This window comes from Macrobrachium rosenbergii, chromosome 57, assembly GCF_040412425.1.
Source record: "Macrobrachium rosenbergii isolate ZJJX-2024 chromosome 57, ASM4041242v1, whole genome shotgun sequence".
NCBI classification, from domain to species: domain Eukaryota; kingdom Metazoa; phylum Arthropoda; class Malacostraca; order Decapoda; family Palaemonidae; genus Macrobrachium; species Macrobrachium rosenbergii.
Window position 1 is genome coordinate 16,333,164 of NC_089797.1, and position 288,358 is coordinate 16,621,521.

Sequence of the window (288,358 nt, forward strand, 5' to 3'; positions counted from 1 at the left end):
ATGAATGAAAATTGACAGGGCTTACAAAACTGTAATCAAGGTGAAAAGAAAGAAACAAGGAACTAGGATTATTTTGAAAAAAATATATATATTTTTCTGATTCTCTGACAGATCATCTTGGTCTGGTGTTGTCACTTAGCGATTTTATATCTCAACTGCAATATGCACCACATACACTTTAGTTCGTAGTTATTTCTATGTGAGAGACGGTGGATTAGGGAAAGAGAATTGTGTTATTAAAGTAACTATATTACCATATACTACCCCGCCTTGAAAACATCTGGAAGCCTTTGATTTTTATTAACTTATTTATTCATTCATAAAAATTTTCTCAGAGGTAGGGGAAGGGTTCAGTACTCCCATAAGGAATCACTTGATTAAATCGGATGAGTGTGTAATTTTTATAATGTCCTTATTTTGTAACTGTCTTTCATACCAATATATTCGAATGAACTCTAACTTCTGACTGAATACAATAAAATTCGGACCATGCCGAAACTGCTACAGAAGTGTCAATTCAACTTGCTCAGCAGCTAAAAGTGAAGGCATAAATAATCAGAGTAGCGAAAGGTAGTGCTATTGCAATCCAATATTGTATTTCTCTTCATTTTCGATATTTTAGTCATTAAATATTAACTTTCTAACCACTCCTTTTATGTCCTCTAACATTTACTTTACCTATCTCACTTTTATATGCTCCTCTCATTTATCGATCACTTTCCTCCAAAACTACTTTTCTCAGAACTTTTTTATCTTTTAATTGACGTTACTGTCCACATACTGCAACTCCCATCCATCAATTCACAGACGATGCTCATTTATCACCCTTTAAAGACAAAACTTGCTGCACCTTCTGTAACTTCTAGTATTTTGTTTTAAGTCCCTTTCAGCAGAAGCTGGATAAAAAAAAAATCAAAACGTTAACTTCCGGAATGTTTTCCTTGTCAAAAATTTGCTCAAACTTTCTGTTCTCATTTTTTTTCTCTCTCTCTCTCTCTCTCAAGGATGCTATTGTTTACGTTAGGATAGTTAGCTTTATCAGGCACTTCTAGTTTCTGCGCTTTGAAGCTGTTTCTTTCTTTGTGCAATTGATAGCGGAATACTTTAACATATTCTCCATCTTTGCCCGGATTTGTCCATAGCATATAGAAGGTAATAAGTCAAACGATTTACTAATGTCTGTTGACACCAAAGATTTTTTCTTCCTCCACGAAATATTGTGAAGGCGGAATGTTATCAATATCGCCTTCTCTGTTAATTAATGCATTACATTTAGCAGCTTTTATTTTATCTACCATTGTTGGTATTTCAGTTTCTTCTTTTACCATACTCATGGTTTATTGATCAGTGCTACTGGCCTTAGATTCTTTGCTGCCGACCGTCTTTGCAAGTTGATCAGTGTTCACTCTCTCTCTAGTTATCTCCGTAAGGGAATGTATGTTTTCGGTGCAGTTTTGTATATTTGTGGTTATGTAATTGTTGGCCTATTGTTAGCAGAATTAAGTAAAAAGTTATAAATGGATTTTTATGAAAATATAACCGAAGAAGGACTTCCCGATTGACTAAAAAGGATAGATCTTGGGAAAATATGAGAGTAGGTTTAGAGGGAAGGACCTTTTAGGAGAAGGATTGTCCAGCCTTGTTTCAGAATGTCGCATTTCTAGCTTTTTTTAATACTCATTACTAATCTACGTCGTATTTAATTGGTATTCATCCTCGCATGAGGTTAGTGCCTCAACGCATCTACCTTGGTGCACTGTAAGCATTTTACATAATGTTCTTTGCGGCGTCCCTTCGACCCCTTGCTGCAACATATTCCATTCCTTTTTACTGTACCTTCGTTCACATTCTCTTCCTCTCCTAACAATGGTTTCATAGTGCAGCTATGAAGTTTTCCACCTGTTGCACTTTTAAAACATTTTTACTCTGTTTCCTTTTCAGCACTGAATGAAGTCATAGGTCCCAGCACTTGGCCCTTGGCCTAAATTTCACATTCCATTCCATTACCATTCGTATTCATGATCCCATTGTCACTTTTACTTGGCTTTCCTTATTATATATTCATCTACCCTAATGCTGTCATGTACCTTCGTTAACATATCTCGTATTTAAGTTTCATGTCTTTATTCAAAGCTCAGTTCCACTCCGATGTTTGCCATATATCCGTTTCTCCAGTTCAGTGGCCAGCTTAGTTCAGACTTGGCTTCTTTACATAGTCTACGACCTTGTTAATTACCCGAAGGTTTGACTTCTTTACGTACTCCCTCGTTGATTTCTGCCTCGTTGGCAGCTTCCTAAAGCTTCTTATTTTTACCATGTTCAGTATCTTCCTTTTTCTTTTTCGTAGATTGTTATATCATCTTGATTCGTAGTTCCACGCTTTCTCTCTCTCTTTCTCTCTCCCATTTATATTCTATTTGGGATTCTTTCATTCCCTTTCTTTCTTTGAGTCACCTCATTATTTCTTCACGTTTTCTTTCAATAGTTTCTCATCGACTGCCGGTGTCATTATTGCGCCCATCTTTACTATTATGACAACGCCTTCGCCTTTAATCTTTTCCGTTCCCTCTCTGAGAAATTCCCTCACCTGACCTGTAATATCTTAACCTTGTTCCGCTTTCCTAAACGTCCTTTTAATAGCAGTTGTAGTAAAAATCTATTGTATTATAAGGATTTTATTAGTATATGTATAGATGTGATATATATATATATATATATATATATATATATATATATATATATATATATATATATATAAAATCATCAATTTACAAGCTGACTTTATTCCAACGTTTGTAATTATCGGATTAATTACATCATCAAGGCTGTTAAAATAAGAAATAAAATTCTTTGTAAAATCGCAAAAGCTAAAAATAAAGGCTAAAAATTATTCATACACACATTGATAATAAAGACTTCTACATTTTGGGCCATACCACCAACCCCCAAGACCTTGTTATCCTGGAATCACTTTTCATCAAACAACTTGTTCCGTCGTTAAACACTCACACGTCCTCCTCTCCTCTATATTTATCCTGACTTGTGTTCCTTCTATTTATGTTTATGTTTAGTTTAAAGCTGTCACTCCTCTAGGTCGGTCGTTAATCTTTTGTTCTGTAACCCCCCTTTCACAGATAGTTTTCAATTTCAGTTTACTGCATATTCTGTTAACTTCATTTTAATGTAATGATTTTTAAAACTTTTGTTCTCTAATTTTAATGTTTGTGTACATTTGTGAAAATTTTGTATGAATAATTTTTAGCCTTTATTTTTAGCTTTTGCGATTTTACAAAAGAATTTTATTTCTTATTTTAACAGCCCTGATGATTAATTAATCCGATAATTACGAAACGTTGGAATAAAGTCAGCTTGTATATCTATGTGTCCTCTGCCTTCATTGATGATTTTAGTATGGATTGACTCCCGACTCCTCACACTAATAATATATATATATATATATATATATATATATATATATATATATATATATATATATATATATATATATATATATATATATGGGGAAAAGCATTATGTGGCAAACGTAGACCTGAAAAAAGATAGTATTAGAATCACAAAGGAGCCAATGTGGAGGGTCTTGAGTATGAATGGTATAGAGGATAAGATATTGAAAGCAACTCAAAAAGTTCTTCCGATGCGGGCGACGTATATGTAGGTGGAAGACTGATGGTTTGGTGTAGATGCTGGTCTGAGAAAAAGTGTCTTCTGCCTCAGTGGGTATCCATTATGCTTGTGGGTGGAGAGATGTGAAAAGTCAGGGAGAGGGCACATGCAGGTGCAATATCTTGGAGTAAGAAATGGGTGAATGGCCTATGAAATAACTGAAGTGTGCAGATGACGCTCTTTTGATTGGAATAATTAAGAGTAAGCGCAAGCGTTAGTTACAGGGGTTTAAAAGTGTTTGCCGATCGGGACTACAAAGTCTACCCCAAAGCCAAATCAAAGTCCTTCAAAAGAAGGCATCACGGCGACCCCATATAAAAATGGGAACAAGCTGGGAAGAAGAAGAAGAAAAGTGTTTGCAAGAGGAGAACGTTGAAAGTAAATGTGGGCAAGAGTAAAGCTATGGCGGTAAATAGCATCCAGGAAGACGATGCAATGAGTGTTAAGAATTTAGGTGGATGATTCTCGAAAGTATTTTGGAGTGTAGACGTCGGATGATGGTAAGTGGAGAGAAAAGGTGATTCACGGAACAGGCAGGGCAAGAAACGTAGCTGGGTATGTACAAAAGACTGAGAAGAGACTTGATTTGTCTGTCGATGCCAAAGTGGGTATCTATGAAAGGATCGTGAAGCCAATTCCTCTTTGTGAATGTGAAATGTGGATGTCAAATGCAAATGAAAGCAAAAAGTTGAAACTGCTGAGATAAACTGTTTGTGTAACACACAGGGCATTAGAAGAATTAGTACAGTGGTAAATATGAAACAGTGGTGAAAACTTAGAAGGATGGGTCATAGTATTTTGGGGTGGTTTGTTCGTATGGTAAGAATGGATGATAATGGGTGTGTATAAAGAATATGTAGTTCAAGGGAGAAGAGGAAGCTCTAGAGAAGGTTAAATAGATGGTGTCTTAGAGGTATTAGAAATAAAGGAATATCGAGAATATGTGCAGTTTACAGACGAATGGCGCAGTTTCACTGCGTAGGGATTCATCCACGATTCGATACCTGAAGTACAGATGTGGAAGTGATTGATATGCTTTTCTCTCTCTCTCTCTCTCTCTCTCTCTCTCTCTCTCTCTCTCTCTCTCTCTCTCTCTCTCTCTCTACAGTAGAGCCACCTCCTTATAGAGGAATCGGCCTCTCAGTTCCACTGTACTCCTCTTAACATAAGCCATGAATAGATCCCTGGAGGCGAGTCGACGGCGGTGGTTGCGGACAGGGTAGGCTCTCCCCAAGAGGATCACTGTGAATTGAAAAGTTTATGGTTAGACTAAAGTCTTCCTCTCTAAGATAGACACACACGATAGACATATAAATATAAATATATATATATATATATATATATATATATATATATATATATATATATATATATATATATATATATATATATGTGTGTGTGTGTGTGTGTGTGTGTGTGTGTAAGTTAAATCCCCTCACCCTAATTTGGGAAGAATTAAGAAATTCAACAAGAAAACAAAAGTTTTAAAAATACAATTCATTAAATCATCTAACACCTAATAACAGCATTGCTAAATAAAAAATTAATTAAAAATGTTAGAAATGTAAGAAAACAAACTAAGAAGTTTCACGAAGGCTCTGCAATATTTTGTTATGGAAGAGAACTGATGGAAGGTCATTGATGTTGAATGTAAAGAATGCAAGGTCATAACACGTGATGGACAGTCCTCTGCGTTGTTGCATTTTTATATTAATATCATAAAAATTAATAAACTGTATTATGAAAAACTTTTTTCCCAAAAAACCCATTCATTTAAAAAATTCTGCACACAGACTCGTGTTTTATATATATATATTTATATATATATATATATATATATATATATATATATATATATATATATGTGTGTGTGTGTGTGTGTGTGTGTGTGTGTGTGTGTGTGTGTGTGTGTGTACAAAGGTAGATCGAAAGATAACTAGCTAGATCAATAGACAGACAGATAGAAAGATAGATAGATGTGGGTGTGTATGTATTACTGCTTTCTGTAATTTATACAGAGTTTTTATACATACATACATACATACATACATATGTGTTCATGTATGTATTACTGCTTCCTGTTATTTATACATAATTTATATATACAAATATACATGTGCATGTGTGCATATGTGTGTAAGTATCTGTGCGGCAAGCGAGTTTTCTGTACATATATACAGCGCATATCTGTTTCACCTTGGAAGCTACTACCGTTTATTCATGGCTGTGCCTGTCCTTTTCTCCACTGCTTCTGTCCACTGAGCACATTAATTGATTGATTTGTAGCTATTAAATCTGGCGTCACAACATTTAGGTGATTCACGCAGTATGAAATTAAAAAGATAAATGAATAGATTAGTTTAAAATGAGTCTCATATATATATATATATATATATATATATATATATATATATATATATATATATATAATCACATCTATAAAATCATATATAATACATATACATATACGCATACTGTATATGAACTAAATTTTGTCGAGGAGGCCCGCCTCTCTAATGTCACGTCCCCAAGAGAGGAACCTATGCCACAGATTCCCAAGACTTGGACATTCGACCAGCAAATGTCTCACAGTCAAGGGCACAATACAGTCATCGCAGAAGGAAGGATTTTCGCCGGACAACAAGAACCCATGAGCGAGTCGTATAGGCCTATGTGCAACCCTAAGCCTGCACAACATCGTTTCTCGTCTCCTTGGCATATAAAGATATGACCAAGGATGCCTTGCCTTCCAACAAGGAAATGAAGAAGAAGAAACGATACCGTATGACTGACGAAAGCTCAACTGACGTAATTTCTATGGCTGCGTGACCCACAGATCCAAAACGAATCCAACAAAGGGCATCGTTTCATGCTTCAGTAAGCATGTGGCGCCTCAGTCAGTTGCTTGAATGTGGGAAAAGCGGGCACGCGGAGCCGTAACCCGAGGAAATAGTACTAACATACTGGCCGACCTTGAAACTCATAGAGAGAAAAGGTTTCTCCGTGAAATTAATGCATCAGAAAGAACATGATTTTAGATTTAGTAGGTTAAGCATCATAATTGTTAATAAATTCTAGAACCGACAATCACACATGCACACACACGTATATATATATATATATATATATATATATATATATATATATATATATATATATATATATGTATGTATTTTATAATACTCGTTTAATCTATACACTCGTTTAATCTATACGCACGCACACATACACACATATAATGCATGCTCGTTGAATGCTGATATATACGTACCATCTATCGTTTTAAAGCAAAACTTTTCTGATATCTTATTTTCAAGGCTGAGATTTGAAGGAAAAGAAAAAATTGCTTAGAAGCTGTTTCAGTTATTTACTCTCATGCTGACAGCTGTTAAAGTCATTAACTCAAGGCAACTTTACAAATAAATGCTGAACCTATTCACTAAAAGGATAACTATTGGGAAAGGCTTGAGCGCCATCTAACCTAGAATGGGAAGCTATCTCCGAAGACCATTTGGAATTGTTTAACCCATTTCCATGTACATTTTATTTTGATGCATTTATCTCTTAGGCACACAAGTCAGATAGTTATAAAGAACCTGCTGTGTTTTATAGTGTGTTTTGGGTAATTTTGTTTCTTCTACATTCCTTTTACATTCTTTCTACCTTCGTGAGTCGGAGTAATAATAACACACGTCTTCGATGTATGGGTTTTATTTTCAAACTAGCTACAGAGTCTATACAATCCCGCCTATATATGGCTATGAGGGGTTTGTTTATATTCTGGTATGCGAACGACACTTTTATCCTTCGCTGATGCCAGGTGGTATATTTAAAATCAAACAAATTATAAAGGAGACAAAACTGAGAATCATACGTTTAGACTAATACTTTAACACTGTGTAAATCAGACTGATGTAATTTCGTCCCTCACTACCTTTTGATATAACCAGTAGAAAATCTGCGCTGCTTCAAAGCCCAACCCAGATCCCTTATGTATTCATCCAAGATATGTCCTATCTCTCAATATCTAAAATCGTTTGTAGTTGGAACATCATATTCATCAGGGAAAATGTGAGAATCATTGAAAAGGAAGATTATTATCTATTTTAATCATAATGTTATCGTATTCTTTTGGAATAATGGTATGTAGTAGAGCGCACCAACTGGAGTGACACACGCACCACGTAAGATAGCAAATATTCATTTTCTTACCGAAATAGAGATTATGGGAGATGACCAAGCCAGAGATATTCTGACGATGGCCTAGATCACAGCAGCCATTACTGGTAGAAGGAAAGCCATCAAAGTGGAGCAATTATGTCAAGGAAACAGTGATTACGCTCCGCTGATGACATCCAAAGGGGAGATGAACATTTCTCAAGTAGAAGAGAATTGATGTAGAGAGTCTCATAAAGAATTATAGGTTTATGGAAGCTTTAGATGAGATATCTCTTGAATATTAGAAAAATAAAGTTTGGTAGTATATAGCACTGTTCTGTGTCTGAAAAGTTCGCGTTTATCTATTGTCCTTGTGATCACATACTAAGGTCTAGACTGTTACATACATCCCTTCCGTCTCGTTTATAAACTAGTTTTCATTTGTATTCAAGAACCTATTGGCTTTTGTTCCAAGATATATATATATATATATATATATATATATATATATATATATATATGTATATATGTATGTATATATATATATATATATATATATATATATATATATATATATGTATATGTATATATGAAAAATATATACATATATGAACAGGATATATGTATACTATTTTTTCACCTGTATATAAATAAATGAACATACAAAAGTGATAATAATCATATATACATATATATACTGTGTATATAAATATATATATATATATATATATATATATATATATATATATATATATATATATATATATATATATCACCATTCTGAAAGAGAATTCTAGTTCCAAACGTGTATCGGCGACCATGGCCATTGCGAGACCGCATGAGGATTAAATAGCTAATTATTCCAGGTAATACTGAGCATCGTCGAGACAGAATTCCACCTTGTGTAAGCGGTCTGCAAAACAGAAACGCTTTCCCTTTTCTCCGGTTCCTACGCAATGGGTTGTGGTCCTCCGATGACCGCAAAATGTACTTAATGTTCTTGACCTTCTGTCATTTCCTCTCGGTTGGATTGTCCATCATGAATCTCTTTGTACGGGTGTTGCATTTGATTTTCCATTTGTACGTTGGGTTTTTAGTGTTGCCTTCTCGTTTCAGCTGTTTTCGACCAACACAAAGTGATAGCAGTTTTGTTTTGTAGTTCTGTAGATCGTTTACGTAAAGCCCTGTCAGTCATTGGCTAGGATGAAATGTATGGTGCCTGCGTTCTACTTTAAACATTTTTGAAATGAAATGACGTCTTTCAATAGAATAATTATGTCTATCTTAGAAGAATCACACCTTGTAAACTGGTGGGGTATTTAATCGATTTAGTAGAAACAACTTGTAATCATGTTGACAACATTTTCTGTGTGACATATTGATGACTGAGAGAAACCCATACAATGATTTCTTGCCAAGCGACACTTGGATTTGCTGTACAGTTACGAAAAAAAAAACAGTGCTGCAGAATGCTTCAGTTAAGTATTTAGAAAGATCTACCTTACAGACTTTGGATTATTCATTCTCTCCTTGCAAAAATACAGAGACAGATTAATGCTATCTTCGTCCCATAGCAATCATTGTCTTTTCCAGTGGCCCAGTTGTCTGACGGCAACTAAAGGGGCATACTATCATGGTATTTTTTATTTTCGGCGAAGCGACAGTTAAAATTTCTGTACAGATTCTCCTGTGTGCGACAGAATTCAAGAAATCAAGAGGTTTATATCTATGACTTTGCCACTGGGTCTTCGGCAGTGCTCGGTTATCGGCTCCTTAATAGTCAAGAACGCTTGATGGTAGCAGATATTTGTAATTTAACAATAACAAACATTCGAGAATGTTGCAGTCATTGGTTACCTTGTAAATATCTTCATGTTTTCCTCCAAACAAATTCATGTAACGCTGGTCAGTACCCAGACTTATTCCTGATAATGTTTATCAGTCAGTGAAAGGGCCCCAAGATAGAAATTATGTAATTCAAACCATAGCATATTAAGTAGCCTATTATTAAAAGAAATGATAATGAAAGTAAAGCTGATCAGCCTCTTATTTACTCGAACTAGATAAGAACTGAAGATAGTCACAATCACAAAAAAAAAAATTTTATGGTGAAACAGCACGATGAAGTTTAAATGTTGGTTCATCTCTTCGCTACCATGGGAAATGCCCGTATTTTCTCCTTCTGACTCTGCACGCACAATTCAAAAAGGTCATTACTTCTTTATCAGTGAATAAACTCTTTATCACGACTAATCAACATCAAATATATATATCAGCATCTTTTTGCGCCATAAACATTTTCGTCGCGAAACAGCAAACGACACATGAACACCATTATATTGTGGGTCTTCATGCAGAGGCGTAACTAGGGTTACCGGCGCCCAGGGCAAGCACAGAAAATGGCGCCCTTTGTCATGGAATAAATCTTGAGGATTCTGGATCTGTACCACAATGATTCAGTTGACAACATGAAGAACAAACTATCATTATTTACTGCCAGAAAGTATATTGCGTTTACTAGTACAAGTTAACATTATTTATTACCAGCCCGAGTTCGAGTCTCCGGCCGGCTGATGAAGAGTTAGAGGAATTTATTTCTGGTGATAGAAATTCATTTCTTGCTATAATGTGGTCCGGATTCCACAATAAGCTGTAGGTCCCGTTGCTGAGTAACCAATTGGTTCTTAGTAGAGCTGTTAATCAGCTCAGTGGTCTGGTAAAACTAAGGTATACTTAACTTTTACCAGAAGGTATAATTATGGAGTTTAGTGTTACCAACATCATTGAGGGAGATACAAATGTTTTACAAACACTATTCAAAACAAAAAAAAAAGAAATAAGGATGTATTTGAAAAAAAAACACTCAAAAAGCAATACATAACCCTGAAGTTCTGAACCGAAAAACTGTGGAAATTAGCATTGATAAAAACAGTTTTAGATCAAATTTTTAAATGCACTCAAGCTTCACAGTGATGCAAACTCGTTAGTTAAAATCATGGAGTTTAGTGATACCAACATTATTGAGGGAGATACAAATATTTTACCAACACTATTCTGCACAAAAATAAATAAATGAAATAAGGATTTATTATTTGTAAAAAAAAATAATAAAAAAGTCACACATAATCCTGAAGTTCTGGACTGAAAAAATTGTGTAAATTAGCATTGATAAAAACAGTTTTAGAGAGAATTTTTAAATGCACTCAAGCTTTACAGTGTTGCAAATTTGTTAGTTAGAGTAATGATTTGACTGGTATTTCTCTAATAGCCCGTACCAATCAAAGAACTTTCATAAAACTGAATAAAAAAATGAAAACTAATTTGTCAGCTTCTGAAACTCTTTAGGTTTAACATTTAAAATGCAACATTGATTGTAAAGAGATTATACAAAATAAAAGTTGATGGCAATTATATCTGGACTCTGCGAGACTTTGCTGAAGCAAAATTATCAATAACATCATCAGAGTTAATGAGATCTACCTCTTCACGCTCAATACTAAGAAATGCTGGGACGTTGAGTCTATCCTGTCCCACTGAGGCTCTGAGATAAGCCATAATCAATTTCAGTTTACTGAACGAACGTTCACAGCTTGCAATTGAAATTGCTACTGTGAGCGTAAGTTGGATTGCTACTCTTAAGTTGGGGAAAACATTTTCATCACCATATTGTATAATGAATTGGATGAGCTTCTCTGGAGTGAAAATCTGAACATCCGTTCTACTTGCCAAGAGCATTCTGCAGTCTAAGATTTCCTCATAAAGTCCATTACCATCCAAATCACTACTGTAGGATTCATCAACATTTAAACAGTTTTCCTTCATTCTCTCGTCATCCAGTAATCCTGAACTTTTACCTTTTTAAAGAATTTGTTCTACATCTACAGTAGCAGAAACCCAAACTTGTTGTCTAGATCTTCGAGTCTTGTGCTACGTTGTTTCATTTCAGTATGCAGTCTATCCATTGTACGTTTCATTAGACGCCTGATCTCTTGCTTTGCACTGAGGCCTACATCAGTAGTTGTTTCTCCTGGCATCCTTTTCTTTATTCTGGTCCTCACCTCTACCATAACATCATAATTCTCACATAGTTCTAATGCTGCACTGAGCGACTCATTGCAGATTGCTTCTGTTTTCATTGAAATACATTTCAAGTGCCTTGAAGTCTTTGGCAGCATTGTGGAAGTTTACTTGATGGTCTTGAAGTCTCTTTTGAATGCGGTCTATTTTTGATAATATAAGATTCCAAAAGAAAAGTAATACAAGGAAATGAAACGTAAGAATCCGGTGCAACAGCTGACTGGACCATCATTCTCTCTCTCTCTCTCTCTCTCTCTCTCTCTCTCTCTTATTTCAGTTATTTCAATATGGTAATATTTTCTGTTTTCGCACAGTATATATTAAGATATATATATATATATATATATATATATATATATATATATATATATATATATATATATATATATATATATATATATATATATATATACATATGTATGTATATAATATATATAATATTATATACACACATATACACACACAAATGTATTTGTGTGTGTGTGTGAAGAATACAAATACTAGCAACTCTTTATGATATATATATATATATATATATATATATATATATATATATATATATATATATATATATATATGATAGTGATACAAAATACTTTTTTTTTTTCTCTCACAGCTCCCTGTGAGCAACATAAATTGTTCCACAGGTTCATTTTGGCGCCCCCTTAAGGTCGGCGCCCAGGGCACGTGCCCCCCTTGCCCCACCCTAATTACGCCTCGGTCTTCATGAGTGTAGTTTTACCCAGATCAACATGTCTAAGAATGTCTGTAATTAATATTCTTGGCAAATTTTTATCGAATTGAATTGAATATAGAATTTAGGCCAAAGGTCAAGCACTGGGACCTATGAGGTTATTCAGCATTGAAACGGAAACTGGCAGTAAAAGGTTTGAAAGGTGTAACAGGAGGAAAACGTCGCAGTTGCACTGTGAATCAAATGTTAGGAGAGGGTGGAAAGTGAGATGTGAGAGAGAATATGAAAGGAGGTACAGCAAAAGGAACGAAAGAGGTTGCAGCTAGGGGCCGAAGGCACGCTGCAGGGAACCTTAAGTAATGCCTACAGTGCACCGCAAAGTTTTCTCACATAAGTGACAAAGTAGGACGAAAGGAAGGAACGGAATGAGACTAGATAGGCTACGGATACACAGCTACTCAGTTCCTGTTAATCCTTGGCGCCTGCTTGTCATGAATCTGTTTCAGCTTTTCTTCAATACGAACAACACATAAGAATCTGACGAGCAGGTAAAAGAATGGTGTAAAACAAGTAAGGTCTACCACAAAGAAAAGAAAAAAAAAATGAGTTGTGAAGCATCCTCAAGACAGTCTGCTTTTGTAGAGGTCGGGTCTGCATTCCTGACGACCGGTTTGGCAGACTACGAAAGGCGCACCCTCCCAGAACCAGTTTCTGTGCTTTGGTAATGAATCATTCGCTCAAACAATAGTTTAGATTCACTTGAACGTCAGCTAGGCGGAAAATATCTCAAAATGAGTTGCTGATAGAGAATTTGGTCACAGTTGCATTTGATTCTGTGATCTGCCATTGCTAAAAACTGCCTTGACTAAAGAACATGTAACTTCTTTCTTCTCTGAATGTTTTGGAAGATGTGAAACAATAATGAGAGATGAAAAGATTCATAAGGTTTGTAAACGAAGAATTTTTTCAGAGTTCATTTAGGTCAACCGGTTACAAAAGAGAATCATTAAGTAACGGAAGTGCCAATAAATTCCGTAGTAAAATTTTCTGGATCTATAAATCGCAACAAACTTGATTGGATATTAAAAATTTATCAACAGAGTTAAAAATACTATGCACATCCTTCATGCACACTTGTAAATGTGATTTAAAAATTGACATGTACACAACAAGTTGATCGTAGTTTTCTCCGTGCGTTAATTGCTCATTCATTAACCCATCATTCTCGAAGTGAATGATAAGCAATAAATTTTGAGCAAAATGACCAATAACCGTATAGTTTCACGATAAGTCCATGAGTAATTAGAATGAGGAAAAATCAGTATAATTTATGTGCATCCCGTTTAGCTTAACAGGTAAGCACTCACAAAAATACAAGTTTATAAAAAGAAGAATGTCTCACCAAAAGTTATTACCTTCTGATACTCTTTTCAAATGAACACCACATTCTTTGGAAGCTTGAATTTCAAGTCAATGTATATTGTGGGCTTGTCTTGAATGAATAGGTTCATCTTCTGAATAATAATAATAATAATAATAATAATAATAATAATAATAATAATAATAATAATAATAATAATAATAATAATAATAATAATAAAATGCTTTCTTTCAATTAAATGATTGCTCTACTGAAAACACTGGAAACAAAGAAAAATCATTTAACGTTCTTTTGAAGTGAAGGTGCATTATAGTAATGATTATGATTATAATAATAACGTTTTATGATCAGAATCAGAATGCCTACTAACAGGCAAATTGGTCAGCACTAACAAAACAGCTTTTCTCTTGCAATAAAAAAAAAAATTCTCCTTTGACAGACTTTCCCACGAGGGCCCGGAGCTACAGCCAGCAAGGAGGCCTTCGTCCGGGGCTCTTTCCCAGAAGAGCCCCTGGGTCTCTGCCCGGCCGGAAGATCTCCCTTTGGGGCGCCTTCCCCTTAAATCCCAGTGACCTTGTCTGACCACCGGGGCCCTGCCTCGGGTCTATCCTCCCCATTAGTACCATGGTACCCCACCCAGCTGGAAGACTCCCCCCAACCTCTGTCTTCCACAAGAAACCCCTTTGAGTCTTCGGAGATCGTGAATTTTACAAATTACGTTTCATATCTTTCTTTGGGAACTTCTTTGAGTCTTTAATTAAGGCTCCATCGTAAGATATTAGTCTGTCAGTCTGGAGCTTTCTCGGTGTGACACGCACTTGTGGTAACTCTGTGAGACCGACCTATAATTGTGGCTATTAAACATTTTTCATGTTCCTTTATTAGTTCTGTATATCTTCATTAAGGGCTCAGTAAACTCTCATATGTAACTATCTATCTAAGAAAATAATACCTACATGCGTTTAAGTACGTCAGCTAAAAATGACATAGGAGGTAACGAAGTGGAAACGCCAAGAAATTATTTTTAAAGGCTTTATTTAGCTGAACCTGGATTGGACAGAATTTTTGCTATACAGTGTTAAGCATATATGCGTTGGAATATGATTTATAACACACACGCGCGCGCGCACACGCACACACACACACACACACACAGAGAGAGAGAGAGAGAGAGAGAGAGAGAGAAAGAGAGAGAGAGAGCAATTAAACAAAAGTATTATGTACGGTACCTATTTTTTTCTTATATTACTATGCTCATTGTATGTTATGCATATATGCTTTGAAATTTTTATGTGCAGTATCTATTTTTTCTTATATTACCATGCTCATTATAGTATTTACATTATTTCGATATTTATTCAAAACTTCTTCAGATCCTTGCATTATGTTCCTTGTACATACTAGTTCTGACTATCTGGGGGCCCTCCTACTCACAAGAAAAAATAAAATCCTGGTTACGTGCTTTTCTTTGCCCTCTGTCAAGAACAGTGAAAGGAGAACCTTTTCAGAGCATGGGAGGATTATTCTTTTCAAGGGCGGATAAGCTTCACATACATCTAAAGGAGCCGCTCTGAGGAAAAACGAAATGATATTTTAGGCTATATCTACAAAAGGTAAGGCAGAAGTCTAGACATTTAGACAAGAAATATTTCAATCTGTTGCGCGTGCGCGCACACATTCAGCACACGGGACAAGGTTGATTTATTCGACGAGCAAAGTGCAGAAGATAAATAATTTTAAACGATTCAAAGATTCCCCGCATCATTTCACCAGTATTTCAGTTGGAGAGGAATCGAGCATGAAACCAAATAAATCAACGCTGACAGAAGGAACCCCTTCTGTTTGTGGTATCAAAAGCCAGAAAACTTGTCGTCAAACAAATATGAGCTCCCAAACACGTAGGCAACGTCGTGTTGCAACAATTACGTCACGTAAGTGATAAGAAGCCCTCAAGAAGACTCGTCACGATAGATGGCACAATACAGAAGGCACGCACAGAGCGCTAAGACGCAGCAGCATCGACGCTGAGATTGGGTGGAACGGCCTCTGGACAGGAGTAAGACCTATACTGATGACGACACCGGGACATTAAAATGCAGAGCAAGTACAGTCACAATCTGTGAGATGATTCAGAGGCAAATGCATTTATAACGGGGCCAGTTATCATCGCGAGACGTACTTACACTGTGACTTCAACGAAAGTGCTCTCTCTCTCTCTCTCTCTCTCTCTCTCTCTCTCTCTCTCTCTCTCTCTCTCTCTCTCTCAAAAATACACAATGTACATATGTATATATATGTATCCGCTGACCTCTTTTCAAATGTGACTTTTATTTCTTTGCCCTTTTTTGTTATCTTTACGGCAATATGACATGACTTTCTGCTAATGTCTTTATAGCACTATATACGTGTATGTAGAGAAATAGTGCTGTAGAAATAAATTTTTTGCTCTGTTGAGAATTCTCTTGCGTTTGAGATTATTTTCCCAATAAATGAAAACTGCATCTAATACATTTCCGTTTTTGATTCGCAGAGCTCAAACACTGTCACATAAACACATAGGCCTACACAGTATGAGTGTGAGAGTGCGCTCGTGTGTGTGAGTGTGTGTAGAAAAGTGTATGTCTGTTTATGTATGCCTTTAATATTAAAATATTAAAGAATATATGACGAACGCTTTTTCTCGAATATCATATCAGTTCAGTTTCATTCAAGCAAATAATCCTGCCCACAGACACGTCAACGGTTAACTACACTTCGATAAGAGAGAGAGAGAGAGAGAGAGAGAGAGAGAGAGAGAGACCTCAAGGTAACGAACGGGTCAGTAACTGAGCTTGAAAGTGAAAATCCTGCTCCGACAACTCGGTCGTGAGAGTTTGTGCTTTCATGCACATACGTATTACCTCCTCCGTGGCCCTTAATATCGAATTCACTCTACTTTGGCCTTAACTTATGGTCAAACGAAATTACATATAAGCCCTTGCCTTGATTGCTTGATGGCTGAAGGAACTAAGTGTCATCTCTGTATCGAACACAAACAGCATAGGTTCAAATCCTGGCCAGGGGGGTAGATGCGTAAATGATTCCCTTTGCATAAAAGTTTTCCCATGGTTAATTAAATTCCATCAAAAAATGGTATTTGTGGCTTAAAATTTCAGAATATGAAAAGTCACGATTGAATTGGTGATAAAACTACACGCGCGCACACATGCACATAGACACGCACACATATGTAAATATGTGTGTGCGTGCGTGTGTGTGTGTGTGTGTGTGTGTGTGTGTAATTCAGTTGATGTAAGCTCGCTGAGAATCAAACTCGGTTCAAAAGACCGGCTTATTTTACAAAGTAAATACCGGTTTGGTCAAGTTAAGAGCCCCACAAAAAATTAATCTCGTTACACACATTTCTTAGCATTTGCAATTTTTTCGGCGATTAGATAATGGAACCCATATTATCAACATACAATTTTCAGCTACAGAACGCAGGGGATTTATGTAGTATCATGTGACTTTTTTTTTATTATTATTGTACTGGAGTTTCCAATTAAACTTCATGATGTAATAGGTTGAACATAGCTTATCTCCACCATTCATGGATGCGCAAGGCAAACTTCATTACAAAATGATGAATGAGAAGTTGCAATGTACCTTCGCTGATAATTATCACGTCTAGCCTCACTCTCACTCAGATTGGGTTTGAATTAATCATCTTTATTGTTGCTCAGCAGCACCTATTTTACTTACTTTATAGTATAGATAGTTATTTCAGATTTTTTCGTATGGAAGTGTGTGGGTGGTGTAAATAATAATCTCATTAAAAGGCTTTGCAGCCATACGAGTTCGATGCGTCTTGGCCTTGGCTTAGGATTCGAGAGGGTTTAGTGAAGATCGTATTAGTGTCCTAAAGTCATCGTATTGAGATGATAATAATTAAATGAATTAGAATAAAAGGAGTAATGATTGAGCGTAGGCGTGTAGGGTGCCTGTACATACACGTAGCATTCACGTAGGAGCTTTAGCAAGAAACTCATCATCATAAGCATGTACTGTATATACGGATGAACTCCAACACACTTATAATTTACGTACGTACTGTATATATATATATATATATATATATATATATATATATATATATATATATATATATATATATATATATATATATATGTGTATATGTGTGTGTGTGTGTGTGTGTGTGTGTGTGTGTGGCAGAAACCATAGAGGATTTATTGACTGATACACTAAAAGACAGCCAGTTCCTTGTAGCACGCAGTTCCTAGCTAAGGCTAATGACCGCCGCAGCTGCATCTTATGTTGAAGCCAGGAGACAAAACACTCGTCGCCTTAACCCTATTCATCATCCCGTGGAAGATAAAGCACAGGAAAGGCAAGAGTGGCGGAACTTCACAGATGTCCTTCGTGTAACGCGGCGCTGGAGGGGTTGATGATAAAGATTTCACACATATATGTGTATATATATAAATGTATATATACATTTATATATATAGATATATATATATATATATATTTATATATATATTATATATATATATATATATATATATATATATTTATATATATATATATATATATATATATATATATATATATATATATATATATATATATATATATATATATATATATATATATATATATATATATATATATATATACTACTCAGTGCCTCATTTTTTTAGTTTTTTAACCAAAGTTCAGGGCATTGTAAGCCATTATCACAGCTATAAAAAAATAAAAGTTAAAATTATGGATAGACGCAATAAAATAGTTCAAGCATTAAATTTGCAAAGTTAATCACAAAAATAAAATACTTTAACCTATGACAACCTATACCTAACTCTGTGACAAAACTTGGTGACATGCATATTGTGACTGTTGAGTGAAGAAACAAGCTGGTTAACACGTGATGATTTCAGAATACAGTCATTGGGTAATAATATCAGCATAACCATATGAAAATGAGGTTTTACATTTCTTGCAGTGATCCAACTGATTCTTACTCTGAATAATCTTTCTGGGCTGCGACAAATTTCCCGCTTTTACGTTTTGGATAAGTAAATCAAAAGTCTTCTAACGATCACATTTTATCAGGAAGCTTTTCTTTATTACAAAGGAATAATTTCACAATTATGGAGTTTTTAGAAATCAATTTAACACCTTGCGCTCGAAATGTGTTCTGAATAAACTTTTGAATTTTGTGGGATGAACGACAAGATTGGAGACATTAAGAATTTGAGAACATCCGGTACAGATTGACGGGATTGAAATTTAATCTCAAAAAAAGTTTTTCACATATTTGCCAAATAAAAAAATGGATACGAATTATTCTCAAAATAGCGGAATAAAAGCTATTTTTCTTCTTGGAAGTTTTGCAAGTGAGAGGAAAACACAGAAGCAAGGTGCAACAGTGAGGAGATACTATTTGGTCTAGGTGTTGGAGAATGTCAGCTACAAAAATTTGTACTGTGAATTCCCCTCCCTGAAAATGCTATCATTAAATCCACGTTCTGTTCGAGTACGTTGAACATCCGAGAAAGGAAGCTTGTTGCCGTATGAGCGCTCAATTGTGAACTGTATATTGGGGTACAGACTACTGGTACAGCCTCTGTACTCTTGATTAGGCAACGGTGTCGCCCACTTATCGCTTATAACAGATATGGAAAAGGACACCAATCTACTCATCCATTTCACAGAATTTAAGTTACATTCGTAGAGGTTCATCCAGGAGACATTCTATTATAGATATCAGACTCGTTCTAAAAAAAAAAGAAAAAAAAAAAAGAAGAAGAAGCTGGGTTCATTGCTCCGTCGGAAATACAAGCTTCCTGCTATGATATGATCTTTGGTGGACGATTGTTTCACTCGAACAAAATGTAAAATTGGGATATACGTCGGATCTACGAAAGACTGCTCTTAGTAAAACATATATTTTCATTTCGGAGTAACTCACCTTGGTGGATGTCCTTTTAGCCCAAGTCAGCGTCCCTCCTCCCCAAAATGTGCGCAAGTTACGCAGTTTTAAGCTTTTGAAATTTTGCTGTTCAAATTAGTTTTTACGGATTATTTTCATAATTTGTATATTTTATATTGTTTTACAGCCATGATGTTCAGAGTCACATTGTCTCGAAAATTTGGCCAATAAACCCAAAGAATGCTGCAATGGGTGTTTTCTATTCTGTTCTCCATATGTGTATGTGCATAACCCTAGGTGCGAATGTACCCGAATGTGCAAAGTAAACTAGTTTTTGGCTGCTATACTCTTCGCCCACGAGTAGCCAGTTCTGGAGCTTTTCGTTCATTTACCTTTAGCGCTTCGGATGAGACGGAAAGAATTCGGCCACGCCTCGTCTTCCGTATTTGGTTTTATCTCCATCCCATTATTTTGTGGCCTTAGCAGATAACTTCCATGACCTTGCGTTATATATATTAGTTCTTCTGGTGTCGGCAAAGGTTGCTTTCGCCTGTCTGTGCATTTTTTAATTCCTTCACTCAGATCACATAGATTGAAATGAATATTTATTGTTGCAATTTAAAATGCTCCAGTAGCCTACATGTGTTGTGCTTGCTTACGTTTGTTCTTACAACTCACTCATCGGGAGAGAGAGAGAGAGAGAGAGAGAGAGAGAGAGAGAGAGAGAGAGAGAGAGAGAGAGAGAGAGAGAGAGTACGTTAAACCATAAACTATAGCAGATATTTTAGAAAAGTCAGGGAAACCCATTCTTATGGTTGAATTTGACAAACGGAGCTGCTTGGTAAGTGTTTACGTCTAGTGTCTTCTCCACTTACCTTTTCCTCTAAAGAAGAAAGTTAACTATAGTTTGAGAGGCTACTCCTCCCCGTCACTGACATTCTGCCACTATTATCATCATTATTATTACTTTCGATGCTCGCATTATAATGGAATTTCATTGGTGTATTCTTTGCGAGGTGATTATTTTGCATTGATTACATATAAGTACTTTCTTCTAGTTTATAATTTTGCCTCCACTTCTACTCAGGCCTCTTTCTTTCCTCTATGGGGTAGCATTCTTCTAACTTTTTTTTTAGATAGGCCTGTATACCTGGCCATGTATAATCGATCACGCAGTCTCCAACTGAGCGATTTCTTTATTCCATCAACATTCTTCTTTTGGGGGATAATCAAGTATTTTCTTTGAGGAGTCATTCCATTCTGTCTATCTCTTGTGGTGGTCACGGTCTTTCACTTTTCCTTCCTTAGTTTTAGGCTTGAGAAAGGAATCCAATTGCTTCTTTCAACGGCCTTCACAAAACTCTTGAAATTTTCAACCATTTGCTTCCCTAGACGCGCATTTCCTCATAGAATTTCACCTGGCTGCAGATTCATCAGTGAGGGGCATAGGAGCATTGCATCAATGACCTCTGTGCAACAGAATTCAGTTCCTAGAAGTAGGTAAGCATGAACATAACGACTTTTTCAAGATTGGTCTATCAACCAACAAGTGATTGTGACTTTTTCAAGATTGGTCTATCAACCAACAAGTGAATGTGACTTTTTGCAAGATTGGTCTATCAACCAACAAGTGAATGTGACTTTTTCAAGATTGGTCTATCACCCAACAAGTGAACGTGACATAGTTATGTAGCAGATGAAAACAAGAAAACAAATTCTTCAGCAGGGGAGTGTGACTTTCATGCATTACTGCAGCCTGTTTCAAACACAAAGCTATGGTGACACGGGAGCACCTCCATTCACTTCAATTCATATTCAAAATATTTATTGACATATATTACATATACATCAGATGGGGTGTATCAGCATGCTGGTACACCCTCCAAAATATTTTAACAATACACCGTTCACATTCCAGAATTACTTATTCCAATAGAAATTGGGAAACTTCTACATAATTCTTGGAACCATATTATTGTTAGGCAAATAACGCACCTGCTCTGGAACTGTATCAACATTTCTATCCCTAAATTCTGAAAGTCTCTACAGTTTAATACATAATGTATAAGAGTTTGGCTCGTTACATGATTTACACGAAAAATTATTACCATCGCCAGCATACTCCCACGTGGTTCCTCATTGGACGGGTGGGTATCGTTCCCAGATAGCACTCTGCTGGGCCCGAGTTCGATTCTCCGACCGGCCAGTGAAGAATTAGAGGAATTTATTTCTGGTGATAGAATTTCATTTCTCGTTATAATGTGGTTCGGATTCCACAATAAGCTGTAGGTCCCGTTGCTAGGTAACCAATTGGTTCTTTGCCATGTAAAATACATCTAATCATTCGGGCCAGCCCTAGGAGAGTTGTTATTCAGCTCAGTGGTCTGGTTAAACTAAGATATACTTAGCATACTCCCATGAATACTTGTATCCTAACCTTAACTTCACTGTAAATATGTCAATTTTAGACAGAGCTTTGCCATACGTAATATGGGTATTTCCAGATACATACAAATAATGCCTCATGCTATGATTGCCGCCTGCTAAGATCCTTTCCGCATTATCAGTCTCCCATGCAGCTCTCTTTATCTGACGAAAACTTACAACACCAACAAATCAACAGAGGTTTTACGTGTTGCATCTTTTGCTAATTTGTCAGCAACTTCATACCCCACCTTTGTTGGCAAAAACCAAGGCTAAAATTCCGAGTAAGTTTATCAAGAAGATCCAGCAGTTCAGCACAGAGAAATGATATTCAAACGATGACAAATAAAAAATATTATATATTTACAGCATTTGATATGTTGGTAACTACTGCAGAGCAAAAGAAAATAAAAAAAATACTGGTATCGAGGGTACTGTTTAGTATCGTAAGACATTTAGAAACGTTTGATACGGTAAATTAGGTATGGTGGGTGCAAAGATTTAGCACAGCTTATAAATAATCATTAAGCTCCTTCCTTATATATTTGTGACTTGTTCAGGCTAAAATTATTTATTTCTGAATGGGGGAGCAAATAACTGCAGGCAAGTCGTTAATACATGAATAAAAAAAGTTTCGAAGATATGCTCTATGGAACACCGAACACTGTAGGCATGATATCACTAAAACCACTAAATAAATCGACTTGTATTTTGATTACTGAATAACATCTTATTTAGTTTCTAGATTTTATTCTTGCTTTAGAATATTTCCGTTGCCAACTATTGCATAAGGATGTAAACTCAAAGTGTACTGAGTTTGATAACAGTGGATTCCTTAGCGCTTTGTCCACGCATTCTTTCTATGTATCGTGTTACTAGTCTATGATCCGTGAATAGTTACGTATACTTGATAACTGTTCTTTGTTTTCGTGACGAACTGAAGGTCAGAAGTTTCTTATTCCCGTTTGCTTCCGCTGTGTTTGTTCAGTGAGGTCGAATGCAATTTGAGAGAATTTAGATATTTTGTATGAGCGAAGCTTCTTGAATCTTGCAGAGCTATCAGTTCATATCATACTTGAAGAAAGAGAAGCATTTTTCTAACTAATCTACGCACGTCTCGCGTTTGTATGTGTTTATAGGCCTATATATGAAATTAACCAGCAGACTTTGAAATAACCTCTACTCAAGACCATTTTTTAAGTAAACAAGGGTGACATCATATGATAGGTACCTACGACATATCGCGGCACTTGAGATAACAGCAGAGTGCTTTGACCGAATCTCCCAGTTCTGTGCTGTGCATTCTATACTAGTCATGCGTTGGGCAACTGAGCAATATTGTTCTGTTGAACAATATCGTTCTCTCTCTGTTTACAGCCCCTCGACCATTCTTCTTCCTTTTCTTTCCTTTTTCCTGATTTCTTCAGGCATGGGTTGGAAAAGATCACGCGATTGCTTTTCATTGGTCAAATTTAAATGAGAACTGTTAATAGGAGAATCTCATTAGTGAGAGTGTAAACCTGATGACTGAATAAATGCCTCGCCTTTGTGTAAAGGAATATTTGAGTAGTCATTTTCGTTCATATTTTAACGCAGAAGGCCAAGTAAAACTGAATGAGTCCAGCCGACACATGAAGGGAGCCGCATGTCTTAGAAAAATATATAAAAAATAATATAAGCGCGATATAAAGATAACAGAAAGTAGACTCACTTGGGCTTCCTGTTCAAGTATATCCATATCTCCCAACGGTCCCCACCTCCGTCTCTCTCTCTCTCTCTCTCTCTCTCTCTCTCTCTCTCTCTCTCTCTCTCTCTCTCTCTCTCTCTCTTATTTTATCTCATCAAGTGTGATCATAAAGATGAGCAAATTCACTGTCAACTTTATTAACATGATAAAATTTCTATGTTGTCCTCAATATAATGAAATCTGTACATCAAAATATTTTGTATGAGAATCACAAGATCATTATGTGGTTTTTATAGGATTTAGGCTACCTTTTTTCTAGGGCCTTTCCACATAAACTTTTTGAAATAATAGGCTAATGATAATGGGGCATTGGTGGATAGCAATTGTTTAGAACCATTGAGCGATTTTGCAGTTACAAAAAATGAGAACTAAAACATTTTTTCTTCATTTTAATATATATTTTTTGAAAATATAAGGTCTAGAAAGTGCGTGAATTCAGACTAACGGTATATTTTAAGATGGATAAACTAAGAAGCATTTTAGTGTCATTCACATAGGCCTATAACCAGGTAACTAGAGAAAGGCTAAACGGATCTCTTTGAAATTTAATGGAAGTGCTTACAGGGTGTCTTGGTCCGAATGGTGAACCCTTGGTGGATGTAGATAAACGCAAAGAGACAGACCTGTAGAGAAGCAGAAATCCGAACTAAGGAATAAGACTTCTGTGGTAGACGTAATTTTGTTGGCGTCTCATTCAGTAAGTACTGTGTGAGAGCCATGACCCACTTTCATATAATGAATGCATTTCTTCGATTTCTATCATAAATGCAGGCAATGCTTGTTTACAGCAATCATAATCCTTAAAAGCAGAACAGATAAAAAGTTTATACCTCGTGATTGCACTGGCTCTTCTTCTTGTCTGTTGTGACCTGAATGTTTGACTGTTCACATTCCAGGCTGCTTTTATAGGCTACCTCCTTTATAACAACATTACTTTATATTCCTTTTTCATCGGATTATTCAGATTACAGAATGTGATTTCTTGTTGTAGTACTTTAAGCTCCAAATGTGTAACTCGTGTCACTGTGATGAAACTTACAAACAACTGGTTTACCAAATCTCTATGGACGCAATGACCTATGGCCCTAAGGCTGCGCATGTATCTCAAAAAGCCATACAAGAGCTTATGAACTTCTGCTTTAAATGAACCGAAAAGGACATGAAGAGAGAATAGATAACGCTAAGCTGAAGACAAAACCAAACATAGATAATCCTTTTATGAAATATTTGTTGTAACAGTCTGAAAACTTACCGATGCTACATAGATGTCAACAAGAGTATTCTTAAAAGTCTAAAAATGTCCCTCCCGTGATTCCGGACGCCTAAGAATCGCATTTTCTGATGACTTTAATAAAACCCTGTACGGAATTAGGGTCTGAGTTATAATTTAAACCGAAGGGGTTCTCAATTTATGGTGGCTATTCTATAGAAATCTCAGGAAATTTATCCGTGAAAGTTTGCCAAATGAATTATAGTCACACTGAATATTTCCATCTGTCTAAATCCGTACTGAGTTGCTCTCGGAGACATGGCCAACTTGAGGCAAATACACGAAAATCTCTGTATCTTGATTCTAATCCAAACCCAGATTACTTTGGTAAAGGTTTTACGTGACTCTCTCCACTCGATTGCTTGTAAAATACACCTGAAGAGCTCTCTCTCTCTCTCTCTCTCTCTCTCTCTCTCTCTCTCTCTCTCTCTCTCTCTCTCTCTCTCTCTCTCTCTCTCTCTCGCAACAACGTATTACCCTGTTCTATTTCAAAGGCAAGGCAAGAGGAATTGACTACATGGAGACCAGATCTTCTTTTGCAAAAGTAGGAAGAAATAGTTCCCCGTGTGCAGTTTCCTCTCTCTCTCTCTCTCTCTCTCTCTCTCTCTCTCTCTCTCTCTCTCTCTCTCTCTCTCTCTCTCTCTCTCTCTCTGCCACAGGTATATCTATCCCCGTGGCTAGAACCCTCTATATCCTCTTCCTAAGGTCAGTTGTTGACTATTTATCTCCTGCTTTAATTCAATTACCCAGACAGGCGTTACAACCTCTAGAACAGTTCCAAAATAGAGTAATGAGGTTTATCCTAGGATGCCCTCCTTCCACTGGATAGTCAACAAGCAGACCGAACTCATGTTACCTCCATTAATAGAGAGAATTTATGCCAATGTAACTTTGTTTTCTGTTAAATGTCTACACTCTCCACAATTTACTCCAAACTTCTCTGCTGTACTCAGAGCATCACTTGACGAAGATGCACCAAGACCTCAACTCCGGCCAGGGGCCAATAACCAGTTAGGGCAGTATGTGAAAATCTTCGACACCTTGATATCGGTGTACCTGAGCAAGCAGTCATCCAAGATTTGCCACCATGGCGGGTTCCTATTCCTGCTGTCACTTTCACACCAACCTCTAAAGATGCCCATCCCAGTCTACAGAAGCAGTTGGTTTTGGAAACAATAGCCAAAGTGTCAATTTCAGTTCCTGCAGGACACCACATCTACGTGGACGGCTCAGTACAGGCAGATGGAAGTGCAGCATGTGCTATGTTCTCCCCACTTTAGAATCTCCTGAAGGTGGGTGGCATGGTCGCAGGTTGCCAAACTCATCTAGTTCCACTTATTGCGAACTTCAAGGTATATGGGATGCAGTAACCCTACTTGTTAGAAGAAATGTGAATGGATTGGTGATTCAGACTCCAAATCTGCACTCCAGGCACTGACATCTTCTAGGCCCAACTGTGGCCGTGTTGTGCGAGACATATTGTGTCAACTCGCTGCAAACAATGCCTCGCTTGTCTTGTCCTTCATGTGGATGCCCTCCCATATTGGGCTTGCTGGGAATGACATGGTGGACAGTCTTGCTAAAGCTGCCTGCACGCTTGAACTTGATGACAGAAATGTTGAGCCCTCACTTCGCTGCCTTAAACATAGAATATATTCAGCAGCTTTTGCCTGTACAGTACAGCGTAGGGATGCAGAGAGGGGCACTAGTGTTTCCATACAACATCATGATAACTTTCTGCAGAGCCGTCACAAGTACCGGCGACGTGGACTCATGGTGCGTAGGCATAATGTCGTAAGTGCCAGGATAAGGTTGGGATATCGTCCTGTGTGGCAGGTTGGACAGACACTAGATATACCACACTACACCTCATGTAAACTGTGTAACCTTGCTAATGCCAATAACCTTGAACACTACTGCCTTCATTGCCCCACTGTCAGGAATCTGTTACCTCAAGGACAAAATTTACTTCAAACCTGCCAATATTTACTCAAAGATGACCACCTAGACTTAATTTTGACTCGTCATCCATACTTTGGTGGCTGCTAAACTGTCTGTTGCAGTTGTTGTGATAATGGGATACGATCTCATATATGTTATTTTTGTAACTGATATACTGATAATTCAATGCTGTAATTTTTTTCTGTTGATTTCTGATGTACTGTAAGTAACTGCTAATATGTAACTTTGTTTGACGTCTTTGGGCGTAATAAATTTATTAAATAAATCTCTCTCTCTCTCTCTCTCTCTCTCTCTCTCTCTCTCTCTCTCTCTCTCTCTCTCTCTCTCTCTCAACCAGAGGATTGCACTAAATTGGGCGTCTGTCCTACGAAGTTTTGTTTCTAGTAAAAGTGCACTGGATCATCGTTCCGGTAAGGGCAGCCGATCGGGACTACAAAGTCTACCCCAAAGCCAAATCAAAGTCCTTCAAAAGAAGGCATCACGGCGACCCCATATGAAAATGGGAGCAAGCTGGGAAGAAGAAGAAGAAGAAGAAGAAGAAGAAGAAGAAGAAGAAGAAGAAGAAGAAGAAGAAGAAGAAGAAGAAGAAGAAGAAGAAGAAGATATTTTCAGAAAACTTGTATACTTTCAAAACTTTTTTTTTTAACACAACAGCTTATGGCTTTGCTTAGCGAAAGTGTTAATGAATATTTTTAGCTTCTGACCTATTCAGATCGTGCGATTTACCAACTCTTACCTGGCCGTCTTGATCAAAGAGATCATCCTCGGGTGATCCTCATTGATTCAAGTGGATAAGTAAGTTCTTGTTGTGAAATTTAGACAACTCACTTTTTTTAAATCAACTTTTAACCAATCCGAGGCCTGTCTTGGATCCCGTAGTGCCAGTGATAACTTAGAAAATGTCGCAGAATCCATAGTAACCAGAGCCGAAAGGGTTGACATCCTTTCGTCGCAGCTTAAGAAGATCTCCATCAGCTCATCTGGATGAAGATGAGATGGACAGCACTTCTGTTGCTTCTGAAATGAACGCAAGTAGCTTCCTTCTAGAAATAATTTCCAGCCTCACCTACAACATATCTGTATACCGTATCTAGGTTGACTGTTATACAAGAGCCTGCAATAATTAAAACAAGATGCTCTGTTGCCGAGTTGCTGTATGATATAGACTAGAAATGCTTGATTTCGAAATACTATGGTATATGATAAAAACAGTTGTTAACTGAAACTTAGAAGTCTTCGAGTGCCACAAAACTGCTGCCATTCGATTTTTATTTCCATGCAAAAAACTGCTCTATCAAGCGGTACGCTTCGATCAGGTTAGGACTCGCAGTGAAGTCCTCCCTCCAAATGTTTTAGCAAATCCTTACTTCTAAAAATATTCAGCATGAAAATTGCAGTTGTTGGGTTTACTTTTGATGCCTCAGTTAAAGTTCCTCCAAAATGAGGTTCCTGGTTGCTGTCTGATGTCATGATGCTAGATAATCCTAATTAAGGTCTGCAAATACCAATGTATTTATCTACGAAATGTTTCGTGATTTTTTCTCGAGAGATCGGAACTCTACTTTTTATACTATTTCGCCTATAATCTGTCTTCCTTCTTTTTTATGAGAAAGAAAAAGCTTTCACTACCAATGCAGTACAAATTTTAGTCTCACGTACATGTAGGGGACGGTTTAACTAATGACTTGGAATAATATGATTGAGAAACTTTTTCTTTTTCCGAGGAAGTGTGCGTGAGAAATAGAATATGAAATAAACAAAGTTGGTGACTGGTTAAGACCACAGGTCAAGTTTGTGGGAATTTATACATCAAAATGCAGTGAATGGTAAATAGTGGGACTATGACTTTAAGCAATGGTTAAACTTCGTATTCTTTCTGGAGTCAAGGAGACCTGAACCAAAGGTGACCTTCTGATAAGTGTTTTAAGTGTATGAATGGGCAATGGGGGGATTGACAAGTAGGAGCTAAAAGTGAAATTTTGCGGGATAAGCAACGATGACCTGCGAATGTAAATTTGTTAATGGCGCTATACATGTAAATAGAAATAAAACTAATTTAAGAGACTGGATTTCTGCTTACGAAGGGAAAATTTAGATCATCCTGGTAAAGATAAAGGAATCGGAGTTCATGGAAAGAAGGTTGATATTAAGTTGGTTTTTACTTGTACACAAACGATTAAAGAAGCAGCGGTTCATGGACTAAATGCACCATTACCTCAATGCACCAACATTAGTCTGAATGCATCATGTATCATGGTCAGAATGCACCGAGTATCTGGTCCCAATGCACCACTTCCTAATAAAAGTGCTTCTTTCCTTGTGGTCCTAATACACTTGCTCTTTGGGAACTATATAGGTATCTATATCCACTTTGCAGGATTATTTTCCTTGATATAGTGAATCATTTACGAAGTCTGAATACAGTAACAATATTATTAAACTAACAAATACCGTTCTCAGCTAGCACTCTGCTGGCCCTGCGTTCGATTCTTCGACCGGCCAATGAAGAATTAGAGGAATTTGTTTCTGGTGATAGAAATTAATTTCTCGCTATAATATGGTTCGGATTCCACAATAAGCTGTAGGTCTCGTTGCTAGGTAACCAACTGGTTCTTGACATTATGCAATGAGAAGATTAAAACTAACCAATTAAAATGCATTATTCCTTATGGTCCCAATGCACCAGCTTAATTCACTCAGCACCTGTTTTTTGGGTAACTAAGTAGGTAGGCTAACTGTATATATATTCACTTTGCAGGATTATTTTCTCTGATAAAGTGAATCATTTTAAAAAGACTGAATAAAAATAGAATATTACAAAACTAACAAACACATTATGCTATGAGGGAGAAGTTTAAAACTTAACTACCTTGTTAGGTAGCTACCTCTTAATTTAAACTACAAGCCTAACTGTCTCTGAATAAGAATAGAATATTACAAAACCAACAAGACACTTTAAGACTTCTGCCAGAAAAATTCATATCCTATAGACTTAGCTGGAGTAAATAAAATAAAATAGATATTGATATCAAATATGATAAAAAGGATGAATGATATAAAAGCTTTAGTAAAGAAATAAGACTCTCTATTCTTTAAATTATCTAATAACTATTTTTAACAAGCTAAAAATTTTGAGATTTAACCATTGTAAGAATGAAAAAAAATTGATGATACCAGAATCACCCAGACAACAAGCGCATTTTTATGCAGTGTGGTGCATTCAGACTATTTACAAAATGGTGCATTCAGACTAAATGGTTGGTGCATTATACCAGGCTGGTGGTGCATTTGGTCTAGGGTAATGGTGCATTCGGTCTGGTGCATTTTGTCTAGTTTCCGAAGCAGCAACCACAAGAAACACCAGTATGGGCAGACGTTCAGAAACGTATAGTGGGTGACAGACGGATTTACATGTTTGACAAAGACCTATCAGAGTACGTTCGGCTGGCCTAAGGACTGGTAGACAATAGGAGAGCCGAGCCAGCAAAAACTATGGAAAAACAGATTACCATTTAAGGAAGAACGAACGAAAACCTAGATAGGATGAAAGGAGTAATAGAAAAGAGCCTTAATTACCAAGACAGGATAACTCTTAAATAAAATAACTCTTAAATAAAATGAATTTGAACAACAGTTTATACGAAAGACTGATCTGTACCCAGTAGTGTTTGTTCAGGAATGCTAGATGATTGCAAATTGATTTTGTGTTTGATTTACCTGTTAGATAAACAAGGAGGCCAGGAACTTGTGTACGTGCGTGTGCACACATTCACTCCTTGCAAAATAGTTTGCCTATCCCTTCCCACTGAAGTCTAATGGGTTCGTACTGAAATACCAGTAGTTGAAACAGAAGTTCTTGTAATTATTTTCACTAGGTTCTTTGTCATCTTGAATTGACAAAATGAAGTGCATCCTAAAGAAATAAATTGGTGTCTCTGCTTAGAGACAGCATACACCAGAGATTTCTTTAGGATTAATTTAAGTTATTCATGCAAACGAGTAGGTATTGTGCTAGCATGTAACTTTCACTGGTGTTACTTGAACTCATGGTTTTGTTAAACTTACTTAGAATACTCATATAAATCGCATTCTTCATCGGTATATTTATGCTAAGCAGTAATTAATTGCAATGACATGTGCAGAGGAAGATCTACAGGAGAACTTGTGACCCCTTTATGATCACCGTATGTCTTAGCTTGGAACTAGAAAAAGTTAAGCACATGATTACGAAACATGTCTTATTTCTTCCTACAAATTTGTAGGTCTTCACCGTAAACTACTCGTTGTACATCAAGCATATCTTCAAGGATAAGGAGGCGTTGTGGGGTAAATGGCTCAATTGGTTACTTTCTGAGAAGTTACTAGGTCCCTGTGCCTGATCTCTTAACATTGTCTGATGGCAGCGTTCTGAAATATAAATTTCCATATTTTTATAAATACATAGTGTTCACATGTCAAGTGATTATGGCTGGTGATTCAAAGGAAGCCTAAACACTTCAGTATTCTCGGTCAGGCAAGCCGTACCGTCGGTCAGCGTTACCAGTCAGCTGATATGCATCAGGGAAGCGAGAATCTATAACTTGTGTGAAGCCTGTTGCTTAAGTTTTGATGGTATTTACATTAAAAGTTAAATAATCCATTCTAATAAGTGTATAAATATTATTTTTTGCTATTTTTAAAGTAAATTAAACGAATGAATAATTTTTATTTTGAAAATGAATCATTCAGTTGAATAATATTTTGAAGAAAACATATGTTTGTATTACCGCTATGCCGCACTCAATAACCTTGATTTCGTGGGAATTTCACTGTGGTTTCATTTTTATAATAGAGGCATATGCGTAATGTGATAGTGGAAAACCATTGACTAGGCTATTGCAGGTTCTTTATTACATCGTTATACGTTTGTGTTAACAGAAGCGAGATTTAAAAGCGACATGTCAAGTGTAAGTGGTTGGTGTATAGCGAATTTCCATATTTTCGTAGACTACGACCAGCAGACGTGCACTTAGAAGTGGCCGCTGAAAAGAAAGTGTATGATTGTGTAATTGAAATATCCGTCCATGGACTTGACTGGTAAATCTACATAATTATGAGACAGCATTGATCATCAGTTGTTAAGAAAATGGTATGTGTGTTCTCACAGCTTAAATGTTGGCCTTCCTTTTCCTATGGTAAAATAGGTTAGTATCTAACCCATAGGCAAGGCTACCTAGTTGCTCACTTCTCAAGCTTTTTATCAGCATGTCTTTTATTGTTTTAAATTCCCACTGAATATAATTGCTTTTTACGTGTCGGTATGAACCAAAGCTTTTCCTAATTTGTTTCTTTGGTTCCGGCATTTTCCTGTTCTTGCTTTCATATCCCTTTTGACTTTGAGTTAATTGTAACCTGGGTGTAGTCGGATAGCCGAATTGTCCAGGAAAGGTCATCATGAAATTTCAGGTATTTATGAGTAAAGAACAATAAAATTAGCTCTTTTACCCTTATTTGGATATTAGTGTGTATTTAAAATGAGGAACCCCCCAAAACCATCCTAAAATGTAAATAAAGCATCACAGCCTAGCCCCCGCTCCTTATAGGCTAATGAACAGTTATGGTGGACCCCAGGTATGGTTTTTGGATGGGGTTTAAGCAACCTAGAATGCAAAGCACATGTCAGAAAGGTAGAGAATCTACAGTTGTATCTTTCATTTTTAAAAATGAGGGAAGTAATTTAACCTAACTTTGTCTTTCGTAACCCAACCAAGGGCGCTGGGTCTTTACTCGGTCTGGGGCATTGTACCCCTCTCCTGCTCCCTTATGTAAGTGGATTTATTATGCTGTCCACTAATGAACAAAGCACAGGGCTGCATCCTAACCTAAATTTTCTTTAGCTAACTTAGCCTGCCAAAGAGTGCTGGGTCCTTACCTGGTTAGGGTGAAGTACAAGATGCATCCTACTTAGCTTTCCTTTACCTAACCTAAGCTGGCTAGGAGAGCTTCTCCCAGAATGTGATCTCTCTTGCATGCCTTAATTATTTGTGCCTCCTTTGTGCTTCCCCCAAACCTAAATTGATCCTAAGATTAACGTATAGTTTCTCCACTTAGGGGGCTGTGTCCCACTGAAATGAGTCATATTTATACCACCTATATCAAAAACTGTCAGGAAAACCCAGTTACCTTGTAATTAAAATCACTGATTATTGGAGTTAATAGTCAATTCCAAAATGTAAACAAATGTGAATATGAAATATTTTCTTTTGAGACTGGTGTGAATCACATAAAAGCAGCCAGAAAGACTGCTGCCTTTCACATTTAAAATTACTGAAACCACATACCACATAAGTAGGATGGTGGTATTCAGAGCACAGACACATCTAAACTGGTTAGAGGTGGATCATTTTATTTAAATCAGAATTATAGTTGTGATGAAATAACGCTGATTTAAACATTGTTTCCATTTTAAAAAATTCACTAGGCCTATAGCCTCTAGCACACAACACAGTCTGCACAAACTCCTGAGGTAGAAATCGGGTTATGTTACACTGTATAACTACTAAGAAATACCCAGCTATGGTCAGTTGATGAAAATCAACCAAAAACCAAAGCCAATAGGTCACAGACCTCTTGATGTTAGTATATAGTAAACTAGAACTGCATTCTAGAGCATGAAAAAAAGTGTGACATCTCATTATTTAGTGGGCAGTGAAATGTTATTGCCAGCTGACTTGGAAAACAGGACTCTTCTATAATATTGGGTTTCTATTATTGATTGATTAGTAATTATTAGATTTTAAGAAATTATCATAACTAGTCCTATTATTTACATCCACTGCAGTACTGTAAGACAAGAAAAATTCTTCAACCTTGATATCTTTATGTGGGTTTGTTATGGAGAATTAACTCAGCATCCTCTGTGGCTTTTTTTTATTTGATATTCTATGATTCGTGTTATCAATCTTTTAATGTGTAACCTTAGTAGCCTATGCCATGGAGTTGAACGGTTTTATGGTATTGTTTTGTTTTCTACTGGGCAGACTCCTGTCTATACCAGCAGTCCTCAGTAGCCTATGGAATGCTTATGAGAGGTGGGGCAATTCTTTGAATTTCCTTCCATTCATCAGCTGTATCACATCTATTCTTTATTCTGTTCAACCCCTTGGGGGAGGGGGCCATCAGTGTACCTCTTGTGGTCACTTTAGGCATTACTTAAGGTTCTTTGCAGCCTCCCTTTGGCCCTTAGCTGCAACCCCTTTCATTTCCCTTTACTGTATTTCTGTTCATATCTTGCTTCCATCTTATTTTCCACCCTTTCCTAACAATTGTGTCATAGTGCAGCTGCGAGGGTTTCCCCCTGTTACACCTTTAAAATCTTGACTCTCAATTTCCCTTTCAGTGCTGAATGACCTCATATGTCCCAGCACTTTGCCTTTGGCATAAATTTTATATTCCAATTTTAGTTTGTTCTGGTCAGTGTTTTCTATTTCTAAATATTATTGGAATTAGGCTACTGCTGTCAGTTATTGGCTAACAACCTTATGTTTGGCACACTTTCCCAAATTTTTTTATGATCCTATTTCTAGGAGCATTTCTTCCTAGGTATACAAAAGTTAAACCTTAGTTTTACTCAGACCACTGAGCTTTAACAGCTCTCCTAGGGCTGGCCCAAAGGTTAGACTTATTTTTGGCTAAGAACCAGTTGGTTATACAGCTTATTGTGGAATTGAACCACATTATAGCGAGAAATGCATTTCTATCACCAGAAATAAATTCCTCTAACTCTTCGTCAGCCGGCCGGGGAATTGAACTCCGGCCCATCGAGTGACAGTCCGAAGCTCTACCGACTCACCAAACCAGAGCATTTTATGTAAGCCAGAACTTTTTCTTTATCCATGGTTGAGTAAAGATATTATGTTATTCTCTGACTGACAGTCGAGTTTGTTTCATCTTTTTATATTGCATGTATGGTGTTTGTATTTTTTGTTTGACAGCTATTTGAAGAAGAAAAGTGAACAACAGGAGGTGTGAAGGCTGTTATTGGGGTTTTGCTGGTTTTTGTCCTGTTTTTTGGCTTATTCCTTCAAGACTCTTCCCTCTCCCTGCCCCTTCTGCTTGTTCTTCTCTGGCTCGGTGGAAGGGAGATACTGTTCAGTTGTAAAGGTAGGTTACCTAGGTGTGCGTGCTGAACTCACCCCAGGTGAGACTGTGGTTTGTGCTAGTGGTGTGCCTTTGCCTATCCCTGCCTTGGTGGAGTACTTGCAGAAGATATGACTGTTTTTTGGTATTCAGAGTGGTTTTCACTCATCTGGGTTGGGGATGTTTGTTGTAAGGAGGATTAACACTAGGTTCCCTTGAGTGTGCTTATGAACTAATGTCTCCCTGTGTCTCCAAAGACACAAGGACTATCCTTGGGTTCTTCTGTTTGCACTCCTACGAAAGTTCTAGGGGAAGAATTGGTGTTACCTTCTCACTTGTCACATGCAGACAGAGGTTTGCTTGTTGCAGGTCACTGCTGTACAGTACTGCTGGGTATTATGGTGACTGCATACATGTGATTTATGGTTTGTCCAAGAATCTTGTTGTGTGTATGTACAGTATGGTACTGTACAGTAGTTCGGTTTTGGCTGATCATGCTAAAGTCTATGGGAATGTGAACCATGGTTTAGAACATGTTTGTTTTCTGCTCATAAGTAAACCCTCAGTACTAAATTTTATAATCAATATTGCCAGCTTTGATCATTCATGCCCATGGTCCCAAGAGTGCTCACCAGGGCAGACTAGTCTGCCAGCCTCTCTTTTGGGAGGCAATGCAACTTGTGCTTATGGTGTAATTTGCTAGAACCTGAGGGTCATCCTTTTTCAGAACCTCTTCAGGTTGAGTTGGCATGCACTTCAAAGAGATTGTTGTACTCAATTGTGAACTTCATGATCAAGGGAAGCAACCCCAGGGTGTGCTTTGGAGCCAAATCAGCCTTTCCAGCTGCAGTGGTTACTGTTTTCTTGTGGTGTCTTGGATCATGTTAACAGTCTAATATGCAGTTCAGAAGGTTCCATGTTATACAGCAAATCAAGCAAGCTAGTTTTCATCACTACTTACATGCACCAGAGGAAGTTTTACTTGTCAGAGGATGCAGAGACCACTTCCCCAAGAGAATATGTACATCAGCATTGAAACTAACCTTTCTACGTTAGGCTGATTGTTTAGTTCACAGTCACCTTGTTTTTAACTCAAAAAAGGATATTAGCTTGGGAAAGAGAAAATGATGAGGAAAGTTTTCTAGATTGTTTATGTACACTACAGAAGGGAGGGCAAACTGATGAATGCAAAGGTAAGAAGAATTCAGATTTCATATAATTTCTGCTTGAATGAAACTTTATGATTATTGCAGCAGTACAGCAATGTATTTTTATCAGATAAATTGAATTTTGCAAAAATGCATGGCTTGTCACCTATTATTTTGGAAAGTTTGATGTCATCTTCATGCTTGCTGATTGCCTTTGAGCTCATGAAACCATCACTTATACCTTTCACTAGGTTTCTTATTTGTCTTTTGTCCACTTCCATGAGATACATCTTTGGCTAGTTCTGTCAACCTGAGAGGTGCAATTGCTCTAGAACAGAGACCACAAGCAACCATTCTCTCATCTCATGCCCATGAGCCAAAAAGTTAGGGAAAACCTTGCTAGGTGGCTAAATGACAAGGATCTCTTAGTAAAGTTCCTTTGAACTCTTTACTTCTGGTGATACATCTGTTCTTAGATGTGTTACAGGAAGGGTGGGGTGCTCATCTAGGGCATCTCACCACTTCAGGTTTGTGGACAGAGAAGGACTTACACCTGTTCGTCAACATCTTTTAACTGAGTGGGCAGTTTGCCATATGATCGAGCTATCAGCCAGGTATAATCTGGACAGGAGAAATGTTTTGGTAAACCACCTTAGCTACTAGGGGCAAATATTGGGACAGAAGGGTTCCTACATCTTCTCGTTGGAAATGCTCATCAAGATTTGGGAAACATTGTTGATTGACCTATTCACCTCATGACTAAACAGAAAGCTCCTGGGGTTCTTCTCTCTTGTTCCAGTTCCCTGAGCTCCTTTGGAGGATACCATCTAGCATCCCTGGGATAATGTGGACATCTGTATCTTTCCTCCATTCAGTCTGATTCACCAAGTGATCAACTAAGTGTTTGTCTCTCCCTGTCTCAAATAACCTTGGTAACTCATCATTGGTTCCATGCTGAGTCACATCCTGCTCAGCTAGTTCTTCTGGTAGAGGCACCTAGAGATTCCTCCTTGACCCATTAATTTTTTGTTGGCCACACATTTTGAGGTAGTACCGGTCAGTTCTGCCCCTCAGCTTTCCTAGTTGAAAGTTTACTAGCAGTTCCTGTGAGAAATGGGATTTTCTCACAAAACTGCTTAAAGGATATCTAGTTGCCTCGCAAGGCCCTTGTCTGTTGTGTACCAGGGAAGTTGCTCGCCATCTATTTGTGTTGTATTTGGGGTTTCTCGCTAATTGGAGCTGCTCCCCGCCAGATTGGAGACTTACTTGACCACCTTTGCAGAGACAAATTCCTCTTAGTCCTAGCAGTGAAGCCCATCGTTCTGCCTTGAGCCAGGTCTTCTGATGAAAGAACAGAACCTCTCTTCTGCAGTACCATTTTCCATGCTGATAGGAGTTTTAAACAGTCTTGCCTACCTTGGGAACTTTGACCTACAGAATAGGGAGTGAGTCTCATCTGTGATAGCCTGTCACTGTAGAGTCCTTGGCGGGTGGGGAGAGAAGAGGCCTTAAATTGGCTGGAATCCCTATTTGGAACTCCTATGTCTCTGATAAAAGATTCAAGAACTTTTGCTGCTCCCTCCCTCCCTCTGAGACCTTGTTAGTGGGGAGCCAGATGCAATACTGTTGTGGCATTAGCTTATCTAAGGGGAACCCAACTTACTAGGCCTGAATGTCAAGGTCTCTCTGTAGTACCAGCAGGCACAAGTAGGATGTGTCATGGAGCACCCTTGCTGTCTGGCTTCATGAAGCAGTCAATTGGTCATATGATTCATCCTGAGAGGAGGATAATCCTCCTTTTCATTAAATTAAGTATATCTTAGTTTAACCAGTGTGTTTAACCAGACCACTGAGCTGATTAACAGCTCTCCTAGGGCTGGCCCGAAGGATTAGATTTATTTTTACGTGGCTAAGAACCAACTGGTTACCTAGCAACGGGACCTACAGCTTATTGTGGAATCCGAACCACATTATAGTGAGAAATGAATTTCTATCACCAGAAACAAATTCCTCTTGTTCTTCACTGGCCGGTCGGGGATTCGAACTCGCGACCAACAGAGTGGTAGCTGAAAACGGAACCCGCTCACCCAGCGAGGAACTCCTCCTTTTCATGAGAGAGCTCAAGAAGCCAGGGGGTGTTGGCCTTTCCATGACAGCTTGGACATACTTTACAGTTCACAAGTAATGAGGGTAGGTGTCTGGCAGTGCCAGACTACCATCACCTGATTTTACTGTAGGAACGTTGCTGACAAGTCTTTGGACCCTTTCTAGGAATTATGATAGATGCTCTCCAAGGTCCTTGGACAAAGAAGCATCTCGTCCAAGGTACTTACAGGGCATAAGGCTTAAGATTGAGTGGCTGAGAGACTAGTTTCTCTTTTCTCTTCTTCTCATTACTGAGTACTTGTTGGATAAGTTATAATCCAGGTAGACTTCACAACCAAGCATCTTATCTTAGAGCTTTGGCTTATAGGGTGTGACCTCCTCTGCTCTCCCTTTTTGAAAAGGGTGGGTTTTTAGAAAGATATCATCTAAAACTATCAGTTTGTGAATCAGCAAGCTGTTAGTGGCCTTTCAGCTAGTCCCCCCCACCCCACCCCACCCCACCTTCCCTTCTATTCAGGTGGCCTTTGGTTTTGTGAAGTTTTCCTTGGGTGAGATTACAGACACATCTCTCTCTGACTCAGGGCCCTATCAGAGTGCTAGATTGTATAGGAGGTTGCAGAAGTCATTGGTCCCCTGCTCATTACAGTATCATAACTGGGAATGCCTAAGGGTAATTACATAGAAGGTGATGGTTTGCATTTCCATAGTGACAAACATCAAATTTTAATAGTAATTTCTATTTTTCTGAGATACAAACCAGCCTACCCCCACCCCTATAGTCTGATGATGAAGGAAAAAGTGCTGACTTACAGTGGGTATGTATGTGATAAAATTGATACAGTACTGATACTTTTTCTTAAAAGTATCAGTTTTAAATATTCTTATTTATATATTAATTTTGTTATGCCTTTTCTGTGAATTGGTCCTGACAAGTGACAAACATTGGTAAAAGTTGAAAGTGACTGTAAAAAAGTTTGCTATGTGATATGTGAAACTAAAGGGATGAATCATTAGATATATCATGAAATGGTCACCATGAAAAGTTTAATGTAATCAATAAATTGCAATACACTCCCTGAACACCTGCATTAGCCCTGGTTACCTACCAGCCCGAACTATATCCCCAACTCATTACCCACTAAGTGGGTAATTAACTGTCAGCATTACCAACGCTTACAGGAAAATCCTAACAAATGAGTTACCTAGCGTGCATCGTTGGCAACGCTGCTGCAAGTCCCGGCTGTGTATGGCCGAGAACCCCAATTGCTTTTTGTTCGCGTGCTGCTAGGACTTGTCCTACATCAGAAGTAAATTTTGGTTATAAGCCCGACCCCCTTATTTTCGTTTTTGGATTGGATAACGACTTTGACTGGTTTTGATCGCCCCCTTCTCTCCTGGATTGTTCTTTCTCCCGTTTTGACTTGGCCTGGTTTGGATTTTGAAATGGATAAAATGGATAAGACACCACCCTTGGACAACTCCTCGGCTTCCACATCTGCCTCTGCCGTGACGACGGAGATCGCTACCGCTGGAGACACTGCAGCCCATCGTTCGTGCACCGCCTGCAAGAAAAGGATGAGTACCCTTAAAAACGACAGACATTCGTTGTGCATAAATTGCAGGAAGGTACAATGTAGCGTCACATTGCGATGTGACAAGTGTAGGTCATGGTCGACAACACAGATGGAGGATTATCTCAAGCATAGGAAATCATTAGCTTCTAAGAGTAAACGTAAGGATTCAGCAGTAGAAACTCAGGGTTTTGACAAAGAGGCTTTAGAGTCAGAATTATTTAGGAAATTAGAAGACAAATTGTCAGCCAGCATGTCTAGTTTGTTTTCAAGTTTCATGTCAAAACTAACAGAGATAAAGGATCAGGAAAAAGTTAATAGGGACACAGAACCTAATCGCTCTTTTTCAGCTCCCCTGCCTGTTCCAGAATCAGCCCTAACGGGTGCCGGGGTCATGGAGAACCGCAAACCTCAAAGGTAGGATCTACCGGCCCCCGGCGCGGAGCAGGCAGTGTCAGCAGCAGATTTCCCCTTTCACCCTGGTAACGTAAGTCCTAAGGTAAAATCTAATTTAGGATTGACGCAGACAGTTAGAGATAGGACGGTAGTAAAGAATCAGGAAGATAAGTTGAAGGTGCAGTCGGAGTCAGGTGTCATTAAGGTTGCGGCTCCATTGTTGGATCCAACAGCGGTTCTTTTTCCCGCAGTAGGCTCTCTGCAACAAAAGGTTGCGAATTCGGTAGAGGATGATTCAATTTTGGTTCCTAGTTCTTCTAGTGTGGATAGGTTGGAAAGTATCCCTTTCTCTTCTTCCAAGTTTCTTCTTCCCCCTCAGGACAAACCTTCGTCCCTTTCTGAGTCCAATTCAATTGATCAATTGCTGAACATTGCAGAGTATAATGCTGATCTGTTGGGACTCTCTAAAGGCTACAGATCTTTGGTTAGAAATTGTTTTAATATTGGGTTTTCCAACATTTTTGAGCATGTCTTGAAAAATCTACCTGAATTTACAAATGATGCTTTACAGGATTATCAGGGGAACAGAATCGGTCTATTTTCTTTCCTTAAAATCTATGGCTTCTTCTGTATCCATGGACATCTCTTCTCCTATAGTTTCAAAATCTTCTTTGGGTTTTTCTCAACCTTCCGTTTCGGTCATTTTCGGGAGACTTTCGGTTTCTTCTCTCGCTCATCCGAGCTCTGTACCGTTAACGGACTTGCCTTGGGACAATCTTCCACAAATCATATGTTCTCTCGTCTTCCGGAGTCTGTTGCTGCGACATCTGGTAGTGCGACTGTTCCGTGTTCAATGTTTCGGCCCGGTAGTCTCAACAATCACTCCAGTAGCTAGGTTTTCGGTAACCTATCATCCACAATCGCCGGGTTCGGCACTCGCAGTTTCCCATGCGAAACTCCTGTGAGCTCCGGTCCGTCTGGTGCGTTCCCTACATGTATGACGTCATCGGCAGGGTCTCGGCCGGTTTCCCGAGTGTGGCTTCTTCTTCTCTCTTCCCTCCTACTGTACCTTCCTTCTCTACCTTTCCAACAGGTGTCTCTGTTCCTCTGGTTAGGGCGGTTTTGTAGGTTCGGGTTGATTCTTGGGTCAACATGAGTTTTTCCACCTTGTTCTTCTTCGCAAATAGCGGAGTGTCTGCTGCGGCGATTCCTCATCAGCATGCTTCTGTTATTCAGCCTAGTTCGGGTTGGCGAGTATTGCGGCTTCTCCGTTTTCTGAGGGGGCGTGGTTCGCCCAGGTATGTCTGGCTCAGCGTAGCTCCACCGTTGTTGGAGAGTGCGGGTTTTCGCAACCCTTTCGGCTGCCCGCAACATTGCGGTTGATTCCCCAGGTGTGCGTCTTGCGCACTCAGGTATTTCGTGTTCGGGTTAACTGATCCAGCGTTTTCTAGGGTCAGCCTGTCTCTGTTCCTGTCTCGACTCGGTCGGATCTTTCTGATAAGGATTTCTCTTGCGAGGAAGAGGATCCGGTACGGAAGCCTGTTCTCCTTCAGCGAGCGAGGCGAATACAAGCGGATGGTGGACTTCATTCATGCTCTTTACCCACAGTCCAAGGCTCCGGAAGAACCTTTTCAACCTAATCAGGCAATGTTTGAGTCACTGTTCGCGATTTGAAACCAGTGGTGGCTCATGCACCAAAGAATCTAGTTTGGTTTGGCCGTGTCGAGCAGGCATTGAGGAGGCGGACGGTAGGTTAGCGGCATTAATTGGGTCGGGTAGGCAGGATTCCTCCTTACTTCCTTCTCGTAAGGGTTTTTACAAGGTTGCGGGTAACCCTTCTGCGGGTGTTAGGGTACCTCTTAATGAATCAGTGGAAGCTCTTCTATCTAGGGTCCCTTCTTGAATCGTTTGGTTTCCGTCCACGGCGAGAGAAGCTGGTATTTTGGAAGACACTTTTTGTTCTTAGTCGGAGGCTCTATCCCATTCGATGTGGATGTTATCTGGTTTAATGGGGTTCCTTAAAAACAGAACGGTTATTTTCCTCGACCCGGTTTTGTTCGACAATCTCATCACTTCGGTGTCAATGGGACTGGCTTATCAGGCAAATATATCGGCGGTTATACGACCTTCTTGTAAGAAAAGGAGGATTTCTTTCTGAACCATCTACCTCCGCATTATCCAGATATTCACAAAAGGCTCTGTTGAGAGCACCTTTGGCGCTCAGCAATAGTCTTTTCAGGGAGGAAGATGTAGCTTCGATGGTAAATTTCGTTTCCTCTTCTTCAGCTGTCGAGTCACAGCAAGCCATGATTCGAGTGGCAGCACAGTCCTCTAGATCTCCGAGAGGTTCCAGGATGACATCTCCAGCCAAGCGGACCGTTCCAAATCACCAACCAGGTCCCCTAAGAAAGTCCGTTTCTCATCCAAGACTTCAGCTTCTGCTTCAGATCCGAAACCTTCTGTCCTTAAGAAGGGTTTTCGGAAGTAGAGAACACTTCCCTCGTCTGCACCGGTAGGAGGTTGCCTAGCTCCATTCTGGGAATCCTGGAAGGAGTATGGCGGAGGAGAGTTGGGTAGTGGAAGTGTTAAGGAAGGGGTACAGAGTCCCTTTTCGTTCCCTGCCTCCTCTATCCAGCTCACGGTTCATCTTCCCAGTTATTCCCCTTCCTCCATCAGGGGAATAGCGTTAGCAGCAGAAGTCCGAGCCCTCTGGGAAAAAGGGGCATTAGAACCCGCCTCCTTCTTCCCCAGGTTTTTACAGTTGGATTTTTTGTGGCTCCGAAGTCGGGAGGATCTTGGAGACCCATCATAGATCTCTCGAGTCTCAACCGGTTCATCATCTCCCGAAGTTTCATATGGAAACTTTCTCAGTTGGTGCTGCGGTCGGTCCGGAGAGACGACTGGATGATTTCAGTGGACCTCAAGGGCGCTTATCTCCAAGTTCGGTCCATCCGAATCTCGGAAGTTCCTTCGATTCTCGGGTCCAACTGGAACATTTCAGTTCAGAGTCCTCTGCTTCGGTCTGACTACAGCACCTCAAGTCTTTACGAGGTGATGTCTCCTATTTCAGAGATAATGCATCGTCGGGGTTTCAGGATGAGGCGATACCTCGACGATTGGTTAGTTCAGGCTTCGTCAGTAGAGGAAGTTTTGCAGGCGAGGACTTCTTACTGAATTTGTGTCAAAAGTTGGGAATTCGCATCAACTTAGAAAAGAGCTCTTTGATTCCAGCTCAGACAAAAGCGTACTTAGGGATAACGATTCAGGCGCGTCGTTTGAGGGCTTTCCCGACGGAGGAACGAGTTTTGGCAATGCTGAGCCAACTAGAAACATTCAGATCGAACAGAGTGCAACCTGTAAGCCTATGGAAGAGCTTGCTGGGCAGGATGGCCTCCTCTCTCTCCTAATTCCAGGGTCTCGTCTCTGGATGCGTTCTCTTCAGGCATGTCTCCAGGAATCGCTGGGACTTTCGGGGAAGAGAACGCGTTCATAGTCTGGGACGATTCTTGCCTGAAGGATCTTCGGTGGTGGTCAGAAGAATATCATCTGACCATCGGCGTAGATTGACTCCCCATTCCAGATTTCCATCTGTACACAGATGCCTCGGATCAGGGTTGGGGAGCAACCCTGGAGGAATGTCAGGCCAGGGGCCTTTGGGGAATCTGGATCGGAGGAGTCCATCAACCACAGAGAACTACGAGCAGTAGAAGAGGCTCTAAGTTGCTTCGCAGATCAGTTAAGCAACAGGGCCGGTAGCGCTCTTTTGCGACAACGTAACCGCTGTGTCATACCTCAAGAAGGAGGGGACAAAATCACAAACTTTGAATCAAGTCGCCCAGAGAATTCTCCGCTGGTGCGAGTGCCACAGGACTACTCGTTCCTCAATTCGTATCTGGGAAACTCAACGTTTTTGCGGACGCCTAAGCCGATCGCAAGAGGTTCTAGGGGGAATGGACGTTAGTGCAGGATGAAGTTCAACTTCTATTGAAGAAATGGCCAGCAACCATAGACCTGTTCGCTACGAGACTAAACTTTCGCCTCCCGGTATACTTCTCCCCAGTAGAAGATCCCATGTCGTTTGGGACGGATGCCATGTTGCATTCTTGGAACGACATGCAGGCGTATGCATTCCTCCGTTCGAATGATTCAACAAGTGTTAATGAAACTCAGGATCTCCTACAACACCGAGATGACGTTGATTTGCCCTTTTTGGCCTCAAAGACCTTGGTTCCCGGACCTTCTCGATTTACTAATAGATGTTCGGTTTTCCTGCCAGAGAGGAAAGATCTTCTCAGACAGCCGCACTTCCATCACTTCCACGGAACCTCCGGCGTGCTGAAGCTAGCTGCGTGGAGACTATCCAGCGAGCAGCACGTCATGCCGGACTCTCTAAGGCAGTGGCTCGCCAACTGTCTTTCTGTCTGAGAAGATCATCCAGAAAACTATACCAGGCCAAGTGGGCAGTTTATCGCAGTTGGTGCGGAACCAAGGTCATTGTATTTCTCTACCAACGGTAGCGAAGGTAGCGGACTTTCTTCTTTTTCTGAGGAAAGAAAAGAATTTTTCGTACTCACGATCACCGGTTACAGATCAATGCTTAGTAGTACGTTCGTTTCCATCTCCCGGAATTGGCGACCAGTAGAATACTTCACGATCTCTTAAGGTCTTTTTAAGATAGAACGTCCAGTTCTTCCCCCTTCGGGCACCATCGTAGGATTTAGCGGCGGTTTTGACTCTCCTTAGGTCGTCAGAATACGAGCCATTGGAAACACTGTCCTTAAGACAGTTAAGAAGAAGGTATTATTTCTAGTTGCTCTGTACAGCTAGAAGAGTAGGAGAGATTCGAGCTGTCTCAAGAACTGTATCTTTCTCAGGGAAAGATATTTTTCTGTCATATTTGCCGAATTCGTAGCTAAATCGGAATCAGAATCGAATCCTTTACCCAGAGCGTTTAGAGTAACATCTTTAGAAGATTTCGTGGGAGGTGACGCTCAGAAATGCTATTATGTCGGTCAGGCGCTGAAGGCTTATTTATCACGAACAGAAAAGATGTTGCCTCACCCGAGAACGTTATTCGTTTCTCCCAGACGTCCTTCACACTCGATCTCGAAGAATGCTATTAGTTTTTTCCTAAGAGAGGTAATACAACAAGCGTCGGCTAATTCTTCGTCTCTTTCGGAACCATCGAACTCCTCTGAATGCCCAAGAGCTCATAGTATTAGAGGGGTAGCGACATCGTCGGCATTTCTCAAGAATTTCTCGGTGTCGGCAATCTTAGAAGCAGCTACTTGGAAATCAGTATCAGTTTTCACTTCCTTCTACCTTAAGGACATTCAATTCTCGTCGGATAAGGGTTACTCGCTGGGTCCTTTGTGGCGGCCAATTCAGTTCTTTAGTAAAGGGTAGATGAAAGGTGGGGGTGGGGAGAGTAGGGGCAGGTTAGACAGCATAAGATGGGGAGTAGTTTTGTCAGTGAATCGGAATTCTTTTACGAAACTGTGGATAGGTGTAACCAGGTGGTTTTCAGCTAGATTTATTCAACCTCTCGGCACAGCATCGACAGCAACAGACGGCAATGATTCGGAAGCTCCGACTGCACATTCAACTTATCCTCCATTACATGAGAGGCTACAATAGCCACATGGGAGACTCGTCGTTCCCCCTCCATACATGAGAGGCTACCAATAGCCACATGGGAGGTTCGCCAGGCTCCGCTACATGCGAGGCTTTGATTAGCCACATGGGAGTTAGTTCCCTTCTTCCGTGGGAGGTTTTCCTTGAATACCACATGGGAAGTAGCTCGACCCAGACAGTACCATGACTCGAGACTGGCGTTAAGGTACTCTCTCCTTCCAGGCATCCCCACCTGTTAAGTAGACTACCAGGTGAGGTTTGTTGTTGTTTTTATGCAGAATAGACGATAATGAGTTACCTGCTTTCTTGTTGGTAGGTCGGTCTGACTTAAGTGAACCCACCTCCACTAAATTTTTGTTAATCGGGCTAATTCAGGTGTTCAGGAGTGTATTGCAATATGAAGTTTTCATAATAAAACTAATATTGTAATACTTACCTGAACACCTGAATGATTCCCACCCTCCTCCCCACTTCAATCTGATTAATGAATAACGAATTGGGGTTCTCGGCCATACACAGCCGGGACTTGCAGCAGCATTGCCAACGATGCGCTAGGTAACTCATTTGTTAGGATTTTCCTGTAAGCGTTGGTAACGCTGACAGTTAATTACCCACTTAGTGGGTAATGAGTTGGGATATAGTTCGGGCTGGTAGGTAACCAGGGCTAATTCAGGTGTTCAGGTAATTATTACAATATTAGTTTTATTATGAAAACTTCATGTTTGGTCTCTGACAAGCACCACATAGTTCTAAATGCCAAAAATTTCAATATAAGCACGATATATATTTGCTGGAAGCTTTATACTGTACAGTACTATATGCCCCATGCCCAGATTGTGAGAAAAACGTGGGATCAGGGGTGTTGTTCAGATGAGAAAATGTATGCTTGGTTAAGGACCACACATAACAGGATAGAGATCATGCAAAACCACAGTATAAGAGAAGAAAAAACACAAGTGAAAAATATACCAACAAATTAAAATGCTGGCTTTTGAATGTTCAGTTCTTGAGAAAAAATTTTTAATGCAAGAAAAAATGTCAAACAATATGACTGGTATACAGTTAACCCTCCAGATTTGCAGATTTGGTCATTTGTGTTTTTGTAATTAATAATGAAATGAAATGAAATATTTTTAGGAGTACAGTATTGTAGCCATCTGTGTGAATCAGTAGATGACCCTGTGATAAACTACTTTTGTCATTGAAATATGAACAAGTTGATTTAAAAAAGTAAAAATTAAAACATGCACACACTCACAAACCATAGACATGAGCAGTCAAAAAAAATGTACATTAATTCAAAGTAAAGATGAATCAAGTTGCACATGTTAAAATGACTATCTTATGTATAGTAATACAAATCTGTTTTCATATGTACCATCAGAAATTTTACACATTTACTGGGGCATTTAACCTATTAAGGTTATTTTATTAAAAAATAATTGGAATGTTATTTGTGTGGCATGATGTTGAAAGTCGAAAGTAAGTTTTTCTATATCTTATCACATGAATAACTATATTTCTGTAATCTATAAGATGTTGTTAATAGTCTAAATAAAAATATTGCTGTAATTTTTGTGAAAGTATCTTTTAGAGGTTCAATTTTATAATAAGCATAATTTATGGTACCGTAGAACATCTGTTGTATTATACTTAGATTTACCATTTCTTGATTCTACTTATGCACAAGCCCACAGCAGAATCTCTGTCTTTCTCTCTTTTGCCATATAATTTTTATACTGTACCATAATTTATAATCTTAAATGTGGTAATGTCATGTGAAAATTTACACAAATATCCAGAGGCCATGATGACACTGTTCAAAACATGTTGTAGGGTATGTGAATGCATGTGAGTAATTGTATGACTGGTTTGGAACATCTGGACAGATTCTTTATCATCTCAGAATATAGGAGTTATTCATTAGTGACTCAGTTTCTGGTGTTTTCTAGTTACACTCCCTCTGATGCTGAGGACAGTAGTCCTCATAAAGCCAAAGGGTTTTCAGTGTATTTTGAAATACATCAAGAATTACACTCAAGAAAAGGGTCTTATTTTATCCTCCTTGTTAAAGAATGTGACTGTCCTTCATATTCTTCAAATAAAACTATGCTTGCCTCATAGAAAAACCACCTTTCATGACAGACTCTGGTGTTCCAAAGAATGATTTTAAGGTAAAAAGTACCAGTAAGTAGTTTTCTGATTAATAGCTCACTCCCTGGGTTAAATGGAACTGTTAAGTGATGTAGAAACTATAATTTGACACGTTATTTCCCCTTATTTCAGGAAGAAAATGGCAGTTGGACCAAACCTAAGCCTCATCAAAGTAAAGTTCCTCCACCGGTTCCAAAAAAGAAACCGAAGATGATGACAGAAGCTGCCCAAATTCCCTCCAAAGATATTAATAATGCAAAGTCTCCTGATGATGCTTTACAGGTTTCTGTAGGGGAATTAATCTCCTGTGATGACCTGACAAGACTGCCGTTGCTTTATGATCATACAGGTAAAGTAGCCTATATCAGGTTTTTCATAGTAAATAATTAAACTTCAGTAATTTATGGTTTTAAAAAATGAGAAAACCTGTCTTTTGAGTCCTGTAAATGACATGTAATGCAAACCATTAATTTTAAAATACCTATTTCACTGTTCAAATAAAGCTCAGAGTTTCAAGATTGCCTTGTTAGTGATATAATTTTATTAGCAAGTAAGATAGTCCTTTTATTGGGAAGACTTCTCTTTCTTACTTACGTGTGATTCATATTTCATTTGGTCCTTCAGATAAAGGATAAACATTGTCCCCTCTCATACTTTCTTCATCAATTTTCTATTTTTAGTTGTTTTCATAGTCAGATTTTGTGTTCATAGTACCCATCTCCACAGTCCATTTTATTGAGGTTGGTAGGTCTCAGTAAAATTTCCTTACCAATGTACTTGGCTGCAATTATTTTCTTTGACTCGTGTGTTATTGGTCAAGGCCATACATGCATCACTACATGTATTCACAGCCTATTGGTTATTGTGTGTTCAGTCCCATAAATTGATTTGTATCATATCTCTTTATATTTTGCATTTTAAAGGAAATTTACATGTCTCAGTTATTGTAAATTTTCAAAGAAACAAAGTTACAAGTAACAAGTCATTCTGAACTTGTATGATTTGTTGTCATCATGGTGTTTGCTTTACTTTATATTACAGTACAATGTTGCTGTTATGTTTCATAGTGTTCAGTATATTTTCTCATACTGCTGTGTGTTATATCAGACACTGCCATTTAAAAAGTTGAATCTAGAATCTGTTTCTTTGGGTTGTGAAAGAATGTTCCCTCTGGCTAGATGTCCTGCTGGTGCAAAGGCACAGTACTGGTGGTTTGTTGTTATATGTAGAACTTAAGTACTGAGTGGCTGAAAAGTGTCATGGTGCTTGGCTTGAAAACCTAAATTTCATGATTCATTTATTCATTCTTATTTTAATGGCATTGCAGTGCCATGATACATTAATAAATGAATTAGTAATTCTCATATTGGTGTAGGCACTGAAACACTTCACTGAAAAAATACCCAGTGACACAAATGTCTGGGCTTTGCACAGCACCATACTTAAGAAATATCATCCTCCTGTGTTCTGTTATGGACTGCATTGTTGTATGATGTAACAGATTCAAGACTAATACTGTTTGAGATGTATTTTACCTCGTCAAAAAGGAGTTTCTTATCGAAGTCACATCTCCATTCTTGTTTTCATTTTAGAATCCGTTTGCTCAGTAACCTTTCTGTCTATATTTACCTCCCGGTAGACTCTTCTTGAGTTCTTGCTCATGAGATTGCAGCTGTAATAAGTAAATTTTCATCCATAAGCGCATTGACAACAGTACTGCCAGTCTTTAAGTAGCCCCAGCATCACATTCACTTGGTTGTGACTTTGTATGTGAGTAGGCAAGTAGAATGCCATGACTCTTAATTACAATCCATTGGTGTCCCACCCTTGTGAGGGTTTCAGAAGATGAAAAGCATTCAGATCTGAAAAGGTAGATCTGTATTCAGTTACAGGTGTTGGATAAGTTATCAAAACTTAGGGAGTGGATAAGTTATCCAAAGCTAATGGTGATCTCCTACTGGATGAAAACGTGTACTGATGAGCTGAGAACAAAAGAGATCTGAAGTGAAATTGGGTCTTAACTGAGTGGAAGGGTGTTCTTGTCTACCTCATGACTATGGCTTTACTTTTCATGCCACTCAGTTTTTGCTTTGGCTACCCTGAGCAGTGATTTACACATATATAAAAAGCAAGACAGTTATATCTATTAATAAAAAATAATGCTAATTTAGAAAAATACTGATGTACATCACTTCTGTTATTATGAGTAGTTTTTCTTTGTTTTCTGCCATTAATTTGAGTTTTAATTTTATAAGTTTAACTGTTAGGTTGTCTGAAAATTTTGTATTAGTTTCAGGTTTTATATTTGAAACTTACCAAGTAATTACATAACTATAGTTTCTGCTCTAAATGGCAGCTTAAGATTTGAAAATTTGCGGTGGTGCTCTTTTGTTTTGGTGCAGGTAAGTGCCCCACCCACTTTCGGGGAAGAATAGGTAGAATGTAGCTGAAGAGCTCAGTTCGTTTCTGCCGCATGATGACCAAACATCGGTCATTCAGCAGCTTTGTTTTGTTAATTCAGGAATACTTTCACCTGATGGTTTGGTTGTCTGTTGAATGATTTGGTGAAATATTCTTTCATTTGGTAGCCTCCAGGCTATATTTTCATAGCTTAGCTTTTGTCAATTTTTGGACTGATTTGGACTATTATGTCAGACGTGAGTGTGACCAGTAACCGGTATTGCAGCAAAGGCTGTAATACTAGGTTGACTCCATTTAAATATGACGAACATTCTATTTATTTTCACTGCCGTGGACAAGTATGTTTCCCCGACTTGACTTGTGAAGAATGTAAGGATTGGGACATAAGTAAATGGAAAGTGTTGACCATCATTTGGATAAATTAGAGAAAGCTAGGCTTAGGAAAGCAGCTGCTAGAGCCGAAGCTAGAGCTTTTGTCTCCTCTACCCCTAAACTGGCTTTTTTGATACCTTTGACTTCTCGTTCCCCGGTTCCTACATCTCTCGCTCTCCCTACAACTCCGTTACCTGGCTCCCTTTCCTCTGATCCTGGTGCCATCAGCAGTCTCAGAGCTCGGATGGATAAGAAATTCGACACTTTAGTAAGTACGGTAGCTCAGATAGGAGCTTCTGTAAGAGTTCTTTTGGACAAAGCAAATGAGGATCATAGTGCAAGTGCTAGTGTTGTGGAGGGGGTGGCTACTTGTCCCACCAATGCTCCTAGACGGAGGCCCCTGCCAAACTCCCCTGCACCTGGGAGGAGGCAAACCGTAAGCCCAAGGGAGGTCGGTGGGGTTTGCCCATGAGTAGTTGCTTCCTCAGCCGAACCTGTTGCTATTTCCAAGGTTTCGGCAACCAAACGCTGGAAAGGAGTCCAATTGGATCATACCTTATCTTCCAATGGTTCGGATTCTAAACCCAAAGGACACTGTCGACATTTTCAGGAGTCTTCTAGGCCTTTGAAGAGGCACATTGCCGACGTACATCCAGCGGTACCTTGCAAGTGCCATAAGGATCAAGAGCCCTCTTGCAGCTATTGGGACGACGGAGAGCTCCCTTTGGAGAATGAGGCCTCATTGGCTCGTAAGCGCCCATTGGCTCCCAAGCGCCAATTGGCTCATAAGCACGTTTTGGGATCTCCCTCTCCCATTGGATCAGAGCTCCCAGTGGCTCATAAGTCTGCTGCAGGTTCATTTCACACTGTAGCTCCAGACATCCCGTTGACTCCCAGCTCTCCAGCATTGGAATACGAGCCTGAGGCTTCAGATTCAGATGTCCCTATTGCTGCAGGTCAACCTGATTCGGCGCCTTCTGTGTCACAGATCCCCAAGGCTATATCGTCTTCACATGTCGCTGATCGTGCGAAGTCTGCAAATACATCAGCACCCCAAGACTCTTCTTTGCTTTCCCTTCACCAATGTTTGGACAGCATCCTGCAACTGTTGAAGAAACCCTCGTCTTTGAAACCAGAAGAACCGCAGCAAGATTTGGTGGTTTCCGCTATATCTTCAGCAGAGGAGGAACCTGAACCAGAACAGCCTTCATCGGCCTACACCTCATTATTGAACTATATTTTCTGTTCTACTCCCCGACATATTTCTCCACCATGGCTCCTCCTTCCCTGAGATTAGCATTCATATTACGTCAATCCTCGAGCACCACTAGACTTCCGAAGGTGGCCCTCTCTATCTCTTCCAAGAAAGCGTTGTTGGGGGTTGACTCTTGGCTGTCTGAGAAGAGGGAGTTGGGCAAAGCTGTATTTTGTTTTCCCTCCTTTTCGGCTTTCCAAAAGGAGGTATGTATTCTGTGCAACTGGGGAAGCTCCTTCCTTGGGAGTTTGTGTCTCCTCACAAGGGGACTTCTCCGGTTTGATTGGCCCTGCTCGTCGTTCTGCCTTCGATGCAGCAAAAATTATGTTTTCATCTTCTGAGCTTGACTACCTAGTTAAGGATATTTTTAAAGTATTTGAGATCTTCAGTTTCCTTAACTGGATCCCTCCAAGATAACTTTGCAGCAGACTGGCTCAGAGTCCTGTCGTGTGCAGGCAAGGCGATTCGAGATGGGGCACAGGAGTTAGCTGCTCTTTTTTTTGTCATGTATGCTGAAGAAAAGAGACTTGTGGTGTTCTTTCACCACTAAAGGAATGGCACGGTCCCAGAGATCTGCTCTTCTTTTCACTCCTCTGGACAGTACCAGCCTTTTTCTTCGAACAACAGTATAGCGGGTAGCTACGGAATTGCAAAAAAAGGCTACTCATGACTTGTTTGCACAATCGTCCAAACAAACAAACAAGTCTAACCGAACACCTGCGGTTTCATTTAATCCTTGGCCTTTCTCTCCTCACCAGCCAAGACCCTTTCAAGGTAAGAGAGGAAGAACTTCCTCGCGTCCACGCATGAATCCCAGATCAGTTCACCCTATCAGCAAGAAGTCCTCATCTAGACCAGTCTCTAAGCGAGACTTCAGCCCTCCATCTACCTGTGGTCACCAGACTCCTAAACTTCAGGAGACAGTGGGAGGCCAGATCGGTAGAACCATGGGTACTACAGTTTCTCAAGGAACGATATGCGATCCCCTTCAAGGAGAGTCCACCTTTGTTGCCTGTGCCCCTTGCCTTAAAGGTGTACTTGATAGGCTCCGAGAGGTTTTCGGCCCTCTCAAAGGAAGTCACAGCTCCTCTCCACAAGAGAGCTGTAGAGGAGGTAGAAGACTTGTCACTGGAGAGGTTTTACAACTGCCTCTTTGTAGTCCCCAAAACCTCCTGGGGTTGGAGGCCGGTCCTGGATGCAAGCTCTCTGAATGTATTCGTCCAAACCACGAAGTTCAGGATGCATGCGAACAGCTCAGTTCTTGCTGCAATTTCCCAAAAAGATTGGATGGTCTCAATAGACATGAGAGATGCTTACTTTCATAGCCCAATACACCGAGATTCCAGGAAATTCCTGAGATTCATCCTTCAGGACAAAGTTTTCCAATTTTGGGCTCCATGCTTCTGGTTGTCAACAGCCTCTCAAGTCTTCACCAGGGTTCTTGCTCCTCTATCTCAATGGCTTCATGTAATGGGCGTGAAAATTTGGATGACTGGCTCCTACGATCATCATACCAGAAGAAGTACACAGAGGACCTTCTCAAAACCCTACAGTTAGCCCAGGAGTTGGGCATTTTAATCAACCAGGAAAAGTCCCAACTAGTCCCTTCTCAGACGATAGTCTATTTGGGGATGAAGATAGACTCTCAGGCTTTTCGGGGTGTCCTGTCAGAGAAGAGCATACTATTATGCATCCAAAAAGTCTGTCATTTTCCAAGTCTTCAGACCTGCTCGGCCAATGACTGGATGAGCCTGCCAGGAACTCTCTCCTCCATAGAGATGTTCATTCCTTCGGGGAGACTGCATGTGAGGCCTTTGCAGTTCTTTCTGAAGGCCAGTTGGAACAGGAAGATTTCTTCCAGATTCCTTCGTATTCCCCATCACTCAGGAAATAAAAAAAAGTCTTCAGTGGTGGCTCGTAGAAGGAAGATTCCACTCAGGGAAGTCCCTATCTCATCCAAATCCAAACCTCTCATTGTTCTCTGACGCATCAGACCTAGGTTGGGGAGCAACACTAGGATGAGTGGAGGTGTCAGGGAAGTGGTCCCTTCAAGAGAGGAAACTGCACATAAATTTGAAGGAGTTGAAGGCGATTCGCCTAGCTCTCCAACATTTTGCTGCAATAACTCGAGACTCAGTGATTGCAGTTCGTTCTGACAACACGGTGGCTCTGGCTTATGTTCGAAACCAAGGAGGTGCTCACTCTCTGTCAATGTGCGAGTTATCCAGGGATCTCCTTCTTTGGGCGCACAACAACAATACAGTACATAGATTCTCACCCGCTATGTTCAGGGCAAGTTAAACGTATTAGCGGATGAATTGAGCCGTTGCAAACAGGTTCTACCCATGGAATGGTGGCTGAATCCACAGGTGTGCACCAACCTGTTGAAACGATGGGGAACACCATCAGTAGACTTGTTTGCAATGTCCAGGAACCATCTCCTCCCCCTGTATTGCTCTCCGGCACTGGACCCTCAGGCATGGGCAACGGATGCGACGCTTCAGGATTGGTCACACCTGGAAATGTATGCCTTTCCTCTGTTCAGTCTAGTAAGAGACGTAATCAACAAATTCAAGACTTTTCATCTTGCATCAGTGATCCTAGTAGCTCCTTTTTGGCCTCAAAAGGAGTGGTTTCCAGACCTTCTGGAACTTCTGTTGGACTTTCTGCGGCTCCTCCCACAGAGGAAAGATCTTCTCAGACAACCTCACTTCAACAGATATCATCAAGGTTTGTCCACATGCGCTCTGACAGGCTTCAAACTATCAGGAAGCTTGTCAGAGTGAAAGGATTTTCAAGAGAAGTTGCGAGAATGCTATTGCTAAATGTAGACGAGTCTTCTTCAAGGCTCTACCAGGCTAAGAGGGCAATTTTTAGGAGATGGTGTAAAGAATGTAACATTTCTTCTTCTTCTAGCTCTGTAGTCCAACTAGCTGAATTTTTGCTCTACCTAAGATCTTTGAGAGGTTACAGATCCATGCTGAACTCAGTGTTCAAGCATAGAGGTGTGAACATTTCCTCAGACCCGGACATTTCAGACTTAGTCAAGTCTTTTGACACCAGGAAATGCAAGTCTCAGCAGCGTGTCTTGGAACCTAGACGTAGCCCTGCATTGGTTGTCAGGCCCTCCTTTTGAACCTATGTAGGCGTCCACCTTTAGGGATCTGTCTAAAAGGACACTTTTCTTAATCACTTTAGCCAGAGCGGAAAGGGTCAGCAAGTTGCAAGCTCTGGACAAACAAGTTGGTTTTCTGCAAGAGACAGCTATTTGCTCATATATTTTAGGCTTCTTAGTCAAAAACAAGAACCTGTCTAACCCTTGGCCTCGTTCTTTTTCCGCCCAAAGTCTTGCAGATCTGGTGGGACCTTCAGAACAAGGGAGAGTATTGTGCCCAGTGAGAGCATTAAGATTCTACATTGAGAGAACCAAGAGTGTTGGAGGGGATTCTTGTAATCTCTGGTGTTCTGTCAAGAACCCTTTATGTCCTCTCTCCAAGAATGCTATCTCTTTCTTTTTGAGAGACACTATTGTAGAGTCTCACTTTGGAATTCAGGAGAATAATTTACTGTTGTTAAAGGTAAAAACACATGAGGTACGGGCAGTAGCCACTTCGTTGACTTTTAAATGCAATCTCTGTCTAACTACCATAATCCAGTTGACTTATTGGAAGTGTCACTCGGTCTTCGCCAGCTATTATCTACATGATGTCGAAACTGTGTTCAAGGACTACAGCACTCTGGGTCCGTTCTCCGCAGCTGGTATGGCACTAGGGAATGAGGGGTAGGAGTGGTCCTTCTATTTCTCTATATCCTAGCCTTGATTAAGGTTGTTGAGTTTTTGGGAAGCTTGGGGTACTTAGTACTGGAGTACCCTCCGATCTTTGTTTTTAATGGATGGGAAATATGTTTTTTAAATGGTGTACGGGCAATATAGTTTTATGGTCATGTGTTAGTCAGTGTCTATTTTTTGCCCAGGGCATGAGAAATTGTTTTGTTTAAACTTTGTTGAGTCATAGAACTACCCTTGACCACAAAGCTCCCACTGAAGCAGGGGCAATCCTGACGCTACCGGTCATGTCCCTACGGGTCGAGATGAGCAATGACCAAGAGGCAGTATCTTCCTGCTCTTGCTCTCTCCCCAGGTAAGGATACAACAAACATTACCACAATGCTAGCCTTTTTTTTTCTACTTCATATGCATTCCTTTATAATGTTTTTTGAGTAGTACATATCCATTCTTCCCACCTCCTATCAATGTGGGATTCAGCTATGAAATTACTTGGTAAGTTTCTTATGTAAAAATGATGTTTTTATAATAAAATAACGTTTTATATATACTTACCAAGTAATTACATGAACAGAGCCCATCCCTCCTCCCCACACATGGACATAGAGCATAAACGAACTGAGCTCTTCAGCTACATTGTACCTATTCTTCCTGAGAGTGGGCGGGGCACTTACCTGCACCAAAACAAGAGCACTACTGCAGATTTTCAATTCTTAAGCTGCCATTTAAAGTAGAAACTATAGTTATGTAATTACTTGGTAAGTATATATAAAAACTTATTTTATTACAAATATGTCATATTGCAACTTTTTTACAAATGATGCAATTGCAACTTTTTTACAAATGATGCAACTTTTTGTTTAGTTACAGCTTTTTTTATTCGTAATATGTTTTTTGTTAGTGATTTTCAAGTACAGTACCTGTCATTTGAAGATAAAAATATGCTAAAGTTATATATATTTTTTTAACCATATTTTAGTTATGTTTTCATGCATTTATTTTTGTTTGATTTTAAAGTGAGGCCCTTATCTCGGTGTGGTATCAAGTCATTGGGTAAGTTGGCTTACACTGGTATTGGTACAAAAGCTTTTTCCTTATCTGCATTAATTTTTAGTCATTCTATTATCAAGTCTGTACAAATTTGTTTTCAGTAATTTAGTTTCCTTTTTATTAGTGAAAGTAGTGTTACTGTACATATGTACAGACAAAATGCTCATATATGTACTGAATAATTATCATCTAGATATGTGCATAGTGTGTTCAGAATGTTTCATTGGACTTCAAAGCAGTTCATTTCAGTTACAAACATACCATTTTTACCGAAATTCTTATACTGGTGTAGATAATTTCTAGTTAAAATGAACTACAGGGTAGCCAACAAGTAGTAGATTGGTTATGGCACCAACATGGTGTTGAGATAATACCACCAGAGGAAAACAAAACCCTTCTAGAACTGGCCAGGCAGTCCTTACCCACTTCCATATCAAATAAGTATTTTGCCATTTACCTCATACATTTCCACCATGCTCTTCTTGCTCATCTCATTTGAATTCATATATATATAACAATCATTTTTGTCATCATCATATTTCCCAGCCCTGTGGGTTATAGAATTAAAATGGGAAATTCATTAGTAAGGCATATGGAATTCATAAAAATTGTGGAGCCATAAAGGAGCAAGAAGAAAATGGTTGCTCTTAATAGAGAAAAATAGGTTTAATTGCAAATGAAAGAGAGGTGACAAAATAGAGTGCACATGTTGTTCCATGATGAATTAGCAATTAGCAGAAAATTTGGTAAACCAGGAAGGAGTGAAATGATGGTAAAGATTAATTTAAGGAAAGAAAGTATATAATGCATGTATTAAGAATACAGTATATGCATGGCAAATAGGGTGACTAGAAGAAAACAAGATATGTGGGAAATATTACCAGATCCCATGACAGAAGTACTACTGTCCAAGGGTATACAGTGGTTCCTTGGTATACAAATGATTCATTATTCTTATTTTTGTTATATGAAGTAAAATTTTAGGAAAATTTTGTTTCTGTTTATGAGCTAAAAATTCGATTTACGAGCTATTTGGTGAAAAGGGTGTATTGGTGGCCGGGATTGAGTGAGGAGAAAGGGGATCCTTTGAGGAAACCGAAATGGTTGCAGTAGGCAAAGGTTGATAACAAAATCAGTTTTCATATAAATAACTTAACAGGTAATTACTGAGCTATAGTTTTAACTCGCACAGCAACCCTAAATTCAAAAATCCCGGTAGTGCTTCAGTTGTATAGTGTAGGCAACAAGCCCTGCCCACTGCATGGGTGTGTGGATATGGATAACGACTTCCACCAGTGGCGTTATTCTGCTTTTGCCATGCGTACGAGCAACATTGTTGAGCAGCTGCAGTCCTGTTTCACCTGTTTTTAATATTCTCGCTAGAGGTCAGTGAAGTGTTCTCGCTTTCGTGTAGCCTTCAAGCTGCTTCTTTGCTTTTGTCAGTTTAGATTAGTCTGTAGCGCACTTGGTAGCTCAGTTAGCCAGATGCATTCCTGGTGGGGATGTATTGGTAGGCGAGCTTGGCCTCGGGTTTGAGTGATCGGGACGGAACGTGCTCTCCACTCTCATGAAGATTCACGAAGAGACTGCTCATCTGAGAGATCCCTACCGTCTTTCTGTTGCCTCCCTGCACAACAAAGTCGGTAGTTTTCGCGTTCCTCCGTACCAGACCCAGGGGCCGCTATGGTGAGGCATGCTGTCCTCTTGGGAAAAATCAATATCTACGTTTTTCCCTCCATATTTGTCTGTTTCGCTAGGGGTTCACAAGCATTGCTCACCCCGAGTCACTGACAAATGCTGGAAGACTTCGCCTTTCACCCGATCTGATAGCTCTGCTTCCGAGGCATCGAGAAAAGTTCTGCTTGACCCAACCTCCTGTAGCAGCTACACAAGAAGCAGTTTTTCAGGCAGTACATCCCTGTTTGTTCAGGACTGGGAGACCTTCCAGCTTTCCTTGCAAGCATAGGCTTACTTGCCGAGTGGCAATGGATATAGCTGGATATCTCTTGAAGTCCTCTGCAACACTGTCCCAGGGACTGGATTCGTCTTCGCTGGTGGATGTCATTGACAGAACTTCTTCTCGGGTCAGAGTCGCTCTTCAAGTCTGGGCTTCCTCATCTTCTCTGCTGAGGGTTGCTTCTCTCCCTTTCATTTGTGAAGAATGTAGGCCCCTGTGACCTAGTCTTCTATCTGAAGTAGACTTCTTCTCCTCAGTTGAGATTTAGGTACGGATGAGAAGCTTCTTCGGTCTTGCTGTCCCAGCGAACTGTTCCCTGGGTGGCATGTAACTCTCGTTTAGGGTTCCTGTACCATGCTCTGCATGTGCCCTTAAGAAAGTCGTCGGATAGAGATGTGCCTTCTTAGTACCATCTCTCATCTTGCTCCGACCTTGGCATAGAAGATGGAAGAACAGGTGAAGGGGATCAACACCTTGACTCCTTCTCGGATGTCGTATGTGGACTCCGAATCCATCGGCATCTATTGTCGGGTTCGAGTCTTTCTTGTTCCCCTCCTCCCAGGACTTTGTATTGATGATCCAGATCAATTGTTACTTTGTCCTATTAGGGAGCTGTGGTACTTTCTGAAAAGCCTCAACATTCCTAACCTGGATGTCGTTGACGTTTTCGCTAGTACGATCTCTCCCAAGGAAGAAGTTTCTAAGGACACATCTTCCTCCTGGCTTCGTGAAGCAATCGAAGGAGGTACTTAGCAGCTGGCGACAACGATTACTAGGCAGCTGGCGACGACGATACCCGTACTTTCCTCCTGAGAGCTCACAAAGTCAATGGCTTGGTCCATCCCTCTCATTCCGGAAGTTTCTGTCAGTCTGGAAGCAAGATGTGGTCTCATAGTCCACACTCACGTCTTCCTTTGGTCTTGCCCACAGGCCCTTGGAACTTTTTTACCTTGGCCCTGTGGTGGCTGCTCAACAATTTGTGTTTTCTTACCCAGCTCCTTCAAAAGAACTAGTAGCATCTCGCTTAAGGTGTTGGTTCTGGAAGTGAGAAGGATACCGAGAGTGACTGGCCTCTCTTCTTCCTCCTTCCCTGTCCTCCTACTTCTCCTCCTTCGGGGTGAGAATAGGACTCAAACCAATACTTGCTGGATCTGGCGTCTGATGCGGTAACACTACACATCGAGCCCTGTTCTATTTTTCTTCTAGAATCATAGAAGCAATTCTGCTCCTTCCTCTAGCAAGGGGAGGAAGGAGAGACTGGCAATAAGGGAAACCCTATCTCAGGTTTTCCTTACTGTCTCTGACTCTAGATTCTTCCAGTCTATTTCATATGAGTTATGTTTCCTTACTCATGCGAAAAGGCCCAGTATCTGACATTTGATCTTGCAGTTCCTACACTCCGATCAGTATGTCAGAGGCACGGTACTCCTCCTCGCTCTTTCGACCAGGAGGAGTAGCCCAGGTGTGCAGAACTCCAGTCATTTCAAGAGACTCACTCAGATTCCTCCCTCTAACCAGTAAAGGACCGATGGTTTGTATATTGTGTCGGAACAAATCACAATTTTTCAAAGTAAATTGTATTTTTCCTAACTATACAAACCTGAGGTCCTTTACATTACAGTTTTTTCCAGCCCGAGAAGAACCCTAAAAAAGTTCAGAGGTCTGGTTAAACAAATCATATATAACTAACTAACTACATTACATTTTATGCCCACCTCAAGCCACCCCTCAATTGAACCTGGACTGTAGGAAAAATACAATTTAATTTCAAAAATTGTGATTTTCATATAAGTAACTTACCTAATAATTACTCAGCTGTTAGTATCTGTTTCCAATTGTGACTTTGTTTTTGACTCAGTATGTCAGACTCTAGCTTGTCTAGTGTTAGGTACTGCAGTATAGGCTGCAAAGACTCGTTTTTTGTACTCCTTCTTGTTTAATACAACAGAATTATATGTCATTTTCTGCTGGAGAAGCTCCTTACTTGGGAGTTTCTGCCTCCCCTCAAGGGGACTTCTCCAGTCTCATCGATGCGACATGTCATTTGGCATTCTCCTTGGCTAGGATTTTATTCGCTGCCTTGGAATTGGATCACCTCATCAAAGACGTCTTCAAGGTTTTCGAGGTCCTGAGTTTCCTCGATTGGACCGTGGGGCTTTGCCCAAAAAGATAGAAGATTGCACCATTCTGCAGACTGGTTAGGGGTTCTTGCATGCACTGACAGACAGAGCAGTTGGAGATAGTCTGCGCAACCTTGGAACCAGTGACAGCTGTTAGTCAAACCATTTTTGGATTTTACTGCCTTGGAATTTCTTCAAGAAGAGGGACTTTGGGTGCTCAAAAAGATAGAAGATTCACCACTGCAACTGGTTAGGGGTTCTTGCATGCACTCTCAGAGATCAGGAGTTCCCTCCTGATTTTGCTTTTTTGGTTCACCACTAAAGACTCAGAGAGTCTGTTCCTCAAGACTAGTCTGTTCCCTCAAGCAATCTTGGAACCAGTGACAGCTGAACTTCAAAAGAAGTCGACACAAGACTTGCTTGGGCAGTCAACCAAGAGGACTAGAGTACCAGCACGAGCACCTTCAGCATCTACTACTGTTAGGACAGCCTCCCCTCTGTCACAGCAACCCTTTTGAGGGGGCAGAGGCTGCTTTCAATCTTGACCACAGACCAATCTCCGGTTGGTATGATCCAGCAAGAAGACGACCATCAAATCCTCAACTTGCAAGTGAGGACCCTGTCCTCCATGCCCCTGCCGGAGCAAGGCTCCTCTATTTTTGGAGCAAGTGGAAGGCCAGGAGCATGGAACCTTGGGTTCTAAAAGTTTTGAAGCTACAAATGTATATAAATCACGGTGTGTTAAAAAATTTCATAATAAGAGCTGCGTGTTCCAAACGTACCAATGAACTGTCATGGCGGAGGTGGGTCATTGCCAAGGCTAGTACATTTCCCCGCTCATGACGGGTAAAAACAGTACAACATCTTGGCATAGACTTATACCTCTCTTGATAGCTCAATAGGTAACGTCTACTGGAGTCGCTGAATAGGTTCTCGTGTCAAGGGTTCGTGTCCCGGATGATTCCAGTTCATTTATCACTTTTATAAATTCCCCTTCAGCGACAATTCTCCAACGGAGATATCCCGAGGTAGCGTGAATTTGATATTAAGCGACATTTTTAGCTTCATGATTGTATATAAATCACGGTGTGATAAAAAATTTCATAATAAGAGCTGCGTGTTCCAAACGTACCAATGAACTGTCATGGCGGAGGTGGGTCATTGCCGAGGCTAGTACATTTCCCCCGCTCACGACGGGTAAAAACAGTACAACATCTCAGCAAAGACTTATACCTCTCTTGATAGCTCAATGGGTAACGTCTACTGAGTCGCTGAATAGGTTCTCGTGTCAAGGGTTCGTGTCCCGGACGATTCCAATTCATTTATCACTTGTATAAATTCCCCTTCGGCGACAATTCTCCAACGGAGATATCCCGAGGTAGCGTGAATTTCAATATTAAGCGACATTTGTGTGATAAAAATTTCATTATATATATATATATATATATATATATATATATATATATATATATATATATATATATATATATATATATATATATATATATATATATATATATATATATATATATATAATATATATTACATATATATATTTATATATACAAAACTATTTTTCATTATAAAAGTGTCATGTTTCAACAGACAACCGTTTGAAAAGCATGTCTTTGGATGTGTGTTGTTTATCTTCCATTTGGATTCGGATACCGATCACAGGTGTCACAGGCGCTTTCTCGATTCATCCCGGCCATTGAAGAGGCACATGGAAGACACAGGTTGGTCTGCTCCGTTGCCTGTTAAGTGGTACAAGGAGGCTTTTGACAGCCCACAGCCTTCTTGCACCCATGCTGTGGATCCGTCAGTCTTTGCCTCGGTCCGAGTGCTTTCTCACCTATGGGATTTGCCAGTCATGTTCTCCCCTGATCCCCTTTTTGCCCAGTGCCCTCTTTTGGATGTCAAGCGCATGAAGCATTACTCCAAGTGCCCGTCGCCTAAGCTCCCGTCTTGTCTCGAGGGCCCAGCGCCCATCCCGAGAGCCCAGTCCCAGTTCCAGTGTGTCCAGCACCAGCTTCCAACCGCCCGTCGCCACTGCCTGAGCACCCGGCACCACTGTCCATGCGCCCAGTACCAAGTCTTAACCACCTGTCTACCTCTGTCGACTGCCAAGCGCCCACCTCGGATCAAGGTGAACCACCTTTGGCGCCCATCAAGCAACAGCTTTCTGAAATCATGAGCTTCCTTAAGAAAACTCCCACCTCCAAGCCTGCTCAGGTTTAGCCCTTTCTCCAATCTTGTCAGAGGACGAAGAGGAGGTCAATCAAGACTCTGCTCCTCCTTCAGCATATGCAGCTCCTCTTCGCTACCTGTTGGCGAGTTTTCCATCTTTTTTTTTGCTCCAGCTGCCCCACCCACGCCTGCTTCTTCCTTCCTGATGAGGAGCCTCCCAGAAGATGGCTCCAAGCTCTCCAAGATGGTTCTTTCCTCGTCATCCAAGAAGCCGATGAAAGAAATCGAAGACTGACTTGCTGCTAAGAGAGAGCAAGGCAAGGCTACTTTCACCCATCCTCCCTCTTGTCTAGTTAAGAGGAGATACCTGTTGTAAGGCACTGGAAAGCTCCCTCTTTGGAAATTGCTGCCTCCTCCCAAGGGGACTTCTCTAGCCTCATCTTTTGCTTCAGCAAAGATTTGTTCTCTTCGGCTGAGCTGGACCACTTTGTTAAGAACCCCTTCAGGGTTTTTGAGGTGTCCAGCTTTCTAGATTGGATGGTAGGAGCCCTTGTGGAGAAGATAGAAGACTTTAAGGACTTGGACGAGCACTTTGTGGTGGACTTGTTTGGTGTGCTGTCGTGCACAGACAAAGCCATCAGGGATGGCTCTTTGGAACTCGTGACCCTTTTCTCTCACGGGTTTCTGAAGGAGAGAGAACTTTGGTGCTCCTTCACCACCAAGGGAGTTATACAGTTTCAGAGGTCGGCGTTGTTATTTTTGCCCCTGGATCTGCTTCACCTTTTCCCTCAGTCGATTGTGGAAGAGATTGCTTCGGACCTCCAGAAGAAGTCCACTCAAGACCTCCTAGCTCAGTCTTCCAAGTGCCCCAAGAGTTCTTTGTGATCGTTGTTTGCACCTAAGATGGTCTCTTCACTGCAACAGCATCCCTTTTAAGGGATGAAAGAGGGGCAGACCAGTGGATCGTCAAGATTCTGAAAGAGGGCTATTGCATCCCTCTCATGGAGAACCCTCCTTTGGTCGCCTCTCCCATCGTCTTAACAGCCTACTCAGCAGGCTCAAAGAAGCATTCTGCCCTTTTGAAGGAAGTACCTTCTCTCCTTTTGAAGAGAGCCATAGAAGAAGTCAAAGACATCCGCCCGCCAATGGATGAGTCTACTAGGGACTCTTTTGTCCATTGAGACAAGTTAGGCAGATTGCAAATGAGAGTCCTCCAATTCTACCAAAAGCCAACTGGGACAGGAAAACCCAACTGGACTCTGTCGTGTTCCCCATCACCCAGGAAATAAAATTGGACTTACAGTGATGGCTGTCCAAAGGAAGACTTTTGCAGGGAAAGTTTCTTCATTGTCTGAGCCCCAACCGATTCTTCTACTCAGGCGCCTTGGATCTAGGCTGGGGAACCCTTATGAGAAATCAGGAAGTTTCCGTGATGTGGTCCCCAGAAGAACGGAAACTTCATATCAATGTCAGGGAGGTCTTCAGTACTTCTCGACCATGACTTACAACAAAACAGTGGTAGTCCATGCAGGTAACACAACTGCACTGTCATATATCTGAAAACAGGGGGCCACTCACTCCTTTTCCCTCTGCCAGGCAGCAAAGGATCTTTTTCTTTGGGCACACCAAAATCAAGCGATGCTAGTCACTCGATTTATTCAAGGAAAACTAAATGTTCTGGCGGACGAACTGAGCCATTGGAAGCAGGTCCTTCCCACTGAGTGCACTGTGGATCACATGGTCTGTCTTGACCTTTGGAGACTGTGGGGCAAACCGACTGTAGACCTGTTTGCCACCTCAAGAAACAATTGCCTCCCTCTCTTCTGCTCTCCAGCCCCGGAGCCCCTAGCTTGGGCGACAGACACCATGCTCCAAGAATGGTCGGGGCTGGATCTGTATGCATTCCCGCCCCTGAACATGGTGAGGGAAGTGCTGAACAAGTTCTTGTCGCACCACAAAGTCTCGATGACCCTTGTAGCTCCGTTCTGGCCCATGAAGGAATGGTTCCTGAACCTTCTAAGTCTGTTGGTAGACTTCAGGAGGCTGCTTCCCCAAAGACAATGGTTACTCAACCTCACTTCAAGAGATACCACCAAAGGTTGTCCAATCTCACTCTGACAGGCTTCAGATTGTCAGGAAACTCATCAGAGTGAAAGGTTTTTCAAGAGCAGCTGCGAAAGCTATTGCAAAGTGCAGATGACAGTCTTCTTGCAATGCCTACCAATCAAAGTGGCCAGTTTTTCGTAGATGGTGCCTCAGACGTAGCGTCTTGTCTCCTGAGACGTCTTTGACCCAAATAATGGACTTCCTCCTCTATCTGAGAACCTCTAGAGGTCTGTCCTCTTCCATCATTAAAGGATACTGAGTGATGCTTACCTCAGTTTTTAAGCACAAAGGTATGTACCTGTCATCAAACCAGGATCTTAATGACCTCATCAAGTCTTTCGACACTACTAAGCAGAAGTACGATCTGGTTTCTTTCGAACCCCTCAGTTCCACTTCACTTGGAAGACGCTCTTCCTCATAGCTTTGGCGACTGCCAAGCGTGTTAGTAAACTGCAAGCTATTGACAAGAGGGTAGGTTTCTTCCAGGGAGATGCAGTGTGCTCTTTCACCCTAGGTTTCCTAGCCAAGAACAAGGATCCTTCCAAGCCTTGGCTTCATTCCTTCCATATCAGGAGTTTAATGGAAATCCTGGGCCGGAGGAAGAGGAAAGGGTTCTTTGCCCAGTCAGAGCCCTAAGATATTATCTGCAAAGGACCGAGAAGATCAGAGGACCTTCTAGCATGTTCTATCAAGAATCCTTCTCGCTCTCTTTCGAAGAACACTTTGTCATTCTTCCTAAGGGACATGATCTCCGAGGCACATTCTTGGATTCAGGAAGATGCTTTGCCTGCTTTCAAAGTGAAAGCTCATGAAGTCCGAGTAGTCGCTACCTCTCTCGCCTTCAAGTATAATTTATCCATTTTGTCCATTCTTCAGTAGACCTTTTGGAGGTGCAAATCGATCTTCGCGTCTCACTACTTAAAAGAAGTTGAAACAGTGTTTGAAAATTGCAGTACCCTCGGGCCATTATCAGTGGCTGGCATGGTATTTGGGGAAGAACATAGGAGAGATCCTTTCTCTCTGCTGTCTCTTCACCTTGACATAGGGTGTCGAGTTTTGGGAGCCTTGGGATACTTTGTTCCTGGAGTGCCCACCAATCTTTATGGATGGGTAGTGGTTTTTTTTGTGTTTAGTTGACAGTGTTTTCTGGTTCTTCAATTTTTTGGTAATGCACCCAGGGCAAGGGCACGTTTTTATGTATGTCTTGTCAGCGATCAGGCCTATCCTCCTCTGCAAGACTCCCACTGACATAGAGGCGACCCTCGTCTCAACCACCACGCCATTACAGGTTATGATGAGCACCAATCAGAGGTAGTATTCACCTGCATTAGCTCTCTTACCAGGTAAGGAAACAACAAGCATTGTTGTCAGTGCTAGCCATCCTTTCTATTTCAAAGTCATTATCACACCTTAGTGTTTTGGAGTAGAATATATCCATTCATTCCACCCCCCCTTTCAGTGTGGGATTCAGCTAAGTAATTACTTGGTAAGTTACTTATATGAAAATTATATTTTTATAATAAAATTAAGTTTCATGTACACTTACCAAGTAATTACAGAATCAGAGCCCTCCCTCCTCCCCTGTCATGGACACCTTTGACCCAAATAATGGACTTCCTCCTCTATCTGAGAACCTCTAGTTGCTATCCACGCACCCATGCAGTGGGTGGGGCGTGTCACCTACACTATGTGATTGAAGCACTACCGCAGTTTTTGAATTATGGTTGCTGCGTGAGTTAAAGCTATAGCTAAGTTATTACTTGGTAAGTATATATAAAACTTAATTTTATTATAAAAATACAGTATCATTTTATTCACATTTTGCAAGGATAATCAAAGGAACGGATAGTGTGTGTGTGTGTGCATCCAATTGTGTGTCTGTTTGCATGTATGTTAGAGAGAGAGAGAGAGAGTAATCAGTGTCCAGCAGGTGTGAAAACAATCCCTCATGTGCATATGATTGTTGACATGTTTATTACACTTGGATCTTGAGTGCAAGGAGATTGATGGTTGAGCCTCTATTTACAAAAGTGTCTGTCATTATGCCAGCGGCGTTCAAAGCGGAAAAAAGTTTTTTTTTTTTTTAAAAATCACAGCACGCTTAGTTTTTAAGATTAAGAGTTAATTTTTGGCTCCTTTTTTGACATTGCCTGAAGTTTAGTATGCAACCATCAGAAATGAAAAAAAATATCATTATCATATATAAATATTGAAATATATGACAACGCAAAAAAAGAATTTCATATATAATTGTATACAAATCGTGCTGTGAGCAAACGGTCAAAGCTAACAAGTTATTTTTTTCTTTGTATTGCACACTAAATTGCGATGATTTTGGTATATAACAAATTGTAAAACGATCAAAGCAACACAGAAAATATCACAAAATGATGGTAGCGTGCAGGCGTAAAAAAGTTTTCTTCAAAAATTCACCATAAATCGAAATATTGTGCTAGAGATTTTCCGTTTGTTGCAAAATGAAGGTAATTGATTGAATATTACTAGACTGTAAGTGTTTTAGCTTACAATTGCAGTTTTCGACCAATTGAGTTAAAGTTGTGGAAGGTCTAATTTTTTCTATTTATTGTGATTTATATGAAAATATTTCAAAACTGATAAAAGCTACAACCATGAGTAATTTTCTTTGTTGTATTCTACATGAAATTGCGCACATTTTCATATATAAAACTTTATGTAACGACTAATATAAAACGGTGCAAACATTACGACAAAGTGATGAAAGAATTTCTGAGATGTTCGGCCGAGTTACCGCGCGGACATAAGGAAAATGTTTTTTTCAAAAATTCACCATAAATCGAAATATTGTGCTAGAGACTTCCAATTTGTTGCAAAATGAAGGTAAATGATTGAATATTACTAGAATGTAAGAGTTTTTAGCTTACAATTGCGTTTTTCAATCATTTCGGTCAAGTTAAAGTTGACCGAAGGTTGAAATTTTGGCACTTATCGTGATTTATATGAAAATATTTCAAAACTGATAGAAGCTACAACCATGAGTTATTTTTTGTTGTATTCTACATGAAATTGTGCACATTTTCACATATAAAACTTTATGTAACCACTTATATAAAACGGTGCAAACATTACGACGAAGTGACAAAAGAATTTCTGAGATGTTCGGCCGAGTTACCGAGCGCGGACGTAAGGAAAAAGTTTTTTTTTTCAGAAATTCACCATAAATCGAAATATTGTGCTAGAGATTTCCAATTTGTTGCAAAATGAAGGTAAATGATTGAATATTACTAGAATGTAAGAGTTTTAGCTTACAATTGTGTTTTTCGACCATTTTGGTCACTTTAAAGTTGACCGAAGGTTGAAATTTTGGCACTTATCGTGATTTATATGAAAATATTTCCAAACTGATAAAAGCTGCAACCATGAGTTATGTTCTGTTGTATTCTTCATGAAATTGCACACATTTTCATATATAAAACTTTATGTAACGACTAATATAAAACGGTGCAAACATTGCGACAAAGTGACGAAAGAATTTCTGAGATGTTTGGCCGAGTTACTGGGCGCGGATGTAAGGGAAAAGTTTTTTCAAAAATTCACCATAAATCGAAATATTGTGCTAGAGACTTCCAATTTATTGCAAAATGAAGGTACATTATTGAATATTACTAGAATGTAAGAGTTTTAGCTTACAATTGCGTTTTTCGACCATTTCGGTCGAGTCAAAGTTGACCAAAGGTTGAAATTTTGGCACTTATCGAGATTTATATGAAAATATTTCCAAACTGATAAAAGCTACAACCATGGGTTGTTTTTTGTTGTATTCTACATGAAATTGCACACATTTTCATACATAAAACTTTATGTAACGGCTAATATAAAATGGTGCAAAAATTACAATAAAATGACTAAAGAATTTCTGAAAACGAATTACATGCATGTAAGGAAAACGTTTTTTTAATTCACCATAAATCAAAATATTGTGCTAGAGACTTCCAATTTGTTGGAAAATGGAGGTAAATGATTGAATATTACTAGGATGTAAGAGTTTTAGCTTACAGTTGTGTTTTTCGACCAATAAACATGAGAATTTTGCAAACAATTAATAAGTAAATAATGCAAATAAGAAAAGGAAAGAGTGATCAAATAACTTTTCACAAGGAAGTTCTTTAAACAAGCAATCCAAGGTGTGTTTCATGATGTGGGGGTGAGTTACTTTTACAGTGCTTAAAAACTGTAAAAAGCAAGTGTCACTCAATAGGTATTTTACTGTAACAAAAAGAAGTGATTTGGGTGAATCGAGTTTAAATGAAAGAAACAGGCGAAATGTAGTGAAAAAGGAAAATCGTCCAAGCCCGGCCCCAGCTGGGAAGTCAGTGGGAAGTGGACCCCTGTCTCCCACCCAATAACCCACCACCATCCCCTCCCTCTCACTCAGTGCAGTCCTGAACACTCGCTCAACGTAAGACTCTCTTTCAATTTTTTATTGTTACTGTACTGTATTGCGTTTGATTGTTTTGATATTGTCATTGTTAAATTTATTGGGAAATTCCTTCTTTTATTTTTTTATGTGAATTGTTACTGCTTTTACGTACATGCAGTAATGTTTTTACTGTCTATTCTCCTCTCCTCAACAGTATAAATGCTCCCTCCCTCTATCTCAAGTCAGCTGTGCGTCACCATGGTGACATAAGATTTTGCACATCTTTTATGTTAAATTTTATTGTGAAATGCTTTATTCTTTTATTTTTTTGTTGAATATGATTATCATTAAATTATTTATTGTGCTTGTGCTTGAATTAATTGTATTAAAGTGGGTACAAAGGGGGGATATGGGGAAATTCTTGAGTGTGGGACAAATTACAGTAATTGAATTCTCATTATTCCGTATGGGAATATTCGGATCGATATATGAACATTTCGATATACAAAATTGGAATTTGGAACCAGTTAAATTCGTATACAAGGAGCCACTAGTAGTAAAAGGATACCTGTGTTGAGAAAATACAGTTTTTAAGATAGAGTTTAGGAGAGATAGAGGCAGTACTTGAATTCTACCAGAGTCAAAAGTGAAAGTTGCTAAATGCAGTGTACTGTTAATAGCAATGAAAAAATGCAATATACCTAGCAGGGCATGCCTAATGCAACATAGACTGTTGTAAGCTTAGTTGGTAAAGAAGAAAGGTGAAGAATATATAGTTGCAAAAATAGAAAAATGGAAGTTTTAAAATGAAAAAGTAGAAAATAAGTATTATTACTGTAAAATTTGTATGTCAATAGATTTGTGTACCAAGCACCACACTGTAGGCAGCATGAAAAAAGAATAATTCTGGATACTTTTTAATAAAAAGAACAAGTAAATTTAAGTTGTTTTGAAATTTTTAAGTGGTTTTGTATATATAAACAAAATGTCTTGTATTATAAAAATCTGAGTGAAAAGTTTACTTGACCTGGAGGTTTTTGGTGTAAAAGAGATCAATATTGAATGTAACAGGGGAAGAGGCGAAAAGAGCCCTCTGTAAGATGAAAAATGAAAAATTCTAGGGCCACCCAGTATAACAAGTAATTGTTTAGATTAGCAGGCAAGTGGATATCCTGAAGCTTACAAGAATATATGAAACCTAATAAAGGAGGAGATAGGACAAGAAAAGAGCCTGACAATAATGGTATAAAAATCTAAAGGGAATACAATATATTGTGGTAATGACAGAGGAGTAAGACTGTTTTAATCTGCTATTAAAATATTTAGAGAGGTTCTGGAGCATTTTTTAAAACATAAAAGCAGCATGAGAGCTGGTCATCGTTATCTTCCCAGATTGTATGAAAACCTAACAAAAGAGAGACCAGAAGAGTGAGGGAAAGAGCCATATAGCAGTGGCATTCAGAGGAAAGATGGTGCATTACAATGCAGAAATTTTAGAGGAATGACTGCCTGAACATGCTATTAAAATGTTGGAAATGAGCTGGAAGAAAGGTTGACAAAATTTTTAAAATAGATGATTTTAGTTTTTTGCCACAGACTTCAACAACAGAATTTTTATTTTGTATTTTCCCTTCCTTTATAAGGCCTGCAACTAAAAGAGTTAATATTCATATAGATGAGTTTGGTATTCATTATTAAGTAGAAACTTGATAATTTGATTTGAAATTTGTTCATATGTAAAAGAAAAGGTAGCTCAGTGGAATGCCCAAAGATAAGCAGACCAAAAACACATCTTTGTAGAAGTAGCTCAGCTCCCTGCCCCACATTTTGTTGTCAGCAGTGCAGTGACTCGAAGTGTGATCCAGATGAATAACTAGGAACTATAGGGTTCCCACAAGTGCACAAATGAGGCTCTTTCATAAAATTTTGTGTATGGGATATTTTGTGACAAATGAAAGGGAGGCAGGTAAGGGGTTTATATGAAAAAATTAATCTTTTCAAAAATGACCACTACAGTAAACCCCTCGTATTTGTGGGGGATGCGTACTGCACTCCCCTGCGAATAGCTAAAATCCGCGAATACTTAAAACCCCTCTAAAAAAACTCAGAACTGCCTGTTTTGATAGTTTGAACACAAAAAACCTCTAAAAATGCTTATATCTGAGTATTTTAATAGTTTTATTACAAAGTGCATTAGTCATGAAAATGATATGAAAATACAGTAATTAGTGAATATTTCTCAGTGAAAAATACCACAAATGGGTGAATTTTCCACAAATAATGGGTAGATACGTTCCATAGAAAGCTGTGAATATGTGAGTCCACGAATAGTGAGACTGCAAATGCAGGGGGTTTACTGTATGCTGGTTGTATTTCCTTCTGTATGTGACAGAAGATAACTTTTCACTATGATAAAGGAACTAAAATTTCAAGCTGCTTTGGAGAGATTTTCTTTAAATAGCTGAAAAGGCAAGTAAACAGTTCTTGCAGATAGGTCACTGACAAACTCGTGACTTATATCAGCTGAGAATTTTTGTTGCAAATAGTAACCAAGCTCTTAAATGACAGATCATATGTATTTAAAAAAAAAAAAAGCAAAACCAAAGGAAATAGAGCAGTATTGTAAAAAAAATGAGAAAGTAAAATTTAGAAAAGCTAGTAATTATACTAAGGATTTGATGAGTGAATGGGAAGTCAAATGCCTGGTGTACCAGGAAGCTGACACTTAGGTTAATGCTAGATAGCTAATTTGCACATTTAATTCCCAAGTACTTTTGGTCTACTATGGGTAGAATTTTGATTCAAGTAGAATTTTTTAAAATGTTGCTGTATGTAAATGATCTGCTTGTAGGTGTATTATGATGAAATTGAAGAGTTCTGTATACAGTATAATGAAAGAATATATGACAGCATATGTAATGTGCTAAGCATTCTTTAATAATATATTAACACATGATGATTATTTTTGTTTTTTAGTCCTTGAGTGCATCTTGAAGCGTTACTTGAAGAGCCTGTTTTACACCTGGGCTGGTCCCACTCTTGTTGCTTGTAATCCATGTCGTCCAGTAGGATATCTCTATTCATTTGACCAAATCAGACATCACTTTGATCAGATTCAGGTAAGATGTTTTATGTTTCTAATGCTCATAGTCCATGCTTTTCTTTATACAGTACAGTATTTGGGTCTCAGGACTTTTTTAATAAAGCTGGTATTTGATACCTGGTATTGAAATATCTTTCTCTGAAACACAGACCTCTTGATTAGCATTTGAAATGAGTGAAATAAGAGTTACCACTGGATAAAAACCACTGACAAGTGGGAGTCCCCCAACTCATTTTTCAAATATTATTGTTGTGGAATTGGGTTGTACTGGGGGATGATGTGTGGACAAGTACCCTCTCTTACTTTATTTACATCTAGTGATCATTAAGTAGTTAAGGAATATTTTTAAAATGAACCATACCTCTTCATTATATAGCTTTTACTTTTGCGCCGGCAGTAGTTCGAAAGATTGAAACAAAAAACAAGAACACTCGGTTTCCTATGGGTACAGTATCCGTTTTCTATCCATCTACTTCTCCCACCCCCCACCCCCTCCAGGGGACTGATAGGTACTAACACTCGTAGCTGGTCAGTCTACTTCTGTCTCTGGTTTCGGTAGGAGGTTGGCAGATTGTGAAGTGTACTCTGTTTTCTGTTGGTTTGTTTTTGGATGTTCTTTTATTTTATTTTGAATATTCGTTTGGTAAGATATGTTTTTACTGAGGGAAGGGTTATGATTGGATAACTACATATGTGAATCATAGTTTAGCGAAATGCAGAAATTTATCATGAATAGAGAGAGCTTGTTAGGTTGTAGAAACAACTATGTACAGTATAGAGGATAGGTCTTGTAAGACTTGAGTTAAAGGGATGCACATCTTGTCTGCTTCTCCATTTAATAACTGGTTAGGTCATCTACTGCTTCTCCTCAATCTGTTACTCCAAGTGAGCTTCCAACCAATTCAGGGCATTAGATTTGATAGGATGGAGTAAATTTTATGTTCACTTGGCATAAGTTTTGTGGGATATTATTATTATTATATTATAAATTTTTTATTTTCTTTCCTGTTCTACCCTCCCAAGATTCTCGTCAAGTTCAGGTTTTTTCCCCATGTCAGAGGACGGGTGAACGCCCCCACTTATTTCTTGCCCTGTCCATGGTACTTGGAATAACAGGGAACCAGGACATGTCACAAAGCAGTGCGGATCTGTGCCCGTTGTCTCCTTCCTCTGTTTGGTCTGGCATCTGTGGCTCAGGTCCCTTGTGAGCGATGCCAAGTCCGGCATTAGCAGAACCAAGCCTGGCTTTAGCAGCGTATGGGGTTAGCACCAGTTCTAGCACCAGAATTCATTTTCTGATAGGATCGCTCAGGTAAGAATAAGAGGAGTCACCCAATGTTTTCCCCCTTTTAAGAATCGGATTGGCTTGGTAGGAGTGATGCTTTGACTCTTTCTGGTGGTATTTAGCGAGTTTTAGCTGCTTCCGTCAGGTAGTAAGCATTGACCAAAGCTGCCTTGTTGAGGAAAGTTACCTATTGCTCTTAGGAGTTTCACTTGAACCCTCTGTAGCTAAAGATCTTTTGGGGGTTTAAGGTAGTATTAAGTATTAGTTAGTTTCTGGTGAGAAGCCTAGACTGTCTTCAGCTTCCTTGTGTATCGTGGCACTTGTTGGCCAGCATGATGGAATGTCTCACAATTTTGACGCACCGGTTGCCTGTGCCTAGCAAAATTTTGCACATTTTGCTCGGTGCAGTGTACTTGCGCACTAATTGCCGGCCCACCTATCGACTGCATGCTTATCTCTAGCCTGTGCGCCTATTGCGTACGCGCCTATGGTCAGTGCGCTTATCGCTTGTGTGCCTATTGCTTGTGCACCTATGACCTACACTCCTATCGCCTATGCACACCCATTGCTTGTGTGCCTCTTTTCTGTGCACCCATCGTCCGTATGCCATTTTTTACCTATGTATTTATTGCCTGTGATTTATGCGCTTATCACATACTTGACTATCGCCAGCCTATTGAGAATCTCTGCAAAGCACTCTCGTTTCGGCTTCCTTTTTGTTAGGCAGTTGGTTGCCGTTAGAAGTCTCAACGTTATGTTTCGGGGATTGTGACTTATTATCCAGTTGTGGTAGTTTTTGTCGGTAAACAGTTGATTGCTGCTTCATTTTCGAGTCCCCCGTGGTTTATGAACTTTCTTGTTATCATGAGATTTTCCTGATCAGAATTTAGATCTTTTTGTTGAGCCAACAGGTTTCCAACCGAATCAGCGTCTACCTTTTGAGCTGGAGCAAGTGGTTATGTTGGCATTGATGAAAAAGGAGTTTTTAAACCTTCCTGCCACGGTGGGAGCTTATCAGATTAGTTCAGTGCAGTCAACTTATTACTCTTCTGCTATCGCACGTTGTAGTCTTTGCCCCGGTCTCTGTGGTGTATTTTCGGTAGCTAAATCCTGTTGCTGCTTTGGCAGGAGGGCAAGTTGTTTGTGCTCCTGTTGATTGATGAGTCAGGTGTCAGAAGTAGAACTTTCTTTTTAGCTGTATTTTATTAGGTTTGTCTTGGGTATGTCCAAGGCTTTAGTGGAGTTCAGGGGAAGGGAGCCTTTCTAAGAATTTTTGCTTCCTTGTCTCTTTCCAAATCTGGAGGTAGCACTGGGGAAGGACTAGTCCCTGCGCAGGTTTTTGATTTTGGAGTTAAAGTTATTCTCACTGTTCGGGGTTTTGCTGTGGAGAAAGCTTTGCCTTTTTTTTTTTCAGGTGTCTATTGCCGCTGATCGCTTGTAAGAAGTTTACAGTCTTTACAGGAGGATTTTTAGTGAAGCAGAGGTCTTCTCATCAAGGTCATATGATTTTGGGGAAGTGTTTTGACCTGGCAAATCAGGTTTGGGTTCTTTCCTTCAACCTGAACATGGGTCATGTTAGTTTAAGCTCTCATGGGAAGAAGGACCCAGTTTTTTTTATGCCTTCTTTTGATGTGCACGATTATGGTATACTGTATATGCTATTGGAACCATTTCACTGGGTGACACAGGTCGAGCCCAGAAATAGATTTTTCCTTTGTCAAAATCCCTTATTCGGGAGTTTAACCGGGATTAGAGGAGTCCAGTTACACCTACTACAATCCCGAATTCTTAGCAATCAGAGGAATTTAAAACTGTGTGAATGTTGGGTTAAAGCACAGGTAGCAATGTTCTCAGACAACCATCTTCCTTACTTTAAGTACAGTATATGTATACAGTCAAACCTTTATTTACAAGTGAACCAACAGAGGAGTTTTCCGAGATACGAGCTGGTGCACAAGTGATTTTTTGCTTTAAGAAACAAGCCGAGATTTGAGCTATAAGGCAGCGAGCCTGGGAGACACCATCTCCCAATGTGTCCACCATTGCCAGCACAGAGATGCCTAGCTGAGCAGTCTCATTCAGCATCTTGCAGCATTTCTTGCTTTGTTTTCTCACTATGCCCCAGTATGTTGAACACTTTGTAGTTTTCATCATGGGTCCCAAGAAAGTGAGTGTTAGGACCACTGCTGAGAAGAAGAAAAGGCCAGTTACCTTGGATATGAAGCGTGAAATCATAGACAAACACAGTCAAGGTGTGGGTGCTATGGACTTGGCGAAGCAGTATGGCTGAACTACTTCTACTATCTGCACAATTTTGAAGCAGAAGGAGTTGATAAAGCTATAATGCCAGTTGTGGGTGTTAAGATTATTTCAAAGCTCTGGACCTCTGCCCATGAAGAGGTGGAGTAGTTGTTGGGGTGACTGAATGAGAAGCAGCTTGCAGGAGATGCTGTGACGGAGAGCATCATCTGTGAGAAGGCATGAGACACCTACATGGATTTGGTGTGGAAGACGTTGGCCACAAACCTCACCCTTTGGGAGTTCTGGAAGGATCATTACAATATTGTGACCTGCCTCAAAATTTTTGACATGGCCTAGCAGGGTGTCATAAGGAGGACCATAAACTCTGCATGGAAGAAGCTGTGGCCTGAGGTTGTGTCCGAATGGGACTTCGAAGGATTCAAACCTGGAGAGCTAGTGGTGGAGAATATTGTGTCCCTCAGAAAGTCCATGGGCCCTGGAAGTGGATGAAGATGTTGACGACCTTGTCAAGGAGCATGATGAAGAAATGACAAAGGAGGAACTAAAGGAGCTATATCAGCAGCAACGTATGGAGACTTTGCAGGTTTTCGAGGTGTTAAAGTGGAGTTTCCCAGGTCTCTGGTACTTATTCGAGGTGTTAAAGTGGAGTTTCCCAGGTCTTTGGTACTTACTTTACCTTGAAATCTGTGTGTGGTTCCTTTATTCATTATGTTGTTGCCCACTGAGACTGATGGAACAAACCTTTTGTTAAGAGGTTTCTATGGAAGCGCTTTAAGAATTGTTTGAGTTCCACTAAAAGTATTAAAACTGATGTAAAGGTTCTGTTTATAGTGTTTGGAAGCCAGAGCTTCCAGTGAGTAGGAATGTAATGTCCTTTTCAGTAGGTCATTGCTTAAGGACTGTCATGCTAATTTCAATCCTTAATGGAAGGAGAGCCACTTAACATAGGAGCAGTGGCTATAACTTTTAGATTTGGAAACTTATCCTCAGATAAGTTATTGAAGTTACTGAGTGGTACGGTACGCCTGTATATGCTATGGTTTATCTTCAGGGTGGAGAGATTAAATACAATTATTGCAGAGCTTTAACTCCTCTGGTTTGTGCAGGGGGTATTATTTCCTGAATTGATTAGTAACCTTTTTGGGCTTACTGCCTTTTGAACCTGTTTGTGGGTTTTGGGAAGCTTGAAGGTACTCAGTGTTGAGCATGGGAAGTGTACCTTTTGTATGTAGCTTCCTGTCAGTTATCCATCGTTGGCTCTGCGGGGTTTTGGTACAGTAACCCTACCCCTGCTGCTGAAGGGGAGCATCCTCCAAAGAGACCTCAAGTATCTTTGGGATGAGGATCTCGTACGTAAGTGACAATTCTCCTAAGGTGGCAGTTATAGCCGATGGATTGAATTCACTGGCTAAACAAACACTTGTTTCGTACTTAATACTTTGTTACTAAGTAGCCTTTGAAGGGTTGGCTGATTTTGACTTTGCCCACCTCCTTTTTTGAACATGGGAATCAGCTGTATAATGGAGAAGTAAGGTTCCCTTCAAAAATATAAATTCTTAATTTAAGATTTATTTTTTAAATACTTACCTCTCAGTATATAATTTGCCCTCTCTACCTTCACATTCAAAGTGGGCATAAGTAGACTGACCAGCTATGAGTTTTTATGCCTATTGGTCCCCTGGTGGGGGGGGGGGAAGCAGATGGATAGAAGAGGGTTATTCATAGAAAACCAAGTGTTCTTGATTTTTTGTTTCAATCTGTCGAACTACTGCTGGTGCAGAAGTAAAAGCTATATAATGGATAGGTAAGTATTTAAAAGATAAATCTTAAATTGTGAATTTATATTTTATCTCTATTTTAACTGTTAGAAGTCTTTATTGCTTTTAATGTGTTGTGCAGTTGAATTGTGATGTACAGTACTTACAAGTGGTTTTGTAGCTTTTGTTTATTAATCAGCAAATAATGTATTTACTGTTAAAGATGGCTTCATTTTATAGCTTCATAAATAGGTTTGGCTTTTCTTGTAGGTTTTTTATATTTTTGAATCTATATACTGCTTGTTCGGGTATTAGCATTTTTCGTATATATTTTCCAAGACTGTTGGTAATGTTAAGGGTTAACAGTCTCTTTACTTAAGGAGAGACAATTAATCTCATATAGTTTCTGTGTTCATTGAATCTTCATATATTACTTTTGTTTTTTTTGTGCACTAATTAGTGGAAACTTGTATACCAGATACAAAAAAGTCTTGCAATGATGTACAGGCAGTCCCCGGTTTACGGCGGGAGTTCCATTCCCAACGATGTGCTGTAACCCGAAAAACATTGTAAACTGGAACATCATAATAATAATGGGAACGCTGTAATGGCACCCGTAAAACTGGGTTACGGCGCCATAAAACGTGTACAGCACCAGAAAACTGCTTTCGGCACCATAAAACTGCTTATGGTCCTGTAAAATCAGGTTAGTGGCCCCATGAGCCAAGTGCTGTAAAGTCGGAGTGCTATAAAACTGAGACCGCCGTAAACCAGGAACTGCCTTTACTTCTTTAGGTAACACATAGTAGCTCTCAGAAAAACTTGCTTTTTACTAGGCAATGAATGTTAACTGCAACTGTAGTTCAGTTAGAGAAGTAGAATGCTACAAGCCCAAAGGTTCAGTAAAGGAGCATTGTGTGCAAAAAGAAATACAGAAATAACAAATACATTTTTTTAAACATAATAACAAAGAAATGAAATAAGATAAAACAAACAACCATGAAATAAGACTATGGAACGTGAGCCGGGTCAAAATTTGGTCACCGCCATAATATAACTTTTAGAAAACATTATCGTACTGATATACAGAAAAGGAAGGAACCAGATTACAGGTAAGTGGATTAGTGAATGTGTGTGTATGTATGTATGTACTGGGTATTTTTGAAAATTTAAAATGGCAAAATTATATTGTCAAAATGATTTGCTGTAATTAGCCAAGAGCAGACATGTATTTACTTTTCACAATACAGTAAACATAATGGAGATTTATAAATTCATTTTGCATCTTGAAAAAGTACATTAAATTTCCTTTCCATTGCTGTACATCACTATCTTTGTCAGTTATTGGGAAAAATAAAGGAAAGGGAAACCATTCAAAACGTTTATTTTCTATTTTGGACTTGTTTAATGGCAGTTTTTTATGTTTGGGAGATAAGAGTTAAACCATTCCTAACACTTGTAAAACCTAATGGAAATGTTGAATTTAGCAGTAACTAAAAGATAATATAAAGGATAAAGTTACCAGTTAACAGAATAAAAGCTGACTCTTAAGAAAATACTAACTATCATTGACTACTAGCATTTGCTAACACCAAAATGAAGAAAACCAAATTATACAATATATAAAAACTCAACATAATACTGTACTTGAAACATATAACAGCATCAGTTGTACTTTTCTTTGAAGAGAAGAAAGGTTGTATGTACATAAACATCCTTCAAACTATCAGAGTTTAGTCATCATATTCCTAAAAACACTCATCAGCAAGAGAAATACACCCAAAAAAAAAATTAATGGAAAGAAAAAAAAGTAAGTAGCAAAACCCTGGTGACCTCAAGAGTGTAATGGACCTACTCTCAGATGCACAAAGAAGGAAACTCATCAATTTTAGACTGTGGGAGCCTCCCACATATGAACAGTACTGCTGGTGGACTTACGTTTTTCTTTTCTTTGTTTTAAGAGGGACTAAAAAGTTTAGTGGAGATTTAGGACTGTTAATTAGGCTAATAATGAATTTTTATCAAGCAAACTTAAGATTAAATTAGGACAGACAGAATGCATTTTTAGTATATGCAATAAAAGTAGTGTACCTGGTACATTGTTATACTGAAGTTAAATTTTCAGATGTTTTATTTGTGTTAAGGAAATTTTATTACGGAACTATTTATTGTTTTAGTTCTAGTGCCTAGAACATTGCATTGACTTGTAAATTATTCAAGGTAGTTTTATGACCATTTACAGTATTTATATTTGCTGTCATTTTCAGAGTGGAACTGACCATCGTGATGCTCATATTTATAATGTAGCAGGGTTAGCTCATCATCGACTGATCCATCACCTAGGCAGCATCAACCAAGCAGTTCTTGTCTCAGGAGAAAGCGGAGCAGGAAAGGTTTGTGTTGTCTCTTTCATTATATAAAGTAAGAAAATTTTTTATGGTTGTCATTAAAAAGAAAATAGAGAGGGCAACACATTAGACTTAACTTTAGAATTGCTCATGAACTTGATGCTATATGTAAACTAACAAAAAGTAAAAATAGTTCCATGAATAAGTGATAAACAGGGTACATATTGTATTTATATTTTAGTTCCCCCATCAAATGGTTGATTGCTGTTATTGCATCAAGGAAAAAACTGAAATGAGTATAATAAACTTGAATGAATAAAAAAAAAGCTGTATATACAGATAGTTCCTGACCTACAGCTAAGCTTCATTGCTGACATCCAGTTATAACTATATCTTGTTGTTGGTTTGGAAGCTTCATGTACTATATAATTTAGCAGTGTCAACTACTGCTATACCTCTGGTAATGTGTATGCAAAATTTATTTGCTTCAAAACAAACATTACTTGTTCAAATGCAGAACAAACCTGGGTCTTAACTTATGGATAATTCTTTTAGCGGCAGTTGGAAACTAGTAAAAATAACAAACAAGAAAATGGTGGCCAAGAGGTAGGCCAATGGGCCTAGGTGGCAACTGCCAAGTTCCTTTGCTCATGTATCAAAGGAATGACTCCTTAGTTTCTTCTTAACCACCCTAGTAGGAAGACATGCTTTCTCTTGTCTCTCTGAAGCCAGTGTTTTTTACTTATTTGTGCTTGTGTTTGCTTGCGCTTTTGGGTGATTCTGTGTTTTTGTGTGCTGTGTGCTTTTGTGTGATCATGCATCCTCAAGAATCATCCCAGCCTCCAGTTTCTGTTGCCTTCCAAGTGTCAGAGGATGTGCCCAGGCATTGATGGCTATCCTTGCTCTGGTTTTTTGGCATCGGCTGAGGCTGATCCCCATTCTACGTATAGCCAATGTAGAACTAATGGTTGTAATATCACTAATCCATGCCCTGAGTGCTGTTCTTGGCCTCCTGAGCAGCGGAGGGTTTTTGCCAAGAAGAGGCAGCATATGAGGAAGTCGAAGGCTCCATCTTGGAAGGGGTTCCCTCCTTTGATGATGTGTCACATACTGCTTCTTGTTCTGCCTCCTCTTTGCCATATCCTCCAGTTGGTACGTCTTCTTTGGAAGATTTTACCCCTTCCCACTCTTTTATAGCTTCACCTATGGAAATTTTGCGAGAGGGGTCAGAAGACTTCCCTACTAATGCCTCCTCTGCTCTTTTTGGGGTACATCATCTTCTCCTTTACGAGCAGATGCGCCTCCATCTTGTTCTACCTCTCAGATTCCATTGTGCAGAAGATGGCTGGTCTCTGGGCTTCTCCATAGGCCTATCAGGGTTACCAACCTTGGATGGCTTGTTGTCCCACTACAAGAATTCATGCGGGCCTGAGTCAGCAGCCTTGTCAGTCCCCGTCCCAGTGGCTCCCCCCCTCCCATGGCCAGTTCATCAGCAGTTTCGACTTCCCAGCTGACTGCTCTGCTCTCATCCTGCTCGGACCTCCAACCCTTCTTCTGACTCCTTGGTTCAGGCAGTGGTTGATCGAATTCACAAGACCTATGGAAGTATTGTGCAAATGAAATGTCGTAGGATGCCGTTTCCTTCTTCTTCTTCGTCTTCCCCAGTTCCTGTCAAGCGGAAGCAAATTAGAGACTTTGTCTCTTCCATCTAGAAGGAAGCGTCTCAGACCTTCGTATTTTTGTGTTTCTCCCTCCTGACATCCATTTTTTTGATGTCAAGGATTTACGCAAATTGAAGAAGTCTGGGGTTGTTCCTCCCTCCGCCAACATTTATAGGAAGGATGATTTTGCTCCTGTTAAAAAGACTTGTCCTGCTGTTTCTGTACGTAAAGAGAGCTCTTCTGGTACACGTCCGCATCCCCTTCACCCTCCTTCACCACATTATCCTTCAAGTCCACGTTCTCCTAAGGATGTCCGGAGCTTACGTTCTGGGATTTGGTGTTCCAGGACCCCTGTCGTCCAGTGTAAACGTTCCTCTCATTCTCCTGATGGGACACATAGTAGGCGCTCCTGCTCCCACCTTTGGGTGGTTGGGCACGCTCATGTGGAAGATCACATTCGTGTTTCTGAGCATGACCGTGCCTGTACAGAAGAACACATCCGTGTTACAGAGGATGGCTGTGCTCCTACTCCAGTTCCTTTACAACCTGCTGGTAAGGAGCGCGGTATCAGCCCTACATGTCTGCGCGTAGGTTCTCGTTCATCTCCCTGTTCTCATCCCTCCAGAGCAGATGATGTTCATCTTTCCAGGTCAGTAGCTCATAATCGTTCAGTTACTCCCTCACATCCATGCGTAGACCCACGTCCTTCCACTGAGTTTGCGTGGTGTATTGGTCTCCCATTCTGTTGAGAGGAATGCAGCTCAAGATAGTTTCCCTTTGACATCTGCAGGTGTTCATTCTCCAAGGAAGGTTTTAGGTCCGGAAAGGGCCTACACTCAAGTCATAGCCAAGAATTTTTTGGATTCTTCCGAGTTTGTTAACAGATCAGGAAGGGACACCCAGGGACAGAGGGTGGAAGATGTGGAGAACCATGAGTTTTTTACTTCTTGCGGAGAGGTGGTTGGGTTAATCTGCGAATATAACAATCTTGTGCAAGAGGACGTGACAGGTTCCTTAGATTTTCCCACCGGAATAGCAGCTCTCCTTGGACCGAGGAAAGAATCGAAGATGTATGTTGGACTGCCCTATTCTAATCATGTGGAATATGTCATAGTCATGTAAATTCTCTCATCTCGGGACAGGACAATTCCTTGTGGTCTAGCAGAACGTTCAAACTTCTTCGTATTCCTCCCCTCAGCATAGATGTTTCTACACTACCCCTAATGTTGCACTTCCACCTCAACAGCTAGGTGCAGATGTGGCTTGATTGGCTCCTGGAGTTTCTTAGACCAAATTCAGCCAGAAGGTCCTTCCTTCACTTCTCAGAAAGCTGCCTCATTGGAGTCATCCGCCTCTTCTGCCTTCCAAGCAGTTTCTTGGTTAGACTTTTGGTCGACGGCGGTGGCCAAGATTTCGTCCTCTATTCTTGGTGATTCCAAAGATAATTATTCGTACCTTAGGCTTTTGCAGTTGGGCGGTAAAGCCATTTTGTATTTGGTTCATTTGACCACAACTATTTGGGTGAATATTTTGCTCAAGAGAAGGGACGCCACACTTGCCAAGGTCTCTAGATTCATGAGTTCGGATTCTGTGTTAGCCCTGATGGAAATGGTGACATCCTCAACACTTCATCTCTTTTCCCTAAAGATCAGTTGGACTTGGCCATAGATAAAGGTGAGCTGATAATAATGATGGGCTGGTTCATCAAGCCATCTCTGAGTCTTCTAATCCTCCTTGTCCTGGTACCTTGAAACCCAGATCATCGGCTCTGCTCAAGAAGACTGCAGTTGCCTCTTCATCCAGCAGGTCTGGGCAGGCTCCTGCTACAGCAACCAGCAAGAGTTCCCAGCAACGTCCCTTTCAGTCCCGTTCCTCTGAGCTGGCAAGAGGCTCTAGGGGTAAGGTGAGAGGTTCCAGGCATTAGGAGTAGGTGCCCCTCCCCACATAACAACACCAGTTGGGAGGAAGTGGCATCACTATGGGGGGCCAGGGGTACCTGCCCCCCCATTTAGATGCTTGGTCCCCCCTCTGGCTGCCCAGCTGAAATTCCCTTTGTAGCTAAACTTTAACCTGTTGGTTGTCAAAAGCAGAATTATAGTTATAGTTTTTTTTTTAACACAAATGACATGTTTGTTCATGATATTTTGTTCTAACTTAATGTTATCAACTTATGTATAATGTGATTGAAACCATAGTTACAGTTTTGAATAAGTGCAATGCAGTTTGCTATTGCTGCTTAGAGTTAGTTTCCAGGGAGAGGAGATGAAGAAGAGGGAGTGGGATAGGTTAAAATTTTGAAGAGATTTTGGAGGATCATAAGTCTTGTGCTATTGATGATAGGCACCATTTTGATATATTTACATGACAAGGATATTTTACTATTGTTGAAAATTAAAACTTGATAATAGAAATTAGGCTAGTGTTGAATATAAGGTTGTGAGGAAATTTACATTACAGTACAGTATTTGATACATTTGCATATAGTAAGAGTTGAAAATTAATTGAAAATTAAGCTGTATAATTTCAAATACAGGTTTACTGATTACTAATACTATTATTTTCCTTCATTCACATGGATATATACATTTGAAAATAGTATATTTTACTGATTACAGAATTGGTACATTAGTTTTGTGTAATTTGCTTTGTTAGTTTTGTGTAATTTTCTTTGGCCCCCCAAAAAATATCTTTAACCCCATGTAGCCCCCCCACTGATGGAAAACCAGCTGTGCCATTGGTGGGGGTTTGCATGGCGAGCCATTGGGCTATGTGGCGGGCTTTTGGGGTGGAAGAATGGGTAGTAGATGTCCTTTGGGTAAGGTACCTGCTACCCTTCAACTTTCCTCCCCCTCTTTTCGTTCAGCCTCTTCTTCACCTGATATATGCTCTTGTCTCGTTGAAACATCAAGCTCTCCAAGGCGAAGTAGCGAAGATGATGGAGAAAGGAGCAGTGGAAATGGTAGAGTGTTCTTCTCCAGGTTTTTACAGTTGGGTCATTCTCATTCCCAAGGCGACAGGCAATTGACAGCCAGTGATAGACCTGTCAACCTTGAACCTCTACATCAAGAAGACCCGATTCAGGATGGAGACTCCTTGAATGATGTTAGCAGCCGTCAGGGAGAATGACTTTCTGCTTTCAATAGACCTGAAGAATGCATGCTTCCAGATTCTGATACATCCTTCCTCCAGGAAGTTTCTCCGTTTTAGCCTGGGGGAGTCAGTTTTCCAGTTCAAAGTCTTGTGCTTCAGCCTCTAAACAGCCCCTCAAGTTTTCACGAGAGTATTCACCCTGGTTTCATCATGGCCCACTCCCTGGGAATTCGTCTTCTCAGATACCTTAACGTCTGGCTGGTCTTGTCGGGGTCTTGGTAAAACTTAATCTAAGACAGGGACCGTCTTCTTCAGTTTTGTTGTGACTTGGGCATCGTGGTCAATTTGGAGAAGTCGTATCTCGTTCCAGTCAGGAGATTTTTTACCTGGGCATGGTCATAGATAGTCTCATCGAGGGTTTTCAGACAGGAGAATGGAAGAGTTCAAGGCTGTAGCTCGGTCCTTCCTCTCAGAGTAGTCCCAGCCAGCTCGTCAGCAGCAAGTGATGCTGGGTATGTTAACCTCCCTAGAGAATTTGGTCCCTCATGGTTCTCTACATCTTCGGTCTCTGCAGTGGAGGGTAAAAGAGTTTTGGTCCCCTGCTAGGGATCCTCCTCATTTTGTAGTTCCACTGGCGCAGGAAGTAGGAGAGGACCTGTCATGGTGGTTGTACAACAGGAACTTGGCCATAGGGGTTCCTCTTCATTCTCCTCCTCCAGAGATCCCCCTGTTCTCAGATGCCTCATGCGAGGGTTGGGGAGCACATTTTGAAGGTCTTGTAACTACCGTTGTGTGGAATCCCCAAGAGAGGCAGCTTCACATCGACACTCTGGAGCTCAAGGCTGTCATCCTAGCTATTCAGCAATTGCAGGAGAGGGTGATGGGGCACTCAATGGTGCTCATGTCAGACAACATCAAGGTGGTGGCCTCTGTAAACATGCAAGGGGGGCTGGTGTCATGCCAGCTACACTCCCTGATGGTGCTCCTTCAGTAATGGCCGATAGATTATTCATTGGATCTCTCTGCATATCCTGGGCCAGAGAAACGTAGTGGTGGACAGTCTGAGTTGTCAGAGCCAGGTCATAGGGGTAGAGTGGTCTCTGCGCCAGGACAGGCTCTTTCATCTGTGGGGAAGACCCTCAATAGACCTGTTCGCAACGAGGTTCAACAGAAAACTAGAGGTCTTCTGTTCCGTGGTTCCATATCCATTTGCAGTGGTGGAGGACACCCTGCAACACTCTGGGACAATCTGGAAGTCTATGCCTTTCCTCCATTTTGCCTAATCCGTCAAGTTCTGAACAGGGTAATGGCCTCTCAGAACCTCAGAATGACCCTAGTTGCTCTCATGTGGCCCCATGTGGAGTGGTTCCCTGATCCCCTAACCCTGCTGTCAGAATCTCTTTAGAGGGGTTCCTCTGTGGCACAGCCTTCTGTGTCAACCCCACTTCCAGAGATTTCACCACTCAGTAGAGTCCCTATCTATTCACGGCCTGGAGACTATCCAGTATCTCCTCCGAGCAAGAGGCTTTTTTTGTAGGGCAGCGTCGGAGATGTCTGGCTATTTCAGAAGATCTTCCTCACCTGTGTACCAAAGCAAGTGGACTGTTTACTATGGCTGGTGTCATCAGCGGGGTCTCTCTCCAATCGGAGCTTCTGTTCAGCAGGTAGCATACTTCCTCGTTTTTCTCCGCAGAGAGAAACAACTTTCCATGTCTTCAGTTGCCTTGAGTGCAGTTTTATGAATGAAGGATGAAGATCTTTCTTCTTCGTGGGAGATCTCAATACTTCTCAAGAGCTTTGAGCAGTCTTGTCCTCCAAAAGAGCTTAGACCAACCCAGTTGGACCTGACTTTGGTACTGGGCAGCCTCACCTGTGCCCCGTTTGAGCCTCTGCATTGTGCATCAGATAGGAACCTGACTCTCAAGATGGTTTTCCTGCTGGCTGTGGCCTCCTCAAAGCTAGTTGGTGAACTCCATGGCCTATCTTGTGATGTCAAGCATACGAGGGGTCTGGCGTCTGTAGCCTTCAAATTTGTCCTGGAATTTGTGGCCAAGACCCAAAATCCTTCTTGTCATGATGACAGGTTTGATTCATTCTCAATTCCGTCTCTTAATGACTTTGTTGATAATGATCTGGACAAATTACTCTTTTGCCCTGTCAGAGCACTACACTGCTACCTAAAAAGACTTGCCATCTCTGAATGGGGTGCCAAAGACTTTTTCCTTAGCACTGGCTGGAACAAGAACAAAGTGTCCAAGAATATGATCTCCTTTTGGCTGCATGAGACTATCAGACAAGCCTATGGTTCAACTTCATGCTCCAATCCTAGCACAGTGCATGCAAGAGCACATGATGTTAGAGGGCTAGGCCTTTTTTGGCATTTAAAAAGAACTTGACTGTTCAAAGGATTTTGAAGGCTGGCACATGGCTTTGTCAGACCACCTTCACTTCCTTCTATCTGCAGGATGTTGCTCACAGGTCCTTGAACACTTTTTCCTTGAGTCTGGTGGCAGCTGCTCAACAGGTTGTTTAACTCATCCAGTGCCCCTAGCAGGACAGTTTGTATCTTACCTAAGATGATGGTGTGAAAGTGAGAATGAATGGAATGGCTGGTCTCTTCCAGTTTCCTTCTTTTCTTCTCTACCTGGTGGACAAAGAAATCATTCCATCATGTGCTGGATTGGGTCTGATGCAAATGAGACTGTGGCCTTTTTGTTTAAGTTTTGCTTATTCTTGCACGAATATAAATTTTTGGCAAAAGCAAGTCCCTCCTCTCTCTAGCAAGGGGAGAGAGGATTGATAGCAAACTATTGCTGGCCACAAAGGTTTGTTATCTACAGATATAGTTCTTTAACCTCCTCCTACATTGTTTCATCACATTGTAGGGAATCCCAGAAGTCTGACCGCTAAATAATCACTTATTTATTATGTCAGAGGCTTTCTCTCCCTTCCACAGGCTCCTATAAGCCAGGAAGAGTTACCAGACATGGTGAACCTCCAGTTGGTTCCAGACTCTTTCCTCCCTCCAAAAGTGAGTCTGTCCATAAGCTAAGACCAAGGTTTGTTCCGCATATGAACAAATGACAAATTTATTAATCAATTTGTATTTTTCATAGCTAACAAACTGTGTTCTTAACTTATATGGCCCACCTTTAGCCACCCCTCAATCAAGTTTCCTGGGATGGAAGAAACTGAGGCATCATTCCTTCGATACATGTGCGAAGGAACTTGACGGTTGCCTATCGGCCTACCTCGTTAACATCAATTCCTTGTTTGTTATTTTTAATGGTTTCCAGCTGATACTAGAAGAATTATCCATAAGTTAAAATCGCAGGTTTGTTAGCTATGACAAATACAAATTGATTAATAAATTTGTCATTTTTATGTAGCTTATTTGCACATCATTCCAGACTCTATGTTCTGAATAAAGAAGAATGTTAGAACTCTGAAGCATCTCAAGAACAGCTCTTATGCCACTGGCTGCAAGGGTTTCAAACAGCAAACTGGCACATTGACGTGTGTATTCTGACTTAGCCTTGGCTTACAGATGTTCCCCAGCCATTTGCTAGTTGTGGAAATATTCTTAATTGGTTTTCATGTATTGTTTTTTCCATTATTATTTCATGACAACATTCACTTTGTATCAGTTCAGTGGGTAGGATAAGGGATTTTCCAAGAATTACTATATTCCAGGTGTTGAAATTAATTGCTGAATTGTGTGTTACTTGGTCATCCAGTTGAGTAGTTCAGTGTACAGTAAGTATACTTTATTCTGCTGGAGTTGCTCTCATTGTCTAATTATTTACCTGTTCTTTTATTATTTTATTTACAACTCTCGCAGTTTTCTGTGGTTAAGCATTCATTTTCCACATCTGGTTTCTTTCCTTCTTTGGTTAGGAGTGCATTGTTGTTAGTGAATTTCTGTGCAGTTTGTGTTTGCCTTGGGGAAGTTTTTCTTTGTTTTGCCAGAGACTGTATTATTTGTACTTTGATCTTGAACAGTTTTTGGTGTTGATGGTAATATCAGGATTTATTTATTATGTTATCAGTACTTATGTATATTGAAATACTGTCAAATACTTGCTGTTAGATATTATGTTTCTTGTGTCATATAATAAATCTCTTACATTTCAACGGTGCAAGCTGATATTTATTTTCTTTCATCGTGCCTTTCACAATGTAATCATGCCACAGCGTTAATGTACAAACTTACCAGGTAAGCTTTGCAAAAGTTTCATGGCTAGTTCTGATAGAGAGCCTCATTATTTTTGCAACTCTTGCCTTGGTTAAATATATTTTAAAAATAACATTAGATTTGTATAGAGTGGACTTCATAGTAATGTTCTTTCTGTTTGAACAGCAAATGGTATAATCTGGTTTCCTTCCACCTTCATCTCTTAGGCCTTCCTTTTCTGATAGAGATTATTGACAAACATCTGCAGTCCCTGCCTTAAGAGCTCAATTGAAAGATTTTCCGTGCCTCATACTTGCATGAATAACTTTAGAGCATCCATCATTTGCTAGGGGATCAGCCACCCATCCTTGTCACTTTTCTTGTACCATAGAATCACAGGACTCTCTACCACTTTCATTGATTACCACTTTCATTTTGAAGGCCTATGAGGATGATCCATCAGAGGCAGCTTCTAGGATGAAAGTACAGGGTCATGAGATCTTGGCTTTGTCACCTTATTGCTTTTGTAAGATCTGAATGTGGACGAAGTCTCCAATACTGACTCTTGGCGAAGTCGGTCAACATTGCGTGATGTTCTCTCTATTACTCCTGTGGTTTTGACTCTCACAAATTAAAATTCTATCTTGGAACAGGAGTGACAAGGCCTGCTTGTCATTCCTGCTCCAGGATAGAATTTTAATTTGTGAGAATCATTCTAAGGATAACTCTTCCTTCCTTCCTTGGCAATTTTTTGGTGACTATTCACTGCTATGCTTTAAGGATTGGATTAAGTTAATATGGATTTTTGTTGGAATTTAACCTCAAATACTAATTACCTATTTTACCTAACGAGGTTCCTTTCTATCTCTTGACCCTTGCTAGTCTTTTGGGATTTTTGATATATATTCAAGTGGAAGAGCCTGCCCTGGTTGCAGTTGGATCCTGTTAAAGATCTTCCTGAAGACTGGGATTACCAGCACTGATCCCTCCAGGTTCATTAGTTATTGAATCTTTGTAACCTCACAGTAGGTTCAGGCAAAACAATAAGTTAGCCAGGGTGCTGTTCCAGACCCTGCAGCCAGTGGAACATAGGCTGTTAATATTTCTCATGTTCTGCTTTGAAGGAAATGTCTGGAATTTAAACACAAATAGACTATGTAAAATTAACAGGTTTGTATGGAAAAATTTTGATTTCGAGTCTTTTTCCAAAGGTACTTATTTTTCCTCAGAAATTTGGTCAAGTGTTAATTCATTTATGTAGACTGCTTCACCAGTAGGTGACAAGCCTGGTGATTTTAATTCAGAAGTCAATGTAAACTAATTTTTGAAATAAATACAAAAAGCATATATATTTTATCAGTACAACATTAACTTAAGAAAAAGATTTTTCTGAAAATGAGCAGTATCTGTAAAATATGGTCAGGTAATGTTAATGTACTCAAACCAGCAGAAATGGAGATATTTGTTGAAGTCTTGAATTTGTCATGAAATGGCTTAGGTTTGATGCTATGAAAATGATGAACATCATACATTGAATTCTAATAAAAAAAAAAGAGTAAATACAAAAAGAAAGAGCAGTCCGAAAAGTAGTAGTTATGGAAGTGGCTGGATGAAGAACAGCAGCAAGGTTCAGTAAATTATAGAAAAAGGTCACAGATGAAGATAGAATGTGCACAGGACAGAAGAGAGTGGAGACAGCTTATTTCATATCTAGCTCCATAAAGGGAAAAGCAGATGTAAAATCTTTAATCAGTGATGATGATGATGCAAATGTTAGTGTCAAATGAACTCCATAACCAATATGCATCTGCTGCCCTTCAACAAGTATACTTGCTTTTATTGTAATTTTTTTGTTTATGGATTTTGTGAAATGTATTTGTTGTTTGGGGAAATACATCTATTTAGAAAAACCCTTTAAAGGTTTTTGTGTTAATTACATAATATTTTTGCAGACTGAATCAGCTCGATATATGTTAGGTTATTTGACCCACATTGAGGTTAATTATCAGTCAGTACCAAGATCACCTCTAAAAGGTGTATGGAAAGACAAGGAGCCACAGGATATCCAAGAAAGGATCCTTGCCTCTAATCCAATTCTTGAAGCGTTTGGGAATGCAGCCACCTTGCGTAACCACAACTCTAGCAGGTTTGTCCATTTGAATACTCTGTTTTGTCTCCAAATAGTGTAGCAATTCATTTTATCTGAAATCATAAAATTTTAGACTTTCCCCAGAATCACAGCTTTTAATGTTGCTCTTGACATCAAAACATTGTCTGAACCTCAGAAATCTTGTAGTTAGAACTTAAGATACTCACCATTCACTGAAGTGTTAGGTGTTCTCCAACAAGTCCATGTAAATTGAAAATGGTAAGCGAGCCATATCCTTACACCATGATTTAAGAACTCTGTTGTGCAGCAAAGGTACAAGTAATAAAAGGCTTTTCAAAAATTTTTTCATAATACATTACATTTTTCACAGTACATTACATATATGGCTTTTGAAGTCATAAATGTAATTATCACCTCCCTGTAGTAAGAGAACATCATCCTTCTAGAATAATGCTACCATCCAAGTTGTATATCCATTTTGATAGCGTAGTCGCTTGTTTCATCCTCAAGGAGTTACCTTCCATGGTCTACCAGAGCTCCATGGTGACCAAACTAATATCAAAGAATTCTCTTCTGGTTGGTCTTTTTGGCCAGGTATTGTGTCGTAATGATTAACATTATAACACGTGATGGAGTATGTAATGGGCTCAAAGTTAAGAGGGCACTTTCCCATGTCTTCAGCGAAGCTGAACCCAGTTTTTCCAACATCAAAAAACCTGCAAGGAAGAGAAGTGACTCTTTCATATGCGTGTCTGCCCTCTTGTTTACAACTGGGCCATTAAAGACCAAGGGGCCATTACTCTCTGTTGGTCTATAGCGAATGGTTTACGTCATTACCAGCGCTCCGAAAAAATTCCACTTTTTTCTCTGATTTCATTATCAAGGATCATGGAAACATCAAAAATAGCGAGTTAAGCCATTAATATTAAGTTCCAGTTAAAAGTTTCAGTTTTAAACTTTTGTAATTGATAATTTGTGTGTGTGAAAGCCGGAACCCGGCTCATTGATTGCTAGTTTCGTAAAGTGAAAATTGTTTTAAATTCTAAACTAAATGTTTTAACTAAAAGAAATGTTCCACAACTTATCATTAATATAGAAAATCCTTTCAGATTATATGATGCCAACAATAATCTAGGAAGTAAGTGAGAATAATTTAGACTAAATTAATAGTGGATGTTGTCTGTAGCCTATGTCCTAGGATGACGTATCCTTAAGTGGCCTAGCTTAGACCAAGGATCAGATAATAACAATATCTGGGCAAAATAAATTGATAGCCTAACAATAAGGCTACATATTAGCATAATTTTTTCCTTTTATATAAGCCTTTTAGATAATCCAGGACTAGGCATTACTTTGTATTAAGTTAAGTGATAACTTTTTACAAAACATCGCATTTTTAGTTTAAATTGTTAGCCTAGACCATGTAACCTAGGACTAGATGAAATAGTAATCTGTGCTGGATGAGATGGTAACCTAGCCCTAAGTGTGAAGTAATTAATCCGGATTAGACAGTAGCCTAGATTAGAGGAAGTTATAACCTGGCTATAAGATTACACATTAATGAGTTACTGTTTTATATGGTAGACCAAATAGCCTAGGATTGGATATAAATAACAACCTGGATTTGGCAAAAAATAGTAGACACATTAGTAAGTTTCTGTTTTTATAAAGCCTATATATATTTAAGAGTGATCTATAATAATCTGGATTAGGCATTACCCTGTACTAGGCTAACGAAGAACAAATAAGCTTCTGATTATGTATAAACACTATCCGAGGCTCAATAAAATAATCTATTTTTATACGATTCAGTAGCTTATCTGTGAGGCTACATACTAGCAGGGTCTTCTGTAGCCTATATCCTTAAAGGTGATATAAACTTAGAACAGATTAAGTAGGAACCCATTTTTAAGGAATATCCTGCTATTAGCTTAAAGCAGCGATACCTGATTATCAGATAAAGGGTAGTATCGGCCACATAAAACAGAAAACCAGATTATAAGAGAATTATTTTCTGTATAGTTTATATCCTTAAGTTTTAAATAAGTTTAGAATAGGCAATGGTCTAGAATAGGTTAAGCGAGAACCTTCTAAGAAATCCACTATTCTTACCTTAACATTGATTATACTAGAAGAATTAACCTTAGCTATATAAAACAGTAGCTTGGGTTAGTTAAAAAAATTAATTGATAGCAGTAAGTCTGAATGGCATGACAAGTAGAATTAAAAATTTCATACAGCCCTTGTGAAAGGACTAAGTGTATAAGTACTACAGCCATATACAGGTATGAAAACTAACCTAAACCTTAGAGTGTTGAAGTTTACATAGATATTTAACCCTTAAACGCCTGTTGGACGTAGCAAACGTCGACTAAAATTGTCTGTTGAATGCCGAGTGGACATAGCAATCGTCGACTACAAAAAATTTCAACCTTCGGTCAACTTTGACTCGACCGAAATGGTCGAAAAACGCAATTGTAAGCTAAAACTCTTACATTCTAGTAATATTCAATCATGTACCTTCATTTTGCAACAAATTGGAAGTCTCTAGCACAATATTTGATTTATGGTGAATTTTTGAAAAAACTTTTTCTTACGCCAGCAAGAGTAACTCGGACGAAAATTTCAGAAATTCTTTCGTCATTTTGTCGTAATTTTTGCACTGTTCTATATTAGCCGTTACATAAAGTTTTATATATGAAAATGTGCGCAATTTTTCATGTACAATACAACAGAAAATAACTCATGGTTGTAGCTTTTATCAGTTTTGAAATATTTTCATATAAATCACGATAACTGCCAAAATTTCAACCTTTGGTCAACTTTGACTTGACCGAAATGGTAAAAACGCAATTGTAAGCTAAAACTCTTACATTCTAGTAATATTCAATCATTTACCTTCATTTTGCAATAAATTGGAAGTCTCTAGCACAATATTTCGGTTTATGGTGAATTTTTTAAAAAAACATTTTCCTTAGTCTGCGCGGTAACTCGGCCGAACATCTCAGAAATTCTTTCGTCTTGTTGTTGTAATATTTGCACCATTTTATATTAGTCGATACATAAAGTTTTATATATGAAAATGTGCGCAATTTCATTTGCAATACAACAAAAAATAACTCATGGTTGTAGCTTTTATCAGTTTTGAAATATTTTCATATAAATCACGATAAATAGAAAAATTCGACTTTCGGTCAACTTTAACTCGACTGAAATGGTCGAAAACTGCAATTGTAAGCTAAAAACTTACAGTCTAGTAATATTCAATCAATTAGCTTCATTTTTCAACAAACGGAAAGTCTCTAGCACAATATTTCGATTTATGGTGAATTTTTGAAAAAAAATTTTTACGTCCAGCTATTTTTGAATTCATGCATCATTTTGTGATAATATTTTCTCTGTGTTGCTTTGATCGTTTTAAAATTTGTTATATACCAAAATCATCGCAATTTAGTGTACAATACAACTAAAAAAATTAAGTCATTAGCTTTAACCGTTTTTTGCTTACAGCGATTTGTATACAATTATATATCTTATTTTTTTTTTTTGCTGTCATATATTCCAATATTTATATATGATAATGATATTTTTTTCATTTCTGATGGTTGCATACTAAACTTCAGGCAATGACAAAAAAAGGAGCCAAAAATGAACTCTTAATCTTAAAAACTAAGCGTGCTGTGATTTTTTGAAAAAACTTTTTCCGCTTCGCTTAACTCACCGAACGCCGCTGGCATACGGGAGACGTTTTTGTAAATAGGGCTTCGGCGTTAAAGGGTTAATTAAATGTATTACAACTACACACTTGTAATCAAGTTAACCTGTAAATGGAGACTATATGAGGAACTACAGAGGTGTCCCTCATTTAAAAACAATTAATACTAACTAGCTTCTAATAGCAACTTGTTTTATATCACAACAGCGCTGCCATTAGGCAGGCTCTTCAGTTCAAGTGTTCCGTAGCAAATTGCTTGGTTCACTTTTTGCCAGTGGGTATGACCCATACCACCTGCCATGAGCATAGCCCTTGTAAAAAACAAGACAAATTTGCTTGGTCGCCAGATATGGGTGAGATTTGTAGTATGCTCCTGGCAGCAAGTTTTAAGGATGAAACAGCTCCTTTTAAGCTGTCTCAATGAGTCCTAGGGTTCAGTAGGGTGAGGAAGGGGGAGATTATATCTTTCCAGCTGAACTCCAGCAGCAGATATTTAACCCTCTCTCAGAACAACATCTATGTTTGTGCCAAATCCCAGTAACATCAGTCCCCAGTACCTCCCAGGTTAACCCCGAGGAGGAAGTGGAGGAATCTTTACATGGGGTTGACATTCTTACTAAAGAATATGAAGTGGACATTGCCACTGAAATGGCCCTGCTGAATCCAGAAGGCTTAGGGACACAAATTTTAGCAAGCCATGGGAGAAACCTTCCAGAAGGAATTCTATTCCTTATGCAGCAATTGTTGTTGAATAGGATCTTTCCCCCAAAAGGGGATACTAGGATCCACCTAACTCCGACTGAAATGACTACATTTTCGGAGGGTTATTGTAACTTACCCAGGACTTCTGCCCCTTGGTTTACAGGTAGTTACAGTTCAGTTGTTGAAACTCAGTTAGATTGCACAAGCTCCCCCAAAAGGGATACACAGTTTGTGGCATTTGATCAGTTCTGTAAAGAAATTGAGTACCATCAAAGATGCCCTTGTCACAGAACGGCAGTACGTAAGGGACATGAAGCATGATTCTGAAAAGGAAAGTACAGGGTGTTTCGAAATTAGAACCCCCCCCTCTACAGCATAAACTAAAATTGATATGGACAAAAACAAAAGTAATTCAGAACAAGTATTTATTTAAGTTTCTCTCTGAGTATTTAATATTTTGTGTGGCCTCCATCTGCCTGTACCACAGCCTGCATTCTTGAGGGGTATGATTTAAGCAAATCGCAAAAGAGTTGAGACTCAAACTCCATTTCTCTGAGCACTTCGGTCACCTCTCTTCGTAGGTCGTTGAGGCTTGGTATACCATCATAGTTCACTGTGCGCGCTTCAACACGATCCTTTAAGATACTGTGCTACCAATGTTTTCACACACATTAAGGTCAGGGGAGCTACCTGGAAATTCACTTGACGAGAAGAAATCGATACCACTGTTTTGAAGCAGCTCCTGTGTCTGAAGAGCTTAGAAACATGGTGCCTTATCATGCAAAAATGTGACTTCTTCAACAGATAACACATTTTCGGGATCTTTGAGGAAAGGAAATACTCTACCAGTAAGCACAGTTTCTCTGAAGTATTCGCCCTTCCATGACTGTCCTTTTTCTTTGATGATCCACATTAACTGTTTGGTTGTGAAACAGAGAAAAATTCCCAAGCATTCAGGAAATGTCACAACTTGGCAATAGCTCATGTCATCGTTGATATCATCCAACTTTGCAGCCCAAATGATGTCATTTTTATTATTTGGCTTCCTGACTTTGTAAATGAAGAATTCATCTGATGCGGCAATATGGAGAAAGTCAGCTTCATCCTCCGAGTCGTTAGCCATGGCTGTATCTAACTCCGTCACTCAGTCTAAAAATACAAGAAATGTAAAATGAAAAATAGCTCAATAGAAACTTAAAATAATATACTTGGAGATAGGCTATAGCAGAAAACTTCATAACTTTCCATCTGTTCTGTGGAGGGGGGCCTCTAATTTCGAAACACTAGGTAAGTCAGTCATATACACCCCAAAATGTAAAAGTACTACTGTACATCCTGTAACCGAAAAGTGAGTGTGGATACAAATGCTGCCCAAACAAGGCCTAATGTTAGAATTCTGACTGGAAACAACAAAATGGTCATTATGGAATACAGAACTTCAGATCAAAACATAACAGGGCCTCCAATACTCACCCCTGATGATACTGATAATCCTTGGCAAGACGCCTCAGTGTGCATTTTCTCTCCCGATGGCAAGTATGTAATTAATGAGAGAAAAACTATGATCGAAGTTGTACATGTCGAATTTAGAAATAGGGCAGCATTCCCTAATACAGAATGACACCTGGTACCATCTTCACCAGACTTGGAGAAACCACTAACAAGTGGTTTTCCTATTTGTGCATATAGCATTAAAAGCTATATAAATCACCCTTTACCAGGTCAGTGAAAAGTGGATCTCTACTTCCATTTTGAACAAGACCCAGGTTACTCACCGAGTAACCCCAACCTTCTGTTCATTCACTTTCAAAACTATTAATCATGTGAAGACAGATTTTCAGAATTTGTAGTGACTAAAAACAAGAGACAATGGCAGAATCAAAATCGTCTGCCATGGTCATCCCAGTTTTGGGAAATTCCACCAACAAATGGGTAAATCACCCTTTACCAGGTCAACGAAAAATGGATCTCTACTTCCATTTTGAATAAGACCCAAGTTGCTCATCAAGTAGACCCAGCCTTCTGTCCCTTCACTTTCAAAATTATTAATCTTGTGAAGACAGATTTTCAGAATTTGTAGTGACTAAAAACAAGAGACAGTGGCAGAATTAAAACCATCTGCCATGGTCATCCTAGTTTTGGGAAATTCCACCAAGGAATGGGCAATGCTACAACTCCCTTTTGAAAGGAAAAAGCTACCTTTAGATATAGCTACACAGCAGTTTGAGACCCCTATGAGAAGACTCTCAGAGGGGACAGCCTTGTCAGAATTTTATGCTAGGCTCCGACTCCTTAGTATTATAACCTCTACCACCTTGCTGGAAGTTACCACGAAAAGGCTTCGAGAAGATTCCAGGATAATTTTTGCTGTTGAGGACAAAAGTCTTATGAGAACCTGATGGGAAGCACTCTTTGACTTCTTAGAATGGCACATAAAAGCATTGGAGGATTCCATCAAATCACTCTCCAGTGTCACTGCATTATTACATTCTAACCCCTTCTGTAAGGACCTGTTTGAGGAGTCTGTTGTGGCTCAACTCAACGAGCATGCCCACCAACAGCATTGTACAGCGTATGCTCTTCTGGGGAAAGGGGAATTTCAGGAAACAAAGAATCCAAAATTTCCTTTTACCCAACCCCAAAAAAGGCTTGCTTTGATGAAAAATCATATAAGGTTTCAGTCACCCCCAAAAGTTTTCCTCAAAAAACAGGTAGGTGGTCAGAAGGGACAGTTCCTTACAAAGGAATAACAGCAACAACAAAAGCAAGGACATCCATTTTCACAAGGTCCAAAAACCATCTTATAGGGGGAAAAAGGAAAAGCAACACCTGGAATACCTATGAAAGGCAAAGGCAGAGGAGGAGGCAGATACCAATAGGAATTGTATGGTTGGGGGTCAGCTTCAATGACATCACAGACAGTGGAAGTTTTTTCCCTGTGGGGGACAGCATTATTTATATGTGCAGAAAGGCCCCGTTAATGGGGCCAATAGAGAAACATGCGTATATTCACCACCAAGTTCATCTCTTCAGTGTCCTCAAAAAGGATTCTTCCGAAAGAAGAGTGATCCTCAACCAATCAACATTGAACAAGTACATTGTTGCCCAAAAGTTTCGGATAACTACCGTTACCCAAGTATGTTGAATCATTCCAAAAGGGACTTGGAAAAGATGCATACTGGCACGTCCCTATAGTTGTTCCCTTCCACCCCTTCCTAAGGTTCCGGATAGGGAAAAATATGTACAGATTCAAAGTCATGCCCTTTGGGCTAAACATTGCCTAAAGAATATTTAACAAAATTAGCAGTGGTATTAGTTTGAGAACTCTAACAAAAAGGAATACAACTAATAGCCTACCTAGACAACTGGTTGATGTGGGGGCCTACAAGAAAAGAGCAATTAGAATGTATGATGGGCCTGCTGCAGTTTGCATCAGTAATAGATGCAACTAAAAAATGTGAATAAATTCTGGCTATCGCATGCTAGAAAAAAGATGCAAGACCAACCTCATCAAAAGATTAAAAAAGTTGGGGAGATACTTCGGCCTTGGATCCGGAAGGAATGAGGTGAAACAGGTCACCCTGACTCCTCTGTCTGTACGAGTGGCAATACACACAGATGCCTCATTGACAGGTTGGGAGGACATTGGAAGGATCGTCAGTGGCAGGGAGGTGATCAGCTACTCTGAGGAATTTTCATAACAATTTCCTGGTGCTGATGGCTGTCTTTTTGTCTCTCAGAAAACTCAGATCTCCAGAAGAGAGAGACAACATGACTACAATGTCCTGCATCAAGAGGTCGGGATCACGTTAACCTCCTCTCAATGTGGTAATACTAGCCATCCTTTGGATGGTGCAAGCAAGGAAGTGGCACCTGTCTGCAATTCACCTCACAGGGTGTCTCATTGTACTAGCAGACTCTTTATCAAGGAAAACGACAGCCTCAACAGAGTGGATGCTGGGCAACCACTCTTTTCAAACAATAGCCAACATACTTCCAAAACTGGAAGTGGACCTGTTTGCCACATACAAGAATCACAAACTCCTAATATATGTCTCCGAAACTGGACAGTCAAGCAACAGCAAGAGATGCCTTCCTAAAGACTGGAGCAAGGGGAGATGATATCTTTTTCCTCCATTGTCCCAGATTTCAAAGGTTTTGAGCAAACTTCTAACCTTCAAGGGAACAGCTTTTAAATTTTCCATAGATAAAACTCAAGCAATCATGTTTTATAAAAATAAAAAGTGGAAAAAAGGTGAAGAAATAGATTTAAAAATCAGAAACCATAGTATACCAATTGGCCAAACAGTAAAATTTTTGGGATTAGTATTTGATACCCACTTGAACTGGAGAGCCCACATTACATATTTAAAATCTAAAAGTAAAAGAGCATTAAATCTAATTAGAAAACTATCGAACACTACTTGGTGAGCTGATAGACATACCCTTACTGTGCTGTATAAGGCAACAGTTCTGTCCATCATTGATTATGGAAGCGAAGTATATGGCTCGGCATCTGACGCAGTTCTGAAAATGTTAGACCCTGTTCACAATGAAGGCCTTAGAATATGCTCAGGAGCCTTTAGATCATCACCAAAATCATCGTTACAAGTTGAATGTGGTGAACTGCCTTTGTCTCTCCATAGAGAGCTAGTAACAATGGAAAGTGCTTTAAGAATTCAAAGTAGTGATTCTCCAACCAAAAAATTATTTGAATTAAGAGATGTATTTGTAAACAACCATCCACCACCTTTCCCAATTAGAGCTAGAAGATTGTTTGAGTCACTGAATATAAATATACAAGTGCCTGTAATAGTAAAATCACCTCCTCCCTGGACAATGAATAAAACGAGATTTTGCACACACCTCAAGTATTTATCAAAAAGTAACTCATATACAACAGAACACCATAGACAGCATACAATAGAGCATATACAGTAAACCGAAAAGGTCCACATTACGCAATATATACAGATGGATATAAATCAGAACACGGAGTAGGATATGCTGCAGTGTCCCAAGACAAAACTTATCAGTTCTCTCTTCCTAATAATGCTTCTGTATTTACAGCAGAATTGTATGGAATTGCATCAGCTATAAAAATAATTAAAGAATCATCATTCAATAATTTTGTGATTTTCAGTGATTCAAGAAGCGCTATAGAAGCTATTCAAAGTTACAAATCAAATAATAATATAGTACAACAAATTAAATTATATCTCCATAAATTATATAATAATGGAAAAAATGTAGAAATATGTTGGATCCCTGCACATGTAGGGATCAAAGGAAATGAAGATGCAGACAAAGCAGCTAAAGCAGCAACTCACATGACAAGATCAAATGCGAATATCCCTGTTACTGATTATGGAACTCACATAAAAATGGGTATCATAAATAAATGGCAATATATATGGGATAAAGAACCTGAAAGTAGTAAACTGAAAATGTTAAAAATGGAGTTCATCATATCAGAGAGAGAGACACGCACAAGTAATTTTAACACGCCTCAGAATAGGCCACATGGCCCGGCTCCCGAGTGCTCAGAATGCAGAGTAATAATAACGGTCAGACATGTGTTATGTGAATGTCCAAAGTATGACTGACAACGAATGTCTACTTTTGGAAATAGATCAGTGAAAGAAATTTTGTCAGAATCTTTCACATTTTCAATCATTCCAATTTTGATGTTCGTAATTTAATTAACAAAATATAAGAATAAGTAAATAATATAAGTATGAAAACCCTTTTAACATTTGAATTTTACAAAAAAGAGAAAAATTTTTAAAATTTTGTTTAATTTATATTCTGAATTTTAATATACCGTTTTAGTATGTATGTAAGGAAGTCTGAGTAAATGTATTTATTGTATGAGAGGATGTGCCTATGTGCAGTTTTTTATTTCATTTTAATTCATTCATCTTTGTATCAGATGATCTATTGGGTCCTAGCGCTTGACTTCAGGCCTTGACCTAGTATTTTAATCAAATCCCTCGGCCCAGCCCTATGAGAGCTGAAAGTCAGCTCAGTGGTCTGGTTAAACTACTTTAATAATAATAATAATACTTAATATCCCCAAATTGGCCAAACTTGGTTCCTATTGCTTGAGCAACGGATGAAAAGATCAATTCCACTATCATCTGGTGTTCTATCCCAGACAGTAGGAGGGAAAGTCGTTTATGCAGCCTCCTTTCTGAGCCGAGACCTTCGTGTATGGATTTTTTAAATATCTATCGTGAAAGTTACTTACCCAACATTGCTAGGTACCTAGTGCAAAAATTACGGACGTCATCTATCTGGTAATACCAGTCCGTATGGAAGATACGATTAGATTATATCCATACTGAAAGCCCAGTTGAGATTTATATAGAAACACTTTTTATTTTTCTTATACTGTATACCTTTTGGAGATAAATGCCTTGCAGTTACAACAGTCATGGCATACAAGGCTGCATTAACAGAACGCTTGCTTTATGGATTCAGGATTGACTCCAGTATAGAAGTTGTCACTTCCCCTCTGTAGCCTTTTGCTCTACAAAGGCCCATTCCCAAAAGGCTTCCAATTACTTGGTCCCTGAACAAGGTGCTTAGACTTCTATTAACCCCTCAATTCAGCGGACCCAGTACAACCACAACGCACATGCTACAAAAGGCGATCTTCTTGATTGCATTAGTATCAGGAGCTCGTATTAGTAAACTGGACTCTCCTAGTGGGACGATGCATCATGCAAACAGCTAACCATCAATTATTATTGCCCCCTGCCTGGGTAAAGCACATAGGTTTACCTAGAAGTCATGGCAAACATCCCAGAGGGTCGTATTTTCCTACACCCTAGCACAAACTGAGAATGATTGTAGTGTCTCTCATTAAAAAGGCAAATCCACACTCCTTTCCTAGGTCACATGATATTAGGAAAGTAAGTGTTGGAAAGTAGCTATCTGAGCATGATGGTTTGGTTGCAGTACTGTTGCCCTTCTCCCAGCAATAGTTCACCTTCTTCAGCAAATGTCTCCTTCGAAGAAATGGTCTCTGATGACCAACCTGTCCAAATGTACAGGGTGGTCATCAGTTAAATTATTGCCATGGACTCCAACAAATTAAACTACACTGTGTATCAGTAGGTAGCATGGTTAGTCCTAACCCCTAGGTGCTATAGCAGAAAACCAGGGGTCTTATTGACGGTGAGTATGCTAACTATTGCTGGGAGAAGGGCGACAGTACTGCAACCAAACCCATCATGCTCAGGATAGCCACTGTAGAACTACTGTACATCCTAAAGTGTAAGTTCGTATGTGGTTTCTTGTTCCTTGGTACCAGAACCTGAAGAGTATTTGGAATAAAGAATGGGACTTGAAATTTGTGGCTTGACCTTGGACCAGAAATTTTTTTTCCTTTGGGGTGTTGGGATTAAAAAGTGAGAGCTTTGTACAGCTCCTTAAGGACGAAAGCAGCTACTACGCTATGAAAGACATGGGATTTGGGCAAGGGATCATCCTGAGTTGACCAACAGAGAGTAATGGCTTCTTGGTCTTTAACAGCCAGGTTGTAAACAAGAGGGTGCACGTGTGTGAGCAATAGTCACTTCTCTTTTTTGTAGGTTTTTTGACATTGGAAAAACTGGGTTCAGCTTCACTGAAGATAAGTGAAAGTGCCCTTTTATCTTTGAGTCCATTATATTCTCCATCACACGTTATAATGTTAAATATTACGACACAATACCTGGCCAAAAAGACCAACTAGTAGAAAATTCTTTGATATTAGTTTGGTTATCATGGAGCTCTGGTAGACCATGGAAGGTAACTCCTTGAGGACTCAACAATGACTACCAAAAATAGGTTTTTCCTACATCAGAACCTGTTTTTTTTTGCATGTTGCCTAAAAAGTTGCAAATACCCCCGAACATCATATGCAGTATACAGTAGCAGTATACAGTAGCAAGAAATGGCTACTAGTACCATGCAAGGTACACAAAATGTTATCCCCTAATATGGACATCAGCCACTCCATATGACGTAATCCATATCTGTAGAGATTGTGGTGCAGCATTAATTATCTAATATTTTTTTGTTACAGCTCCTATTTCAATCAATAGAAAAGCAAATAGCAAGTCTTAGAGATATCTCATAAAGAAAATTTTTCTGGATTTTCCACACTTCTGTTTTGTCAAGTTTTTAAGAATTTGTAATTTACTGGAGAAGATGAGATTACTTTTAACTTGTGAGAACAGCAGTCCCTTTGGTGAGCCTGATGATGAAGAATTTTTTATTTGGTGTTCTGTAAAGTCTTTTTGATAACTGACTTTTGTAAGTCTTAGTTTCTAAGATTTCTTATGGGAATGAAGTTGTGTGGGGTGTGAATAATTTTGGTAGGATTTGACAGTAAAGGAGGATAGGTTTTGCTTTTTAGTGAAAAAATTATGATCTTAAAATTTGTCCAGTCACATGGCAGCACTCATAAGTTGTATTTGTGTCACATTCAGTAATGTAAAACACATGAGTGGGATTCATTTATCAGAGTTTTTTTAGCCTTACATAAATATATTTTCTTTTATCAAACAAGGCTTGATAAGTAATTAAATGTCTGATTTTTTATTTTTGTTATGAAACAGATTGTGTGTGGATCAGACACCTCAAGATTTTTGTTTTGCAATTTCTTTTAAGTATTACTGGCTTAGGTATTAGTGAATTCCTTTTATAGATTTGGGAAGCTCATACGGCTTCAGTATGGTGGTCGACAGCTGAGAGGAGCAGAAATTGACACCTACCTTTTAGAAAAAACTAGAGTTACATGTCAGCCTGATAAGGAACGTAACTTTCACATATTTTACCAGGTGAGTGCTTAATTTTTTTTAATATAACTGCAGAATGAAGAAAAAATCTTGAAATAGAGGAAATCAAAGGTCAAAGAAAAGGTGCAAAAAATTATTGTTTATCAAATTAAAATAGAAACAGAGCAGAAAGTGCAAGGACACAAGAAAATTATTTAAAATTTAGAGAAGAAATAAGTTTTGAAAGCATATAATAGGATACAAAGCAGGCAAGAATTGCAAAGTCACAAAGTTAGTACTGTAATGGACAGATATAAAAAATATCACAAATATGTACTGATGAGTACTTAGGACCAGGTTGTTGGTTGGGACTGTTTTTTTTTTCCCAGCAAGCACAAAGCTCTACCAACTTATGCAGATGTAACACCTTTCTATGTTTATTAATTGCAGATAGATCAGTAAGAGGATAGTAAAAGCAAGGACTATGATGGGCTGCCATTTGTGTATGCAATCACCCTTCCATCATAGTGGCTAGTTTTATAACTAATTTTTGATAATCCAGGTTGGTTGACAACAAAATGCAGTTCATGCACCGCACGCTTGTACACTCACAGTATCTTATGACAACCACCTGAAATGACAAATGGAATTACAGTATTGTAAGATAAAAAATTTTTATATACAACTGAATATTCATTATTCCATTGGAATAATGAATACTGTACATCTTAATGAAACTTTTACTGTGTACCATCTTCCAAGGCTTAACACTTCATAAACGCACAGCAGTGTGTCTAAAGGCAGAAGTAAACATTTTGAATATGTTCATATAGTGATTCATTTATGCCCAGTTGCTGAACAAATGAAAGATGTACAGCTTCTCTTATATGGTTGTTGGTTAGTAAAATGTGTAAAACAGGTTACAAGTGAGATTTTATGTTAAACTTGCTTTATCTGGAAAGTCTTGTTAAACTATTGTTCATATGTATTTGTTGAGTATTTATGTATATCCATTTTTTAACGACTGATGATTTAGATTATTTGACTTCATGCCATACAGTATAAAGATATTTTGGATGTCAAGTCCTGAAATAGGTTTGTTACCAGGATACTGAAATGGCTTAATCTTTTAACTCAGTTGTGGTTATTTGCAGTTGTTAGCTGTTATGAAGACCAAGAAAGTCGAAGGTCTGCTGATAAGAGAGGATGATACCTTTGTTATTGCACCAGGTGACATAACGAAAAATGACCTGTCCAATTTTGAAAATACCTTAATGGCATTTCAACACCTGAAGTTTTCAATTGATCATCAGATGCAAATATTTAAGGTTAGTTTTCCTTTCACATTGCTGTTTTGCCTGTGATAGTGAATTGTTTAGCTGATTTTTTCTTCAAGATACACTGGACATGAATGGAAGTAAGGTGATATGGCTTTTCAGTGTAAGGTGGGCTTTAGGCAAAAAAATGAGTGCATTATTTGGGATGAATCTTACCCAAGGTAACTTATCACTGTGCCGAGAGGTGAGGAGATATAAGGTATCTCTAACAGTAGGTAAGTATCCAAATAATAAATTTTATTACAAAAATTTATATTTTTGATAAAATTACACATTATTTATATGATGAAAAATATAACCACATAGAAACATTATTTGTTCCTATATGATATACAAACCACCAGTCCTTTACACTAGGAATTACTTACAATGAAGCTGGAAATGGCCATTAAAACTCTTGAATAAGGTGGTTAGGCAGTAACTACTGTCTGGTAGGCAGGAGTCCCGCCTTCCCAAATGTAAACATTCCAATTTGCTTTCGACTGTCATGCTGTGCAGATGTGTTTTCGGAGCTCTCTCCCTGATTGTCACTAAGCTTTTCTTTCCTGGTGGGATCTTTTGTGTTGTTTTCGTGTATATATTGTGTGTTTGATAATATTTAATGTACAAACCCAAAATTTTGATAGCCTTGCAGTAAGGCCATCTTTCCCCAACATGTGTTCCTTGGGGTCAGTGGCCAGGGGCGTAAATTTTCGCTCCCCTATCATTTGGGCCTCACGCCCTCCACTCCTTGTTCAGGAGTGTGACTGTAAATTTCTGTCTTGTGCGAGTGTTGCTCTTGCCACCTGCACCGTGGGCAGCTTTGGCATGAGGAAATTTATCGGAGGGGGTTTGCCAGGTGTCATCGGAAGGTTATTTGCCTCCGATGGTGCGCTTGGTGACTGCCCCTTCGTTCCTTCTGGTAGCATCCTTCTGGCTATCTCTCCTTTGGGAGAGATCTCTCCTTGTCCTCTTCGCTCATTCGCCGAATGAAGATGGGGGTGGTGGGGAGGTCAGACGACCTCTTCTCGGAGACCTCCTCTGGCTTTGTAGGACAATTCCCCTCAGAACGAGAGGAGTCTCCTTTACTAATCTTTTTTGCTTTTTCTCCAGGTTGACAGCGAGAATTGTAAGGCACAGCTGAAGTTCCCCAGTGGCAGGAAGGCTGCCGTCATATAGTGGACACTTCGACGATGACCACGCCGACGGTAATGGCTAAGATCCCCACATCGGTGTCAACACTGTGCCCTGACAAGGGGGATGAACTGCTGTTCGTTCTCTGGCACTCCTGTATGTTGTGCCACTGCCTCCTGTTGCACCTGTGGTCCCATCTGCTCCTGCTGTGCCTCCTGTCTTTTTGCACCTGTCACCCTGGTGGCCGGTCACTGGGCCACTCCTGCTGTGCCTCCTGCCCCAGCTGCCTGGTTGTCCCTGTCGCCGCTGCTGATGTTCCTGAAGCTCCTGTCGTGCCTCCTGCCTCAGCTGCCCTGGTCGCTCCTGTTGCTTCTCCTGGTGCTCCTGTTGCCTGGGCCGCTCCTGTTGCACTTCTTGATTTAGCTGCCCAGCAGTTCTTGTGTTTCCTGACCACTGTCGTGTAGAAGATGTCAGAGAAGAGACAAGGAAGAATTCCTGTGAGATGTAGTCGTCGTCTTCAATTTTGTCTTGGGCTTCGTCTCTTGCTGCCTCCTTCCCTTCTTCTTCTGAGGCTCGTCGGCCGAAGAAGAGGAAAGCTGCCTCTCCCTCCCCTAAGAAGTCCCACCATGGGGCTTCTAAGGGGCTGCCTACCTTCAAGGGGAGGCAGTGGGATCTCTTGTTGGCTCTTCCCGGCCTTCGGGCTCGGAAATGGAATCACTTATGCCAGGGTCTTGCGTTTCAGGAACCGTGGGCGCGCAGACTTCAGTGTGTGCCCCCATCGCCATTCTAGGGGTTCTGCTTCTAGACTGGTGTTGTGTCGGGTGCTCAACTTTGTCGAGTCACACCGAGTGCTCGGAGTCTCTTGCATCCTGAACTGGTGTTGGAGAGACCTCTCACCATCCCAGTTCAGGCACAGGGTGATAGAAAGAACCAAGACATGCAAGTGTCTTGGTTCTTCCTGCCAGCACTGTTTTGAGTGCTCGATCAGTTCCAAAACAGTGCTCGGTCAGGTTCCAGCCTGTTGTCTCGGTCCCGAAGGTTCCAGCGCCTGGAGAGGCAAGGAGGGGGTTCCCTTTAGAGGTCCTGCGGGACTTCTGAGGGTCTACCTCTCTTCGGAGAGGCAGTGCGTTCTCTCGTTTGGCTCTTCCTGGTCCTTGGGGTTGGGAACCGATTCACATTCCCCATTGGGGCCTCGTGTCTAGGGGGCCTCGAATGCGTGACTTTTCCAGGCTGCGCTCTTGATTCCAGTTTTAGAATTCTGAGTCTAAGACTGATTCTATGCCTGTCCCTCCTCAGTTTTTTTCGGAAGCCGAGAGGAGCTTACTCCCGATGATTGTTATTGCAAGATTCAGGAGTCTTGTCAAGTGCTTAGACTCCTTGGAATCTCGTGCGCTTCCTTGGGGTCATGAGTGCTCGACTAATGAGTCGTCAATTGTCCAGAATTCTGCGGAATTTTCGGCACTCCCCAAACCAGTACTAGGGAGTTCACTCTCCAGTCTGGTTAAGGCACAGGACAAGAGAAGGTGTTGAAATGTATGTTTTGACACCTCCTGCCTGCTTCGTTTTGAGTGCTCGGTCAGTTCCGTAACTCATGTCCTGGACTCTTGGGTTCTTTTCGAGGGGCTTCAGCCTCGGAGGAAATCAAAGCATGTCTTGAGGACAGCGCTAGTTCATGGCTGAGCTTTCCCATCTCAGCTCGCTTGGATCGGCCCGCTCACCCAGCCCCTGATCGTGTTTCGAGACTGGTTCAGCTTGCTTGCCTGGTCCCTGATCGCGTTAGGTCAGCGCTTTGCCGTGGCTTTAGCACTCTCCTTCCTCCGTGCTACCATCATCACCTCTGGTTGATGTCGCCAGCAGTCCGCCTCCTGCTGGTTCTTCTAGCTGGACAGGTAAGAGTGCTTTTCTCCTCTCCTCTTCCCTCAAACCCTTTTGGTTGCTGCCAGGGGATGTGAGTTGGATAGAGAGGACTTTGAAGAGTTTTGTTTCTTATTGGAGTTCTGCTACGAGGATCTACGTTTCAGGCTTGGTTCTCCGATCAGCTCACTGTACATCCAAGTAATCGAGAATGGTTCTCTGGGTTCTGGCGAGGCTATCCCTCCAAGGAGAAGAGATCGGGAGTGTCATGTCCCAGGAGGTGTCCCAGGAGGTCTCGAGGGTCTTCTTCTTCAGGATGTGGACACCCTCGATTTTCTTTTTGCAGAGATCTTCACTCTGATTGGTCAGCACAATAATCTCAGGGAGAGGACCATGGCATCCCCTGTAATACTCTTCACTGCTCCTTGCAGTGGTTTGTTGGGGCTGCATGGTCCTTGCTTGCTATAAGGGCTTTCTCAACCAGATGAATGCCTTTTCCCTGGACAAGGAGTTCATTTTGGTCACGCCACCCAATCAAGCTCCTTCCCCTTCCCCTTCCTCAACAGAAGCGATTCTTCTTGCCTCAGAGGGGTCTTATGCCGACAGGCAGCTTGTCCTGGCTCTGGCTCGTCCATCCAGGGAGTCTCCTAATGAATCTGTGATCCTTCACTTTTCCAGAGCTTTGCCTCCTCGGATGCTATTATTCTTGAAGAGGTCTCTGCCTTCTAGAGACTGTAAAGTGTTGTCAACAAGTAAGTAAATAAAAAATCATCTACAAATGGGAAGGTTGTCACTTCACAATTAACTATACAGCTGTCATATTTTTCTGCCAGCTAGGACATTTGAGGCCCTTTGCATCTCAGCTTGACGGCAATGATAATATTGATAATGTTTCTAAGATTCAAGCAAATAAGCAAGTAAAATACTGTACTGCATTGAATAAATGTCAATAAAAACACTGTATGAGAGATAGAGTTGGGGGCCACTACAGTCTGCTTAGTATGCTTGTAACGCTACGTTAGTTTATTAGTACAATGTTTTGCTACATTGAATAAAATGTCTGCAAAAATACTGTACAAGTTATTTAATGCAGTAACTATTGCAACCAATACTGTACAGTAATGTAGTGTTATTTACATACATTTTTCAGTGTGTATGTTTGTATACATACATGTATGCATTGCATTAAGGTAAACTATGCTCTTACAGATTACATGGTTGCCACTCCCCTCTCTCTCTCTCTCTCTCTCTCTCAAAATTGTTTTGTTCATAAAGAATTGGGCATTAGCTCAATGTTCTCACTGTCAGAAATTTTTTTTTAAAGAATACCCCAGAGAGAGCATAGTTTATCATAACGCACTGAGCATGTATACACATACACAGACTGAGAAGTATGCATCTGTAACCTTACATTACTGAACTGATTAAGGTATATACCAGAGAGAAAGGGAGAGGGAGGGAGTGGGCCCTGCCCAGTATGTATGTAGTTTTCTATAATATGAACCTTGTGTATGTAAAGACAAAATATAAACAGTGTATTAAATACAGTACAGTACATGTCAATCAAAATACCAAACAATATTAGGTATATAGTAAATTTTGTGTCTAACCTTGAAGATGTTGATTGAAGAGTAGTTAGGCCACAGTATTTGTATGTAATGAAGTGAACAGCATTGTTTAAAATTCATGGAGTGTGGAGGCAGTAGAATGAGGCAATTGCAGTATTATTAACCACAAATCTTAGAATTCAGAGCATGTGCTTGCTCAGTGAAACAAAGAAGCATGGTGCAGTCACAACTGTTTTCACACCTGTAATGAACAATGATTTCCTATTGTGTAGTATTCCTTATTAGTGCAGTCACAATTCTTTTGACCGCAGACCTTAAACTTCAGAGCATGTGCTCATGCATTAGAAGAAAACTTCATTTTATAAAAATTCATGTAAGGAACTATTTTTATTCATTTGATTAGCAGTGATTTACAGTAGAGTGATTGCCTATTTAGAAACATATGCATGCAATTACACTGTATTTAACCAGACATCACAAAGTTTCTGAGCAAATGATAGCCAGATGACCGAAAAGTGACATTTTCATTTTTAAAAATTACTTTTCAAGTGTAAATTTTAAAAATGCACAGATGGTACATTACATTGTGTAATTACCATATGTTGTATACTTTAGTTAGAATTTTAAAAAGTAAAAAATAATCACAAACAGTACTTGCTGAAGCAAAAATACAGTAGTGCAAAATATTTTTTCCTTTTGTTGGACTCGATGATGCATCTGGTAAGTAAAGAAATATGATAAGTTTAGGTCTGTTAAATTGTGATTCCAGTGTATTATATATTAACCCTTAAACGCCGACTGGACGTATCGTAAGTCGACTAAAATTGTCTGTCGGGTGACGAGCGGACGTACCGTACGTCGACTACAAAAAATTTCAACCTTCGATCAACTTTGACTCAACCGAGATGGTAGAAAAACGCAATTGTAAGCTAAAACGCTTATATTCTAGTAATATTCAATCATTTACCTTCATTTTGCAACATATTGGAAGTCTCCAGCACAATATTTCGATTTATGGTAAATTTTTGAAAAAAAACTTTTTCCTTATGTCTGTGCGGTAACTCAGACGAAAATTTCAGAAATTCTTCCATCATTTTGTCATAATTTTTGCACCGTTTTATATTAGTCGTTACATTAAGTTTTATATATGAAAATGTGCACAATTTCATGTAAAATACAACAAAAAACAACCCATGGTTGTAGCTTTTATCAGTTTTGAAATATTTTCATATAAATCACGACAAGTGCCAAAATTTCAACCTTCGGTCAACTTTGACTCGACCAAAATGGTCGAAAAATGCAACTGTAAGCTAAAACTCTTACATTCTAGTAATATTCAATCATTTACCTTCATTTTGCAACAAATTGGAAGTCTCTAGCACAATATTTTGATTTATGGTGAATTTTAAAAAAAAACTTTTTCCTTACATCCGCGCGGGTAACTCGGCCGAACATCTCAGAAATTCTTTCATCACTTTGTCGTAATGTTTGCACCGTTTTATATTAGTCATTACATAAAGTTTTATATATGAAAATGTGTGCAATTTCATGTAGAATACAACAAAAAATAACTCATGGTTGTAGCTTTTATCAGTTTTGAAATATTTTCATAGAAATCACGATGTTCCAAAATTTCAACCTTCGGACAACTTTGACTCGACCGAAATGGTCGAAAAACGGAATTTTAAGCTAAAACTCTTACATTCTAGTAATATTCAATCATTTACCTTTATTTTACAACAAATTGGAAGTCGCTAGCACAATATTTTGATTTATATGGTGAATTTTTAAAAAAAACTTTTTCCTTACGTCCGCATGGTAACTCGGCCGAACATCTCAGAAATTCTTTCGTCACTTTGTCATAATGTTTGCACCGTTTTATATTAGTCATTACATAAAGTTTTATATATGAAAATGTGCGTAATTTCATGTAGAATACAAAAAAATAACTCATGGTTGTAGCTTTTATCAGTTTTGAAATATTTTCATATAAATCACGATAAATAGAAAAGATTCGACCTTTGGTCAACTTTAACTCAACCGAAATTGTCGAAAACTGCAATTGTAAGCTAAAACACTTACAGTCTAGTAATATTCGATCAATTAGCTTCATTTTTCAACAAATGGGAAGTCTCTAGCACAATATTTTGATTTATGGTGAATTTTTGAAAAAAACTTTTCTTTATGTCCGCGTGTTACGAATTCATGGATCATTTCGTGATAATATTTTCTCTGTGTTGCTTTGATCGTTTTAAAATTTGTTATATACCAAAATCATTGCAATTCAGTGTACAATACAAAGAAAAAAAATAACTCATTAGCTTTAACTGTTTTGCTCACAGCACGATTTGTATACAATTATATATGAAATTTTTTTTTGTGCTGTCATATATTTCAATATTTATATATGATAATGATATTTTTTTCATTTCTGATGGTTGCATACTAAACTTCAGGCAATGTCAAAAAAAGGAGCCAAAAATGAACTCTTAATCTTGAAAACTAAGCGTGCTGTAATTTTTTGAAAAAAACTTTTTTTCCACTTTGGTGCTAACTCCCGAACGCCGCTGGCATACGGCAGACACTTTCATAAGTAGAGGCTCGGCGTTTAAGGGTTAAACCGCTACGATATTAAGTAGGAAGCTGAATGAGGGACAGCACAGAGGGCAACCTCTGTCAGAATGTCCAAATCTGTAAATTATTTATGAACAAGTGGATGCAATTCATCATATCATTTTAAATGGCAGATGTTTATCTAATAGCTAGCTAAAGCCACAGGCAGCAATAGTGGGTCAGTGCAAGTTGTTTTGTTCGTTTCAGTTGTTATATGTCCCCTTGAATCTCCTTATATTTGGTTGTTCAACTCTTCACCTCTCAACCTCTCATTCAACTCTTTAGGTTCTGAGGACTTAAATTGCAGTGATGCACATATTAAGTACTGGATATCTGATGATTGCAAATTTCTAGCTAACTGTGTGTGCATTGAGGGCAAACGTGTTGGAGGTCTCTCTCTTTATTTTTACAAAAAAAGAAGGGTTTTTCACCCTTATTGCTCATGTCTCTCAAAGTAGGCAATATGTTAATAGTGTCTCTTCATAATACCCAGCGTGTAAGCCAGATAGTGTTGTGTAGTTGCAGATATATTAATCTACGTTCTGTTCCAATCAGTGCCTTTGAAATCTTTCATGTTACAATTTTTCAAAGCCTGTTGACCCTGGGAAATGGATAAAAAAGTGCAGTGTATGTGTTAGTGCTTGGCCCTCCCTTTACCACAAAAATGTCATCTGACCAACCGTCGCGCCAGCGACCATGGCACCTAACAATACCTGTGCCTCACACACAATTTCCATACTCAAGTGCAAATGTCTTTACTTTATTCTGTACCAGTTGAACCATTCTGACATCGAGTCTGTTATACAATCTGTCAGTATACAGCCTTCTCTGATGAGGAAATTAGCATTGCATATAGAGAATGCAAAGACCTGATACCAGATTCTATTCTCTGGGAGTGATCTGCGAAGAGCTTATCCTCTCTCAAGAAAATATCATATATCATTAAATGGCTAAGGACCTGCTTGGTGGAAATATGCCCCGTTGACCCTTACACTCTACCCCCAAAGGGACCTGCTGACCTAAGCCTGCCTGCAGTGTACCATACGGTAGCAAATGCCTCCCAAATAGCAAAGTTTCTCTCAGAAAAAATTGACGAAACAAATAACAATCTTTCACTGATCTGGGATGCGATCAAAGGATTACAGGAATCATTCAACAGTCTTAAAACTGTGGAAACAAATAACAATCTTTCACTGATCTGGGATGCAATCAGAGGAGTCTGGTGGCTTGCTGTAAGTCTGTTGAATGATTCCTATACTCCTCTGATTGCATCCCAGATCAGTGAAAGATTGTTATTTCCTCACCTCCCAACAACATGAGAGAAGTTGGGGTGCAATGTAAGGTCAAGGTGACCATACCCTCCCAAGTGGAAAATGCCCTCTCTCCCACGGATAAAACAACTGCATCACCCATAGACCTACTGGAGGGGACCAATGGACTCCCAACCTCCTCTCCCTCCCCAGTGCCTCCAGTGGAAGATAGATTCTCAGTCAAGATCACCAGCCCTAGTGAATCTTCTGACCCTATCTCTCCCCCCCAACCCCCGTTGTGGATGATGATGATAATGATCATGAGGGGATTGGCGGCTGGCAGACTCAAACCAGTAGAAAGAAGAAAAGAGCCTGCTGGACCGAAGCCCAAAAATAGTGAATCACCTTGCCTGAAACCTAAGAAGAGATGTCACATTGTTTTTCATAGTTTGCGGTCATTGGTGATGCTAGACGCCATAGTAGAGAGAGTCAAGTTTCTCATGGGCTCTGACTTATCTCCCATGAACTCCCATGCAAAATAAAATATAAAGTGGCTTACAGGATTACCTGCCTATTTCAACACCTCTATGTTCTTAAAGGTGAGTTGGTAGAGTTGTCGGCTAGCACTCTGCTAGGCTGGAGTTCGCGTCTCCGGCCAGCCAATGAAGAATTAGAGGAATTTATTTCTGGTGATAGAAATTCATTTCTCGGTATAATGTGGTTCGGAATCCACAATAAGCTGTAGGTCCCATTCCTAGGTAATCAGTTGGTTCTTAGCCATGTAAAGACAATCTAATCCTTCGGGCCAGCCCTAGGAGAGCTGTTAACCAACTCAGTGGTCTGGTTAAACTAAGATATATTTAACTTTTCTTAAAGGTGAGAATTTGAGTCCTAATATAAAAGTCTCAAGATATAACCTAATCCAGGACCCCCCCCTTCCCCCCCCCAGGGGAACTTACTAGCACCCCAAGCAGGGGTTTAGCCACAGGGTCACCTCCTACCGCAAGTGGTCAACCCCCCATCCACCCAAATGATCAACTCCTTTATTTCCTATCTTCGTGAGTTGCCATGGATACATTAGATATAATCTCTTGGAATATTTTTGGCCTCAAGTGGAACATTCCTCTCCTCAACATGCTCTGCAAAAACTTCAAAGGCATCATTGAATTGCAAGAAATGCTCTTCTGGCCACATGACTTTGTCATCTGCAATTCAGTGCAGGAAGACTTCAGAGCTTCCTTGACCTCATTGATGCAAGTTACAGACCACATCGTACTTGGTCACCTAAAAGGGGGCCTTTCTTTCCTGGGTAGATTGCTGGGGCTTCAAGTGACAGTAGGGGACTGTAAGATCATAATAGTTAATGTTTATACGCCCTGGGAAAATAGCAATACAGTAATTTTGATCAATACTGCATGAGCCTAGGTGAGTTACACAGCATTATTCACGATTCTACTGCTGATTATATTTGTATAGTCGGGGGCCTTAATTCTCACCCTACAAAACAATTCTATTAAAAACGTACTCGCTTCTGTCAAAATCACACTCTCCAAATCAGCGATGTAATGCTCCTCCCTCCCTCTTCCTATACCTGTGTACAAAATAGAGCGGACACAATTACAACCTCTTGGCTGGGCCACTACATCACGTCTCCACAACTTCATGAATCATTTGTGACATGCAACATACACTTGCAACAGGCTACGATCAGATCCCCTTTCCAGTGTCATTCAGTACCCCAACCTTCCCTACCGTGAATCCGCTAACTGATCGCCCACCTGCCGTTAACTGGGATTTTTCGGGAAACCAAGGAAACCAGGTTGCGGTTGATAGTTCAGCTGGTAGACGCCTTACTGTGCACTAACCCAAAATGTAGGCATGACCACCACAGGAGAGATCTGAAAGAATTCTATTCAAACATAATTTCTGCTATGCTTGCCTCCGGCAGGGATACCTTTAGATTTCGTCAAGGCAACTCTCGTAATATACCAGGCTGGAATGACTTGGTTAAAGATCTGTACAGTGGACCCCTGCCTACTCATGGTTCCAGATTCATGGCTACGCCTATTCGTGGATTTCTATGTGGGACATATATATACATTATTCATGGAAAATAGAGAACAATTCACAAATTACTGCATTTTCATATCATTTTCATGGCTAAATGCACTTTTTGTGATAAAGATATTAAAATATTCTGGTATGAGCATATTAGAGGGAAGATATTAAAATATTCTGGTATGAGCATATTATAGGGTTTTTTTGGTGTTTTGAATTATTAAAATAGGCAGTTATAAGTGTTTGTAGAGGGGTTTTAAGGATTTGCAGATTTGAGCTATTTGTGGTGGGTAGTGGTACGCATCTCCGGCGAATCCTAGGGGTTGACTGTATACACAGTCACAAGGAATGTTTTTGATGTGGCAAAATGGTGGCCTGAGGGAAGGACACTTTGCATTGCTAATGAGACAGGCAAGAGCGCAGTTCAAACTTGCTCTTAAGCATTGCAGAATAAATGAAAAGCAAGTAAGAGCTGATGCAATGTCTAGAAAATTAGAATCTGGTGATTAACCTCTTCTTTGGAAAGACATTCAATCCCTAAATCCCAAAACTAAAAAGCTGTCACAGAGAGTAGGAGAAGCTGTCGGTGACAAGGCTATCGCAAGCATGTGGGGCGATCATTTCAGCACTATCCAGAATTGCATAAATGATCAAGACTTCTGAAGGGATGTTGATAACCTCCATACTGATGACATTCAACTTCATTTCGCTGATAATATTATGCCAGGTAACATCAGGGATGCCATGAACAACCTACCTAATAATAAATTGCCTGGCTGCAATGGTCTACTTGCTGAAGCTTTCAAATTCAGCCATCCGATAATTTACATTTTGCTAGCTGCTCTATTCAATGCGTGCATAATTCACCAGTTTCTCCCAGACTCCCTACTCTTAGTTCACTTAATACCATTAATCAAAAACAAGCTAAAGGATACAGCTGACCCTGACAATTATCACCCGATTTCAATTACTACAATTGCGTTGAAGATACTCAAATCAGTTCTTCTAGTGAGACTTCTCCCCTTTCTACACACTACTTACAACCAGTTTGGATTTAAAGCAAACCTCTCGACTGATACCTGCATCTACATTCTGTAAGAATTGCTGAACTATTACATATCATCAGCCTCTCCTGTATTCTTATGTTTTGTAGATATGAGAAAGGCACCTGACAGAGTAAACTACCAGAAGCTCTTCCTGAAGCTGCACAAAAGAGGCACACCTCTGTATTTAATGAGTATTTTATATTGCTAGTTCTCCACACAGCAATTCTGTGTCAAAATGGGGTAACATATTGTCGTACACCTTCAGCTCCCTAAACGGACTTTGACAAGGGGGCATTCTTTCTCCATACTTGTTTAATACGTACACAGATGCCTTGAATGTCAAACTGAACTAACTCCCAATTGGATGCACTATCAACGATACAACAATAAACAACCTCTGTTATGCTGATGATATGGTTCTGATTTCCCCATCAGTGCAAGATCTCTGACAACTAATTGACACATGCCATAGTTATGCAGAGGAATTTGATATCCTATGCAATGAAACCAAGACCCGGTGCGTGTCGCTGCTCCTGAGATTGCTTAAGCATATTGCAGAACCACAAATTTTCCTCGGAAATCATTGTCTGGAATTTGTGCATGAATTCCCGTATTTGGGCCACATCATCACAGACAACCTAAAAGATACAGCAGACATAGAACAGAGGTGTCTTAAACTATGTGCAACTGGCAGCATGATTGCAAGGAGGTTTACCTTTTGTCACTAAGACACGAAACTGCTGCTCATCCGCTTGTACTGCTACAGTATATATGGGTGTTCCCTTTGGGTGAACTATACCTGAGAGGCTATGAGGCGTATCACTGTTGTTCACAGTGACATTCTGAGATGCCTCACAAACACTCATTGCTACCACTACGCCACACAGATATTCATAGAAAACTGCCTGGATAATTTAAAAATAATTGTTAAGTGAACAATGTCCAACCTGATCACCTGACTGAGAAACAGCAGCAGTTCGCTCATACAAAGCATCCTAAGCAGTGAGACAAGAAGATCTGAATTGTGGGAAGATGGGATAGTGAGGCATCTGTTCCATAAATGACTTTATCTCTATTTTTGCAATTATAAAGTGTCATCTGCAGAATCTGTTATTATTATTATTATTATTATTATTATTATTATTATTATTATTATTATTATTATTATTATATTTTCTATGTTTGTTGTTATTATTAGTATTTTCATTTTTATTATTATTACTACTTATTATCATTTTAGAGTTTTGCTATTTTCAGTTTTTGCATTTAGCCTTCTAGACCTGACTTATGTAACCACTTAAGGTCCATAGCTGGAAATTAATTGTCTGCAATATATTTTTTTAATTATAATCTTTAATATTTTTTTTAGTATTCTCAATAGAATTACTGTCATTACCATTATGTATTATGAATAATATTTTTTCTACTTCCTCAGCAACTGTGTGTATATTGCCTTTTATCATTTTTTATCATGTTATCTCTGGGATCTAGAGTGTGTGTATGTTTTTGTCTCTGCTTTGTATATTCCTTGTATATGGCCTTGAGCTAAAATAAAATTTATTATTATTATTATTATTATTATTATTATTATTATTATTATTATTATTATTATTATTATTATTATGTAATATTTGTTGTTCACTAGTTTTGAACATACTGTGCTGCAAACACCATAACCAGTATTATACCATGGAAATTAAATTTACAGCAGGTAGTTACATAAAAATATTGCTATGCATAACGAATAAATCCTTTGACTTGCCCTGTGTGAGTAGAAATGTAACTCAGTGGTCTTGTTAAACAATAGTGATATGTTAATTTATAGGGAATCCCTTTTCGTACTTCATTTTTCTTTGTATATAGAGGAAATAAAGATCACTTAACCAGCTTCATCACAATTAGTCCTTGCCAGTAAAAAGATTTTGCCAAAGATTTTGTTTTAGTTAGTAACAGATCTTCCCTCTTTGATGAATGCTGAAAACAATCAACAAATCAAAAGCTAGTTCACATGTTGCTGTATGGGTTAATTTTAGTAACTAAGTAAAAGATAAAGATTACAAGTCTTTTGACTTTGGATTGGCAGTGCTGTTTAAGACTTGATTTTTTATTTTTTTTTCAGGTTGTAGCAGCATTGCTGCATTTGGGAAACATTACGTTTGTTGAAGATGAAGCTACTCATAGTGTCTGGACAGTTAACACAAAAAGTGAAGGTAGAGTACATTCATCTACTAAGTCATTGTCTTTTTATGATTTAGCATTATGGTCTATGACTATCAAATCAGGTGCCATGAAGGAAGAGCAAGTGAATCAGTATACCTTTTTCCTATAAAATTGTCCATCATTCCTCCTGATTTTACTTTTTACCCTCACATCCCTCCTGATTGTGAAAAGACAACATGAACAGGTGAAGGTGAGCTAGTCAAAGGCCTTAAGCTTCTGGTACATGTCAAGTTCTTACATGTCTGTATCTTTCTCCTGCTTTACTTTTAATCTTTATTCTTATTGTTCGTCTGCCCTTGTATGTTATTGTTGTTGTTCTTTGGTCCTTATGCCTCGTATTTTGTATGTTATTTACTTAATGATATATTCTCGGCTGTACTGTGTTATTCGGTGCTCATTGTTACCAAGTTTGTTTTTCCTAAAGTAATTGCAGTGTGTCCTTTAAAGAAAGCTGTTGAATTTTTATGCTTCAATATCCATAAATACATTTGCTGCTTTCTTTCATTAGGAAATATTTAAGGGCATCATGGTTACTTTGTCTTGATAAATTACTTTTTTCCAGTGAATGGCAATTGGAAATTATAGTGCTGTTTAATATGCATAATTTTACTTACAGATTGTACAAGGAGTTTGGAGGCAGTTTGTGAATTGCTAGGCCTAGAAAGAGAAAATTTAATTAACACACTAACCATTCATACCATAAGTGTTGGAACAGCAAGAAAGGTAAGAAGATGTTAAAGCATATTACATGTAGATAATATTGTTACTGTTTTTTGTACAAACCCAAACATCCCTTTGAAAAATCAGTTGTTGGACAGTCCCACTCTTGTAGGAGAGTACCTTATAAAATTGACCCAAAGGTTCTCAAATTTTTCATCTGCTTCCTTCGTTCTCTTCTTACTTAATTGTTCTTTTTATCATACTCCAATTTTCACCTTTCATTTATGAACAAATCCTTTGGGCATTTATAGAAATGAAAATAATTAAAATGGTAGGCACAGCATAGAGGTGTGTCATGAAAATCTCAACAGAGATGAAATTAGATATAAAATGTCCAAAACATTCTTCTTGTACAGTATTACCTCAGTTATCTGCATTAAATATGCCCTTGTGGAAAGTGGAAGTTTGCAAACAAAAAAACTACAGGTTCTTAATTTTTTTCTATTTAGTAAATACCAAGTACATGTACTATATATGCTCATAAACAACTCAGAATACACTACAGTACACAAGTCCTGTACACAGGCACTAAAGTCCACTGTATGAATGGAAAAGTTTCAGTAGGGTTCTGTATACACTACAAGACAGTACTGTACATAACAGGTAAGATTCTCAATAACAATAGAAACCAAACTGTGCAGTACTTTATACTGTACATAAAATGTATAAAAAAGGTAGTTTTATATGAGTAACTTACCAAGTAACTACATAGCTATTAGTTTTTAACTATTGCAGCAGCTTAAATTTGAAATTCACTGTAGCGTTCTACTGTTTTGGTGTAGGTAACTCGAGCCTGCCCACTTTCGGGGGAGGATAGGTACAACACAGCTGAAGAGCTCAATTGGTTTCTGCTGCTCAGTGACTGATCATCAGTTGTTTCAGCAGCTTTTGTTTGGATTTTGTTCCACCTGATGGTTGTAGCTATCGCCACCTTTGGTGAAGTATTCTTTACTTTGGTAGCATTCGAACTAATTATATTAGCTGATTTATTTGGCTTTACCCGATTGTGACTATTATTATGTCTGACTCTAGCTCTTCTAGTGCCTGGTTTTGCAAGCAGGGGCTGCAATACCAGACTTACATCAGTCAGATATGATGCTCATACCATTTGTTGTCATTGTAGAGGGCAAATTTGCTCTTCTGACCTTACGTGTGATGATTGTAGGGACTGGGATCAGGGGAAGTGGAAGGCTTTGAATAATTATTTGGACAAGCTTGAGAAAAATAGACAGAGGAAGGCAGCTGCTAGAGCAGAAGCTAGGGGTTCTGCTAGTCAGGGTTCTCCTAAGATACCCACTCCTTCTACTCCTGTGACTGCTTTTTCCCCTGTCACCAGCCTTCTGACTTTTCAGCAACTCTGTAACCTAGCTCCCAACCTTCCAAACCCAATGCCATTGCCAGCTGGAAGCCAGGATAGACCCTAAGTTTAGTCTTTCATTTAATATTGTGGCTCAAATTGGGGCTTCAGTAAGAGATCTTATGGACAAAATGAGTGCCAGTGATCATAGTGCAGGTGTTATGTTAGTGGAGGAGGTGACTACTTGTCCCACCAACACTCCTAGATGAAGGTCCCTGTCATACTCCCCTAAACCTGGGAGGAGGCAAACCGTAAGTCCAAGGGAGGTTGGTGGGGTTTGCCCATGGGTAGTTGCCCCCTCAGCCGAGCCTGTTGTACGTGGATCCCAGGACTTGGTGGACAGCCACTGGAAAGACATCAAACTTGAAGTGCATGCCCTATCATCCAGTGATTGAGATTCCAGTGCGAGTAAGGGGCGCAGTTGGTGCTATACGAGTGCATCCAGGCCACTGAAAAGGCCTGTATCCACTGCTGAGCTTGCTTTCCTGCTTCAGTGTAAGCAGACCAGAGATCAGGATCTTAATCCCAAACTGTCATGTAGCTTTTGGGACAATCCCAGTCATTTGTCTCCTGCTGTTTCAGTGACAGAGCCAGTATGTAGCAACGAAATGGGCTTCAAAGAAATGTTCCGAGCGCCCGGTGGGATCCGAGTGCTTAGTGGGATCCAAGCATTCAGTGGGATCTGGTGGATCCAAGCATCCAATGGGTAACTTCCAGTGGGATCCGAGGGATCCGAGTGTCCAGTGGGAGCCAAGGGATCCAAGAGTACAGAGAGATCTGAGGGATCCGAGAGCCCATTGGAATCTGATAGTGCAGTGTTTGAGCGTTCACCTGTGCACATGCGCACTACTATGTTTGTCAACTTGCCCTCCAGCTTGGTGCTGGCTTCTACCAGGCATCCAGTGCCACACTCAGGGTGCCAAATGCCACCTCTCCAGTCAGGCGAGAAGCATCTGTTCAAGATCCTTTATTGGAACCCATCCAGTGTCATCTGGACAGTATTCTGGATCTACTACAGAAGCTGGCAGCAACTCAGGAGCCTGCAGGCTTAGGCACTTCCCCTATTTCGTCTGAAGAAGGCATTGAACAGGAACAGCCTTCTTCAGCATATGGTTCTATAGTAAAGTACTTCCAGTGTTGCTACCCGACTTTCTTTTCCACAGCGACCACGTTGTGGTGCTCTTTCACCACAAAAGGAGTCACTCCTTCCTAGAGGTTGGCTCTCCTTGTGCCCTTAGACTGCTGTAGTCTATTTCCCCGTGCCACCATAGAGCACGTAGCAGCGGAGTTGCAAAAGAAATCCACTCAGGACCTGCTGGTGCAGTCTTCCAAGCATCCTAAGGAGACAGGACATGCTCTGATGGTCTCTTTTGCATCTAGAACAGTCTCCCCGCTGCAGCAGCTGCCCCTTCGAGGCGGTAGAGCTAGGTTCCAGCCCCACCCACGTACGAACATTTGGTCAGTTCGACCAATCAAGAAAACATCAGTCAAGCCCTTCTCTCACAAGTGATGACCCTGTCCTCTGTGTTCCGGTGGGAGCCAGACTTCTACGCTTTTGGAGCAAGTGGGAAGAAAAAATATTAGGCTGTGCTTTTAAAAGTCCTCAGAGAGGGATATTCCATCCTTTTCAGAGAGAAAACTCCCTTGGTTCCTCTCCCATCAACTTGACAGCCTACTCCATAGGCTCGGAGAGGTTTTCGGCCCTGTCAAAAGAAGTCTCGTCCCTGCTCAGGAAGAGAGCTGTAGAGGTGGTCGAAGACGTAAGCATGGAGGGGTTTTACAACCACCTATTTGTTGACTAACAAATCATCAGGAGGGTGGAGTCCTGTCCTGGACGTCAGTGCCCTGAATTTCTTTGTACAAACCATAAAATTCAGGATGGAAACCAACCATTCAGTCCTGTCTTCCATCTGCCAGGGGAATTGGATGGCGACTATAGACATGCAGGATGCATGCTTCCATGTACCAGTACATCTGGACTCCAGGAAGTATCTTAAGATTTGTGCTTCAGGGCAGAGTCTCCCAATTTCGGCGTCTGTGCTTCGGCCTCTCTACAGCTCCTCAAGTTTTTACCTGGGTTCTCACTTCCCTAGTGAAGCGGCTCCATCTCATGGGGATCAACATTTGTTGATATCTAGACGATTGGCTCCTACCCTCCCCGTCAAGAAGAAGATGCATTGAGGACCCTCAGAAAACACTTCTGGCCCAAGAGTTGGGTCTTTTAATCAACTTAGACAAACCTCAGCTAGTACTGACTCAGTCGATTCTTTATTTGGGAATGAAGATCGAATCTCTGAGTTTTTGGGCTTTTCCGTCCGACAAGGGAGTCCAATCCTGCCTCTGGACAGTTCGTACCTACCTCTCTCTCCCATCATGTTCAGCTGATGAATGGATGAGTCTGCTGGGCACTTTCTCATCCATAGAGAAGTTCGTGCCATTTGGAAGACTCCACACAAGAGTGTTATAGTTCTTCCTAAAGGCCAGTTGGCACAGGAAGACCCTTCTGGGCTCTTTTGTTTTTCCGATCACACCTGAGATCAAGGAGGACCTTTGATGGTGGTTCATAGAAAGAAGGTTTTTAGAAGGGAAGTCACTGCATCCTCTGAGCCCCAACCCCAACTTATACTCAGGCACATTGGATCTGGGTTGGGAGTCTCTTCTGGAGGATATGGAAGTATCAGGGATGTGCTCAAGCTGAGAGAAAACTCCATATCACTGTGAAGGAGCTGAAGGCAGTTCACTTGGCCCTTCAGCATTTTGCAGCAATGACTGTCAACAGCAACGTCATAGTCCACTCGGACAGTACGACCGCTCTAGAGTACATAAAGAACCAGGGAGGGACTCACTCCTTTACGAAGCAGCCAAGATTGTCACAAGATTTATCCATGGAAAATTAAACATCCTAGCGGACAAATTAAGCGTTTGCAAACAGGTCCTATCTACGGAGTGGACTCTGAATCTGCAGTTGTGCAACGACCTGTGGAAACGGTGGGGAAAGCCGTCAGTAGACCTGTTTGCAACATCAAGGAATCATCATCTTCCCTTGTGTTGTTCGCCAGCCCTGGATCTTCTTGCTCGGGCAACAGATGCGATGCTCCAAGACTGATCAAACCTAGATGTCTACGCCTTCCCACCGTTCAGTATCGAGAGAGGTGTCATCAACAAGTTTCTCTTACACAACACATTGATGACCCTGGTAGCTCTTTTTTGTCCACAGAAGGAAGGTTTATGGACCTCCTCAATCTACTGGTGGATTTCCCAAGACTTCTGCCACAGAAACGAAGTCTACTCAGGCAACCGCATTTTCACCAGTTCCACCAAGGATTATCCGCTCTTGCTCTGACAGGCTTCAGACTGTCAGGAAGCTTGTCAGAGCAAAGGGCTTTTTGAGACCAGCTGCAGAGGCGATTGCAAAGTGTAGACGCCAGTCTTCCTGTAAGTCTACCAGACTAAGTGGGCAGTCTTCTGCAGCTGGTGTAGAAGATATGATGTCTTGTCTCCTTCTACCTCTGTGGCACAAATAGCAGACTTTTTAATCTTCTCGAGATTGTCCCGAGGTTTAGCTACACCCAAGATCAAGGGCTACAGAGCTATGCTAAACTCAGTATTTGGGCATAGAGGATTAGACTTGTTTGCTGATAAAGACATCAGTAACCTGGTTAAGTCCTTAGACACTCTGAAACAGGAGAAGGCAGCTTTGGTGTCTTTGATTCTAGATGTTGTTCTAAGATGGCTTTTGGGCCCTCCGTTTGAGCCTCCTCAATCCTCATCCCTCAGGGATCTAACTAGGAAGACCCTCTTTCTAGTAGCTTGGCTAGGGATAAGAGGCTTAGTGAACTGCAGGCCTTGAACAAGAAAGTGGGTTTTACACAAGGAGATGCAGTCTGCTCATTGACTATGGGTTTCTTAGAGAAGAATAAAACTCTACCAATCCCTGGCCCCGTTCATTCACGATCAAGAGCTTGACAGACATCCTTGGACCATCAGACCAACAGAGAGCACTTTGTCCGGTAAGAGCGTTAAGACATTACCTTGAGAGAACTAAGAGAATCAGAGGTACATCTCCTAACCTCTGGGGCTCAGTCAAGGATTCTTCTCGTCTGCTGTCCAAAAATGCTTTGGCATTTTTCTTGAGGGATGTAATCTGTGTCTCACTCGAATACTCGAGAAGAGGATTTTCCAGTTTCTAATGTCAAACCCCACAAAATTAGGGCAGTGGCCACTTCGCTGGCCTTCAGATGCAACTTATCTCTTTCCATGATTGTGCAATCAATTTGCTGGAGGTGCAAATCAGTGTTTGCCAATTTTTATTTACATGATGTAGAAACAGTGTATAACTGCATTACCTTAGGTCTGTTATCTGTGGCTGGCATGGTATTGGGGGAAGAAGGATAGTAGGTATCACTTCTATTCTGCTATCTCCTTGCCTTGTTATAGGTTGTTGAGTTTTGGGAAGCTTGGGGGTTACTATGTACCTGGAGTACCCACCAATCGTTGTGTAATTTTAATGGATGGATAATGGTTAATTGTTTTTATGTGGTGTGTGGGTAACTTTGTTATCTGGGTGTTTTTGTGGTACTGGGCCCAGGACAAGGGCTTTTGTTTTTTTGGTAATGCTTTGGCAGCCATCAGAGTACTCCTTGGCTGCAAAGCACCCACTGAAGTAGAGGCGCCATATGGATTTGCTGCCATGCCACTACAGGTCGAGATGAGCACCAACCAGAGGCAGTATCTTCCTGCTGTAGCTTTCTCACCAGGTAAGGTTACAACAGGCATTTTACCGATGCTAGCTACTTTTCTATTCCAAATTCATTTCCATTACTGAGTATTTTTGAATAGTAAATGTCCTTGTATCCCACCTCTTGTCAATGTGGGATTCAGCTATGTAGCTACTTGGTAAGTTACTTATATAAAAATGACATTTTTATGATGAAATAAAGTTTTATATATACATACCAAGTAACTACATGATCAGAGCCCTCCCTCCCTCCCCTCTCATGGGCATAAGGCACAAATGAATTGAGGTCTTAAGCTGTTGTACCTATCCTTCCCCGAAAGTGGGTGGGGTCGAGTTACCTACACCAAAACAATAGAACACTACTGTGAATTTCAAATTTAAGTTGCCACGATAGTTAGAAACTAATAGCTATGTAGTTCTTGGTAAGTATATATAAAGCTTTATTTTATTATAAAAATGTCATATTCTATTATCCATACTCACCCATGATATGGGTCATGGACCACTAGCCTCAATGCTCTCAACAATTTCCAGCTTCTTCTGAGGGGTCAGCACCTTCCTGAGCCCCTTAGGAGGTAGTGGGACCATACATAAAATACACAGTACCATACACAGCAAACATACCACCTGCAGTGTTGCAGGGACACCTACAAAACCATAAAATCTGCAGAATGCATTGTGAGCACGCTGTAACAGTTTGATATGCAGTTAATAAGAAATAATGCACAACTGGACAAAGCAGGGAAGTGCACCTTGAAGCTGGTGCATTGATTTCTTCCTGAGTAGGTAAGGAGAGAAAAAGCTTCTCTGACATATTATGATGCGTTTCTGTCAGCCACTCAGGTGGTAAATTAAAGGACGTTATGAAAATGTTGCTTTTGAGCCAGTAATAGTGATGAAAGCTCCCAAGCAGAAGAGTGTCTTCCAGCTCTCCCCATTCTTCCCCCTTCATTGTAATTACCCCAGTGTGTCTTCCCACAATACTGCTCTATCAGTGTTCTCCAAAAACTGTCAACAGCATTACCATAATGTTCTGCCTAAGCAGCAGTGCAAACTAAACAGAAGGCTTCTTATTTATTGTTTATATGCATGTATATAGTGTGGTTGGTTGTGGTTGCATGCAGATACTGTTGAGTTGTAGATAGTGCACATGCAGGTGATTGAGGTAATACTTTTAATTAAGGCCACTAGATGTGGCAGGTGTAGCTTTACCAAAGGTGGAAGATATTCTATGCTTTTCTTCCTCTTCCTCTTCCTTCTAATCATCCCATTATGTATCTTCATTTTCAACAACAAATCTGGGGTTATGTCCATATGTTAATTGGGACACTTGGTTCCTGGCCCCTCTCCCCAAATAATCATCAGTAACCATAGGTCATCTTCTGCATGGGCTACTCCTCTGCTGATCCCAAAACCTCAGTAGTGATTCAAGGTGTTTGATTGATGGTCTTTCTATGAAAAATTAAGGTTGTATAATAGAACATTTTTCATGGTAAAACATCAGTCATATGTTTTATGACCCTTCTTCCACCCTCTTATTCTCACACTCCTGATTATTTACACTTGTTAGAATGAGCTAGGTTGTTACCTCCAATCTGTGGTCTACATGGGCACATGCTGTCACCAGTCATTCTGCTACCACTTCATTATTTGATTTAGGAACTAGTGTGTTCATGGACATCTGTACAGTACTGCAATTTGGGCATTCAGATTTTGAGTTTGTATGAAAAATTAAAAATAAAATTTCTAATTTTTAAAACATTTGAAGAGTCCTTTTAGTGCCCATATTTGTAGAGGTTGTTACTCTCTCTGCAAATTAAGTTTTTGTTGTTAAAATTTATTGGAATAACTCATAATTAATATATGTTTGTAGTACTGACATCTGTTGTGATTAGTGGAGTATTTACAAACCTTAAACTATAGGTAATTATTCACAATACTGTAGTTACTTTATAATCTCCAGGTTAGTGTGTTCCACAAACCCTGTGAGCGCGAGGCCCAGTGTACTGAACGTCGTGATGCTCTTATGCAGCTTATATATTATTCTCTCTTTCTTCACATTGTATCTTATATAAATAAGCAAATCAGTGCAGAAAGAAATCTGTGGTCCAACTTTTTGGGTAAGTCATATTCATTCAGTATTTTAACTACAGGCATGGTATTTGTGTCCATAATTAGTGCAATCCCCTGCTTAGTATGATATGGGTATATTTTCCTCCAAGTGATTGCTCATTGTGAAGAACCTCATTATGTATCGTATCCATCATATTGTCACTGCCTTGGCCTTGAATGATGCACACACTTATTTATTTGCAGTTATTTTACAAATATTCGCTACCCTCTTGTCTTGAATTGTGCAGCTTCTTATTATTAGGGCTGGTCATTTCTGGATAAAGGCAGCAATAGGCCTTGTGTACCTAATGTTAAGATATGCATGCTGGCCAACTTTAAGTGCGCTTTGTTGTTTTAGAGTTTAAATAGTGAGTGAGTGATTTATGGTATTATGTAAGTCAAAGCATCTGTTATCTTTACAATTTTGCCTAGCTCATTGATTGTACTAAAACTAACAGTGAACTGCTGATAAATAATTATACATTGTTCCATAAGAGTATTAATTATGCCATGACTTACGGCATAGGTATCACTATTCTGTATGTGGTTGTACTATGATTGGAGTAAGGATTAGCAAAGGCTTTCTCCATCATACTGTCCTTTCATGTCTATTGCAGTCTTGTGCCTATAAAGTTATGTTAGTTGCTTTAATAACTTTAGAATTGTAATGAAAAATTATTTATTTGATTGAATATTTCTTTTCAGGTATTTTAGATGTTTATGGCTTTGAAACCTTTGAACAAAATAGTCTTGAGCAGCTTTGTATTAATTATACAAATGAGAGGTTACAACAAGAATTTATCCGAAGGTACCTGGCAACTGAACACCAAGTAAGTTTAAGAGATATTTATAATAATAAAGAATATTTGTTTCACCAGAAACCCACTAGTGATAACTAGACCTTTTCTTCCCAGAAAATCATCCCAGATGCTGCACCTCTTTTTTATTAGAAAGTAAATGGCTGTCAGTCAGTAGTGGTGGGCATTCTTGGACTTATCCCAAGTCTAAGGCTGCTGCAAATCTCATTACTTGTGGGTCTATGTGTTAGTTTCTCTCATTAAGACCCTAGATGTTTTTGTTAGCTGTGATTTTTTAAACTAGTGCCGTGATTCCATATTCATTTTACTTTTCCTTACAATTTATTTGTCTTTATTAGTGATATCTTTCCAGTTTCCTATCTGAATGATTGGTTGTTTGTTCCTCAATGTGTCTTGTAGTTTGCGAAGAAATTATTTAAGTACTGGATTTCTTGTTTGTCTGAAGAAGAGGAGCAACTAGTGCTGTTATGCTTCAAATCTGTCAGATTTGCATTTATTGCATTGTATACATTTGAGCGATTTTGATAATTCTAGTGTCAGTAAGTATTGGCTCTCCTTCCTCCTCTTCCCCCTCCAGAAAACTTAATGTAATTACACTCTCTGCATGCTGTATGGCACTGTGGCCTGAGTGGTTCAGCAGGAATGCTAGAAGGATCCAGTGGATCATATGGCCATCTCAAGCAATTTTGCTGATGTAGCACTGGCGTGATTAATTTTCAAAAGTGCTTAATCACTAAATTGTAAATTCATATTCAAAACTCTGCAGACATTCATTCACATGGGTGAGACTAGCATACTTTGTACACCATAAGATTAATGACTAGTTAATGTTGGCAGAGACTTGTCCCTGCCTGGCAAGCTTTTCATTTGGTGCAAGTTAGGTATGTCTCCATGAGGGAGGTAAGGGAAGAATTCATACACATGCTTCAAACATGCAAATGCTTTATTTCTCTGGGCCACAAATCTTGGACCTTTGGCCACCCATAACCAACAACACCCTTCCTTGATTCCTAATTCTCATTTTGTGTAAACCCCCACTGTTCTTCCTCTGTCAATATTTCTGTCACCAGCCAAACTCTTGTACACACACTAACACACACGCACACACTCAGCATGCATAGTATTTATTATTTGCATAAAGCACAGCTGAAAGGTGCCATAGTTTCGGGTATTAGTTACATGGTATTTTACTGCACTTACCTAGAAGAAGAAAGGAGATAAAGGGAACAGTAACAATGATAGGTGTATGAAAAGACTGAGTTTCAAGTTTTCTATTTATTTAGGTCTAAAGAGGTTAGGATGTGAAACAACATTGCCTACTAGTCTGCCATAAATCAGATCTTAGGGAATGATTTACAGTTATTCCCTATTATTAGTTTTCCAGTAATCCACGCTTCAGATTATATTTACTCCTAATTTGCAAGCAATGTTTGAGAACCACTGTTTCTGATGACCATCCCATAAACTGGTTAACTTCCTAAAAAGGAGGCATTACTGAAGAAAGCCAGCGAGGTGCCCAGCCTCCAGACAACAAACTAGGGAAGGATTGGGAATTAGGGGTCTCTTTTTAATTCGGGACACTAAGATGATTTGTGGCAGTGAGAATGGCTTGGTATTGGTTGGGTGAAAGACAAGAGAATCTGGGAAGTTACCGTGACATCTAGGTAAACCTGGAGTGACCAAATGGGGCATAATATCTTATCTATAACTATGATAGAGTTACGAAAGAAGAATAGAGGATATCCTCTTCAGTTGGTCCTCATTCTTGGCCAGGAATGAAGGTCCAAGGGACACCTGCGAGTGTTTGATTGGCATGCGAGTAATGAATCGTTGCCCACCATCTAAGCTAGTCGAGTTCATGGATCTCGGCTCCTGATGCCAAGTCCATCAAAAATACCATCTTTTGAAGCATGTAAGTAGTGGTCATATTGGGATCACAAAGCTCGGGAGACAACAGGAATCATATGACCTTATTCATGGGCCTGTCTGCAGTGAAAATGACAGGAGGCGGCAGCGAAAGACTTCATTATTTGAATCTGTCCCATAGGACAAGGGCTCTAACGGTGCTGCGTTTGTTGTAATTGTGGTTGTGTCAAGGTGTGTCCTCAAACAGATAGATCAGGAGATTCAAAATGGTTTCTATCTTAGTTTCAACCAGACTGTCCATTTGGAAGTAGTTCACCTGTATTTTTCACATTGACTGGTATTATTGGATGGATGAAGTCTGTAGTTTTTGCACCAGGTACTAGTTAGATGAATAATCTAAATGGTAGACCAATTTTAGAAAATCTGCAAGTGAAGTTTTGTAAATGACATTCCCTCCTACTCTGTGAGGTAGGAGAATGGATGTCAAAGGGATTGATTTCCTCCCCTGTTGTGGTAACACAATGAACAGTGACTTTGGGCCATTTTAAGGCCACCAGCTAGCCAGTTCTGTTGAAGGTTAGCAGTTTTGCAAAAACCTTCAAAATCTGGGACAGTTGAGGAAGGAGGTAGATTTCCCTCCATTTGTTCCAGTCCAGCAGAAGTGACTCTCTCATGAATGCATTATTGTTCAGGTTTGGAGACAAATACACTGGAATTATATTTCTCTCACAAAGCAAACTTGTCCAATTCTGGGTGTGGAAGCTCTTCTCACTTGAATTGCAGGGCAAGACATGTCCCAGTTGAGCTGGAAGCCTTTTCCCTGGAGTCTGTTGACTACCACACATAGGTTTCATTGGCACTTCTCTCTGGTAATTCCCAAGACTAGCTGATCATCAAGGTAGAATTCAAGTTGAATTCCTGTTTGTCTGAGCCCTTGTACAACTATTATTGTCAGTTTTGTGAGGATCCTTTGGTGATTTTTCAGTCAGAATGGCATGACATGAAACCAGTATGTCTTTCATCCTACCAATAATCTTAGGAAGGTATAGAAGGGATGGCAGTAGGAACATGCCAATATGTGTCTTTCATATTGATAATGACAGTCCAGGTCCAGTGCAGAATGAACGAACATATTTGACAATAGTTGTCACCAAGAACTTTAAGCACATATTGAGTTGCTTAACCTTGGTAGGTTGAGGATTTCCCTTGATTGGAGCAGTTGTTCCTTGGGATGCTGGAGAGATGTTCCTGATGAAGAAGGAACATCCCTTCTCTGTGACTCCCTTTTTGAAGAGTCTTTTGCACACACATCTCCATGAAAGGATTGAGTAATTTGAAAACAGCCCTGAGGGGTGTGGGAGGACATGACCGTTGCCACCCTTAACGACTGGAGACAGTGCTGTGTCAAGGGGACAACTTCCACTGTGTAATGCAATGACAGGTGACCCTTGCCTGCAAAGCACTACTGGGCTTCACTTCTTACTTTGCCCTCAACAAATTTTCCATTCCTTTGGTGGACACACCTCTTCTATGAAAGGGAGGCCATTGTTGTTGCCCCCTCTTCTGTTGCTGCCCTAGGGACAACTGGCAACTTGTCTAATTGCATGTTGTACAGGGGTTTCTTGGGCTAAGGGTATTGGAACCCTTTGTAACGTTTCCTTGGCTCCAACATATCAAACAGTTTTCATAGTGGCTACAAAAAATAGGTTTTCCAGAGTCAAAACCTCTCTCATTTTTTTTTATTACCATCATTGATGTCTTCAACACCAGAAGACTGCATTACTAACTGTTTATTTTAGTACAGTATATCTCAGGCTTATGTGTCATGTGAATTAGTGTTGTGGAAATTCCTAATGTCCCAATGAAGTGAACCCCCTTTGTGGGAATAGAAATAACTTACAAGATAACAAAAATAAAACTAAGAAAGTTGAATCAAAATGTGTCCCTCATTCCAACTGAGTATGATATAAGAAGAAGAAACTGCTGTTCACTTCTGTGACATTTAAAGAGGATCCTTTAAGCAAAGAAAAGCAGTGAAGGGCTATAAAATGTTGCACATATATTCAAGCGTGCTTCTAAGGATGAACCAGGAAACTGCAGGCCCATCAGACTGACTTCAGGTTATGGGAAAATACTGAAATCTATTAAAGTAGATAACTTAAGACATTCAGAATCATTCTAAACGGAATATCGCACTTAACCCTTTCGCTGTGAGCCTATTATCTCCACTAGTGATAAGATCAGTGTCCTACTAATCGTGTAACTGACTAATTTTCTCCTTTTTACACTTGTACGCTGATTCTTTCTTATTTTCATTATTACTGTTATAATATTACAATGTATTATTATGTTATTATAATGTTTTATTATAGCAGAGTGATAAAATAAGCAAGAGATATGTAGATAATTAATCAAGTACTGAATTATGTAGCATTTTCTATGGATTTCTTTCTGTGTGAGACCTCTCAAAGCATGGAGTAAAATAACATTTTTTTTTTCAGTTTGAAAATCTTTATTACAAACCTTAAATGCATGCTCTTGATAAAAAATTTCATCTGGAAAACCCTCACATAAAAAAAATCAAACATAGACTTGGCATTCTGTAGAAAATGTGAATTTATCTCTAATGAAAGTTTCAGAGCACCAGTTTTTATGAGCTGGTTATCCAGTGGTCTTCCATTTGTAATTTTATCAAGTTTTCTTTGTTTTACACCACATCTGGTGCTTGACAAATCTGCTTCCTCCTCTGTCACTTCCTTTGATTCATGATCATCTTTAATGAAACCTGAAGTAAAAATATTATCTGAGGTAGGTTTTTCTATAACTATGATACAGTAAACAACACCTTAGTCACTACTGTCATTATCAGAACTATCTGATAGTTCAAGTCTACTACTATCATTTCCATTTCCAATTAAAAGCCTGTGTACTATTTCATCATAAAGAGAAACCTCCTTCCTTTTTGGCACTATGATTGTTACTGAAGGTCAAGCCCTTGCCCTGAGATTATCTTGTGAGTTGGATATCAGATGTTGCCAATTGTAGCTAGAATATAGACAAAAGCTCTTTAAACTGACAAGGGGAATGCATCATCTATTAAAACCTGCTTAACTAGACTCAAAAGAATGATGACTGAAATCAGGCGTATGTCATGGACGAGACCTCTTGATGATGGAGGAGATCAGTCCCTCACAGCAAAAGATTTAACCAACTGTTTAGGGTTATTCCATGACATATTTGATATAGTATATGGTTAAAGTAGAGCATTAGATATATAGAGTATGTAAACTACTCCTGTATGTCCTTGAAAGACTGGTTCTGATTCCTAAGATCATTCCCAAGGAACGTTCATACAATTTCAACAAATTTCAGCTAGCCAAGTTTAAGTTCTTAGCTGCTCTATCTTCCCCACTTGAACTGAGATTCAGGCTAACTGTGATGGAAAGGTTGAATTTAATATGGTTGTTCAAGGCAAATTGAACTTTCCATACAAACCCATTACCTAAGATTAGAGTTCCCCTACCAACCCTCTCTCCACCCCCACATTTCTCATGGATTGGAGGTCAGCCAGCTAGTGTAATGAGTGCTGTCTTTGTTTCTGGTATCTGCTCTTGCATGTACTGGATGTCCGGCTGAGTGCCTTTTTTCCTCTGTTGAGGAGGGGCAAAAGTTTTATTGGACAATTTTATCACATGCAAAATGCTAATTATAGATGTTTGAAAAACTTTTTTGTATCTCAAGAAATGTTTAATTTGTTAATTGTTATTATAAATGTTATTAGATAGCTATTGAAGGATATATAGAAACTTTTCAGTTTACAAAAGTTTTGGAGTTTTAATCAATATAATAAAGATCCATTATTTTCAACAGGTCTTGAAAGAAGAAGGATTCTTGGGAGTAGATATTAATTATACTGACAACTCAAGATGCGTTTTGGCTTTGGATTCTCCAGTATCAGTTTTTGCTATCCTGAATGAGGTTAGTGGTTTATTTTGTATGTTCAAAAGACAAATGATTAAGGAAGATGGAGAAAATACCAAGATTAGTAAGTCTTTAGGCAAGCAGTAAATTCAAACTTTGCACTTTGGCACCTCCATGGATTTTTTAACTATTACTTTTTATTTGGATAAAACAAAGTGTTGAATTGCATAGACAAAGGAAAAAAAATTGTGCTTGAGTGTACCTTCAAACAAAAGAAGTGAGGGTCAAAACTGTAGAACGCTTAGGTAAAGCCCAGTGGTCACCACTGGGAACAAAATAGTTAAATGGAGCAGATGATCCATTTTTCACATTAGCAAGGATGTTATTATTGTTGCTTTTGCAAAACCTGTCTGGCTGCAGTGTTAAGTGCTCCCATTAGTCAAAAACCATTGTTTGCACTATTTGCAGTTATGTAAGTTTGTTGTTGAGTGATAGACATTTTTACAGTGCTGATCAGAAGTGATGTTTCCTTTAATTGTTGTACATATATGTATTTTATCTGTCCATGTTTTAGTACATAGAGGGAAACTTGATAATTTTCTAATACTAAGTTGAACAGTAGCATCTAACTTATATCAGTGCTATTCTTAGGTACTCATTTCTTGGTAAAGTAAGTAGGAAGATGTATAATTTGCTGCCTGTATCCTTAGAGCTGTATTTTTAAGCTATATTGACCCATTTAGTCAAGTGTTTTTGCAGCTGATCAAACTTTGATTAAAGTATGCATGATTAGATTAGTCACCAAGTTCCTTATATTTCTCTTTATGCTTTAAGCTTATGAATTGCCATGTAGTGATGCAATATACATCTTTACATGCTTTCTCGAGAAGGCTTTGCTTCAAGTAAGTAGCCACATTTAGTGTAATAAGTTGAACAGTATTTTGTAAATGATCCAAGTTTCCAAATTTTTTTCTGAACGTTATCCAGACTTAAACCTTCCCTATGTAGGTTGAAGCATTGCAGCAGCAGTAGACTTAATCTGATATAATTTTTAAGACATCTACAGAAACCTTATCGGTTGAGATTGCTGCTGCATTAACAACTTCAACCAGGATAGCATTGCTTCTTAAATTTTTCTTAGTTTCTTTTATCCTCTTTTGAGGTTGTAATTAATTGTTTGTTGTTCCTACACGAATACAAACCCTCAGTCTTACCTTTTGGCTGCCTCTTGAGCTGCATGCGTCTCGTTCTGCTCTGCCTGCTGGCTGGTTTTCTTCATTGCCTACGATCCTGAGTTGTTTTCTTTTTCTCTGATCTTTTTTTAGTGTGATTCTTTGTGATATTGTGACTATTTGCATTATGCAAACCCACAAATCATCTCAGCCCAAGGAGGGGGAAGCCTCATGCCATGCAGCAATGCCCAGACGGAGGAAATGTTCATTGTAAGTGCTTCCCTCTCTGCTATTGAAGTTGATCCTCACACGTTATTCACACTTTGCCAACGGCATGAGTGCAACCAAGGTAGCCCAAGTAATGAGTGTCGTAATTGGCCTTCAGAGCAATGGGTGCAGTTTACTCGGAAGAGGAAATACAAGAGGAAGGCAGCTTCCCGTACGTCGTCGGAGGGTTACTCGCCCCTGGTGATGCCGAAGATTGCCAGTCCTTCTACCTGTAGTTCCTTCTTCCAGTGGAACTGCCCTCCGTTGCTACTTCTCCTTAGGGAGAAGTTACTCAAGTGGTAGAGAGGGGATCAGGGAGTTCTGATGAGGGTCTCTCTCCTGCTAAGAGAGTAGCCCAGGAGGACCGTGACCTGGAAGGGCTTGAGGGTCCTTTTCCGTAGGACATGGACACCCCCGAACTACAGAGGACATACGTTGAGATCGTGAAACTGATTCGTCAGTATTACGATTTCAGGGAAGAAACCATGGCCACTCCCATGGATCGTCCTTCTGCCCTCGAAGCCTTCTGGGGATCGCACAAGGAACCCATAGCTTCATTGGGCTGCTGTGGTTTGATCTTGCTGAAGGGGTACTAGACCAGGTGAGTTCTCTGGTTTCTGGGCAGGAGAATTCTCTTCATTCTAGCTCCTCATGCAAGATACTTCACCTCCTCTCCCTCGTCAGAAACGTTTCCACATGCCCTCGGAAAGGCCACTGCCGACCAAACAGGTTGACCCGGACCTGGTTCGTCTAGGCCTGGGTCTGTTGCTGGACCAGCTCCATGCAGAGGGAGTCTCCCTCTCGCAGCAGGAGTCAGCGACGCTGGAATGGACTGCCATGGCAGCATTCCAAGCAGTTTCTTGGCTGGATCGGTAGACACTGTCCACGTCCAAGATTGCTTCCTTGTCTTCTAAGAGTTAGAGCAAGAAACCCCGAGAAGGAAGCTACTTTCAAGAGACTAATGCTATCTGGAGGTAGAGCCATTTCCTACCCAGCCCACCAGACAGTAAACCTGTGGGCGAACTTGGTGTTGAAGAGGAGGGATGCAGTCCTGACTCGAGTCTCCAAGTTTGTTGGTCCTCTTGGCCTTGAGGAATGAACCATTGCTGGGTTCCATTCTCTCTTCCCTAGAGAGCAAATGGATGCCGCAGTAGAAAGACGGAGGGCTGATAACAACGACCTTGTCCACCAGGGAGTGGGAAAGATCTCTGGGTCTTCATATGTCACTGCAGCCTGACCTGGTCAGGTTGGCACTTCCTCTACAGGTCCTGAGAAGTCCCAGACTTCGAAGTACCCCTGTAGGAATATCCAGCCTTCTTCTGCCCCCACCAGGAAAGGTGAACAACAGTGTCCCTTTCAGTCCCCTTCCCAGGCCGGGAGAGGGGGCAAGGGTAACAGGAAGGGAGGAGAATGTTAGGGGCAGTGTTCCTCCCCACATGCTGCCAATGGTTGGGGGGGGTGTTGCCTATCGAGCCATTGGGCAACATAACAGTGATACAGAGCGGAGTTCTGGGTGGTAAATGTCCTTCGGGGAGGATATCTACTTCCCTTTGAGTCTCCGCCACCACTCACCAGCCATCCAGTCCATCTCCAAACATACATTCCTGGCTCCCTGAAGGGTCTCGCCCTGCGGGGGGAGGTGAAAGTGATACTGAAGAAAGGCACTGTGGGAGTTATGACGGATTGGTCTTCTGGCCTATTACAGCCGTCTCTTTCTCATCGAGAAAGCATCAGAGGGATGGAGAGCGGTCAGAGACCTTTCTTCCATGAACCAATTTGGAAACGACAGGCTCAGTTCTCGCTACCATCAGGGAGTCCGACTTCATGTTTACGGTGGACCTGAAGGATGCCTATTTCCAAATATCCATCCATCAGTCGTCATACCAGTACCTCTGTGTTATCCTCGGGGAGACAGTGTACCAGTTCTGGCTGTTTTGGGCTGTCAGCCGCTCCCTGGGTGTTCACATGACTATTCACCCTAGTGTCGACTTGGGCCCATTCGCATGGGATACGTCTTCTGAGGTATCTTGACCATTAGCTAGTCCTGGCGAGCTCTCGTTCGCATTTGCTCAAGGACAGGGATTGACTTCTTGAGTTTTGTCACAGCCTGCGAGTTGTAATAAACTTTGAGAAGTCCAACCTCTTACCCAAGCAGAGGATGATGTACCTGGGCTTGCTGGTAGATGCGGTGGCGCGATCGTTCCTGTCTTGACAGGAACAAACAGCTCGGCTGTGGCAAGTCGCTCTCAGTCACCTGTCTTCCTTGGAGAAGCTGGTCTCTCATGGGCAGCTTCACCTTTGTTCCCTTCAGTGGTGAATGAAGGAGTCCTGGTCTCTGGCAAGGGACTTCCCGTACCTTCCCATTCCTCTTTCGAAGGAAGTGAGACAGGACTTAGGTTGGTGGCTGGATGACAGGAACCTCCTAATAGGAGTGTCACTACTACACACTCCCCCTCCTGAAATGCTTCTGTTCTCAGATGCCTCAAGAGGGGGATGGGGTGCACACCTGGAAGAGATGCTGGTTTCAGGTGTGTGGGATCAGAATGGCAAGCACCTCCACATGAGTATCCTAGAACTCAAGGCAGCCTTCTTGGCTCTCCAAGAGTTTCAAGACCATGTGATGGGGCACACTGTGCTACTGATGAGCAGCAATGCCATGGAAGTGGCATATGTCAACAAGCAAGGGGGATTGTGACTCTCGTTCTTCAGAGCCTGACTTTTGCACCATGTGAGCCCCTATGAGAGTTGTCAGACAGGGATCTAACGCTCAAGACTGTCTTCTTACTTGCCCTGGCATCGGCGAATAGAGTAGGCGAACTACATGGCCTGTCTTTTTACGTTAAGCACTCGAGGGGATGGGAATCTGTCTTGCTGAAATTTGTCCCGGAATTCATAGGAAAAACTCAGAATCCATTGGTTCCTGTTGCCAGATTCAAGTCCTTCTCGATCCCCTCCCTAGAGGACTTTGTTGGTAATAATCCAGAAGAGATGCTTCTCTGTCCAGTTAGAGTACTGCGGTACTACCTTAAGAGGACTTGGCAGCTCAGGCTTGGGCATTGACTGTCTGGCTTCGTGAGACGATGAATTAGGTGTACTCTTTGCTGGATGAAGTGGATCACAGTACATTCAGGGCCAGAACTCATGAAGTTAGAGGCACTGGTCCGTCCCTCGCATTCAGCAAGAATCTGTCAGTTCATCAGGTACTGAAGGCAAGAGTGTGGTCGTGACAGACCACATTCACCTCTTGCTACCTACGGGACATTGCCATAGGTCCTTGAACACCTTTTCCTAGGGTCCTGTGGTGGGTGCTCAACAAGTTTTTTAACTTTTCCAGCTCCCCTAGCACGACACTGTGCATCTCGTCTAAGATGTACTGTTGTGAATGAGAGAGTGAGTGTGTGTGTGTGTGTGTGTGACTGGCCTCCTCCCTATCTCTTTTATACCCCTCCTCTCTCCGCAGTCAGAGGATTGGTTGGCGAGCCATCATGTGCTGGAGTGGGCTTGATGCAGGTGAGTTACATTTATGAGCACCCTTTCTATTATCTAATGTCCTGTACTTAGATTGATAGGAGTAAGTCTTACCCTCTCTCTAGCAAGGGAGGAGTGGGACTGACAGCAAACAAACTTGTTGGTTATCATCAGCTTTATTGTTTCTGACACTTAAAGTTCATTCAGACATTTTTCGAACTATTGATGCTTCTCAGATACCAATTAATTCAAAAGGCTCAGAAGTCTAGAGGTCGAACACACACTTGTTCAACAGGTCAGGGGCATGGGACTCCTTCCTTTGCTCTATAAGACCAGAAAGAGAGGCCCAGGTGAGGTGAATGAACCACCAGTTGGTTCGGAGGCTTACTCAGAATCCTCCCACCAAAAAGTAAGTCTTCCGTATGTAAATACCGAGGATTTGTATTCGTGTAGGAACAAATGACAAATTTTAAAGTACTGTAATTTTTATTTTCCTAACATACGAACCTGAGGTCTTTACATAAACTGCCCACCTCAAGCCACCCCTCATTGTGATACCTGGGCCAGAAGGTAAGTGAACGCATTGCTGGACGGAAGGGTGGGATTCCCCACCGTACTGCCAGTAGTTAAAACTACCCAACAACCTTGTTAAGAATTGAATGGCTGGTTTCCAGCTGCGCTGGAGGTATTTCCATTTGTAAAAACCTAAGTTTTGTATGTTAGGAAAAATACAAATTACTTTAAAATTTGCCATATTGCAAACATATAAGCAGTCTGTGTTAAGATGTCATGAATTTAGGAAGTCTTCAGAAGACAGTATTTTCATGAACTCAATATTTCAATTAATTTGTTAAATATAGACGTGAAATCTGAAAACAGTACATCATACTCCATATTCTGCATCCTAAACATGCCTTGATGTTGAAATACTTTAGAGCTAATGGAAGGTAGCCATACAGGATATTTTGATTAAAATGGCTTAAACCATACTCTGATTGTTTCCATGAACAAAAAATTGCTATTTTGACCAGTTTATAGGTAAGGCACCTAGGAGGCTTTTAACTAGCTTTACAAGAATAGTACTTCAGTACAGTCGACCCACGTTAAGACGGACTAATGAGGGGGCCAGGGCGTCTGTTTTAGCCGATAGTCCAATTTAACTGGTGATATCTATATATATGCCTATAAATACCTATAAATATACTGTATTTCATTATTTTTATAAAGAGTATGAATAATAAACCAATGCAGAAACATTTGAATTAAAGCTCATGGTAAAAGAAGAAAAATGATGAATAAAACATAATAAAAATGATAGAATTCAGCCACATATGTAGATGCCTAGGCTGAGACATGAACACATAATTGTTAAGTAAAAAGAAGTGGAGTCTCTAAAATGAAAAGTAAGACCAGTTTTTGGAATTTTTCGGATGTCAGAACTGTGGGGTCAGGAACATAATCAAACATCACTATTGCAGCAAAAACATTTTATTCCCTTCATGTTTTTTAATTTTAGTTGTTTATTCATTATAGTTTATTATATTATTTATATTAACCCTTTAACGCCGAAGCCATATTTTCAAAAACGTCTCCCGTATGCCGGCGGCCTCCGAGAGGTAGCGCCGAAGCGGAAAAATTTTTTTTTTTTAAAAATCACAGCGCGCTTAGTTTTCAAGATTAAGAGTTCATTTTTGGCTCCTTTTTTTCTCATTGCCTGAAGTTTAGTATGCAACCATCAGAAATAAAAAAATATCATTATCATATATAAATATTGGAATATATGACAGCGAAAAAAAAAAAAACTCGTATATAATTGTATACAAATCGCTGTAAGGAAAACGGTTGAAGCTAATGAGTTAATTTTTTTTAGTTGTATTGTACACTAAATTGCGATGATTTTGGTATATAACAGATTGTAAAACGATTAAAGCAACACAGAGAAAATATTATCACAAAATGATGCATGAATTCGTAATGCTCGGACGTAAATAAAAATTTTTTTAAAAAATTCGCCAAAAATCAAAATATTGTGCTAGAGACTTTCCAATTGTGCCAAAATGAAGGAAATTGATTGAATATTACTAGGCTGTAAGTTTTTTAGGTTACAATTGCATTTTTGAACCATTTCGATCGAGTTAAAGATGACCGAAGGTTGATTTTTTTTCTATTTATCGTTATTTCGATGTAAATATAAAAAACTGTGAAGAGCTAAAGGAATGATATATTTTTTGTTGTATTCTACATGAAATTGCACACATTTTGATGTATAACACTTTATGTAACGAATAATATGAAACGGCAAAAAAATGACAGCAAGCTGACGCAAGAAATGACAGGATTTTCAGCGGAGTCAGCGCACATGAGTTTAAGGAAATTTTTTTTTTTTCAAAAATTCACCAAAAATCTACATATTGTGCTAGAGACTTTCTGTTTGTTGCAAAATGAAGGTAAATGATTGATTGTTACTCGAATGTAATAATTATGGCTTACGGATGCGTTTTTCGATCATTTCGGTCGAGTCAAGGTTGACCAAATGTTAAAATTTTGTCAGTTATCGTGATTTCGGTGAAAATATTAAACTGTGAAGAGCCAAAGGAATGACATATTTTTTGTTGTATTCTACATGAAATTTTGCACATTTTGATGTATAACACTTTATGTAACGAATAATATGAAACGGCGAAAAAATTACGGCAATCTGACGCAAGAAATGATAGGATTTTCAGCGGAGTACGCGCGCGCGGAGCGAAGGAAAATGTTTTTTTCAAAATTCACCAAAAATCTAAATAATGTGCTAGAGACTTTCCGTTTGTTGCAAAATGAAGGTAAATGATTGATTGTTACTTGAATGTAATAATTATGGCTTACGGATGTGTTTTTCGATCATTTCGGTCGAATCAAAGTTGACCGAATGTTAAAATTTTGTCAGTTATCGTGATTTCAGTGAAAATATTAAAAAACTGTGAAGAGCTAAAGGAATGACATATTTTTTGTTGTATTCTACATGAAATTGCGCACATTATGATGTACAACACTTTATTTAACGAATAATATGAAACGGCGAAAAAATTACGGCAAGCTGACGCAAGAAATGACAGGATTTTCAGCGGAGTACGAGTGCACGGAGCGAAGGAAAAAATTTTTTTTTTTTTCAAAAATTCACCAAAAATCTAAATAATGTGCTAGAGACTTTCCATTTGTTGCAAAATGAAGGTAAATGATTGATTGTTACTCGAATGTAATAATTATGGCTTACGGATGCGTTTTTGATCATTTCGTCGAAGTCAAAGTTGACAGAATGTTAAAATTTTGTCAGTTATCGTGATTTCGATGTAAATATTAAAAACTGTGAAGAGCTAAAGGAATGATATATTTTTTGTTGTATTCTACATGGAATTGCACACATTTTGATGTATAACACTTTATGTAACGAATAATATGAAATGACGAAAAAATTACAGCAAGCTGACGCAAGAAATGACAGGATTTTCAGCGGAGTTCGCGCTCGCGGAGCGGAGGAAAATTTTTTTTTCAAAAATTCACCAAAATTCTAAATATTGTGCTAGAGACTTTCCGTTTGTTGCAAAATGAAGGTAAATGATTGATTGTTACTCGAATGTAATAATTATGGCTTACGGATGTGTTTTTCGATCATTTCGGTCGAGTCAAAGTTGACCGAATGTTAAAATTTTGTCAGTTATCGTGATTTCGATGTAAATATTAAAACACTGTGAAGAGCTAAAGGAATGATATATTTTTTGTTGTATTCTACATGAAATTGCGCACATTTTGATGTATAACACTTTATGTAACAAATAATATGAAACGGCAAAAATTACGGCAAGCTGACGCAAGAAATGACAGGATTTTCAGCAGAGTTCGCGTTCGGGCGGAGGAAAATCTTTTTTAAAAATTCACCAAAATTCTAAATATTGTGCTAGAGACTTTCCGTTTGTTGCAAAATGAAGGTAAATGATTGATTGTTACTCGAATGTAATAATTATGGCTTTTACGGATGCGTTTTTCGATCATTTCGGTCGAGTCAAAAGTTGACCGAATGTTAAAATTCACTTTGGTTGCTGGGTCCTTCTCCAGCATCCCAGTCTAAAACTCGCCTCACACGCTCACTTCCGACAGGCAGTATGCGCCTTTCACGGTCCTGACGCCTTTGTGACATATCTACAAACGTCCTGTTGCAGCACGAATACGCAAACACTCGCCAAAGTTCTGCAAAACACGTCTGCGTCAAAATATCGCTCCCGCAAGGTCCGACGCTGATGCTATCTGGCGTGAGTAGGAGGGAATTCGCGCATGCGCGTCTGGGTGATGCTCAAAAACAACACAACACCTGGATCCGTGAACTCCCAGCATCTGCCAAGGCGCGTGATTTGAAATCTTCCGCAAACTAGGCCTATAATTATTTTTCCGCGAATATTTAAAAAAAGCATTTTCAGTCGACATTTGCAACGTCCACTCGGCATTCGACAGACAATTTTGGACGACGTTTAAAACGTCCAACAGGCGTTTAAGGGTTAATATACTGTTAAATGAATGGGGGATAATTAAGATCATCAGTAACAATAGTGGGACAATTAAGACTATAAGTTCACTAACATTTTGTTTTCAACAAAAACATCCCGTAAAATGCAAAAATATACATGATCAAAATAGTTGCAATTCAACTTGAGAATAAGACTATAAAATACATTTCATTATATCAATCTTGGAGAGGATTGTTTTTTATTGTTACTAACGTTGTCATCAGTTTGCAGTTGTAAATCTGAGACGGTCCGGGAATAGGATTCACAAGTGATGACTCGTCACCAAGACAGACTGTTGTGGGATTTTTCATACCACTATATTAAAGTTAAAATTATTGTTGACTTCTTGTTTTCATGAAGAAATAATTATATAAAGCAAATCATTAAGTAGTTTTTGCCATCAGCAGTCAAATAATCACGATCACGGCAACGTTCAAACTTAGTGCTGTCACAACGTATGTCTATAAATAGTACAGAAGTAGAGGGCTGTCATTGGCTAGCAGATCTCCATGGTAACCAGCCAGCCAATCAGGTTTTAGCTGTATTCTGTCTGAAAAAGAACGTTTTGCTCAGAGAAGCTGACGATGACATAAGTGCGTCGTTTTGAATACAATATGTAGCTTTTAATAATGTATGTATTCTACTGATTACATGAAGAATAGAATGAATTTCATCGTATTACTTTGAGTGCAAAATTGTTGGCTCAAAGATTCTTCAGCAACAAAATTTTTTGTTTTGTTTCAGAAGATATTTACTAATGCTGCGCTGACATACCTTTAAAACAAAATTCTTCTCTGTAATCTCTCGAGGATAGAATTATGCTGCATAGAAGGAAATGGCAATTTTCTGGCTGTCTGTCTCTCTCACGTCATTTGCCACGTGAACACAAGTATTGTTCAGTAACTCAGCTTTTGTCTTCGTAAAGTTCACCTTTGTCATGTCTTTTCTTTCCTAAAAAACATACAAAGCATTGTACTGTAGCTACCAGTCAGGCAGCAGACAGGTAAAACTGTTGATGCTCAGTGATTTGCTACAATACTTCCTATTGTTCCAGACAGTAGCGTTTCTTAATGACGGTACATACTGGGCGCAAGTTAAATTGGTTATAAGTTAAAAGCATTTCAGTTTAGTACAGTATAAATACAGAACAATACACAGTATATACATTAAAAATATAAGTGAAAAGTTTTTCGTTTACCTCTGGTAAATAAAAAGGAAAACAGTATGCGACAAGTGGAGGAACAGTAACTATGTTAAATCATGGTCGAATATTATGTATTTTAAATCGGCTGATCCTCTTCGCTGCCTGTCTTATCCGATATCCAGATTAGTGGGGTAAGGTTTAACTAGGGTCAACTGTATTGATAGAATAAATAATATGGAAAATTGTTATTAATACCACAGTTCTCCCTCTCATTCCAGTTTTCCATATTTTAAGCTTTTTTAAGACCTGCTCCTCTCGTTTTTCTGTTAGTATCATGGCACTACGTATACCAGCTCTGAGGGTCCTTCTTTTCTGTACTCCTATTTTATTTTGTAACTATGATAAACAATAAAGGACTTGGTGCTGATGCTTCATGGACACCATACAGTATATCTCAATTTTTCTGTTTGTGGCACTATCTTCTGTTGAGATTGCTTTATAATAACATCATTGGTTCATTGTCTTTTTGGTACCCTCTGCTATGGTAATTCCCATATGAATACACATCTCTTTTATAGGAATTTACAAAGGGTTCCGTAGTTGATAATTATGCTATATATTAATTTATTTTAGTATTATTTTTTCAGATATATATATGCTATTACAGTTAGCCATGGGAATTTTTTGTTGTAATCTTGCAAATATTTTTTTTTACTTTTCGTTAATTCTTATGTTTTTTGTCAGTCTCTAATGTACTTTAGATGTGGCATAAGGAAGTTCAGTGTTTTGAGTGTACATCTGCTTAGTTTTTTTGATTATTGTTTCAATGAAAGTGTACTTTTATTGTAATATCATCACCTTTTTCACCTGTACGCTCAAATTCACTTGGGTTTGTTGGACTTCCTTTTATGGTAAAAGATTATAACCAGTTGCCCATATTCAGAAGAAAAACATGTTCAAGTTTATTCTTGATATAGTATGTTCAGCTTTAGATTGCACATGTTTGCTTACTTTTTTTTTTCAGGAATGCCAGTTGAAGCGTGCTGTAAAAGAGGATGAGGCATGTGACAGAGTTTGCAAAGCTCTTGAGGATACAGGCATTGTGAGCCCTCCAGTGTCTCCCCGACATACACCGGGATTTGTAATTAGGCATTATGCTGGACCTGTTAAGTATGATGCAGATGGCTTACTACACAAAAACAAAGATGAGGTAACTTTTTACCTTGAATATATTCAAAATTTTATCAGCCTGTATCCCTTTTTTCTGAACTCCCTTAGTTATTGCCATATATTTTGCTCTTTGCAAAATTTAACTTTTAATACCATCTTTTCTTTGACTTTGCTTGTAAAATCCAGTCATCCATTTGTATTTTCCCTCCGTGCTAATGCATTCCATTCTAATGCTAATATGTTTCTTTGCACCTGTTTCTCATAGTTGTTAATATATTAATCCCACTTCTTTTTATCATGTAATTGTCATTTCCATTTGCATAAAAACTAGTTAATGTGGTATTTTAATAAATTTTATGATCTTATATTACATATTAACTTTGTCCTTATACTGCATATTAACTTTGTCCCTCTTACTTGAATAACCCTTAATATACTTCATAAATATAAACAATTATTCTTCTCCCCAGATCACCTTCAATATTCAAGGTATTTTAATTTCTTATCTCAGTTTTCATGCTTTTTGTTGTCAATCAACGTTATTCTAACATATCTACATACAGTGCTCCCCCATTTTTACGTGGGGACAGGTTCCAGAACCTACCAGAGAAATGCAAAATCTGCAGAAATGCAAAAATCCCCTCTAAAAATGCTTATAACTAGCTTATAATTGCCAAATACCTTGTATACCCCTTAAATTAAAACGCTTACAACTGCGTATTTTAACATTTCACTACTTAATTTGATATTTCAAACAAAAATATACCTTAAATTATCGGACTAAAACAATTTAATATCGTTTGAAGCAAAAAATATGCCCTAAACCATCATCCCAAAACACCCAAAGTAACCCTACATTACAGTACTCTCCAGCTACTGTTACTCTTAAGTAGGCTGTATATACCCCTAAAACGCTTATGGCTGCCTATTTTAACAGTTCATCGCCAAACTTGACAGTTCAAACAAAAATATACCTCAAACTATCTTCCCAGAACACCCTAATATCATTTCAAAGCCATGTTGCAAAATTAGGTACCAGCCTACAGCTGTTACTCTTAAGTATCCCCTATCATTCAGACATGTGCATTTTCATTGGCCTACATAATTTTGTGCATACTGTCATGCACTGGGCGTACATTTTACGTATATTGATATTTTCCTGTGTTGTAAGATGATTTTGAAATTATATTTACTGTACAGGTACATATTTTAGTACAGAGCATATCTAAAATATGTGGGTAGTTTAGAATGATGGGACACATGCCTCCAAACAGAATGCTAGGTTTGTTACGTCTTGTTAGTATTTTCATGATTACAACAGCATGTACAAATATATTTATGATAAAAAAAAAATTTGCCACAGTTAGTTCTTGGTTTATGTCATTTTGTGGTTAGTCCTCACCATCTCCCATAAATTTATTAAAAAAATTCTTGTCCCATCATTCTCTCTCTCTCTCTCTCTCTCTCTCTCTCTCTCTCTCTCTCTCTCTCTCTCTCTCTCTCTCTCTCTCTCAGTATACATACTGTATACTTTATTGAGAAAACACAAAAACACTGCAAAATATCTATAACACGTTATTTCACTTACAGAATTCATATATACTGTACAGTATTGATCTAATGACTATAAAAATATTTAAAATCCGAATCTCGTATGTAAATAAAAAAAAACCCGAAAATAAACAAATCCAGCAATTTCACAACAGATCGACGAAGGTAGAGTTGCCATATTTTTTGCTTTGTCTGATTTATTGTACCATATTTCACTACAAGTTTAGTTGACTATGATTATCACTCATATTATAACAGTACACAAGAGAATATTTTATCACTGTTGATGTTTCATCTCTAATAATTGTAAAAGTATTTAAAATCTGAATTTCATATGCAGGCAACACTCAACATTCGTACTCTCCTCTCAGCCATGGTAAAGTCTTGTCTCCAGCGACTTACTATGATTCGATGTATTAACACTAAAGTTCTCTCTCTCTCTCTCTCTCTCTCTCTCTCTCTCTCTCTCTCTCTCTCTCTCTCTCTCTCTCTCTCTCTCTCTCTCTCTCTCTCTCTCTGAGATAAGAGAAAGATTGATTTTTTGTTCATGTATGTTTATTTGTTTTATACAGTATAGTTTTATAGGTAAACATGATGTTACTTTGTCATTCTTTTTTCATATTTTCCATGCATAATTACTGTAAAAGTTTTTGCATTTCAATAAAACCAGAGTGAAAAATAAAATTAAAATAATTAGCAAATATTTCAATACTGTACAGTATGCTCTATCATCCAAAAACACTTTACAGTACAGTAATATAATTTCAAATACATCTTACATAACCCTTAACCCATAATGGACTGATCCCCTCAATAGAGGATCTAAAACAGGTTTTGGGTGGTGGATGGATCCCTTCTGAGGAGTATTAATATTATGCACCATACGATTTGGCTGTATCGAGCGGGAAAGAGTTTCTAATACTTCGGTGGCCCATAAATGAATTGTGGCAACTAAAGAATTCATCTCAGCTCAGGCGTGGGCATCTCATGGAATTTAGTATTGTTCTTGTCTTGAAGGGGGAATGCCTTGCTCCTTTCTCTCCCATGATGGCTTTTTGTTTATTTGCTCATAAATGGATTGCTGTTGGTTTTGGTTCTTATCTTTTTTGATATGATGTCAGTTATAATTGTAATTTTGCAAAGAAATATTAGAAAAAGCATATATAAATCCCAAAAAAGTTACTGCATTTCCCTATCTCAGTAAATTTTTTTAAATATTTTACAACAAATATGCTCAGAACTGGTTACTGATTTTATTTCTTATCTGTTATGATATTGTGTGAACTGTAATTATAATTTTACAAAATAAAATAAATAAATTATTAGAAAAAACATGTATAACTTGGTAAAATATATGAGTGTTTTGTGAAAGAGGCCCCACATAGGGTTGTAAATAGTTACTTTCAACTTCCCCTGGAAGGTAGGGAAAATGGTTTAGATTTTTTTTTCTTACACCATGTGTATTTTCATATCTTCCACTTTCCATTGATGTGTTTTTTCTTAAATTGGTCTACCTTAAAGTTTGCCCAGTTTGGGGGTTGCATGATATACTGTATAATAATTAGCCCGTCCCTTATGGGTTAAAAGAGAGAGAGAGAGAGAGAGAGAGAGATTGTAAACTAGTTAAGCTTGTTCTGGGGCCCTTCTTTCATTCCGGGGTGGGCCCCAAAAAGCTTAACAAATTTACGATTTGTATTAAAGATTGATTTAATTAGTATTACTGTAAACATTTTATAGATATTTTGCTGTGTCTATAGAGAGAGAGAGATTATTTGAAATTAATCTTACTGTTAAAATTAGCTTATATCTGTGCCATTAGGTGTGATTAGCATTCAAAATAAAAAAATAATTTCTGGCTAACCTGCTAGAACTGTCTCCATAATCACCTGTTTCCCACCAGGTGGCATTGGAATGTTTACTTGTCAGAATTCTTCATGCTGTGTCCTTGTGCAGATGGTATGAATTAGCATTAGTAATAAATTTGACAATTTCTGGCTGATTTTCTCCCGTATGAAATTGTGCTTGTTTTCTGATTTTGCATTAGGTCATGTACAGCAAGCAGAGATGAAAGCAGTAGGCCGTATAGGAAAGAGTTTGTGTAAACCAAATGTTTTGGTTGTGCACTTTTCACCCAGCCATTACTATCTGTGGATTTGCCGTTTTCTACCGTCTCGGTTCTTTCTTTAAACGTAAGGGTTTTCAACCCTGATTAGGTTGATTCCTCTTTAGTTTTTAAGCAATGCGTAGTTTGTGTTGTTCCACTTTCACTCCCTTTTGCAGAAGATGAATCTGTTGACCGGCACTCTTTTTTTTATGCATTTCCAGTCACAACAAGTTTACTCATTTTACCCCCTTTTTGATGGAGTAATTTGGTTCAGTCCTGGCAGCCATTCGAAAGGGCAAATGGATGAGTTCTGTCAACAGGTAAGACATGTACTTCCGAGTCCTGGTACAACCTTAGTTGAAGAAGTATCTACACTTTGTCTTTTAAGGGAAGGTCTTTCAGTTTTATGCTCTGTGTTTTGGTCCAAGTATGGCACTGCAAATATTTACCTGTGTGTTCACTTTTGTGTTGGCATCCTTAGCAAGATGGAGTCTTCTGCTTGGTATCAGTGTTCTCCTATATTTGGACAACTGGTTAGTTTTCACCAATTCATTTCAGGGCTGGGCATTTTGTTCAATGGCGACAAATCTATGCGTTTTTTATCTAATCGATGATTTATCTGGGGATGAAGAGGGACTCTCTCTGAATGGTTTTTTTCCGACAGAGACAAAGATTGACAATTTCCTACCATTGTTGAGAGAGTTTTCTTAGGTTTGCCTCTAGACCTTAAGAAACCAGACCTTACATTGTCCTTAGATGTCTCGGAGGCAGGTTGGGGGGGCATTTTGAAAAACATTTGATGTAGGGGAGCCAGACTGTAGAGAAGAGCAAACTGTTTATAAACAACATAGAGCTTTTGCCTGTTTGGCGATGACTTACTTCAAGAGTGGTCAAATCTAGACCTTTACCCTTTTCCTCTGTGTGCTTTTTTGAGGAAATAATCAACAATTTGTGAGCTTTGCAGGACACAAGGACAATTTTGAAAGCTCCTTGATGGCCTTGATAAGGGAATGGTTCCCAAACCTCCATTCCTGGTGGTAGATCTTTTTCCTCCTTCTGCCGTTCATGAAACATCTTTTCAGACTGTCTAATTTGAGAAAATCTCATTAACCTCCACATGCTTCATCTGACCGCGTGGAAAATATCAACTGTCCAATAGGAGCTTTAGGCTTTTCTAGGGTGGTTAGGGAAGCAATACTTAAACTTAGAAAGCCCTCCACAGTTAGACTGTATCAGTAACAGTGGTCAGTTTATTTATCTTGATGCTTGTCCAGAGGGACATCCAGCACCTGTACCACTATAGATAACCTGATCAAGTTCTCTGGTATCTCAGGTACGCAAAGCAGCTTTCTGTCCCAGATGTCAAAGGTTGTCACTTTACAGTGTCTTCAGTACTGTGTTTTGCTAAATAGAATATAGCTCAAGATTTAAATATGAAAGAGATTTTCAATCTTTTGAGCTGAAAATTTCAAATCTTGCCACCAGGTTTTAAAATGAAATTTGGATGTAGTCTTTAAGGATTTAACCGCACAGTACCTGAGTTTGAGCCTTTGGATAAGGCATCTCTTAAGAACTTTGAAGACACTTTATTTAGCTCTTGTTACAGTAAAGCATATTAGAGAGCTTCAAGCCTTTTCTTGTATGTGGGCTTCGTTCTAGTGGAAACCTCTCTTTTCTTTCATTGCTTAGAGGAAAGAAATAAAAGTGAAAGCCTTTCCAGGTTTGTGACAGCACCTAATTTAACTGCTTTGGTAGACACTGAAGAAGTAGCTTTATGTCCAGTTAGAATTCAAGGGTTTACCTGGACAGGCTTAAACCCTTAAGAGGAGGAGTTAAGAATTTATATGTAGTGTCAGGAGGTCAAACACTCTTATGTCAAAAAATGTTTAAGTCAGTGCACACAAAGTTGGTTTCTGAGCTTTTACTGTTTTTTAAATGAAAGCCTCATGGCATCCATAGCGTAAGCACATCTTTCTATTTCCTTTTAAAGCTTTTGCTAGAGAAGGTTGCCATTGCAACTTAGTGGAGATGCAACTCTGTTTTTACCTCGCAATATTTGCAAAACATTCAAATTTAGATGAGATGTGTATAGCCCTTAGTCCTATTGTTGCGGCGGGGACTCTTTTTTCCTGAACCAAATATGAGAACAACTTTGCTTTCTCTCTTGTCATTAGTTATTAGGAAATCCTGCTATTGAATTTTGGGAGCATGAAGGTGCACAGTGGTGTATAAGAGCTCACCTTCATATCTGACTGTAGTTGTTGTCTTTAGTTTTGGACTGTCGTTATGGCCTTTCAGTTCAGGCACGGGAGTCACTAGTACTCTACAAGATAGTCCCTTTTCCCTTTAAGGATCCTCTGACATGTCTTGCTATGAGGACCTTACACGCTGTTGTGGTTCCAATGTCTGGCACCAGTACTTACCAGTAAGGATCTCACAACAGGCAGGAATGTTGAGAAGCTTTTTCCCCTCATCAAAAAGCTTTTCTTTCACTTGGCTGAACATTTGTTTCTCTGGCTGCACTAACCCACCATCCTCATTCAATGTGGTAGTCAGCTAACTTTAACAGTAGGTAAGATTCATTCCAAATTATGAAAGTTTTTTCAATAAAATAAATTATTTGGATACTTACCTACTGTTAAAGTGGAAACCCACCCAGCCTCCCAACATCTCAGGGGATGGTCATGAAGAACTCTGACAAGAACGTAAACATTCCAATGCCACCTGGTGGGAAACAGGTGATTACAGAGACAGTCCTAGCAAGTTAGTCAAGTGTTGTTTTTTTTTGTTTTGAATGTCAATTGCAACTAATGACCCAAAGATATAAGCTAACTTTAACAGTAAGTAAGTATCCAAATAATTAATTTTATCATAAAAATTTCCATTTTAATCACCAGATGAACATTCTTGAGAATTTAGTACTCAAGATGTTTAAATTTTTAGGATGTCGTTGATCAGTATTACAGTTCTTGTACCTCAGCCTTTTGCAGATAGATTCATACTAAAATTCTGAAATAAATAAAGTATGTTCATATGCTTGCTAGTCTCTCACTTAGTGATAACCAGTGCTTATTATATAACTGCATATTTTAGCAGTATATTTTATTATAAGCATGTGAGAGTGGCAACATAAAAAAAAGAGAGAGCTTAAGCTTTTTTGTATTGATGATTTGTTACTCCTTATCAGGTGCCACTAGAAGTGACAGGGTTGTTAGCAGCAAGTAGAGAAGATTTTGTAGGAAATTTAATTACTTATACCACCGACATGAACTTCGATACTGCAAGTGGTAGACGCACAACTCGTAAGATAACAACTCTCTCAAAGTTCAAGGCATCATTGGATAACCTGATGAAGACTTTATCAGCATGTGACCTACATTATGTTCGTTGTATCAAACCCAACCCTTATTCACTCACTGGTAAGTTAGATATTTTTTATTTCTGTTCACACCGCATATATTTATTTTTTTCTTTTTTGACAAAATTTGTCCAACTTTAATATATTATAATTTCCAGTTTGACTGTTATATAATCTGGTAGACATTGTGGATTACCAGTATAGCTTGTTTACTGTGGTGGGTTAAGAGCAGTGTGTGATGTCTGACAAACTTAATTCAGGAAGGTGCTCCCTAAATTGACCTGGACAAAGTGACCATCAGTGAATGGTATTTTATCAAACAAAAACGAGCTAAGCTGGGAGTACAAATGAAGGAAAAAGTTTGTTTCTCATGCAGTGTTGCTGTGTTTAATTTCAGTACTATCTGTGATATGCATTCATCATCTATCTTACATTAATAGAGTGATTAGATACTCTAAATTCTGTGCTTGTGTGTCTTTTTCGTGCAAAAAAAGCCATGTAAGTTTTACATGGCTGTTGTAAGTTGTATGTTCAAAGTGTAACTTTTATATTTTATGTATATGTGAGGCAGTATTTGGAGAACTTTAAGACTGAGTATTTTCAAAGAACAGGTTAACAGACTGTTTTATATGATTGGAATGTGAAGCTACTGATATGTTTGTTTTAAAGGACAGAGCTCGGTTATTTGGCTTTCTTGGAAAACAAGAAATGCAGTAATTTTGGGAAAGGTTATCTGATGAAGTGACATAAGTGCCACAGCCAGAGGGGATATAGTAGGAGATCTAACTGATAGAAAATATAGCTTGCAAGAATGTTTAAGAAACCAAGAGAGGTGTTGATACCATGCATGAGTTGAGAAGCTGAAGTACAGATCAATTTTATGATGATAAATTTAAATAGGATCAGGCTGTGCAGTTAAATCTTTTGAGTTATCCAGTTAAAGTGTTTTAGGTTCTGGACAGACATAGAGATTGCAAAGTATGAATATGATTACTCACAGAGGTTTGGAAAGGTAGCATTTACCTGAGTAGTGTTTGAGACTTTCTTTAGTAATAGAACGTCAGCATACTGAAAAAGTTTTCAGTTAGAGGAAAATAAATGTCCTTACTCCCAGTGTTCCAAGAATGCAATTTAAAAAAAAGCATTAATTTGCAGTCATATGTCTCATTAGACATTTATACTAGCTTAAATTCTGTAAACACTAATGCTAATAGTTAAATGATTGCATGGCTATTAAAGTTAAGTGTTACATCATTTGGAAGTTGAATAAGTAAGAGAGAAAAGGTCAAGGTGATTGGCAGGAAGTTGAGGGATCTTTGAAACTTAGAGCATTCTCATCACAGCTTGAGCCACAATTTAATGACATTGGAGACTACATCAACCTTTAGCATCATCAGTTACTGAATTCTAGAAAGAATTCTGTAATGTTCTTGGAATATGAGGAATCTTGCCAAACTTTGACATTACTGTACAAATTTTTCCTATTTAGTCGTGAGTGGTTTAGTTGATCAGAGAAGAGGCAAGAGAGGAGGATAATGATATAGGAAGTGACTTTTTTTTAGATATTGAAAAAGACATTACTGTATTGAATACAGGCAGTCCCCGGTTTACGATGGGTCTGGCTTACGATGTTCCGAGGTTACGACGCTTTTCAAATATATTCATCAGAAATTATTTCCCGGTTTACGAGGCATGTTCCGGGGTTACGACATGTCGTATGCCGATCCGATGGAAGAAATATGGCTCCAAAACGGCAGAATAATAAAAATTTGGGGGCTTTTTTGATGAAAAACTTAATAAAAATGCAGTTTACATCGTTTTCAATACACCCAAAGCATTAAGAGTAAGGTTTTCTTAGGATTTTTTACGATTTTCGACGATTTTTCGGTTTACGACGATTTTCAGCTTATGACACGACGTAAAAACGGAACCCCCATCGTAAACCGGGGACTGCCTGTATTCTAATTTCAGTGTCTGGTAGTTGTTCTTGAATGATGTTGGAGATGTGAAAGTAATTTTTAAGGGCATACACTTATAGAAAGATAAATGCTGCAGTATTTTTAAAGTTTTAACATATGAAGCCCAGACAAAGGATTTACTGTACTGTTTGGCATTTCATTTATGGAATAAATATAAATACATCTTTACAAAGCACTTTATTTTAGTAGTTTTATATTATCATTAAAGTGAAGGAAGAATATTGTCAGAGAACTTAAGATGAGGATATGTTTTTGTATTTCTGTAGGTTATTTATTTCATAAACTTCATATGGTAACAAGGATTTTATAAGCTGTGGATGTACACATACAGAAAAAGAGGATTCTATTGCAGGAGTAAAAAAAAAAAAAGAGTTGGAATGTACAAATAACTTTTGCAGGAAGGTGTTTTTAACATTGTTTTATTATACTAAGCTTTCCTGAGTTTGAACAGATTTTTTATTACACAGTGGTAATCTCTCAATTATCCTGATTCATAGAGCCAAGGGCCTGTTGGATAAGGGAAAAATCTGAATAAGGGCAAGTAAAAAATTCGACAGGTGTTGAGGGGCAACTCTGTACCCTTCCTCCTCCTACCTCATCAGTACCACATAACTATAAACACTAATATGCTTATGAACAACACCACCATACTGTAAACTAAAAACTTGATGCAAAAAGCAATTATCTACCTTATTTTTCCTTATTTGTAACAAAATAAACTCCATAAATATGGGACAAGCAATATGGTAGGCTACACAATGTTTTTCATTTGCCCCAAACACTGTAAAATATGTCACACTGTACATAAAAAAAAAAGTACCGATAAATCCGTTTTCTCTCATATGCAACACACATTTTGATAGGTTACGTAATCAGTATTTATTGTTTCCCAAAAAACATCGTACACAAAAAAAGTAAACCCATTTTCTCTCCTATGTAATACACAATACGATATGTTACACAATCAATATTTATAATCCCCCCAAAAAATTTTACACAAAAAAAGTAAACCCTATATTTCTGTTGTATACAACACACAATTCAATAGGTTGCAGAATCAATATTTATCAGTTTTCCAAAAAAAAGATTGTACACAAAAAAGTAAACTCCTTTTTCTTTCATTTGCAAGAGGCGGTATGATAGATTACAAAATCATTACAGTATTTATCATTTTCCCCTTTGTGTATCATACACAGAAAACAAATCAAGCAAATATAGAAGTACTTTTTCTCTGTCACTTACCTTGGTGCTTACGATGGCCGTACATTTTAAAAACTTGTGGGGAGGTTTACAAGTCCTCTCCACCTCCCCCTCCACCAACTCGACTGTGTTCTCAAGACCGGCATCTTCTTCCTGTGCCTCCCAGGAGACATGAAGTGGTAAAGTGGTTGGAAGAGACGTAGAGGTGCCTATAGGGTCAAGGTCATTGAAGCAGGGCAGTAAACATCAGATTCGTGGCTAAAGGAGCCCTGCATATTGACGAAGGCAGCAGATGTACTTGCCTGAGGTTCCAAATTGAAAAACTGAGTTACTGAAGAAGTGGCTGGCAATGGGGTTGGGTGCACAGGGTTTGGGACATGAAGAAGCTGTTGAGGGTACTTTAGCTATACGAACAATGATTCTGCTTCGCAGTGACAATCCTTCAATACTCTTGGAATTGAGCAGCTGTGACCAAGGCCCTGGGGAAGTAGATGGGGTCCATGTTGGGCTTCTTGATAACTGTATTGAGCTGTTCACATATTCCTGTATGGGGGTAGTCATTGTGGAACAGCCTCATCATCGTCGTTGTCTTTAGCTGCTTCTTCGTCTTCACCATCAACTGCAGCAGCTATCTCGCTGTCGGAGAGAAGTTGGTAGCTAGGGTTGTCACCACTTTACCCAGCCACTCCTGTATGTCATCCTCAGGAACGTTGTTGCCTCCAGTTGCCAGTGTGGCATGGAAGTCATTGACTTCAAACCCCTGGAAGTCCATTATGGCCTCTTCTCCATTCAGAATGTGGTTCCAGGTGTGGTTGAGTGGTCTATGTGGTGACATCCCTCCAAGTATCTGCGAGGTAGTAGATAGTGACTACAGTGAATACTTGCGAAGATTCTCCAGTGTCCGTTCCCCTATGTATCCAAGCCTTGCTTTCTCTCCTCATCCGCCAATACTACAATCACCACCTCTAGGAACTTCCTCTGGTATAGCCATTTATTCACAACAATAACACCTTTGTCCACTGGCTGCATGAGTGCAGTCATATTAGGAGGTAAATACTGTGCATGACTCTTATAAAACCTTCATCATCAAGCAACTGGGCTGTGTTAGGATGCAGAGGTGCATTGTCCATGAGAAGCAAAACCTTTGCCTGATGTATAGCAATGCCAAGGTCCTGTGTCTGATGACAAACAACCTGCTGACAAAAGTGGCTTTGGAACCAGTCAGAAATGATCATGGAGATGAACCACACCTGTGCCAAATGGTACCAAATCACTGGGAGGCATCCATCAACCCTCAGAACACACGGTTGCTTTTCATTTCCAACTACCACCAGTTTGCAATGATACCCATCAGTAGCATTTACACAAAAACAGGAATACGTTGCTTGGAGAGCTTTCAACTGGGTCAATTCTTTTCCTTCTCATCAGCCAAGATGTTAGTGGGTAAGGAGCAATAGAATACTGTAGACCAGTTTTGTCAGCATTGTAGATTTGCCCTAAAACAAGTATTCACTCCTCTCCTTGGAAAGATTCAAAGCTTTACCATGAATCCTCTTGTTAGAAATCCCATGTTGAGTTTTGAACTGAAACAACCAACCTTTGAATGCCTTAAAGTCTGCAACCTTATGCAAGCCTGTGAACTTTGTAGCTGTGGCCTTCAACTCAGCACCGAGTGTGTTCACACCAACAGCCCTTTGTTGATAAAACCACACCAAGGCAAGGTCGACAGCTCAGTATTCTCACAATGATTTTTTGCCAAGATGTCGCAAGCTTGACTCCTGGCCATCTTCTTACTGAAGTCTGTCATGTACTTCTTCAGCTTGTTCTAAAAAGTTTTATATCATGCAAGGTTGACCAAGCAAAGCTGTACTCCCCCATGATACGTGATCTAGACCAATCTTGCTCCTTTCTCCCAATGAATTTGATTCTGTTGAAGGGTCAATACCTTCCTCGCCCTCTTAGGATGAGGTGGGACCATACACACAATGCACAGTACCACACAGAACACAAGCAGGCACTGCAATGAAAGCCCTGTGCTTGGGAAATAGAATTGTGAAAGCAATCCTCTCACGAACAGTTCAAACAAGCAACTAATCAAGCACAACTATACAAGGAAGGAAAATGGTGTTTGGTACCAAGTGCACTGATACTTTCTGGATGTAGCCAATTAGCGTAAGATGTGTTTGTGGTGCTATGTCTGTCAGCCGTTAAAATTAAAATGACAATGATGCATACATTTCCACCAATAACAAGAAAGGTAACAAAAAACATGAGTGCTTGGCTACCTCTGCACCTTCTACCATATGCTTTTAAGGTGATGACATAGCCATGCCAGCCAATAAAAAGCGATAAACAAAGTGATGTTACTTGACATTTTAGGTAATGTTGTGCTTTTAAGCTAATAACAATTGCAAAAGCTAAATTTTTCTCTGTACCTCTTTTGCTTTGTGTGTGTGTTTCTTAACACAGTATTACATGTTGCCTTTTTTTTTTTTTTGCTTTGCTTGATTCATTTTACAGTACCCTTTCATTACGGGTGTAGTTGACTCTGAGTATGATTATTGCAGATATCGTAACAAGAGAATATTTTATCACTTAATATTTCATCTCTAATTACACAGAAATATTTAAAATGCAAATTTGTAGATGTTGGCAACACGCACTATTTATAATTCGCCTCATGCTATCAACCAAACTGAAGGAGTCTGTGCATAAAATAGAAATAAAGTGAAGGAGCGTTTGTGTTACAGGCTTCAGTGTAAGCAATACCTCAGTTGTTGTCTCTCTCTCTCTCTCTCTCTCTCTCTCTCTCTCTCTCTCTCTCTCTCTCTCTCTCTCTCTCTCTCTCTCTCTCTCTCTCTCTCTCTCTCATGTAACAACATAAAAAAAAAAATCTCTAGTAAAGTCAGATGCCTGTCTACCCCTTTCCACCCATCCCACATTGCATTTCCACCCCCTTCCAGCCAGGGAAACTGCATCCCTACTCCACCCACCTTCCAAAACAACCCCTTCGCTGAGTGAGTTCATGTACACAGCAGCCTTACTGCCCTTCCTCTCCCATGGTACTCAGCCATCCAACCCTTCCCCCATCTCAGTCTGTTCATGAGTGTAAGAGGTGTTACCAACATTTTCCTGAGGCCACGTAGCATTGCCAACCATCAGAGAGTGATTTTTCAATTGGCCCTTGGTCCTTGGTCTGGGTGTGCCATATAATGTCGAGTGTCAGTTAAGGAAGATCTGGATGATTTAGGGATTACTTGTCTTTCGTGAGTTTGCGTCAAGTTAATGTGCCTGCTCATGCTTTTAATAATTATTTCCTGTCGATTCTATTTTAGGGGAACCAGATGGTCCGTATCTCTTGGAACAGTTGAAAGCTTGTGGCGTTATTGAGACTGTATCCATTAGTCAAGCTGGATATCCTGCTAGGTGAGCCCTATATAATCTTAGAACTAATTTTAAAGATGTTATACTTATTTGTTCTTTTAGTTACTGATTTGTTTGCTCTACAAGTCCTTTCCATTTACCGGTAGCTTCACTATGTGTTGTTTTGATAGGTTACCTTAACCACTAAGGTAGTGTAACAATTTCCTTGGATTAAATGAGAATGTTTATGTATGCCTTATTTTCTAGGATTTTAAGATGCTGTATTTAGTGAATATTGTGAACAAAATAAAAATGGCAATCATTTTTTCCTTGAGCTATGCACCCATCCCAGCTATAAGTTATCTTGAAATATCTTGCTTCCTAGTATTCAAATATTATGGTAAAGTAGATGGCAGTTAAACATGTTACGAGGTCTGCGTCTACAAAATATGCTTGTTGAGTTAAACCCATTAATCTTGAGAGGCCTTATCTTGGGTACAACTTATCCCAGTTGCAACTATCCATACTCCTGTAAAGCATACATCCATTCCATCTGCCCCCCCCCCCACAACTTCACACCTACACTCTCCTCTGTGTGACTCCGTGGCATTCTCATCTTGGCATGGCTCTCCCAGGCTGTCTTTGTGTCAACACAGTTATTATTCTCTGTGCAGCAGTAATATGCACATTGACAAAGAAGTTGGAGCCTTGGAAAGGGTATAACCATCAGATGGCAAGATTGATGAGCAGAGAATAGTTTGGAGATTGTATCATGAGTGAGGAATTGGTGAAAATATGTAAGAATAGGCTAGAAAAAAGGCTTGGAAACATCAGAGATTTATTTTGTCTGAACTTATAGCAAGGGATGAGGAACAGTTGGTCAGAAAACCATTAGGCATGAAATTAACAAGATGAAGACCTCTAGGAATACCCAAGAAATCATGGAAAAGAGGGTAGATGAAGGCTTAGACCCAATAAGATTTCAGGCAGAAAGAGCACAAGAAAGAAGAGAGTGGAGAAAACTAAGAAATAACTTGTATGTATTGTTACCTTAGATAATAGCCATGTGTAGTACCAAATAATAATTGATTCATTAACTCATATCGTGTAGGCTAAACTTTAAACTGACACTTTTTTTAATGCTTTATTGGCCAGAATATGTACCAGAAATGAAAGACAATTTTTCAAAGTGAATCACAGGGATTCATATTCTTTGCAGTATAGGAGATACATCCTAAGTAAGGTTCTTGGTGAGAATGTAAATTATAACTTTGGTGGTGGTATTAAATTCGTTGTGACAGTTGTGTTTCTGTAACAAATTTGTGTTAATTGTTTTAAGCTAGATAATTTAATGGTTTTTTCATTATTCAATAACTTTAGTTCTTTTTATATTTTCTTGTTAAAGCTTGTTGTTTGCAGCAAAATAAAATGTTATCATTAAATGTCTGAGAATAAAATACGTAGTTTTATATATTTATTTTAAATAGTAACTTTTGCCTTTAGAACATTTCCTTTGTTGTTTGGGGTCAGCGATGCAGGCAGTCATGATGTCAGTTAACAACCTGTACAAGTGATGAGCATGGTCTCCTACGGTTCCCCTAAGGGTATCCTTTAGTTTTGATACAATTCTCGGGGTTTCATCTTTACAAATACAACTTTTTTCCCTAGCCTATCATAGTCCCGGAAGCTCTCAGATGGATCTTTCAATGCAATCAGCCAAATGACAGGGTTTTCAGCAGCTTCATCCTTTGCGCTTGATGTGCAGTTGATGCTAAATATAAGTACAGTATGGTTTTTCATGACGTAAATATACCAGTAATTCCTGATGCATTCGAGCGTCATGTTACCACTTGCTATACACAGAGTACGACACATGTGAGTACTGCTCATGCACAGCACTACTTTTTCACCCTCCAAAATGTTGGCCAAAAACAAAATAACACATGAAACACTACACAATATCATAATGCTGATAGGTTACAACCTGATGAGAAAGAGGGCACGCATACCTTACTGACACAAAGATAAAGCGCAGTGCAAAAATCAGGAGACAACTCAGTGAGAACAGGAAAGCGTATGCAGCTGCAAGCACAGTGGTAGGTGTAGGCCATCTCAGGTCACATAAAGCCATAAGCTTAACTGTTAGGATTTTGTTTTTTGAGATGATCCAGTAACAGCTGAATTGCTCTTAGCACAGGTACTCCATATATAAAAGCATAGGTTCATATGTTAGGGAAAATACAAATTACTTTAGAATGTGGTATTTTTTTAATTCATACAAATCAGTTACAGTGCTGTAGCACTTAGAATTGAAGTTCTTGCCACCCACCCTTGCTGTTTTCTCACAGCTAATTGTCCAGATTATAGAAGTGAGGTTTTTTGGTGCCTGGGACTTCAGGAGCCATGAATTATACATGCATAGTCTTGCTATCCAGCTGACAAGATTTTTTCAGTAAGGAAAGAAGTGTCTAGGAATCATGAATGCCTCAAATGTGGGCTACTAATAGGAGTGGGTTTATGAAGTTATATTTTGTTAAAAAATAATTGTGTATTGTCTTTTTTTTTTATTTCTTGGTCATTAATATTATGTAATAGTCTTGAGCTCTATTTATTGTTTACCAAGTACCAAATTACCATCAAGGTAGATTACATTAATGGTTAGTTGGCCTTAGCTTTAGTTCTTATAAATACTGGATCACATTATGATAAACAGTACACCAATGCTCCTAGAATTATTAATTGTCAGTTATTTGAAGTGAAGACTTAATTTTTGGAAAGGATTGAGTTGAGACTAATTATTAAACTCTGTATCACTGTATTTTAAACCATGCTAAAATGGAAATAAATTTAACATTTTACAGAGTGGCTTAGCTTAACCATCTTTAACAACTTCAGAAATTTTGAATTATCCCGTTAAGAATAAAGTTTAAAAGATCTATTTTGCTTTAAAAAAATTATTTAAAAACTGTTGCCCATATACTCCTGGATGTGAATGCACTTTCAGGACAAATTCATGTTGTCTTTTCAACATTTTCAATGATGTTTTGTATGAACTTATTTTTGTTACATTCCAGGGTATCTTATGAAGAATTTGTGATGCGTTATGGGAAAGCTACTGAGGATTTGTTGACAACTGCTAAGGAAGTTGCTACAGAGGTTCTTGGTACACCAGATGGCATTATAGATGTGGAAAAATGCAGGTAAATAGAACTTGAATATTTTAACTTTTTATAGCAAAAACTGCCACATCATTCCCCTTTATTTGTTGTTCATGCCTGCCTCATTAGGTTTTACAAGCACAAATAGAATATGCATATGTATACAGATGCTTCCCTAGTTATGATGGGTTAGGTTCTACAAAATATGTTGCTAAGAAAAAATATTTTAGGTCAGAAATAACTCTTGTCCTGGGCTAGCCATTATGTTGCCAAGGTATTATATGTATCAAAATAAAGGTAAGGATGTTATCTTTACAGTGGCGGTGTTGAAATACATTCATGGAAAAAATTTTTATTTCCCAAAAATAGTTGGAAAAAATTATTCAGATAAATTAAAGGATGTTGCCAATGTATCCTTTTTTTTTACTTGGTATATATAATGCCAGCAGTGTGCAGTGGTGCTTATTCCTTTATATTTACATCAGCTAACATAAAAATGTACCCATCATTATTTCTATTTAGGACATGATTAAGTAACAAGGCAAACAGAGGTCATTCTGTTTCCTTTGACAAATGTGATTGTCAGAGCTTAGCATTTTCATTGTCCTATACCCTAGCTTAGCCTACCTCAACACATACTTAGAGGACTTGCATTGGCCTACATTCTAGCTAGCCTGGCCCACTTTAAACCTGTTTGGAACAGTTATATCTAACATTGTCAATTAGGAATGCCTAAATTATTTTTTTGGAAAATTTAATTTATTTGTTTATTGTATACTTAAAGAGCTTTCTTTAAAAAAAAATTATTGTTCAAAAAAAAAAAAAGATAATACAGGTCAACCATCACTAATCCAGCATCACTAGGACCTGCAGGGTGCCGGATTTGTGGTTATGCCAGATTACAAAGTGCTTAAGGTAGAATATACTTTACTCAACAGTTGACCACCACAACCTACCTTTAAAGTACCCTGTAAATCAGTATAAGTTATTGAAGGAAAAAGAAAAATTAAATGAAGCATGGGCAAAATAAATGGTACAGGTAATTCTGTTGGCATCAAAATTGAAGAGCTGAAATTTGCAACTAAGCACATTTAATTGTTTTTAGGTGGAGGGCTGTCAGGATTCCCATCTTCATCATGGATTTTTTTTTATATTTTACGCTATTCTCATTTATATTTTTACTGTATTTTCTCATTTTTTATTTTTACAACCCAAAAGATACATGTAATCGTGTGCATAGGGGATACAGTGGACCCTTGCTTATTTGCAGTTCAGCATTTGCGGATTCAGTTATTCTTGGATTTTTGTGTGCAATAAATTTTTCAATAAATCGCAGAAAATTCAGTAATTTGCGAATTTTTTCATAGAGCAATATTCACTAATTACTGTATTTTCAAGTTTTTTTCAACTAAATACATTCTTTTGTGATAAAAAATATTTACTAATTTTCAAATATAATGTAAATACAGCAGTCTATCAATAAAATTATTGTTTTTTCAATCCATATTTAAATATTTAACTCAGAGAGAGAGAGAGAGACTTAGGTAAGTCTGTGGAAAGAAACAAGTTTTTAAGCTTTGTGCTGGTAATAAACTGGTTTTCTCTCCTCCTTATTGGAGGGACCTCCGTATAGTGAACCCTCCTGGTGGCTGCAGCTCTCGAAACTGGTTTTCTCACCTTGTTAGAGTGCCTACAGCTACACCACTCAGGAATGATATTCAAGTGATATTGAAATATTAAAGTGATATTGAAATATGAAAACATTAGTGTTTTAGGCTGATAGTTTAAGGTATATTTGGTGTTTGAATGATTAAAATATGCAGTTAAAGGCCTTTTTAGTTGAGGGTTCCAATATATCGCAGATTTTCGGTATTCGCTTCCAGTTCATATCCTGAGTCAAGATGAAGAGGAGCCTCCATCTCTTTTATGACTGGGTCACATCTTTGAGATAGTCTTGGCAACCAAGAAGACAAATTTAGTCCTGAAACACTGAGGATATCTTTCTTCTGAAGGACAGTTGACACCATAGATTGAGCAATCCTGATTATTGACACCATACCCTTCATTGCTGTGCAGCGCAGTGTGAAGCTTCATTTCAAGTGCCAGAGTTTTGTACACATTCTTAGTCTTGGAAGCCCTGTTGCATACACTTATACTACACTTGAGGGACATTTTCATAACATTCAAAAACCTTAAATCACAGGGATTCTATCATAGAGTGTTCTGCTTCATTCCACAATGTACAACATAATTGTTCATAATTCACTTAAGATTTGCAAAATGCTGAGTCATCCAGAATTGTTAGGATGATGCTCAACTTGTTACTGAAAGAGATCAAAGTACACGAGGCAACTGTTCCCTTTGTAATTGCTGGATGCTGACTGATTGCAAGCAAAATCATGCAAACAGTAAGGGAAAGATTTATTTATCTCACAATTGAACAGTGCTGATGACTCTGCCACTCTGTAAGTAAAGTTTTTAATAATGTAATCTGGTTAACTTGTTATAGTTATCTGATTTGGCCAAATGAATTTTGAGTAACTACTTGTGCAGAGCAAGTATTCCATTTGCAAAAAATTGCAATTCAAAAGTTTATTTAGTAGGTTTGACTGACCAAGTAATATTGAGCATCCTCTCCTGGCTTGCCTCTGTCTTGCTCTGGTAAATAGTAGTCACTACTGGCCATAGCCTGATCAGTTTAGGTTTCTTACTATACCTAAGTTTGACTGATATCAGAAGTGAAGTGATGGGGTGGTTTATTTTTACAGAATTCCTCTGTATGTTGTTAAAATCCTCCTAGTAATACGCATAGTGAATATTATTCATAGTGAATATTATTCAACACCAATCCTGAGCCACTGAAAAGATTTTGAAAATATCAAAAGCATGAAATAAGGCTGAGGATTTTGGAAATCTGGAAAGCATTTCCAAAGTATGTATGTTTATTGTAATGCATGTTAGACAGGCTGCAAAATGAGAAATATTCGTTTAGATATTCAAAGTGTAAATATGTATAGTAGGTGCTAACAGTCTATTGCATGAACTGGCTAAACAAATAAAAGTAGAACCTTGATAAACTAATTGGAACATGAAGTGAATTTCACATAATAGGAATCTAGTATGGCTAAGTTCTCTTGGTTTTGATATGAACTGAATTATGCTGTTTGTTTCCAAGTACAGGCAGTCCCCGGTTAACAGCGGGCTCGGTTAATGGCGATCCGGTTCTTCAGCGCCTGTCTAGCAACGAAAATCGGTAATTTTCGGCGGCGAAAATCACCGATTTCCGCTTACCAGCACCGATAATTGGGTATTGGCGCCAATACATACCTAACAGAGGCATTGGCAACCGAAAATCGGTGCCAATAAGCCCAGAAATTTGCCGAAAAGTCGTGAAAATCGCCGATTTCCGGTTAGCTGCGATTTTTGGTTATCATCACACACTCAGAACAGAACCCCGCCAATAACCGAGGACTGCCTGTGAGGCAGATTAAAGAAGTACTGTACTATAATACAGGAACAGTTCTGTACATCTTCCAAGAATGCTTGTAAGTGAGCTTATACACCATAGAATGGCTCTTACCTGTTATTTTCTCTTGTGAATCAGTTATTTGTAAATGGCTTGTATGATGTAAGGCAACTATTTTTCTATTATGTAATATGAAAATTAAATTGTTAATTTTAGGTTTGGCCGTACACGTGTCTTCCTTTCGGAAAGTGCTTTACATACCTTGGAGCGTGTGCGAGAGGCAAAAAGAAATAGTGCTGCTACTTGTCTTCAGAAAAGTAAGTTAAAAATAGTTTTCCAGAAATGTACTGTTTTAATTATATGTAAATAAGGTTAAAGACTTTGTATTATTGGTTATCCGCTGCAGATATTCAAGTGTCTCGATGCATAGGAGTAGTAGAACTTAGTTGATAGTGTATACTGTACTGATTGTTAGTTTTTTCAGTTCATTTATTTTAGAAATACTATTGTTGTCTCTAGTTCATTGATTTTGATACTGAATAAGCTTTTCTTAAGGTAGCATTACTAGCAAACTAAAAACTTGAACTAATTAAAAAGTAACACTTGATATAACTAGCCAGGTGTGTTTCATCAAAAATTTCCTTAGCCAACAGTTTCCCAGTGTGTGCAAATGGATGGGGTACACAAGGTGCAGTATTTGAAGGTTTTGATAGGACAGCACTGTATTGGATGTAGGCTTATGCAGCAGTTTTTAAACATTGCAATATGAAATATTAGAAATAGCAAGCAACTTTTTATATCACAATTATACTGTAAAAACACAACACAGATGTAGCATCCAAAATAGAACAAAATCAAAATTGAATAAAGGTTAAAATCCACACAATACAGGTACGTAATTACAAATAAGAAAACATTTTTATATTAACACCTGAAAATATTTTTGACAACCTTACAAGTATAAAACAAAAGTCAAGTGTAAGTTTCTGAACAAAGTAACTTTAAGAAAAACAACACTTTACAAAATTTCCATTTGGATTATTATATTCTTTTGTTACAGTATTTATTGGTAAACCCTTAACATAACACGCTTTTACTTTTGTCTGCTAATAATGTTCGCTTAATGTCAGGTCATTTCAGAGGAGTGAAAACACTGGTAATATTGATGTACAATATTCAAGTTACCACTTGTCCGTTAACAATTAAAAAATTATTTGCTGAAATTGAAATGAATCTTTGTAACTGTAAATTTTTCTTTATTTTTTCATGATACATTTGTTTGTTTACTAATTTACCTAAGAATAATTTATACACTTAATTCAGAGGTCATATACAGGAGTTTTGATTGCTGTCTAGCAAAATTAACCAAATTGTGCTGTATATTGTATATAAAATAGATAAAAAATTATTAAAATTCTCTCTCTCTCTCTCTCTCTCTCTCTCTCTCTCTCTCTCTCTCTCTCTCTCTCTCTCTCTCTCTCTCTCTCTCTCTCTCTCTCTCTCTCTCTCTCATATATTTGTGAGCAATGTCGAAACTGCTTATGTGAACTGGACCTGAAAAATCTTTTTTCTTTTTATTATCATCCATAAAGAGAAAGAGAAAGTCAAGCAAACACTCAGCAACATGATGCATATGTGTACATTACACATGTATGTATAACATGCTGATTTTAGATTGAATAAGTAGCTAACATTTTGTACTGTAATTTGGTACTTACACATTTAAAACCTAATAGTAAACATTTCATTCAGTTCTGTGTTTGTGTGGGCGATATTATTTATTTTGTAAAGTTTTATGAAATATTTACACCATTCAAAACACATAAGTTACTAGAGCTTAAGCTATCATAAATCATTGTTTGAAACCTTTGGTAAGTAGGTACTGCACTAAATTTACTGATTAATAAAATTATATTTTATTAATTTCCATTAATGGATATTAACTTGATGACATTCTGTATATCAAGTTCATACTTTGAATATGAAAAACTTACAGAAGCAAACTGACACCTACTGAGTTCTCTAAGGTAAGGAAATCAACCAGTGAGTACTCAGAGAGAGAGAGAGAGAGAGAGAGAGAGAGAGAGAGAGAGAGAGAGAGAGAGAGAGAGAGAGAGAGAGAGAGAGAGAGAGAGAGAGATGCAAAACTGCAGTTGTCATTACGTTTTGAAAAGCATACATTTCACATTTGACTCTATCACAAGTGCTTTTAACCCTGGAAAGAGAGAGAGAGAGATTCAGCAATTTTTGTATGGTTACAAGTGAACAAGTAGCCAACAATATCTGAATGTTACCTAATTGTTTTATTCTGTCTTGGACTTGTTTGGACATCTAATGCCTATTCCCCCAAATGTGATTTAATTTAATAATTACGTCTGAATGAAAAGTGAACAAGATCTCTCTCTCTCTCTCTCTCTCTCTCTCTCTCTCTCTCTCTCTCTCTCTCTCTCTCTCTCTCTCTCTTTTGATTTGTATATGATTATTTTATTAAAAGTTACTATCCTTTAATAAAATGAGATCTGTATAATTGTGTGTATCAGTTAACACATTTATTACTTGTTTACCCAAGGTTTCAACATATGATGTATAATTTCCTAAGTTGATTTGTGATGCACAGTATTGTGGATGAGTAAATATTCATTAGTTTCATATATGTAACTTACCAAGTAATTAAATAGCTATGCTTTCCACTTGCGCGGCAGTTAAAAATTTGAAGTTTGTGGTAGCAATTCGTTTGTTTATAGTGCAGGTAACTACACTACTTTTCTGCCAGTTTTACCATCAACATTGAATGGTTTGGTGGTTGAATTTGAGGTTTTTTCTTCACTTCTCCCGAGGATTTGGTGAAGTATCCATTATTTTGGTAGTTTTTCGGCTTGCCCTAATGGTTTTTCTACAGTGTATTTACAATGTCTGATTCCAGTTCGTCAAGTATTAGGTATTGTAGGGAGGGCTGCAAGACCCGAGTGACCTAAGTAACCTACGATTGTCATACAATCTGTGCAAAATGGAGAGGATGAGTGTTCAATAGATCTCACTTGTGATGAATGTATTGGATGGGATGAGAAGAAATGGAAGGTTCTCAGGTCTCATTTGGATAAGTTAGATAAAGATAGGAAAAGGAAGGTGGCTGTTAGAGCCAAAAATAGAGCTCAGAGTGTAGAGAGTAGAGCTCAGAGTGTAGAGCCTGTCACTAACATTCAACTCATTGACCATAACATTCCTTTTTCTCCTGCCCTTGCTCTATCCCCCATCCTTAGTCCTCATAATAATTCTCCATCAACTCCTATTTCTGGCTCCCATGCCTCCGATCCCGGTACCGTAGCCAGCCTTGAGAGTAAGTTCGATCGTAAATTCAATCTCATAATTAATACTGTGTCTAAGTTGGATGAATCGCTCAAAGTCCTTATGGACGAAGTGCAGAGTATTAAACAAGTGTCAGTGTCAGTACCAGTGGAGGAGGTGGCTGTCCGTCCTGCTGGCGCTCCCAGACGAAGGTCACTGTCACACTCCCCTGAACCTGGGAGTAGACATACCGCAGGTCCAAAGGAGGTTAGTAGGGTTTGCCCACGGGTAGTCGCCCCCTCATCCAACTCAGTGCTTCGTAATTCTGACAGCCATTGGAAAGGCATCACAGTGGGTGCCCACCAGTCATCATCTGACTCCGATAGTGACTCTGGTGCTAATAAGAGGCGTTTTTGGCACTTCCCAGGTGAATCTCATCCCTCGAAGAGACTTCATGATAGAGACACCTCTCCCTTTTCTCCGAAGCGTGCTAGAGACCGTTACGTTAGTCCGCAACCAGGTTGCAGTATGTGGCACAGTCCCATTTGCCCTTCTTCCGAGCATTCACATGCTGAACTTCATCACTTGGCTCATATGCGCTCTTCTTCTTCCGGGTGCCCATATGAGCGTCCAGAGTGTTTGCCAGACCGCCTACTGCAAAGCGTCTGTTTTGGACTCCAGAGCACCCGCCTCGCTCCCCCAAGCACCCTCCTTGAGCCAGCTCGGCTCCCACAAAGCGCTCAGTGCCAACTGTCCACCCGACTTCCATTGAAAGCACACCTACACCATCGTCTCCCGCTCTCGTGCCTGAAGATCCTTCTTTCGCACATATCAAGAAGCAGTTGGAAGATGTACTGAGCCTTCTGCTTAAGGCTCCCCCTTCACTTAAGCCTTCTCAGGACCTTACTTTGTCTCCTGTTTCTTCAGAGGAGAAAGTAGTAGACCCTCCTCCTATGGCTTATGCTTCCCTGATAAGATTTTTTGGCAACCTTCCCCTCTCACTTCCAACCAGCTGCATAGTATCGCCCACTTCCACGTTTCTTATGAGAAATCAAGCAGATTCTAGTTCGTGCCTCCCTCAGATGGTTCTCTCTTCATCTGCAAGAAAGGCGCTTACGGAGGTAGAGGATTGGTTGTCCGTCAAGAGGGAACAAGGAAGGCTGCTTTTGCCTTTCCTCTTGTTAGATTGACGGCCAGGAGATATCTCTCATATTTGACTGGAGAAGCTCCATCCTTGGGAGTGCTGCCTTTTCCCAAGGTGACTGCTCAGGTTTGATAGACTCAGCTCGTTGCTCGGCTTTTTCTGCTGCTAAAGTTTTCTTTGCTTTTTCGGAGTTTGATCACCTTGTGAAGTACTTGCTTAAAGTACTGGAAGTCTTCAGCTTTCTGGACTGGTTGATAGGAGCTCTTACCAGGAAAATAGAAGACCACAATGTTTTAGTGCCCGACTTGGCTGCGGATGGGCTGGGTGTTTTATCCTGTGCTGATAAGGCAGTGAGGGATGGCTCCTCCGAAGTTGCGGGTCTTTTCACCACGGGAGTTTTGAAGAAGAGGGAGTTGTGATGCTCCTTCACCACGAGAGGAGTGACATCTGTTCAGAAGTCTGTGCTTTTATATTCTTCCTTGGATAAACAGTATTTGTTCCCTCAATCAGCGGTGAAGGAGATTGCCACCGATTTGGAGAAAAAATCAACCCAAGACCTTCTTGCACAATCTTCAAAGCATCCCAAGGACCTTTCTGCCATTTCTGTCAGCATCCCTTTCGTGGAGGGAGACATGCTGTCTTGAGACCCCACTCCAAGGTGCGTTTCTCCGCTAAGTCCACCAAGAGGACTTCAGCCAAAACCTCTTCCAAAAAGTGACTCCTCTATCCTTCGTGCGCCTGTGGGAGCCAGACTCTCCCTCTTCTGGCAGAGGTGGAGTGCAAGAGGTGCGGAGCCTTGGACGATCAAAGCTCTCAGAGAGGGTTACTCGATCCTGTTCTTAGAGTACCCTCCTCTTGTGAATTCGCCAATGGCATTGACGACATACTCGGAGGGCTCCAAGAAGTTCGTAGCTCTCTTGGAGGAATGTCTTTCCTGCTCAGGAAGAAGATATAGAGGTAGTGGAGGATCGGACTTCAAGAGGATTTTACAACCGCTTGTTCGTGATCCCCAAGTCGTCGGATGGATGGAGACTTGTCCTCGATGCCAGTGCTTTGACCTTCATCATGCAGAAGAAAAAGTTCAAAGTAGAAACAAATCAGTCAGTGTTATCCTCCATCCAGCAGGGCAACTGGATGATAACACTCGATGTGCAGGACACGTATTTCCACATTCCAATACAAAGTCTTCCAGTTTCGGGCCCTTTGTTTCAGTCTTTCCACTGCCCCACAAGTATTTACACGAGTCCTGTCATCCCTCGCAAGATGACTTCACCTCCTAGGTATCAACATAAGCCTATACCTAGATGACTGGCTCCTCTGTTCCCAGTGTCAGGAACAGTGCACAAGGGATCTGCAGACTACTCTTCTTCTTACAAAGGAACTCGGACTTTTGACAAATTAAGAAAAGTTCCAACTAGCCCCAACTCAGGAGATTCTCTATTTGGGGATGAGGATCAACTCTGAGTTTTCGGGCTCTTCCCTCCCCGAAGTGGATAGAGTCCTGCCTTCAGTCTGTACAGGACCTTCTTTCACTTCCTGTTTGCTCAGCGAATCGATGGATGAGTTTGCTGGGAACCCTCTCATAACAGTTTGTGAAGCTAGGAGGACTTCGTATGAGGCCCCTTCAGTTCTTTCCACGCGCAAGCTGGAACAGAAGACAGCAACCGGACACAGTGACGTTCCCAGTTATGAATGAGATTAAGGAGGATCTCCAGTAGGGAGAGACTTTCAGAGGGAAAGTCTCCACAACTTCCAAGCCCTGACCTCTCCTTGTATGCAAATGCCTCAGACCTGGGGTGGGGAGCTCTTCTGGACACTCTGGAAGCTTCCAGGATTTGGCCTCTGGATCAAAGGAAGTTGCATATAAACACCAAGGAGTTATCTACCGTTCACCTCAGCCTGGACTATATTGTGAAAGCAGTGGCGAACAAACTTTGGTGGTACACTCCGACAACACCACAGCTCTTTCCTATATCAAGAATCAGGGCGGAACCCACTCGTTCTCCCTTTGTCAGCCAGTGAAGGAGCTGCTAATTTGGGCAGACCAGAATCAGGTCAGACTTATCACCAGGTTCATCCACAGAAAGATGAAAGTCTTGGAAGACTGATTAAGTTGACGGGATCAGGTCCTTCCAACAGAGTGGACCCTGCCCTCAAGTTTTACGCGACAGTCTCTGGAAGTTGTTGGGCAGGCCAACAGTGGACCTGTTCACCACGTTGAAGAATTACCGTCTTCCTCTATTTTGTTGGCTAGTCCTGGATCCTCAGGCATGGGCGACAGACGCAATGCTGATAGTCTGATCGAACCTAGACCTCTATGCCTTTCTGCCATTCAGCATGGTGAGGGGGGGACGTTCTCAACAAATGGAAGAGTCACAGAAACGTATCGATGACCCTGATAGTGCCCTTTTGGCCTCTCAAAGAATGGTTCCCGGACCTTCTCAAGCTTCTTGTGGACTTTCCAAGGTTACTGCCTCAAAGTCCAAGGTTACTGCCTCAAAGTCCACATCTTCTCAAACAGCCTCATCCTTGGAAGTTCCATTAAGGACTATCTGCTCTAGCTCTGACAGGCTTCAGACTATCCAGAGACTTGTCAGAGTGGAGGGCTTTTCAGAGCAAGCTGCAGAAGCTATTTCTAGATGTAGACGTAAGTCTACCAGCCGAGTCTACCAGGCCAAGTGGCCTATCTTCCGCAGGTGGTGCAGCAGCAATAACATCTCGTCTGCTAAAACCACTGTAAGCCAAATACCAAACTTTCTTCTCTTTCTCAAGACTTCCAAAGAACTCTCTCCATCAACTATGAAGGGCTATAGAGCTATGCTGAGATCAGTCTTCAAGCATAGAGGAGTAGACTTGGTTCCAATAAAGACCTAATGGATCTGATTAAGTCTTTCGAGACTTATATACAGGTGAAGGACAACTCCGTGTCATGGAACCTGGATGTTGTACTTAAATGATTAATGAGTCCTGCTTTTGAGCCTCTCTCTACCATTTCATTCAAGAATTTAACTAAGAAAACTCTTTTTCTTGTAGCCTTGGCAACTGCCAAAAGAGTAAGCGAGTTACAGGCTATAGACAAGTGCATCGGTTTCTCGAAGGGAGATGCTGTATGCACTTTTGTACTTGGCTTCCTGGCTAAGAATGAGTCCCCGTCTAATCCCTGGCCACGCTCGTTCTCTATTAAAAACCTCATGGACATCCTAGGACCAGAGGAGGAGGAAAGGGTCCTTTGCCCAGTGAGGGCACTGAGGTATTATTTAGACAGGACAGAGAGAATCAGAGGCCCTGCCAATAACCTTTGGTGTTCTGTCAAGAACCCTTCAAAACTGTTGTCTAAGAATGCTCTGTCATTTTATCTTAGAAGTCTGATCACTGAGGTGCACCCTCAAATAGAAGATAATGTCCTACCTTCCTTTAAGGTGAATGCGCACGATATTATAGCTGTTGCCACTTCGTATGCTCTTTAGGCATAGTATGTCGCTCTCGACTATCCTCTAGTCGACATACTGGAAATGCCTCACACTATCTTAAAGAAACTGAAACAACATGCGAAAATTGCAGTACCTTAGGTTCGTTATTGGTGGCTGGCTCGGTATTGCCTTGAAATTTTGGATGTCGAGTTTTTTTCTTTTGGGGAGAGCCGGGGGGTGCTTATAACTGGAGTGTCCACCAGTCTGTGGTAGTGGTGTGATGGTTTTTAATCTTTATTGTTGTTGGTTTTGGTAACTATTTTTATTGGTCTATTGTATTTTGGCACTGTGCCTAGGGTGAGGGCAGTTTTTGTTTTGCTTTATGGGTGTTCGGAAGTCTCCTTCACTCGAAGGCCCCCCCTCTCAAAAGTAGGGACTTATCACAGCCATTCCGCTAAGTCGCTACAGGTCAAGATGAGCACAGACCAAGGCAGTAATCATCTACTGTGGCTCTCTTACCAGGTAAGGTCACAACAAGCATTTTATTAATGCTAACAGATTTTTATGTTGCAAATTCATCCTCTTATCTGATTGTTTTTGAAACAGAGTATGTCCATTTATCTCACCACCTATCAGTGTGGGATTCAGCTCTGTAATTACTTGTTAAGTTACATATATGAAAATGGTATTTTCATAAAATTAAGTTTCATATATACTTAACAAGTAATTACAAGATCAGAGCCCTCCCTCCTTCCCTCTGATGCACATTAAGCGCAAAAATAGTGACGATCGATGTTACGTTGTACCCATTGTTCCCTGATAGATGGCAGGGTAGTTATGTACACTGTAAACAAACTAATCTCTACCACAAACTTTAAATTTTTAACTGCCACATGAGTGGAAAGTATAGCTATGTAATTACTTGGTAAGTATATATGAAACTTAATTTTATTATGAAAATACCATTTTTCTTATGCCACACCATTTACATGTAATGTACAGCAAGTGCAGGCTGTTGTTTTACCTCAGTGTGATGCATACATGTTTGTATATACAACACTGCTGGGCAGTTTATGCTGATACATATTTTCATAATCTGTTCAATGTTTTCAGTTCGCTGGTATGTCAGCTTCAGAGAAGCTTATTTGGTATTAAAATCAGTGAACTTGAAAAAACATGAAATAAAGTATTTTTAAAATAGATGAAGTGAAAAAATGACAAAGGCCTACCCATGCCTCCCAGTTCTCCCACTGTTAATGGTTACTCAAGCCCCCCCCCATACTCAAGCACTCAAAAATGATAAACAAAATGATATTCAGGAGATGTTGATGCTTTCAAGTCAATGAAAGTCATGAAAGTTCTCATGCAGACAAGGACCCTCCCAACTAATGCCCCATCATGTGTGTGTGTGTGTGCGTGCGTGTGTGTGTGTGTATATATATATATACACACATACAGTATACATACACACATGGTAGTCCCTACATAATCTGCCTGTACCTTATCCAGAATACAACATTATCCAGATGGTCTCCAGCACCACAACATACATATAAAATATATATCCAATCCATAAAGATTTTAAAGAACTGACCCAGATGGTGGGCAATGCTGCATGGGCAGAAGCGGTAAGGGTATAGCTGCTTACCATTATATGCAAAGAGAAAGGGGTATGAGGGGTAGGGGGCAGCTGGTAGTTGGGAGGCCCCTTGTCTACATGAGAACTTTCATGACTCTTATTAACTTGAAAGCATCAACATACCTGAATGTCCTTTTGTTTATCACTTTTGAGACAAGCCTGTCTCACCTCCCCTTTGCAACGCCCAGTATGCAAGCCAACCACAGGAGTAAAGGTATGGAATTGTTTCTTTTTATTTACTAGGGATAATATTAACCCTTGTACTGTATGTATGTGCTCAGGTATTGTTTTCGCTTTTATTTATTTTTTTTATTTTTACTGATTCTCGTCATAACGCCTGCATAAATTCTGACTTACGGACAAAGTCGGTTTACATCCCAGACCTACTATATATATATATATTATATATATATATATATATATATATATATATATATATATATATATATATATATATATATATATATGCTATATATATATACAGCAGTCCCAGTTTCAGCCAGTTCCGACTTCTGCATACGTTCAAAGGACCTACGCTTTTCAAATATATTCATCAGAAATTATTTCCGGTTTATATACGCATGTTCCAGGGTTACGACGCGTCGTACGGCGATCAGCGGAAGAAATATATAAAATGGCAGAATAATCATAATTTGAAGGTTTTTTGATGTAAAAACTCAATAATAATGCAGTTTACATCGTTTTCAATGCACCCAGAGCATTAAAAGTAAAGGTTTTCTTATGATTTTTGACGATTTTCGGCGATGTTACTTACGACGATTTTTGGTTATATAAACAGGGGATATATATATATATATATATATATATATATATATATATATATATATATATATATATATATATATATATATATATATATATATATATATATATATATATATATATATATATATATATATATACAAGCAGTCCCCGGTTTACGGGGGTTCCGTTTTTACGCCCGCATCGTAAACCAAAAAATCGTAGAACCGAAAAAATTGTCGAAAATCGTTAAAAATCATAAGAAAACCTTACTTTTAATGCTTTGGGTGCATTGAAAATGATGTAAACTGCATATTTATTGAGTTTTTCATAAAAAAAAATCCAAATTATGATTATTCTGCCGTTTTGGAGCCATATTTCTTCCGTCGGATCGGCGTACAACGTGTCGTCACCCGGAAAATGCGTCGTAAACGGGGAAATAATTTCTGATGAATATATTTGAAAAGCGTAATCCCTAACGCCGGACGTAACCACGTCGTAAACCAGGGACTGCCTGTATATATATATATAATCAGTAAGCTACAAACGTCCTTTAACATCCAATTCGCTCTACCTCGGAAATAATGCATTTTCATATATGTTACCGAGGGGGAATTTTTTAGTTGATAATAAGATCGTCGTCCCGTGGGCTCGAACCAGCGAAGGACAAGAACTCAGGACTACAGTGGACGCCTTAAACCACAAGGCCAGCAAGTGAAGTATAAGTAGATGTCGCCTCCCATATACAAATCCCTGTCGAACTCAGGTGTTTGTATTTAGTGACGATATCCACCCACCTCTGCCATGTTGACCATGTAGTGCGTTTGTCGCACGCAGCCATATTATGACTTTTTATTACATCACCATGATTCATATACAATCAGTAAGCTACAAACGTCATTTAATATCCAATTTGCTCTACTTGGAAATAATATATTTTCATATATGTTACTGAGGGTGAATTTTTTAGTTGATAATAAGTTCGTCATCCCGTGGGCTCGAACCAGCGAAGGACAAGAACTCAGGACTACAGTGGATGCCTTAAACCACAAGGCCAGCAAGTGAGGTATAAGTGGATATCGCCTCCCATATACAAATCCCCTGTCGAACCCAGGTGTTTGTATTTAGTGACGATATCCACCCACTTCTGCCATGTTGACCGTGTAGTGCGTTTGTCGCACACAGCCATATTATGACTTTTTATCACATCACCGTGATTCATATATAATCAGTAAGCTATAAACGTCCTTTAATATCCAATTCACTCTGCTTCGGAAATAATATATTTTCATATATGTTACCGAGGGGGAATTTTTTAGTTGATAATAAGTTCGTCGTCCCGTGGGCTCGAACCAGCAAAGGACAAGAACTCAGGACTACAGTGGATGCCTTAAACCACAAGGCCAGCAAGTGAGGTATAAGTGGATATCGTCTCCCATATACAAATCCCCCGCTTACTGATTGTATATGAATCACGGTGATGTGATAAAAAGTCATAACATGGCTGCGTGCAACAAACACACTACACGGTCAACATGGCAGAGGTGGGTGGATATCGTCACTAAATACAAACACCTGAGTTCGACGGGGATTTGTATATGGGAGGCGATATCCACTTATACCTCACTTGCTGGCCTTGTGGTTTAAGGCGTCCACTGTAGTCCTGAGTTCTTGTCCTTTGCTGGTTCGAGCCCACGGGACGACGTACTTATTATCAACTAAAAAATTCCCCCTCGGTAACATATATGAAAATATATTATTTCCAAAGTAGATCGAATTGGATATTAAAGGACGTTTGTAGCTTACTGATTGTATATGAATCACGGGGATGTGATAAAAAGTCTTAATATGGCTGTGTGCCACAAACGCACTACACGGTCAACATAGCAGAGGTGGGTGGACATAGTCACCAAATACAAACACCTGAGTTCGACGGGGGATTTGTATTTGGGAGGCGATATCCACTTATACTTCACTTGCTGGCCTTGTGGTTTAAGGCGTCCACTGCAGTCCTGAGTTCTTGTCCTTTGCTGGTTCGAGCCCATGGGACGACGAACTTATTATCAACTAAAAAATTCCCCCTTGGTAACATACATGAAAATATATCATTTCGGTAGAGCCCGGTGGATATCAAAGGACGTTTGTAGCTTACTGATTGTATATGAATCACGGTGATGTGATAAAAAAAAAAAAATATATATATATATATATATATATATATATATATATATATATATATATATATATATATATATATATATATATATATATATATATATATATATATATATATACGAGCGGATGTATGTGTGTATGTATATATATATATATATATATATATATATATATATATATATATAGATATATATATATTGTGTGTATACATATATATATATATATATATATATATATATATATATATATATATATATATATATATATATATATATACATACAGGCAGTCCCTGGTTATCGGCGGGGTTCCGTTTCTGAGGGTGTGATGATAACCGAAAATCGGCAATTTTCGGTGCTTTTTCGGCAATTTTCGCGGGTTATCGACGCCGATTTTTGGTTATTGGCGCCTCTGTTAAGTATGTATCGGCACCGATAAGCAGAAATCGGCGATTTTCAGTGCCAAAAATTGCCGATTTTTGTCGCTAGACAAACGCCGTAAAACCGGATCCCTGTTAACCAAGCCCGCCGTTAACCTGGGACTGCCTGTATATACAATAGGGTCTTGGTTTATGTCCAAGATCCATTCCTACGACAAGGATGTAAACTGACTTCATCCATAAGTCAGAATTTAAGCAGACGTTATCAGCGGTTGTTCCGTTCTGAGGGTGTGATGATAACCGAAAGTTGCCACTAAGTGAAAATCGGCGATTTTCGGGCTTACTGGCGTTTTCGCCGCTGATTTTCGGTTATTGGTGCCTCTGTTAGGTATGTATCGGCGCCGATAAGCGGAAATTGGCGATTTTCAGCACCGGAAATTGCCGATTTTCATCGCTAGACAAGCGCCGTAAAACGGGATCACCGTTAACCAAGCCCACCGTTAACCGGGGACTGCCTGTATATATATTATATATATGTGTATATAAATATATGTATATATATGTGTGTGTGTACAGTAGAGTCTCGGTGGCATAGATCTGTAATAATATATATATATATATAATATATATACATATATATTATACACACACACACACACACACACACACAGTAAAACCCCGTATTCACGTTTTCATGATTCACAGACTAACCGATTCGCGGGATTTTCTGTGGAACATATCTATAAATTATTCACAAAAAATTTGGCAATTCACAGACTTTTTCATCAAGAAATATTCACTCATTAGTGTATTTTGATGCTATTTTCATGATTAAATAAATTTTTTATGATAAAAAGTGATTTACTAATTTTCATATATTATTAAGAGTATAATAATAATAATAATAATAATAATAATAATAATAATAATAATAATACTGTAAGATTAAATAATACGTAACTCAAAGAGAGAGAGAAACTGGTTTTCTCCCCTCCGTTCAGGATGGACCCGCACCACATTAAAGCAAAGATAGATGCTTAGAATTGATGTTATTGAAATATTCAAATAATAGTAAAGTACTATTGACATTATAATTAAAATGGTATATGTGTTTCAGGATAATAGTATAACCATTTTTAGAGGGTACATTTTATGATGAAATAATGATTTACAATACTAATTTTCAAATATGAATATTATAATTTTAATAAGATTAAATATTAACATTGAATAAAAGTAATAGTCTTTCTCTCTATCTCTCTCTCTCTTGAATAAAAGTAATAGTCTCTCTCTCTATCTCTCTTTTATTTAGATGAGAGAAGTTTTCTGACGTAATATGTACGTATGTTTCTTTTGTATGAGAAGTAAATTATTTACCTAATAAGTACTAATTCTCTAATATTAATAAGATTAAATAATAATAATAATAATAATAATAATAATAATAATAATAATAATAGTAATAATGATAATAGTAATAATATAATATACTATTTTCCATGCATTTGTGTAGTAAATTATTGAACATTTTAAACAAACAAATAGTGATTCCCAGTCTTTTTCTGGATCGGGGTCCCATGTCACCCGGTGAAATAGTCCATTCAGCACTTATGGCGGAGGAAATCGATAGGCGTATATGAAACCTACCAATCCACCGAGAATCTCGCCGGAGAGCCCAAACACCGAAAGATTAACTATTAATAAGCCACAGGAGGCGGAGAACCGATAGGTTTATATGAAACCTACCAGTGCGAAATCCGCCTGGAGGCGGAGTTTGGCGGAGTGAAATCGATAGGCGTATATGTGAAGCGTGCCGATTTATCGCGAAAGAAGCGACTATTAATAAGCCACATGGCGGAGCTTGGCGGAGGTAAAACCGACAGGTATATATGAAACCTCGGATTCATCAGGTACAGGGTTTTCGGGAGAGCATAGCGCCCTAGCGCAATCTGCCGGGTGCCAAATGACTAATAATAAGCCAAAGGAGGCGGCGTTTGGCGGCCATAAAAACCGACTGGTGTAAATAAAACCTACAGTTCATGAGGTAGCCTGCTCGGAGAGAGCATAGCGTGCTTTACAACCTTCGAGTCAAGAATAAGTCACATGGCGGAGTTTGGCGGAGAGCAAAACCGACAGGTATATATAAAACCTCACGGGTTCATCAGAAGTCTGCTCGAGGAAGCATAGCGTACTTCATAACCTTCTGTGCCAAACTATAAATCCAAAACAGACTGCGTACCGGAATGGGAGCTATAGACTCCGTGACCGCTGGTTTGTTGCGGATAGCGAACATTCCTGCGCTTGACAAAACCAGCCCAGCGTATGAGAAAAGGGCATGCTGGAGCGGATGCGGGCAAAGTACCGTAGCAGCCATAGCCTAGTCAGACCAGGAAAACCCCGGAGAAAACCGGAGAGAAAACAGGGCTAACAGGACAAAACTCATAGACATAAAAACAAGTCAACGGAACATTCCGAAGCGATCATGTTTTAATAAAAATGTGGGAAAGGTTATGAACTGTTGGAAGTGGGCGCACTCCGAGCCAGAGAGGAAAACCCGGAGGGGGATATCCCTGAAGCAGTGATAGCGGTGGGGAATAAGCGCCGACCGCTAAACACTAAAACCGCGTAGCAGTAAGCAAGGAGAGCGCCCAACAAGATTTTTAAACACCGAACAGGTAGTAGCAGGAGGAGGAACGTTGAAAGTAAATAAAGCAGAAGACAGTTAGGTGGAGAACGCTAACTGGCCTTGTATGAGATCCCAACAGTGAGTGCGAACATGTAGGAAGCACCACGAAGGGAAATAGTCGGCGTAAAAGGAAGGGGGAAGGATAGGCCAGGAGGTTGGTAACCCAAAGCAGCGACCAGGGTGGGACAGCACTCCCGAGGCGCCCAGAGATTCTCATAGATCCCTCGCTATGTAGCTGTGTTGCACGACAAGAGCGAGAGAAAAAGAGAGGAAGGGCAAAAACCTCTACGGCCAGGAGAGCAATGAAAGATAAAAGGAGTGTGAGGGGGAGTGGGAGAGCACTCCTGGTCACCTCCAGGTCAGGTGGAGTGCCAACTCAGACACACCGAGGGACAATCAATCAATGCAGAGGAGGGGATGTAGGCTACAACATAAAATAAGGATAATTGCTCTCAAACCTTGGAAAGTTAACAAACTTTGAAAACAAACCAAGGGAGAGAGAGCAAAGGATAAAAGGGAGAGAAGGGGACTCTCAGAAACCACAAATAACATATATATAGTCGGTAAAAGAAGTGTGAACAGGAGTGGGAGAGCACTCCCGGTCACCATTGGTAACAACCCAAGAAGGATTGAACTAGGATAGGCTACGCAGGTAAACCCTCGCTATTCCAGCTTAACTTATTAGGAACATTAGCCTAAGTGAAAAGCCGAAACAGGGGAGAGGGTGGGCGTAGGCAATATATCCAAGCCAAAACCAAACAAAGGGAAGCACCAGACATAAAACACACATGTACAGAAACGAGATCACCGACATGAAACTCATACGTACAGATCGAGATCGTCCCCCTCATAACGAATTTTCCCCGAAGGAAAAGTGTTACAGCCAACCCCTAGGCTAACCTAACTGAGGCGATGAAAAGGAAGGAAGCCTAGGAGAGGGTAAAAGGCTAACCAATAACTCAAAAAAAATCATAATAAAACAAAAATTGTCTATAAGGTACATGTAGGAGGATAGGCAGGCCCAACACAACATGGACGTGAAGGGACATGACCGACCTCCAGTTAAATGAAAGTATTTGAAGAAGAACCTTGCGAGGATGCCATAAAAAATCCAAAATAGAGCACAAAAAAAGGATCACAACGAAATTACGTGTGAACGAAAAAACGTGCTAAAATGGAATGCGGCTAGTGTTGCCTTGTATACAGTCCTTGAGTAGTGCATGGGCTTGTATCGGCACTCTCTCGTTGGGACTTTTGACATTGGGAATCTCTATAGGATAAGGTTCCGTGTTTTTGTAGTTCACCCTTTTCCATACACGACTCCATCTAGTGGAGCTCGCTCTGGGGGTAGTAACTCCAGCATTTCATTTAGCTTTCTCTGGTATCTAGCAACGGAATTACCTAGAAATAAGTGCTGAATGGACTATTTCACCGGGTGACACGGACCCCTCTCCAGAAATAGATTTTTCCTTTGTCAAAATCCTTTTTTTGCTGGCTTGAGAAAGGAGGGTGGGAGGGTAAATGTCAATTTACTTGACAATGACATATTGGGTGGAGGGGAAGAATTGTTGCCCTCAGCAGCTCATGGATTTCAATCGTTTGATATCGTAAGGAGTTATTCTCTCTCTCTCTCTCTCTCTCTCTCTCTCTCTCTCTCTCTCTCTCTCTCTCTCTCTCTCTCTCTCTCTCTCTCTCTCTCTCAGTAAAGATACTGTTTGTGTGTGTCGTGTGTTCATAGTGTTTTAAAAATGTGTAGTAACGGTAATACATCTCAGGAAGACAAAAAACAAACATATAAATTTTGTTGTTGTCGATTAAAGAGATAAACACTCACTCTCTCTCTCTCTCTCTCTCTCTCTCTCTCTCTCTCTCTCTCTCTCTCTCTCTCTCTCTCTCTCTCTCCAGCCAGCCTTGTTGAATATGTTGTAGTGGTAACTCTCTCTGCTTTGGCTGGAAGGCTTAGAAGTACGTATGTATATATTTTTAAGGGAACCAGTGTTTAAGATGACTTTGAAATTATATTAATAATATAATTTCAAAGATTAATACAGTAATAGGATAATGATTTAAGGTATATTTGATGTAGGATGATACTTTTAAGTATACATTTGGTACTTGAACTTTCAAGATAGGCAGTTATAAACATTTTGAGAGGGGGGGGGAGCAAGTATTCGTGTATTTTAACAAATCGTGGGGGTGGGGTGTCTGGAACACTTCCCTGCGAATACAGGGGGTTTACTGTATATATAAGTAATTTTACTAAAGTAAACTACAGATAAATAGCAGCATAACAATTGTAAACTCAATACTGTAGTTTGAACAAAAACTTATAAGCACAAAACATCTATGTTGTATGTGTGTATAGCAGTAATATCTTAGGAATATACTGAGAAAAGGCAGTTGTTTTACTTAACAATGTCCGAGGGAATGCATATCAGTTGGTTAGTATCATTTAGCTTATGGTCACATCTTGCTAAGACCCTGTCTAAAGATAATAAATTTACACTGACTTTCCTTGAGGTTTTCCTCTTGATTATTTTTAGTAATAGCCAGATTTTTATTCATGTTATACTTTCTTTTCAGACTGGCGAGCACACTGTTGTGTCAAGAATTACAATACTATCCGATCTGCTGTTGTAGTACTTCAGAATCAAGGGAAAGCATGGCTGGCACGACAGAGATTTATTAAATTGAAAAGTTCTTGTGTTGTGATTCAGAAAAATACTCGCAAGATGATTGCAGCTAAGAAATATAAACGCATTTGCTGTGCAGCTATAGTTATTCAGAAATACTATAGAGGGTGGAAAGCTCGCAAAAGATACAGAATCTTGGTGCAGCAAAATACTGTTCGTCCATATTCCAGGCAGTCTGTAGTTTCCATGAATAGTTTAGGTTACTTCAGTCTGACAGCATCCAATTCTGTATACAGTTTAAATCCTTCACTTCATGATGTTAGTCCTATGGGTGCTTCATTTTGTGATCTTGGACCTATTGGTTACAATGAAGCATTAAGAGGATATCTCTCTCCAGAACATCAACAGAGGCTGCTGGAAACAGAAGAGTCTGGCATAGAAACAGATACAGAAAGTATCAATGGTGATGACAACAAAACTGAGAAGAGAAAATCTAGTAAATTACGCCGAAAAGCTAAGTTACGTAGATTACTGGAGGCTAAGGGTAATTCTAGTTTTGCTCAAACAGCAAGTGATGACTCACTTGATGACTCTGTAGGCAATCATATAAGTCAGAGCTCTGGTGTGGAGAGTTCTGGCTGTCAGCCTGATAGTTTGTCTAGAGTGAAACATGGAGGAAGTGAGAAGATGGATATTTTGTCAAGAGCTTCCAATGCAACTAATATGCCACTCAGTAATAGGGATCCTGTTGACAGAGTGGGGAGTGCAGTAGACAATGGCCTCATCCCAAAAGTGCGAGTGGCTACAATGCATAACATACACGATGTGTCTACTCTTCTGAAAGACTATACTCCTAATGAGAACTTGCATATGGTTCTTCCTAAACAAAATCTGTCGCTGTTCTTCAAAGATGGAGTTCTCTCATATAGACGGATGCCTGTGGTAAGTAGATACAACTTGAGTGTAATTGTGCACACATATAAACTATTGTATCACTGGCGCTCTTATTTCAGTACATTACTTGAAAAGGCAGAATGGCTTACAGTTTCATGTAAGACAGCATCTATATTTTGGGATGTTGAGGAATGTGCCTTAGTTGGTGTATGTGCTGCTTCCCAACTACAGTAGTCTATTGAATGCTGCTGTTTCAAGTAATGACTTAGTATACAGCCAGATTTCTGTAATTTTATGTATTTTTTATTTCTACTCAGTTTCTTCACCCTTTGTTTTTTTACACTTTCTCTCTGAAAGTTTGTACTTAACACCCTTTTATTCTTGTGCTTCCTCCTTGGCAAATAATGTTGCAGTTAGTAATTAGCATACTTTAAGTACACTGATTGGTTTCTCCATGTTTTATGTTATCAAAATACTTTTTTCTATACCAAGTCTTCATATGTAAATATGCAGGGACCCATAATTTGTCAAGTAACTACTTTCAAGTGTTTTCTGCTGCAAATACTATCATATTTAGCAGAGAGTGGATTTGTTTATTTTTTCCAGGAATTACTGCTTGTTACAATTAATAGGTTGTGTTTATAAGAACCATATGTAGATACTGTACAGAAGTTATATGGGATCCAGCAAGTAAGTGTATGTATAGGAAAATATAGACCTGTATGTGAGGTAGGAATAAGGAGTTAGCAGAAGTGAACATGAGCGCTGCTTTTCCCCCTAGGTCCGTCAGCATCTGTACCTCCAACTTTCCCCTTATGGGTGTGTTTGTACTGAATTACTCTTATCCCTTTACTTCAATACTACAGAACATTGCTTCCTCAGCTGGCAAAAGTTTAATGTATTTGAGTCTTCCTTTTTTCTCCACAGACACCCATTACTTTTACATAGCCTGTTTGTGTGTGTGTGTGTCCCAGACACTCCATAATGAGAAAAAAGAATCAGCAGTACTATTCCCTGTAATGAATGGTGCCAGTGTTATTGGGTCCCTGAGGTTCCCTAGAGCCAAACTGGATCACAAATCTTGTGCATGTTGACCTGTTCAGGTCTGTTCACAGTTCAGTTTTTTGTAGACTGTTTTGCCCTGTTATTGTTTTTACTCAATTTCATTTCATCTCTAATTTTCAGTTTTCATTGGTATTTATCATTTGTTAAGCGAGAACTTTTTTTTTTAGGCTTTGCATCTCAAAACACTATCCATCTTTATAACTACATGGCCATTTTTGTCACTTATAAAATATCCATTTCACACCCTTTTAGTTATTCTTATACTACATAAATTATGCAAATAGTTCATCTCTTTAACTTTTAACTTTTCATTTTATTCATTCACATTCATCATCAACACACCGCTTCCATAATTGAGAGTTTTCTCAGCATTGCATTCATATCTTCCAACCTTTAGTTCCAAACCTACCAGCTTGAAAGGACTTTGTAGTTTTCCTTTCACTTTTTTTACTCCAGTTTTGTGGCAGTTGTTGATGGCCTTGTTACATTAAGGGGGGTCTCCTTTCCTTTTCCGTATTCATTTGTTTGTTTCTGGTTGCATGTGTGGTGGTTGTTGTGCTTCAGGTGTCTTGTGGGTACTGTTTTGTCTGTATTTTTTATTTAATCAGCCCCTCTTGGGTTCATGCAGGTATTCACATGGGCTATATAAATATGTTGGGCTTGGATAGAAAAATAACTTAGTTTTAAAGTTACAGTTTTGTCCTGTCAAGAGATCAGAGAACTTTAACCTTTCTGTCCATCCCTGTAAAAGAGGTAATCTTTTTTGCTAAAACAAAGGACTAGCATTTATTTAATAATCTTGGTTAATGCCTTGGTGCCTTGCATTATTTAACTCCATACCAGTTTGATTAACATACATAGGACAGTGTCCTTGGGTTGTGGGGCTGGATTGTTTTCCCTTGGCTTTTCTTTTGACAGCATTTTGAAGTAAGGGAGCATTGCTGGTTATGGCCATGAGACAACTTAAAACAACATAGTTAACAACATAGTTCATCTACTTCTTTCCCAGTAAATATGAGTCCCACAGCCTTTTCTTACCTGTATATTGAGTTGAAAGAGTATTATGTTATGAGCCCTCCATGGCCTTTCACCATAAATTTCTCACTGAGAAGGACCTCTTATAACATAATGCTCTTACCTACTTGTTAGATCTTTTCAGTGCCCTTGGTCTGTATCTTTGTCATCAATAGGTACTTTGTTTTTATCAGTCGCCTTGAAGTGTACCAAACATTTCTTCTGCCTCGGAAAATCCATTTGCTCTTTGGGATGTTTGGTATCCACACTAGTAAAGAGAACATTAATTTCATCCCACCCCAGTATGACCTGAACTTTGGGACAGAACCAACTACTGTTATAGTTGGAGCATCCTAAAAAAAAAAAAAGAAAATAGCAAGTTCTCTGAATTACTAGTTGTCTAGGAGGAGGAACCCATCTCACTAGGACTGGCAGTCTCTCATTCCTTGAAAAGAAAGTCCTCACAGATGTTGCTACATGCAGTGTTTCCTAATCCACCATGGCAAATATTAGCCACCCGCAGTGGGTCATGAGAACCAGGTAATTTTTCCCTATTAATAACAAAAGGATGACTTTTTGCGGCTACACTATTCCAAAATGAGCACATATGGTGAGCATCCTGTATGACAATTGATAGTAGTGTTATCTCACTCTTTTCCATCCTATTACTGTAGGGTCTTAATTGTCCTGGTACAGAAACGTTTCTCTCTCTCTCTCTCTCTCCAGACTACATCAAAGACATTATGACAATGCAAGTATTCTTAAGTAGAAGTTACGTGTATTACTCATCACCCTAAAATGACCTCGGCAAGAATGGTATGTATACTTTTAGTAGCCTGGTCCCTTCCATCAACGTAAAGTCAGCAGCTTCCACCAAACCCATTAGTTCCTCAGTGTATGCATTTAGAACCATTAGTTTCTGTTTTGAAGAGATGTCTTACACCTCTTTCAAGCTGATGGCTGTCTTCCTTAAAATTGCAGTAGGTCAGGTGAGGTCAGTCCTGCAACTGGAATAGTCCAAGTTTCTCGTTTTCATGTTATTACTCTTCATGGTCAACTACACATGGACTTTTGGAGAACTTTGAAGTCAGCTTACCAGGAATGACATCTCTCAGGTTCCTTTGATTAGGCAATTGTCCTCTTGAATTTCGGAGATGAATGCCTTTTTTCCAGAATGTTGCAAGAAGTCAGTTTTGAATTCAGTCTGAAACTTTAAGTGAATCCATACCCTGGCTCTTTGTAATCTGATGGGCCTTGTAAGACAAGAGCATTGAGAGAGTCTTCCACCAATAACATTCCTATTTATTGTCTTTCCCATTGTATTTGCGTACCGCATGGATCAAATGCTAATGTCTCCCTTATTAGATGCTGATATTCAGTAGTCATTTTGCTTTTCATAGTATCCATTGAGATCACCCAGCCACCCAGATGGATGAGACTTCAGAAGCATTCACTGTCCCTTCCCAACCAGGGATTGTTTGATAGAGAAGAAATGACCTACTTGAAAGAAAAGTATAATTAGATTATAGTAGGATGTTAGGTCTCCTAACCCTTATAGAATTATAAGTGCTTCTCTAAATATATATATATATATATATATATATATATATATATATATATATATATATATATATATATATATATATATATATATATTTGTATATCACATTATTTAAGTCAGTCTGCCCATCAAAATAATAGGTAGGAGCTTTAGTAGTAAGGTAATGGTTTGTATTCTGCCAAGAAAGGTTAAAATTAATTTCTGTTGGGCTGTGTGATTTGTAAAATTATTTTTATATTTTTATCAATTTAAACCATTAAATTTTATCATTGTAAACATACCATAATTATGAAATTTTTGGTTTAGTCTTTACATTTAATGTATTAATGGAACAATCTCTTTCAGGTTGGCATTAAATTCCACACTCGCCCTACATGCCTGCCATTCTCACATAATTTACCGTATCATGAACGTCCACATGGTTTGTTAGACATATTGCATTGAGGTTTGTATTATTACAAGACTTTGGGTTTTCTGATATTAGGCAATGTAAACTACCTTTTTCTTTATGTAGGAGTACAAAAGAAGAGGTTTGTATCATGTCTTTTTTGACAGCAGCAGTGCTGCTTGAAAGAGTTATGTATTTGTTTATTTTCATTGACTTTTTTGCATTAGATGCAGCAAAGAACAACACTGCAACTAAAAGCATTATGCTAATTGTTTTGAGACATTAGCCATTTATGTTTATGTGTATGGTCCAGTTGGACCTTATTTGTCAGTAGCAATTTTTATTTTCTTAAATGCGGTACAGGGTAAAAAGTAATATACAGTCTTACAACATTTAAATTTGAAAGTTAAGTCAGTACAGCTGTTATGTAATTTTCTAAGACAATCATTGTGACCTGGATAGACACATTTAATCCACTGTATTATGTAACTGGTCAGTTTTTTGGGGTTTCATATTTTTGAATACCATACCTGTATGTGCATATTAGTTTGGTGTTGTAGAGCTCGCCCTACATTGATGGTTGTAGACAATGCCTTATTTTGTCATGTGTAACTTTACTATTTTATGTAAACCTGCACATGCTTTTATTTTGTCTGCTAGTAGGTGCACTTTCATAGACTAGTTTGAAAGTACAAGAGCTCTCTCTCTCTCTCTCTCTCTCTCTCTCTCTCTCTCTCTCTCTCTCTCTCTCTCTCTCTCTCTCTCTCTCTCTCTCTCTCTCTCTCTCTCTCTCTCTCTCTCTCTCTCTCTACATCATATCTTATCATATCATATACTATACATGTTTTCAGGTTCAAAATGACAGCTCTGCACTCCAGAAAAGTTAGAATAAAATATATCATGATCCATAGTTTGAGGGCGGAGTTGTTGCTCTCGTCTTGTTCAGAACACTTGGTTTGCACTGACTTATGAATACTGATGTATTACTCTTGAATATGCTATGTATATTTTTTATGTATCCTCTGATTCAAACTAAAACACTGTTAGCTTCATGCCTGTGTTTACATAAAAGAGTAGAACAAAAATTTTTTTAGTGCTTATCACTTGGTTCTCCTTAGCAATATTATGACATTTTCATAAATGCATTGTCAGGAATCTTATTACTGTACATGTATTGTTGGTATGTACTAATTTCTTTGCTTATTTCTCTCTTTTCTTCTCAAATTACTGGTGAGACTTACCATGTATTATGTCTTATTTTACTGTCTTTGGAACACTATTTTTTAAATATATATTTGGGTATATGCAGAGCGGACTTGCTCAAGAGCATTCAGCTGGTAAGGAATTCAGGGACACCCAGCTAGTATGTGTGTACAGTTTTGTATTTTTGCTATATCATACCATTCTTAATTATTCTTACAGCCTTGTTTAGCGTACATTTACAAGCAAAATGATGCTTGTAATATTTTATGAGTTATTCAGTATGAAGTTGTTGGTGTGTGTTGGCAGGTACTCCTTCACATATGTTTCACAAGGACTGTAAAATAAGAGATCTGAATTACTCCTTTAAAGTTAAGGGAGAAAGTTGGAAAGTAGTGCATAAATTGATATCATGTCTTGTTGTACAGGAGTTATTTTAACCTTTTGATAAAGAAATAGAACAAACACCAAATGGTTTTGTAAATGCAAAATTTTTAATTTTTTTTCTCTTCTGCATTAGAACTATTACATTTAATTTCACAACTGAAAAAGAATATGCCCATTGTTTGGTATGGTGAAGATTTGTTGCAGCTATAAGCAGATGGAAGAGTAAGGTTTTTTTTTTTGGCATTGTTAAACAGTATGTATTAAGGAAAAAGATACCTTACTTAATACTAATGTTTTTTTAAGAAAAAAGATACGGTACTTAATACTAATATTTTCAAAACACATACAGTACTTAATACTAATATTTTCAAAACACATACAGTTCTTCCCTCTCTTCGACTTGTGACAGAATCAGATGTGTTTTCTGTCACATTAAACAGTTTACAGTCAAAGTAATCAAATTTTGAAAAACAAGCACTGTTTATGAAATCATCATAGATCATTTTCCTTGTATTGTTTACTCGAATGTTATTCAACCAAAGAAGAGCTTTGATTTAAGTATGTAGAAGTTGATTCTTCTTAAATACTTGGGTATATTACGGCTTTGAAATTAGTTTGCTGTATATCGTTAGTACAATTTTTCATGATGAATCAGTAGTAAAGATGTGAGTACTTGTCACTATTAAGCTGTGTAGCTTGTTGTAGTGGGTAATTTTTAAAAAATATTTCATCACTTATAAAAAGATCGTTATGTAGGATTTTTTGTGATGAATCTTTTGTATGAATGTGAAACTTAGTATCAAGGTGGCTTAAAACATCAGACCAAGAATGAAGCACTTATAGAGATGCTTTATCTAAATCTCATGTTGTCGTATTTTGCTATTTACATGCTTTTTATAGTCCACAATTTTATGTCCTTGCATACATTGAAAAGACCACTTTTAATTTTCATATTCACTTGTACAGATATTGTAATAAGTACTAGACATTTCACAATTACATGAAATTTATGGCAAACTTAGTATCTGATTACAGTACTTTAAGGTTTTAGATATTGCAGATTTTGATACCTTTTGATGTCAGTTTACATTCCTTTTAATAATGTGGAAATCAGATGAAATATATTCTGTGGGAAGTTACAACACTAGTTTTTAAACATTTAGGGAAGTTAAAATCAAAAGTTTGCTACTTGAAAACCTTAAGTAGAATAGGAGTTCAGGTTATGATAAGGCTCCTGGAATGATTTGTATGGAAAATTGGTGACTTCAGAGCCAAGTTAATCTACTTTTAATTGTTATGCCCTGGAAAGCCACAGTTATGGCTTGGCCACCAGAATCTGAAAAGTCATGAGTGCAGCCTTGTTCAAAATTAGTGCCCTGCCATATATTGTGGTGTTAAGTGTTTGAACTTTATATTTTAATAATATACACACCTACCCCTGATTCAGGAAAATTTTGTTTCTCAGAAGCACATTTCCAGTCAAAAATGACATCTGAATTTGGAAATGAAGTTCACTTGGAGAAATGTTCATGAAAAGATCTGGGTTTGGGATCATATGTCCTTGATCTGCTAATAGCCGTACTTGAAGATCAACTTCATTTTTAATAATGTATTAATTTCATCATTTTTGTTGCATTCCTTATTTTGTCTGGTCATTTTCATGTGCATTTTCATGTTTTTTTCAACTTTTCCATTCTAAGTTCAGCAACTTTAAAAGTGCTCTTTCTGACCACAACTGCATTTTAATATCAAGATATATTTGTTCAAAGTTTTTTCTACTTTTACCCTTCTTTCCAGAAATGCGTAAAACTTTTTCTCATTCTTTCCAATTATTTGACCCTTAGTCTCTCTCTTCACCTTCCTTGTACTTGACATTTTTTCTATTTTTAACTACACCTTTCAAAATTCCAGTGTTCTCTACCTTTTTTACATATACCCTTTCCTCTTTGCTACACCCTTTCCTCTTTGGTACTCTCACATCCTACCTGTAAGACCTGTGTTACTGGCATTCATGCTACTTTCTTAATTCTTCCTCTCCAGTTCAAACAATTACATCATTATTGAAGTTAATTCGTAACTTTTACCTTTATCATTTTTGTACTTATATGTTACACAGATTATTCGATATGTTTAGTCTGATATTAGTAATATGGCTAGTTGGTTTCCATTATTTATGGTTTTGTTGTTATGAAAGTTGTTTTTTCATCACAGCCCTATGACTCATATATGCTCATTTTCATGGTTTTTATATGTCCCCAGAGATCTCTTTTGTCTGACAGACACGAGATGTTCAGTAGTAACACTGCAGATAGTCACTTGGAGCCTCAGTGCTTTTTGCAGTACTACGTACTGTTAACAGCTGGTCAGAATGCCACAGGCTGTTTTCTTTACTGTTAAAATTATTGTATTCACCATTATTTATAACTTACAAAACCCTTTATTGCTCTTATACTTGTAATTACTGTTCCAAAGTTTTTCTCACTTCTGTACCATCATTCTTCTTGATCACCTGCCACATGGTTAGCAGGTGCTAATTGTAAATAACTACAACTATATTTTACAGATAACACTTTGTTGCAGCTGTTGGTAATAGTTCCAATGTTTTTTCCAGTGAGTAGGTTCGTTGCATACTGGTAATTAGGTGGAGTGGTTACTAGTTGGTGCTTTTGAATTATTATTGAGGACTTAAGATTTTTAGCATTAATGAGTGGTAATGTTTTCACTAGGTAGACTTTTTTCATGGGTTTTGTGTCTTATGCCGTCACTTGTGTACCTCAGTTACAATATTGTCCTTTCTGTAATTGTTTGCTGGCTTGGCAATGCTCTGCTGACTATACAGATAATGTTTTGGTATCATTTTACTTATCTCTTATGACTGTCAAATTGGCTTTCTGATATTTATGCTACAATTGATGCATATTTGCTTTCGAATGGTTCTTCTACTTATGTGTTATTTTGATATACCTATACCCCATTGACAGTGTAGCAAAGTAAACCCTGTCACACATTCATGTCATCTCTAGAGAGGGACCAATAAATGTTCTCTGAAAACTGCCAAGCTCAGGTGCTCTCCCCACCACTTGTGTGTGGTTATGTGCTACTACTGTAGCACTCCTCACTAACGGATCCAGGGGGCGCCACCTGGGCATGTCCCCCCCCATGAAAAATAATGACAAAATAATAATATTGAAGACTTAGATAACATAAATGAGAAATATAAAAATGGGAAAAATCTATTATATATATATATATATATATATATATATATATATATATATATATATATATATATATATATATATATATATATATATATGTGTACAGGCAATCCCAGTTATTTTATATATATATATATATATATATATATATATATATATATATATATATATATATATATATATATATATATATATATATGTACAGGCAATCCCCGGTTATTTTTGGGGGTTATCGGCGCTGAAAAGCACCGATTTTCAGTTATCGGCGCCCTGTTAGGTATGTATGGGTGCCAATACCCAATTATCAGCACCAATAAGCATAAATTGTTGAGTTTTGGTGCTGAAAATTGCCAATTTTTGTCGCTATACCAGCGTAGTAAAACCGGATCGCCATTAACCAAGACTGCCGTTAGCTGGGGACTGCCTACATATAATATATATACAGTATATATGTATATGTACTCGTATATATATATATATATGTATGTGCATGTGTGTGTATATGAAAATTGTTGCCCCTACCCCCCATGAAATTTTTCTGGATCTGCTAGTGGCACTCCTTCAAGAGGAGTATGCAGACCAGATGGTGTAGTGAAAGGGGTGTTTATTCAGTAACCACATTCTTTTATTGCAGACTGTCATATCCTTCAACAGTGAAAGTTGTTTGTCTTGGTCATAAATGGTTTTAGGACCACCCTTTCTTAAGCAGGATCTCAGAAGTAGAGGATTTGTAATAAGAGCATCCAAAGCCACCAGCAGACACTGCAAAGCTTCAAATACCAACCTCCACCAGGCCTGATTTTACTGGATTCCAGCTGGTGCTAAGTTATCCTAATGTTAAGATCTCAGGTTTGTTAGTTATGAAAAATACAAATTGATTTAATAAATTTGTCATTTTTGTTATCAGTGCAGGAAAATGGGTATTTATCCTGTCACCGCCACTGTAGGCTTTCTTCTTTTCCTTTGGTGTTGAAAGAAGTTGCTGGTTTTGTAGGGCTCTTGAGGCTCATAACTGGGATCATTCTGTGGTCTTTAAGAGTGATTTTGTATGTTCCTGAGTCTCCCAACTGGGACTTTTCTATGGTCTTGAAGAGTGGTGTTGTATGGTTCCTGAGACACTCAATTGGATATCATTCTGTGGTCTTGAAGAGTGGTTTTATAGAGTTCCTTAGTATCACAACTGGGATCATTCTGTGGTCTTAAAGAGTGGCGTTGTAGGGTTCCTGAGTTTTTCCCTGGTCTTGAAGAGTGGTGGGTGTTGTAGGGTTCCTGAGTCTCTCAGCTGGGATCTTTCCCGTGTCTTGAAGAGTGGTGTTGTAGGGTTCCTGAGTCTTATCCAATGAGATAATTTCCTGGTTATGAAGAGTGGATTAGTAGGATTCCTGAGTCTATCAAGTAGGATCATTCCCTGGTCTTGAAGAGTGGTTTTGTAGGATTCTTGAATCTCTCAACTGGGATCATTCCATGTTATGACGATTGGTTTCCGTAAGTGCTGTTGTGGATCCTTCAGTCCTCAGTCACCACTCTGGGGCATTCGGGAACTCTGTCTCCCACATGAATTGCACTTCAGGCATAAATGAATAATGGGGTTATTGTGAAATAAACTGAATTATTTATAAAACAAAATTAGCTGTTTCTTACAAATTTATCTCGTATAATGAGTTCCCACTTCTCAGCCCCTCTGATCCCACACCCTCACATCAAGACTACATGAAAATTGAGGTGGGGAATTGATGGGTACCTGAGGCTCCAGGTGGCACTTGATGAGTGCCAATTCTAATCATCATCTGTCTGTAAAACAAAAGAGTGCCATGTTTTGAGGGAATTTGCTAGCTACAAACATTGGCATACATGAGTGATATTTTTTTCTTAAATATTCTGTTTTCCAAAAATTCCTTGTCTATTTTTTATAATATACTGAATCATTGTAGTCATCATAAACCTTGTTATTGAGTACTTGACTGTTTAGAAGAACAAGTACTGTACTTGAACTGTTTGAAATTTTTTATATTTAATTTTTTTCTTGCATAGAATAATTGCACAGCTGCCAAGGAATGAATGAATCATTTGCTATTCATTGTATATTTGTTATACTATTTTTATATCCAGGTGAGTCATGTTAATATTTGCAGTTGTGTAACAAATGACAAATCTTATATTTGGGCAAAGAATATTGGAATAAAAGATACAAGCCCAATACAATATTTGAGGACAAGTACTTTATTGTATAGAAATGTTGCGTGTGTATTAATTTTTTGTGATTGAATAATTAAGTCAACGATAATTTCTCATCAAATGCCTGTAGAGCATTGTACAGTATTTAATTATTCAGTGGTTCATTCACTTAATCTTTATAGACCTTTTCATTCAAATCATAATAGTCTTGTGCAGATACAATCTTTCATTCCCATTTGTTTATATTACTTGTATCACCCATTTTAGCATTTTTTGCTTTAATTAATTTGAAGCATGGTCTTGTGTTTAAATTGATTAGAAATATTTTTCGTAAACTGAGCAACTTTTAGAATGTATGTGCTCTTTTGTAGTAAAATGTATTGGTGAAATATTTGATCTTTCTCAGAGATCCCAGAGATAAAATTTGAAAGGTGGTTATGTACTAGGAAGGAAGAGTTTGTGTTTACATTCACTTAAGTTGACTTTGTAACAGTCTTTTTGTTCTTATGTGAAACACTTTGGCTTTGTATGTTATATATTGACTGAAAATCCAAATACTGCTTATTTCTTGGCCCTGTAGACATTAACTTTTGTTTAAGATAAATATGGAGGAAAATGCAAATGTGATACTACTGCTGTAGAAATGTTGCTAAATGTGGTGACATCCTTTCGTGTTCAGCTTTCTAAAGATTATTGCAAAATGTGTTTTTATATATATATATATATATATATATATATATATATATATATATATATATATATATATATATATATATATATATATATATATATATATATATATATATATATAATATATGTTATAATTCCCACCATCAGTAAATGGGAAACCTTTGAGGCACATTCTTTTAAGAATTTTTAAGGTACCATTTTCAATTTCCATTTGCAAATTTTAAGTGTGATCTATACATTTTTCTTCACCACTAAAGGAAACAGGCTTTAGGTCAGCTGTTTAAGAGGATTTTAACATTACAATAGAGTTAAAACTCCCCAGTCATTATCATCATTATTATCCTGTGACACATTACATAATTGTGCTAATTTCTTGTATTTTTGCTTTTGTATGAAAATTTTAAGAACATTTGTGTACTTTGTTTTTGTTATACTCTAGAGGTTGTTTACTTTTCCTCCAACTTCTTTTTTTTATAATTCAACAATGCACTGTAAATCAAATTTCAGGCAAGTCTGTGTGGCATCTTTGTTATTCAACCCAGTATTTGTAATGAACTTTAGATTTTTGCTGTAAATATGGTGTACATAGTGATATATGTTTAAAGAATTTAATCTACTTCATTTTTAAAGCTGTCTTTGCTCATACAATGTATGTAGTACTGATACTGATAATTTATTCGCAGCCATATCATGTTATTTCTCATTAGATACAAACTGCCATATCTATATATATTAAAGGTATATTTGTATGTTTCTCATATTGTGATGGAGCTTTAAAGACGTCAGTTGTGTTATTTATGTGTCATATGGTGACTGCACTTTAGTCAAATCACAATATGACGAGTGAGAATTATTTATAAGCAGCAAAGGAAATATAGGAGAGGGTATGTACTGTATTGTGGGTGATTGTTTCATTAATGGAATCCATGTGTCATAACAGGCATTTTGAACAAACTAACAGGCTTCCAATGCTATTAACAACCCAAGATATTATTGAGCTTTGAGAATGATATTACATGTAAAAATATACACTTTACATTAGAGGAGAATTTTTATTGGCAATTTTACTTGCAAGCAGTGCACATTCATATATTTCCTTTTGTTTGTCCAATTTTATTTACTGCTTAAAATACTGTACTATTGGTGCTAATTAGATATGAAACCCCCTTCATGTGCTTTACTGCTGTTAAATGTGAATCTCTATTGTATGTTAAGTTAATGTCAATATATGACAGTCTAAACCTCTTAGAGATTCTAAATATATTAGATTTGATGCAGATTTAGATTACATATGACTTTCAGTCTGTACATATTGTTATTTTTAATTGTGAAAAAATAAGGAAAATGATTTTCATATAAATATTTACAGGCAGTCTAAGGAGCTTTTAAATTTTTGTACTTAGGGTTGTCATTAAAATGTGAGTTTTATTTTTTAATACATAACATTCTTATTTTATCTCAGTTTGTAAACTATTTCATATTGTACTGTATTAAATAGGTGTAAAATTCATTAAGGGTTAATTCCTATCAAACATTAACAGGGTTGTTTATACCCAGTTCCTCAGTACTTACTGACGAAGTTCTTGAAATACAGGTTTGTAATAGAGTATTTTGTAATATATTTTTCATTATATAAAATATTTAATACTTTTTCAAATGTACGTACCTAGAATAGTAAATTTTCACTATACATTGTTCTTAATCATGACCTACATTACCATGAAGTGTGACATGGAATTCTTTATGTGCCATTACAAAGAAAAATAAGAAACCTAATTCTTTTGTGTTTAATTTTATCCTTATCCTAAAAGATCTCAGACTTTTAAGCCATTCCTCTTCTTTTTTTTTTTTTTGTGGTATAGACATTCACAATAAATTAGTCTCCAAATTTTTATTCCTATTTGCCACATCCCATCTAGAGTTGTTCCTACACGTATACAAACCCTTGATCTTTCCATAGGGAATTTACTTTCAATGCAAGGTGGATATTGGTAGTTGGCTACCGATGGTAGGGGAGGAATCCTTGCCATCCAGTTGGTACGCATTCACTTTTCCTTTTGGCCGCACCTGAGACAGACGTGTCTCTTTGCTACCTGCCGTTTGACTTTATTCTTAATTATTCTTTTCATTTTTTAATAATTTTTGTGTCAAACCAACTTCACTCACTGATGGTCGAACTGCACCAGTGGGCGATCGACAACTCGGTGGAGCTCATGGCCAGGTACATTCCCAGCAAAAGGAACGGAGTGGTCGATAGGTTAAGTCGTCAGGGACAAGTTCTAGGTATGGAGTGGTCTCTGTATCAGGACATAGCAGACAGGGCTGTTTCGTCTGTGGGGAAGACTCATGTCAGACCTCTTCACTACAAGTTTCAAGGTTCAACAGAAAGCTAAGAGGCCTATTGTTCGGTGGTCACAGATCTGTTCGCTGAGGCAGAGGATGCCCTTCAACATCCTTGGGACAACCTGGAAGTTTATGCCTTCCCTCCATTCTGCCTGATCTGTCATGTCTTGAACAGTGATGAGTTCCACGAATCTCAGGATGACCCTACTAGCTATGTGGCCCCAAGCAGAGTTGTTCCCGGATCGTCTGTCTCTGCTCTCAGCAGTGAAGAGAGATTTCCCCTTGGCACAATCTCCTCTGCCAACTTCATGTAGAGAGGTACCACCAATTAGTACACGGCTGGAGGTTATCCAGTATCTCTTACAAGCGAGAGGTATTTCTTGCAGAGTAGGAACTCGGATGCCGGACTACCACAGATCTTCATCAGCCGCGTATCAGGGCAAGTGGGCCGTCTATTGTGATTCGTGTTGTCAACGGGATTTCTCTCCACTCGGAACTTCTGTTCAACAGGTATTGGACTTCCTAATCTATCTCAGAACAGAGAAAGGCCTTCCTGTTTCTGCTGTCAAGGGCTACAGGGCTGCTTTAGGATTAGTTCTCTGTCTGAAAGACATGGACATCTCTTCATCCTGGGAAATCTCTGTGTTGTTCAAGAGCTTTGAGTAGCCTTGTTCTCCTAGGGAACTCGAGCCTCCTACATGGGACCTAACTCTGGTGCTGGGTAGTCTCACTTAAGCTCCATTCAAGCCACTGTGTCAATTGTCATTCAGGGATCTGACTTTGAAAACAGTTTTCTTCCTGGCCTTGGCTTCCTCGAAGAGTTAGTTAGTTAGTTATAAATGATTTGTTTAACCAGACCTCTGAACTTTCGTGGCTAAGACTCAAAATCCCTCATCTTCCATTCCTTCCCTTAGGGATTTTGTTAACAACAATCCTCAGGAGTTACTGCTTTGCCCCGTCAGAGCACTTCGTTGCTATCTGAAAAGGACTCGTCACCTAAGACCTAGGTGCCATAGACTTTTGTTAGCACAGGCTGAGCCAAGAAAGAAGCGTCGAAGAAGATCTTTTCATTTTGGCTGTGAGGTAATTAGGCAAGCCTATGCCTCATTGTCAAGTTCTGTCTACAATACTGTGCATGCTAAGGCACATGACATCAGAGGAATAAGTTCCCCTCTGGCATTTAAGAAGAACTTGTCTGTTCATAGGATTTTGAATGCTGATTCTTGGCTTTGTCAGACCACTTTCACCTCCTTCTACCTGAAGGACATTGCCCACGGGTCCTTGGACACTTTCCTTGGGTCCGGTAGTGGCTGCTCAACAAGTTGTGTAGCTCATCCAGTGTCCCTGGCGGGACCGTTTGTAGCTTGCCTAAGATGATAGTGTGGAAGAGAGAATGAGCGAGATGACTGGTCTCTCTTCTTTCCTCTTTTCCTTTCTTCTCTACCTACGGGTGGTTTTGAAGAATTAGACACATCATATGCTGGAACTGGCTTGATGCAAGTGAGTGTTGTAGCCATACTGTTACAGCATTTATATGTTCCATACAACACACAAATTTGCTTCTCAGTAGCCTTTACTTCTCTCTCCAGTAAGGGGAGTGATAAGCGTTGACAAACCCGTTACGTGTGGCGGACATGGTTTGTTTCTGCAACAGATATAGTTCTCTTTGACTTCCATATATGCAATGAATCTTACATGCTGCATTGTATTGTAACCCAGTGGACTGGATGTTAGACACCCACTATCTAACAACTCGGAGGCTTAGGCCCCCTTCCTTAGAACCCTGATTTCTAGGAAGAGTGATCAGGTGTGCCGAACCTCCAGTCGGTTCAGGATTCTTATACCTCCCTCCAAGTGTGAGTCTATCCTAATGTTAAGACCAAAAGTTTGTTCCGCATATGAACAAATGACAAACTTTTAATTAATTTGTATTTTTCATTGCTAACAAACCTGAGGTCTTAACATAGACTGGCTACCCCTCTGTGTCTTATCCTGGGTTGGAAGAAAAACCGAATGCGTCACGAGGTTCTAGCTGGGTCTCTGACGCACTTCCACCTCATCTGCATATCAGATGCCAAAGATTCCTTGCATATATGATTTTCTGAGTCCAGTCTCGTGTCAGCCGGTGAAATTCCATTGTAGCACGAATTTCTAGGTATAAAATGCTAGAAAATGGAATAAATCACCGGGTGACATGGGACCTTCCTCAGAAATAGATTTTTCCTTTGTCAAAATCCCTTTTTTATTGTTTTTAAACTGGTTTTCAGCTGGCGCCTGAAGATTTATCCTATGTTAAGGCCTCAGATTTGTTAGCTATGAAAAATATAAATTAAAAATTTGTCATTTTGAGGTATTTTGCCTATTTTGAAATAATCTAACAAGTTATATTCTGTTACTTTCTGCTATTTTAAATCTCTCTTGCTGCATAGTCATTCCTACACAGTTATGCTATGTAGTTGTTATCAACTACATAGCGCATCCTATGAGCTTTCTCTTTAATTCCCTCTCTAACTTGGTTTTGCCTTTTGATATAATGCAAACTCAGCTTGGTCTTAGCCTTGGTGTTTGTTCTATATTCTGTTATGTCTTTTTTTTCTATTATGCACCCAAGGAGACTCTTGCCACCAACCACTCTATTTTTAGACGCCTTCTCAACTTTTTTTTTCTGTTCTGAAGTGTTTTCTCTCTGAACAAGCATAGATTTTCTTTTGACTACACACTTACTTGGAATGCTGTACTGTTTTTGTCATTCAGACGATGTAGAGCCCGAGAGGCATTGAGACAGAGGAGGATTCTCTTGCTATAGTGTGGTGGTTTCGTAACCCGTTGTACGAGACCTCCGCTTTCCTTCCAGCATGGATTCCCCTCTCCCTTGACACGAGGAAGAAGTATAGATTGATGTTGCAGGACCTTTAGAAGGAGTTTCCAATTTCAGCAAGTTGTCTCAAAGATCAGTAGCTGTTCTGTCTATGGTTCATGTCTATGGTTCTTGCTCCATCTTGGTGGGGGGATGGTTTCCTATGCTCCTTCCACCTCCTCTCGTTCCTCTTTTGAAGGATGAGAAATCCCGGGAAGCTTTTCTTGGTGAAGATTCTTCACATCCCTCGCACTTTTCGTCATCGTAAGCTGTACTGCAGTTTCTCCATCGTCTTTCCTACCTTTCAAGACACAATGGGTGGAAGAATATATAGTGACTGTAGGAAAATGACTCACCATTGGAGTGACAGCCACTGAGCCGAGTTCAACCAGCTGATTTTGGTTCAGGTGTGTGTGCTTCACTGCTGTGTGTCAAAGCGTCAAGAGCCGGCCCCCGCCTTTCGACATTGGATTTGCAGAAGTTGAGCCCTCTCCATTGTCTTTTGCTGTAGGCCACAACCATGTCTTCCTTGGACATACTTCCCCATCTATGCGTCTGCCATCAGTGCTGCTCCCACCCAGATAATCTTCTTTCCCCTTCTGTTATCCTTCAGGACACAGACCAGCATATCTTCAGTGCCAGAGTAGTTCCTAGCGTACTTGGACTTCTCTTCCCTGCATTTTTCCTTCGAGAACAGTTCCTGATTGCCATTTTCAACGATGCCACCACAGTTTTCCGGACATCTAAGCTGAAGATACGCTCTCCAAGGAAGGAAGAATTCGCAGCCCTGCAATGTTGCACAACAATGTTTTTTGCTTCACATTGTACAAGGAGGAAGAGAGAGGATCAGGGTAGGCAGATGTAGCCTTGCCCTTGCCACAATGTTGCACAACCATAACTTTTTGACATTGCTGCAGTTTACTGAACATTCTTAGCCGAAGATTCGCTCTCCAAAGATGAAGATGCACGATTGTGCAATGTTACACTACCATGTCATTTCTACAATTGTTGCACGACCGTGATACAATCTTTGGTTGTTTTTGCTGTTTTCTCCCCTCCCCTGTTTATGGACATAAGACTTGGAGAGTCTTCTACTTAGTATATGGACGTTTCTTCATTCCTTCACATTCCCGCCCAGGAACGTTACCATGGCAGGGCATGTCCAGGCCCCCATCCACATTCACTTAAGAGGTTTAGAGAAGAATGAGACAGCTCTTCTGAGAGTTTTTCCCTCTTGTTCATGTGAAGGTTTCATAGTGGATGGATCGCTCTTCAGAGAACGTTTTCTGCCACAACGATTGTGTCGATGGTTAGTTGATATCCATGGGATGTCTGTAACAAGCCTCCCCCCAACATTCACGAGGTTGTGGTTTACCTTTTTGTTCTCAGATACACATTCACTTTTATATGACTGTTTATAGTAGGAAGTCCCTGCTTATTGGTGGCAACAGTTAAGGGCGTTTCGGTTTTACGGTGCTTGGCTTATGATGTCGTTAACCTGATTTTCAGCGCCGGTAAGCGATTTTTGGCACCGCTAGGCGTTTATCGGCATCGTTGGTAAGCGATTTTCAGTGCCAATAAGGGGTTTATCAGTGCTTACAGCATCGTAAACACCATTTATTACCATAATTATTGTGATAATCCGGTTGTCGACGATTTTTGGTTATCAGCACTCGGCCAGGAAGGGAACCCCCGCCGTTAATTGGGGACTGCCTATGGTAATAGTAATATATTCAGTTTTATTGTTGTCTTCTTCCACTGTTGGCACCACCCTAAGTGAGTAACACTGTAAATAATAAATTTTATTACACTACTATTACTGATAATAAAATTCTTTGCTCTTCTTTTTGAGGCATGGACATTTTATTCTGTGGAAGCTTGCCAGGCATATTATGGACTTTCACCTTGTTCTATAAGAATGTACATAAATGAATGACAATGATAAACTTTTATGGCACATTGGGACTGAACCTAGAGCTTTAGCAAAAGGCCACCAGTAGAGCCATAAAAATCATTAATATAGTTGGAACTAGTGTAATTACAAAAGTACCTGAAGATTAACCAGGGCAGGCTGCACATCTTGCATACTAGATAGTTTTACCCAACTTTCTAACCCCCCGGTGACTCTATTCATATTCATTTGTATTTCGCAAATGACTGTGTTGATTTCCATCATATTTGCACTGAGAGGGTAACTGTAATGAAAAGCTTTTGAGACACTAGTAGATAGGGAAACTGGGTAAGACCTGCTGGTATGGAAAGTGTGCAGTCTGCCCAGACAAATTCTCAGGCACTGTTCAGGTACTTAGGTTCCAACTTCTGTTATGACCTATGTGGCTTTGTTGATTGTGCCCTTGCCTTTCACTTGAGGGGGCTGGATTAGATCCTGATGTGATGTAGAAATTTATTTCTATTACACACGACTGTGTGTTTATTTCCAATAATGATAATGATGATACTTACAACCTTTTCTGCATTCATGTTGTGCAACAAGCTAATATGGATCTACTGACCCATAAATATGGTGGAAAGTAAAAACAAAAAATAAATAAAAAAATTAACCTTCAGTAACTGAAGCAATACACAATAAAAAAAATACAAGACTGATAAAAAGATATTAATCTTCAGTAACTGAAGCAATACAAAATAAAAAAAAACAAGGCTGATCAAAAATGAAAATCATATATGATATTTCTTCATGTACGGAACAAACCTGGGTCTTAACTTATGGATAAATCTTCTAGCGGAATTGGTGGCAACGAGGTAGGCTGATAAGCCTAGGTGGCAAATGTCAAACTCCTTCACATATGAGCTGAAGAGACGACGCTTCAGTTTCTTTTTTACCACCCTCTTAGGAAGACGTGCTACGCTCATCGCTCTGAAGCCTTTAAATCAAATAATCACCTTGTCCAAAATATCCAATGGGAAATTCATCAGTTAATTACAAACGGCCTTCAAGTTCTAATTTGTTGGATCCCAACCCATGTAGGCATTGAGGGTAATGAGAAAGCAAATAAAGCTGCTACATTAGCTTGTACAATCCCCCCAACTACTATGACAGCTCCCATATCAGACTGGCTAGCATCAGTTAAACCTTTAATGTATAGGGATTGGCAAAATGATTGGACAAATATACCCCCTCAAAACAAACTAAAACAAATTAAGAAAAAAGTTAAAAAGTGGCATTCTTCTACCCAAAAACAAAATTAATGAAGTAATTTTAACAAGACTCAGAATAGGACATTCCAGACTCACACATGGTCATCTCATGTCAACTCCACACACAAATCCAATAAGTTGTGAAAGATGTAACATCCCAATAACAATCAAACATATCTTGATTGACTGTCCCAGATGGCAGCATGAAAGAAATACTTATTTACAAAATAAATCAATAAAGGATATTCTAGCAGGTAATAACTTTTCAGTTAATAACATCATTCTCTTCTTAAAAAAAATTAAATTGATAAATAAAATATAATCTCCCCCCTTTTTTCCCCTCCCTTTCTTTTCCTTTTTTCTTTCCCTCTTGATTTTTTATTTTATTTTAATTTTTCCCTTTTTTTATTATTTATTTAATTACTTAATTTTTTATGTATTCTTTCCCCCCTTCTTTTTCCAGCCCGAGAAGAACCCTAAAAGAGTTCAGAGGTCTGGTTAAACAAATCATTTATAACTATAACTATAACCATGCAACCCCAAGAATCACCTCAGCTTCCAGTCTCAGCCAATCCTTCCAAGCATCTGAGGAAGTGCCCTGGCGTTGATGGTTATCCTTTCTCCCGTTTTTTGGCATCGGTTGAGACTGATCCCCACACTACTGTAGCCGATGTATAGCTAATGATTGTAATATCACTAATCCATGCCCTGGATGTCTTTCTTGGCCTCCTGAGCAGTGGAGGGTCTTTGCCAAGAAGAGGCAGCATAAGAGGAAGTTGGAGGCTCCACCTTGGAGGGGAGTTCCCTCCTTTGATGGCTGCATCACATGCTCCTTGTTCTGCTTCCTTGCCAAATCCTCCTGTTGCTTCGTCTTCTCTGCAAGATTTTACCCCTTCCCACTCTTCTATAGCTTCGCCTATAGAAGTTTTGGGGGGGTCAGGAAATTTCTTTACTAATGCTGCCCCCACTCTTTGGGGGGGGGGAGTACTTCTTTCTTCCCCCTTACAAGTGGATGCTCCGTCATCTTGTTCTATCCTTTAAGATTCCAGTGCACAGAAGATGGCTAGTATCTGGGCTTCTCTAGGCTTATCAGGCTTATGTGGGCCTGGGTCAGCCGCCATGACAGTTCCTGTTCCTGCAGCTCTCCTCCCTCCCTTGCCTAGTACATCAGCTGTGACGACACCTCAGCTGACCACTTTGCTCTCTACCCAGTGTGTTGTCCTGCTCCCTAGTGCTCTGACCTCTGCCCCTCCTCCCAACTCCTTGGTTCAGGCAGTAGTTGACCGAGTTAACATTGTTATTCGTACGAGTTATGGAAGTACAGTATTGTGCAGATGAAACATCATAGGATGCTGTCGATTGTGGATCAACTGGTAATTGCACCAGCAGCAGCTACTACTTACATTTCCCACTCCTCACAAGAGGAGTGTAACTACATCAACTCAAAAGAAATGGAGCTCCTAGACACCACTTTTTGACTGTGTAGGAACCAAAAACAAGTTGTCGGAACTTTGTTTGGAGGTGTTGTTGATCTCCTGATGAATCAGGCAAAACAACGGGACATTGTAAGCCCAAGACTTGAATCACCAATGCGAAAGATGTCTCCTAAGTGCCGATAGCATCCGAAGTTTCTAGGAGGTCACTTATCTAAGTACTGACTAGTCCAACGTTTCTAACCATGGATGCCAGAGATGTCTCCTAGACATCAACAGAATCCAGTGCTCCAGGAGGTCACTTATCCAAGTACTGACCTGACACAATCATTGCTAACTTCGCTGATTGGACGAGAAGTGATACTGTATTTTCAATGTAGTCTGGTCAATGACTGTTATACCCACGGTCCATAGAGACAGAGCCAAATAGTAACATCTTTGAAATGTCGATACTGAAACACTAATTGACCGTCTTCCTAGATCAAACAATTCTTTGAAAAGTGAGGTGTCAAGACCAATTGTTGTTAACACTGACCTAGACACCGAACTTGTCATACATCCATCACCCTGGAATGTGTCCGGTTGACCGCTGTGCTGAGTGTGCTACTGCTAACCTGTGCACCCGCACCATCAATGGAATGTCTGGTTGACCGCTGTGCTGAGGGTGCTACTATGAACCCATGCACCCACACCATCAATTGAGGAGATGATAGGACACTGGGCTGCTGTCAAGCATACTTCACTCCCTGACAGTGCTCCTTCATCAGTGGGCGATAGATCATTCAATGGTTCTCTCTGCCAGGTATATCCCAGGCAGGAGGACTGTAGTGGCTGACAATCTGAATCATCAAAGTCAGGCCATAGGGAAAGAGTGGTCTCTGCACTAGGACATAGCAAACAGACTCTTTCATCTGTGAGGAAGGCCCTCAATAGACCTGTTTGCAGCAAGATTCAACAAGAAACTAGAGGTCTTCTGTTCCGTGGTTCCGGATCCCTTAGCAGTGGCAGAGGACACCCTGCAACACCCCTAGGACAATTTGGAGGTTTATGCCTTTCCTCCATTTTGCCTAATCCATCAGGTTCTGAACAGGGTGATGGCCTCTCAGAACGACCCTAGTTGCTCCTGTGTGGCCTCACACGTTATGGCTCCCAGATCTCCTAACACTACTGTTAGAAGCTCAGAGAAAAATTCCTCCGTGACACACCTTCTGTGTCAACCCAACTTCCAGAGATACCACTGCTCGGTAGTCCCTATCTCTTCATGGCTAAAGACTATCCGGTATCTCCTCTGAGTGAGAGGCTTTTCTTGCAGACCAGCATTGGAGATGTCTGGCTATCTCAGATCTTCCTCAGCCATGTACCAGGGGAAGTGGGCCATTTACTTTGGTTGGTGTCGTTAAGGGGGTCTCTCTCCAGTCAGAACTTCTGTTCAGTAAGTAGTAGACTTACTTGTTTTTCTCTGCAGGGAGAAACGACTTTGTGTCTTCCATCAAGGGCTACAGAGCTGCCTTGAGTGCAGTTCTGCATATGAGGAATGTCAATCTTTCTCCCTCATGGGAAATCTCAATGCTTCTCAAGAGCTTTGACCAGTTTTGTCCTCCTAAGAAACTTAGACCACCTAGTTGGAACCTGACTTTGGTACTGGGCAGCTTCACCCGTGCTCTGTTTGAGCCTTTAAGTTGTGCGTCAGACAGAAACCAGGCTCTCAAGACAGTTTTCCTGTTGGCCCTGGCCTCTTCAAATGAGTTAGTGAACTTGGCCTATCCTTTGAGGTCAAACATATGAGGGGTTGGATGTCCATAGCCTTCGAATCTGTCCTGGAATTCGTGGCCAAGACTCAAAATCCATCTTCTCATGATGACAGATTTGAATCCTTTTCAATTCCATCTCTTAATGACTTTGTTGACAACAATCCGGACAAATTCCTCCTTTGCCCTGTCAGAACACTATGCTGCTACCTGAAAAGGATTTGCTATCTCAGACCGGGGTGCCGAAGACTTTTTCTTAGCACTGGCTGGAACAAGAAAGAAGTGTCCAGAATATAATCTCCTTTTGGCTTCATGAAACTATCAAACAAGCTTATGGTTCAATTTCATGCCCCAGTCCTAACACAGTGCATGCAAGAGCACATGATGTTAGAGGGCTAGGCCCTTCTTTGGAATTCAAAAATAACTTGTCTGTTCAATGGATTTCGGAGGTTGGCACTTGGCTTCGTCATACCACCTTCACCTCTTTCTGTCTGCAGGATGCTCCCCACAGGTTCCTTGGACACTCTCCTGGGTCCAGTGGGGGCTGCTCAATAGGTGTAATTCATCTTGTAGTGGGACAGTTTGTATCTCACCTAAGATGATGGTATGAAAGTGAGAATGAATGAGATGACTGGTCTCTTTCCTCTTCCTTTCTCTTCTTCTCTACCCAGTGGGCAATGAGAAATCATTCCATCACGTGCTGGATCGGGTGTGATACAGGTGAGACTGTGGCCTTTTTGTTTGAGTTTTGCTTGTTCCTACATGAACAGTAAAACTTTTCCAAAAGCAAGTCCCTCCCTTCTCTAGCAAGGGGAAAGAGGATTGATAGCAAACTATTAGTGGCTACGAAGGTTTGTTATCTACAGATATAGTTCTTTAACTTCCTTCTACATTGTCACACCACTTATTTATCACGTCAAAGGCTTTGGTTCCCTTCCATAAGCTTCTATAAGCCAGGAAGAGTTACAAGGTGTGCTGAACCTCCAATTGGTTCCAGACTTTCTTTCCTCCCTCCAAAAGTGAGTGTATCCATAAGTTAAGACCCAGGTTTGTTCCACTTATGAACAATGACAAATATTTTAATCAATTTGTATTTTTCATAGCTAACAAATCTGCGGTCTTAACTTGTAGCGCCCACCTCTAGCCACCCCTCAATCACGTTACCTGGGCTGGAAGAAATTGGAGCGTCATCTCTTTGACTCACATGCAAAGGAGTTTGACAGTTGCCACCTAGGCCTATCAACTTACCTCGCTGCCACCAATTCCTTGTTTGTTTTCTTTTTACCGGCTTTCCAGCTGGCACTAGAAGAATTATCCATAAGTTAAGACCACATGTTTGTTAGTTATGAAAATTACAAATTGATTAAAAAATCAATCATACCATTAATACTGATACACATGAGCTATTAAGACATGAGAGTTAGTTGCGCAACAATTTCATGAGAAACACAAAGTACCAAAGTAATGAATGTAAAGTTAAAAATTATTAACATATTAATTTATTAAAAAACTAACAATTCAACTAAAACTATCTGAGGAAAGCTATGCTAACTGTAAGCATAGCTGCCTCATATTCCAGGATCCATTTTTTTGCACCAATACAGCATTTACTTTAATTTTTAATAGCATGTTTCTCTATCACTTGACATTCAAACAACAAAAGTAATGCTTGTTTACCATAAAGGGCAACATTCATGATAAAAAATAAAAAACTATTTTAAGAAAACATGAGAATTATAATTGGTTATGCAAATGTTCTTACATGATGCAAAGATACAGGTTAGAAAATGACCATATATAAATTATCACTAACTACTAGTAAAACATTCTGGTGAGCTTGCCTTAGTATGGAGATAAAAGAAAAACTAGTAAACCTTAACTGCTTCTATTCCAAGCTTAACTGACAATTTACTTAACAGAAAAATTCATAATGCAAAGGACTGGCCATCAAAAATTAATGATGTCTCTTTTAAACCTTGTACTGAACATATATTCCTTTATTTAACAAGGGTTCTCAGAGGACTTGGACATGGTTATGTATACTTACTTTATCACAAAGGAAACTTTCTTATTCAAATTTCCCATTTGCAACATCTGCAAAAACCTTAGAAAAAACATTAAAATTATGTACCACAAATGCCTGTTTGCATTAACATACTGCACATTAACAAACAATGGACAATATCCTTCAATGCTTCTATTCCATTCTGCATTGTTCCACAACAAACCTATCACTTCTAATTGCCCTTTTCATACACAGGAAATCATCCTCAATGATTCAGTTCCTCTTAAACGGAAAGATGAAAATGGTAGCTAGCTGGAAATATTGCACATGACTGGGGGGATCCCAGGGTCTTAATAACCAAGGTCTATTTGTAAATCTGCAAAAGTACTCACTACTCTGAAGAAGTCCTAAGAGTGTTCTTCTTTTGAAGATTACCTTATTCTCTTCACCTTTCATTCATTTTTGCATGATTTTTGTGTATTTTGCCTGTTCAACAATGTTATCAGTGGATATTTCCCTAACTTCTGAAGAATGGATTTGGATAAAACAACTGGAATGGATGATTTTTTTTTCAATTAAGATGTTACAGTGGTTTGCAACTAAATTATGCAACTACTGGCTTTCTTGTTTCAAAGAGAAGAGCAACTATCGCTTCCCTCCCTACAGGGGTAGATTCATCAGTGCACCTCACATGGTACACTGTAGACATTACTCAAGGGCGTTTGCAATTTATCTTCAGCCCCTAGCTGCATCTAGTTTTAGCCTTTTACTTGACTTCCATTCCTGGTTCCTTTCTTCAGTCTGGCTGTCCAACACCTCTATTGTCATTTTTTGTGTGCAACTATAGGGTTTTCTCCCCGTCCTACCTTTATTTTCTGGATCTTTATCTTGCTGTTCAACCACTCCTACTTCCTTTTTTCACTGTCTGAAGCACTGAATGGCCAAAAGTGCCCAGTGCTTGGCTTCACAACCTAAATTTCATAAATCAACTCCTGCTACCATCCTCCTAGTGATGTGTATGCACTGGTTGCATTCTTTTTGTATAATTACAATTTTCAGCAAATATGACTATGAAGTATATGATAATAGACATATGAAGGCAAAGAAAACTATAAAACAGAATTACAAGGATAGGAAAAAATGAGCAAAGCAGGCAAAAAACATTTAAAAAAAAAAGAATTTATATGCAACAAACATCAGGTATAAATTACGTTAATATAATTTAAATTCATGTAAACTGTATTTTTACTTTTAGATGATTAAGTAGATCATCCAATTGGCTTATGACCACAAAAACAAGAGCAACTTATCTAGACATGAATGCAGATACAGCAGATACTCTTGTCCATTAGACAGATGGCAGTATTTACTGGTTTTTGTCTCTGACACAATGTTTCTGCCCTGATAGGCCTAATAACCTTCCTTTAGAAGTGGATTCCTTACAGACAACAATATAGGATCCACTCTTCAATTACAGCTGAAAAATTCATGGTAAGTATCTCAACCAGACAGTCAAGAAGTTCCCTTCCTGGATAATGTTCAAAGAGAGCACAATTGGTTCTAGGATCCCAAGAGCACCGGAGTGAGTTTCACTGATTTCTACTTCCCCAGAGGTTCTGCTATTCACTGCTCCATTAATGCAGGAATTGGAAGCTCACCTGCTAGACTTCCATGCACTAGTGATGTGGTGCTACAGGAAAAAGGAGTTGCACATATATCATCTGTAGCTGACAGAAGAATTTCCTGCAAAGCAAGTCTTTGCTCATTATGTATAAGGCATGGTAACAGGATTCATACTTGATTATACAATCATAGTGACACCTCGCAAACCAAGGGGCCTCAAGGCCAAAAAACCATGATTCACTTGTCATTGGTAATTTTCCTCTGGGAAAATGCAAAAAGGTGTGATTGTCCCAGATTCATTCTAAGAAGAAATAAGGTGGTTTCTGACATACTCAGCAAGAAGCCCCAAAGTCCTTCTCATGGAAGGGTACTAAATCCAGACACAAGCAGAACCCTGTGACAAGAGTAGAGCCCATTCTCAGTGCCTCTACTCTTAACCAGCTTCAACCAAATGCCTCCAACATTTTGCTCAACTTCCCCAGTTCCAGCATAATAGTAGACATGTGATCTAACACATTTCCAGTTGGCCTGTAGGGCTATCTCTTCCCATGATTTGGAATAATCAAGCTAGTCACAGGAAAGATCTTGTTTGGCGAAGTTGAGACGTTTACGACAGTACTTCAAGAGGGTTTGTAAGGAGGGCCTAATACCTCCAAGACGGGATCTTTAGCTGGTCCTTTTAATCAGGCTTGTCTAGCTGACTGAATACTGTCAAGTCTTTCTTCTGGCTTTTGCAACATCTAGGGAACTTGGTGACCTGCACACTATCTTGATAAACACATATCAAGACTGGCAGTCATTAGGTCTTTGCACACAGAGCCATGATTTTCTCCTTTGTCTTATCGGGACAATTCTCTGTATCTCCAGATAGCCAAGGGGTTCAGGGAAGTGCTTCCACACTTACCTTGTCCCCGCACTATTTTCATGGCAGTCAGGAATATGACTGATAAAAAAGCAGCTCAGAGCTCTTTGAACTTCTCTACTTTTAAAACATAGTACTGATGTCAACACAGTTTTAATGGCATGCATGTGCACAAGCCAAGCAATGTTAGAATGCTTTTATCTCATGGATATAACAAGTAGTTAGTTTTCCCCTTGTTAAGTTCCAAGGTAGCAGTTAGACAGATGGTCCATGCTTCAGGAGAGGTTCCAAGCTCTATGGATTTTCATCACCTTAGTTACCCTTTCTTTTATCATTTATGGCATTCTCTACTACACTGAATCTCTGTGGTTATCTGCCTCTATGTCACAAAGGTGCTCCTTGGAGCACCTTATAGCAGTGCACATATACCAACCTGTGCCACTGCTTGTTTGATTGTAACTCCCTCCCTCTTTTCACAGTCTTAAGCACTGAATGACTGGAAGTGCTCGGTGCTTGGCTTAATAGCCAAAATCATAAATGTCTCTCAACCACAACTCTGTAGTCTCTGGGACAGGTTCTGATGCTTAAGATCAATCAGAGGGAGCTTTCTTTACATCTCAACTAGCCCAATCCATATAGTTAGGTAGTTCAATCCTTCTCACTAAAATTGAAATTTTGGGCATGTGCATGTTCTGGGTTTGGCATTAAACAAGTATATTTGAAAAAAAAATCCATACATACTCAATACTTATATCACAAGTTCCTACCTACCTCCACCACTCAAGGTCTTAATAAGACATTACAATGAGATAGCTGCCCAAGAACAAGGGAACCACCCAAGAATATGAACACTACTATCTGACTACTGTTCTCTTCCTTTTTAAGAAAGTTCTGAAATGTGAAGATTTCTTATGGATGAAAAGGACATCACAAGTAATGAAATAAAAATAGTGAAAAAGTATAAAAAAACTTAAATTTCGTCCCAATCTACATGAGAAATTACAGAATTCTAAACATGAAAATTTATAAGAGATGAAATGAAATGTAGACTTCCAACAAACTTCACTGCTCCTAATCTTACCAGTCTTAAACTTTGTTATTATGAAAAATGATTGGAAACAATAAATACAAATCACATCTCCATACCTTGCTACAATTGCCAGTATCTCTAAAGTAACATTCTTAATCACTGACTAGCCTAGCACTCAGTTATCAGCCGAAGCTTAATAGCATTGGAGTGCTTCCTTATCACAAGTTACAAGTTATCAAAAAGCACATGTGCAATGACAAGCTAATTTTCCCTCCTAATTCAGGCAGTGAAATTTTTCAGAACATTTTTTATCTATTATATTCATGCATCTCAAATTTCCACATCAAAACATGCCAATTTTGCACAAAAGCATCCATGCATATACCACATTAGTAAAAATAATCCACTTGACATTTTTCTAAATTAATATATAGGTTAGTAATGTTTCACCTGAGGCATGAAAATAACAGATGAAATAATACAAGCATAAGTACCTCAGATATCTCTGTAAAGGTAGCAGCAGGGTTTTGCCACTTATGGAATTTTCAGACAGACCATGTCGTAGTAAGTTGCTTCATTTTATTTCATGAAATTAGCATGATGACAATAATTAAGTATAAATTCTACCTTAATAATCATGGGGAAATTGTACTTGTACACCCATACTACCTGCATCAACTTTTCTCTCCAGAACACTTCAGTGTTAACTCCACTGACTGAAATGACTATACCAGTCATCAAAATGCATATTTTAATAATTCACAGAGTTAGTTAGTTATAAATGATTTATAATTCACAGAAAACCATATGGAAAAATGTCTTAACATCAGTAACCAAGATTACTGCACTGAGTTTTCTAATGGCACTTGGCCTAATACACAAGGATAAACCTGGTAGGAATCTCTTTCTGAAAGAAAGGAGAAAACTTACCGTATATTTCCATGGATAAGATGACCTCTAGATAAGACGAGGTCAAAAATTATGGCAAATTTTCATGAATTTATCTCATATCTGTAGTATAAGACGACTGCTGAATTACAATACCATCTGCGTATAGGCTAGTTTTTGCAACAACATGTATCTTATGAAATACTGATTATGTAAACATGATGTTATTACATCTGTATCCTTAGAAATTCAAAATAAACGAAATAACATAGCCAATACTATATCATGTTTTTCCTATACCGTACATGTTGCCTAAAAGGGAAACCATTGTTTTGTTTACGTTTCATCGCCAATCACAAACAACCCCTAACAACATGATAATGTACAATAATTATCGTACATAATTATCATTTGTATGACTCAAATGTTCCAAACAGTTACAAACAGCCTGGTGTATTAATGGCCATTTACCTATACTTATTCAACAATCACAAACTGTCTAAGTCAGTTAAAATTTCTTATTAACTTATCAAGTACCCATACCAATCATGGAACCACCAGCGAAAAGAAGAAAATATGAGGCTACAGTAGTTTTAAACTGAAAGTTACAGAAGTAGCCAAGAATTCGAACAACTGTGCTGCTGCTAGAACATTCGATGTGACCGAGAAATGGTAAGAGTGGAGAAAGAATGATAATTTAAGAAAAATGCCCAAACAAAAATGTGCAATGAAAAGAGGAAGCACTTGATGTTGACATTTTCTCAGTCGGGCTCACATAGATGAACGGTGATTTTATTAATATGGAACTCTTCCTCAAAAAGGCTATTTATTATGAAGATATGCCAATAACATGTAAGATAAAAATGGTTTTATTACCTTTATTATCAGTTTATTTCATAATGTGAACCTTTTCATGTATGTTGTGGTTATTGCGCTGAGGCTAGCCTACCGATAAACATCACTTAGAATGGTAGTATAAGACGACCCCCAATTTTTGAGGGTGAATTTCAGGATTTAAAGGTCATCTTATACACAGAAATACACGGTATTTGTATATAAGCAAAGGAGCAAATGACAGTATATAATCAAATATATTATGCAATTCTGGCAAATAGTATTTCTTTGAAAATATCTTTTATGAATAGAGACCCTTCTTCAAAATATACTTTGAAAAAGCATATAGGATAAAAACTTTGTGATATATATAAAATAGAATTACATAGCAGTAAATTATTCCATAAAATTAAATATACAACCATAAAACATTGCAATACACAAAAAAGGAACATCACAAATTTTTCCATTTAATTTTGTCCATAGTATTAATGCATGATGCAGCACCTTCATCACAGATTATTGTATTTAATAAAGTGTAATCATGGCATTAAACTTAAATCACACACCACTTCTGGAATCTATAACGAAGCAAAACACCACAGTATCTCATTTGCACTTCACCTTAAACAATCCAAAGGCTTTTGAGGTCTCCCATTCTATCTTGGGTTTCTAATGTTGCAATAATATTCATATGTGCTTGAAAGAACTGAGTTTTACCATTAATAATAAAATTATTCCAAGAATGTCCAAGTCATCGTTTGCAACACTCCACTAATCTATTGTTTATGATCACTTATTCATATGTAGAGTTACAAGACAGCACATCTGTTGGACTTAGGCACTCCTGTCTACGAAAAATTGGTGACACTACACTTTCGCTACCTTAAATACAATAAAATATGTGCATGACACTGTGTAATGTACACTACAATACCTTATGTAAATTCGATATGTGACTAACAGGAAAAATATTTCATGTTACTCCACTTACTTTCCTTTATTTTTTTAGTACAAAACATGAAAATGTCAATTTAAAAATCAACTTCTGTCAATAACTACACATAAATGACTTTACTTAAGCCTTTACTGGCTGACAGTGCAGAGAAGACAAGTTCTGAAACCAATTAAGATTAAATGAAGCAGAAGTTAGATGGCAAGTAAGACATCTCTACAAAGGAGAAACCCATTTTACACACGCTGTAGCTTATTAATCCTCTGCTCTGCTAGTAAAATCTAAGATACTGTATCAGCCATTCCCCTGTCAGGAGGGTATTCGAGTAAAATGACTGGTCTGAGTATAAACGAAAAAAATTTGTCGAAAAACTGTTGATACGAAAAGTAAACTTAGTACTTTACAATAATGAAACAGCTGTCTAGAAGACAACTGAATACTTAGCTCTTTAGATAAAATCCACAACTGGTAACTCCTATCCAGCTGGTATTTGCTACTGAGAAGCTAAAATGATTAATAAATAATTTTCCCATATATGCAAATAGTACTAAACCACTGTATATACTCAGCACAAAATTTAATACTAGTAAATTGTTACTAATATAGAGAAATACATTAAAAAAAATGCACTTTAAACATGACAAGAATCCAAAACTTAGTCAAAAGAGGTATGCAGTAATATTTATAAACAATCAAACCAAGAACATACGTAATGGGCTTCAAGAGGCTAGATGAAAGGCCTGCCTATGAGGTATGCCATCTGTTTACTACTTGTTTATTTCTAACTGAGATTCAGAACTCAGTCCCCTGTCTAGACAAGGAATAAAGGTTTTTGTAAAGTAATGGCTTCATTTCTCGTATGGACATATTCAAAATCAAACATGACACATTCTTGATGTTGAGTTTCTTCTGTGCTGTATCTTTATAAAATAACAGAAGATCTATATCTTGTGCTTCCTTAAATTTATAAAAAGCGTTCTGAAAGCCAAACACATCCTTAATGAATGATTATCATTACTGTATTTGGATTTACACAAGATCCAACCACCAGGTTACTTTGGCTTCTGGTCTGAAGATTTATCCACTGATGATCCTTCATATATAAATGTATTACTGGACATATCAACTACTTTATTTATTGTTGCCTTACAAAAAAAGCAGTCCGTACGGTTCATTAAATGTTGGATAACGCAGCCCCTGAAATAATAAAGCATTATTAAAACAACGTTAACATAAATCCTTGGATGGAAGGTTGGTAACCAAACTTGAAATGTAACTGTATTCAGCTTGAGATTTGCTCCCTCTCAAAAACAATATTTTTTTCATACATACCCATTAATCATATTTATACCTATATCCATGTTCCACAAGTTCCCAGGTTAAATCTGATATGACACAAAGGTAGTCTCACCAGTCATTCACTATCTGGATTATGAGAGTGGAAGGACCTCCTAGAAGCTTAGTTTCCATTGGAATCTCTATCTGTCATCCAATTCTGCATTGGCAAGTGTCTGTCTCAATGAGTATTAAGTTAAATGATTTCTATTTTTTAAGCTACAAATTTTTATATGCATAATGTTGTTTGGCCATTATAAACAACTTGAAGTAACAAAAGACTTGTCTCAAATTTATGACACAGGGTTGTTGTCTATTCTAGCTAGGATGGGACATCTCATTATTTTAAATACTGTATACTCATCAAGAAGGATACATTGTTTCACTGGAGAAATGCCACATGGTTGAGGTGGTTTTGAGGACTGCAGTTATTCTAGCAACTGAGCGTTTTTTGCGATGCACTATCTCCACCTCAAAGTTCTGACATTCATGACAGAAATGTTAAAGAGCTTTGGAAAGAGTAATAATTACAATGGCCATACTAAGCTTCAGCAATGGAATTAAACATGAAGCCTGATTTTCAAGTTGCAGTGTTGTTAACAGTGATTGGTCCTGAGGCACACAAAATGTAAAATACTTTTCAGTTCTCCGAAAATGATGATGATAATTTGAAAGTAGCGCTCGATGCATCTGAGTACTCTCTTCCCTTAATGAACACAGCACTGGGAATTTAGTGTTTTAATCTTCGTGGACAGAAGCCAGGAAAACGGTTTGAACAGTATGTGATTGCCTTGCTTCAACTTGCTGAGGTATGATTTTGATAACGTTACACCCAACCAAGTTCTTAGAGACCATATTATCTTCGGAATTACAGATAACAGATTACATGATCGTCTCTTTAGAGAAAAAATCTTACTTTGAAGCGTAATTTGGAGATTTGTCACGTTAATAAGATATTTGCCACTCAACAAAATGAAGTTGTTGGGATAAATGATGGCATTATTCATACCACTGGAAGAGTCCCTAACAAAAGCCAAGGATCAACATTTTACACAGTCACAATAAATTACTTTATATGTAGCAACATGTGAAGTGCAAAACAGTACATACACTGAAATGCTGAAAAAACAAATAATTATTACAGATACTGTACCAGTAACTGATATCTGGCAAACATAAAGCAGATTAACCCTTAAGGGACGGATGGAGCCTCAGTGTGAAGTAAAACAGGTTTGGGGAGGTGGACGGATTGAGCTTCAATGTGAAGCAGAATTACGCACCACTGTTATGGTAATAATGATTTGAAACAAAGGTGCCAATACTTCTATATGCTATAAATTCACTAATGACAACTTTTATACAGACGTGAGAGTTAGGCCAGTCTCAGTAATGCTTGTGCCTTCAAGGGGGAAAGTACTGCATCTCTCTCTTTCACACGAGTCTTTTTGTAAATTTGCTTGTAAATATACAAAGGGGTTGCTGTTGTTTTTTGTTTTTGTCTTTTACGATAGTATGTCGGCTGTAAATGTAATTTTACAAAGAAAATTCCAAAGAAATATTAGAAAAAGCACGTAAAAAAAAGTTACTAAATCTTCCTTCGCGTAAATTTACGTGAATATTTTACAACAAATATGCCAAAAATTTGTTAATGCTTTTATTTCTTATCTGTTTTGATATTGTGTGAGCAGTAATAATAATTTTACAAAATACAATAAATTTATTTATTAGAAAAACATATATAAGTTTGTAAAATTTACGATTGTCTTGTAAATGAGGTCCCACAAGGGGTTGTAAATAGTCATTTTCAACTTCTCGTGGAAGGTAGGGAAAATTTTTTCAAATTTTTTTATTTATATAATATGAATGTACGTATCATTCTCTTTCCATTAATGTGATTTTTTTTTTATTTTGCCGACCTCAAAGTTTCCCCAGTCTGGGGTGCTGCACATTGATAAATTATGCCGTCCCTTAAGGGTTAATACATCAGACAAATAAATAAATTATAGTACTTTTAACAAACAAAAGATTTACCAAAATCCTTACCTCTACTGTTAAATACCAACCAGTTTGTGTTAAAGGACCAAAAACTCAAGAAAATAAAATTATTCCTAAAAACCAAACAGAATAATCAGAAAAAATGAAAAATTCAATATGGCAAGAAATAAGCTGGCAAGTACCTACAAGTAATAACTCACTATGAAAGAGGAAAAGGAATGAAATAAGGTGATGGAGATGAAAGTAAATAAAGCAGTGAACAGATGACCAACAAAAATTATTTCATAGAATCAGAAATACTGAAGCAAACTGAGGATGGTCCTAAGGTGTGAATGTAAGAAAACAACCACTCTTACCATTTCTGCCTTTTCATCTCTGAGACTTCAGAACTGACAAGTCTGAAGACATTACAACAGTGCTTTGAGTTCAATACTATTTATGGGTTTGACATGAGCAATGGTGAAATACTACAATATGTATGACAGCTCAAAATACTAGAGCTATGAGCACTCGGAGATCCAATTCAGTGGTCTGCATAACCTGATTCATAATGATAACACACATACATAAAAAGTAATGACAAACCCCAAACAATATGGAAAAACTGATGATGATTAAAATAAAACCTCATTCCTGGAAAATTACGGGTTTCCCTCTTACAAGGAAGCCAACTTATAATATTTATAATAATCAAACTGACAACCTTAGACAGTTTTTTCAATTGGTACATGCACTCATTCCAACATACAAAAACATTATTTGTATTTGTGAAGAGACCCTGAATTCATTGAGTTTGAAAAAACACTAGCATTCCCTCTGATGTTAGGATGTGGTTCCAGATAGTATTTTTGAAAACCATATTCTCTGTATCTCATATCACATGATGTTGACTGTAATTTCCTTATACAAAGTTGGAGCATTTAGAAAGTATTATATGAAGTATGTACTAAGTGACTGCTTTTTTTTTTCTAAATATGCCTATAAACTTTGTATGTCAACATTTTATATTACTGATAGCATAAAATATCTTGTCAATTTACAGATTTGAAAGAAAACATATCACATCTCAAATATTTGGAAAATGTCTGGAGAAAAATTTGTAGGCCCATATAATGAGCGAGTGATACCATGTTATCAAACTGTAAAAATAATTAACATACGGTTAACACATAAATTTCCTTACCTGCAAGATAAATGATTGCAAGGGTCAAACATGGCTAAGGCAGGATAGGCATAGCAGATTGTACATAATGAGTCATCATCCCCACCAGGGGTCTGGTCACCTCTACTTTCTACACAAGCTTCCAAATGCTTGATAAACACTTCAACTTGCTCTATTTCTTCTCTGGATACATCCTCTGGATCTGAGGGAAAATAGTCGTAAAAAACTGCTATTTACTTACTGAATTCATTCAGTAAAATGCCAGCTAACAAGAACTCTTCATATAGCCAGCATTATACATTTTAAATGCATCCAAATATTTTTTCTATACTTATATAATACTGCTCGTGCTTGCATTTTAATGTTAGTTTTTGTTTAGAACTACAATAAAAAAGTTAAATCACTTTCAAATAAGTCTTTAGGACTAAAAGATACAACATCATTTAAATATGAGTTAAAGACTAAAATGAAGAATGATTATCTTGAGTTTATTTTGAAAGATGAAAGTTCACTGTTGTGACATGATTATCAATAGTATCTTAAGTTCTATATTTCATTATCATGCACTGTATTAGTAAAATAATCTGGAAAAGTCTTTAACAATTTTTATAACTACCCTACCAAGCCAAGAATCAGAACATAATACTAAATTGCTTAAAAAATAAAATATATGCCCATGTTTAGGATCTTGTTAAATAATATTCATAATTGTGCAAAATGGACAAATAAGGGTTAAGACTTGGTATTATGTGAACCATATGCATATAGTCCCATAAAGTGTTGTTCCTAAAATGCAATCCTCTAACAAGTGATTCACTCTGTTGACTGCAAGCTGGCAAGTGTGTGCCATCTGGGGCCTCAAGTACCCATCAATCATGTGCCTATCTTACGCAATTGGATATGAAGCTGAGAGAGATAAAAAGGGTTGGGAGGTAGGCAATCTATGAATGAGTGCAGTAATGGGTTTCTGTTTAAAAAATTTTTTTTTTTCTCATAAAAAATATAATTTTTTTCATCGCAACCCCATTACTCAAACATACCTAAATTGCAACTTAGGTGGAAGGTCCGAGCTGCTGAATACCCAAGATACCAAGATAATGATCAAGATCTGCAGGTTCTACAGGAGAACTTTAAGTTGGGAACCCAAGGCTATCATACCTCAGGGGGTTACAATGAGTAAGGACGAGCCCCTTTAAAGTATACCGTAAATGTATAGTTGTCAGCTACAGTTATACAGGACATATACCATATAACTGAAATGCTGATGCTAGTGACATCAGAAGACTGCGTCTCTTGGGTACCACGTACAAATAACAAAGGAAACAGAGAATCAGGAAGGGGATGAAGACAATTTCCCCAAGTCTCCCCAAAAGTAAAACCTGGCCTGCTGTTACAACCAATCCCAAAAACTAAATCTCCTTCCATTTAAGAGTAATATCCCTGAGGTTTACCAGCTAGCAAAAGTTGACTGACACATACAGGTAAATGCTAAATTGCTAATAAAACAAGATTTACATCCAAGTTACATTCCAAACTAAAGACGCAGAGATGGTTCACATCTTGTAGACTAGAACTCTTGCCTGCATTGCTTCACCATCTGTCGTATTACTGCAGAGTGACTGCCTGAGCCAGTATAAAATTTTTTTTAAATATTTCTTAGATTGACCTGTATACAGGTGCCAATTCTGGAATCTCTGGTCTACTGAGGCAACAATAAACTGCTCTTCCTGGACAAATAAGAACTTATATATTAAAAGTTACGTAAGCAAGAGATGGGATGGCAAAAGGTGCTACAAAAGGGTCCTGGCTTCCTGAAGTTTGGGTCTTTGCCACTAAGTCAGATGCTAACAATAGACCACTGGAATCCCATCCTTTAGTATGCATGGATATCCTACAGAACATGAATTTCCCTAACTTACCAAACAGAGGCAAATGCTAAGAGAGCCACTTTCTATGCAAGATCTTTAAGTGATACCTTCTATAAGGTTTCAATTGGAGGCTTCATTGGACTACTTGAAACAAGGAAAAATTCCACCTTGCCTACATGCTGGAGAAGTCTTTTCCACTAAAGAAACCACATTTAGTCTAAACAGCTCAAGACTGACAACTACTGATGGTGTCAATAAAATGAAGATTGTTTGCTATTACAGGGATGGTTGAGTCAAACAAACAACAGAACTGGCTTCAATTGCCTTGGAAGAAGTTGATGGTTGAAGCTCTGCAGGGAGTTTCCACGATGAAGCTGTAACATTTCAAAGTTTCTCTGGAATCTTCAAATTACAGCTGATCAAGCAACTTCTCCCAACTGGGGTTCCTCCTAGGATTATCTCTAAGTAGGGATACGAGGTCGGAGAACCCTTCTTATTGCAGTCAGTGAGATACAGTCAAGGTCATATCAGTTTATTGGATGCATGAACCTGATCCATGACCTGCCTGGCTAGTCCAAACTGACGGAAGGCATACAAGTTCAGATTGTCCAAGGAGTGATATGGGAGCTCTTTAGTAGACCTTGGGAGCACACTGAATAATGTTGCAGGGATTGACAGAGCAGTATGAGAATAGCTACAGCCTTCATGAAACAGTGTTTGTTACTGGTGTATAAAAATATCCCATTAGTAGAGGACATAGTCTGCATTACTCTATGCAAAAACATGGGCACTGACACAAAATGGATATTCTGAAAATGTGTGACTACAGAATGTTGTGATTAATGGCCAGTGTATTAGAGGAAAACTCATATTATGAATGGGGAACTGGCATAAAGATGTGGTGTAGTGTCCAATAGTGAAAAAAAATGACTGAGAACTCAACGATTAACATAGTTAGGGCATGTGATGAAAGAGGATGAGGAACAATTAGTCACAAGAACAACAGATCAGAAAGAAGAAGAAAACCTGCCAGAAGACCAAGTTTTCTGACTTCTACCGCCCTCAAGTATGCTACTGAATCCTACTGGCCTAACCCAACACTATGGAATATTCAGCAATTAGGCCTCCTACCTAAATAGCAACTAATGCAAATATATGATTAATGGCTGTGATGAAACAAGCTATGTTTCTACATCATAAAATACTTTTTTATACAAGCCACTAATCACATGAGTTCCTTCTTCCACATCCCACAAGTCTTGGACATACTGTGGATACAGTTGGCGTATGTGTGTGAGACTAAAATTTTCTGTCTGGCAGCCAAACTAAAGGTGAACTCAATAACACTTGACATAAAAATAGGTATATATAATTAATGGGCTTGTGAAAACCTTTTATCACAAGATAAATTTCTCATTATAACTGGTACTGTTTTAGTAGCACTCCTCTGTTTGATCTATATACTTGATTTTTTATAGCATAGCTGTAAGACAGACCAACCAATCTCAAAGAATTCTCTTATATTTGATCTCAACCCAAACAATGTTTGTTGGCACAGTGAAAGAATATAAAGGGCTTAGGAAAAGAGGAGTCTATCTCCTGTCCACAGCAACTACCTCAGTTTTCCTTTCATCCTACTTGCACAGATGTGACAATAGTGCTTATGTCGGCTATCTTCCTTATTACACTAAGGTCTGTCCCAGCGTTCACTTATCTCCCAGAACTTGCACCCAATAATTTCTCAGCTGTGTATTTTTCTATCACCTTGAAGACTTTCAAGCTAAGTACATGGTTTTAAAACTCACTGAAAAGTTTCAGTTCCTAAAAATCTTAATGGACAGGCTTTTAGGTGTTAAAATTTGGAGCTAGTAAGTCTTCTGCAAGGTGAAAAGTTAGGATTAAATAGCTAGGCTACGCTGTAATTGCTGTGCTGTTTTTCCTAAAAAAAGTTATAATTATTATTAATCCAATAATATTTTTAAAAATATTGTTATTCAAACTCATTAGTCAATTACTTTAAGACTGATAAATAATTTCAGGTTACCATAGGGATGAGGGTAAATTGGGTTAGCATTACTTCTTAGTTACAAAATGTGGCCATGATAGTAGTTCCCAGTCAAGCTTGACTTACAAGCCTTGGTGTTTACTAAAAGGCAGTATTTCCTTTGTAGCATTTTATAATCAAACTAAACAGATTTCCCAGTTATCTTTAATATCAAGGTTCTTTTCAAGTGTTCAAGGAAATACATTCGTGCAGATCTGCTTCTAATGGGCCTTAATCTGCTGACAATGATGTCTCAGGTGTTGAGAAAAATTGACACTTCTTTTTCCTACAGGAATATATAAAGTACTTTTTTGTAAAGATGAGCTTAGTTAAACAAATTAAAATCTTAAGAGATATTGATCTGACATAAATTGGTACAATAACTCAAATAATTAGTATAATTAGTGATTTTAATTATGTTCCAACTAACTTAGCCAGTAACCTGTACCTGGTGCTTGGAAAAAGACTGAGTAAACAAAGTTATAAATGTATAGAAATACATTGTATGGGTATCCATTTAGTTTTGTCTTAAATGAGTTTACAAGCATTTGTGACTAATCCTTTAAGGCAATGTTACTGTTGTGATTGTGAATTAATATTTTAATACATTACTACTATTTTATGGATATGACCCACTGATCATGATGCCTGGCAGCATATACTATGGACACATACCTGTAGCCATGTCAGCCTGTTTAAATTTGGAGCACTTGCTGCCTATACAGTGATACAGGTATAGGTAGCTAACACTAGGTAGTTTTTAATAAACATTTGTTCCTTTTATCACTACTGGACTGCGCATTACGCAGGACCCACAGATCACCAGCCTCTGTAGGAATAAAGGAGAATTTTGGTGGTTGTTGGACGTGTGAAATATGTAACGTGCTCCTGGCATCAAGTTTAAACGAAGAAAGAGCTCAATTTAAGCTGTCTCTATGAGCCATGGGTTTCAGCAAGAGAACTGAAGGAGACTACATTGTTCTGGCAGGACTGCGGCAGTGTGTGTTTCCATCCTTCTTCTAGCAGAAGCTACCATTGGGCCAATACTCCAAAAGCAGTGGATTCTGGGAACTTCCACTCTGACTCCTGTGATGAAGACAAGTCTTCCTGTGAGAGAGATGTCACTAATACATAATATGAAGAGGATATAACCACTGAAATTTCCCTTCTGAATCTGGATGATCTAGGGAACAGTCTTCTGCTTTGCATGAGAGAGATACCTCAGATGAGAATCTTGCCTCTCCCTTGCAGCAACCAGGTATCAAAGGGGACCCTGATAGGGTCCATCCAACCGTACCTCAAGTGTCAGTATCTCCTAGGGGGTATAGTGATTTATCCAGGACTTCTATCTTGCCAGGCAATGGTGATACAACTGCCTGGGCTCAATCAGTTCTTGCAGGCTTCCCTAAAGGGAAGAGAATACCTCACCGATGAAAGGAAAACTATGACTGATGTTGAGCATGTACAATTTTGGGACAAAGCAGCCTTTCCCAATATAGCTCTATTGAATGGTGCTTGGTCCCTCCTTTGATAGGGATTCAGAAAATGCTGGAGGAGGTAGTTATTGTACCTCAGTGGTTCCCGACCCCATGGTCATGAGGCTTTTTCTGAGGGTTGCCAGAGGGTCTTAAAAAAATCATTATAATAATTCACAGCTGGTCACATTTTGATTTTGAGTAATGTAGCTGATTTACTTCTTGCTATCTGGATCGAAAAGTTGGCCAACGGAAAAACTGCAGCTTTTCCAAAAGATCATCTGAAAAATCTTTAGGAAGAAATGAACAGGTATACTCCAAAAAATGTTGACTTGAAAAAGCATAGCTGGATCAGGAATGCTTTCACTGTGAATGTCACTGAGGTTGGAGAAGATATTCCAGGTTTTCAAGAACTTATTGACCTCCAAGAAAATTAAGTGCAGAAGCAATGCTTTAAAAACCTTCAGTATTCAAAATTTTGGATTCAACTCAAGAATAAGCCCATTCTGACTCAGGAGGATGAAAAAGCTCATCTCCCTTTTCCAACAACACATCTCTGCGAAGTAGGGTTTTCAAGTCTTGTTTTGATCACGACTAAAGCAAGAAACCAGCTGAATCCCCAACATGACTTGTGGTGTGCTCTAACAATGAATATAAAACCCAAATTTGAGGTAGCCACTGATAAAACTTTTTGAGTTTTTATAATTTGTTGTAGTCTTTCTTTCAATGTGGTCCCTGGTTATTCCCAAGGTATATTACTTGGTTCTTACGCTAGCCATTTTTTATATATAATTCATTGCATTACTTTTATGAATCAATGAAATTTGTCATCAAAGTACAAAAAGCTGTGATTGCTAGCCACTTTAGAAAAATCACAAATTTTTAAAATAATTTATATTTTTCATAACTAACAAACCTGCAGCCTTAACAGTACGATAAATCCTCTAGTGCCAGCTGGAACCAGTAAAATATTCAATAGAATTGTATATGCAAGGAACTGGTGGCATATGTCCTCAGTCACGAGTTAGGTGGGACAACCACCGACCAAGCTGGGACTCGTGACGTCTCAGTTTTCTTCTTACCGCCTTGAGTGAGGATGCCTTGTTCTTTCTCTCCTCCCTAAAGCCGGTTCTTTGTTTGCCCGTGTTTTCTTTCTGTTTCACTGTGAAGGTTTAGTGTGCTTGCGGGGAAGAGTTGTGTTTATCATGGATACCCAAAGCCCTTCTGCTAGCTCCATCTCTGGATCCCGAAAACCTTAGAGGTTGTGCCCTGGTGTTGGTTTCCCTTACTCTCACTTCCTAGCCTCCATGAATATGGATCCTCGTTCAACATGCAGTAGGTGCAGAGCAAATGCATGTAATGTCACTAATCCTTGTTCAGAATGTCGTTCTTGGTTGGTGGATCAGTGGAACAGGTTCTCCAAGAAGGGTCAGCACAAGAGGAAGACAAAGGCGCCATCCTTGTTGGCTGGTTCTGCGTCTCCTTCATCTTTTCAGCCTCCTCTTGAAGCTGCCCCTTCTTCTGAGAGGCCTGTTCCAGTTGCTTCACCTTCTGTACTAGATTTTTTCCAAACCCCTTCCTGTTCTTCCAACGATTCGCTGAGGGAAGTATCGAGAGGGGTTTCGGGAGATTTTTTTGTCTAATTATGCCTCTTCTTTCCCTTGGGGGGGGGGGGGGGGTGTCCACCATCTTTGTCCCTCCTTCCAGCCTCTGATGTGCAGAAGATGGCGAGTGTTTGGGCATCATTAGGCCTATCAGGAGTACCAACTTTGGATGGCCTGTTGTCTCACGGCTTGGCTTCCTGATACCCAGTACCATCTACCTTGGCTGTTCCTGCTCCCCCGGGGCCTCCACTATATGGGGTCGTGCTGTGACATCTAGCGGGATGCATATGGTACCAACAGTGCATCATTATGGGTCACCCCGTTCTGCCAGCAGTAGTACCAACAGCCTCATCAAGTGATTTGTCTGCTGTTGTGACGTCATAGCCAGTTCCCTCCGTGACGTCACCTTCGGCTTCGTCTCCCTTAGTGACATCAAAGCCTGCTGTTACCATGACATTGTCAAATGTGTCGTCTGTGGATTTCTGGTCAAAGCAGTGTTGGAGAGACCGGATTTGGTGATTGACAAGAAATGTAATTGTGCTTGTAAGGAGAAGAGACATGAATCTTCTGTGTCCCCTGTATGTTCTTCAGTCACGCGTTGGAGAATTAGAGATTTCATGTCTGATCCTAGTGCCAAGAAAAGAAGGATCATTTCTCCTTCTTCTTCGAGCCGGGACAGTCACATCCCAGTCATGAGGCGTGTTTCGCAATCAGCAGTGGCTCACAAGTCATCAGCTGTACATGACCGTGGTTCTACCACATACGTTCATTCTCAGAAGGCTAGGGACACTGGAGATATTCGAACCTCCTCTGCCTCGGCTGTGGGTCATGACTCTTTGGCCGTGGATGGTGTTGGGATGTCTTCAGGAACCGAACGGATGTAATGTTTGGAGGAAGGATATCAACGCTCCAATCAAGAGATCCAGTGTTGCAGACTGATGATGCCCAGGCAGATCTGAATGGTTGCACAGTTTCTAGGATGGCAGAGGATGGAGATGGTAGTCATCCATTTGGCCGTCAATCAAGGTCACATTCACCCAGAGGTGTTCACTGTTCCCCTTCAGTGAGTCATGGCCAAAGGAGCGTGGGTAGGCTCGGTTGTAATTCGTCTCCGGAACGGGGCGGACATGAGGAACGTAGGTCATTCAGTCGGGATCGAGGAGCAGATACCACAACCAATGTTCATCTTCCCCAGGCCGTGGATGTGACACTCCCAGGCCGGGGAGGATTCACATCCGTGTTGCGAGAAGGGTTCTTCGGGTTCCAGAGCGGATCTCCAGGATATTCCTGTTCCCTCCACTTCGGGTGGTCAGATTCCACATAAGGTGGAGGATTTGGATAGCCAGGAGTTTCTTTCCTCTTATGCACAGGTTATAGATCTGATTCACCAATTCAATAATCTTTCTAAGAGGGCTGAAACTCCTTCCATGAATGCTCCTACAGGTATGGAAGCCCTTTTAGGCCCTAAGAATGATGTTAGGACTTCTTTTGCTTCTTCTGAGTTGCCGTGCTCCAGTAATGCAGATTCAGTCCTTCGTCACATGAATTCGTTGATCTCAGGTCAGGATAACTCATTATGATTGAACAGATCTTTCAAGTGTCTCTCAGCCCCTCTACTTCGCCATAGGAGATATCATACAACACCAATTGTTCCACTGCTGAGTAGACAGATCAATTTGGTTGTCGTACGTTTACAGCCAGGCCTAACCTTGGATCAGGTTAGGACAGTGTCCCTCCCTAATGTGTCAAGAAGCAGCTACACTGCACTGGAGTTGACGGCGTCTGGCGTCTTCAATCTTCCAGACAACACCTTGGTTGGACTTATGGTCGAAAGCGGTGGCCAAAATTACCTAATCTGCTGCTGCAAGGAGTTCGGTGGATGAGACATCTTTTATCCGATTGCTCCAGTCTGGTTCTAAGGCCACCTCATACTTAATGAATCTGAGCGCTAATGTGTGGGCCAATATTCTGTAATTACTCAGACTCATCTATGGTGGACCAAATTGGCATCATCTATCTTTGGGTCAGGTTCGCCTTCCATTCCACAACTACTAAGAGATGATAGTAGATGCGTTAATGACCCTAGGGAAAATGCTGAACTGCTTCATCGAGCTTTTGAAGCTAAGCAACCAGCTGAGGCTGCCCCTCTCCCTGATACTTGTCACCCTGAACCCATTCTTACAAAATCTGCATTTCGCTCTAGGGATGCTATGAAAATTCCGGATATCTTGTTAGCTGGGGAGGAGAAGATCCTGATGGTTTCTTCCCCTTGTTTTTTAAAAAGTTTCTAGTGTGTTGTCTCCCAAGATATGACTACAGTAACTACAGGCCAATCTCTGTTCTCCCTGTGCTCTCCAAAGTTGCTGAAAAACTTAATTTTAAGCCACATATAAGTATGTGGAATTGAAAGGATTGTTAGCTAATAGTCAATATGCATTTAGAAAGCAGTCAGGTACCTGCAATGCTCTTTTAGACTTAACATGCCATTTGCAAGACAACCTTGATATGGGTTTTGAGTGCAGAGTAATTCACATAGATTTTAGCACTGCTTTTGATTTAGTAAATCATAAGGCACTTATTTATGAACTTCAGAATCTTAGGGTGTGTGGATATCTTTTAGGATTACTTCAAGATTTCTTTACAGGTAGGCAGCAGCGAGTTATTGTTGATGGGACCTTTAGTGAACCAAGACCTATTGTGTCTGGAGTTCCACAAGGTAGTGTTCTTGGTCCACTATTATTTTTGGTGTACACAAACAATATAGTTGTTGGCCTGAAAAACAAAACTGTTCAGTATGCTGATGATGCAACACTTATGGGTGTACTGCAGTTAAGTCTCCACTTAAGAGAAATGAAGCTGTCCTCAGCCTCAATCAGGACATGGACTGGATCAGTGAATGGTGTAGTTGGTGGGGTATGCGGATGAACTCCAGTAAAACGAAAACACTACAGATTAGCGGATCTCATAAAGATTTTCTAAACCATCCACCTTTTCAGGTGGATAGGACTTTGCTGAATGAGTCTGAAGCTTTAACTATTCTAGGTGTAACTTCTGACTCACATCTTACTTTTGCAAAACATCTAATGAAAGTTTCAGCAAATGCCAAACAGAAGTTAGGTATTGTTTGTAAGGCCTCATATATTTATAACAGCAATGAAATCAATGCAACTTGTTTTAGGTCATTTGTGCTTCCTTTACTAGAATACTGTTCTCCAGTGTGAATGTCTCCTTCTGCCAGAGATTTCTCTCTTTTAGATATTGGTGGTAGGTTTCTGTGTCCTAGTATTAGCAGTTATGACTTGGACCATTGATGGATGGTCTTGTTTGTCACCTTTTCATAAATTGTATTTTAATAGAAATCTTTCATATTAACAATTGATCCCTGCTCCCCTTTCCCTGCTGAGAGCAACCAGATTTGCTGAACAGCAGCACCAATATTTGCATGTGCCTTGCTTTCGAACTTCTCGGTTTCAGAGGTCCTTCATTCCTTGCACCATTGGACTGTGGAACACTTTCCCTAAGGGTGTCATGCAACTGGAACTTCAAAAGTTCACACAAAGATGCAATGCATTACTACCCTAATGCTATTCTCCTTGCATTTTAATATATTTTTATTGAATTATTAACTTATTTTTTTTAAGTGAGATATCATCTTTCTGTATTTCCCTTTACCTTCTCTAACTTCGTTAAGAGAACCATATTCTTTGGAAGCGTGAATTTCAAGTCAATAGCCCCTGTGGGCTTGTTCCATATGAATAGGGTTTGTCTTCTGAATAATAATAATAATAATTTAATGGAAAATACAACACAACAATTTAAGAGAACAAATACCCTCTCCAGGAGGCATCAACCTTCCGTGCCTTCACTTTTAAAACAATCAATCATGTGAAACCAGAATTTTATGATGCCTGGGAAACGAGAGTTATTGGCAGAAATAAAGCCAGTTGCCTCTGCCTTCCCAGTATCTGATAGTTCTACAAAAGAATGGGGAACACTTGTCCTTCCACTTGAGAGGAAAAAGCTCCCATTGGAAATGGCTACCCAGCAATTTGGGACCCCTATCAAAAAAATCTGAAATGGGACAGCCATGACTCAATTTCATGCTAGGCTCTACCTTCTCAATATTATAACTTCTACTACTATGGTGAAAGTAGCTATTAAAGAGCTTCCTGTCTTCCAGAACAATGTATGCTATAGTAGCCAAAACACTTATGCAGATCCTATGGGGTGCACTATGGTTTTCTGGAGTGTCGTATTAACACTCCTGTCCAACTGACGTAATATTACGCAATACCCCCCTACCCCCCTTCTTTTCTGACTGACATAATTTTACGTAAAATTTACCGACATTTTTCGTATGTGTGGTAGGGGTAAATTTTTTTTATTTTCGGACAGTTGGTGGTTTCCATAGGCTAAAGCATACCTTGGACCGTGTAACTTAGGCATCAATATGCCAGGCAAGCAGTTCCTATACTGCGCATGCGCAAATCCCTGGCATAGTAAATTTCTCACAATGAAATCAGCTGATCCTACCCACGCTTCTCTCTCGTATCTTATATTTTTTTTTATAAAATGTAGGATTACATTATTGGAAACACTCTGTTTCATACCCTCTTTTCTATAAATTTTTTAGTTCCTCTACTGTGCATGCGCAAATCCATGGCGTAGTAAAATTCTCACAATGACATCAGCTGATCCCACCCACGCAGGCCTGGCAGGCCACACTTCTGTCAGAGACCATGCGTACGAGGTTGGGTAAACACGTGTGGCTGTTTACATACAGTGACGTCAATCGAGAACAGGTTTCCAACATGCTTTCGCAAAGTTTTTACGGTAAAACTAGCGGAAAACGCGTTACTGCATCACATAAGAGACGTCTGGATTTTAGGCAGGGCTCTGAATCTCATTTTTCATTATTATATATATCGATATTTAGAGAATTTTGTTTGCTTTCTCATAAAAAATAATTAATTCGCCTAACTGTTATAGCTTTTGAGCTACGAACGATAGTGTTGACAACGGTAACATTTTTTTTCGTTTCGAACAACTTATAACGTCAAAATGAAACTGCTGCCGTTACCAAAGCCATTTTTCTTGACTCTCACTTTATTCCTCAACCTTTCCTCTACATTTTTGTATATTTACAAAGTAATTTCTATGAAAAATATCTGAGCTAGGGCTCTTCAAAAAAAAAATGTCTAGCGATAATTCTCACCGTATGCCGGGCAGCTCGCTCTGTTTCTTACCCTATTTTCTATCAATTTTTCACCAACTGGACTTATTCGTTTTTCATTCTTTTATATGTCGATATTTAGAGAATTTTGTTGGCTTTCTCATAAAAAATAATTCATTCGCCTAACTGTTATAGTTTTTGAGCTACGAACAATAATGTTGACAACGGTAACTTTTTTTTCGTTGATCAACTTATAACGTCAAAATGATATTGTTGCCATTACCAAAGTCATTTTTCTTAACTCTCCCTTTATTCTTCAACTTTTCCTCTACATTTTCGTATATTTACAAAGTAATTTCTATGAAAAATAACCGAGATAGGGCTCTTCAAAAAAGATTTTTTTGTAGCAATAACTCTCACCATACGCTGGGCAGAGCGCTCCGTTTCTTACCCTCTTTTCTATCAATTTTTTCACCAACTGGACTTATTCGTTTTTCATTCTTTTATATGTCAATATTTAGAGAATTGTGTTGGCTTTTTCATAAAAAATAATTCATTCGCCTAACTCTTATAGCTTTTGAGCTACGAATGATAATGTTGACAACGGTAACATTTTTTTTCGTTTCGATCAATTTATAACGTCAAAATGACCAAAGCCATTTTTCTTGACTTTCCCTTTATTCTTCAACTTTTCCTCTACATTTTCGTATATTTACAAAGTAATTTCTCACCCTCTTTTCTATCAATTTTTTCACCAACTGGACTTATTCGTTTTCCATTGTTTTATATGTCAATATTTAGGGAATTTTGTTAGCTTTCTCATAAAAAATAATTCATTCGTCTGACTTTCATAACGAAAATATAAAAATAAGTAAATAATTTTTTTTTTTCATTAAATAACTCACATTTTTTCTTATTTAGAGGGCTGGGACTCTTATTCTGACTATTCCACCATAAAATATAAACATTTAGAAAAAAAGGACAGCAAAATGAACGTTGTTGGCATAAAATTTCTATTTTTGCTGAATTTTTTAAATAATTATTTTTTCACACTATCGAGCGCTCCCAGACACATTGGGACTCATGTACCCTCAGTGATGTGATAACTAAACAGATAGGAAAGGGTTAAGGCTTCTTGGGATACTACCAGGCGCTCAATATATCCTGCAGCCAGACTCAACATAATTAGGTAAGTAACCTTAGAGCCACAAAGAATAATGCATATTTAGGTCCATGTGTTGTTTCCTGTTCTTTATTGCCAAACCCTAATGGTTATCCAGAATAAAGAAAAAGGTTGATAACCTGTGATTATGCTTTAGACCAAAACTTTCTATGGGTTGCTGGTATTTATTAATTAGGAGCTAAGCCATTTCACCACCTAGCAATTTCTTTTGTAAGCTCCCTTTAGGATGAACAGTGGCTACGCGATATAAAAAAAAAACAGGTTTTGACATACGAAAAACCTAATTTTGGTAGCTGCTGTGAGCCCTCAAACCCACCTACTTTCCTTGATGAAAAGGCATTGGACTAGGGTGAACATTTGTCATGCATAGACCTGGCGTGCAATGAGGAAGACAGCCAATATACACACTGTTGTAACATCTGCATGAGTAGGATGACAGGAAGACCGAGACAACTGCTGTGGACAAGAGATAGGGGGCCCCTTGTCATGAGTCCTTTATATTTTATCACCGTGCCAACAAGCACTATTCTAGCTGAGACCAACTATAAGAGAATTCTTTGAGATTGGTTTGTCTGTCTTATGGAGCCCTGGGTGGACCGTGAGCGTAACTCCATTGAGGAAGAACAGCAGCTACCAAAAATAGATTTTTCCTACATCAAAACATGCTTCTGTCACTACTTTCATTATTATAAAACTGTGAATATTCTGAAATGAAGAATATTCCAACCAAATTTTTATAATGTAATCAAAATAATGAGGCTTCAGAAAAAATGTTTTAAAAACCTAAATAACTAAAAATATCTAAAAGTACTCACAATTCCTAAGAGAGAACTTGATGGCATTGCCATTGTTAGGAGAACTTGAGGTGCTCAGTCCTTGTGTAAGAGGAAGTAGGCTATTTACATCTACAGCTCCAGCCAGTGATGAATCAGAAGCAACCACTGCATCTTGACCACCAAGAAGGTGATACACAGAATTCAACTGAAAGCTTGGCTCACTGAGTAAGACTTTACTTACTACTTGCGAATTTGGACTTGCTGAAAGGATAAGTCTGGCTTTAGTTACTAAAAGTTAACTGAACTCAAACGGTGACTTACTGCCTATCACCCAACTTCGTCTGCATTAAGATATGAAAAATGTATTAATCCCATTTACTAATATGAATGTTTCATGCATAACAGTACTTAAGAGATACTAAACCTAAAAGTTGTTAAAAAAAATAAAAGGTGTCATGCTACGCTCATTTCACATATAACCCAAAACAGAAACTGTTGATGTTGATGATAATTTCATACTCTTACAAAAAGCTAACAGTCAGTCAGGATACCGCTTACCTGGATCATAGCCAGTTTTCACAAGTGTTACAAGAATTCCAGTAACTGCAGTGATAATTGGATAATGATGAATGGTTTCCAAACCTGGAATTTCCAAACTTACAACATATCCAAAGCATCCAGAATATCCACTGACACGATGAAGAACTTGGCACAATAACTGAAAAAACAATAGGGAATAAAAAATTGCATCATTGGCCTTCAAGCTTGCATTTCACTTGGTAAGGAAATAAAAACAGTATTATTCAAATTACTTTTACAGTGCTGAATACATGTACAGTACTTCAATAATGAGACATTAATTTACCTGACACAATCTGCTTAATAGTGATTCTGCATTTGGTCTACTAAAGTCAGTAAACAATTCTGAAGCAATGTTCACGATCATCTCTAAAACACGCAGGAGTGCTAAGGCTAAATCAAAACAGGTAGCACAAATTCTAAGTTGTCTTGAATCAATAAATACACGTTCCGGACGGTTTGAGGCATTCTGGATCTGTAAAAACAAATTTATTATGTTTTAATCTTGCGGCAAGTAACACTTTTCCAAAAAAGATTTATAATATTCAAAACAAATTAATATTTTAAGTTTCAAACCCCACTCTATAAAACACTCCCCTTATATTTGGTGAATTACTGAAAAAACCAAAGATACCTCCCTGGTCAAGTTTTATTTCTATGAAGTTATGGGATGGAAGGAAAGCTCCCTAAAATAGTGATAAATTGCATGTTATGATACCTTAAAACTGTTTCTAACAGATTTGGTTGTTGTAGAAAGGATGTCTGGGATTTAGACATAAGCAAGATTTGGTGCAAATGACTTTGTTTTGAGCCATTCAGACAGACAATAGAATGCATGTTCATGGAATTTTAGATGTATTACAGAAAAGATACACTGCTTTGTGATAATGAAGATAGTAAGCAACTTTCTAGGTTGGAAAAGAGTACTGTAAATAGGATGAAATGTTTACTTGATAAAGGGGGTATACTACTACCAACAATTGGTACTGTACTTAGGGGACATGATCCACTATATAGATAGGTGTTATCAGGAGGGATAGAAGGCACCCTAATTGCTGTTGATGAAAAGGGACAGCGCTGCTCTGCAAGGAAGAATATTTTGGTGCCTGTGGAATATTACTGTTTTGAGTATGAAGTATGATGCTGGAACACTGAAAAAATGAAAACATTCTGGCAATAAGAGTCTTACCACAAACCTCTGCATACTCAACACTGCAACAAGAAAATGGGGTGTGTGACTTTAGCGATCAATTTATACAGCCCAATGAAGCCAACAGAAACCTTTTACAGCATGGTTCAAAAACCGTGGTTTCCATTTCATGTTCAGGTTATTGCTAAATGACCATACTATTGTTTTTAGACACCACAGAACAAGTTTTTAGGAACATAACATTGGCACTGCAGCAATATTTGAAGTGTACATGGAAAAAATCAGTGCCACAATCAGTTTGACATACACTCATCACTTTGTCATGCTTGACTAAGGCAAACACAAATGGTGCCATGTAAGTTACCCTAAAAAAAAGAAGACACTCGATACAACTGTCCAGGTTGCCCTGGAAGCCCAGTATTTTGTTCCATGGAACAGCATGGAAATTGACATGAACAAGATCCAGATGACCCACAACAAAGTACAAGCAAATAGTACCTGGCTGAAGAAAAAGCACCTTTTATCAATAAGACCTGCAGCAGCAGAAGTCCATTCAAAATTAATCAGGATTTTGCATGAGCTATAACAGTAATGAGGGCAAGGAAGGTGGATGCTCCTCACAATAACTCCCAAGGGCAATAAGATGCCCTGAATGCATGAATACTCTGCAGATAAAGCCACCTGTTCTCTTACAAGGTGATTAGGTAATTCAGGTAAGGTGTTTCATTATAATTATTTTTTGGTGCATCACTTTTCTCACCATGTGCGCTGTTTTTAGTAGCACACTCTTCTGCATGAGTCCTGGAGGTACTTCGGCATCTAGTTTTTCCAGATTCCATCCTTTTCATGGATCTTCGGATAGTGCCTAGTGTTCCTATGATTATGGGTACAATTTCCACTGCCATATCCCATATCCTTGTTATTTTGATTTTCAGGTCTTGATACTTATAAATTTTTTTCTTTCTTTCTCATCTACTCTGGTGTCCCATGGCATTGCAACATCAATGAGTGATACTTCCTTCTTGATTTTGTCAATCAACGTCTTGTCCGGTCTATTGGCACGTATCACCCTATCTGTTCTGATACCATAGTCCCACAGGATCTTTGCCTGATCGTTTTCTATCACTCCCTCAGGTTGGCGTTCATACCACCTATTACTGCAAGCTAACTGGTGTTTCTTGCACAGGCTCCAGTGGAGGGCTTTTGCTACTGAATCATGCCTCTTTTTGTACTAGTTCTGTGCAAGCACAGGAAATTTGCTTGCTATGTGGTTTATGGTCTTGTCTTTCATATTGCACTTCCTGCATATGGGTAAGATGTTATTTCCATCTACTGTTCTTGGAACATATCTGGTTCTTAGGGCCTGATCTTGTGCCGCTGTTAGCATTCCTTGTTTCCTTCTTGAGCTCTCCCCTCTGTAGCCATTGCCATGTTTCATTACTCTCCACTTCTTTAGTCTGTCTCATGTACTGTCTGTGCATTGGTTTGTTGTGCCATTCCCTGTTCTGTTTTTCATTCTCCTGTTTCTGTATATTTCTGGGTCTTCGTCTACTTTTATCAGTCCTTCTTCCCATGCACCCCTTAGCCACTCGTCTTCACTGGTTTTCAGATATTGCCCCAGTGCTCTGCTCTCGATGCTGACGCAGTCCTCTATGCTTAGTAGCCCTCTCCCTCCTTCCTTTCATATTATGTATAGTCTGTCTGTATTTGCTCTAGGGTGTAGTGCTTTGTGTATTGTCATGTGTTTCATAGTTTTCTGGTCTATGTTGCGGAGTTCAGCCTTCGTCCACTTCTGTGCTGTATCTGATTACTGGTACTGCCCATGTGTTATCTGATTACTGGCACTGCCCATGTGTTATCTGATTACTGGTGCTGCCCATGTGTTTATGGCTTTCATCATGTTTCCGGCGTTGAGTTTTGACTTGAGTATCGCCTTAAGTCTCTGCATATATTCTTTCCTGATAGTGTCCTTCATCTCTTGGTGTTTTATATCCTTTCCTATTATTCCCAGGTATTTGTATCCTGTCTCATCTATGTGTTTGATGCTATTTCCGTCTAGTAGCTTTATCCCTTCAGTCCTTGTTACTTTGCCTTTTTTGTATACTAATTATTATTATTGTTGTTGTTGTTGTTGCTGCTGTTTTGTTAATTGCTGCTACAATGCCGTTCAGTTTAAAATACTCCTTTTCTATTCTTCTGATGGTGTCCTTTTCTTCATTTGGAAGGCTGAAGATTAGTTGTCCCAATTCCTCTGCTGCTTCCGCTGCCATTTGGGTTTTGGTCCTGGCATTTTGTTCCTCCTAGGAACTTCTCTTGAGGTCTGATTCCAATGAGAGTCTGTGTTGGAATGACTCCTTTTGTGTGCAACGCAATGAAAAACAAGGTCTGTTTGGTGGGGCCAATTTATTTTTCATTGGCCCCCACCAAAATGACCTTGTTTTTAATTGGCTCTCACATGGAGTCAACAATCCTGGTACCCAGAACAAAAGCCGGCGTCACATACAAAAGGAGTCATTCCAACACAGACTTTCACTGGAATCAGACCTCAAAAGATGTTCCTAGGAGGAACAAAACACCCGGAGGACAGAAATGACAGCAGAAGCAGCAGAGGAACTGGGACAACTAATCTTCAGCCTTCAAAAAGAAGAAAAGGACACCAACAGAAGAATAGGAAGTAGGAAGAGAATATTTTAAAGTGAAAGGCATTGTAACAGGAATTAGAGATGATGATAATGATGATGATGATTTCTTTTTCTTTTACACTACATTTCATACACTTGGACAAGATACTGGTTCCTTCCTATTACACTTCAGATGTATCTTTTGCTGCTATTACCATTCCTCCTGTTTCTTTCTTGATTTAATCCCACTGAGGCCACTGCCATGTTTCACTGCTGGGCAATTCTTATAGTTTGCCCTGTGAATTGTCCATGCATGAGTTTCTTGTTCCACTCCTCTATTCTGTTCTTTTTTGTTGTATCTTTATGAGCTTCAGGGTCTTCATCCTCCTTAATCAGGTTTCCGTCTCATGTACCTCTTGGCCTTTCATCCTCTCTGGTCAAGTACTGTCCCAGCACTCTGCTGTCAGTGTCAACAAAATCCATCTCTACTGAGCAGTCCTCTTCCTCCTTTTCTCTGGTGTGTATAGCCTGTCTATGTTTGTTCATGGGTGCAATACTTGATACATGTTCATATCTTTCTAGTCTTTTACCCTATCTTGTGGAGCTCTGACTTATTCCACTCCACTATTCCAGCACTGTGCCTGATTACTGGCACTGCCCAAGTATTTAAGGCTTTCACTGTATTTCCAAAGTTGAATTCCGACTTGAGTACACCATATTTCCAAAGCTGAGTTCTGACTTGAGTAGTCTTTATTCTCTGAATGTATTCTTTCCTGATACTGTCCTTCATTTCTTGGTGTTTTATTGTTTCTCCAATTATCCATAGGTATGTATCCTGCTTTGCTTATGTCCTTGATGGTATTTTCATTAAGCAGTTGTGTCCCTTTAGTACTAGTTACTTTACCTCTCTGTATTTTGACTAGGGCACACTTTTCTATGCCAAATTCTATCTTGTTGTCTCCTGATACAATTCTTACAATCTGTATTTATTAGTTTATTTCTTTGGTAACTTTCCCTAACAGCTTAAAATCATCCATGAGCATCAAATCATTAATTCTGCTGCCTCCTTTTTTGAGCTGATACCCATCTTTCATCTTCTGTAGTGCTCTTGTCAACTACTGTTAACAGTAGTGGGGATAGGGAGTCCCCTTGGAACATTTCTTTCCTGATGTTGATGTATGCTAACCTTATTTCAGAACCGGTAAGTACGTATTGTTTTTCAATTGTGACTGTAATCCTGAGGCACTGACAGTATTCTCCTCAGCACCATATGAGTATGGGAATTCTGTTAGCCATGCAGGTGGTATCATGTCAAGGCTTTTTTGCAGTAAATCCATGACAAACTCAGGTTGGTTTTCCTTCACTTACCGTTCTTCATTACCTTTATTCTACCAGCAGTTGACTTTTCATGCTTCTGCCTTTCTTTCTGTATATTTTCTGCCAATGGGGAAATACAGTTTGCTTCCTTTGCCATTCTCAATCTTCACCCATGACTCTCCTTACAGATGGAACATTCTAAACTGGTCCCTCAGTCTAATCTACATTTCTTGCATTTAGTCATTTAAAAAGCACTGCCTCCATCATTCACTGCATTTACTCCATCTTTCGTACATTTACTCCTTTTACTGCTTTTCTACTTTTTTTATCAGTTTCATATGTCAACATTTTTTTTCCTCTCCTTTGCTATGATAAGATTAATTTCAGTCCATCAAAAATGTCCTCCTTCTAAAATTGCCACCTGTCCGTCAGCTTTCTCTTTCTTCTTTCTATACATCTCTATCCATTCTTCTCCTTAGTTTCTGTATCTTGATTCTACTGCCATGTGTCCTGTTCTATCTATAATATTCTGCTTTCTGTAGGTCACCTTTCAGTGGTTTCCATCTTCCCCTTTTTTATCGTATATATGCTGAAACCTTTTTACAATCCTTGTTGATTTCTCCACATCTAAACGGACTCATTTTTGTTTTCATATCTTTTGTCACCTTACTTTTCCTCACAATTAACTAGTGTTTAGCAGTCAAAGCACCATCAGATATGTCTCACATGATGTAACAGTATATCATATATACTTTTTTCTTTTCAATAATTTAAAATTTTTTACCTCAATAAAATCAATCTGTTTCAGCTTGGCCAAATAATGTTACCAACCCCCCTCGTACCCAAATAGTACCCTCAAATGATTAAAAAGCTTTCCATTATTTACTTACAAACTGTAGAGGTCCAAAAATTTGAAAATCTGTCTGCAAAATATATTCATCAAATAACACCCAAATAATACTGAGAAAATCATTGTACTGATGATCCTCTCTGATGTTCAATTTGCTATGAAATAATATTAAACTCAATCATTTTCTTTGTACAGAAGAGTTTAATCAAACAAAACAACGCACAAGTGCTGATGAATGCTAGATTATCAGGAAGTCTGCAGATTGACTCATTACCTTAAACTGACCTTGCCACACCAATGGTTACTAAGGAGTGGGGAAGCAAACAAATCACAATATGATAATGCAAACTTAAATCATCACCAATCACTGAAAAACATCACAAACAATAATACAGAATATGGCAGAAAAGCAGAGATGTGCATGCAGTATTGAGACAATACTGCAGTATGAATGTCTATAAGTGAGTGATAGCTTGCATACTCAATTTACACTTAAACCTTTTGCAATATTCACTATCCATCATATGCAGGTTAAACAGGGAAACAATAGTACCTCTTGCAGCATTCCAATGAACTCTGAGAAGGCCCAGTTCAGCTGAATTAGTAAGGAATTAAGAAATGCAGTGGCAACTTCTGATGATCCTTTCAGCACTTCAACAACATGCTGCTGGAAAGTTGGTGATGGACAAGGAGCTGCAAAATAAATTCAATTTGTAATTTATGATCTTTGGCACAACTACAAATGCATCAATAACCCTTACTGGTCAGGCACAATCATAGGAGGATCTATAACAGGTTTCGAGCGAACGCCGGGCTAACTCTTATGTGTATCAATATTGTGTGCCATACGGTTTGGATGAATTTAGGGGGAAAAATGTTCATATCACTTCAATGGGCCATAAATGACTTATGGCAACTGTAGTACCTCAGTACAGGAAGAGGGAGATCAGTGTGCCTTGAGATTTCATCGGGGATGTACTGCCTCTCCATAACTCCAAGGTGTCTTTTTATTCATTTGTTCATAAATATACCCAGGAATTACTGTTGGTTTTGGTTTTTATCTTTTATGATATTAGTTCAGCTATAATTGTAATTTTGCAAAGTACAGTGAAAAAAAAATATTAGAAAAAACATGTATACCTCACAAAAGGGTGCTGCATCTTCCCATCTCAGTAAATGTCGTGAATATTTTACAATAAATATACTCAAAATTTGTTGCCGATTTTAGTTCTTATCTGTTATAATATTATGTGAGCTGTAATTATAACTTTACAAAATAAAATAAAATAAATTATTAGAAAAAAACATATAACTTGGTAAAATTAGCATATTTTTACGAGTATCTTGGAAAAGAGGCCCTGCACAGAGTTGTAAATAGTCACTTTCAACTTTCTGTAGAAGGTACATAAAAATTTTTAGAATTTTTTTCGTACACCATGTGCATTTGCATATCTTCCTTTTTCCACTGATGTGTTATTTCTTAAATGGGCCAACCTTAAAGTTTGCCTGGTCTGGGGGTGTGCTTAATATATATTTAGCCCATCCTGTAAGGGTTAATCACAGATTGTTGTGAAATATAGTACAAGACTAACAAGTTAATATTTCTAGTGAAAGTCAGTTTCCTAATTGGTATTTGCTACATGCAAACTCTAATTTAGTTTCAAAACACTTCTCCTAATGGACCACAGAGATGGGAAAGAAGGAATGTGGGTCAAACAAAAATACTAATTTTTTTATACAATGAAATTATTTCAAACAAACCTATCAATCATCCAAACCCATATTCAAGGTCCTCAAATGTTCTCAGATATGTCGCTCTAACAGACAAGATCAGTGGTAGAATGGAGCATGCACCACTTAGAGAGCCAGGTTCTCATCAATCATCTGCTTCCCATTATGAGTTATGGGTTTGTATGAAAAATCTGTTTTTATCAAATTACAGTAAATTCTTTTTCATCAAAACTTCATCACAATACACATGCTCACAGCACAGTAAGCATAACGACTGAGCTTCTGAACTCCCTATAATGGTGATCATGACCTGAAAAATCTATGAAATTACTTGGAGAATGAGAGTGGTCAGGAACCATGGCTCTGGTATCTCAAGGGATACTTGTCACAGCAAGGACCTTAAGAATACAGGAGAGTGCTTCTACTGTATTTGTATAGGTGTCAGATGATCCAAAAATCAAGAGCACTTGCTAAACAGGCAAGATGGAGGGGGTGTTATAACCCTGTTTTCATAGGCTCAGAGGATGATCTACCTAGGCCAGAAACAGAATCTGTTCTCAAGACTTGTTTCTGGAGCCAGGTCATAGAAAGAAACTATCTGGAGGTGTCGCCTTCAGAATCTCTAGTTTTCCAAAGGTAAGGACATATTTTCTTCACCGGACATAGGAAAAGGTTTCCCGATTACCACTGATGGATGCTAGAAGAAGGATGCTCAAGGGTGCTGTGTCACAGTCCTAACTGCCTGCAGCTTGGATCCTTGATATCAAGTCAGCTGCAACTACCAAACTTACAAAATTCTAGCTCTTATAATGCGCAACTTTCCCAGAAAGAGTATAAATCTTGCTGACCTGCCTTAAAGATGCTAACACACAGAACAATAGAGGGATCAGTGCTAATTCTTGACTGACACCAAAATTTAAAAAAAATTTTCAGTAAGTTGTGCAAGTACCCTCCGACTTTATAAAGTCCATATAATGGCTTGTCTTGCTGCTCTGCCAACAACCACAAATACATGGTATTAATTTATTCCTTTTTACACAGTACTGTATTTGTCCAAACATTTACCCAACTTTAAAGATTACTTTTGTGGTCAATTTCCTGTGCAAAGAGACAAACTTATAATTGTTAATTCTACATTTTTTAACCTTTTTTCCAACAACTTTCGCAGTTTCCTACAGTGTCCTAGTAACTTTATTTCCTCACACTTTTTATACATCCTTTGGGTCCCATCCCCTTTATGGCAGTTTCGCACTGCCTGGTCAAGTCTCCAATAACTGGTTCCCCAGCTGTATTTACCAAACTTCATAGTCTTGGAGCTTCATTATTTTTTCTTCTTACAGGTTCTTCTGACCTCTTTATATGACACTTTCTGCCTACTTCATGAGCACTTTCCTCATTTACTTGCCCCTCAAAGTAGAGCTTCCCTATTTTGTAGCTCTTCAATTTTAATTTTTCCCTTTTATCTTGTACATAATTATAATTTTTATTTTTTCCTCATCCACTTTGCTATTCAAGACATTTTTTTCTACCCTCTGCACTATCAATGTCTAGATTAAATTTCTTGCTTTCTGAGATGATGGTTTTTGGGGTTACTTAATCCTGGCAATACTGTAGATACATATACCCTCTGCAGTAAAGCTTCAAGATGTCAGTGATGATGTTGGTTGCAGTGGTAGATACCAAGATCTTATTTGTTTCTAATCTTATAGAACTTTCACTTTTTAAAACTTGAGCTGCTCCTTCAGTCTTGATATGAGTGTTCTACAAAGTTGATTGCAGTTCACCACTTAATAAAAAGATGATGTTCGCACACTCCCCTCCACTTACAAACGTTGCCCAATCCAACAGGCAAGGTGACAAAACCCACATTCCCACTCAGACCCAGCTAATGCCTCCATACCATCTCAGGTACCACCCATCAATGATCTAGCCAGCAACAACACCAAATCTCAGGCAGCTACTGTCCCCTCTGCCCCTTGTATTAACTCTCCACTGTAATTTAGTAGTAGCTAAAAATTAGTAAAGACAGAACTGCAGTACCTGAAAAGTCCTTTACCCCTGCAATAAACAAAATGAATTTTGATCAACTCATCTTTAACTTACTCTACGATGAGAAGTTATTAGGCAAATCGAAAAAATGCACAGTAGCAATCTCTTTCAACACTACTGCTTTAAGAAGGGACCTCTTACAGATACTGTAATAATAATGTCAATGTCTCTTATATGTCAACAAGTACTGCCAACAGAAATACTGCTGAAGAAGAGGAACTGATCTTCAGAGGAAATCTCTGAAACATCGGCTCAACTGCTTGGATATTCTCCGTCATGAAGGCAAAAAATGAAACTGTAAAGCAGATGAATACCTATTCAGCTATGATTAATTTGTTTATAAAAAGTGAACAACATTCAACAGTAGCACACCTAGAGCCTTAGAATAAAAAACAAAACCCATTATAAGGCCAAATACAATCACTGATTGGCGTCTCTTTTAACAAACAACTGTGATATGTGAGCATTTAAGCATTTATTGTACAACAAAACCCTGATCATGACACAAAACATTCATAAGAGAATCAAATTAAAAATGGCTTAAAATTCTATGAACAATACCTGTTACTTGAGTAAAATTTGGGTTGTCTGAATGAGCTGGCTTTGGTCCAAACTTATTCGTCATGTGTGGACTTTTGGTGTATCTGAACCCAAAGCCATTGCCTTTCCAAAATCGTACCAGGATCCAATTGTTTTGTGCCCAAGCACGATTTTCATAAGGTTGCAGAAGATTACGCACCATCTGTATTCGACTGAAATATAAAACCTGATTAGCATACACACCAATGATTATTACAATAACTAAAAGACAAGTCTGTATGTTAGAATTTGTTTGCTTGGTAATTTCAGCAGTGAACATATGCTAAAATAAACTTTATTCTGAAATATTTGGGTCATATACTACTATTCAATCCCAGGAAACCTCTTAAAGAACATTAATCATGAGTGTCTCCATCACTTCATCTGATTTAATCTTAAACTGGCCTGTAGTGGTGCTGTCCACAACTTCTGCTGGTAGTTTGTTCCAAAACTAACTTCTGTGGCGGTACTGTCCACAACTACTAGTAGTTTGTTCCAAAACTAACTTATCTTATATGTGAAAAATTTCCCGCAGTGGCTGGTGCTGAACATTTCTAGTTCCCATTTATGCCAAAGGAATCTAGTTTGGCTACTATATCTTGACATTCTGATGACATAATGTGCCTACAAGTAAGCATCAACCCTTGAAATTCTGGCAAACTTTAACTAGTCATTTTGACATTTGTAATGTTGTTGTTTTCCATTTTTGTACAAGTATCCAGCTTCAAAATGACATAAAAAATATATTAAATATATTTAATATATATAAAATTTATTAAACAAGAGCCATTAAACAAAAATATATTAAACAAGAGCCATTAAACAAAAATAATACTATGTCTATTAGTAGGCTTGTTGTCTGTTACACCTGTATCTTGAATATTTCTAATAACTGGACTCTCATCAATGCTTTTCTAGAGTATAAAAAGAGGCATTAGACTTTTTTGATCTTCAGGGTGTCTAACTGATAGTTTGTTGTTGCTAGTGCCTATGCAGCTACCAATCTTTCTATGCCCTTCTTCTTGGCATACTCTCCTTTTGACCAGTACAGTAGTAAACTGATGTCTGTGGCCTAGTATCTTGTGGGAAAATACAACTGCCTGAGTTCTAAGGTCAGCTGTTCATGTACTAATCCCAAAACCTGGCCTATCACTGACTTAAGAATACCCAAACATAGAAAAGGGTACCAATGACTGAGTGAACAGCTAACAACATGTAGAAAAACTGGGAATAAAAGGCCCTAATTCGGTAAACACTGTTCCCCGAGAAAAATGTTTTTTTCTCATGTCTAATAAATTAAGAAATTAACAAGCTACTCTGAAAAAATTCCAAAGTCACATGACCAGGTTTTCAAGCCTGAGCTGAGACAGTAAAGAAGAATGGATGTACTTAGGGTATACAGACTCAATGCACAAACACTGGTGCTATAATGAAAATGAAGAAAGGATAGTGATACAATTTAGCTTTAAATGTGAAAACCTAAAATGCTATGTACAAAATTTAAAATACTCAAAATAATTTATATAAAAGTTATACAGTACATAAAACTGTTAATTCTATTTTAAAAATTCATAAAACTCAAATATGAAATTACGGCATAAATAACATTCCTGTCTGGGACAATGCACCAGAATGTACTCTACTGTCAACAATTACTGCACGAAGTACATTCTGCTACACCATTTTCTTCTAAAATGAAGCAGTAAAGTATATAATAAAATAACCCATCTGCTTATTCACATAGAACGATGTTAAGGCTCAAAACTAACTCAATTTTCTTAGAGGTTACCAGGTAAAAAAAAACTCTCAATGGGAAAAGAGCTAGACCAGATATAGCTTGCTGCACTGAAAACCCATGGATTATATGTCTAAAAACATCCCATAATTAAAAGTTAAATAAGTTCCTATATCCTATTTCTTTATTTTTTTATAGAGGTTTCCCTCCTGTGCTTCAACCACTCTCAGTCATAGGTGCCACCCAGTGTCACATTCTGCAGGCACCACTAAACGTTCTCATCTCAAGCTTCTTTGCTTTCCATTTTTTTACTAGTCTTTCACTTGTAACATCTTTAACCACTTAGCTTTCCTACTTCTCTGCTTTTCTTATTCCAGTTATCAATAGTTGCTTTAAAACAAGTTCTTCTGGTCAGCCATTCGAGTCAACAGATATTATTCCACAGTTTGGTTAAACTATTCAATAATAATAATAGTAGTAACTTCATTCATGGCACAATACCCAAACAAAATTACATAATACTGAGATATTTTTTAAGCTTCAACACTTAAATCCAAAAAAGTGAAAATCCTTTACATAGAAAATCCCATATGTCCCTCTACTGAAGCAGACTGGCAAATCAAGAGGTAATGAACTAGATCCTAGTATTTTTTTTTTCTGGATTGTGCCTCTCACATACCATGAAAAAACCACCACCTACTTCAATTGTCAAACTTTCAAAATCCTGTCAGCCACGACAACCAATAACTGGTACACGAAAAAAATTGCACTAGCAAATATATTTTTAGGACTGTAATAAAATAAAACCTTACCTCTCTCTCGGCATATTTTCTAAGGCAGTGAGGGTTATTTTGTTACAAACAAAACCAGCTAAGGCTTGAATGAGCGAGTCTTTACTGTCTGCGTAAACAATTCGTTGATCACAGAAATGCAAGGCAAGGAATTCTCCCACCTCTGTCAGGAGACTATGACACTCTGAAAACATAATGTTTGCTGTGTGAAACTACACTATTACATATTTCACTCAAGAGCCAAAACTTGGTATATATCTTGAAACATCATATTTACCACACACCAATAAACCTTGCACAGGATGGACTTACATCCACCTCAAAAGTCCACTCAAGCACACTTTCCTTTACTTAATAATTTCCAGTTTAAAATAGTTTATTGTTTATGCAATGATTCATTCATTACTATTTTAACTTTGTTTTCAATATTCATAACTTGCTAATTACAGGTAGACCTTCACAAATCTAACACCATTATGACCTGAGAAGTCCTGGATTAGTGAAAAAGCTGAGGTACAGAAGAATTACTTCTAAAGAATAATTACCACTGGAAAGAATAATTACCACTACATCATCATTTTATCACAAATGATATATCATCATGTAATATTTGACTTTGTGTAATGTTTGACCGACACTTTCCACAAAAAATAATTTTTTAACCTATATTAACAATTGCTTTGTGTGAATCATAGCCCAGTGGTTTAATGAGTAATACAGTAAGCTGCCTGCACTGCAGTCTAGATATAGATCATGTCTGCACATACACATACACTGTCAGTTTCACAGCACTAATTACTATACACTTCCTTGATTCACTGGACCCATAATTGGAAACAAAGAGTGAACTTGAGTGTGCTTTAACAAGAACAAGTGAGGCAGCGCAAAAACAGGTGAACAGATCTTGTGTAATGAAAAAAACTTCCTGTGGCCCAGATAATTTGTGACTGCCGTCAAATTAGTGAAGAAACCAGATTACATATAGGTGTATTAGTGAAGGTATATTTGTAAATATTTTTTAACCTATTCAACTGCTATTCAATACATCATTTAGAAATTATTTTTCTATTTTCTCTTTTTTGATAGCGTAGCCGCCTGTTTCGTCCTCAAGGAGTTACCCCTCACGGTGTGCCAGTGCTCCATGGAGACTAGACTAGTATCAAAGAAATATCTTTTAGACTGGTCTTGTAGCCAGGTATTGTGTTGTATTGAAAACACTATGACACGGGATAGAATATAATGGACTCAAAGATAAGGGGGCATTTTCCCTTACCTTCAGCGAAGCTGAATCCAGTTTTTCCTACGTCAAAAACTGTAAGAAGTGACTATTGTGCATGCGCGTCTGCCATCTTGTTTATGACCAAGGCAGGCAAAAGACCAGCCTTCATTACCCTCTACTAGTCAAATTAGTGCACACGACAATTCAGTGCTCCTCACAAAATCGCTTTGATTCCAAATTTTTTAATCAGTGAGAATCATGGAAACACCTAAACTTGAAAGTTAAGTACTTACTTTTAAGCTCTAGTTAAAAATTGTTAGTTTAAACTGTGGCACAAGTGTTTATTTTGTGCATGGAAGCCAGAAACCGGACTTTGTTTTCTGAGCACATGGTCGGCGCTCTCTCATGATCTCTGTTATTTGCAAAAGGCCCAAAAATTTGAATTTTTGATCATTCTATTTAGAAGTTTTAACTAAATAAATGTTCCACAATTTATTATTAATTTAGATAATCCTCTCAGATAACGATGTCTACAATAGCCTAGGCGGTAGCCTACAGGAGATGGTAGCCTAACAAATTCAGTGTGAATAATTTAGACTATAGTAGATGGTGTTTGAACCCTATAATCTTGGATTATATATCCTAAAGGTGATTTAAATAACCTGGATTAGGTAGTAAACTAAATTAAGGTAAGTAAGAACCTTTTAAGACATTCTTTTATGATCCTAGGCAGCAGCCTAGTTTGCACCAAGGACCCTAGGATTTGATAAACAGGCTACAGAATTTTTCCCTTTATAAAGCCTGTATACTTAAGCATGATCTAAAATAATCCAGGACTAGGCAGTACCTTAAATTAGGTTAAGTGATAAACTTTTACAAAATACTGTACCCCATTATTAGACTAAATCATTAGCCTAGAGTAACCATGAAATCTAGGACTAGATGAAAATGCTAACCTGTGCCAGATGAGATGGTAGCCTACCTTTAAGGCTACACGTAAAGATGAGGTTTATATCAGTAGCCTACCTTTAAGGCTGTTTGTTTTCTTTCTTAACCTAGTAAAGACAATTGTTTTTAATAACCCTTATAGTTAGGCTACTAACTTAGTTGTGAATTAAATAATCTGGATTAGGCAGTATCCTAGATTACTGGTAAGTGATAGCCTAGCTATAAGATTACATACTGTTGAGTTACTATTTTATATAACTGACCAAATAACCTAGGATTGGATACAAACAACAACCTTGGTTAGAATAGTAGCCTAACTATAAGTTTACATGTTAGTAAGAAGCTGGTTTTATATAGCCTATACATTCAAGTGTGATCTAGAAAAAATCTGGATTAGGTAATACCCTACTAGGTTAAGAAAGAAAACAAACAGTATTCTACGATCAATAACACTGGTAGGGTCTTATGTAGCCTATACCCTTACAACTGATATAAACCTAGACCAGGCAATAGCCTTTTTTAAGTGAATATCCTGCTGTTAGTTTAGAAACAGCATGGCTGAGTATCAGACAAAAGGGTAGTCTCGGCTACATAAAACAGAAAACAGATTATAAGAGGATTAATTTTTTTATAGCTCATATCCTTAGGTTTTAAATAAACCTAGAAAAAGAAGCAGCTTAGAATAGGTTAAGCAAGAAACTCTATAGTCTTCTATGCTAAGCTTAACATAGATTATACTAGAAGGGTTAACCTAAGCCATATAAAACAGTAGCTTGGGTTAGTTAAACAAATTAATTCATAGAAGATTTCATAGAAGATTTGCCTGAATGGCATGACAATTTAGAATTAAAAATTCACATAGCCATTGCAAAAGGACTAACAGTTTAAGTAATACAGCCATATACAGTGTCAAAATTAACCGAAACCTCAAAGGGTTTAATAAAAGGTATTACATTTACACACTAAAAATCAAATTAACCTGTAAGATGTAATATGATAACAATACAGGAATTTACAAAAGTGTAACCTTATTAAAAACAACTTATACTAATTACTTTCTAATAACAACTCGGTTATGCAGGATCCTCAGCTCAAATGTTCTGAAGTAAATTGCTCAGTCTGCTTTTTAACAGTGGGTAATGCCCATACCACCTGCCATGAGCATAGTCCTTGTAATAAACAAGACAAATTTGCTTGGTCGCCAGAAATGTGTGAAATTTGTAGTGTGCTCTTGCAGCAAGTTTTAAGGATGAAACAGCTCATTTTAAGCTATCACAATGGGTCCTGGGTTCAGCAAGGGGGAGGAAGGGGAGATTATATCTTTCCGGCAGAACTCCGGCAGAAAATATTTAGCCCCTTCTCAGAAGATCTATATTTGTGCCAAAACCCAGTAACATCAGTCCCCAATACCTCCCAGGTTAACCCTGCAGAGGAAATAGAGGAAGTTCCTCTTGGAAGTGATTTTCTTACAAATGAAGTTGATATTGCTAACAAAATGACCTTGCCAAACCCAGAAGGATCAGGGACACAACCTTCAGTTAACCAGGGGAGAAACTTTTCAGAAGGAATTCAATCCCTAATACACTTTTCAGAAGCTGATCAGGATCCTTCCCCTCAAAAGGAATACACAGATTCACTTAATCCCAACTGAAATTACTACATGTTCGGAGGGGTATACAGTAAACCACCCGTATTCGTGTTCTCACAATTCACGGACTCGCCGATTCGCGGATTTCTCTATGGAACATATATACATATTATTTGTGGAAAATTTGCCTATTCGTGATATTTTTCACTGAGAAATATTCACTAATTATTGTATTTTCATATCATTTTCATAACTAAATTCACTATTTGTGATAAAACTATTAAAATACTCAGGTATAGGCATTTTTAGAGGTTTCTTTTGTGTCTGAACTATCAAATTAGGCAGTTGAAGTGTCTTTAGAGGAATTTTAAGTATTCACGGATTTTAGATACAGGGGGGGATATGCATTCCCTGCGAATATGTGGGGTTTACTGTAGTAAATCACCAGGACCTCTGCCCCCAGGGTAAAACGCAGTTACAGTTCAGCTGTGGATGCTCAGTCAGATTACACAAGCTCCCCCAAATGGTGTATACAGTTTGCAGCATTTGATCAGTTCTGCAAGGAAATTATGAATAATATAAATGATGCCCTTGCTACAGAATGGCAACATATAATGGACATATTGCATGATTCTGAACAGGAAATTAAAGAAATCAAGTCACTGGTGTACTCTCCAAAGTGTAAAAGTACTGCATCCTGCAACCAAAAAGGAGAGTGGAAACAAATTCTGACCAAACAAGGGCCAAGGTTAGAATTCCAACTGGAACCAACAAAATGGCCACTTCGGACTACAAAGCTTTAGATCAAAACATAATCCTTGGAGAGACGCTTCAATGTGTACCTTCTCCCCTGATGGTAAGTATCTAATTAATGAGAGAAAAACCATGATTGAAGTTGTGCATGTGGAGTTTAGAGACACGGCAGCATTCCCTAATAGAGAATGGCATCTGATAACACCTTTGCCAGACATGGAGAAACCTCAAAAGGAAACAGTTCTCTTATGTGGGAATACAGCACTGAAAGCTATAAATGACGCCTTTTATCAAGTCAACGGAAGGTGAATCTATACTCCCATTCTGAATAAAACCCAACTTGTTCACCAAGTACCCCCCGCCATCTGTCCCTTCACTTTTAAAATGATTAACCATGTGAAGACAAGCTTTCAGAATTATGTAGTAACTAGGAAACGGGAGGCAATGACAGAACTAAAACCATTCGCCACAGTCCTCCCGGTTTCGCAAAATTCCACCAAGGAAAGGCCAACACTTCACCTCCCTTTTGTGAGGAAAAAGCTCCCCTTGGATGTGGCTACTACGCAATTTGGGACCACTATAACAAGAATCTCAGATGAGACAGCTTCGTCAGAATTCTGTGCTAGGACTCTTCTCCTTAGTATCTTAACCTCTCCCACCTTGCTAGAAGTTGCCACCAAAAGGCTTCCAGAAGATTCTTTGATACTGGTCTAGTCACCATGGAGTGCTGGCACATCGTGGGGGTAACTCCTTGAGGACTCAACAGCTACTACCATAATTAGGTTTTCCCTACTTCAAAACCTGTTTTTTACACAGAGTAGCTTGCTGTGTTAGTTGGCAACTTGTTGGCTTGTACAAGAATATCTAAGCTCATATAATGATAATTTTTCAGTCATTTACATTAATACATTCAGATTTCACATATACAAAAGGATTAGCTCAACAAATTCCTTCATATACTCATATACAGGCTGTCCCCAGTTATTGGCAAGGGTTCTGTTCCCAACGGCGTGACGATAACCGAAAATTGCCAATAACCAGAAATAGACGATTTTCGGGCCTTATGAGTGCCTCTATTAGGTGTGTATCAGTACCAATCTTTGGTTACCAGCGACAATAAGCGGATACTGGCACATAACAGCGCTGTAAACCCAATTATCATCGCCAAAAATCCAGTTATTACCGTCGCTAGAAAAGCGCCACAAAACCAGATTGCCGATAACCAGGGACTACCTGTAATCTGCTACCAAAGAAACCCTTGCATTTTTTTTTATTTTTATCTACTGCTAATCTTTGGAATTCTCTACTAATAACCAATTGCCAATTTTTACCATCTTTTGTTCTCTAAGAAGTTAGTACAGCTATTTTTTTTTCCTGTCCATTTAATTTTCATCTTTCAAGAGTTTAAAATTTTTACTTGTTTTGGTATCCTCATTTCCTGGAGAGAGAGAGAGAGAGAGAGAGAGAGAGAGAGAGAGAGAGAGAGAGAGAGAGAGAGAGAGAGAGAGAGAGAGAGAGAGAGAGAGAGAGAGAGAGAGAGAGAGAGAGAGAGAGAGAGAGAGAGAGAGAGAGAGAGAGAGAGAGAGAGAGAGAGAGAGAGAGAGAGAGTGTAAATTAAAAAACACAATGTTTATCATTACTTTCCAGTTTTACTTCCTGAAACTTTTGACTGTGAAAATATTACTTTATACATTTTATTCCATTTAAAGAAAAAGTTAGCAATACAGAAAAATTAAACTCACCAGGAACATTTTCTGGTGGCTCAGTGAAATACGAACGTAGAGCACAACACATTTCCGTTAAGCTTTCCACATAAAAATCAGGCACAAATCCAAAAAGTTCTCCTTCCTTCGAAGCATCCTGTAAGAATATCAAAAAATACACTTCAATAAAATAGCTAGTACCAAACACCATAATCTAGCACCAGGATAGCATATTTTTCATTATGGTACATCACAACCATTAAAAAAAGCAAGGCCCCCACTAACTGTAAATTAAATAAGGAAAATTTTTCAATGCAACTTTAGAAGAAAGTAAAAAATGATGACAACAAATGAGATAATGCCAGAGAAGCACATACATGTTTGAAAACTGACTAATATAATGGGAGAAAGCTAAAGAGCCCTAATGATAAAAAAATCATCTGCTCTTCCAGGTTAAAAGTTTTAGTCTTTAGATCAACAATGGCGTTTTCTTCATTGGCTAATTACTAACAAGTAGGGCCAGTCCTCAGATGATGTCTCAGTCTGGGTTTTGCATTCTTCCTGCTCTTTGGTCACACTGCCCATCACACTGCCCACTGCCTGCAAAGACTGCAAACCACATGCCTTGTCCACTGACAGCCTGCCCAATGGTACACATGTTAACTCAACTCCTCCATTGTCCACTGACTAGCATGCCTATCTGACTTGCTTCAGCAAGCACTAGTCCAGCCAATGTGACTGCGATTGATGAAGACCAAAGCATGACATGTATTAAGGATAGTGCTTTTGTTTGCGACATAATGCAGATACTGCTTAGGAGAACAACCAACATGAATCTCTCTGCTTTGCTGTCTCTTACAGCTCCCGATTTAGTGACCATGATCCCAACAGTGACTACTTTAGTGTTGAATGATTTACCAATTGTAAAAGTTTCTCTCCGAATGTTGCCACACCTGTATCACTACCACAGCTTGAAGACATTCTGCTTCCAGGCTTTAACTGCAGTCACCCTCTCCCAACACCAGTTCCTGTACAGGAAGACAGTCATTCCCAGTCTCATAAGAAGGGATTCTTGGGGTCAATGCATTTAACCTGCATCTCCCACAGCAGAGGTGCACTTACTGGTAGGTGGGTGCCATAATACCATATGAAATCAAGAGCATGCCCACCACTGCTCCTACCAACTGTGACCATTCCCATACTTGAATGAGTAACCAGGACTGTGAAGACAGTAATCATAATAGGAATGGTGACTGCTGCTAATCCCTTATGTGACTGTGTCACATAAGGGATTAGTAACAGTCCCTCTAGCTCCAGGGATAAGAAAACCAAATGACCATTTGACCTCTCACTCTAGGAAGGGCAGTGACCAGAGTACAATACTGCCCTTTAGCCCCAACATACAGTGGACAAAGCCTGATGATTCTGTGAGGTGAAAGGAGGGAAAACAACACTTCAAAAGAATGTTTGTCAATTTCATGAGTCTCCAACCAAGGGATGGTCAAGTTTCTTAGCGAAGAAATTGTCGTCTCGTGCCATCTTTCCCCCAATCACTGAGGAAGAAGAGGAGACAACCATTGTTGGTGGAGATCGGTACAGCATCTGTGACCTGAGACAGGAAGCCAGCTAAATTTTAAATCTTTAAGCTGAAGACTCCACTCTAGACTAAGAAGTCCATTGCCTCAAAGACCTCTATCATCCCAATGGTGCCCATGAAACCTGTCAAGAGTCAAAATGTCCCTACTAATCATGTATTCAACCTGTAACAAGCCACCGATATCTAAGGCATCGTTGTTGACAAGAGGCTTTGGACTGTGGGCAAAGAAACCAGCAAAAAGATATAACAAGACCATGACTGCCCCTCGATTTTTTTCTTGCTGGACCAGCAATCCTGGGCTGTTCCTCACAGATTCATAATCCCTCTTTAGGTACTGAATGAATAATGAAACAAGACATGGTTTCTGTCTCTCCATACATCCAATCACCATCATGCCAACCAAGACAGGGACAATGAAGGTGTTCCTCGCTATGTCCAGATGCCAGGAGTGGGTGTTAGGAGTGAGCCATTAATATTTTGCTTACAGATGGGGCTAAGTCATCACACACCACATGATGGAAGTGTATCATATGGCTACGTGCTAGACCACAGACATCTCTAACATCTCATCTCCCTTGGACATCAAGACCTTAGGGTCTCTGATAATCTAAACTCTTTCCTGTTTCCTGGGAGCATGGTTAAAGAGCTCTTTAAGGAGTTAACTTTGAAACTGACCAGGTAGCAATTTTCAGCACTGGAGGCACATTGTCTCTAAACAGCTTTTGACGCCCAAAAAAAGGTCTCAATGACCAGAAATAGAACAAAAAAATGTTACAGATAGGCAGAAGTAACTCAATGTGCCCTTTGTCATTTGTTGTTTTTATTCCATACCAAAGACAAAGAGGTGTTCTGCATCATCATCACCATCATCATTAAAGTAGTTTAACCAGACCACTAAGCTAATTTACTTAGCTCTCACAGGGCTGGCTCGACACACTTGTCTTTAGTATTGCCAATCAAAACATTTTTTCTAAGGAAAATCAAGGCATCTATGGGATGTAACTGCAACTTTCTTGCCAAAGGGGTGCAACAGGAGGCAAGGAACCATAATTCCATCCAATTCTGGCTCATAAAAGTTATTCTTAGAGCATGAGGAATTTTGAACAATGGCAAAGCTGCACAAATTGCATTCTGTATCCACATGATGAGAGTTCTAGTGACTTCTCTGATTTTCTAAACACAATCAGAAAGTCAATACATTTAGGGCAGGAATGTGGAAGGTGCCAAACCGAGTTCATTAGTTGGTATCTCTAAGATGCAAGACACAGATGTTTCAACTAGTAATAGGGTCCTTTGCTAAAAGTGGGAAGGGTAGTCCCTACTTCCTTCATCTTTATCATCACATCTAATGCAGCACAAACTGTATTCTTTACCCACCAGATCCAGGATCATGTGATTTCCATAATTTTCTAAATAAAATTTAATGCTGTCACACTTTTGGTAGGCAACTGGAGGTGTTAAACATAGTTTACAATCCTGTACCACTTAAATGCAACACATGTTCAGACCATTTTGGGGTCTTAAGGTAACACTTGGACCGTTATTTCCTGATTTCACAGATTCTTCATCACCTAATCCATTTCTACATTTTAAGATGACATCCTATAAAGCACAATCTCAGAGGTTTTTGGCTATACATATCACTTTATGGACAAGTGCTGTTTCCTGATACAGCAGCTGGCCTTGAGAGTACCACAAGGCAGCAAGGGTTCCCAATCTGCAACATTGCCAGGCAGGTTTGAAGTGGAAAGTGGAAAAAATGGACACAGTAACTTGGATAATTTGGAATATGAACCATCTACAATTATTTTTGTTGATGTCAAGGTTCCCAAAGCTAATACAAAACCTGGTATGCAACTGAAAGACACAGGTTCCGATGATTCAATGATCTTATGGGGTTTTTAAGCTGATTCTACATCAACAAATCATGGGTATATAGCACCTTGTCTTCCTACTTAAATACAGCTCTCTGTGTCTATTTAAAGACATGCTTTGATGATTACATCAATCCCTCAGAGATTTTAAAAGTATTCTAAAAATCTCAGTATGCCAATGGAAGATTTTAAGTTAACCTTTGCCACCTAAAATCTCAATTTAAACTACTCTCAAAGTACTGGGTTCATTGTGAACAAATGCAATTTTTTAAACAGCATTTTTGTATACAAACCCATTACAGTTTCTTTTTCCCAACCTTGTTATTTCTCAAAGTTCATGGATCAAGACAGCAAGAGCACTTGACTCTGCGAGCTGCTTGAAGGCTTTCCACTCCACCATTCCATGAATAGTACTGACAGCAATCTTTATTTTAAGACATACTGCAGCATCTGGGAAAAATTCATGACTAACAGTAAACTAATTAAAATTGTTTTTTGAGAGAAAAATTAAATTTTGTTTTGAAAAATTCATATGTTCTTACAACATCCCTCTAGTCATCTTCTGCATCACTTTCTATCACTGCTTTTCATCTGCTAACTTTCATTTCTTCCCAAATACAACTTTATCTTGCTCCAAATTCCACCTATCAGAAAGGAACACATCCTTTGGGTGTGGCCCATTAGTCTGGTTGGTATCTCAAATCTCAAAAACTACTTTATATCAAATATGAAAATCAAGGTTACTCAAACCACTCAACCCCATTTCTATTCTAATATGACTTGCCAAAAGGATCTGTTCTTGAACTGGAGATTTAATATTGCCTGACAGTGAGCTGCACAAGTAGTGAGAAAAAAATTCATTGTGTTGTTATGTGGAACAAAGTTTATCACACTTACCTTCAGTGTTGTTAGAATAACTTTCATCAGCGATATTAAATGCATATGCTTTGTACGGGAGTGCACAGCAGCAACTACCCATGCCTGTTGTCTTGCTTGTTCTTTCAATTTATCTATAAACACCATTCGTGATCCCTGCAACTCCCCCAGGAGACATGGATGTAGATTCTGCCAAGAGAAAATTCTATTACAATCATCAGGTTCTTTCCAAATATAAAGGAAAATAACACAGGAAACCATAATGTATATAACAGAACTCAAGAACTAAATGCTTAATCAGTATATTGTAACCCATGTATAATGTATACAGTGTAAATTGACAAGATTTAAAGAATCAATCATGTAAATTTATCATTAACATTTATATATCAGTGCCTCTTTACAGGATTATACGTAAAATACATTTTTTCTGCTTTTAGTCTTGTGCACTTTCTGCTTAACCTTCTATTTGGTCTAGGTAATTCTATATAAATGGTCTCCAATTTTCTGCTTTACTACAGTTCTGACTAACTGTTAGTCCTCCCCTTTTATCACACATCCAAACCAATTCAGTCTCCTGATATATTGTTTCAGTATATTTTCCACTCATCAGATATCAATTCTCTGTTACTTCCTCATTTACAATGCAAATGCACTCTGGCCATGAATCTTAGTATTCTATAGTCCCACCTTTTCAGAATCTCCTCCAATTTCTTTGTCAGTGCTACAAAGATTGGTACAAGCCTTATGCATTACATAGTTTTGCTGTTTACCAATGGGATACCTTATGCCCCAGCAGTATAGCAGTCTCTTTTCACTTCAGCCATGGTGCTACTATTCTTTTTTATCACTACTCTGCATCAGTCCAGTGTGCCCCTAGGTAACAGAAATGTTCTAAATCTAAGACCTGACATTCCACTGTATCATGAAGCTCCATTTTCCTCGTTTCCCCATTTACTCTGCTTCAAGGCATCCATGTGGCCACCGTAGGCCCATAATAAAATTTTTTTACTACATCGACTTTCAATCCCTTACTTTTTTTTCACTCTTTTGTCTTTGAAATATTCTTATAACTCATTCCTCTGATTCACTGTTAACACTTGTCATCTGCATAGATCATTTCTTAAATATACTTGCAACACAATACTGTACAGTACAGCTGGCAGTAGTTCTACATACTACTGTTTACAACACATGTACAATACACTATAAAAAAAAAAGGCCAAAAACATCTTTGTGTTCCTATTTTAATATAAGTTACAAAAACTGCACACTGTGCTCTCTCTCTCTCTCTCTCTCTCTCTCTCTCTCTCTCTCTCTCTCTCTCTCTCTCTCTCTCTCTCTCTCTCTCTCTCTCTCTCTTTCTTATAAAAAATTTAACAACAAAAAATAGAAAGGTGAGTCAATGCCATGCATAAATGTATGTACCCACAAGCACAAATACACAAGCTGAAAATATGGCACATACTAAGTGCATAATTTACTTTGACAAAATGCACATGTATAAATATAAACACACACACACAATGGAAAACACTACATTATTATATTGAGACAATAGAGAGAGAGAGAGAGAGAGAGAGAGAGAGAGAGAGAGAGAGAGAGAGAGAGAGAGAGAGAGAGAGAGAGAGAGAGAGAGAGAGAGAGAGAGAGAATGATGTGAAGCACAGCAAGGTCCCAAAGTGGTTGTGATGGATCAAAAAATCTTAGACCAAGTTGGACTCACTGTCTTCAATTGGTATTTAATTGAGTAAACAAAGATGTTTCAAACTCATGGGATGTGGAAGCGGTAGGCTAAGTCAAAAGCACTTATTCTAACCACAAATCTTAGAATATCAGGGCACATGACTGCACAATGAAACAAACAAGCAAAACACTATCACATACTAAAGAAAAATAATTCCCATATGGAACTGACTTTATACACTCGATTAACAATGATTTCCTTTTCTGTAGCATAAATACAAGAGCAATTACCCCATTTTCAACCATAGCTGTAACATACATATAAGAGCAATTACCCCATTTTTAACCATAGATGTTAGAATTTCACAGTATGTGCTCACACAATGAAACAACAATGCATGGCCCCGTCACTTTAAAAATTTATGTAAGGAACTGTTTTTATATGTTGCATTAACAATGATTTCCAGTAGTGTGATAGACTATTCTGAAATACATGTGCAATATATATACAGTATACAGTTTATATATATGAATGCAGTTGCAATTTACTTAACCAAACATCTCAGAATTTCTGAGCACATGATTGCCTGGTGAACAAAGAGTGACATTTTCACCTTTAAAAATTACTTTTTAAATGTAAATTTAACAATTTGCAGTATAATGTAAGTACATAACATTATGCAACTATATTGTACACTGTAGGTATAACTTTTAACAAACAAGAAAACAGAACCGTACATACTTTTGCATAAGAAAAAATGCAAAATATTGTGTCTGAGGCCAATATCAGACAATGAATGACAGACTCAGAGCATTCACAGGTTTAGACAGAAAATTTGGTTATGCGCACTCATTTCCCTGCCCCATAAATCTATCAGACTCATATGCCTTCAATAATTAATGAAATCTGATAAAGCTGAATTGAGGTTCATTAAGTTAAAATGCCATGTACTGTACAAGTCATAAGAGAACACATACATAGTAGAGTATATTTACAATTACTGCCTTATACCAATCCCTTTATAATCAATATAAAAATAGAATGGTGTACAGTATTGTATTGCCAGTCAGCAACATCTTACCTTCTCTCTACAATATTTAACTTTCTTATCAATTTCAAGGACATGGGCAACATTTTCATTCATTGAGTCCCTCTGGGCTGCCACTTTTCCAAGCTGCTTATGTGCTCCAATGTGATACAATAATATAATGCCATCCAATAAATGAAGAAGAGAGTTGTGAATTAACATGGCTTGCTCCTGAACACCAGGTTTATCTTCAATGTCACCTGATGTCACTGTTAAATGTCGAACATCTGATACTGTTGGTTTCTGAGAAACAAGGTGTTCTCCAAGGACGGCTCCTACCAAAATGAGATACATGAGTAAATAAGAGAGCTTTTGAATACTGAATTACATGGCTTGTCTCATTAAACAGTAGAGAAATATTTATTTTTCTAAAAGCAGATTAATTTTTCCATACAAACCAATCAAAACAGTTAGCATAATTAGCAAAAGTTCAAGGTCAGCAAAATCCCCCAACACTCATCTTGAAGTGAAAACAGCAACTAGATGGGAACCTGTGCACAACAACAGATCCTTAGGTTCCTAGTAAATAATAACTTCATTCTTTGTGTTGTCTGACTCCTTAACAGCAAACAATGTGTCTAGGACAGCGTAATCAATGCCTCTGTACCACACTTCATACAAAAGAATATTGCTTAAAAAATCTTTAACAGGATTCAAATAATTTTTATAATTTATGACCATAAATTACTACATTAGAAAATTTGACAAAGATATTTTACAAATTATATAAAATACTGTTCTGCGAAAGAGAATGCAATAATTCACTAAAATTTTGTGTATCATGCTATACTACATGAAAATAATGCTATGCTGGTAAGCATTTTTTTAATAGTATAATTTCTAATATACATTTTATGGTAGTTATAGACAAATTAGACTTATTTCAGTATAAAGTTTGTTTTAGATGCTTATGACTAGGAACCTTATAACTTTTGTTTACATTTTGATCTACTGTGCAACTATCAGTTATAATATACATGTGCAACTATCAGTTATAATATACATGTGTATTTAAAAAATTATCTCTATAATTTTGTAGATCTGTATATACTTTGGTGATAAGACTGACTAATATTTAGTGATATCTTATAGTAGGTCTCTTTATATTTCTGGCATACATGAACATCTGCAGGTTTATACAGATATCAATTTAGGCCCAACTCACACAGATAACATGTTGGCATTTTTTTGCACCCATTGTGGCTTGAATACACTGTACGTGTACATTTGTTTGGAAGTTTCAATGATCCACATGCTGGCCACCTGGCAAGCTATACCAATAATGGACTCTAGAGAGGAAACTGTTGTGGCTTCTACTACAGTGAAAAAAGCAACTTCATCATGAGATATTGCATTAGGTTCATCCAATTATAGAGAACATAAATTGAGCCAGTTTCAGTTCCTTTATCATTCATTGCCAATGCATGATGACAAATTTTTTAATTATTCTAAGAAGAGCAAGAACACATTTGATTATTTACTGAATAAGAAGACAGTATAAAAAGAAATGAAACAACCACGAGAAAAACTACGCCAGCTGAAGAATGTCTTGCAATTACTACACGGTAAGTAAAACCATTATTAAAAGTTATTATTTATCAATAGCCATCAGAAAAATGGCTGAAAAAATGCAGTACCAGAAAAATCTGTGGCACAGCTGTAGCATGATCCATGTGAGTTGCACTCAGTGACAGGATGGTAGCAAGTTTGTGGAACCAGCCACTCATTACAACTTATGCGACACTGTTTTCAATTTCTGGCTTTTGTGTGTTACTCTCATAAGCTTCTAAGTAAATTTGTGACTATGTATAAGCTTGCCACTTTTTGGTGGCATGACTGTGGTTTGTGTGAGCTGGGCCTACCCCTCCAAAAATATTCTATTTAATCAATGAAGAAAAATTGTGAATAACCAATCCAATGAAATTGAAATCTGTGAATTTCAATGGACAATGTAATGACAACAAAATTCAAATATCTACTCTTACAATAATATCTCTACATATAAATTAAATCATTGTGATACAAGACCCTTGTGATAAATAAGAAATCTTGGTAAATACCAATTTGCAACATTTATTTCAATAACTTAAACACCAAGAAAATATTATAATGAGATTTGATCCTTTTCGGTTATAAAAATCTTAAGTCAACAATCTGACAGGACTAGCCTATTGTGTGTGACATTTAAAAGAAATTGGTAAAAAAATGATGAGTAGTAGTCTGAGATTATACTAGTTAGCTTTTGAAATATGGGCTTCTCAAGTTGTAGCAGCCTGGTCACGGCTAATGTGTTGCACCGCTACTTGGACTAAGTTTCACAGTTACTTGGCTCAGTTTGATATTGTCGTCTTCTATCAGCGGGGAAAAGGAGTCATTATCCAATTTTGATGTTACTTGCCCAACCCCCCCCCAACCACAAAAGATTTAATTTACGTGGCAATATACTGTACTGATCAAATACAAATTGCATGATCCAGTGTGGAAAACCTTCCATATCTAGGAAACTGTAATGACTTCTCATGAAATACTTCATAACTGTGTTGTCAAATGCCATATCTAGCCATAAAAATCATCAATTTTTCTTTTTCCTGTTTCCACAATTCTTGAGCAGTGTTACATTTAGACAACACACCCTCTGCATTAAATCCATCTTGTCTTGAACACTGCACAAAATCCCAAAATAATCCTTAAATATCAGAAAGGGTCAAAATACACATTTGAAGAAAACCTTCGGCTGTCTTCCTAGGTGGAGCCGTGAATATCAGCCTGCTATAGAAGTAATGCATTTACACAGTAAATTATTAGCAGGCTATCATAGAAGCAGCAAGATTATAACAAATTTTCAAAAGGAGTTAACAAACCTGACGTAGAAGGTTCACTGTGGCACATCTCCATTGAGCTTGTCCCAGCTGTTGCATTATCAATCTTGCTTAGCACCTACAAAGGAAACAGTATTAATCTTACATCAATCCCATTCAAACTTTTCAAAATATGAATTCAACTGCTTACAAACACAATAGATCTTAAATATAGAGAATAAAATAGCATATGCAAAATCATTCATAAAATACTGATCTAAAATTTATTGCTGAAAAAAGGTTTGTTACAAACTTCACATTTACACCTGATTTAACAAATCAATCATGTTAATGTGTAAAATAATACAACAACTGATTCACACCCAAATCCAGTACTGCATTCATGCACAATTAGCAGCCAATAATCAGGTGACTTAAAATTAACAGGTATAAACTTAAACTTCAGTCAAATCTGCTTATATTTCCACATAAGGATACTTGCTTATTTCTACATTCTGTGTATTTTACCTTTGCCTAAAAGCATTTTCCTTTTTAGAATTTATTCATTTATAGCAAAAATTACTATCCTCTCATTTGTTTGACTAGCCATTGTATGTTTTACAAAACAGCATGGTTACTAAGGATGAGGAATGTCTTATACATCAATAAATAAACAGACTATAGTACTGTACTTGTTAAATTCACTCAAGACAAGTTATATTTATATTTACTTGTACAATACTCTTGACATCTTCCAAAAAAAAATTTCCTAGTAACTTTTTGGCAAAAGTCAAGGAATATTTGCCCTGTAGTTCAAAGTTCAAAATATCAATCTGATTATTACTGGTTGTATTTATCTAATTTCTTCCTTTGCTTACTGTATGGCTTCTTTTTACGTAAAATATTAATTAATATAACTACTTAGCCTACTATACAGTGGCAGTACATTTTTATAATCAGTTACCTTACAATAAGGGCTATTTCAACATACCCTGTTGGAAAAATTCATAATCATCTTGACTGCATCAAATACAGCAACAGACTTATAGTAATACAACTGAGCACTTACCTTAGAAGTGTCGATGTCTGAGCGTGGTAAACACTTTAATATCTCCTTATTAAGAGTTTTTTGCAAATGAGACTCCAAACCACCTAAACGATGAGTATCAAAATAACTGAGAGAGCCATCATAAAACAATCTGGGCGGGATGACAACATCAACCATACTATTTTCTAAAACCCACAACTCATGGAATATACTTAAGAGACGATGGAAAAGGCAGAGAATAACTGGGTGAGGAGTAAATCCTGCAGGAGGCACCTAAAAACAGAAAGAGAGGTCCTCAGTTAGTTTTCCTTCACCAACATAATTCTCCATTTATGAAGAACAATAAAGTTAATTCCGAATAAGGATAAATGAGACCGTTTTCTTGTTTAATAAATCTTCATGTACAATACATGTATTTCCAAGACTCTACACTTGAAACTCTAACACTTTAAGAGATTTTCTTTTCATCTTCTATACATTACTTAATAGTTGCTAGTAATGGTAAAGCCTACTTTTTTCTCTTGTTGCTAATATTCTATCTTCTTACAAACTAGTTCACATGTGGCATTCTTTTAATTAAGACCTATGAAAATGATGCTACATTTTACCAAGGTGAATGGTATCTCCCAATTACCAAGCATTCCCCACTTTTCTCCAGATCTTCTTGTAACTGGTTTACTGTGTATTGTTATCAGCATTAAAGCCAATTTTTGTGTCATCAGTAAACTTGCTTATTTGGATAAACTGTCTTAAATCTAGATCATTTATGTATATGATGAAGAACATATGAACCAGCTGAACCAGCACCAAACCTTCAATAACACCAACCAAATGGTATCCAACTGATGACTATTCTTTACTTTCTGTTGGTTATCCAGTTGTTTATCCAATGTCCTACATCATATATGATATGTACTCCAATACTTCTGATATTTATCTTTTAAGTGGTAATCTGCCAAATGCTTCCAAAAAATCCAGATCAAGCATGATATCGTTCTTCTTCTATCATATATAATAAACATGTTGTTCATGAAATCGACAAGGTTGGTCATACATGATTTTCCATTACTAAATCCACACTGTCTATCCAGAATTACAGTTTAAGTGTCACACTCCTCATATTTTTCAAGGATAATGAGAGAGAGAGAGAGAGAGAGAGAGAGAGAGAGAGAGAGAGAGAGAGAGAGAGAGAGAGAGAGAGAGAGAGAGAGAGAGAGTGTGTGTGTGTGTGTGTGTGTGTGTGTGTGTGTGTGTGTGTGTGTGTGTGTGTGTGTGTGTGTGTGTGTGTGTGTGTGTGTGTGTACTTACCCTTGATCCTGGAGCATGTTCCTTAAGGAAAGTTCTGAATTTTGCCAAGAAGAGGGCCCTGCTGCTATCTTGGTACATGGGAGTATCCTTAGCATTTAATAACAGCCGCAGAATATCTATTTGAATTTTTTCAACCTCTGTACAAAATTAGAAATAGGGAGGTTACACCCATACATTAGTTATAGGACATACTGTACTTAAAAACAACATTTAAAAGAATTTGAATTACAAAATGTCAAGAGTTACATTGCCATTACAAGAGAACTGGTCATATTAAAAGAAATTTGGTTACTACATTCAGAGATTATCTGCTAAACAAGCCTTTAATACCATACTCTTCAATCATTATCTGTACTAGTGAGATCAGCCTAATTGGACATAATCTACATATTTTTCTTAAAGGATGACAACTTCCACTGTAACATATTTCCTACAGGCATGAAACCTTTGCCATGGAATACATGTTATCTTCACTTGCCAACCAAAAATAATATCTTTGATCATACATTTCTTCAAAAACTATAAAAAAAAAAAACCAAGAGAAAAGAAGGTGATAAACAGGGTATCAAAGCAATTCATCTTTATGAAAATTCTTCTGCTGTATATGTTAATAAGAGTATCAACAATTATTTCTCACGCAAATGGAAGTAGCAATACCGGTACTTATAATTTCTACGATTCAGTCTATGCACAAAAAGGAAAATACGAGACTGATTTTGATAAAAGTAATTTACCTCTGTATGTTACAGTACATGATATCACTGCGTTGTAAGTAATATTAATAAAGAGAGTAGAAAAAATAAGTGTAAGGATTAATCATGAATACTTACCTTCAACTGCTGAGCGTACAACATTACAAGCCCTATCATATGCTTGCTTGTCACCTTCTGTAAGAGTTCCATCTTTTGAACTCCACCACACAGTAGGCACGACCTTGTTAAGACCTTCATCATCTACTATTTTCACATTAACAAAACTGGGGAATCTGAGAACATAAAAAAGAGGATGAATGAGGTGTGGTTCACTGAAAAACTGAGTTCTTTAAATACAAGTAACTCACTATGAATATTATCTTCAGGACTTACATAGGACTTTTACATAAGAAACACTCCCAAACCACTATTCCCTTTGGATGTGCTGCTTCACAGAGATAAGCTATCATATATTTCCAATAAAAAAAATAAAAAGGATACATTGGATTGTCAATCAATCTAGAGCTACACAATAAGACATTTTTTACGTCTTTAAAAAACATTCTCAAGAAAAATATAATCAACAAATACAGGTTGTAAACCTTTATATAACAACCTCAAAGGTTGTTATAAGGAAAAGTTAATTGTACCTATCTAATTTCACCTTAATTATCATATTTTCCCAACCAAAGTAAAAAATATTATATTACACTGCATTTAACCTTAAAACCCCCCCTACAGTACTAATTAGTAATACTGTACTGTAATTAGAAACTAACAAACATTAAATGAACATACATTAACATCGCTAAGCTAACTGTGGCAGGTAGACTACGAAATGTTGCCTGTCTGTCAATCTCTTTCCCATTATGTATCAGTACTTTCTCATATGTCACAATTTTTAATATGCTATCACTGACACTCCACTGTCAATAATTTGGTTTACATACAAAATTTCTAAATTATACATCTGTAATACACCTGGCATTGCTTCCAGCAACTGTATTCTTCCATCCCTGTCACTCTCTGTACTTAAATTATATTCCAAGCATTAATAAAGGTAATACCTCTTAATTAAATGTCAACAAAATGTCATCCATACCACAACATTAGTCTAATTTACATTTTTATAAATATTCTGCTGTTCGCCCTCTCTGCATTATTTAGTAAGAATACCATTCTAACAAAGACAGAAAGGCGTCTCTGTCGATGCTAAGGGAAGCTAACCGTTCAGGGGTAGGCTGTGCGTTTTCAAAAAAGTAACGTCTTTAGTAGCTAATAATGTAGCATTAGAGCCTAACCCATAGGGAGGGTTTCACCAAGTAACCTCTAGTGAAGGTGGTCTTAAGTTCCCTTTTGCTCTGTTCTATGCATTCGGCGATGTTTTGTCAAATTTTCAGACTGCCGGAGGCATATAGGCATACTGACACAAAAAACAGCCCAGGACTACAGCTTTGACCTGAGCCGATTCTCAGAGAGACTTGCTATCGCGCGAAGCACACGCGTTGTGTAACTAATACTTTGTGCTTACCCTCTTACTGTTTCATTGGTACTAGTGAGGCATAGAACAGGTCTTTTCAAGACTTCTGATCGTCAGTTGCATGCACAAGCAACCCACGTCAACGGTAAGTCGGAAATTTGACAGTTTCTTCGTTGGTTTACTAGTATTCTTCCACTGTATTTCATCTTTTCCCTTTGTTTTCACCACTTCGCCACCATCTACGAGAACCTGGTATAATCAATTTTCTTTTATGAAGTCTAGTGTAAGAATAATTAATATTGCCTAGTGAATTGGCAACTAGGACTGGGTTCATAGAACAGGGACCCTTGCCAACCACATAAGACAGGCTACCAGGCCCGATAACAGTGCCCAAGCAGGCGGGCCACCATGCCAGCACTGGTACACAGGGGTCTGAAGAACCCTGGGTGGCAGCTGCACCCATGCAGTCGGCTACAGGATAGCCCAGGTGGCCTACTGGGGCGGGTACTGGTACATCGGGGGTCCAAAGAACTCCAGGTAGCGGTTGCATCTGTGTGCTCGGCAACAGGAGCATGGTACCACTAATGAGACTAGCGCCTGCACCTAAAGCCCTGGCAGGAGGCCTAACGGAGCCATACTGTTACACCTGAGGTCCGGAGAACACCGGGTAGTAACTGCACCTGCTCGCTTGGCAACTGGAGCAGAGGTACCATGGTACTTCCAGTGAGAGACCAGGCCTGGTACTGGTAGCCCAGGTGAGCAGGCTACCAGTGCTGATACTGGTGGTCTGGGTAGGCGGGCAACTAGGCCCTGTACCAGTATACTGGGGTTCCAGAAAACCCTGGGTAGCAGTTGTACTCTTGCACTACGCAACAGGGGCAGCAGTCTCACCCTAGCAAGAGATAGTCAGCCCTCTTTGTAAAGTGAGGGCTAGCCAATGGAACCTCTACAAGAGTAATGAGGCAACCTTACTCTTCCTCTGCTAGCTAGCTTTGGAAGAATAGGAGGAAGCGGCAGCCTCAACGACAAAGATGAAAACAAAGACTACAATGACGACTTTCTTCTTCTCTTCTTTACTTCACTGAGAGTGCCTTCAACAACTGCATGATGAGAACATCACTAAGAGATGATGTGTGGCAATATCCGGGAATGCAATTCCGATGCTGCGTGACGGGTTACCAAGGAAGTAAGAGCAGTCCTACAGCTAGAAGACACTGTGACCAGTAAGTTGTCCCAGACACAGTCAAAACAGATACCAGCAGGCCCCTCATAGCCTAAGAGTGATCATTAAGTTCAAAGGACACTCGGCCCTCCCAAGAGGCCTAGAGAGGGACATAACTCTCAAGGGCTCTCAGCCTCCACAACACCTGAAAAAGAAGTCAGGTTGGATTGTTTTATTTACACTCATGTCCAAGTGCGACATACGATAATAAATGAGGATCAACCTCAAAGTTGAGAAAAACCAAACACAGTCTGTCATTCCCTAGACTGCCTAACCCAGCAGTTTCCTCTTAAAAATTGCCCAAGTGATTGAGGGGTTGGTAATATATATGATAACAAATGACAACCACAAACATATTTAAACAAAAAACAAAAAGAAAGCAATTGGGAGTAGGGCAGAGAAGTGCAGAGATGTCTTCAAACAATGGCAGGCGAAAGCAAAGTGGAGTGCAAACCAACAAGTGGGCGGGGCTTCTCACTACCGTCGGTAGTTAATGACCTTATCTGAAAGTTAACGGCTGAAGGTCTGTATCTGTGTAGGAACAAATATATTTATCATGATGAATTACTAAAAAATTTTTGTGAAAATTTCTACTTCAGGAACCTAAATGGTATAGTTAGCATATCATACCTGACTTTATCAAAAAGTATTTTATTCAGGCAGTATTTCCTAAGGCGATCATGGGAGAGAAGAACATACAGAAGACGAAGGTTATATTTCTGGCCTTGAAAGTGAATATCCTCTGCTGGCTCCTTGTGGCCCGTCAACAGGCAGATTATTAAATTTTCTAGGCACTTCAAGAGTTCATGATCCTGTTAAAATATGTTAGTCAATATAACGAAAATAGTGCAAGCATGGTGTTCATCAAAACCAGTTTTGGTAGTTTTAAAACACTGTCCAAATAATCTTTGCATTAATTAGCCATATAAAACAATTTTTATTTCAAGTTAGAACATTATACTCAAACATCAACTAAATATAAAACATCTTGTTAAACTTACCTCCAAAGAGGCCACGAGAAAATCAAAAAGTATGTGTGCCTTTTTTAAATTAAGGCCATCAGATGAAGACTTTCTCATTTCTTGATGCATTTCATGCTGATAACTAGATGATAAAGGTATGACCTCCGCTACTTCTGCTAGAGCAGGGACAAGACATGCTTCTACTATGTATGGCATTGTTAACAGTGGACCTAAATGCGTGGCAATGTGTTGTGCAACAATAAATAAGCAAGTAACACCATGGGTACTTCCACACAATTCTTCCAGTTGACGTAGTTCTCCAGACTGTAACAGAATACAAAAATTCAGTTGCATCACAACAGAAAAGCAACAGATTCTTACACACTGAATATGAAGATTAGATCACTTTTGGGGGTTCTAGATTTTAAAGTGCGCTGTAATCTGGAAGAACAGATCACAACAAAAAGGGAAAAGATGTTTACAGATTGAATAATAATAAAATTAAATAACTTTTGAGGTTCTGAGCTTAATGCAAATACAGTAAAGGAATATGCTAATATTAATTATATATCAAAATGCAAATAAAGGAATATACTAACATTAATTTTAAATCAAACATCAATTATAAATCAATGGAGTATCATGAATATGCCATAAAGCCAACATACTGACCACACTAAGGTAAGAAAATAAGGTTACAGAATGCCTATAATATCAGGAATTCTCATTTTAGACATTCATGAGAATATATGTCTGAGGTAGACAGAATGCCAAGTATTACCTTTACTTGTCCAATTTTTTAGTCAAGATTTACACTTACAGCTTAAAACATAATCTAACTTATATGAATATACTGTACTATAAAAGAGAGAAAGTAGAAATTAACCCTATTTGATAAATACCTCCATTTGAACGTTACTAGACTTGTCTATTTTAGCTTTCACCATTTTTTATAAAATAAATACAAAATTTATTACTGCATGAAATAAACACTTGAACATTACAATACATTAACAATACAGAATTATACAGCACACTGTAACTTTGGAATATATGGTATTTACTGTATATTATATGGTTCTGTCCATTACAAGTCTGTCTCATACATATTAGGCTATACAACTCTTGGATAAAGTAACCTAGAAACACAGCTTTACATTTTGTTGTTTTATAACTTTTCTGATGTTTGGTACAATCATATTCATGAAATGTGCTCAATGCAGGATGGAATTCTTTTGCAAGGATTCAGGAAGGATATTTTATTTTCATCATTTCATATTTGTGTTTAAATCTTATGAATAACTGAGTAATAACCTGAATGTCTTTTTATGTTAGAAATATTGAAAGTAAGCATTTATTTTGTGACTAAAATAATGCTGCATTCAGGTTTATTTCTTCTTCATGAGAGAGAGAGAGAGAGAGAGAGAGAGAGAGAGAGAGAGAGAGAGAGAGAGAGAGAGAGAGAGAGAGAGAGAGAGAGAGAGAGAGAGAGAGATTTCTGGTTCTTTACAATACAACTTGAAGAGTGACAGACAGCCTAATTCTTAAAATATTTAGTACACACATAGTACCATGGATGTTACATGGAGTAAGTTTTAATCAAAAGAGATTTAAAAAAAATTCTTAACACTGTTACTCTTTTGATTGACTAATACTGGCTTGATTTGCTTACTCTTTTTACATATTGTTATTTTAGTACTACAGTTCTCTTATTATCACAGGCAGGCCTTCACTAATCCAATGCCATTGGACCTGAAGAGTCTTCGATCTGTGAAAATTCAGAGTTGCACCAATATTACCTCATGACACCTCATTTTCCATTAAAAATATCACACAGTATTGTACTGTATAAAGTAACCTCTTGAACATCTGTGCTTTCCCTACCCACAACTCCTTTATGCATTTTTCTCAGTGCAATTGCATGACGTCAAAAATATAAATAAAAATGCAAAGTTCAAATGGATGTGCATGTCTAGGAAAGAACCATTTCTGGTCTCTTCTTAACCAATTGGCTTCTAGATGAGGAAGAGGCTGGGGGAAGAAAGGTATAATAAAGTGCACTGGGTGTGAGTGTTGGGAGAAATCACACACTGAACCAGACTCAATCACATGGTTTTACCTCTCCACTCTAGCCACTGACTTGATCAAAGGCATGTTATCGGTTCCGCACTATAGAAAATTTTGCTTTCATTGGTGTTCCCTATGCTCTGCCAGGGGTTATGTTTTTGGTGTTTGTGCACATGGTGATTGCACTGCCACCTGCTAAGCACCAAAGAACTGTGCTGCCCTTTGTCACACTTAGATGTTCCTGACCACCCTGATTAAAGGTGGACTACTGTACATCTAAGGGGATGGAGCACTGTGGCATCCTGAAGACTAACTAGTAGGACAGTGGATTCAAAGAACATGCAAGAAGTTGGAAACCAGAGCAGCAAGTTAATATTCTAAAATATGTTAGCATTAAAGTTACAGAAAAAACATTTTGGAAAAATTGTTAGCCATGGATCAACCACCATGGATGGCCTCTGGTATCATTTAGTTAAAATGTTTTACAAATGTCACTAATGTTATTGGTTTTTCTACAGTAGGTATTGCAGAGTTGTCATTGATATGCTTGCCAACTGGCTTTCACAACATTTCACTAATTTTTCACAATAAAGTTTACTAAAATAGATCAAAAACAATAATTCAATCTAAGAAATCTGGCATAATTTTCTGCTGCATCATACACATGTACAGTACTGTTACACTAGCAAAGGATAACATTACTAGTTTTATTATAAATTTATGATGGGTATTGGCTTTAAATCCCAATGTACACACCTTTGTAATAAGTACAGTGAAAACTTGAGTACAGTTTGAATATAAATTCATTATAGTTCATAAAGAAAATCTGCTATTGCTATATGTCAATCCACTTTCTACACAACTTCCATCATCTGAAACTAGGCATTATCGAGTAAAGGCATGCTGTTTTTACATGCAGTTTTATTCTGTTTAGCAATAAAAGTAAAAGATGCTAAAAGAGCACAGTATACATACACTAGTACAGTTTGCAAGATGCGAAAAATATGATTAATCTTTTTATTTGTATGCAACTTTTTATAGATATTATGTTTTGGGCAATTGCCAAACAAGGGAATGACACTGTACAGCACTGTACACTGATAAGGGAAGTTGCTTATTACAAGGTTTACTTAGCATAAAATGTACTGTAGTACTGGGCAGTAATTCTGCAAGGAAATTACATATATTTTAAGTTACTGTAAGGGGAAAATGCATGGTACTGTGCAGTACATGTACATAATGTTATAATGAGTCAGATGCAAGTTTTCATTACCAGCTGTTAAGTAGACTGATAAAATATGTACTGTACAGTACAGACACCAACCAACTCACAAACGAGTTACGTTCCGGATGGCTGTTTGTCTGTTGAATTGTTTGTAAGTTGGTTACTGTACTCTTCATGCTTATTTAAGTAGAGTAAGATATAAAATCAATACAGTAAAGTCATTTTTTTCGTCCTACAACACAACACACTGTACATGCAGCACAGTATGTACAGAATAGGCGCACAAAACAAAATTTGAACTTACGGATGGCAGAGGGAAGCGCTCTGAACACAATTTTAATTTGCAATCATGTTTGTTTGTAACTCGAAATGTTTGTAAGTATAATGTTGTAAGAAGGGTGGTGTCTGTACACTAAAATACAGTATGTCCTTTACAGGTTTTCACACCTAGATCTGTATTTTTTACACAGTGATAAACAATGGATGACACTTTACTTACACACTTATAAAACCTGATATGCAAAACATGACAACAATTGTGGTTATATTTTGGACATTCACACAAAAAATTTTAAACTGTTAGCATTATGCTACATTCTACACATACAGTAATAGGGATATTTATCAAATACTCAAAGGTCAAACACGAGCGACCAATTCTAAGATTAGTCAAAGTTACCAGTGTTATTCCTTATGATATGAAGAATTCCAAAATCCACCATTGGGTATTATTATTATTATTATTATTATTATTATTATTATTATTATTATTATTATTATTATTATTATTATTATTATTATTATTATTATTATTATTATTATTATTATTATTATTATTATTATTATTATTATTATTATTATTATTATTATTATTATTATTATTATTATTATTATTATTATTACTGTATCATGAAGTTTAACCAAACCACTGAACTAATTTGTTTAGGTCTCACAGGGATGGCCCAAATGGGCTCTGGATTTTACTTATTAAATTATAGCTTCTTAACAACTGTATACAGTAACTGATTAATTGAAAATGAAAACTGACAAAACTTTTGTTAGCTAATTTGTCTCCAAACTTTGGCACTCATTTTATATTACAATTTGGACATTCACATAAAAATATTTACCTGTTAGCATTCTTTACATTCTGTACTTACAGGGATTGGATAATGTGGGCTTTTTATCAAATATCCATGGGTCAAACAAGAGTGACCAATTCTCAAATGTGTCAAAATTGTGTGTTGTTTCCTTTTGATATGATGATCTCCATATTCCAGCAATAGGCTTGATTTTTCTCAATTAATTACTATTCTAGAGATGTTATATAATCACAAAGTGGAATATCTATGTGTTCTTGTTATAGTAGTTGCCACTTAGGCTGCTTTACCAGCTTCTTTGATTTCCTTGGATGTCTACATGGCAAAGAATTTGTCATATTTCTAGTCTTTACCATAATCATATGACTTGCGAAGAGAAAAATAAAATTATGAAGTCTATCTTTTGAGATTATAAATCTGAAGGGCTTCTATAGCACTTTAAATTCACTGCAAATTACAAATTACAAATTACTGTGATGGCTTGTCTTTAATCATATTAACAGGTGAAAATAAAAGTGTCATCAAGGCAAATTGATATGTTTTGTTGGGTGAGATGGCTGCAAATTCTGTGCCAGATGAAGATTTGGACCCATGAATTTATATTGCATAGTGTGAACCTTCATATCTTACTGAATGTCATGTATGATGTTCTCAGGTATATGTTTAGTTTTCATATAAATATTCAAGTATGTACAAGTTTGTACAGTATGCAGCAAAACTCTTGCGACATTTTTATTTTTGTACTGGAAAAGTGTTGTTCTCAAGTTGCCACTTAGTATTAAATCTTCTATTTTACTTTGTAAACATGTGTATGTATGAGGAAAAGTTGGTCACTTGTTATGCAGAATCTTGTCACTGAAGTATACTGGATCGTGAAAAACAAAAATATTTCATGCTACAATAATATTTCAGGACGAAAACTAAATACATTGCTGTAGCATGAATCCCTTAGCTTACTGTGACTTCTGTGAGTCACGGAACCGTCAGTCTGGATAAAGTGAAACTGTGAAAGACGATGTCGTGATGGAGTGAAAAAGAAAAGCTAAGCAGATTATAGTCTAATGATAAAAACTGATGCATTTGGGATATGAATTCAACGTTATTACTTCTTTTCGCTTTTGTAGTTTTGTGTATGAAGCAAATGTTAATCAGGATCGTGATTTCGATACTTGCAATAAATTATTAAAAGTCATAGCTTAGTCTATAGCCAAGGCTGCATAGGTCTAGCCTCCTGAGGGGTTTCTTCAGTTTGAAGTAAAAAATAAATAAGTGAGGTGGAGAGTAATCTTTGCTATTAAAAATACAATTAATTCTACCTATAATCAGGTCGGACATTATCAGCCACACCTATTGTGTACAGATTCTGGAGAATGACAACAACAGCATATTATAAATAATAATAATAACAACAACAACAACAATAATAATAATAATAATAATAATAATAATAATAATAATAATAATAATAATAATAATAATTTGCCTCTGGAGTCTTCTGTGATATTAGCTTTATAACATACTAGGCTAAATTTCAGACAGCAAAAATATATAGTTGTGTCAAATCTTTATAACAGTGGCATCAAATCTTTATAACTTATATAAAGGGTGTCTGGAAGACTATAAAGCAGGATTTGTGAAATTCCTCCAGTCTTGGTGTGGTATACTTCCGTCATTATTTTCTTCGTAAGCCTATAGGCTTAACGAGAATGATATACAGGTGTATTCGAGAAGAGCGAAGTGCACTTGGCTTACAGGTAAGGCGAGGTGATGCACACTGAGCCATTTAAACAGTTGATGTCTGGTTAGACCTCGCCCACAACTACATCTCCAATACGTTCATTTTACGTTAAATATATTACTATGGTGGCTAGAAAGTCAAATTCATTAAGTATTTACAGCTTTTCATATATTTACATAATTAAAAATTACTTTGTTCATGTTTTTATAATGATTTAGCTGATATTTAAAAAAAAAATACAGCACTGATACTTTAAAACATGCTTAGTGGACTGCATCCTTTTTTGAGCCAAGTTGCAAAATGTTTCGTTGTTGCAACTCGGCGTCATTAGAGATGTGAAGAAGGTAAGAGTTGCCGGATAATGATTTTCGAACAAAAATCACTGAAATCAGGTAACACGAATTTTGCTGCATGCTGTACTTTATGCATGATCCAAGGAGGAGTTCTGTTATTGAGCAACAATTGTTTATATTTGTTGACTCAGTCTATTGTCTCTAACTGAGAAAGCTTGTGATTTTTATATATCTCATAGATTAAAATTTTCTTTTACTAGTGAATCACTTACTATTTGTATTTCTACTATTACAATAAAGAGTTAAAGATGGTTCAATGCTTTCAACCTGGATAGAAGAATTTGGGGAAGATTTAATGACTCTAGTTCATATTCTGAGTCCCTCATTATGAAGTGATCCAGACATTTTAGTTAGATCCATCATCCATAGTTCACAAGATGCATATTAGTTATTTTGTACAGTAGTGTCAAGGGTGATCTGTCTGCTCCCCTATTTGTGAGAGATAATGCATTTTTGTATCTAGATTTCATATGAGCTAAATGGGTTTTCCAGTTTATGTGTGTTAAAGATTAAACCTAAGAATTTTGCTCTTTGCCTTATGGATAGATGATGATCTCCAATCTTTATGTTAAGCTCTTCATTTTCTTCTCCTTCACATTTTCATAAAACACAATTACTGAAAACTGAAACCTACTGATGTGGACAGTGCTTATTTTTATCATAATATTCATGATGATACACTCATATGTAGTATATAATGTGTATCTTCGGTAGGCATGTACAGTACACTATACATATTTGTGAAAAAATTAATCTAGAACCAAAGATTTTTGGGAAGCTTTTAATATAGGTAATGGAGTTATGGGGAACCATTAACATGAGGGAGGTTACCATGAAAGAGGTTATTACTATGAGGAAAAACCCTTGACTCAAATAGAAGTGTTCTTCTTACTACTATGTAAATCCCAAATGCTATGATTATCAATTTGAAATTATATCAAAATCAAGGAATTTCAAAATTCAACACTGTACATGATACACTTAAAAATATTCCTTACCTGTTGTTTATCAGGATACATGTGAACAAGTTTCTTGAGCCACGCAATACATTTCTGAGCTTTTACTTTTTCTATAGTGGGCGGTGATTCGAGAGGAAAGTACCCTGCTTGAGGGTAGCGTAAGGGTGTAGCTCCAAAATTGACTGTGAGGTTTTCTCCCAAAGCCAAAGAAACTGCAGGGAAGTATGCTAAACCAGGGCCTGTTTTAACATTCTCAAAGGCAGTGCCAAGAGATTTTCCATTCCTGTTTAAAAATAATTCAAAGACCGACTTAAACAACATCCATCTATGTTTATGGGTCTATTTTATCACTTGCTACCATAGATTACAAACATTTACTCTAACATTAAACCTATTAAATAGGTCTCAAAAAAATTAAAACAAAATATCATAGGTGATATGTCACACAAAAATTTACCAAATTTTCATATACAATACCAAACTATGGTTTTTGTCAGATACCTTTATTATCCACAGTTTTATAATAACTGTACATAATGTAATCTACTGCAATAAATAACAAAACAGTTTTATTTGCTTATAACAGAATAACAGAATTTTTTGACAACTCAATCAACTGCACTGTTGTGTATTTTTAAAATTATAACTTTTTATAATAGCTCTAAGCATATACTGTATTAATTATATACCAGGCTTATAGGTATATATACCTTATGCAATGACAACATAAAACTTTTCAAGTTTTTATTACATTTTCAGCCTGAGAAAGCTATCTTCTGCCAGTTTACTCAAACTGCTACATCACCCAAAAATACTGATTCTTAATTTAAATGTAAAAACCACAAGTAACTAAACCCAAAAACCCATGAAACTGGGTTTAAATGCATAGTTAAAACTGAATTAAATCAACACATGATTTAGTCGTTCCAATAAGCTGCTATGCTCTTCCCAGTCATCCAATACCCAGTAAGCCTGTGGCCTTTTGATAAAAGCCAATTTGGCATATACAGAATAAACATGTTTCAGATTGCTCACAATTGTCAGGTCCCCAAATCACTGTATCTATGAGGTGAAGCAAATCTAGACTGTGGAATGAATTTCAAATCTGCAAGTGCAAATGCATCCTCACTGCAGTATTTTGTATATGTATGCCCTTGTTTGGATGCAAATTGCCACTGAATAAATACTACTGGGGTTATAAGCAACTCTAGAGCTTGTTTCTGCTACATGTGCATTTGAACATATTCAGAAACTAATGAAAAATATAATTAACTAAAAAATTTTCATGAAAAAATTCAAAATTAATCCCTGAGCCCTGATTCATTCCTTTATATTGTACTGACGAAGTTTTATTGACTAAAATTAGTAAATAATAATTTATCATTTTATTGTTTCCCAAACAAATAATAAGATGTACATTAAAAAATACAGATAAAACATTTAGTGTTTGCTTCCCAGACCTTAAAAACAAACACCACACTATTTGATCTGATAATGAACTATAGACCTATGATCTTACCTGTAAAATTTAACAATTCCCCTATCCAGGTCAAGTGTGCTAGATATTATGTCACCACACTGCCACATGGCTCCATATTTGTAAGTTGCAACATTCCACTTGCGTTGACGGTTACCATCATATGCATAAGAATCAGGAGTGTCCCCTAAAAACAAATGAAAAGGTATATACACTGTGTTAAAAAATTAAATGAATAAGTCAATCATGTATACCAACTATATGGAAAATGATTACAGGACACTAAAATGGCTTAATACAATAAGTTGCTTAATAATGAAATATGGATCAGACATTCAAAGAGCTTAAAACATGTATTCAGAAATAAATTCATGCCCATGAAACACCAAGGAGTCTATCAATGAATTACTTATAAGGATATTCTTTCTGATTTAAATTCTATAACATCCTTGAGTTCTTAAGGTCTCTCACACTAACCCTCTAACGCCGAGCCTCTATTTACAAAAACGTCTCCCGTATACCGCGGCGTTCAGGAGTTAAGCGCTCAAGCGGAAAAAGTTTTTTTCAAAAATCACAGCACGCTTAGTTTTCAAGATTAAGAGTTCATTTCTGGCGCCTTTTTTGTCATTGCCTGAAGTTTAGTATGCAACCATCAGAAATGAAAAAAATATCATTATCATATATAAATATTGAAATATATGACAGCGCAAAAAATTTTTCATATATAATTTTATACAAATCACGCTGTGAGCAAAACGGTTAAAACTAACGTGTTATTTTTTTTTCTTTGTATTGTACACTGAATTGCGATGATTTTGGTATATAACAAATTGTAAAACGATCAAAGCAACACAGAGAAAATATTGTCACAAAATGATGCATGAATTTAACGCTCGGACGTAAAAAATGTTTTTTCAAAAATTCACCATAAATCGAAATATTGTGCTAGAGACTTCCCGTTTGTTGAAAAATGAAGGTATTGATTGATTACTACTAGAATGTAAGTGTTTTAGCTTACAATTGCAGTTTTCGACTATTTCGGTCAAGTTAAAGTTGACCGAAAGTCGAATTTTTTCTATTTATCGTGATTTATATGAAAATATTTCAAAACTGATAAAAGCTACAACCATGAGTTATTTTCTGTTGTACTGTACATGAAATTGTGCACATTTTCATATATAAAAGTTTATGTAACGACTAATATAAAACGGTGCAAGCATTACGATAACGTGACGAAAGAATTTCTGAGATGTTCGGCCGAGTTACCGGGCGGACGTAAATGAAAATGTTTTTTTCAAAAAATCACCATAAATCAAAATATTGTGCTGGAGACTTCCAATTTATTGCAAAATGATGGTAAATGATTGAATATTACTATACTGTAAGAATTTTAGCTTACAATTACGTTTTTCGACCATTTCGGTCGAGTTAAAGTTGACCGAAGGTTGAAATTTTAGCAGTTATCGTGATTTATGTGAAAATATTTCAAAACTGATAAAAGCTACAACCATGGGTTATTTTCTGTTGTATTCTACATGAAATTGTGCACATTTTCATATATAAAAGTTTATGTAATGACTAATGTAAAACGATGCAAACATTACGACAATGTTGCGAAAGAATTTCTGAGATGTTTGGCCAAGTTACCACGCACAGACGTAAGGAAAAAGTTTTTTTTTTCAGAAATTCACCATAAATCAAAATATTGCACTAGAGACTTCCAGTTTGTTGCAAAATGAAGGTACATGATTGAATATTACTAGAATGTAAGAGTTTTAGCTTATAATTGCGTTTTTTTACCATTTCGGTCGAGTTAAAGTTGACCGAAGGTTGAAATTTTGGCAGTTATCGTGATTTATATGAAAATATTTCAAAACTGATAAAAGCTACAACCATGAGTTATTTTCTGTTGTATTCTACATGAAATTGCGCACATTTCCATATATAAAACTTTATGTAACGACTAATACAAAACGGTGCAAACATTACGACAACGTGATTTAAAGAATTTCTGGTGCGGACGTATGAAAAAAGTTTTTTCAAAAATTCACCATAAATCGAAATATTGTGCTAGAGACTTCCAATTTGTTGGAAAATGAAGGTAAATGATTGAATATTACTAGAATGTAAGATTTTTAGCTTACAATTGCGTATTTTTACCATTTTGGTCGAGTCAAAGTTGACCAAAGGTTGAAATTTTGGCAGTTATCGTGATTTATATGAAAATATTTCAAAACTGATAAAAGCTACAACCATGGGTTGTATTCTGCTGTATTTTACATGAAATTGCGCACATTTTCATATATAAAACTTTATGTAACGGCTAATATAAAACAGTGCAAAAATTACAACAAAATGATGAAAGAATTTCTGAAATTTTCGGCCGAGTTACCGCGCGGATGTAAGGAAAAAGTTTTTTCAAAAATTCACCATAAATCGAAATATTGTGCTAGAGACTTCCAATTTGTTGCAAAATGAATGTAAATGATTGAATATTACTAGAATATAAGAGTTTTAGCTTACAATTGCGTTTTTCAACCAGTTCGGTCGAGTCAAAGTTGACCGAAGGTTGAAATTTTTTGTAGTCGACGACGGTACGTCCACTCAGCACCCAACAGACAATTTTAGTCAACGTATGATACGTCCAGTCGGCGTTTAAGGGCTAATAAGGACCAACATGAGGCATGCACATTTTTTGATCAATGTATCATTAATAATACAGTACCCCATTTCTACCCAAAATACATGACAAATTTTTTATTAATTTGTATTTTTCAGAGCTAACAAACCTGCGGTCATAATGTAAGGTTAAATTCTTCTAGAGCCAGCTGGAAACCGGTAAAAATCATATAAAATTGTAGAACAAGGAATTGGTGGCAACAGGGTTTGGCCAATGGGATGAGAGAAGAGGCAAAGCTGACCTCCTCTCACCCATGATGCCATGACACACTCAGTTTCTTTCAGCCCAGGCAACCAGGTTGAGGGGAGGCAGAGGTGGGCAGTCTACGTTAAGACTGCAGGTTTGTTAGCTATGGAAGATACAAATTAGTTAGCTATGGAAAATACAAATTAATTAAAAATTTGTCATTTGTTCATATGTGGAACAAACCTGAGTCTTAGAGTAAGGATAGACTCACTTTAGGTGGGAGGAATGCAAGTCATGAACGGACTGGTGGTTCAGCACACTGGTCCTACTTCCTGGCTAAGGGAAGGCAAAGGAAGGAGACATAAGCCTCTGATCTATTAGATATGACTTTATCATACAGTCAGACTACTGAGCTAAAAACAATGTGAAGAGACATTATATTAGCAGAAGTTAAAGAGCTATATCTGTTCAGACAACAAACCTAAGTTAACCAACAATTATGTTTGGCATCATTCCTCTCTCCCCTTTTTAGAGAGAGGAAGGACTAACTTCTGAGAGTATTTAATTTGTGTATGAATAACATATACTCAAACAGAATGACTACTCACTCACTTGTATCTAACCAGTTCCAGTGCATGATAGGCTAATCTTCTCAATATCCGCCAGTAGAGAAGATAAGGGGAAAGAGAAAAGAACAAGAGGCCAGTCATTTCATTCATTCTCACTTTCACACCATCATCTTAGGTAAGATACAAACTGTCCCGCCAGGGCACTGGATGAGCTACACAACAGATAGAAGGATGTGAAGGTGGTTTGACAAAGCCAAGTACCAGCCTTCAAAACCCTATGAACAGACAAGTTCTTTTTGAATGCCAATGAGGGACCAAACCCCTGACATCATGTGCTCTTGCATGCACTGTGTCAGCATTAGAGGCTGAGGAAGCATTACAGGCATATCTGATGACTTCATGGAGCCAAAAGGAGATGGTATTCTTGGACACGTCTTTCTTGTTCCAGTCTGTGCTAACAAAAAGTCTTCAACACCCTGGTCTGAGGTGTCGAGTCCTTTTAAGGTAGCTATGTAGTGCTCTGGCAGGACATAAAAGCAATTCTTCTGGATCGTTATCAACAAAATCTCCCTGGGAAGGAATCCAGAAGGACTCAAATCTGTCATCAAGAACTGAGGGAATTTGAGTCTTAGCTAGAAATTCTGGGACAAATTCAAGGCTACGGACCCGCAACCCCTTGTGTGTAAACACTAAAAGAGAGACCATGAAGTTGACCCACTCTCTTTGATGAAGCCAAAGCCAGTAAGACGACGGTATTGAGGGTCAGGTCCCAATTAGGTGGTTTAATTTCTTTAGGTGAACAAGACTGCTCAAAATTGTTTAGAAACACTGAGATTTCCCAAGAGGAAGGCAGGTCTACATCTTTCAAACGTAGAACCATACCCAAAGCAGCTCTGTAGCCTTTGATGGCAGACACAGAAAGGCATTTTTCCCTACGAAGAAAAATAAGGAAATCAGCTACTTGCCGAACATACTGTAAGTCCCGACCAAAGAGAAACCCCCTCGACGACACCAATCACAGTAGACAGCCCATTTTCCTTGGTTCAGGGCTGAAGAAGACTTCCTGAGATAGCCAGACATTTCTGTCGCTGCTCTATGAGAAAAGCCTCTTGCTCACAGGAGATATTGGATGGTCTCCAAAAGTGAAGAGACAGGGATCCTACCGACTGGTGAGATTTCTCGGTGTGAGGTTGGCAGAGAAGGTTGTACCATGGGGGAATTTCTCTCATGACTGCTGATGGAAGGGTTAGCAGATCTGGAAGCCATTCTGCATGGGGCCACATGGGAGCTACTAAGGGTCAACCTGAGATTCTTGGAAATCATTACCCTCTTCAAGACTTGACGAATCAGGCAAAAGGGTGGAAAGGCTTAAGACTGGGAGGCTTATATATGAGTTATGGGTTTGCATTTTCAAAGCAAAACAAACACAAGCACACAAAATAGCACTATATCACAAAACAAGCAATCAAACCAAAGAAAAACATGGGCAAAAGAGAAGTAGAAAACACCAGCTTCGGTAGGAAGGGCAGCAGTGTGCACATCCTACTAGAAAGGTGGTAAGGAAGAAACTGAATGCGTCACGGCATCATGGGTGAAAGGAGGTCAGTGTTACCTCTTCTCTCATCTCATTAGCCAAACCGTTGCCACAAATTCCTTGTTCTACAATTTTATATGATTTTTACTGGTTTCCAGCTGGCGCTAGAAAAATTTATCCTTACGTTAAGACCCAGGTTTGTTCTGCATATGAACATAAAGAGATTTTAATTATCATTTACTAAACTTCCCACTTTTTTTCTCTAATGTACTAGTACAGGCTACCACAACTTTTAGTGATACCTGCTCAATACCACAAACTTACTGAAGTTTGTGTGGAAGTAAGCAACTTTAAACATGCATTTCATTTAAAGATTTTTCCCCTAGTTACAAAGGAAATATAGTAATGAATTTCATTATAGGGAAATACATTCATCACCATCATCATAACTGTTTTTATTTAAGCTTAAAATTTTACACAATTAGACATTCAAGATGTCTGCCTCCCCTCTGAAAAGACATGTCTGTCTTCTCATATCTTCAAGCCCATGGAACTCGACATAACTTTTACAGTTGAACTGAAGACACATGTCAACATTTTGAAAAAGACACTTCCGAGGTCTATGAAGCCAATGAGATGGGATCTTGCTTTATGAAAAATCAGATTTTTACACATACATACTGACATTTCTACTCTTAAAATATACACAAATCTTACAAAGTGGGTTGGAATATCTTACAAAGATACTATTGTCAAGAATACAGGCAGTCCCCGGTTTACACTGGGAGTTCTGTTCCTGATGATGCGCCGTAACCAGAAAAATGCTGTAAACCAGAACATTACAATAATAATGGGAATAAATGGTGCTTATGGAGCCGTAAAAGCAGGTTATGGCACTGCAAACCCAGGTACGGCGCTGTAAAATCAGGTTAATGGTGCCATGAGTCAAGCGCTGTAAAGTCGGAATGCCATAAACCGAGACAGCCATAACCTGGGGACTGCCTGTAATTTAATTTTCACACCATTGGCTTTACAAAATGACATTCTTGGATATCATAAATAAACACTAGGATCGTGGGAATTTCTCTTTTCTGTTTTCATTTTATCTTGCTTGTTCTGGTTACTTATGTCTTTCTTGTATGTTCGTCTCGCTTGTCGGAGCTGTCTCAGGCAAACTGATCAGATTTGGGTGAAACTTTTCTTCGTCAAGCGTAAAACATACGCTCTTCTAATTATCCTGTTACAGGCTAATCTTTCCTTCACTACAATCTAATATCATTCCACATCTCCTCACTGACTTAAATGAGAATGATACTTGTGCGGGAAAAAATCTGTCTTCTAAAACTAGAAAACTTTCAACACGTTTATATGACAGAATCTCTATCTCTAAGTTCACATTCCCTAGACTTTTAATGTGTTTCCCTGATACTCCTTCTATTACTCTACTTTGACACTGAATCTGAGTTTCTGTAATGCCAAAATATCTGATTAAAGTTATTTTATCAATTATATTTACAGTACTACCTGAATCAATTAGTACTGTACAGGTCGTCT

At 38.4% G+C, this 288,358-nt stretch overlaps 2 protein-coding genes across 4 annotated transcripts in view; one reads left to right on the top strand and one right to left on the bottom strand.

Annotated features, from left to right (window-relative positions):
- The first annotated feature begins 31,803 nt into the window (after positions 1–31,803).
- LOC136837008 (unconventional myosin-XIX-like) lies at positions 31,804–193,517 on the top strand. The gene is made up of 20 exons (XM_067101539.1): positions 31,804–31,940; positions 32,247–32,457; positions 48,589–48,805; positions 73,087–73,229; positions 80,785–80,910; positions 91,743–91,936; positions 105,016–105,148; positions 106,240–106,413; positions 120,044–120,134; positions 120,761–120,867; positions 128,923–129,079; positions 129,777–129,901; positions 135,626–135,733; positions 147,293–147,478; positions 154,281–154,512; positions 160,966–161,056; positions 164,068–164,193; positions 167,834–167,934; positions 185,679–186,670; positions 190,608–193,517. The coding sequence occupies exons 2-20, from the start codon at positions 32,455–32,457 to the stop codon at positions 190,704–190,706; spliced, it is 3,405 nt and encodes a 1,134-aa protein (XP_066957640.1). The 5' UTR covers positions 31,804–31,940; positions 32,247–32,454; the 3' UTR covers positions 190,707–193,517.
- A 22,427-nt stretch (positions 193,518–215,944) lies between these two features.
- The window catches only part of LOC136837129 (E3 ubiquitin-protein ligase RNF123-like), a 104,819-nt gene continuing 32,405 nt past the window's right edge, over positions 215,945–288,358 (bottom strand). For all 3 annotated transcript variants that reach the window (XM_067101738.1, XM_067101740.1, XM_067101739.1), the window contains exons 7-25: positions 281,878–282,022; positions 280,398–280,641; positions 272,956–273,240; positions 272,585–272,766; positions 269,391–269,545; positions 268,561–268,697; positions 267,274–267,525; positions 266,268–266,343; positions 263,401–263,681; positions 260,654–260,821; positions 256,325–256,442; positions 250,096–250,258; positions 247,531–247,721; positions 243,743–243,882; positions 237,538–237,726; positions 237,231–237,390; positions 236,712–236,933; positions 222,571–222,751; positions 215,945–219,254 (exon numbers count right to left, since the gene is read on the bottom strand). In XM_067101738.1, coding sequence (XP_066957839.1) covers positions 219,110–219,254; positions 222,571–222,751; positions 236,712–236,933; positions 237,231–237,390; positions 237,538–237,726; positions 243,743–243,882; positions 247,531–247,721; positions 250,096–250,258; positions 256,325–256,442; positions 260,654–260,821; positions 263,401–263,681; positions 266,268–266,343; positions 267,274–267,525; positions 268,561–268,697; positions 269,391–269,545; positions 272,585–272,766; positions 272,956–273,240; positions 280,398–280,641; positions 281,878–282,022 — 3,434 coding nt within the window. In that variant the 3' untranslated portion in view covers positions 215,945–219,109. The remainder of the gene's footprint in view (positions 219,255–222,570; positions 222,752–236,711; positions 236,934–237,230; positions 237,391–237,537; positions 237,727–243,742; positions 243,883–247,530; positions 247,722–250,095; positions 250,259–256,324; positions 256,443–260,653; positions 260,822–263,400; positions 263,682–266,267; positions 266,344–267,273; positions 267,526–268,560; positions 268,698–269,390; positions 269,546–272,584; positions 272,767–272,955; positions 273,241–280,397; positions 280,642–281,877; positions 282,023–288,358) is intronic.

Bases quoted from the DNA above. Each gene is read 5' to 3' on its own strand.
- LOC136837008 (XM_067101539.1), top strand. The intron at 135,734-147,292 runs GTTAGTGGTTTA...TTTTTTTTTCAG, and splicing joins TTTTTGCTATCCTGAATGAG to GAATGCCAGTTGAAGCGTGC. The intron at 154,513-160,965 runs GTAAGTTAGATA...ATTCTATTTTAG, and splicing joins CAACCCTTATTCACTCACTG to GGGAACCAGATGGTCCGTAT.